A 275,590-nucleotide genomic window follows, 5' to 3' on the forward strand; every position below is an offset into this window, starting at 1 on the left:
AAAAGAGTGAGTTGACATTGTCTCCGTCTCACGAAGGACAAAATGTCTCATGTTCTGCTCGATAAGGGAACTGTAATCTCTCATTTTAGTCTTGCACCTCAAATATCAAATTAGAAATAATTCTGTTCTGAATGTCGTGTGACACAAAGATCAACAGACGGCATGTGAAGCTGTTTTGTTTCACTTGTGTCTCCTGCAGAAAGTAACTGTCTTCATGAGAACCCTTAAATAGACCAAAAAAGACTCTACCCAGTTGTGTGATCACTGGAATGGGAGCCTACGGACTTTATTTATACATCCTGCTATTTTTATAAAGCTCTTAAATATCACTCGGGAATTACATTGATACCAGAAATGCTGGCAATCTTCCTCCTTATATTAACAGTTATCATCATAGTTTATGATTCTGCAGAATACAGCGGCAGCTCGACTCCGTGTTTAAAAATAAAAGAATAATCCCTGGATACCAGCTTTGTTCATCCTTTTTTTATTTGATCAATTTAAGTATATTACATAAAACAAATACAATACATAAAAACAAAGAATAAATGTAAGTAAGACTTTTCTTTTAAGGTCCACCTATAAAGGCAAAGGTCTCCACCAAAACAAAAGTGTTTTGCTGAGGCTCAAAACAATGAAGATCTCCTGAAGCTGACGGCCACATGTGTAATACATTCCCTAGTCCAGAGACCTAGGTTCTAAACTTCAGTCTGCCTCACTGCCCATGCGCCCGCTCTGGATAAAGCACACATAATGAATCCTAAACTTGTCCCCAACATGCACCAGCCACATCTGTCCAGGTCTGTGTGGAGAAAAACAAGCGTTTGTCATCGGCCGGGCCGGTCGGGGCTTAAATTGGAGTTTGCTGTAAGGGGGCCCCCCTGAACGGGTGAAAGCAACTTAAGCGTCACTAAATCCCTTTTTCTAACAGATGTACGGCAGATGAGTCTGTCGCAGTGGCGGAGGGGATGGAGGGAGGGGCAGTCGCTTCTTGGCTGGCGAATGAGGAGGGAGGGTTGGTTAAACGGATGGATGGAAGGATGGAAGGATGGAAGGATAGGGGCATTCATTTCTCCATGAAGATCTGACCTGCAGTGAACGGGAATATTTCAGTTTTGAAAACGTCTCTTTGCTCCTTTTCCCCGTTTTAGCACATGAGCATCCTTAGTGGGGGGGAAAGTGTTTGGCCCCTTTGAGACAATTTAAACATTTAACTGATCAGGGACCAAAATCGCTTCTAGAAGTTTCATTTCCTTTGGTATCCTGACTCTGAATAAGGCTGAGTGAAGCAGCAGTGGAGCAGCTCGCCCCCCCCCCCCGACACGACAAATGATCCAAAGATTAACCAGGGATCCACGGAGCATTTGAAAACACGGCGACATTTTCAGATTCATAGGAATGTGGGATTCAACATCGAAACCAAACCAGCACAGAAACACAACAGGATATCATGGCACAGGAGTTAGACATAAAAAACGCTTTGGAAAGAGTTTTTTGAAACTGATACGTTTTAAATATAGTTATTCAAAGCAAAGCAGGTACAATAGCAGCTGATCATCTTTATTTACATGGTTCTTCACCCAGTGTCAGATGTGTGTGTGTGGGGGGGGGGGGGGCAATGCTCCTGTAGCAGCAGGTGTCGGGTCACTTCTCAAAATCCATGTGATTAAAGACGCAGGGACTCTGAGGCAACTCTTCTTCTGAAAGTCCTTTAGTTCCTGAGTGTGTGTCACCACAGTCCTGTGTGTGTGTGTGTGTGTGTGTGTGCGTGTGCGTGTGCGTGTGTGTGTGTGTGTGTGTGTGTGTGTGTGTGCCCTCGTCGCTTCCAGGTTAATCCAGTCAACGTAGAAATAAACACGTGAAAATCAGATTCAATTGAAAACGTTAAAAGCCAAGTTCGGTCGGATGCTCCAGAAGCAATGAGAATAAAAGAGTCTCACACGTGTTCACGGAAAAACATTAAGAAAAGAAACAAAACACGGAATAAATTCAAAGTCAGCATTTGACTCAGGCTTTTTTTCTTCTTCTTCTTCTTCTTCTTCTTCTTAAAGGACTTAAAACGCAAAAGGTAAAAAATAAAAAGTCTATTTACATGATTCCCCATGTGAGACTCGGCCTAGTTTCCCAAAACCTTTTCACACTTGCTTTTAAAATGGCAGAATGTTGATATCGGCTCGCATGTGAAGGACCATCCAAAATAGTTATTGAGAATTGCACTCTGAAACTTTCTCACTTTAAATGTTCACCTGGTGTTTGACTATGCCTGTGATCTGAAGATGTCCTTACAGCCTTATTCTCCTCATTTTCAGACTTCACTTTACAAATCTCCAATTTTCTTTTCCCTTCACAAGGCCCTGATACTTAAATAGGTCAAAGTCTATCTAAGTGAAGCTGGCCCACGTCAGCAGCCTGGATGAAACAGCAGCTTGAACCCTGGCTCCCTCTCTGAGCTCTGGACTCCCTGTGCTGATTTGTATGTGACGAACGCGGAGCAGTGGCTTCTCAGCTGTGAATATTAGTTTCCTCGCTGAGTGACCCAGACTCGAACGTATCCGGTGCTAAATGTGTCTGATCCCACCATCCACAGCCGCCCAGTCACCCAGTGCAACTGGGCCAAGAAGTCTCTCTGCCCTAAATTACGGTTTCTTAATTCTTTACGAATGAAGAGGAGCTTCTTCATGAGGAATGATAATCTTCCATATACATATTTTTTTCTCCACCTTCTCTTCCTTTTCATACAGACTTCAGTGCTTGTGGGAAACCAGGCGAGCAGCAGTTTTCTTTTGAATCTTCAAGTAACGATGTAGAAAGAGACACACGAGCACTCGCTGCCATAGAAGGAAGAAAAGAAAGAAAAGAAAAGTTTCTTCTTCAGAAAGACGACATAAAATTAAATTATTAATGCACCTGCAGCGTTAATCTCAAGAGATGTTTCTTCCACACAGGAGTGGAGCTGAGTCCAGTTTTCAAATTCAGATGCATAATGCTCTCGCAGCTTTTTCACAGCAGGAGCTCGATGCATCTCGAGCCTCCGTGGTGAGAACATGACGCGTTTCAATGTAGGCAAAGTTTCTCCAAATGCTCAAAGCAATGATTTGACATGTACATCAGCATTCAAGAAATAGAGGAGTCCTTGGTTTCTCCTTGTTTTCCAGGAGAGCGTCATGCAAACTGCAGCAGGAAAGATGAGAGAAAAAGCAAAGCGCCCGCTCGCTGGTCTGAGAGCAGTTTCTTTGTGACCGAGCAGGTTTGTTTTTTTTGGCCGCGAACAACAGGACAAGGATTCTGTTGCAGCCTTGCATCCAATTCAAAGAGCCTGACATGGATAGTTGAGTATAGTTTGTTCTTCAAGAGCAGATTTTTTTTTTTTGTCTAGGGCAAAGACCTTAGAGCAACTCCTTTCTTTTTAGTCCCCCCCACTCTCACTTCCTCCCCTGCACAAACTTCTCTGTCTCCGAGAAGGAAAAAGATTACGTGGAGCTGACCACTCCTTTCACCACTGGTTCCCTGTTGAGGTACGTGGCCCAGTAGACCAGGTTGAAGGTTCCGAACAGGACGGGGAACACTATCCGCGACATCTTGTCGATCTTGCTGACGCTGTTGTAGGTCTTCTTGGGGTCCACCATCTTGGTCTCGGAGGTCCGGAGCTGCACCGACGTGGTGTTGGAGATGGTGGAGATGGACACGTCCTTGGTGAGGTTGGGGGTGTAGTTGACGCCGGCCGAGCAGACGTTGTTGGGCTTTTTGGAAAGCACCATGGGATCTCGTTTCTGCAGCGGGACAGATCACAGGGAGAAGAGAGTTAGTTCTGAATCAGCCCTGAACCCACGTTGTGTGTCCCCTGCTCATCACCTGTGTTTCTGACCTGAGACAGTCAATGTGTTTCCTTCTGTCTGGAATCATTAGAGATTTTACAGAGCTGAGACATTTGGTCATGATTGAATTTGACTGAGGGAGCAGCAGGAGTCCCTCTGGTGGAATGATTCTTATTCATGATGATTTCAATATGCAGGTATAAGTTTAGTGCCGCTGCTAGAGGAGGCATGTACATGTGTCTGAGGATCTCTGGTTATAGTCAAGCAAGGGGCTTGTAATAGAATCTCTGTTGTGATGTGGTGCAAATATCTGGAAATCATTCTGGTCGTAGTTTTCACTGTGATTAACGTACTTGTTATTTGTTTACATTCTGGGGATGAGTTTTGTGATAGTATTGAAAACAAGGCTTTTACATCAACATCACAAAATGGCACATATAATTATATTAGCGTGAAAAGTAAAGAAGATAAAGTCATACACGGTCAAAACAAACTTCCACCAGGTAGTTTGAAAGGTAGAGAATCAGTGTGAACACTACAGGGTCCTTAGGAAAGTGGTTGACGGTGATGAAACCTCTAAAGTAGACTCAAGCTTACATGGTTTGAATTCTAATATAATCCGGGGCCTTTGAAACAGTGAACTTCTCTCCCACCAGCTGTACCTTGGGGTGCTGAGCCTCCAGAGCCTTCTTGCCGTCCCAGGCCCAGCTCCTCTTGGTGAAGTAGTTCACCGTGGCGAACTCGATGAGGGCGGAGAAGACGAAGGCGTAGCACACGGCGATGAACCAGTCCATGGCCGTGGCGTAGGCCACCTTGGGGAGCGAGTTCCTGGCGCTGATGCTGAGGGTGGTCATGGTCAGGACAGTGGTCACTCCTGGGTGCAACAGAAGGAGTTGGCCAGATGAAATTGAGTTTATACAAGCCGACACTTTAATAACTCTTAACTGCCGGCTGTTGCGGTGATGCTCGGTTATTATTCTCCCTGGTGTGATTGTGGACGGCAGCAATATTACACAAATAAATAAAACGTTTTCTTTTTAACAGAATAAGTAAATACGCGTCCTCGCTCACCAAACACGGTCCTCGCAGGGACGGATTCACGGTTCAGCCAAAATGAGACCTGGGACAGGATCACGGTCATGAAACAGGGCATGTACGTCTGGATGACAAAATATCCAATCTTCCTCTTCAGGTAGAAGTGGGCCATCATCACGGTGTACTGGCCTGAGGGGGGGGGCGAGCACAAAGAAGAGACATGAAGTCAGACGGGGACGAGGGACAATGCAAGAGGGAAGATGTCTGCTAATAGATTATAGATAATAGCTAATAGATAATAGCTACTAGATATGTGCTTTGAGCTAAACCACAATCAAGAACAAAGTGTTCATCTTGTACAAGCATCACCCCCCCCCCCCCCCCCCTTCTGCAATTTCAGTAATGAAATAATCAGAGGTGGAACATTCGAAAACCGGAGCTGGGATGAAGAGAACATTTCATATTCAAATCCATTACTAAACTGGAAAACAAGCCCGAAGTGGTTTCACTTATTGCGAGAACTTGACAATAGATTATTGTTATGATGCTGTTAATGTCTGTGATTCAACAATGGAGCGACAGCATTAGGAGCTAAACCCAGAGAGAGAGAGAGAGAGAGAGAGAGAGCGGGCCGAGAGATGGAGAGAAAGACAGGGGACACAATATTCAGTTAAACAAGTGAAGATTGCATTTGAGGCTTTAAAAAATCCTCTCGCCAGCAGCAGTTTGCGACTGTGAGCGCTGGTAAACTATGAAAAATCCAATGACCGTGCTCCACACACCAGAGCACATGTACACAAGCTCTCTCTCCCTCCCTCCCTTTCTCACACACACACACACATACACACACGCACAGTAATACACAAGGCTTTCTCCCTGGGCAAAATCCGATTTTTGAACCTCCCTAATCCCCGGTTACAATCTGCATCCTGCCATCAGTGAGGGAGAGAGAGGGAGTAAAGGGGATGGGATGAGGGAGGGAGGGTGAGGGGGGGTGAGCCTTCCTGTCCTGGGATCCTAAGCCCCGCCTACTCGGCCCTGCCAATCCAGGCATGGAGACACGCACAACACACACACACACAAACACACACACACACACATGAAGACTGATTCCTAACTGCTGACAGCCACGACACCTCAACACGCACTGGGAGCCGCGGAGGAGAGGGACACTGCTGCTGATCACCGGTGGGATGGAGGGGGGGGTCGACCGTGTGGACATTTCCCTTTTCATGTTGGTTTCCTGTGATCTGGCAGCTGCTGGTGGAGTTATGATCAAAGATTCTTGTTGGGATTGGCTGGCGTGCGAAGGGAAGAAGAAAGTGCTCAGTGGCCATCGACTGACGGCCGCCTGAGAGTGAGGGAACCGGTTTGTTTTGCAGGCGTCTCTCTCTCCCAGCTGAGGACGGACAATACACACAAGCAGCAGCTGCCACTGCCATGCCCGGGTCAGGAGATCCCACGCACCAGTAGCTCTTACTGGGACCCCATCACCTGGGCCCTCTGACGCCCTCATGACTCCAGGCCGCCTGGCTCACAGCCACATCCCGGACACGTCCAGGCGCTGCCAACCTGGGACACCCCAGGGTCACCTTTGCCTTTGATGAATGGATCCCGACAGGACTGGGGGCCAAGGAATGAGGAGGACCATGTTCCCCTGGTGGATCTTACTGCTTTTCTCCCAAGGATTTGTATTACACGACGTCCGAGGGGAACTTCCGTTTATAGCGGGGAACAATGCCGCCATGCTGGTGAACTGGTGAGTAGGGAAAACGCCGACTAACACGTCTAAATGAATGATTGTCCCCTGGAAAGGTGTCTCTCATGAGTTGCTGAATAATAATCCACCTTTCTTTCCATGTCCCACAAGCCCCTTGCTGTACTACGCCCTCGTCCACCTTAAGAGTCAAGGGTTATTTTAGGAAACAGTGTCTGAGCCAGAGCAAGTCATGTCTTTAGAAACCTGTGGACTAATCTCCTGCTTCGTGACCTCGGCTGGGAGCGAGGTCAAAGATTACATGTGCTAACGCCACAACCATCTGATATCTGGTGCTCTCTACCTCCCGACACCAGGGTTCAAGATTTACATCCATTATCATCCGGCATCAAAACAAGATTAATCCACGGAAGAGGCGAAGCTGGCCCGTGATTTTGTTGAGGCCCTGTTTTCCTGAGCCAGTTGCTGACGGGTCCAGGCGAGCCCACCCCCCCCCCCCCGATCATTAATTGGCAGCGGTTTTGAATTTCAGATTTGCCGCAGCTTCATTACTTTGTCTAGACCCGATGAAGCAGCAGGCGACCGTCTGACTTCTTTTAATCAAGCAGGGGAACGACAGATAACTGCAGGTGACAGCTCTCTTGTGTCTCTGTCTTTTATCAGAGCGAAGACAAACCTCCCGGCCTTCACACCCCCGCCACCCACCTCTGCTTGCGTCTGTTGTCCCCTAATAGAAAACATGTGTTATCTCTGGTAGGCCCTGCAGTGATTGACACCCTGGGTTCCATATCTATTACCTCCTATGTCATCTTGAAACTTAATATTACTTCAATTAGAAAAACCTAAATATGTAGTTGTGTTGCAGGGACATGCAAAAAAGAAACAACTGTTAGAAATTGTTGATAAAAGCTAACAATCGATTTCCAGCCTGTAAATATAACATCAAACCTCATTGTGTTGTTCTGGCTTAAAAACTGTTGTGTGCGACCGTGATGAGCAAAGACGTACAGGAAGTACATTAACCTACTGGACCCAATGTGACCCCCTGCCCCCCCCCCCCTTAGCTGAAACTCATCAGAAATCTCCACCACTGATTTGGACGTTTTCCAGACAGAAGCTTTGAGCTGCATGAGCGATGATTCGCTGCCTTTAGTGAATCAGTTTAATGGAGTTCTGAGAGAACGTTCAGCAGTTTTGGGATCAGTCCGAGCAGCAGATGGAAGTTTGAGGAGTCGGTGCAAACGAGGTCGACGTCAAGTCAATGAAATGAAGACAGACAACATCACCTCGGGCTGGGATTAGACCTGGAAACAGTAAACGATGGGTTTCTGTAAAGTAAAACATTAAAACAAGGACAAAGAAGAACTGAGATGGTAAAAGGATTCGGTTCATTTTGAAGCATCATCCATAGAACCATTGGTTCTCTAAAGGCCGGAGAACCCAGAGACACAAGGAGGACACGTAAACTCAACACAGACAACGGGATTCGAACCAACAACCTCCTCGCGTTGAGGCGGCGCTGCAGCTCTAGATATTTCCATGTCTATGTTTAAAATAAAAAAACTCCCAAAGGGAAGTTTTCATCCAAGTATAGTTTAAACGAATTTCACTTAAAAGAACTAAAATATAAATTACCTATAATAAAAGTTTATTGCAAGGGAAGCTGCACGAAATCCTGATTGTGTTAAACATTAAAAGATAATTCATGTGTTTTATCACCTGACTGCAAACCAGTGAACAAACCAGCTCAGCAGCCCAACGTCAACCCAACGAACCCAGTCACCCTCGTCCCCCAGCACCCTGTCAGCCAGCACAGATTTTAATTTTCTGTTGTGGTGCATGAATAAAAAAAAAATAAACGTTGGGGAGGGGTGGGGGGGGGGGGGGGGGGAAATCCACACTTTTAATAATGATTCTGCTCGAAACTGGAGCGAAGTGTAATACAGTTCCGTTTTACATAAGAGTATTAAGCAGATGCCTTTCAACGCCCCCACCCCCACCCCCACTGCCCCCCCCACCCACTGCCCCTCCCCACGTGTCAAAGCAGCGCTGTCCAATTCCAACACACACACACACACACACACACACACACACACACACACACACACACTTCTTCTTCCATCTTTGTAAAGCCCCTCCATTTCATTTTAAGTTTGAATTTTTATACTCTTATTCATTTTATTTCACTACTAGAACTCGCCCTTAGACCTAACTCCCCCCCCCCCCCCCCCCCCCCGACGCTCTGTGGGGGTTTTCAACCGCCATCGTGACGACACTTGTCCTCGTGAAGATAAATGGACACGAGCACACATCCACAAACACAGAGACACACAAGGGGGACGGCCGACCAACCAAATCCCTCGCTGATCTGTGATGTCATCTTCTTATGCAAAGGCTGATGGGTGGTTGGATGGAGGATTAACCCGAGGTCTCAGGTCTCTCGCTGGCTCAGTGTGTGCGCGTGTGTGTGTGTGTGTGTGTGTGTGTGTGTGTGGGAGCGCGTGCACGTGGGCTCATGCAGGGATAAGTGTTGTTTGACAGGGCTGTCCGGGCCTGTAGACAGCTGGTTGTGTGAGGGATAGGCTACTCTCCTCCACTCGCCTCCACTCATTGACTCTGATCTCCTGATAATGTTTCCCACATTTACTCCCGGCCTCGCACGCCCATCTCTCTCCGCAGAGAGTTGATCTTTTCTAATCTAGAATTAGTTACATCACGTTATTTGGTACTACACTTATCGAGCCCCGGAGCAGAGTATGAAATGTGTCGTCTGTAAGAAACGTGAAGAATAAGAGGAGGTTTGGGGAAAGACCTGGTGGGTCTGGATCCTTCTGCTCGAGGTTTCTTTGGTTAGCTAAAAAGTGATAAAGTGGTAAAACCCACGTTGTGCTGCAGCTGAGTTCTGTTGTGACTCTTTAACCTGCAAAGCCGTTACTTCCTGGAGGGAGTCGATCTGATACCTCGTCAGGGAGATGACTCTGGGACCAGAACACTGAATCTGTGTTCTGTAAGAAAACATCATCCTCGTACTGTCGTGACTGTAGCTGGATATTTGTGTGAATCCTTTTCAAAAAAACTTTCAAAGGACAACAAAACCCATAAAAGATTCAAAACTAACAATACTGCTTAGTCGTCTGTCTGGACTTTCTACTTCTATGTGCATGTGTTTCCTGTAAAGATGAATCAGCAGCTTCAGAAGTTACTTAGACATGAGAACATACAGTAAAGTATCATTCCTTAGAAACTCATTTTCTCTGCTACAGTTTATGTTATTAATTTATGTTATTCAGAAACTTTCTGTTCCTGTTCACCAGCATCACATTTTTTGAGACGATCAAATAGCTCCTTCCTTTGGGATTAACAGGAACTATTGTGCTATTATTTTTACTTTAATTCCTGCTCTTATTGCAGCAGAACTATAACTATGACTTCATTACTGTTAGTACTCTAACAGTACTCTTTAAATACTACCACACAGTACTAGAGCCACTTGCTATAGGAAGTTCTGTGTCACTTCTTAGGGATGATATCAAATTCCTCTTTTCAGCTCCACATTATCCAGAAGAATCATGAAAGCGTTTTACAGGATTTTGTAGTACGCATGCTTTTTGTAGTATTATGACATTTTCTTCTTCAGTACTGCAATACTACTTGTATCTCACACTACCCGTACTACTGTAGGATCATCAGTTATAGAGCAGTCATTGCACACACCTCTGCTCGTGTGTATGTCCTCTGTGCCGGCGGTCTGCCCGATCAGATGGTACTGGTTGAGTCTGGAGCCGTCCTCTGCCACCACCACAGGATTCGCCGCTCCCTCAGTCCACGTGTAGACCACCTCTGACACCGGGTAGGCATCTGAGAGGCACGGGGGGGGGGGGGGGGGGATTAGTTCAAATTAAATTGTGCATTAAGACTTTAACATGTTTTTCATTCAAAATGCACATGAAGCATTGCAACAACTATTTTCTTTCCCCCCAGAGAAGATTAGAAACCCATCAGAGGCCGTTTCAACCCGTCGTCCATCATCTCATGTGCAGCTGTCGATGTGCGGCTGTGTGTTGTGTTGTGTGTTCATGAGGTTGTTGTGATGCACTCGTTTATCTCGTGGTTTTTGATTACACCTCAGGCTTCAAGCCAACAACAGATTTTTGCTCGCATGTCTGTGTATGAGCGGTGGATGTTTGAGTGTATTTTTGTCGAGACCACACTTGTGGGTCAGAGGTGATGTCCACTGTCAGGAACCAGACCCAGTCAGATTAACTGGAATGTGTTGCATCACACTTGTGATGAAAATCTGTGCACACACTCTGGGGCCTGTGCTGCTCGCTCATATATTTATGTAGAATGTAGATTCCTGCACAAATAAATCGATCTGTCATCTTAGGGATGAAATATGAGGACATGGAAAACTGTGGCTGGAGAGATGATTCATAGAGTTACTGGTTTCAAGCCTGGACCGGCATGTTTTTGTCTTTCCAGTCTCTTCATCAGCCTTTTATTGGTTCAGGTGACATATCAGTTTAATGACTGAACTCTGTTTCCGTTTTTCAATAGTTTTCTTTCTGTTGAGCACTTTTTAACTCAAGAAAAGTGCTATATAAATACATTTAACTTTATTTATACATATATTATTATGAAAAGTGTGTTTGCATGTGGGTTCCAGGACCGATCTCACTTTACTGACAGGCCTATTTAAAAAAATATATGGATGATCAATTTTCTATGGCCATAAATGTACTTAAACATGAATGTATAAAACACAGGAGAAACCAAACTTGCTTTAAAGATATTTAAATGTTTGCTCCTTCTTCTGCTGACTGATCCCAGAGCAGCTCTTGCAGTGTTTCCGGTCAGCAGATCACATCCTGACTCGAGTGTTTCCACTCTGGCTGCTCACTTGGCCGCTGATACTGCTGTGCAATATACTCAGTGTTTAAATTGGGCCACTGTCAGGCCAAAGGCCGGGGCCTTAATTGGAGGGTAGTTTGGGATAAGGGATTATTGGTGAATTTCATTATGCACAGGAGCTTTGACTTTGGCAGGCGAGAGGCTGCACCTGTGCCAACTTTTCCACAGTTCCCACTAATGCTCTGCAGCTCCCGCCTCCAGTATGAGGCTGCAAGTCGGCCAAAGTCGTCACTTACTCTCCGGTTGTGCTTTCTGAATGGAGCTGCTTGTTAATCTGCAGTGCATCAGATCACTTTCATAGGTCGGCTCCTGGTCAGATCAATAAAGTGAAAACTATCCTATTAAATAAACTAATGTATGTTCCATTTCCAGTGTCTTCCCAAGAGCTGAATGACATTTGTCTGCTTTCTCTGGTCTCCCACCAGTGCTGGGCAACTGCGTCCATTTAATTAAACACGATTTGATTGGCTAGTGCCTCCGTTGCTGCGTGACCTCGGCCAATCAAATGCCAAAGAGGAGGCGGAGGCAGCTGGCTAACCCGGCGTCTGTTGAGCTGGTTGTGGATATTAAAAAGTGGAATTTGGGGAAATCCAGCAGATGTTAGGCTGTCGTTAAAATATAAATGAAGGTTGACTGATAATCATCTGGTGACTCAGACATTAATATCTTTGAATATGAACGTAGTGAACATGAGGTGATTCCCTGCACATGTTCAGTGGGATCTTTGTGGGGTTGAAGGACAGCTACTGGTCAGGGGACTGGTTCTATTCATCGTGCACCATCGTCTGCATCTCTACACATTCCTGACGCCGCCCCGCCGGGATCCAAAAGCTTGTGCACGTCACAGATCTGTCAATAACTGTAATCATGCAGTGTTTTTCGGGGAGACAGACATTTTCTTTTGCAGCTGTTCTTCCCTCTGTGTGAGTCGTCTCTCTGACCTGTGGCCTTCTGCTGAGGCACATTGTGTTTCGCTCTCATGTTATTTTTCTCTGACGCACCGGCAATTATTTGGTGCATCAACGCTTAGTCACCTGACCTTGTGGTTCAAGTGCTTTTTGTCTGTTTCAAGTACAAGAATATAAACTGAATTGTAAAGCTACTGCTGAAGCTGAATGATATTAGCTTCAATGTGCCCACATGTTTTAAATCCATTCAAATATGAGTTCATTTTATATCCTTTCAGTTATAGAAAATTAGTGGAAAGACAGAAACCTTGACAAACAAGAGATTTATAGAATCCTACACTATGGGCTGAAAATCCAAATTGTAATAATCGTTCAATTAAATAAGGAAACTGGATTTATTTGCTTTAGCTTGAAAACTTTCAGCCTATTTATCTTAATGTCAACATTTCTGCTTCATCTGGAACTCAACGATCAGATCTGGACTCTGGAAAAGAGACAGATTTGATGGCTTTTCTTGACTGGGAGACACGTTTCATATCCTTTCCAGTACAGTGAAGGTCTGGCCCTGCGACCTAGAGGCTCTGTATGTAAAGCTGCAGCCTAGCGTGAGGCTCCCTGAGGATAACGGTCCAATCAGGAGCCGGTCAGGTCAAAGCGAAAGGTCAGCGAGTGTCAGCGCTTCAGGACAAAACTGAAGCAAATGAAAACACAGATTCCCCCCCCCCACACACTGGGAATCAGGACCTTGTTCAGATTCAGTGTTGCCATCAACACATTATTCCCATTATACACTTACACCTCTCACCTGCGGGGCGTTGCAGCGAGGTGATTAGATCAGTGTTGCCATGGGAAGGCCCAGCAGCTCCTTACCACATAATTGGATTGTAGTCAAATGTGCTTCTGCTGCATAGTAAGTGTGGTCGGAGTGCGTCTCGCTGAAATCTGGGGATAAGAGCCTCATCCTTTTAGCCCCAGAGGCTCCAAGGTGTGGCATTCAGCCAGATCTGTCTTTAAATACCCCCAGGGACACTCGGGTTTCTATCCAGGTCCTCGCTGGTAGGACACACAGTCAAGCCCTCCTGTTAAGAAGGCAGTGGGGAAAGCCCTTCCGATCACTGGCCTAATTAACTGTTGAGGGACACGCAGTAACCTTCTCCTCTCTCTCTCCTGCTTGCTAAGTTTTTAATGGTTGTTCCAAGGGAAGACCATGAAGTTAACCATTATATAACATCTTCATTTTGTCCAGGAACTGTCATCGTACTCATGTGTCTTCTTGAACTCATACTTTAGGTTTGTGGACTTTATTTAATAATGAATGTGTTTGAATTTGGTTATAGAATGAGACTTTGTAACTTTAAATTAAATAAATAACACATATTCCCTTCTTCTGAAACACAAGAAGGGAATTGTTTTAGTAGAACTCGCACAGTCTTAAAAGTTGCAATCGTGAATGAGATGCAAACACAGCGATCTACACAATAATCCACAGTCTGCTAAAGAAGCAATCCATTAATTACACAATCTCTGCTGTTTTTTGTTCTCTAAATCTGGATTTTACTGCGTTGCACGGTGCAGGATAATAGCTGGGATTAGTATATTTTAAAGGACAAAGTACATTTAAAAATAGATTTTACTTACAGCTGCCAAACTTGAGAGGGCAGGCATGTGCGTCCATGGGGAAATCCTCCAGCTGCATGGGGCATTCTGCTGATATGGTCAGTCTAAGACAAAACAACACAAAACACCCATTAGTTATCTGTCTGTTCAGCATTTAAACATGTATTTATCAGTTAGACCTCTGGTTCATTACTCGGTACAATCACAGGAACGGCTGTAATTGCAGACTCGCTGAAATTACAGAGGAGCGAACGCAATTAGAAGGGAGGTTGTGACTTGACTGTATTTACAATAACAACTATTAAACAACCCTGTAGGAAAAAAGAAACAACGCAGAAGAGAGAGGTGGAATCGGAGGTAGATATAAAGTCCAGATTATTATTTTCTAAACTGAGTTAATACTTTTCACTCAATGGCAGCAAGTAGAACTATAAATAACAACTTTCTGTAATTGATGACTTTATTAATGGAAAATGAATCTTTTACAAAATGAAAGATGTTTGAGTTTCCAGGATTTGAAAATCCTTCTCCAGCATCGCTTGATAATCCAGGAGACTTCTCCAACAGATTATTTAAATCGACTTATTTCATAACATTCTTAACTTATTCCATCAGTAATAATTAAGTTGCAAATATTGGCGTTTACAGTTGTCCGTGTTCTAATCGCAGTAATAAACATTAGTATGACATTGGTACAGTTTTGTACAAATGTTAACCTGTGATTATAAATGCTGACAAATCCCAGTTTGTTGAGTTCAGATCTAAATATTTATACGTGACATTCATTCATATTTTCCCCCCAAAATATTAAAATGGTTCAGTTTCATGAATAGAAGTCTGTCAGTGCCTCTTTATTCCATTCCAGTGACAACACTACCACCTGGTGGCCCCATTTGTTACTGCGTCTCTCCATAAAAGAGCCGGAAACCTCAGTGTTTTTCTCAATGAACCTCACGAGTCCTTTTTAAATCTGTTCTGCCCACTCAGCATCTTTTCGTGTCATTGAATCATTTCTTGCCTTCATCACGTCTCCTCTCAGGTCAGATGTGGATTCACTGAGCTTAACTGGGAATTACATGGTGTGGAAACCAGTGCATCAAAACATATATTTCTTTAACAGATTTCTTGTGCATTGGCTTTTTTTTCTGCTTCAGCCCCCCACATTAGTTCCAGGAGTAAAAAGTGAATTATAATCTTCACGACTGTGTAGCAGAAATCCTCTGGGGACAAGTTTTCCTTGTTCTGCTCCCAGACCTCCTGCACGTACAGTAACAGTACGAGATTTCTCTCAATTACATCAGGCCGGTGAACCCAGCAGAGCGAGGAGGGAGCCTATAGACTCGACTGTTTCGGGGGCTCGGCTTGCTTTCCACATCGGTGCAGGATTATTCATTTGTGTTATTGTGTGGACAACAGCGGAAGGATTGTGCACGGAGGAAATAAAAGAAAGGTCTGGAAGTAGAACGTGGCCGCGGGAGCATCTTGTAATTATTCACGTGGCCTTTCTCCAACAGGACAAATAGTTTCTGTATTTGTGTCCCATTGTTGGTGAAGTAAATATTGGGGCGAAGCAGCAGATTAGAATAACTCCCATGATTCTGTGGGACCACAGCCATGTATGGACTGAGTGGGAATCCTTCACACCACCAGGGTGAGTCCGCTCCAATGGGAAATCTAACAGTTTCTGATTTACATGACCTTGCAGGGAAGTCGAGTAATCGGACGACAGGATGGAACCGAAGTCATAGTCTAGGAGCTTTGTGCTGTTGTGTTAACTTCCCCCACTTGCATGAGAGGCGTCAGGATCCTATAGTTTATACAAATTGCACACAATCATAAATACCAGTCCCCAAAATGTGCCAGATTTTTGAGATGTTAAGTAATTGGATAACAATCCTGGAGCCGCCTCCTGATCCGGATCTGCACCACATTTTAAATGGGCTCTTCCTTGGATCACCCCTCACCCCTCCACAAAATATTATGAAAATCAGATCAGTAGTTTTTGCATAGTCCTGCTCACTAACACACAAACACAGACGACAACATCACCTCCTCTATATGTTGTGATACAAGTTGTACAGTATTTTATGGTTTTGTTAAGCTGTGCAGCTCCGACCTTAATAACTCATAGTTCCATGTTCCACGTCTGAAGCTCACCAGTGTGGAGGCTCGACTGGGAACAACAACCCAACTGGGCCTAATGATAATGGTGTTGTAATGCGCTCGCTCTGCGGTAACACAGACGTTCACAACAGCTGATAAAGCCATGTCTGTGAGGTACGTGGCTGTAATGGCCCCGGCATCAACCCTGTGTGCATTAAGAATGCATGGTGTCCTGATGAATTATCCATGGAGACAAATGCCTGGAAAGTTGCTCCGTGAAACCGAGCGCTCCTCAAACGGGCACAATCACAATCAGTCAGGAGAGAGAGGCGAGGGAGGGACCTTCACTGACAGCCGTGTGAGGGAGTGTGTGTCTCTGTGTGTGTGTTTGTGATATTTGTAATCAACACTGACATGGTTTGTACATGCATTTTCAGAATGTGTTGAGTGTGTGTGTGAGACTGTAAACCTCTGTAATGTCAGGGTTGATCCCATAGGCCTGTGAACATATGCTACTTTAACTGCATGTGTGTGTGTGCGTGTGTGTGAGTGTGTGTTCGTGTGTTAACCTATTGTTTGATTAGAGCACTACTTGTATTGTAGTGTGTTTGGGTTTTGTAATTCAATGAGAATAAAAGCTATGAGAATAAAGACAAACATTTATTTTGAATATAGTATCTTTCACGCAGCGTTAAATCACGAGTTCATTCTCATACTGTGACGTCTCTACTCTGATGATATTGTGATTTAAGTGGAATTTATTTTAGTCGTAGAGTTGATGGATGAATCCAAAACAAAGAATGACTGACATGCGGAGCAAATGGGCCTAAAGAGAAACCAGTGCTGTAACCTGCAAGTACCCAGATGGCCTGTGTGTGCGTGTGTGTGCACTTGTGTGTGTCTGTTTGTGTGTGTGTTTATGCTGCCTGTGGTTAAGCTCTGCTGGTAATGACAGACACGGGACTGTAACAATCAGACGATTAAAGGCAACCTACTGCTGCTTCCTTTCTAATGTGGCAGCCATTTTTAACTTCCCTCTCCCTCTCTGTCGCGCTCTCACACGCAAACACACAGAAACACACACTCACTAACACACACACACACACACACACATTCACACATGCGCGTCTTCCCTTTCAGGTACCAACGCACGAATGCAAAGATTTCCATAAAACTCCACATATGTAAATGAACGCACACACGTCCACGCAATCCCCTCCCTCGTTAAGCCTCGAGGTCAGAGGTCGGCGTCACTACAACTGATTAACATGCTTGACACCCGCAGTGTGTGTGTGTGTGTGTTGGTGCGTGCGACAAAGAGGTGACTATAAATACACGCGTCTTTGGATATGTATATATGTCAGGCTGGATAATCTGCCCTGCACCGTGCATTATTCTCCCTGTGGGTGGGCCTGCTATCAGATGGAGTGCTCTCGTCCGTGATACAGTCTCTCCTAAGTCCTGCCGGCTACAGTAACTCCTGAGGATAAGCACAGAATTATTCTAATTCTCTGCTCCAAAGGTCAAACCGAGTCCCGGCGCTTGCACTCGCAATAATAAACCAAAATAAAATACGTTAATTGCAATACAAATTTGTATTTTTTTCTGTAAAATGCTCCTTTCTTGTTTTTCTTTCATATAAAGAAAAATGTTTCTTTAAATAACCAGTTATGTGCATCTGTAGTTGTTTCTTCATCTATTTCCTTTTTAATTTACTGCCCAAAAAACTACGGTTCACAATGAGGCTGCGTCTTTTCAGCAGTATTTCTTAAAAAATGGATTGACAAGTGTCTCCGCATGTGTTAGAAGACAGTCATTAAATATTAGAAGAAGACATAGAAGAGAAGAAGAAATAATTGCTGTATTTCCTCTCTTTTACTGTAAAGATGGGATGATATCAAATCGCCACCAGATGTCAGCATTTCTCTGGGATTTGACTCAGAGGCTGTTGCTGTATCTTTCCAAACTGTGTTGTTTTATCGGCCTTTCCGCCTGTTTTATAAATTTTTACACAATCCGACCCCCACTGTCCCGTCTCTAACTTCTATTAAAGTTGTAGGACACACTTATAGAAGCCGTCCTCACTTTACTTTGAGGTTTCTCCCTACGAGCAGCCTTGGATAAACCGAGGCTTGTGTAATGAGAAGCAAACCACTGGATGATCTGACCTCATGGTGTAGAGCAAGGTGCCGTCGTCCCTCAGCCTCAGCAGCTTGTTGGGGGTGGTCATGTTGTGGGCGATGGACTTCTTGCCATTCAGGAAGAAGGTGTCCGGGGTCCAGATGTTGCTGGCGAGCAGGTTGTTGAGCGGCAGCCGCTCCATCGGCCCCTTGAAGCAGAGGCGCTCGTCCTTCCAGCTCTGACGGAAGAACACGTCGATGGTGTATTCCTGTCGCGAGCACAGATCGAGTCGTTAGAGAAGCTTCTGCACGTTGAACCCCAGGAACAGGAACTTATGTGACGCCTGTAAACTTTACACCTCTGTCATCTTTGCCAGTCCCACTGGCCTGTGATCATTCTACTGGCGGGGAAGCGTTTATCAAGAGATAGCTGTCAATTTAAAGTGCAGAGCTACAGATCATCGCTCCTTCGGGTGTTTATTTACCCCAAATAAGCATGTAAAGTCGTACAGGGTCGCGGTTTGTGATTCTCGACTTGTTTTTCTGTCTCAGATTCATAACATTTTCCGATTGCAGCTTTAAAGGCTTATTTAGGGTTACTGTGCATCAAGGAGCTAATTTAACTTCCTTCCAGTCTGCACTGCCCTCCCTGTTACAGTCGATTCTCCTGTGTGCCCCCGTTAGTCCACTGAGAAAGAGAAGTAAACACAACGCTCCGTCCTGCAGAGTAATGACGGGTGACATACACACTTTTATAGACCTCAGAGCCGTTTCAGTCTCTTGCCACATTTCATTAATCGACCACGCTCTTCTTGTCGATACCTTCTCTCCAGTCAATTATTGGAAAGTAGCAGGTTTGATCAGCGCGAGGGAAACGGCCGCGGTGTGATAGAAGAATTAATGAAAGAGGAGCGTTAATGCTCTTTTCCATCCAAGTGAAACATTATAGTTCATAAGAGAATGAGTCATTCGGAACAAGAGGGAATTGTCCAGCCACTTTGGATTAGATCCTGGATGTGGAGCTGAAGTCACTGTGTTAGGTTCCATTTAAAAGTTTAAGGAAAAGGGGAATTTTCAAAGAAAGATCAAAGGACGTTGTGGAGTGGAGTGAACGTCCTGGTAACAGTTGGGGCAGTTTCAAGAAATGTGAATATACAGTACTGACAGCAGTGTGTGTCTGTGTGTGAGTGTGTGTCTGTGTGTGTGTTTGTTAAGCTCAGGCGGTCTCAGTCTGTGTTCTTCGCGGTGGATGAACTCACCATCTCCGTGTCGGACACCGGACCGAAGCTGGTGACGAAGATATCGGTCTTGATCTCGGTCACGTTCTCTGTCGAAGACAAACACACGAGAGGTGGACGAGGACAAAGAGAGACGATGAAAAGACATTTTAATCCCAGTAGATCTTAACAAGACTAATATACACACTTGTCTTTGACACATAGGGACATAGGACGTAGAAGAAAGTCTATAAAAATATCAGAAGGTAGCTAAATGTTGTAATTTATCAATATACATAGCACAAAGATGACAATGACTAACTGTTACTTGATCAAATTTGCAAATATTGAGAATATTTTGATCGATTAAAGCAGTGATCAGTATCAATCCGGATATTTAAACCCCCACATCGTGTATCTGGCTACAGAACAAACCAGTGCTCTCAGTCCTTCTGAAGATGATATACGGGAAATAAATATTTTTTAGTGCGACTGCAGCCATCCAAAATGCCCCCCCCCATGCATATAACTGTGTCCCTGGCGAGCTGGGATTGGTGGAGCTGTGGAGAGCAGCTTGTTGAAGCTGAGTGAAGGCCTGAGTGTTTTTTATTTATAAGCCCTCTTGTCAAGGCTGGCAACCGTTACCAGGATGTGAAAGCAGGCTATGACACATCGACAGAGGTTCGCCATGAAAATCCTCGTTTCTACCTCTCACACATGGGGACCAGTGCGGTTATTTGAAGGGGGAAATCAGGACCAGTGACAGGATGAGGGTGGGAGAGAAGGAAATCGCTGGGATAAACGCAGCGAGCGCCCATCAGAGAAAGAGCTGGGGACAATGAAAAGCTTTCATTTCAATAACTCCCTTATTAAAAGAAAGATCTCCATCCTCCAGCGGCAGTTAGTCGCCTCTCAAGGTTATCTCTTGTTGCCAGGGTGAGGAGCATGAATGGAACCCTACAGCTCGCTGAATGCCGGCTGAGGTGGAAATAGCTTGATTGATTCACTCCCCCCCCCCCCCACACGTCCCCCGTCCCCGTCCAGGAGGGAAGCTGGACCCCTGTTCGTACAATTCCTAACCTGGTGCCTCCATTTTTATTCCCGTGAATAAGGGCGGGAAGTTGCAGCAGGAGATTGAAGATGGCAGGAGTCGGGGTTAGTGGGTTAGGTTAGCTCTCGCTGGGAGGCTCGACTGGTGCTTTAATATGTTAGAATGTAAAATTGTGCTTCTGGCCCCGAAATGAGAAATGATGTCCCCCGGCAAACCTCCGAGCCCGGGCCGGAGCCGGTTGTCGTAACCGTCCAGGAGCCCGTCCAGGATCCTGGTGAAGACCGTGCTGTTGTCGTTTGCACTCGCCTCCTTCTGAGCCTCCAAGGAGGTCGAGCAGAGGCTACGGGAGAAGAAGAAGAAGAAGAAGAAGAGGAGGAGAAATTAGGAGAAATGAGGAGGAACAACATCCGAGCATTAGTTTAACTGCAGGACAGGACACGGTTATTGTGATTAATTATCCCGGCCGCGTTAAGGACAAGCATATTGTGATTAATTGTTGAACATAAGAGCTGCTTCCAACTACCAGTGGATATAATTAAGGCTTTGACAAGTGATCCAAATATAAACAAACGAGTTGCCCCTCTGAACGTGTCGGGAGGACGAGGAGAAGCATTGTGGTGAGAAAATTTGGAAAATCACACTTTTTGTCTTTTCTCACAAAGACGCACAAAGGTCACAATGTTGGAGGATGTGATCTCAAAGCCGATTGACGTTTCCAGGGATTTACAGACAGCAAAGATTCATTTATATTTCTGCTTTTCTCTCGAGTGCAGGACAAGCATCTGAAGTCGAGCTGTAGCAGAGCAGCGATCAGTCACAGCACGAGGGCAGGAGTCCTCAGACAAAAACAAAACACACGAACACGCAATAGTACAGATGTGAGGGGCCATGATGAGCTGGGTCAGTTTACCTGTTCTGGCAGCCACACAGCAGCAGGAGGAGGAGCAGGAGTCTGGCCATGACTGGAATCCTGCTCACTTTCTTGTTTGGAGCTGCAACAAACACACACACGCAGACAGAAGAGGAAATATCAAAGGCATCTTACGACAAGTCACACACAGAAACTCTTTACCCTGCTGCGCATGCACACTCTCACACACAAACACACACCAAAAAACACACACGCACACACGCACACGCAGGCAGACTATTAGTGGAATCACTAAATCAAGCAGTGGGACAGTCTCGTGCTCGATGAGGCTGAAGACGAGACGTACAAACATGGAGACTCTTCTCTGCAGTGTGATTCCCATTGTGTGAAGCTTCAGCTGCGTTTTGTAATTCACATGGGCCACCTTCCTCATCCTCCTCCTCCTCCTCCTCCTCCATCCTCCTCTATCCTCCACCATCACCTTTTTCCCCACACTCTCTCCATCCCCTCATCCAACATCAGCCATGCTGGGTGTGATTAAACAAAAAGAAGAAGAAGGGGGGAGGGGGGGGGGGGTACCTGAATGCAGATCCATCAGAAGGATGTGGTTGCTCGTTTGGAGGCTGGTGGGGGGGGGTCTCTCCGTCGCCGGCGTTCAGTCACCTAATCCCCGCGGCTCGTCGGTTGCCTGCCCTCCTTCTTCTCTTCCTCCACCTCTCCCTCTCTCTCTCTCTCTCTCTGTGTGTTGTGGTGGACTCCGTCTGCTCCTCTCCTCCTCTCCACTGTCTGGCGCCTTCAGCTGCACCGCGTCTCCTGCATCCCCCCCCTCCTCCTCCTCCTCCGCAGCAGCAGTAGCAACATCACACAGGCTTTTCCACCTCGGTCAATCCACTATGTGCATGTTTTATTTTACCCCCCCCCCCCCCCCTTTTCTCTCCTGCATGCTGCAATGGAAGACTAATAATTTGACAATAGGTGCTCCCCATTGGTGGGCTGGTAGGAGAAGGATACGCACTGGCGGGGGTGCGTGTGGAGGGGGTCAGATGGCGACAAAAGAAATCAAGTGCGGGTTTTTTGATTCATTAATAGAAGAAGAAAGTAAACGCACACATACCAGTGGTTGCAACCTTTTTTTCTAATCAGCCTCAAGTGTCTTCACAGCCGTCATCTTCTAACTGCGCAGGAGGAATCAGTTCATCGGTTAATGAGTCTCTGCAAAGCCAGTTTATTAATTTAGCTCCAAATTGAGACTTATTTCATCTCAAGGCTCTTTTTCCAGATTAAAAAACCCGAAGCAGAGCCGGTGTGGGCGGCCATCGTCTGCCTCGACCGGTGGGCCAGGCAGGGAGAAGGAAGAGAGTTTAGGTTTACATCTTTTTATTATCTGCGATTATTAGTTTTATTTTAAGTGTTTATCTTTGGCATTTAGCTGTTTTTAACCTTTTAGTAATGACTTTTACACATTTCACTCTCTCTTTGTTAATTTGACAGAATTGTGAAGAACACAAATATAGAGGCGAGGCGATAAAACAATATCAACGGTTATCGCAATCTGAAATATTCATAGCAATACAGCAAACTTCAATATATATTGATCCTCCTTACGCTCGGTGAGGAGATGGAACATAATAGATCTACCTTGGAGTTATATAATGTTTAGTTGTTTATTAAATGTTTGTTAAAAACCTGAACCTTCACTCAACAGCACTCGGATACGAGACATGAGATACCAGCACTGCTGCGGCTTTTTGTTTTGAGCTGCACATTCCACAGTGGAGGGGGGTCGGGGGTCCGCCACCCGTGTAATGGCAGAAATCGACAGGCTATTTATTATGGGAGACCGAGGGGGGAGTGAGTGAGTGAGGAGACATCAGGCCACTCAGGTTCTGAATCTTGGTCTGAATTCTGTGGGTTTCAAGTCGGTTCCTTCCTGGCTGTTGCCATAAGAGGGAAACCAAGCTCCACGTTTCACACACAGTGATTAGAGGCTGATAGTTCACCTCCCTCCACTGTGTGTGTGTGTGAGTGAATGCGTATGTGTGTGTGTGTGTGTGTGTGCCTGCCTGCGTGCGTGCGTGCATGTGAGTGTGGGGGGGACAGCTCCTGCAGACTGACGGCCGGGGCATATTCATTCAGGGGGGTGAGGAAGGTGAGGAGGAGGAAGATGTGGGTGAGGAGAAGGAGAAGGATGAAGGAGAATGAGGATGAGATTGAGGAGAAGGAAGAGGAGTGTAAGGAGGAGGATGGAGGAGAATGAGGATGAGATTGAACAGAAGGAAGAGGAGTGTGAGGAGAAGGAAAAGGAGGAAGGAGGAGAAGGAGGATCAGATTGAAGAGAAGGAAGAGGAGTGTGAGGAGAAGGGAAAAGGAGGAGGATGGAGGATGAAGGATGAAGAGGATGATGAAGGAGAAGGGGGAGGCTGGGGTGAGGAGGAGGGGGTCGTCCCTCAGAGGAAATGGAGCTTTCCAATATTTGCCCTCAGGCACATCCCACTGTTTTGATTCCTGCTTTGCTGCAGGCGTTGAAAAGGAAACAGCAGCTTCTCTCACAGATCAATTAACTTGCATAAGAGAATCCAGGATGTTTGAACAGTGTGAAAGTGTTTATGACTGAAAAGTACTAAATGTACATTCACACTTATACAAACCAGTGGAGAAAAAGAATGTTAGAAATGGTTGCGTGTCTTGTATACACATGTCAGATTTGATTTTGTGTTATTGGTTGTGTTTGGTGATTGGTCATTGGCTGAATGCTGCCTTGTTATTAATTATGTCATCCCCCCCTTCTCTTCCAGGAACGCTGTTGACGGAAACAAGAAGTTGTTCGCCATCTATGACACGAGGTAGGAAATGTCACAACACACACAGACACACATAGAGAGACACACACACACACACAGACAGACCACACACACAGGGAATCTGTAACATGCATACTGCAGAGCCCTCAGCTGCAGACGAGGAGAAGAGTTCATCAAACACTATTTACTGCTAATCAATCACCAGCATTGATTAATGTCTGATTAATGAAGCCGACTCCTTTTCTCGACATTATTCATGTCCTCACATTTTTATAGGAAACACAGGGGAAGGGGTTTGGCGTGAGGGACACTGTAAAAAAATGTCCACAATGACAAGTTGGTCAAATCTTATCCAGGAAAAGACTTGTTTCAAATCAGTTGAAGAAAACTGTCTGAAAACACTGTGTCCCTGAGTGAAGGGTACGGTGGCCCTGAGCGGTCAAAGCACCGCGATGTGAGAAAACACGTGCAAACCAACCAAACACACTCAGAGAAATCTGCTTTATCGATTTCGCAAACACATGTGTGGCAAATACTTACAGCACTTTGCCTTTGGTTGTGTATTTGGTTGAGTTGTGAGTATTTGGTTGTTATTTGTGAATATCGGCTATATAAATAAAATGTGATCGATTGAATTAACAATTGAAACTTGAGATGCGAGGTTTGTGTGATCAAGTGTTATTTCGTAGCTTGACCCGTAAAGTCCGACTCTCCGGGTCTGCTAAAATCTCTCCGACTGTTTTTCCGTCTGGATCCGTTGTGTCTTCTGTCCCCAGAGTCTAAACTAAACCTGGAGAAGCAGATTTCACTTTCTGAGCTCGACATTTGTGCAACAAGCTCCCGGGTCGGCCGCAAATCTGAGTTCTTTCAAATCACTTCCCTGTTTTCCACCTCTTTTATTAAATCCAATAATTACTTATTTCTTAAAATGCGTGTGCTGTGTTGTTTTGACTCTTTTATTTCTCATTCAATCTACTTATTCTTTTTTCTTTTTAACTCTCTTATGTTTCTTTTCAAATCTGTCATGATGCCTTTTGTATTTCCTGTGTTTGAAATGTGTTGTACAAAACAAACTTTCCCAATTTTTTTGACCTATGTGCAAAACTTATAAGCAGCTCAATTAAAACAGTTCAAGATTTTTCTGGAACGTTTCAACCAATCGCTACGCACAAAGACCGGGGCCCATTAGAATCGGCCAATCACGTTGATTTCATTCCGTAAGCATTTCCTGATTTCTTAATTGCTTGTAGGAGACAGAGTTTAAAACTGACTGATCCTTAATCAATAAAAAGGATGGATCCATCACACTCAGGTTCCCAGGGGGGAGATGGATGGATACTTTTCTGATGCTGTCTTGAACTTGACATATTTCAGATGAATTGCAGCTGTATCATCAAAGTCTCTCTCGTGTTGTGTTTGATTACAGCGTCGTCTGTTCACAGCTTCCTCTCGGGAACCAATCAGCTGCACGTGAGCTTCTGAGCAGCAACAAAATAATTAAATAATAATTAATCATTATTATAACGGCTTGGTTGAGTTTTCTTATAGTGACGCGTTCTTTAAAACTTGGAGAAACTGTCCACACTAAGCCCACTGTGTGAAAAGGTGCCCACCCCAAATTCCTAATTGCCCGCCCCCCAATCTGTGCAGTCTATATCCGGCCCTGACTTCGACTTGCACTGCAGCTACCGGTGGGCATGTTTTTTACAGTGTGCATGTGTGCTCCTCGCATTTGAACGAGCTGAATGCCTCCACCACCAGCACCACCAGCACCACCTCCTCCTCCTCCTCCTCCTCCACCAGCAGCCACGTCCCTGCACGCCCCGCTCATCAATATGCGCTTCAGCTGCTCAACGTGAGATCCTCGTGCACAGAGACCGAGCGGAGCCAGTGTTCGCAGCGTGGAGGCGATGTCACCTCCTTCACACCTGACTCCATCAGCCGCTGACTTCTCCCGCTGCGCTCCACTTTACCCCCGTTTTCTGGGGGGGGATGCGATCCATGGATTTCCTCTGATCTGATCCGGAGCGCGTCCTGGACCGTGCGTCGATCTCAGGGGAGGGGGCTCTCTGCTGCTGCTGCACACACACACGCATACACACACACACACACACACACAGACACACACTCGGGGGTGACGAGGGAACAGGGGAGAAGAGAGATTTGATCGTAACTAAATAAAGGAGACAGGGGGATGTTTGCTTTGCACCGGCTGCGCCAATTCCGCGTGTTTTCCGCACTGGTTGTCGGTTCGATTGTGTGCTGCGCGAGAAGGTGAGCGCCCGCTGTGTGTGTGTGTGTGTGTGTGTGTGTGTCTTTCTGACGGGTCAAGGTTATTGCCCTGATTGGCTGATTGATGCAGATGTTGTCCTCTGGTCCGCAGCGTCAACGAGCCGGGCAACATGTCCTTCGTGAAGGAGACGGTGGACAAACTCCTGAAGGGCTACGACATCCGACTCAGGCCAGACTTTGGAGGTATGTGTGTGTGTTGTTGTTGATCTGAACCCACTTCCCCCTTCCCTCAAATTCAATCAGCTTTCTGTTTGGCGCCTTCCACAGTGTTGTGGTCAGGTGTGGGGCCTGTGCACACACACACACACACAGACACACATATAATCTGCTGTTTAACCTCTTCCAGGGGCCCCTGTTGCAGTTGGGATGAGCATAGACGTGGCCAGCATAGACATGGTGTCAGAAGTCAACATGGTGAGTGGATTTACACGCCACTAAATGCTTGTGTCTCTGTGTTTACTCGACCGCATAATGCACCGCAGCCCCGGCCTCTGAGCGCCGGTGCTCTGGCACTCATGCAACATGATTTTTGCAAGTGGGGAAGTGCTGATGTAAATCCAGTTTCTCCCTGTGAAGCCATTACGTGACGCCCGGGATGGATGGGCCGGCTTTCCTGTAAGCAATAAAACATCTTTATCTCGCACAGCACAGTTGTTAGCGTGCACATGCTGCTCAGCCCGGGTGGAGGGAATAAGCATAATGCAGCCTCCTGATCCCTTCTCCAACAATGCTGCTCGTCAGACAGCAGCACTGACTCACAGGGAGGAGGGAAGGTTTCAGCTTCACTACAGTAGAATGCAAACATGCACTACACACACACCGTCTGGGAAAATGGGAATTTACCAATGTGCTCTGTAGTGAAAGCAACATGGACAATGTTTTAATTTCTGTTCCTTCTCCCGGTTTGGATTTGACCCGAGTGTTCAGCAGGTTCTTGGAGTTGCGTCACACTGAGGAAAGGCAAAAGGAAAAGAAAGGGAAGGAGGAGAAAGTTCACTTTTGAGGTTCTTCAATCAATTAGAAGACAGATTGATGACAAAAGCTGTTTTCAGACATGAACTGGAAAATGTGTGAAAGTCATTTTCCAGAGTTTGTCTTTCACTCGTATGAAGAAGTAGGAGATAGTTCGAGTCAGACACGTTCACGACAACAGGGAAATGTCCGGAACATCCGTCCGAGGGGCTGGCGTCTGGGTGGTGACATGATGTATAAAGTCTGCTATAGGAAGCGTGTGTTACTGTTTACAGCACATCAACTTCAGGGTCAGTCCTTATTGTCAAAGTCTTGTTGTCTTTCCAAGTTGATATTTGGCATCATCTTCGTGTTTGGCTCTTCGGTTTCATTCCTGAGATATTTGCGTTCTTTGTGTTACTTTTCCAGTTTTGTGTTTTCCCGCTGTATTCTCACATGGGCTCAGTCGGACATTTTACGTTTATTTCACAAAGGGAAATGGCATGAAAAGCTCTGAAAAGTCTCAGGAGCAACTTGCCCATTAATTCTGTGGAGACTCTATATCCGGAAAATGTGCACTGGTCACGTTGGACTCCTCAAACCAACAACCAGAGGGAACCTTGGTTCTCGCTTTGCTCGTTAACCTCTGGAGCCACAATTAACAGTGTTCCAGGAGTGTCCACCCAGGAGGCCCTGCGAGCAGACAGCTACCAGGGAGCTCTGATTGGATTTGCTAATGTGAGCAGGATGCAGTTTGCCCCGTGTTGACGCATGTACCCACACGCAGGAGAGCAACTTCAGGCTATTGGTCTTAAAATATCAGCCCACGATGATCGGAAACAAGCGACACTGTCTCGCCTCGTCGGCCGCGGTTTCAATCCCTTTGCAGAAAAGCAGGATATCGAGGCATCAAAGGTGTTGAGTGGTGGCCATTGCTTGTAATTGGTTTTGAATCCAAGCCCCTGAATGTCCCAGGCTGCATTTGCCGTCCCCTGAACAGCACCTTCTACTCGGTCATGTCTCACGGGCCATTGCTTGTGTGGGCAAACCCATTCTGACTTTTATTAGAGACGCCGCTGAGCCCATGTGCTTTTACGACATTACAGCGGCGAGGAGTCAAACTCAGGTCAGTCTGGGAGGCAGCTGTTGACAGGTTGACCTCTGGATGTGCACAGGACATCATTTCACACACAGAGCGCCTGGGCCTTAGTGAGCAGAGAGGAAAACCACCAGAGAAGTTTTACTGCATCGCATCAGAATGTGATTGTTTTGTATGTGGGTGGTGTGTGGGCGGGTGGTGATCCATAGTAATGACTCAATCATTACTTCACCAGGTGACTCCTGCCTTTGAAAACAGGACCCTCATGTTTTGAGGTTATGTTTGGTAGCAACGTTGAATAATGTTGTTTTTTTTCTACTGAAATACCAAATATTTCTTGGTTGCAGCTTCTCAGATGTGAGAATTTGCTCTTTGTGGACTTATGTGATATTAAAATAAATAGTTTTGATGAACCGGGCAGTTGATGGAACAACATATTTACACTTTGAGGACATGATGCTGGACTTTGGACTCAGATTGAGCAAAAAGGAAAAGCCTGAACTATTAAAGTGTTTAAAATAAGCAAATAGATAAAATGCTGAAGCGCTAAAATAAACAGATTTAGTTTATGATGAATAAACTGTCAAAACCTGGTTTTTGCAAACTCCACATTGAGTCGTGAACATTAGCTAACAGCTATCAACACCGAGCAGATGAATCTGATCGACCAGGGAGTCACACAGCGGAGATCACGCTCAGACTCGTAATTAATTAGATCTATTTCTCGTGGCCACCGACGCACAGAGGAAGCACACGTGTGCGTCTCCTGGACGGCGTCCAGCCTGGGTTCTGCCCCAGCGTTTGACATTTGGATTCTTTTCACCCGGCGCTGGGACCATCTGCGGCTGTTAGCCTGGGTGTCGCTCTGGAGGGGAAATGGATAACGAGAGCTATTGTCCCGACAATGACAGGGCCGTGCCTCGTCCATTCAGCACCACTAACCAGCACAGCCCAGATAAGCACTGCCCTCTTTGTCTGTTGTGCGGAGAAGGCAATTTCTCACTTGCGAGGCACCGTTCTGCATTAATTTCAATAACATTTGCAGCAACTAAATCCACCAGCCTGGTGGAGCAACCTGCAGGCACGATGGGGGGAGTCGCCTTTAAAGTAGAGTTGGTTTTATTGAGACAATAAATGCTGGTTCAGCTGAAAAGAAGCCTGGGTCCTTTAGCTGGAGAGGAAGAAATGAAACAATTCTGCCAAATCAGATTTTTTAAGTTCGCATGAACGCAAAGTGCAATCGGCGAGTAAAGGTCGTCCTCCTGCCGCTTCACTGTCAGATCCCAGATCAGCACCTAATGGCCTCATTAAGGGTAAAAGGTTAGACTGAGGTTTAATTGCTTGAGCAAGTTGCAGGTAAATGAGCGCAGGTGGAAAAGGTCGGACATCGACTGTCGGGGGTTAAGGTCGAAGTGAACGAGCAACACACGAGTCGATCGGACGTCCTCACAGGTATTAAAAGCTAACATTTGAGTGACTGCAGGATATGAATGTGCAAATAGAGAGAATGTAAGAGACCGAGTGAGATGAAGTTATCAGGGGAGGAAAACCTAGAGGCGTATGTATTTTTCTGATGTTGTATTGTGGGTAGAGAGAAGAGAAGTTTTACTATATGACAACTCACAAATTAGTATTTCTGGGATTGTGGAGTGAAACCAAGAGTTGCCAGTCGTGGCTCTTTTCCATCTGCAGAACCCAGATTAAACTTATGATCATTTGTCTTGAAACACTAACTCACCTTCCCTCACTTTATTCTGCATCAAAGCAACCAGTTCAATGTGTCCTTTGTTAAAATTCAACCTTTCTTTTGTATTATTATGTTAAAAGACGTAGAGTGGATGGAACGTTCATTATTAAGTCATGTTGGCTGATTTGGAAAATGACTAATTTAACTTCTTCTGTGCTCAGCGGTGGATGTTGGGAAAATGAGAGTTTCCATTGAAAGAGCGAGCTCATTTCACACCCACATCACTGATGGACTCACAGAGAGAGGACGGGTCAGATTCAGAGCAGCAGAACCAGAGAAACTGTCCTGTTTATTCCTTTTTATTCTGTTTTCCTTTCTTCCCTCGAGCAGAGAGCAGGTCGGGGTCACTCACTGCTTTACAAATACAGACTTTCCAAACTTGAAACTGTAATTCATCACATTTCACTCACATGCAAAAGGCTTTTATGCAACGTTTTCTCTTCTCATATGTTTGAGCTACTGAAGCGAGGGTCAAAGGAAGGTAGTAATTTATAAAAAGAGAATAATAAGATTCTGCAGACTGCCTCCCCCAGTCATTTATTTATGGTCCCTTAAAAAACAACTGATGAAAACTCCTTTATATACCTCCACTCTGGTTTTATGTGCAGAGGGACTTCATTTCATCAGCCCCCGCCAGAGCATTGTGGCGCGCGGGGGGGGGGGGATGCTCTGTAAATTTTACTGGACACACCGCTCGGGTAGATCCAGAGGATAAAGGCTAGAGGAGAACTGTCAGATGGTGAGATTTATTGAATACGTGAATCAAACAGAGACGAGAGCAGAAAGTGAGGGATTGAAGAGGGAGAGAGGCAGAGGGGGGAGGGGGGGAGCCGAGCGAGCGCAGCATCTGGCCCCCCCGACAACCCACCTGGCAGGGCAGGTTGACTCAGTCACTTTCTGACACTCCGAGGCTGTCGCAGAGCCGAGACCTCCTGCACCGGCAGCTGCCTAACGTCAGAGAACGCCGCTAATTACCTGTGAGGCTGGTGTGTGGCGTGCCGGGGGGGGGGGGGGGGCCTGCGGTGACGAGAGACGCACCAGGACGAGATCAGAACAACACGAAATAGATGAGTCGCTCGCTCAGAAACCAGACTTCTGAACGCATCACCTCAGAGTGTGACACTTTTGAAATGCTAATCACACATTTTTATTTTTGGAAAAAATGGGTCAATGTTGGTGGAAATCAGCGCAGTGCATTTAAAATGTTTCAAACTACACTCATCAAGAAGGTTTGAATGCAAACACACGTGTGTGTAGGTGTGTTTTCAGTATCACAACCTTCTCCTGTACAAAGTGACGTCTGTGCTGCAGCTACAGACCTCTACAGACCCATCAAGGCCTTTAGTCCATTATCTGCCCCTCGTGAAAGTCATCATCGCCCTGCTAATCACTGCACCGTGGAGGCAGAGCCACTCACACGGGGAAGCGGTCAGAGCCGGGGCCTCAGTGGAGCTGCAGTCACCGGCTGAACGAGCTCCAACGCCCACGACTTCACGTGGGCGTCAGTGAAGAGGTGAACAGATTCAAATGTTTCTGCTGCCGGTAAACTGGCTGTTCTGTGATGTCTCCCTCTCCTGTTCTTCACGTCTCAGGTAATGCATGCGTGTCGGTGGCAGCTGACTGACACCGCGGCTGATTGCGGGAGGCGTCTGGGTTAATAACGTCTCCCGGTCTGAACCCAATCGATTCACAATCACCAGGAAAATCCATCGACAGCGAGCCCCCCCCCCCCCCGCATTAGATAAACCTTGGAATCAGGAATTGCCAATGCGCTAACTATGTCACACTAATTAACTTATATAGGTCTTGCAGCAATGCAGAAAGAGCATATCTTTTTATTTTTTTGCCTCATGTGCTCTGAGTGTGGCTTAATATACCCCAACGTCTTTTATCCGGCATCCGGCTTCCTGCCTGATGGAATGTAATTGGCCTCAGGAGAGAATGCGCTGCAGGAGGATCACTGCGATTTACAGTAAAATAAGCAAAGCCGACACTTCCTGGTTCCGAGTGCCAGCCCTCTAAGAGGACGCATCATTTTTGGGGGGGGGGGAGCACGTCTCTGAGTGGCGTGCACCTTTAAGACGCCACTCCCAGCTGGGACACTGGGGAGTTTCAAATTGACAGGCATCGCCCTCGTTCTTCTGTCTCTGTCCCTTTCACGCTTTAGCAAATCAAAAAACTATGAGCTTGATTTATGACGGGAGTCATCGCAAAGGTCCTCAGTCAGCAGCCGCCGCCAATCGGCTTATTGTGATGGACACAGCAGATATGAGGTTTTGAGAAGGAGAGGAAGGAAACCCACAGAAATCGAACATGTCAACATAACGCTGTTTTTGAAAATGATAGGAAAAGAAAAGGTCAGGGTAAATCAAGCCTCTGGGTTGATAACTGTGACATTGACATGGTATATACATGTTATCACAGTTATCAGTACAGAGATGACCTGAATTGAAGTAGAGACCGGGAACGGCTTGATCTGCATCCCTGCACAAATAATGATAAATGTAATAATCACTCATAATCAGGATTCTGGAGCTTGCTCTGCATATAAAGTGGATTCTGAACTGGATCAGCTGCAGTGAAGCACAACACGGGGACCTGAAGATAAATTACAGCCATTTCAAGCTTATTAACTGAGCAGGATAAGATTACCCACAGCAGAATGAGGCTTTAGTCTCATCTCTGCTTTCTGTGTGTATTTCTGGGTAATGTCACCTTTTCAAAAGTCTGAATATTCATCAGATATTCAATATTAATTTGCCGATTCTGATCCTGAATCTTACTGACACAGAGTATGCTTCCGAGACAACTTTCCTAAAACTGTCGTAAACTTCATTTATAAATTAGCAACCACCAGAAATTAAGATTTTATTGTTATTTTGTATTAAGGATTTATTTCAGTTGATTGAACATATTAAGCCTCCTAAAATAACTATAGAACGTAATAGTATACTGGACCAAGTGGAGAATAGTAAATAAGTTGATATAAGTTATTACAATAAAGCCCCTTTTCAGTTTTTTGTTCCCATTGATGGAACCTGCAGATTTTCTCCTCCTGTTTGGTTCGGGTGCTGCCTGACACTCTGCTGCTGAGTATTCTGCCTCCTCTGATCTGTTATCTAACTGTATGACACACTCTGGGGCCTAATTTAATAAGTAACAACCTACATTCACACTGTAGCCGACAGAACCCGAAGCCGACAGCCAATTTAGGAACTGTTAAACCGAGCAGATCCGCGCCATGAGAGACAGAATCAGTTTACCTCGCTGAAGGAAGGAAATGCAAACACACCAGGACGGGGAGGAAAATGAAATCTGAGGAAATGAGTGTGTGGACGGTGCACTGCAGAGTCGGAGCGGCTCTGCTCATATAAGAGAAAAACGATGTGTTTGTACATTGAGCGAAGGTTGTTCCCCGTCCGCCGCTCCCTCTGTTCCCGTTATGAGCCCATACATCATCAAATATTACACACTGAGGAGATTATCCAATATCGAGGGCCAACACTGTCATTTAGAGGAGAAGTCCACATCAATCACCTCTCTGTGTTGGCGCTCTGTAAGGGACAGGGCTATTTTTAACATTCTATAGCCGCAGCAAGGAGGGGGGGACTCGTTGAGGGATTCCCCCCCCCCACGCTGCGGTGATATACGCCTCTGGGCCGTCCCCGGGGGACCAGCGGGAATTACATTGAAGGGATTCAAATTGCTTTCCAGAACAGGAAGGGGTTCATACGGAGTACACACCGATTACACATCACGTCGCCAAAAGTTATCACCATTTTCTGTTTTCACGTGGCTTCGCTTTGATGCAGACTCCTTACGTTTCCCTCCATTGACACTTTGTGTATTGTGATGGTGGCTAGCGAGCAACCGCAGCATATGCCGGGCAAAGGGGAACATATGCCATGTGACAAACAATGTTAGCAGGATATTTCCTCGATTCTGGCGGTAGCACGACACAGTAGCCAGTGTGTTTGTGTGTGTGTGTGTGTGTGTGAGAGAGGGAGATTAACTTGAATATGGGTCAGTTCACATCCCAAACTCTGCTTATATGAGTTCTCACACACCCTGAATTAAAGTGGGCACATTAATCTAATAATTGAGTGTCGCCTAAATTCACTTTCGCCGCTCACCACTGAAAACAAAAGCTAATAACCAACACAGCCGTGTGTGTGTGTGTGTTGGGAATTCATCTGTTCACGTGGGAAATGGGAGACGTGTCAATAATTCATAATCCATAGTCCTAGATAAATCTGAGCCCACCTCTCTCACTCTAAAAAGAAACAAAGCAGTTCCAGGGCAGGTGCCGCTTACACTCGTCTTCATCTGAGATTCATTGTGATTGTCTCCATGCAACATTGATGAGGATTCCTCGGCCGCGTGTTTGTACAGGCTGCCGAGTTGAATCATTAATGTTGTGCGAGGCGTGCGCTGCCCACCTGCTGGTTCGCTGGCGGGAGATGGAAATGCATACCTAGAGCAACCGCTGGAGGGGTTGGGGGGGGAAGTGATCAGGGTCAAAACAAGGCAGAGTGGGAGAAACATCAGTCATTGGAATAGGGAGTGATGGAGGGTCGAGTTACGGCGGTAATGGAGGACAGGGGAAGTCTCCTATCAACGCTCTCGTGCTGCAAATTCTATTTCCACCGCGCGATCAATCCACACCGAGCGCTCTAATGGGACTGGGACTGATCACACTTATTTCCCTTCGAGTCACAAAATCCTGAAAAGTGACGAGGATTCATTTTGCCGTCGCTAACCGGAGCGGAGGAATGATGAACTCCTCGCGACGGGCGAGTTGATGATCGGCCTCGGCGCCTCGGTGCAAGTGGCTCTAAGTGGATTAGAAGGAGAAAGAGAAGAAATCAATACAGATGCATTTAGTTTCAGTGAAGCAACAAAATATTCATCCGCCAGAGCTGTTTGTCAAAGTCTGTTTCCAGGTGTCGGGGAAAGGGGGAAGAATCTGTGACTCTGTGAGAGGTGTGATGCTGGAAAGACGTGATTCCACTGCTCCAATCAATCAAGGGAATTAAGCAGAGGTGCATTGTGGGTAATGGCAGCACCAGGAAGAAAAAACTGCACCAATTTTGACCTTTTACAGTCTATAACTGCTGCAGTTTGTCAATTAACAAATATGTCAATTAACAGAACATTCATCCTATAGTATTTTGACATAGAAAGATATTTACTTGTATTAGTTTCAACAATTTTCTGTCATTGATTGAATTAAATAATTGAGACGATGATCTGCAGCTTCATCCATCAAGCTTCAACCAGAGCAGCGGTGTTAAGTAACTTCACCAAAACACCAAGAAGATCATCGTAGAACCAAAATAAGTGACGCTTATCTTACTACCTGATATTTTAAATCTATTTCTTTTCCTATCCAAATCATCGGTGGCCATTCGGAGCCACAGATCCGCCAAATGATTCGGGGGCCACAGGAACCAACCGACCAACCCACGGCTTCAACACTCCCCTTTCATGGCCCCGAGCCAATCAGCTCTCCCTCTCGTGCTGTGAGACCAATCTGTATCCTGTGCTGACTCAGATCGTCCCTGTTCACGTCTCTGAGTGCAAAACCAAACCTGGTGGACAAATAACAAAAAGATGAACTTTGATTTAACACAGTGTCATTCTGTTCTTCAGTGATCTCATGAAAATGCATAAAACTCCAGTGTTTTGGACGAATCAGAGTCGAGACGGAGCACGAACGGGCTGAGAGACAAAAACTATTTCAGTTACATAACGCACACACATCTTTTGTTTTTTGGAAAGCCGTGCTTATATTGCAGTGGCTGTTTTAATCTTCTCTTTCCTCTTTTGGTTATTTATTTGTCTCTTGCCGGTCGGCCTGCACCTGGAGATCGCGGCGCCAACGGACATGTGGGCGTCTGCCAGTGCCAGCTCGGTGCGGGCAGGTTTCATTTCAGGGCCACAGCGGGCGAGAGGGGGGGATCATGGCAATGCCCAGAGAGAGAGAGAGAGAGGGGGGGGAGGGGGGGGGGTGGTTGCAGATACACTGAGAGAAACAGAACTAGAGGAAGGGGGACAGTTAGCTTGGGTGAGTGGATTATGGGATGTGGGGGAAGGAGAGAGAGGCTCGGTCCTCTGTCCTCTGTCCTCTGCTGTTGCTCTGGTCCAAAACCAAAACACTGGTGTCTACACACACAACCTAACGGCAGCAGTGAAAGAACAGCGTCCTCCTGGTGGAGACTTCTTGCCAATTTGGCTTTAGTGCCAGATGGCCATGGGCTGGTGACTCAGAAAAACACGAGCGACATCAGATTCCTACAGCAACACCTTCGTACTCACAAGCAATTCACTGGTTTAACAGCAAATTAAACCATTTGAGGCTCAAAGTGTGTTCACCTCACTGTTCTGAGATCAGATTACATGTAGGTTCTTGATTTTTCAGCTTCTGCTCCTTTGACGAAATAGACGGAGACAAAATAAAAACACAGAAATGCACCGACTGCTTTTCTCTTGATGGGAAAGACGTCTTCTCTCTTGTCCCCCGATAATTCAACCAATCATCTGTCAGATGATTATTTTAAAAGACGCCTCAGATCAATGTGGTGTGGGGGGGCAATAATCACGGGCTGATTACTCATCCTTCCATCTATTATGTATACAGCTTATGCTTCGAGGGTCATGGGGGGACTGGAACCAATCTCAGCTGACATTGGGCGAGAGGCGGGGAACACACGACAGGTCTCCGGCGTATCGATCAATCAATACTGGGAAATGATCTAGGACCAGTGAGGCTGCAGCAGTCAAATTAAAACAGTCCCCCCTTTGAGATTTAGGCCTTTTGATTTTGTGTGTTTGGGAAAAACAGGACATATTCCTATTTGACTCACAGATTTTAGAGAATAACAGCACAGCTCCAACACCAGTAGCTTGACTTGCATCCAAACTGCTTACAAAAGTACAAACAGCTTATTAGAATAAAACGAGAAGAGAACACGTGTTTGAGAAGCATTCGGGAGCCATTACACTTTAACTCTGGGCTCTTTCTGAATAACTTTGTCTTTGCCGGGGAACACGTTACGACTTTGTTCGTGTGTTGGTTGTGATTTTGTGTGAAATGTTCCACTAGAGCTGCAGCTGTGTGAGTCAGCCTGCCCACACGTTGTGTTGTGCACTGGGTTGTGTACGGGTTACTGTGTTTCCAAGGCCCTTGTGAGAGTGGGATGCTGTGTCATGTCATAGGAGCCTTATCAGTGGGGGGGGGGGGGGGTTAGAATCCAGTTCAACCTATTCACACTGTCGCCCTTTGCTGTCTCTGTACCCACAGGACTACACGTTGACCATGTACTTCCAGCAGTACTGGAGGGACAAGCGTCTCGCCTACGTAGGAATCCCTCTGAACTTGACCCTGGACAACCGAGTGGCCGACCAGCTCTGGGTCCCCGACACCTACTTCCTCAACGACAAGAAGTCCTTTGTCCACGGAGTCACGGTGAAGAACCGAATGATCCGGCTGCATCCTGATGGAACCGTTCTCTATGGCCTCAGGTAACCACTTCTCCGAGCTGCTACTTCATTATTTACAGTGTCGGCCTAGGATGAGCGTAATTCTTTTGTAGTTATAGAGTGATCTATATTTATCTTACAGGGCTCCATTGTTGTCCTTTAAACACATTCCTCAGCCACACAGGGACAATTTTCTGGAGCGCTTCAGTTTATTTTGAAATCCACAAACAACGTCCTGCTCGCTTCAAAACCAAATGTATGTTAATCAGCTACTGAAAATAGTCCCTGACAAATTCCCACTGTTTCAATGATATTTGCTCAAAACGACAGAGCCCAGGTGTTTTATAGACATTTATCATCTTTTACACATGAATCTATATTTTTGTGATGCATTTAAAACAAAATTGCCCAAGGTTGAAAGACAAAGAAACTCCTGAGGGAAGGTTTGAAACTTTATGAGCAGTGAAACTTGATAAAACAGCAAAACATTTAAAAAATCTGAGTCATACTCGTACTTGTACAGTGCAGAATATTGATATATTGGACTTCTGTGATATCGCTATCGAGGAAAAAACGTCTGCGTTGATGATATAAATAGTTTTATGGCCCAGCCCTAAATAACTTCAGCCTCCTCCTTTGATTCACGTCTGAAAACTCACTCCAGAAGTAATTATTGGACACGACGCTCGATGCCGCGGCACAATCGAGTTGTTTGTTCGAGGAGCTAATCCTCAATTTCTGGGCCGTGCACATGAGCCACAGTCGCCACAACAGGCAACAAAGTGAATCTCAGGGTCAAATGGTTCTCAGATGTTTCCCAGTGTGGAGATAATTCTGTGTGTTTAAAGCTCCATTACACACGGCAGCACTGCGGCTGCCCGGGCGGAGAATTTGGCAATTTCTCTGCCGCTGCAGCCAGAGGATTATGTGCGATGCTCAAGGGCACCTCGGCAGTGGGTTGTCTTAAAACAGGGAAGGTTCCATTCTGAACAGTTTGGAAGGTGTGTTAATATGGAGCTGCTGTTTGTGTGTTTGTGTGGTAAAGCTGTTGTTTTTCAGTTCCCATTGATCTTTGCTGGTTCAGAAGAGTCAGTGTGATCATGAATATGGAAGCTTGCTTTGAATTATTAGACTGCTGAGCGAGAGAGAGAGAGAGAAGTGTGCGCGGCCCGTGTGTGTCCCTGCATGTGTGCTCACATGCATGTGTTGTGTTGATACTTAACAGTCATGCAGCCGTGCTCGCTTATGCAACTGGAGTTCACAGCACTTAGCCTCGCGGGCTACTTATAGACCTCTCGATGCTTTCAGCAGATCAGAGAGAGAGAGAGATGTGTGACGTGGTGTTTGTGATATGAAGCCTTATGTAAATGTGTCAGGTGAGGCCGGATACACATTCCCAACATGTGTAATACAAACTTATGTGTGTTTAACTAATGATTAGACGGAAGAAAGTCTAAACATTTACTTTATATAGAGACTGAAAGGCTAGAGATCTTTCTCCTGATTCCTCAAACGTCTGTGTCTGTCTGTGGATGCAGATCTCTGATACGAACACAAATTGAATAGAAAAGATCACTTCCTGTTTGAAACTTTGTCGCTGCAATGCTTTATAATGCTTTTATTTTGAAATAGCCGATATGCAATGTTTGAAAGAACAGGAAAGAAAGTTAAGAAAATAGCTTTTTATGATTTAAAGTCTGAAATATGGTACTTACACCTCGACGTGTATTTCAATGCAGCTCAGATTGAATAAGTGAAGTCGGCCTCCATCTTAAATACCTAATAATATAACACATTGTATCATATAATGTAATATGTCAACTGTGTTGTGTCACTGTACGGTTTGGTAGAGTTTGTGTAACCTCAGCTGTATAAGAACATAATCTCCCGGCTCCGCAGCCTCATCAGAGTCTGAGGCTGAACATCCTGTGGCCTCCTGCCAAGCAGCCGGCTCCTAATCAGGCCAGACTTCGACTAAATCATTTAGAATTTGCATTTCACTTTGCTGCTTATTTTAAACTGTCTGCAGCCGGTTGAGCTCAGACGTCCGATAGACGGAGGGATTCCTCCTGACGACCTCAACGCTTTAATCCAACTTCATTTAAACGGTCCAGAGAAAGAGATTCCCCCCCCCCGTCCATCTTCTCTCCGATACACTTAGTAAATCAAGTCCTGAGTCTGAAATAGATTCTCTCCGGCTTCCCCTCTCTTACCCCGTTCCTGTCATCTCTCTGCAGGATAACGACCACGGCGGCGTGTATGATGGATCTCAGGAGGTATCCCCTGGACGAGCAGAACTGCACCCTGGAGATAGAGAGCTGTGAGTAGAGAGGCCTCAGGAAACTGACAGGGTTCCAGTTAGACTGAACCTGGATTCATTATTTTGTTTCAAGTGTCATGGCATTTGTTTTAAACATGTGGTGGGGGGGGGGTGTGTTTCCTGTATATGACAGGTTGCAGAAGTGCTTGTTATCTGCTCGCCCTTATTATCAGGGCCCCGGCTGCCGCTGGCGTTCTAAGATCTTTTAAGATTTGTTTTAATTAAAAGTATTGGAATCTATCGGAATAATAAAAGTGAAGCGAGAGCTGCCAAAGACAGAGGAGAGATTTCTGCTATTTTTTTTTTCCAAACTATTTTGTGAACTGTGATGAACCCGTTAACGAGTTGACTTTCAAAGCAACGTCTGGTTCTTGGAAACGACTTCAAACAATTTTTATGTCTTCCCAAATGTCAGTGCATGGATGCTCAGCAACACTGAATATCTCGGTCTCCAGTGTTGCTCAGACAGATGGTTACACCTTGGTGTGCGTGTGTGTCTGTGTGTGTGTGTGTGTGTGTGTGTGTGTGTGTGTGTCTGTGTGTGTGTGTTTGTGTGTGCAGATGGCTACACCACGGACGACATTGAGTTCTACTGGAAAGGAGGCGAGACGGCTGTGACGGGGGTGACGCGAATCGAGCTGCCTCAGTTCTCCATCGTCGACTACAAGCTGGTGTCCAGAAACGTTGTCTTTTCCACAGGTAAACACTGCACCACCACATGTTGTGTTGAGTTGTGTGTCTTTCTCCAGCCCTCACACTCGACACTCCCTTTATGGAAAATGCTAGACAGGCCGACAAGTGTGTGTTGCATTTTAGATGATATTGCTCACATCACATCAAGCACTGGCCTGTCTTCAAGCTTATTATTTAATCCATTTCTGCTGCAAACCTTTCTGGTGCCAAAGCTGTTGATCTCTACTCCTCAGAGTCAGAGTTGTGTTTGTCGGAGCTTCTAATTGGGTTGATTTGAGGGAAACACACGGTCTTTGAAGTTTCTCCCCAAGTGTCTTCGCTACACGCCGTAAACGCCGTGAGGTACACGGTAAATCTCGTCCATGTCACGGTGGCTCTTGACCTTTCCAGAGGGGACCTGGGAGCTACTGGTTGTTCTTTCTGGTTATTTCATGCTGATGTCTAAAGTGGCTCCGATCGATTCAGTCAGTCAATACAACCAGTGTCAGAGGAGCAGGTGGATCTTTAAACTGGACACGATGGTTTCGAACATCAAGTTTAGTTTCTAACATGAAATAGTTTTTAATATATATGAGTTAACAATGAGAGTTTTTGGGGGGAAATCAGCCGTATTAGAGATTATGTTTTCATCTGCTTGTGTTTGTCCGTTATTTAACAGCTGGTTTCTAACAGGTGTGTGAGTGTGGTTGGATCAGATTTGACAAAAATGATGATGTCTACGTCCTTGATGGAGTTAAAAGGGCAACAACTAAAAAAATGATCTTCTGTGAGATCAGGTTTACTGTTTTAACTTTGGAATAAACGGTCATCTTCACACATATTCACAATAGATTGCTTTTTAAGTTAAATGGAAAATTAATTTGTCGTCTCAATAAATCGGTTATTAATGCAATTCAAATAGGTTTACACCTTCAAAATAAAAGCATTCGATGTATCTGGGCGTTCTTGTATCAGTTACATGGTAAAAAACATAAATCAAACTCCTTGAAACGACTTGAAAACAAAGCCCACAGTGGTTTCGATGCCCTTCAGCAGATGATCCTCCGAACCCCCTCGTGAATATTCATCGATGAAACAATGAAGCAAACACACCAGCACCATAAAGAGGTGCCGGCTGCGAGGAAATGTTTAGACGTCGGCGCCGTCATGAACCGTCGTGGAGAAACACATCAATCAGTTTTATTTATAACCTCACGATGAAGCTTCTTCTTCCCAGTGATTCCATCTCTCATGGCAGTTAACTTGAAGAAAGGTCAACACCTTCCGGCGATTTGTTGTGTTACTGTACAAGAAAATAAAAAAGACATTTGCTCTGTCGTATTTCCCGTTGCAATTAAAGCGCGTGGCTGTTTTGACGAAGTGTCGACACGGGGGTGTTTAATATATTCCGTGAACTTTGGTGGTTATGTGCAGGCTCTTTAATTAATGGGGTTTTTTATGTGCACATCCCAGATAGAGAACTTTAGTGACGCTCCCTAACCAAGTGCCATTTAATCTGGTCAGTGGAGACGCATTCAGAGAGGAAGCTTCTCCGGAGCCGGGGCAGGGAAATAAAAAGCTCTGTGACATTTAGCGATGGCGTAATTCCTCACAGAAGTCCAGCCACTCCCAGTCCAATCAGGACACATCTCCCTCCCACTAGTGTCTGAGTCACAGCTCCAGACATCTCATTGTCTTCAGCCTCATTCTGTGTCTTCATCTCAGAACGTTGCTGCACTGCTTCCTCCGTCTTTCCCTGTAAACACTGCACATGTCTCCACGTTCATCTGCGAATCTCCCAGTTCACTCGCTTGCTGGAAGCGTAGCACGTCCCCAGTGGGTGGTGACAGTTAAACTTCAGTGTCCAGCTCCGGTGCTCTTGGCAGCGTGTGTGAGGAGCGTCAAAGGCTCCCCCCCCCCCCCCCCCCCCCCCCCCTATGCCGGCTAATGACCAGGTTTCCTTCGCCACCCGTCGGCTTTACTTTCGCTTCGTTCCCCTCCACCGCCTCTCCGCCCCCCAGTACACATGCCCCAGCACCAGTCGTCTTGTAAGAGGTGTGGTTGGATGCCAATTATCCTGCTCTCTGACAGAAAAACAGCCCAGGATCTGTGGCATTAGATATTCATGCGCTATGAGACCCACAACATTAATTATTCTTCTCCAAGCACACATCCAAACACTGCCTGAGCATGTACATACAGTGAGAATGTATGACCAGACCTCATGGCTACATTAAGTATATCGATGTTAAAGTGTGTGTTAGTGGTCGATCCCCTTTCTATGCGATGATTAAGGCCGTAAATATTCAATAGAATCCATATTTCATGTATTTTTGACAGACCGGGCCTTGAGATTGTTCCCCCCATTTGTTCGGATTCTGAAAACATGAAATGCTTCATTAACAGCTTTTGAAAATAGCCCTGAAAGTAAAAAAAAGTCTTTAACTAGTGCAGCTCTGAAACTCGTTATTATACCTCAAAGCTCTTCTTCTTCTTCTTCTTCTTCTTCTTCTTCTCTATATATATTTTGCTCCAATGTTTTTGGTGCTGCTGTCAAGTGGAACTGGTTTTTGATGGGGAGGCGATCCCTTAGTACCTGCAAAGAACAAACCAGTGACAGACGTATGTCAACTGTGGGATTGTAAGGAAAAAAACTCGCCATTTTTATCCCGTAGAAGGGAGAGGCTTCTTCCGGCTCACGCCCCCGGTCTACATCAGGTGAGGCCATCTCGACTGTGACCCTCCTGCCATGAGGGCGACAGAGGAGACAGCCGACATCCTCTCATTTTCCTCAAACTCCCATCGTGCCACCGTTGCCATCGAATCAACTTTCCAGTCCCCCCCCCCCCCTGTCTCCTCTCCTCCTCGGCCTCGCACATGGTGTTCCTCCCACTCGCAGATGTTGTTTGGTGTAGCAGTTACAGCCGGTACAGTTCGACGCCCACGCTCGAGCGAAACCTCGGCCTCCTCGTTTTTCTCAAACCGCGCCAAAGATACGGAGAGGGCCTCGGTGTTGAGGCTGATCAGGAGTCGCCGATAAGGAGCCATCACGTAGAGGTTAATGAGATATTTTAAGACCGGCGACAATCTGTTCCCATATTCGCTGCAATGAAGCGTATGTTCAGCGTGTGGCAAGTTTGTTCACTGCTGCCAGAACTATGAGCCAAATATAGGCGGATCATCAAATGTGCTAAATAAAACATGAGCGTGTAAGCCTTCCTAGCTTCACCATAGATTGGTTTATCACAAATCTGATGTAATTTACACTGAATATTCACTCAGGAAGTAGAATGTCACTCAACATCGATAAGTTTAAACATTTCTTTCAACAAAATCCATGAATTATTCTCTGAGAAATCAATAAAAGTGTCAAAAATCCATCTATCCTAACTTGAGTTGACTAAATACAACTTTTAACTAACTACACAAAGTTAACAAGACACAAGAAGGGGCAGGTGATACAACAGGAAGTGATGAAGTCAAGGTGCAAATACACAAAATATTCAAAATTCTATTAAATTCAAAAATGAGGCCATAAAAAAGTAAGTCACTTTGTGTGTGACATTTCAACAATAATTAAAAGTGCTTAACCTAAAAATTAAAAAGGCATCATGACAAATTAAACATAAAACGATTGAAAAAAGAGAAATTACTCATGAGTGTGGAATTATTAAGACATTAGTAATTATTTGATGTCATAAAAGGCAGAGAAGCGAGTCGCTGCAGTGGAGCAGAAGAAGTGAACGCTGCTTCTCCGTGTTCAGTTGTGACTCTTGGGACCAAACTGAAGGGATGTGAACAGTATTCCCACAACAGCTCAAAACAGAATCTTCAAAAGTAAGAGACGGAGGCAGAATCCTGACATCTCGTGTGATGGTGTTATATTTATATCTTTCACAGCAGGTCACAGTGATGCTCGACACAAACTGTAAAACAGGTGGAGAGACGGTTCACTTATAAATATCTTTTTTTCAGGTCAGAACAATACAGTAATACAGCGTGGAGCTTTTGTTCTTACCCCTTGTTTCACCTGATAGAGACACGTTAGAGATTTATTGTAATTTCTGTAATGTTTCCCTAGGTCATAGGCTCGTTTCCCACTGATCCCACACGAGACGTCACAGTGAATGTACACGATGCTCACATGGAGTCGACCCCCTTTAAATGTAAATCCGTGTCTCAGTCAGTCAATAGCAGTTACACCAGATAGCGTTTGAGGAACAGCCGTGTTTCACCAGAATTTTATGAGCTCTGAATATTAATGGCACCGTGTTATTTCAGAGTGACTCTCGATCCAGCTCCACACGCCGGCACAGTCAATCAGACCCACGCTCGCCACAAGTAGCTTTGGCTGAAACCCACGGCTCGTAAATTGCAGCCTAATGCCCCCCCCCCCCCCCCCCCCCGCTTCTCCTCCGATCTACACCGAAAATGGAAAAAACAGCTACCAATATTGGGAGTAACGAACCGTAGATTCAATCCACGAGGAGACGTCGGCCATTACAGCGGCGTGTCACGCACACGCACGTAAGCAGTCATCACATTCCGAGTCATGGGAAAGCGATGGGAGAAATGCTTCCTCATAGCAAATCACGTTCAGGAATATTGTTCTGTGTTCCTGAGTGATGAAGCATGGGAAGCGCATCTATTAAGCTTTCGTTCCCGCTGTGGGTTCGAATCCCAGCGAATCATGCCGTGAATTATGAGACGTGGAAAAGTGATGAATCAAAATGTGCTGATATCTTCAGCACCAGCGTGAATATTGTGTCCCATCGATGTGAAACGGGGCTACAGGCCTGTGTGTGTGAGAGAGAGAGAGAGAGAGAGAGAGAGATGGATGGAGGGAGGGAGGGAGGGATAGAGTCCGTATGTTTTTAAGCTAGTGATGGGGATGCTTGTTGCCATGGCAATAAAATCCAGCCCATGCTGTCCGAGTTGTCATGGAAACTGAAACAAAAACACGAGGTGTCCCTGTGTGCTCCTCGGAGAACCGCACGTTCGATGCTGGTCCTGCTGTCCACCTTAAACCCTGACATCCTGCCGCCCCTCTCTCCCCCCAGGTGCCTACCCTCGACTGTCTCTGAGCTTCAAGCTGAAGAGGAACATTGGCTACTTCATCCTGCAGACCTACATGCCGTCCATCCTGATCACCATCCTCTCCTGGGTCTCCTTCTGGATAAACTATGACGCGTCGGCGGCCCGAGTGGCTCTAGGTAAGAGGCGGCCGTTCAGATGCAGGTATTTGGTTTTATCTGATGAGGTCGGGGACCAGAGGGAGCCGCCAGCTCCCCCCCCCCCCTTCCCCCTCTCTGATGGATCCCCAGAAGCGACGCAGAGAGACTGGGCTCCTCCTTCTGATTGTGGGATTAGCTGGAAATTGGTGGGACTGAATGTAAATGGGTTTGAAGCACATTTCCATTATGTCTGCGCGACCTTGACTGGGCCCTAACTGGGTCATACCTCACGCCTGTAGCTGCTGTGGTCACGGAGAAGCCTGCAGGAGCTATAAATACACCACATCCCTAATGAGCGTCATTTCCAGTCCTTATTGCGGCGGGGCTGTGTGGGAGCCAGGGCCCACTCACTGCAGGGCTCCTGTGATCAGTAAACAAGGCAGAGACGGACGCTGCTCGGTGTTCAGATCCCACTGCAGCTCCGCTTCTTTCTCTCCTGTGAAGAGTTGACTGGTTCCAGACGACTTATCAGGCAGGAGCAATAATCATAATGTGAGGCTGACTTGATAACGACCCCCTAAAACCAGAGGGTTGTTTAAAAAGCTTTAATTCCTCGGCCCCCGAGTCATTGGATTGTTCTTCTGTTGATTGATTGTCCTGCTTATATTGTAACAGGGTTTTAGAAAGTGCTAAAAGCCTCCAAACAAAGTTTTCTATCATACGTGCCAAGGAGGGAACAGAAGGTTTGATGGGTAACCGTTAGTTTTTGTTGGATAATAAATTATACTAATTACATAGCCAACTAACATTTAGAGACCTCTGCCTCTGGAGTGCCTGTTTGCTTCAATCCTAGAGGTTAGATCGAGCTCACATTATCAGATTCCCTTCGGGGACTAAAACAGAAGATTGTCTCCAAACTGACTCAGATACAATCATTCATTCACCAGAGCCCCCGCTACGTGCAAACTTTACCAACTAACGGTACTTACACCAGACTTCTGATGCCGAGAGAATGAAATCACAGATTCTGAATGTGAATCTTGTTATCAGCCTAATTTAGTATACTACATAAACACACATGGTCCAGTGCGTGTCAGGTGGTTTGTGGTGGAGTCTCAGGGGCCCCGGCAGTGAATCATGTCCCCGGGGAACGTCTGAGGCTTTGATCCGTCCGTGCCAATTGCCTGCTCCTTTGATCATCTTCACGTGGACAGGTAATGGAACAGTAACGACCTCAACACGTCTTAATGCTTTTAGTAAAACATCCCGTGATCCATCACCTGTCTGCCACCCTGTTATCCACAGGAGCACAAAGCTTATTAGAGCCTGGAATGGATCGGCGTGCGTAGAGTTTAATTTGTTTAACATCCCCCTTAATTTGCCATGAACTGGTTTGCTTTATTTTGTTCAGGCATGCATGCAATATGTGGCAATTACAGTACTGGGTGTTTGTGTGTGTGTATTTACGAGTGGATGCACATGTGTGCAATATCTGGCGTGTGCCTCCTCAGCTTAGAGGCAACCGAGGGTTCATTCACTCCTCCCGATGGATCGTTAGGAACATTTCACCTTTATCATGCATGGGAATGTGTGTGTGTGTGTGTGTTTGTGTGTATGTGTGTTTGTGTGTATGGGGGGGGGTGGCAGTAAGAGCAGTGTAATGATCATGGAGAAATCAATTGGAGGAGGCGGCAGGAAAACAATTGAGTTGTTTGAAGGAGAATCTCATTTTCCTGAGCAGTTGAGAAGCATTGTTAAGTTCCGCAGTCACGCCCTTTGTTCATAACCATCTTATATGAAGAGCGGGGGTGTGGGCATTAGCTGTAATTGGTGTGGGAGCCCAGTCTGCCTAATGGTGGACTCAGGAGTTGGGAGTGGGGCTCGCTGGGCGTTATTCCAGACCTATGGAAACTCGTTTTTCTCAATCAGCGACTCCCAAAATGATAAATGTGAGAAGCGCTGCGCATGCTAACAAGGTAGCTGACAATATGTGGCGCCTGCAGGTGATGAATGGAGGCGTCCAATCACCACGGCTTTGATTTACCTCCCGGGCCGAGGCCCGTGCAGCTACCCCATTGCTGGCTGTCCTTACTGCATCCTGCATGATACCTCGTCCTCTTTGTGATGTTGGGCCGTGTTGCTAATGGCCTATTGGCTTGTGATTAGAGGAGATTTGATTGCTGTGCGCCTTCGTTGCTGCTGTTGAGGTGGAAAAGACTCAAGGGGGAGGGGATGGAAAGAAGAGGGGTAGAGGTAGAGGAATGTGGGGAGAGGATGATAACAGTAGGATGAGACAGACAGAGAGAGAGGGCGAGAGAGATGGAAAAAGACAGAGAGTGAGAGAAACCCTGTAAACTATATTTCTCCCCGGAGAGTGAAATGGCGTGATGAAAAAGGAGGGAGGCCCGTGACGAGCGCGCGGCGCCTTGATTAAATTGTCCGAAAAGGGAGCGAGGGAGGGAGAGGATGAGGAATGGATGGAGGGAGGGAGGGAGGGAGGGAGCAAAGGACAGAGAGTAATGGCACAGCGGAGAGAGAACACCTATAAAGAACAAGGCTGTCGTTAAGCAGAGGGAGAGGACGGGGCAGCGACGCACAACCTGTGCGGTCGAGCTAATTCACATTCACACCCTCTGACAACACACATACATTCACACACATGAGCGCGGTTAGCCTTGTAATGTGCCAGTAAATCACAGCAAGGGCTGCGGCGACCTTAGCCCCCCCCCAGCCCCTATCTCTTCACTGTACACACACACACACACACACACACACACACACACACACACACACACACACACACACACACACACACACACACACACACACACACACACACACACACGCGTAACCCAGCTACTGATAGGCTCCATTTTTCCAATGCAGACAGATAAGTTTGAGTGGAGACATATCTGCCACATACGTGTAATGAGACCAGTGGAGTTGATGTGTTGCAGGTCATGGGTTTGCATGGGCGTGGTGACACGTATGAGCGTTGGCTGCCACATGTGATTTGCACAGTGGCCCTGGAAAATACACGGCACCTAACACACTAGATACAGGACATATGACATATAGGGTACATGCATGTTTGTTTCTTTTGCGGTTTTTCCTGTCTTTGTGTATTTGTTGTCTTACTGTTTTCGTCGTGTAGTTTGTTGTGTTGTCTCTACTTTGCAGTGTGTCTCTGCGTTTGCTCGTCCTGACACATTTCCCTCACATCCTGTCAGTCTGGTGCGGAGGTTGTGTTGTCAGTCACTCCCGTGTTGTGTGTTCTCTTCAGTCGCAGTGCGCCGCTCGCTCAAGGCCACCGGCAGAAACCTGCAGCAAATTCAATTTCCCTCTCATCTGTGTGTAATTTCTTTGCGAGTCTCACTTAGCATCTCTTACTGTCACGCTGGAGATGTGAAGGTGCCTTCTTGTTGCTGATGGCCGACACCCAGGCTCCTCGGTACCTCAGTGGTTGAGGTTACTAAGAGCCGGGGGGGGGGGGGGGGGGAGACACACATGCATGCAGCAGTGTTGTAATGAGTTACTCCTGCTCGATGACCATGGGGCAGTCGCTGGTTCCAACGCAGACCTTTGAATTTCAATGAAGCTGAGGTTACGTGCTCACCTGGTGGAATAAGAGCAAACATGAAAGAGAGATCAGAATATTGTTTTATAACGTCGTCGTTTCCCCCCCCCCACACACACTCTCTTTCTCTCTCTGACTCCCACAGCAACATCAGTTCTTCTCCCCCCCCCTCACTGGGTCAATCTTCCTGTTAACCGGCAGAGGAGCGACAGAACAAACACGTTTTCTATAGAAAGAATAAAAATGCCTGTTTCCTTAATAACACCTCAGACATCTGTTGGAGTTTCTCCTCCGACGTGACCTTCAGGTTCCAGAGCAGATGAAGCATCTGCTCAGACGCTGGAGAAACCAGTTTAGAGTGCTTCCTGCTCCGACAGGTTTCTCACTAATTAGTCCCCAGGTTTACCTTCCAGGATGAACATGTAGGAAAAATCTCAAATTTGAGTTTAGCCTATAAATGAAGCTGAATGAATTAAACCAGGTAGAAGTGTTCTTCTGGTTGAGAAACGAGGACTTGGATTCCAACCCGTAGTTTGCTCCTCCTCACAGGCATCACCACGGTGCTCACCATGACCACCATCAACACCCACTTGAGGGAGACGCTGCCCAAGATCCCCTACGTCAAGGCCATCGACATGTACCTGATGGGCTGCTTCGTCATGGTCTTCCTCGCCCTGCTGGAGTACGCCTTCGTCAACTACATCTTCTTCGGGCGGGGCCCTCAGATGCAGAAGAAGCTGGCGGAGAAGGCGGAGAAGGCCAACAACGAGCGGGCGGCCAAGTACGACGCTGCGAGGGTGAGTCGGGACAATCTGTTTGAACGTGAAGCTGATGAGAAGTGTCCGTGGGTGGATGGAGAGAAGAGAATCAATAGATAAACAACACTGAGTGTGTAGGGTCAAGTTCAGCATGTTGAGCTTGTTGTTATTGATTTGTGTAGAAATGTTCTTTGCCTGTAGGTGACATGTAGAATGAAGCATGATTGTGGTTTGAATGTTTCTTTCCTTCTGCAGAACATTTCTTCTTCTTCTTCTTCTTCTTCTTTTTCTTCGTCTTCTTCTTCTTCTTCTTCTTCTTCTTCTTAACGCTTTTCCATCAGCAGAAGTCACGACAGGAAAATGTTCGACTTAATGAAACTTGATTGCAGGTTATTTCTAGGCAGTTGTTTCCGCCCCGGAGCCAAACATCTGTCGGTTCTCAGGTTTGTTCGCCCCCCCACTTGTGGCTGAATATCTCTATCTCCTCAGGAGGCAGGTTGTAGGACTGCGTCCCTTAAACGCTCCAATCAGGTTAAAGGTCTTCGCCACTCACGCTCGGTGAGTTGTCTGTTCAGTGGGACTCTCCGACCTCCTCGAGTCAACTCTGCCATTGCCATTCGCCGACATGGATGTTTTCCTTTTTATTTGATTTTCGATTTTCTTTTTGCCTTAATGCAAAACTCTTCTCCATCCATGCAATGAGTCAAGCGACGACAGACATCTCCATGACGCCAAGTTTCCATCTGGACTTTTCTTCCACCGCATTGAAACGACCTCATGCTCGATTCCTCCGTCGTGAACGTTGCAGATCCGAGCCTGTTCATCCTCTCAGGGCTGAATGCATGCTGTCTGTGGATCCTCATTGAAATCATCACCACCAGCCACATCTCTCATGTCAGGACGCTGTGAACCAGTCGGAGCGGGTGTAGACGTCCCCTGGGATTAAGTCTGAAATAGATTTAGTGTCTCATCTAGAGAACGTTCTCTAGATGCAAAGTTCTCCATTTGCATGAACGACCGCCATCGACCATCGCTGTTGATTTGCTTTGTGGTGCACACATCACTGGCATGGAGTGTGACACTGTGTGGGTCCATTGAAGTGTTGGGGGGGGGGGCTTAATGCTTATATTGCTGCAGTCAAGGGACAAACTGGAACTTTACTTTACCTCCGGTGACCTGTACTAATTGTACCACTATATTCTTAAATGGCCTCCTTGGTTAGTACTAGGACTGCTTGTCGGTGACTCAGTGGACCACTGTGTCATATCAAACACAAGTTGGGCCTGAAGCTGCTCCACTTTAACTTTTCATCAAGAAGAAAACAGGTTTCATAGTGATGATGTAAAGAATGGACAGGTAGTCGTAACTGCAATTTGCATGATCTGTAATCGAATCAGGAGCAAAAGCCAAGCATTCCATCTTTGGAGCGTTAGTTGAAAGAATGACATTTAAAACACTGGATGGATAAAGAGGCACCAGGCCTCTGGTCACAGACCTGTAAAGGCCGACTGTGTGTCCGGCATATTAATGACTAGTAGACAGCCAGATGAAGAGGCCTCAGACCCCTCAGAGCCCTGAGCCTGTCCCCAGCAGGCCCCCTCCAGTTATTCTACCAGGATGACGTCCACATGTCATTACCTCGAGTGCCTTAAACCTTACCCTAGATTCCTCTTTAGCTCTCTCCTTTTCTTTGCACTAAATGATTTTAATTTCCACCGTCCATTCAGGCGGAGCCACACGGCCACGGGAACGTCCTGCTCACCACCCTGGAGATCCACAACGAGGTGGGGTCCGGCGAGATCACCACCAGCCTGGCGGACATTAGGAACTCTCAGTCCATGGTGCAGCTGGACAGCACGGCCTCCACGCACATCCAGTACCGGAAGCCGAGCGGCGGCGGCAACGGGCCGCGCTCCGGTAGCCGCCCCTCTCTGGACCGGGCTGCGGCGATGAAGCGCAGCCGCCTGCGCAGACGGTCCTCGCAGCTGAAAATCAAAATCCCCGACCTGACGGATGTAAACGCCATCGACCGCTGGTCACGGATCATCTTCCCCTCCGTCTTCTCACTGTTCAACCTCGTGTACTGGCTCTACTATGTGTGATTGGACCGTTTTGTTGAGGTGTTTGGTGTCGTTTGATTTTTATTTTCATTTTGTTTGAGTTTCTTCCTTTTTCTGTTGCTTTTATACACGATGGAATATGTGTGGAGTTTGTAGAGTTAAAAGACTGAAGCAGCACAAGACAAAACAAAACAGAGACTGAGAGAGACGCCCGAGTTTTGGACCAAGTTCTCGTCGAAGTTGTTTTTATATTTGAAGTCATTGAATCCTTAGTATGGAGGTGTTTTTATTTTCTGAAGTATGTACTGTAACTGGGACTTGTGACCATTTCCCAATACTCTCCCGCTCAGTAACGTGTAAATAGACAGATACAAAGCCAGCAAGTGAGTGAACGACACAGTGTTTGCAAAAAGAAAAGCCAAACGAACGAGGAACACAGTCGATGCAAGGAGTTTTCTAATCACAAAAAAAACTTTATACAACACAGCAGGTCGGATGAGTGGGAACAATTTGTAAAACTTCATTAGCCAAACTAACGTACGGACGTTTGACCGGTACCCTATGCACTCTTAATGCATGCAACGATCAGCCGTAGTGAAACAGTAATGGCACAACTTTGACTCTGTCGATGTGTATATGTTTATAGCGTCGATAATATATAATATACTTGCTATTGACTTTATGGTTGATCTGGGGAACCTTTACACAAACGCTCATTTAAAGGGGAGGACGTCGCCGCCCTCTGTTCAGGACGACCTAGACTCAGGTTGGACGATTTTTGCTATTTGGCCTCTTGTCACTGAAATATCGTATTTTTATTTGCTTTTCGTAATTTGATACGTAGATTTAAAGAAAGAGAAGAAGCACAAATACGAGTTAAAACTGCCATTTTTCACTTCTAACTTCTCGCAGCGACAGAATTGCACTCAAATTTCTCAAACTTCCTCAAACTTAGTTTTCAAACAACTGCCAAGGGCCTTTTGGGCGACACGGTTACTCAACCCATGAAATATGATAGTATTTTTGTACTCTGCGTCTTCAGGTATTCATTTGACTTCTTGTTTTCTGTTGCTCGATACTAACTCTGCTGCGACGACGGAGCGGAGGAATGAAAACCCTTTGTTTTTGTACATAAGTACATAGGTGTGTATATACATATAATGTGTGTGTATTACCCTAATTGAAAAGGATCAAATATGAAGAGTTTATGCTGACGATGAACTGTCTGACTATGTAGTGCAGATACAGAAAAGAGGTGAGGACTAAACCAGGGGTCGGTTTTGTTTTTCGAGGATCAGCGGGGCACTGAGTTTCTCCTCAAACGTTGAAGTTCCACTCTGGAAACTGTACGTATGTTCAATTCCGCATCTGTATCGTCCGCTCTGCCACTCGGCAGCAAGTCACGCGAAGGTATTTCACTGATTCAGCAGCCGGACCAGACGCTGACTTCCAACACACACACACACACACTAGCATTGAATGTATCAGTTCCATTCTTCAGGGAGAGGATAATGAGCCATGGTCGTCATTTCTCCATCAGAATGTAACACGCCCATTCTTGCGTTGAGAGCGATGTAGGAATCGAGGGGGAAGGCCGGTGCTCTATATACACACGAGTGTGTGCATGTGCATGTATGTGTGAGAGCTAAGGGGAATGGACAGGGCGTGGGCAGACTGTTTGTTTCTAGGCCGCTTGCTGGACTATGGACCAACGTTGGTGTATAACAGCTTTGTGGATTGAAGTGTCTCTGCTGTTACGACAACCTGTGCCATTGCACCCGAGGCTGCAGAGCAAGCAACCAGTTCATGGACGATGATTTAAATCAGTCACAGATCCAAGACACACTGTAATTTGTGCACGTGCAAGAACACAGGAAGAGAAAAAAGTGGTTGTTGGTTCGTACAGGAGTCACTGACTGTCAGAGTTTGGACCAATTTAACTTTGAAAAGAAAAGTTGTGAAGTGTTATGTGTAAAGTCTGATATATGACTATGAGCTGAATGTAATGTACTTGGATTGTTGCTGCATCGCAAATGCAATTTACTTTGTGGAAACAGGATTGACCTCAACCCTGATTAATATAGGGCTCCAGTTGATTCCACGGTCAAGTGACCCCGAGTGCGTCGCCGGCTCCTTGTCCCGTTTTCTACCGTGTAGATTCGGGCAAAGTGCAAAATCCACCTGGGTTCAACAAAAAAAGAAAGTTCTAAATAAATAAATAAGAAACACCTTATATAACAAACAAAAACGAGGAAGCCCATCGTTGAAGCACATGTAAATCTGTACTCTGTTTACAAATCACAAAATCACAATCCCTTCTCCTGTTTTGTAAGAAAAGAAAACCCATCGGCACTGATTGCAAAACAGTGGCCCCGTTATATTTGTCCTCTGCTGACCTTTAAGGGGCTTTTAGCATCTCTCTGAAAAGATGTTCACCCGAGACAAGAATGACTCCACTTTAGTTTTATGTGCAAAGAAATTGTTGACCCTACGAATTTAAGTCTCGGACCCAGTTTGTCCAAGAGGACGGAAGCTGCTCTGAGTAGTTGGGAGGTGAACATTTGGACCCACAAAATGTCCAAACAGCAGAAAAAGCTTCAGTGTCGTGTACATAAAATATAAAAAGACAGATTGATGGAACACTGGAGCTAGCAAATGGCCGCGTCCTAGTGCAAGTCAGCCACTCTACTTGGCTTACTGGTTTGCTTTGACTCCTGTATGGAGACTTAAAGCAAGTTTCTGCAGTTGATCCGTGTTGGAGCTGTTTTTATTTATGACCAAACTACATGGTGCAGGTGAAAGGTCAGAGGAGGAAGCAACCGATCCAAACTCTGGATACTTGTTTAACATGCATGCGACTATGATTTGTCCAAAAAAAGAAGAAGACATTTTGCAAACGTACTTGTACGAGAGCTGCCGACTGCTCGTTGTAGAGATGACATGATGCCATGCGAGCCTACGTTAAAAAGAAAAACACAAAAAAATGACTTCAGGTGTTGTATGGCCTTGGTCCCATAATGGAATGTGAAATGTTCTGTGCTGCCACAAAATGTACTTAGGCTTAGATTTATACTGTATATCTCTGTATGTTTCTCTTCCTTTTTCAATAGATTATCATGTTAAACCATCAATAAAGGATATACATTGTACACGGTGTATTTGATGTTGTGTGCATGACACGCCATAAACATCTGCATTAACACACAGCAAGATGGAGTGCAGTGAACTATAAATCAGTTGATTAAAGTCTGAGAAATTTGTGTGAGTGCAGTAGTTCCCTGGATCCAGAGAGAAGGACGAGGTGATCATAGTCAGCTGTGAAGTTCAGTCTACAAAGTTTCCCTCTGTGGCTCGTGAGGAACAAAGTAACAACAAAGTGGGTAGGTTTTTTTCCAGTGAAGAAGGCCTTGCACCTCCCTTACACTGTTTTGACATGTAGTTTATTGGAGACGCTCCCTGAGGTTTAGATTCCATTCTCAGCAGCGGAGCTCCAGATGAAGAGGCTGAGCTCCTGGTGCCATTGGGCTGTCGAATGGAAGCCGAGAAGGAAGATGTCCAATGTCCTTCATGGAAGATGTTTGCACCAATCACTAGAGAAACATGTGGATCTGAGGTGAGAGGAAGCTGATGCAGATCGTAATGTGAATTTACAAAGAACGTTACAGCCAGTGATCAGAACCAGGTCATTTGAATGAGGTCAGAACTGAGGGGGACACACACAGTAACACAGAGAAAGAAACAAGGAAGGTGTATTATTGTAACTGTGGATGTTTGGTGTCAGAAGTTACAGCTCCAAAATTCTCTGTTGTAATAATTCCAGAAACTGGTCTTCTAATGTGACTTCATGACAGTTCAGACACTTCCATTTAGCTGATAACACTGTTGATAATCCTGCTAATACAATGACACATAGTGACTCCTGATGCTATAGTCATTTTTAACGCAAGTTAATGAAAATACAAGATTAAAGTGTCATGTCCTACTATTTCATATTTAGTCCCATTCCACACTATGTCACTTTTATGACACACACTAATCTGTGACATTTTTATCTTGATGTTTGGGGGGGGGGGAACCATAACACACTATGAATGTGGAATGATATTTTGGATGCCTTAGATTGGATTTATTATGACACTAGTGATAAAATCACATTTGGCTTTAGTACTACTCTTATGCTTTATTATTAATATCTATTGTATTGACAGTGTATTCTATATAATAGAATTGTTCCAGAAATATGAACACGGTGCATGTTTGTATTGAAAGCATAAAAAGGACATATGTATATTTCACCTTTGCCAGTGACGGACGTGCTGACGTGCAGCGTGCTGCGTCACTTCCGGGTCTGAAATGTTTGTATACGATCTCCCGCGGCTCCTCGTGTCTCCTTCCCAGACGGAACTGAACAATGGTTCGAAACCCGCCTCAGACGATGAGCAGGACCATCGTCTGAGGCGGGTTTCGAACCATTGTCACTGTTGTTCACTCTGTGTTTCTCCAATTGTCACTGATTCACTTTGTTCACACGCGTAGTCTGGTGCTGATTTAGCAGCTGGAGCTTCTGTCACGCCTCCTTTACTCTGGTGGTTAATTCAATTCGATTCTGTGACTGAAGAACCAGGCTGAAGGTTTGACGTCATTTGTTGTGAATCTGTCAAGTTTCTTTACAATAACTATTGTTTCAGAAGATCCTTGAGAGGAAACAGTTTGTGAAGTGAAACTTGTCTGTCAGTGTTTTTATTGAAATATTTAATAGGAGCAAGTTGTAGATGCTTTAGAGAAAAGAACCTGGAGTTTGTCTTTAATTTGAAAGTACTTTAAAGTTGAGGTAGAGACAGTGGAGGACATCCTGAACAAGAGTGAAAGTTCTTCATCAACTTTAAAGGATTTGTTAGAAATTTTCCTAATATATAAGTCAGAAGTCAGTGTTATGAAAAAAGTAGCTGACTTTCCCCTTAATATTGTAAAGAGAACAAACCTAAAATACTTTATTTCATTGTACTTGTTAATGTCTTGAGTGTAAAACAAATAAAATATAAGAATAAGTGACATCAAACTGTCAGCGTTTGCCTTTTTGATGCAAACTTCACTCCCACAGTAGTTGATAAGTTTGTTCATAGAACAGCAGCCTCATTGTGAACAACTGACTGAAGAGATTAGCTCGGTGGAGTTATCAACAGATAAATGATAAAGCAGTTGAAATGCCAGAAGCTCCAGTTGTTCACCATTAATATGAGAAAATGAGAAGGATCCCAGGTTCCTGTTGAGCCCTGTAGCCAGGCTGACAGAGAGTCACAGCTCGACTGATCCATCTGTTCCTTTAACTCTGAGGAGCAATGATTGACAGAGATGTTGCCCACATGGAGTCTGGTTCTGGATGTTTGTTCCACCTAATGAAGCTTGTTCTCTCTCCACAGTCCCCGAAGTGTGGCTCAGTGGGTAAAATGGAGGAGTCAATGTGTTGAACGTGGAGTTATGATATGAAATCCTAGCCGGTGATGTCCTCCCAACTGTTGTGAGTGTTAAGAAAGAATTTATTCATCATCCCTTGATGCATATGTAATGACGGGGGTTACCAGTATATTCCCATGAAAAACACTATGTGAATATATATATATAAAATAGCTTTTCATTCACGATATCCAAATTAATGTGTTGTGTGCTGCAGATTCAGAGTTGATGTCACTATAGGAGGATGATGAAGACACCACTATTGTTGTCAATGCGGTTGAGAGCATTTCTTGAAAATGACAACAACAATGATCTACACTTCAAAGTTAATACACATTAATAATGTACTAGTGCTGGGCCTATTACAAAAGCTGTTTGAAACCCAGTCCTTGATAAATGTGTGTTTATCCAATCTGTTGTTTAGTCAAAGTTGTTCATGAAATGAAACATAAGTTATCTTTGTGTTTATAGACAAGTTTGACTGACTTACAGAAGTAAAGTTATTTTGTCATACATGACAATGTTGATTAATTCAGACCCAAGCTGTGTAAGTCTGCTTAGCACGATAACATTAAAGTCCCTGTGGTGTTACTTTGAAAAGAACTTTCCAAAAAGTGATTGTGAGTGTTGTCACATTGAAGTTAATTGGAGCACGTGTCCAAAGTCAACAATGAACCTTCTGTGAGCTGTATTAAAGCACATGAAAGGTGTGAAGCTGAAGATATGAACAGTTGTCAGAATGAAAGTTGTTAATATCAAGGGGGTAATAGGGGAAGTAAGTTCTGCAGTACTTGTCATTGAAATGGATGTTTATTGAATATCTTTTTAATGATTTATAGCGAGAGACATGAGGGCCAGAGCCGGACTGGATGTGAGAGAAACCAGACGTTGTGCTTCAGTACGACTTAGAGGTACATGCAACTCACAACACTACATTCCTACTGCACTGCACTCGTCTTGCAGCTGGCGCTAGTACCTGAAGATAATATATAGACAAGATGAAGTAAAAGAAAGGCATATTGTAGATGACATACTCGATAGTGGTGTGTGTGTGTGAGATGAAGTATGAAGGATTTAATATATGGGCTGTTGTATTCATTTACAAACACACGTATTTGAATGCAGCCGTCAGTGAGACTTCATTGAGTGATGTCTTGCTGTTTGAGGGTCCAGTAGCTGAGCTGCAGGTCAGGGTCCTTAGTTTATCTATGTCATTTGAAATGGACGGACGTAGTTGAAGATGAGTCAACAATGCATTTAGTGAAAGTAGAATCATCTTGAAGAAAGGCCATTAGCAAGTAGTTGTTGTTGACAGGCACTTAAAAATGAAGGTGGGCAATTTTTTGGTGTGGGTGTCAACATTGAATAAATACTGAAATGTTTTAGATGATGTATGAGAGTTTCTGTTGGATAACGTTAAAATCAACGTGAACAAGTGAAGTATTGTTGAATTGTGTGCGTTGTGTGAAAAGTGGTTTCATTGAGACTGATGTTTCCCAGGTAACCCTGCCACCACCAGCAGCACTGTGTGATCATGATGTTGATTCATGAGGTGAGTCCTTTTACATTAGTAACATTTTGTGTTGATGTACTTTCATCAGTTGTTCATTAGGGCCTCTGTTGTCTTTGTCTTGTCAGCCCCACTGATGTTTATAGTTGATGTTTTTAGGTTGTGTTGATGCTTTTATTTGCAAGCGTGTGATTGGCTGAGAGAAGTGATGGTGGAGGAAAGAAGAGCATGTGTGCCTGTCAATGTGTCACTGGATGTTCCTGTTAGAGAGCAGCAGAGTTTGCACCAGTAGGTGGTGGAGTGGAGTCTCTTGTGAAGGAACGTGTGACTGAGTTTGTCATGCTGATGATCAGCTGGTGTAATGAGTGTCAGTTAATAAAGAGTTTAGATTATATACTGTCCTGGAACGGTGACTGCAGTATTCCAGACAAATGTCAATGTAGTTTAGTGTAAAAAATAAGAAGTGGTAACCTTAGTCTTGTGCTTATCATATTTTTAAAAATAAAGTATCATGTGCCTAAATTATTTGAATCAGTTTTCAGATGCCACTGTTGTGCTTAAAATAAATGCTTCATATGTCAATTAAAAGTAATAATGTTAAAAAACTATTTGAATTCATTGAAGCTACTTTGGGGAAGCACCCTTCAAAAGAAGGGAACATATAGGTTTTGTATTGACAAGTGTCGTTAAAGTACTTACTACAAATTTGGAACTGTGATTAGTAATTAAATACATTTGTCAGATGTTAGCTAAGTTGAAGGATATGGAGTTGGTGACAGTGTAGAAGTGAGAGAAATGGACACTTCTGCAACATGAATGAAGACAACATTTGTGTTTGAGAAAAGTCTTTATTATGAATATAGTAAAAGCACAAACAATCCAAGGGTACTTACCAAGTATGTGTGTGTGTTTTGAAAATGGTGGCTGGCCAGTATGAAGACAAAAGAGCACTTGGAATGGTCCCAACATGTGGTTGAGGGCGAAGCCCGAGTGTGAAGAGTGTAACATAGCTAACATAATTAGCTTTCAAATTGTTGTTAGCGAATGTCCCAGTAAATCAATGAAAGGTCAAAATCTCACATGAATAAGAATTGAACAGTCATTTGCGTAGCTATGTAGAACTATCAAGCCCAGTTGTGTTGCCAGTTAATGAAGAGGGATCCTTTTTCTTGTGCTGTGTGAATCAGCTCTGGTGTTACCTCTGTCTTCCTGGAGAGGTGAGTTGAAATGAAACCAGGCTTTTATGAGCTTGGTGGCATCCTTGGTCATGTGAGTTAATCAGTGTGTAATTGTGTGACTATAGTCTGCAGGTGGCGAAGAGAGGATTGAACCAATCGCAAGCGTAGCTGCCTCGTCACCTGCAGTTGTGGGATTTGCCGGAGCAGCCTCAGTTGCCATAAAGGCCAGGCAGGATTTCAAGCGTCAGCTTCAGCGTCTGCCTCAGTGTAAGCTTCAGCGTTAGATTCCAGCCGTCGTAGCTTCAGCCCGTCCGATGAAGACCCGGAGAATGAAGACTCGGCAGTCGGCCGTGGCAGTCCGCTGGGGAGGCCTGCGGGAGACTGCTCTTTGGAGGCCCTAACCATTCTTCTGCTCTGCCGGGTAAGTAGAGAAAATAGTCATTTCTTGGCCCGACAAACAAGCTGTCCCAGCTTCATAAAGAAAGGGGCCCTACATCACTAAACCCTGGGGACCTACTCTTCCCCTTTTTCCAAAGCCAAAACCTCTCCTTCTTTTGCACACTTCCAACAACCACTCCTCATTGTCAAATTGGCTTCCCAATTACCTTCTGACCCTGTTCACCTGGTCCCAACCTCCTCATTAACACTTCCCTGTCAACTAACTCACTTAAAGAGCCAAAAGTCAACCCTTTCCTCAAGTCCTGTCTCTGTTCTTCCACAGCTACACAAAGGACACCCAACTAATCCTCTCTTTTCCCTCAAACACAGGTTCCAGCAACTGTCTCTGCCTGTCAGACCGACTCTCCAGCTCGATGTTGAACCTTGACAAGACCAAACTCCTTGATAGGATCTTTGGAATCCACTTGGACTTACTTGACTCTTGTTGTTCTACCAAATGTCATGTACCATGCACATTAAAATTCAGCATTTCTTGTGATGTCCAATCTCACTTTGCCACTCCATCTGTTGCTTGATATATATATACGCACAATTAAACTTTGACATTCCAGTTGATACGCTGGTAAAATGTTAGACTTGTATATGTCCAACCCCTATAGCACCATACTCTAAATGAGACTCAAACGTCAAATACAAAGTTGATGGTATCAACCATGTGTGACTTGAGAGAGGAGTAAATTCCTACATATCAAACTCTGATGTCATTGAAGATTCACTTAACACATTACATCAGTGCTTCTTTTCTTCAAAAGATCAACTGCTTACCTACATTCACAGTTGTGCATGACACCTCTTTCTTTCTACACCTGCTGGCAACACTAACACTGTGTTCAGGTCAAATCTGAATGAAGCATTCAAAATTACTCGGAAGCAACACACAAAACAGCAGCTGTGCTAAAAAATACATTAGTGAATTTACTCTGAACTGCTCATCAATGACTCGCAGACCACCACTTCAATTCACAAAGTTGACTTTATTGTGACATAAACATCTTCTACAGCACTCTCACAACAATAAACCCTTTCTGGCAGCCTGTCATGGAACTGTCATACATAAAGCACTAACTACACACATTAGTACTTCTAACCTAACTCAGTGTTCTGGGTAGTTTGACTGTCACCACTACTTTTATTAGTGTCAAAGTCTAAACATGTAAGATGGAAGGTGGTTGGGCCCCGAGCTGATCCGCGTTGGCGTGAAGCAGATTGTGGTTCAAACTGTGAAGGGAGCCGGTCTCACCCTCCATCTCCTGTCAAACTGCTGTTTCATTTGACGCCAACCTGCCCACTGCAGATGGCTGCTAAGAAGCTGCAGTTTGCACTACATCCTCAGAGGAGCTGGGGAGCTGCTGGTAGTGCAGTAGGGTGTGGAGCAAGGCATATATTGCAATCTCGCCTGAGACAAACTGCAGACGTTTATCTGTAACAATGGTGTACAACCAAGCAAAACCACAGGCAAGGAAGTATGTGACCACCCAAGCTGGAACCGATCCTGTGGTGGCCACTTGGAATGTAGGTCACAGACTACATTGACAAAACGCCATGGAGCTCACCACAAGGTGTGGAAGTCGGCCAGTCTAGCCACTGACAAGGCAGGCAGGCTGTACAGTCTTTTACCATAGACTATACATCTTTGTCGATACCTAACTACACACAAAGTCCCTGCAGAGTTGCTGCACCTTCACGATGCCTAGGTGACCTTTGTCTGCCATAAACAGGATACACTCCATCAAGATGCTGGGGACAACCATGCTGACTCCCCGGGCCACACAGACATCATTCCTTCATGAGTCCTTGGAACAGCACAGGCTCGAGGGCCACCCCTCTCAGATGAACGTCCTGAGCTGATGCAAACTGGACATCTTCAAGGGGGAGTGGGGGTTTTGTCTAGGGCCACATCTGGTGTAGGGTTGAGGGTGACTCAACACAGTAGTTCTGCCAGGAGCAAACAGCGTGGTGAAGTTCTATCGAGCCTCTCTCACCAGCGGTATATGCCCCGACACAGTTGGGGCATGCAAGGCTATGAGGGCCTGTTGGTCGGTCCGCATTGGAAAGTTTTTCCCATTCAGTGTAAAGTTGTTGCTGGCAAGGCCATTGAGCACCCTAGTGAAGCAGTTGTCATGGATGACCAGTGTCACACCATGTGCTGCTATGTCATCCATCTACATGACTGCTCCTGGAATGCCAGCAAAGATGGTGGTGAGGCTGTGGCAAAAAAATCCAACATGGGACACAAACGTTGTAAAGTTGCAGCTGCTAGGATGCAGTGGCACCTGCAGGTATCCCTGGCAAGGTTCAGTTTGGACCACGTGGAGGACCCATGCAACTTGGCAGTCAGTTCCTCCATTTTCAGTAGTGGATACTTGTCCAGGATCACAGCCTTGTTCTTTGACCTGCAGTCAAGGCATAGGCACAAGCCTCCTGACTTTTATCACACAGCCACCACCTGCTCGATTATACCTGCCTGCAGCAGCTTTTGTAGTTCAGCAGTCTCGTCAGCACAAGGGGCTGAATGACTGGACGCACCTCAGGGTTGAGAAGGAGCTGGTGGTAAAGAAAGCAGCGAGGCAGCCCCGACCATTGCAGTGAAGGCCAGCGCTTCACCCAATGTTGTCCAGGAGGCAGAAACCCACGTCAAAAAACAAGTCAATGCCCATGAGGTTGGCCCTTGGCAAGACACTTGGAAGATGAGTGACAGAAGAGCCTTGGTCTCGTAGCACACAGACAAGGTGATTGGGTCTACCATGCCATACAAATCCTCAGCTCCAGCAGTGAGCATCTGGAACAGAAAGAGCCACTGGACAGTACAAACCTTTAGGAGTGACCACAGAGCCATGGTATCCAGCAGTAGACCACTTCAATGACCGGAAGGTGGGGCTCACTGAATTAACGAGCTGGGGCATCGCGACAGAGCCTGGCAAAATGTTTCTATTGGCCCCTTGGCCAGACGGGTTGGGGCCCGGGAGGGTACAAATTGAATCCACAGACTTTATTTACCAAGCAAGACTCGGCTGCCCCTCACCAGTTTCACAGAAGACTTCAATTGGCGAAACTAGACACCAAATGCATCTCAACACATGGTAGTGACTTTGGTAACGGACCGCAAATGGAGACCAGCCAATGCAGTGGAGGAAGCAAGAACGGCTCTCACACATACGGACATCGTGGAACATGTTCAGCTAGGAAGAGGAGGCCTCCGTCTAACAACTAAGCTGCAGCCACAGGACCAGGAAGGGGGAAGATGGTGGTGGAGGAGATACACCAACAGGAGGAGGCAGCAAGGTGGGTCAGAGGGGTGGACAATCAGCTGGAAGGACTTGTGGAGCATTGAGCTAGATATGACATCCTTCAAACACCAAGCAATCTTCTTCAGTGGTTGGGTGAAGACCCAGGATGTGCTCTCTGTTCAAGGCCCTCCTCCCTCAAACACGTTCTGACAGGGTGCAATGTCAACCTCACCCAAGGACGTTTCACCTGGCCTCACAACCAAGTCCTCAAGAGCCTTGCCTCTACCATGGAAAACAAAACAACTACCACCAATTTGCAATCCACCCGCTGAAAGCCACCTTCATCCGTGATGGGGTAAAAGCAACCACGGGCAGCCCCGCACTCCTGGTGCACGACCACCTTCTGTAGCCGGCCACTGAAAGATGCTGGTCAATGATGCTTGTTTTCCTCCAGAGTTCACTACTGCCACCCTCAGGCCTGACATCGAAAACTTGGTCTCCCAGGGTGCTTCTACTTCACCCCAAGGTTTTAAATCTGCCCCTAGACACAACTTTCTAACACTATAGATCACTGTGGATGACCCATGAGGTCACCAGGCCTATAAAAGCCCAGTTCCCCCTCTTTTCTTTCCACTCACCTCTCCCGGAACACTTATAATAACAATGACAACATACATCACACAAGAAGTTCTCAAAAGGTGAATTTTGATTTGTGATTGGAACATTTGGTGGAGTCTCAGATGTGTTTGGGGAGGGGGGTTCCAGCGGGAGGGTGGGCGGCTACGGAGAAGACTGTGTGAAGGAAATCTGGAGATACAAGACGCTGGAAACAACAAAGTTATCTACGTTTATTTAATAAGGGGCTTTCTGCAGAAAGGATCAACACAGGGAAACCACAAGGGTCTCAGAGTGAGGATGAAGAACAGTCAAAATCACACATCTTATATAGCAGGATTTAGGGCTGTCCCTCTGAGCCAATCCAGACAGGTTCCATAGGTGGGGAAGGAGAGGAATCTAAACATTAGCAGCTGATTCACGTGTTTCCTTAGGTGATAAGAAGACATACCACTACTTCCTTTGATGGGTAATTAAGTAACAAATGGTCTCACCGTATTTCAACACTAACAATGCTGACCATAAAACAGCTCAAGTCATAAAAGTCTTTTGTCAAGGCTTCAAATGCTTACTATCTGATTTTTCTACTACAACTGTCAGTGTTGGTGCTGAGTGGATGGGATAGCTTGGAGCAGGTCAGTGAGGTAGGAGGGGGCCTGGTTATGGAGGGCTTTATGAGTCAGGAAAAGGACTTTGTATTGGATGCGTTGTGGGACGGGGCAACACTGGAGATTCTGGACAAAAGAGGTGATGTGATCATGGGGGAGAACAGCAGAGTTCTACATGTGATGTCGCTGATTTAGTACTTTGGATGATCTGCCATAGAGAGTACTGTTTCAATAGTCTATTCTGGAGGTGATGAGAGCGTGGATCTAAGTTTCAAAGCAGCAGAGGAGCAGGGCCGGGTCTAGGCAGGGGCAAGAGGGGGCCTGGCCCCCACAGAATAAATGTTGTGCCCCCTCAAACTAAATAGGGTTAGGGTTAGGGTTAGGTACAATGCCCCCTCAAGATTTGTGGCTGCCCCCTCATACATGCCTGTCTAGACCCGGCCCTGCAGAGGAGGAGAGTGATGGGCAGAGACAGGCTTTGTTTTTTAGGTGAAAATATGCAGTTCTAGGTGATTTGGTTCACATGGTGTTCAAACATGACTCCACAGGTTGGGGATGTGGGGGGAGGGAGAAAGACTGGAGTTGTCTATGGTGAAGCACAAGTTGAGACTGGTTTTAGTGAGGAATTTGGGACCAATGATGACAATCGTGTCCAATTTGCCACTATTTAGATTGAGGGAGTTGATTTACATCCATGATTTAATGTTGCTGTACAATGGAATGAGCAGCAGAGTTGATGGATTTAGTGGAGATGTAGAGCTGGCCTGGAAACCCCAGGGGTTACTGAAGGGGCGCCCAGCTAATTTCATTTAGTTCATTAAGCTGATATTAGTCCAACAGTTTTCTCTTTAGCTACTTTGGAGAGTACATCTCAACAGACTGACATTTACTGAGTTAACTATCTATCTAAAACGCATGAGGGGTATGTCATTTGAAATATGATTGTGATTTCAGTCACATGATGTCCACACTAACTATAGTACGAGTTTTGTTGGAACAGGAAATAAACAGACTGAAGTTTCACTGTCCCACATGACCTGAAGTCATCTCAATCTTTTGAAATCGTCTGTTTTTTCATTGTTTTGTACATTCAGGTTCAATATAGTCAGAGATAGATTAGAGAGAAGAACCTCCACTCTGTAACAAATTTATACAAATAAACGTGATAATCAACAAATGAAACAGTGGAATGTCTTGGTGCTTCCATTGTTACACTCGTATCCTTTTTTTTTAACTTTATCGGTTGTCTTTATTTCAACGGTATATTATCTTGATGTACTTATACACTTGGTGCAGTAGAAATGTAGTGTTGTGAGTCGTAAGTACCTTGAAGTCGTACTGTAGAGTGACGTCTTCTTTCTCTCGCCCGGCACTGAGCCTCGTGTCTCTCACTGTAAGATAATTAAACACAAAATACGTTAAACAATTTCAATAACTACTGCAGTAGTTGAGTAAATGTGCTTTGTTACTTCCCTGACTGTTTGTGGTAAATAACATTTACAAGCTTTATACTAATAGCTTTTATTCAGATACCTGCCAATTCTCACATATCTCTACTTTTCATATCTTCAGCTTCACACCTGCCGTGTGCCTCATCACAGCTCACAGAAGGTTCATAGTTTACTTTGGTGCCATTTGGACACATGGTAAGTTCAATATGAAAAAACTCACAATCACTTCCTGTTTGGCAAGTTCTCTTCAAAGTAACAGCACCTTCATGCTGTTGCTGTCGTGCTGAGCAGAATTCAACAGCTTTTATTTTTAAACTTGGGTCTGAATTACTCTACATTGGAATGTATACAAAAATTTACAGCACTTCAGTAAATCTGTCTAACTATACTTTTAAACTATAATCACTAACAAAGACTAATTCTGTCTCATTTCATGAACACAAACTTCTCTATCTTCACAGGCTGGTTTATAAAAATCTCTGCACTTGAATCAAGACTCACTGATGACAAGGACTCGTTTTCAAACAGCTCCTAACAAACAGGCACAGCACAATGACTATTTATGTGTATTAACTTCCAGTTGTACATTATTCTTGTTCAATCAGCAGCTCCGTCCGTCTTCTCTGCAGCGTGGACGATGGTGTCTTCATCGTCGTCCTTCACCTCCGCTGACGCTCACTTCTGCATCTGCAGAACACAACACATTTATTTGATATGGTGAATAAAAAGCCCTAACATATTAAGTGTTTTTTTACATATGCATCAAGGATATTGATAAATTATTTTGAAACACTGATGTTCAGTTACACACATTGAATTGATTCACACAAAATACTAATCACAAACAGTCGTTGCAGCATTTCACTTTATCTACGTCAGAGGATTAATTCACAATTCTATTAAATTGTATTTATACAGCTCCAAATGATAAGACACCTTATTTAATTTAGCTGACGCTTTAATCCAAAGCAACTTAGAGTAACTTCTCTCGAGGTTTGTTACACAGAAGGTCCACACCCTCAAAATAACAGAGAAAGCCAACAGTTGGGACGACATCACAACCTACGATTTTAGATCAGAACTCCACTTTAAAACATTGATTCCTCTTTTTTACCCAATGAGCAACAGTCCGGGGACTGTGGAGAAAAAAAAGCTTCATTAAGTGGGAGAAACCTCAAGAACCAGACTCCATGTGGGCAACACCTGTGTCAATCACTGCTCCTCAGAGTTAAAGGAACAGGTGGATCAGTCGAGCTCCACAGGAACCTGGGCTCCTTTTCATTTTCTTCTAATTACTGATAATTCACTGCAGCCTCTGGCTTTTCAACTGCTTTGTTATTATTTATCACACCTATTGACAATTACAACAGCTGTTTACTTTCTTCAGTCAATTGTTCACAATGACGCTGCTGTTCAATTAACAAAGTTATCAACGTGTGGGAGTGAAGTTTGGATCAAAAAGGCAAACGCTGAAAGTTTGATGTCACTTATTATGAACTTTGATTTGTTTAACACTCGAGACATTAACCACAATGAAATGAACAAATGAAGACAGCTTCTTCTTCATTACAGCACTGATGACTCATATTGACTAGTATTTAAACAAATACTTTACAGGTGACAAAGAACTTTCACTTAACTCTTGTTCAGGATGACCTCCACATCCCTGGCCGTCAGGTTAGTAGTTTTACTGTAGAAAGTTAGAGAAAATTAAAGTTAGTAAGGTACTTTCACTTTAAAGCATCAACAACTTGCTCATATTAAATATTAAAATAAAAGCGGTGACAAACACATTTCTCTTCACAAGTTGTCAATACTACATTTGTACTTTCCCCCTTTGTCTCCTCAACTCAGTTACATCTTCAGAAACTTGACAGATTCACAACAGTTGACATCAAACCTCCAGCCTCGTTCTTCAGTCAGAGAATCTAATTCACCACCAGCACCGTGTTCAGTGAAGTAGGCGTGACAGAAGCTAAACCAGTTAAACCAGCACCAGACACCGCGTGTGAACAAAGTGAATCAGTGACAAGGGGACAAACACAGAGTGAACAACAGGGACAATGGGTCGAAACCCGCCTCAGAGGAGCAGCAGGACGGTTCAGTTCCATCTGTAGAGACACGAGGAGCCGCGGGAGACCGCATACAAACATTTCGGACCGGAAGTGACGCAGCACGCTCCCCCTCCGCACGTCAGTCAGTGGCCAAGGCCAAATATCCATTTGTCCCTTTTCTGCTTTTCAAACAAACATTCACTTTTTTGGGGGGGGGGGGGGGGGGCAATGTATAAAGTTGATTTAACAATTCTCCAATTATTTTATGTTCTATTAAATTCATATTTAGTAACAAACATCTAAAACACTTGTGAATATAGGGAATAGAGATATGATCAGAATAATAAAGCATCATACCCTTATAGTAGTTATATAATTAAAGTAAGCAATGATGTAGTAATAAATCCAGATATGTATTAATGACTAGTATCATAAAAAGGTCGTTGTCCAAAACGACATGAAACATCACATTAAAGTTTTATGACCAAAATAACAACCTTCACAGTATGTTATGGTTTCCCTCATCAATATGAAAATGTCACCGTTTTTTAAATCATCAAACTGACAGTGTGGAATTACACAGAATATATTATAGCAACACATGACACTTTTTTAATCTGGTATTTTAATGAACACTTTTATTAACTGCTGTAAAAGCTGCAGACACTCGACTTCAGGTCCTCAGCGCACAGGCACTTTGTGTGTGCTGACATCTGGTGATGGGTACACACATTGCAAAATTCATAGTATATCATACAAGTCATAGAAACATTCTACAGAGGGACATGAATGAGAAAATGTGATGTTCAGACACTTCTCTCTTCTTCTCGTCCTCGTTCGTCACCAAACACAACGTTAGACTGAAGGAGACATTTCTACAATCATCACATCCATCAAACAATATTCAGTCGAGGAAGAAAGTGTCTGTATAAAATATATATATATACAGAAAATACTCCTCCAGCATTTGAACGAGTACGTCTCAGGTGGAGAAAATATTTATTGGCTCTGTCACACGCTGTTGATGCATAATGAATTCAGAAAGTGCTGAGCTGTGCGTTTCTATTCCCCCTGCCTCTCCACAGTATACGAGCCCCTTGGGGTGTGTGGTAATCTCTTTCCTCTGTCGCCTTTATAGTGTATATGAGCGTTCTAACCCCAAGGTGCATTTCAGGGTTTATCATTAAACTAATCATTAAAGAATATCACTGTTCAGCAGCTGGAGGAATACGACTGAACAGAGCTGTTGTTCATAATGAGGTGGACGGACTCCGACTCTTTTGGAAGTTTGAATGTAGTAAAGAAGAAAGAGGGACTGGCCAGTAATGAGTGTTGAAAGGCCAATGACTGGATCATCAGGCTGGTTGGAGAGTTACTCCACCAAGGTTCTAGATGTTACAGCCGGGGGTTAAAAGCTTTGGATAAGATTTAATGCACCATATCCAGCCAAAATAATAATATATCACCATCTCTCTGATTTATACCTACACGAATACACCACAGCAAATTCCTTGGATGTGTAGACCATGTTTGTTGCATGTTCGGTCCCCACATCATCTCAGTTGTTTTGCGAGGCCGGAACTCGGCAGATGAGGGATTTCAGCTGCCGTCAGCGATTCAGTCTCTGCCGAGTGTCTGTCAGGTACGAGGTGGTTGTCGAGAGGCTGGAAGACGGATTGTGATAGATGACCTCAGGAAAACAAGATGTCAGGTCCCTAATAAACAGCTCTCAAAGGGGCCATAAACCAAAAGTCAAGCAAAGGTTATCGTTGCCAAAAAAATCAAGTCAGCATCCGCTATCACTCATTTTGATGTTTTCAATATTACAGAACATTTCTCTCTGTAGAACAGTTACTAAATCTGTCAAGGGATGTCGGAGCAGATCAGGATGAACCCTTTGGGCTTCACGTCACTAACTGGCGATGCCAAGGATCTGGATCTGTGATTGCTCAAAGAATTATGATGGAGCTCAAAGACTCAGGGCAGCTCACTTTCAAACCACCGGGTCGCAGGCTGCCCTTCAGGAAGTGGGGCCTGGATTGTGGCGCCCCCTAAATGTCAGCCCAGCTCGTGCACCTGTTGAACAAAAATAATATAGAGGAGAGAAATACATTTTATGATACGAGGCATTTCAGTCTGAATCAAAAATGTCAACCTGGTGGTGGCGCTAGATTTAATGGCTCAAATAGTCAACATGATTATTCAAAGTTAAAGGTAATTTAAAACACTTTCGTCCGACTTGGTCTGGAACTGAACAACAAATAACTAATCATAAAGCACAGTATTTCAACAAACATCAGTGGGATAATTAGAAAAGTCTTTTTAGTTTGGTCCATGTCCCATCTGCTAATATGAAGAAGGCATTTATAGCCTATGCTGCAGCCGGCCACCAGGTGGCAAACGAGACGCTTTGGCTTCATTTACAGGGAGCAGTCATGTCTTCCATCTTAATTTGCAAATAAATTCAACAGTCACATAAATAGGTTCTGCTACTTTTTAGCCATGATCTGATAAACTCCAGAACAGCCAACATGGGTAGATATTACAATCTGTTTACTAGTGTAACTTTAAACTTAATATACTGATAAAGTGGAGCAACAGCTTCATAAAGACTCACTGACCAGATTCAAGGAGAAAGGCTGCGTGCACGTCTGGAAACATCTACATACTGACGTCATCCATCTCTTTCCCCCAATGCTCGCTGACATCATGCGGCGCTGCCAGACTTGATTGAAAGATAACAACATTTTAAGTTTGAGCAAAGCATCAAAGTGAATTACTCCCAACAAGCCTTCAGCGGTCGCATAGCAACAGCAGCTTCCACAGCCGGTCTCTCTACGTACACTTCACTGTTTAGTGCAGGAGCCTCGTGGCTGTGACGGAAAATGCCGCAGCTTATCAATACATTTGTCCCCTCTTGTATTTTTGTCTTTGTTCAGCAGAACCTGAAAGTCCTGAGTGGACACATCGAGGTGGATCCTTTCGGGTTTTACCCACGGAACCACCTCCGAGGCCCCCCCCCCCCCCCGGCAGCCTCACAGGGGGGTGAGGATTCAGCGAGCGGCGTCTCTCTTCTCCACAAACTCACTGAATGAATTCTTTCTGATGTCTCCCTTCTTTCTCTTCTCCCCTCGCTGCCTGCCAACTGACATACTTTCTTTTAATTCATAAGCAGCACGCCGAGCGATGGTGGGAGCGTGGGAGAGAGTAGGAGGGAGAAGGGATGGATGGAGAGAGAAAGAAAGTCAGCTCCAGCATCAAAAGGCAGTCTCGGAGACTAGAGGGAATATACTGACTCTTCCATGCGCTTTTTGATGATGCCTTTCTGTTTTATGAACTGAATCACATGCAACAGCAGCAGTGTATTAGCCTACTTCTCCCTTTTACTGTTCTTGCCCTCGGTCTCGCTTGCTCTCTTTCCCTTATTACACGCTGTCGCTCTTTCCTTCCCTCGCGTGCCGTCTCTCGTTAAAACCTGTCTCTTATTTTGAAAAGCATCCCTCCTGGACTCACCTAGCAGGCCTTTTCTGAAACGGATTACACAAGACTATCATTCTGACGGCTCACAGAGGAGGGACGAGCCCAGATAATAAACTTTTCTTGAAGACGCAACAAAGATCCTAAATCATTAAACATTTAGAGGGCTATTCCCCAAGTGTTCAATACTACAGAGAATAACATGTCCTATTATGTGTGTGACCCAGAAACAACGCTCATGTCTTGACTCACATCTGCTGGCTGCATCATAATTAAGAAAAATCTGTCTTTTGAAGAGACTTCAAAGAGAATACTGACCACTCTTTTGTTTTGTCAAACTACAGAGGCAGGTTTTATACAGTCCAACTTCACATTAGTGGCTGAAACATGTTTAATCGAGCACTACTTCCTCTCATCAGTCGTAATGTTCAGCTGTCCCGGCTCGTCGGAGAACACAGCAGAGTAACGTTACCACTACGTGAACAGTCTTTTCAGTAATGATACACGTAAAGATTAGATATAACACATTTTATGTCACTGGGTTCATGTCAGACAGACCTGACAGCTCCCCTAAAGTGCCTTGATCCATGTTAGTGGATTGGACACGGTATAGTTTGCCTTCATCGCTGGATATTCGGAAGACGTGGAGACATGTCGTCCATCTTTAAATAGTCTGTGGTTAGTGCTGGGGGGAGGGGGGGGTTGGCATTTGCATGTGATTGTTCAGGTGATGGTAGAACAGTGAGGACAACTAGTGAGGAGGTGAGGAATAGCAGGGTCTGAAACAAACTCTTCTGAATCCTAATTTATTTTATGATGGGAATTTCATTTTCTGTCTTGGATAAAAACATATTTTCCTTTAAATATTCCAGTCTAACTGAAGTTCTTCAGCACTGAACATAATTAGCGCAGCACAGTCTCTTAAGTTTCATCCACTTACACTCAGTCATAATATGAACTTCTCACACCACCACAAATGTCAGATTTTTTGCTCTGGAGGAATAATATCCATCTTCCTGACTGCACTTTCTCTAGATTCATCAATATTTTATGCAAGACCGGTCTTCAAAATAAAGTAACACATTTCATTATGGATGACGTTATTCCACTACATTCAGAATACAATCACTTGTTACATGGACGTTTAATTTGAAGGGTTCTTGTGTTCAGACATGATCAGGCTGGTGGTCCTCCTCCTATTAGTCAGGCTCAGTATGGACAGAACAAAGTGAGCGCTGGCTGCGAGGCAGAGGGAGCGTGCTGCAGACACAAAGGTATCTTTGTTTTAAGTGCCGCCATATATCTCCAAAAAGGTTAACACGTCATTCTGGATTTGTTGCAGTCGCGCAGCCCAGGACAGAGGCTCCAAATCAAATGTGTCCAAGGTCGTTGCACAACGTGAGCGTCAGCATGTGCTCTCTCACAAAATGGAAAACAAATAGACGCGGCAAACGAATCGCGAATTTACAATCTGGTCACATCAGACGCAACTTAAAATTAGCATTATTTAAAGGAAATGTGGCAACTGCTGTGAGATTTTACGTATAACCTTGCTTTTTCTGCCCTCTGCTGGATACTGTCTGCACATACAGTACAAAAGCATGCTCACAGTATTCCCCCCCCCCCCACACACACACACATACAATCACACCCCCACACACTCATCTGCAGACAGGGAGGCATGTTCCAGTGATTAATGCTCTCCGTTCTCACACTTCTCGCTAATTAGCAGCAGCTTGTAACTCATACCGACGTTTCTACAACAGACATTTTATTCAGCCCGCGTCGATCGAGCCGCGGACGCCATAATTACACCTTTGATTACACCGTGTTTGTGGTGCTCGCTGCACAGGGGCCGCAGAGGCTCTGCTTATGTAATTTTTCAATTACGGCTGTATTCCTTATTTACAGAGTGAAACTGAAATCCAACGTTGCATAGTGCTTTTTAAATTTGTTATAGGTTTTTAGAATGAAAAACAGGTGCATGCATCCATCATCAATGTATTCAAGGTCCTCGTTGTATCTCTAGTGGTTATCAAAGCTCTGTTGCCGGCTTATAAATTATTAGATTTGTGTTTATTTCTTTACATTCTTTGGCACAGTATGTGTTATGGTCTTAGCTGCACGACTGAGACAATATCAACCAATACATTTATTTTATTAGATGATTTTAAAAAGAAAAGTAGTTGAGGTGATAAAATCTTGTTCATTTATTTAACTACCAGATAGGATGGCCTTAACCACTTATCAGATCTCTTTTCAAACCCACCCAAATCACTTAAATACAGTCACTCACATAAAATATTTCACACTTTATCTGTATTTATTCTATACAAATTGAATTCGGATCTATATTTTTATGGGTCAGAATGTATGGGTAGCCTTTTGGAAATACAAAATCTTCTCTGTATCCTTCCTCTGATACGTTTCCCCTCATAAAATGCTAATTTGCTCAAAATGTGCCGCAGCCAGGCAATTAAATTGCGTCTTGTTCCCATTCAGAACTAACAGATGTCTCCCGCTGTAATGCACCGATTCCATCAGCGGCTAACAAAACCCTCACCTCCAGTCAAACAGCAAAGCTTTCACGGCATGAGAAGGATTCTGCCTCGCTGCAAAGCTGCAGCATCTGACACAGACACCCGCTGTTTCTTTATACAACACCTTTTTATAGCAGCTATTTACCTTGAAACCACGTTGCCAAGGAACAACATCCATCCATCTTAACCTCTCTGATTGTGTGGCGTGCGTGAGTCTTTGAGATTGTGTGCGTGTGTGTTGGTGATTGATGCTCTAAAGTGCTATTAGAAGCGGGGCTGTAACAGCAGCTGGCCAAATGACTTCAAGTCGTCGTTACTCTGCTGCAGAGAGGTGCGGACTGGAACTCTTACATGGCTGCTTGACATTATTCCTTAATGAAAACACTCACTGATGCAGTCTATCGCAACTACTTCTCCACACTTTCTCACTCTCTCCTTCCCTTTCCCTCCGAGTACGAGCTGCTTAGCTGATACGTGTACTACAGTAATCCTCTTCTTGGTGAATGGGATTAATATTCAATTCAAGAAAAGTCCTTTTTATCAGTTTATCCTCATGCAGTCACTGTTCCCTGTGTTTAGGGGCGGCCTCAGTCAGCAAAACATACACAAGCAACTCTCTCTGCGCATTCCCCTGAAATAGGTCAGTGATGTCCCCCGCCCCAGTCTGCTCACACCCAGGAGCAAAGGCCATGAAATCCATCGCAGCTTAGGTTAATTGACTTAATCACGCATCCTCCGTGTTAGTGAATGGGGACATGGACCAAACAAAAGAGTCTAAGCTCGCGTCAAATAATAGCGTCTGTCATTTTAAGGCGTTCTTATCACACTGCAATACGAGATTATTTTATTAAAACAATCTCACGATTGGTTTGTATCTGGATCAGGAGCTCCAGAGTGCGGCTCCATCCCCCGATCGGCACAGATTCTGGCTGCAAATGACGACGTCGGCACAAGATGGCCGCCTTCGTACCTGGGATGATTTGGCTTCGGTTCGGTAAACTTTGATGAAGAGTGCGGATCCACAAGTAAGAAATAACAGTCTATAATATATAATTGGTTGTTGATTCTTGTTTGTTTGTTGGTTAAGTTAATAAGTTTGAGGTCAAGGATCAGAGAGATGATGTGTGTCTGGCAACTGACAAGCCTCATAACTGCTGCTGCCTTTAATAGTAAGCAGACAGACAAAGAGTGAACTATTCTGTGAGATGTACATCAAGTTCACAGGTTATTGTGTTTCACATTGATTACAACACTTAACATTTACACCTATAGATAAAATACACAGTTCAAAGTCACAATATAGAAAGACAACTTCTTATAATAATATAATATATCAAATATAGAAATGTAAAGATGTAAATGAGATAGGCACATATATAAACAAAGTAAAGCATTAGTGGACAGACAGTGAGCTCGATGAACAATAAATCATCAGCAGCAGCACATGAGTACTAGCAGCAATAGCAGAGCAAATTCATTCATGTATATTTTTGAGGGAAATATTTTATATGTTTTAAATAAATAATACAAATTTATAAAACAATGAATAAAGTAATTAGAAGAAGAAATCTGGTTAAATAAATAGGCTTCTCTCCCTTAAAGGGATAGTTTGCAGATGACAAACAAGTCAAACATGATGAAATCTCCATCACGCTCACAAACACCTGAAATACCTCTGAGATCAAATTAGAACTTCTCACCTGACAGAAACAACTGAGCTACAGTCGGTGTCAGGTCGCTGCGTCTCATTAGCTCAACGTGCACGTTCACTTGTTTTGATAAACTCTCACCTCGACACCACTGAGGCACCGGGCCACTCTGAGGTGTTAAAAAATACACTAATGATGCAACAGTGAGCCAACAAACAGGTAAACATGTCAAATGACAAAGGAAAAGTTTCAGGAACAAACTATTTGTTTTACATTACTTCAATAGTTTGGGAAAGCTGCTTCTTTTCATTCTTGCTGGGATTTGAGGTACAGATCATTAATTATGTACAAATTATTTCCAGTGGTTTACGTGAGTTTCGATACCATTTGATAGAATAAAGACAATTCCCCCTGTTCTGTGTTAAGCAAATTTATAATTGCAGTTATTTACCTTATTTCTACTTACTGATGTGTCTGAGCATTGTTTAGTTATTATATAAATTTAATTCATTATTATTAAGCTAGCCAGTTGTTGGAGAGTTTGCAGTAATATACAGCCAAATCCACCTTTTACAATTTAACAATCCAAATAAAAATTCAGATAGACGGATATTCAGCCCTCACTCTTATCTCACTCTCGTTTCTGGACATTTATCTTTTAACTGTCCTGTCTTTTATTCCTCAACTACTTTTGCTGCTACGAAAGAAAAGTTACACAAAATAAAGACCCCTGGCAGAAGTTGAAGTTCGAACAAGTCAACCACTATGAGGGAGGGAGAAAAAAAATTGGACAGCGGCTGATGAAGAATACGATGATGATGGACAGGTGACATCATCTTTTAATGTTCAGGGAGGAGTGAGAGGACAATAAATAAACTGCTTGGTAGAGACTTAAAATCATCTCTTCCAGCCGACCGCCATCTCATCCCTGCTTCCCCTCCTCCCTGATGGAAGATGCTGGGGCCCCCCCGCTCTGCTTCCCCAGCCTGAACTCCTCCTGCAGGCGGCTGCTGCGGCCCCGCTCAGAGACCGCTCTCCTCTACACGCTGCTGGCCTCCGTCTCTCTGCTCACTGTGACACTCAACCTGCTGGTCATCATCTCCATCTCTCACTTCAGGCAGCTCCACACCCCGACCAACTCCCTGCTCCTGTCTCTGGCCGTGTCCGACCTGGTGGTGGGGCTGCTGGCGATGCCCATCGAGGGCCTGCGTCACATGGAGACATGTTGGCTGCTGGGGAGGCTGATGTGCGCTCTGTCTCCTTATCTGTCCTACTGTCTGCTCTCTGCCTCTTTGGGCAACATGGTGCTCATCTCTATAGACCGCTACCTGGCCATCTGTGACCCACTGCTCTATTCCTCCAAGATCACACTGAACAGGGTTAAAGTGTTAATCTGTCTGTGCTGGGCCTGCTCTCTTCTCTATAATGGTTTGGTTTTGATGGGACACTTGGCGTGGCCCGACAGATACAACTCCTGCCACGGGGAGTGCGTGGTGGTCATTAACCACATCTCGGGCACGTTAGATCTCTTCATCTCGTTCATCGGGCCCTGTACCGTCATGGTGGTCCTGTACATGCGGGTGTTTGTGGTTGCCGTGTCTCAGGTGCGTGTCATTCGGCTGCAGACTGTCACTGTGACTCCAACTGCTAAAAAGTCAGAGAGGAAGGCAGCCACCACTCTGGGCATTGTGATAGCTGTGTTTCTAATGTGCTTCTGCCCGTATTACTATCCCGCCCTGGCAGGCGAGGACACCTCCACCAGCTTGTCCTACTACGCCGTGTTGTCGTGGATCATGCTGATCAACTCCTGTGTGAATCCTTTAATCTACGCCCTGTTCTACCCCTGGTTCAGAAAAGCTATCAAACTCATTTTCACCCTCAGTATACTGCAGGCTCAGTCGCGGGAGCTCAAGGTGCTGTGAAGTTTTCACATGTTCAGTGAGGTACTCGGGCACAAATTGTAATAATAATGGAATCAGGTTTCTCCTCATGGACGCACAACTCACTCTATACAACAAACCCTGTCAGTTGTTTAATGATCTTGGAAGAAAAACTGAATGCATGAAATTTGTGTCCACTGCAAAAGCTATTCTTACAAATGCAGATTTAAAGATCTAGAGTCAAAATCTGTTTGTCACATATTATAAATTGAAAGTTTACTGCGTTGACCTTGACCACTGATTTCTAAACTGTTCATATTTGAAATACCTTCCCCCTCATTGCTATTTATATAATAAGTGATTACTTCTGGTTGTATATTGTATGAATCTAATATATTTATCACTTTATCATTGACAGTTTAATCACATTTGTCCACCACCCTGTCGAGAATGGCAACATATGACTTATCACGTCCTCCCGCACAATTCACATCTCAGACTTAATCATATTATCACACACATCATTATACTTACTTTGTCATTTTGTGTAGGTCTGTTCATGATGATCATTTATCTTCCTCCTGGCTCCATTGTTGTTTCCAGTCGTCACTTCACAGGAGCCTGGTGTCCTTAAGGAAACACAAAATAAAAATGAATGTAAAGGTCCATAAGTGTTACACAACGTAGTCATATCTTTATTCTGAGTCACTGCTTTGTCTCTGTAGACTTTCACACTGGGCGGCAACAGCCAGGTTTCTGTAAATTAAATCCGTAAATAAGAATTAAAAAAAAATTCCAGAAGATTTCAGGATTAAAATTGTAAGTACAGTAAAAAAGGCTTTGTATAGAAAATCTAAATAAGAGCCAGAAAATAAGTTCTTCTTTTAATCCCGAATTATTTCTGTTAAAATCTAAATGTAGACAAATGTTTGTATCATGAGATTCAATAGTTTTTAACTCAGTAAAATGAAAGAACTTCACAATGTACTTGTTTAATACTATAAATACAACTCAAACACAAAACCTCCATACTATAAAAGCAAAGAGAAAAGGCTTGCACCTTCTGGCTTTCACCACTTGGGGGTGTAATTTGACTCAAATGCAGTACAGTATGTCTCTACACACAAAAAAACAATCAAGCACCTTTTAAAACCTCACACATTATATTTTAGTTAAGCCGTACCATTCAATTCTTATCAGATTCTCACTAACTGTGCACCGATGGAAGCACACACTTCCGCTTTCTATCAGAATCCTTTATTGATCCAGTAGGAAATTAGGTTTCATTACATTTGCTTCAACCAAGAATAAAAAATATACTGGTACACAAACCAAGATTTCTATTAAATTTTATTTTATTTGTATCTCGCCAAATCATAACATAAATCACCTCAAGGCACTATGAAGAAAAACTAAATGTTAAATATAATAATGTCCAATTAATGACGATTTAATTTATGATTTAATTAGCTTTTCTCTTATTAACTACTTGCATCTGCTTTTAAAACATGATTTGATCCTTCTGCTGTTTTCAATGAACATTTATCAATTCGAGTGGATAAACTAAACAGGATTCATTATTTGTTGCCACATACAGAGTACAAATGAATGATGAATCAATATGGCAGAAATGATGAAGAGGATGATGAGGGTCTGAGGTTGCATCAGTCATTTGGAAGGGGGGCTGGGTTTGGGGAGGATAAATAAACTGCATAATTGGAAGTTGCAGCTCTTCCCCTCCTCCCTCATGGAAGACTCTGGGGCCCCCCCGCTCTGCTTCCCCAGCCTGAACTCCTCCTGCAGGCGGCTGCTGCGGCCCCGCTCAGAGACCGCTCTCCTCTTCACGCTGCTGGCCTCCGTCTCTCTGCTCACTGTGACACTCAACCTGCTGGTCATCATCTCCATCTCTCACTTCAGGCAGCTCCACACCCCGACCAACTCCCTGCTCCTGTCTCTGGCCGTGTCCGACCTGTTGGTGGGGCTGCTGGCGATGCCCATCGAGGGCCTGCGTCACATTGAGACATGTTGGCTGCTGGGGAGGCTGATGTGCGCTCTGACTCCTTATCTGTCCTACTGTCTGCTCTCTGCCTCTTTGGGCAACATGGTGCTCATCTCTATAGACCGCTACCTGGCCATCTGTGACCCACTGCTCTATTCCTCCAAGATCACACTGAACAGGGTTAAAGTGTTAATCTGTCTGTGCTGGGCCTGCTCTCTTCTCTATAATGGGCTGATTCTGATGGAGCACTTAGCGTGGCCGGACAGATACAACTCCTGCCACGGAGAGTGTGTGGTGGTCATTAGCTTCATCTCAGGAATTGTTGACCTATTGGTCACATTTGTCGGGCCCTGTACCCTCATGGTGGTTCTGTACATACGGGTGTTTGTGGTTGCTATTTCTCAAGTGCGTTTAATTCAGTCACACGCTGCTGCTACTAATGCGAGATCAGGTTTAGCTGCTAGAACATCAGAGAGGAAAGCAGCCAGGACTCTTGGGATTGTGATTGCTGTGTTTCTAATGTGCTTCTGCCCGTATTACTATCCCTCTCTCGCGGGTCAGGACACCTCCAATAGCTTGTCATACTTTGCCGTTCTGTCTTGGGTCATGTTAATGAACTCCTGCATGAACCCTCTGATTTACGCACTGTTCTACCCCTGGTTTAGAAAATCTATCAAACTTATCATAACGCTTAAGATACTGCAGCCTCGCTCAAAGGAAGTCAACATCCTATCGACATAACTGACACTTTGCTTGACTCGTGAACGCGGTGATATATATGGATGTGTGCTGCATTTACAGCCAGACTTACTGTGCATTCAGAATAGAATGAGCAGGAGAGACTCTGCAGCAGTTTGAGCTGCAGCCGGCTTTCTTGTGTTGTCACTGTGTAGAAGGAGGGGGACAGGAAATGTTTTGGTTTAGACACTTTTTTTATGTGCAACTTGAAATCTTATATTACTGCAATGAATCTCTTTACTTTGCAATGTAAAAATATGCTGCTTTTGTCTTTACATTATCGCCCAGAAACCCTGGATATTAACACATATGACGTGATGTTCATGTGATGATTCATATTTCAATATTGTTAGTGGTGTATAAGTGCATTATGCTGATAAGTAAATAATACTTTATATATCTACCAGATTCTGTATAGTGATTAAAGAGATTAGTCAGTTTGCTTCTTTGCTGCAACATGCATCCAATAAAAGTCTAATAATTTCTTTCTTTAAATACGTTTTTGAATAAATAAATGTGTGTTGTTGTTTAGGCCTTGAAAGGTTTTCATGATATATGGTAGAAGGGCAATGTTCAAAGAGATTATTTGTCTAAATTGCCACTGGAAAAAAAAGATTTAATTGGCAATGCTATATAATGCGCACAAGGTGGCAGTGTTGCATAACAACATTTGATGGCCAACCCTGTTGAATAAGCAAAACTTAGAGTACAACCATAAAGTTCAATCTGATGAATACAAATCTGTTCAGTTACATGAATACTATTTATTAAAATGTGTTGCAGACATTGTGTTGAAATGGTGGCACCGTTTTAAAGGTAATGAGTCTGTATCAGGCACTAAGGCTGATAACTTCCTCATCTCAAGTTAAATATAAACATTTGGTATTTCACTTTCTTGCAGCTGGTAAACGTGGAGATTGTATTTTGTATTAAAAAGGTATGAAGTAATATTATGAAAAAGGACTTTCTTTTTAAGTTAGTACACTCAAATGCAGATAAGCACGAGTAAAGGCAAGAGCAACTACCTCAAAATTCTACCTGATAATAGGAAAGTAGTATCTTTCCGGCACAGGCATTTCATTTCCTATATAGATAAAGGGATAAGGAAATTATAAGGTAAAGAAAAAAACCCTCATTAATTTATGTATTCGTTTAACTACAGTTCTCCATTTCACAATTCTTGATCGTTTCAGAGGTTCACTGGTAAGAGAAGTGAAATACTAGCACATCATCTAACCTTCATGTTGGTTTGCTATGAAATCCAAGATGCGAGCAACACATCTTTAACTTTCCCTCAGTTATGACTGGCACTAAAGACTGACTCCTAATGATCCATCCCGCTTCCCAAAATAACAACTATATTTTACACAAAGGTATTGGTTTAAACTGCAAGACTAAAAACACCAAAGGGACCTTAACTGTAGGAAACTTGTGATCAGAGAAATCTGGTAAGGCATTGGATTTCAGTGTTCAAGGCGGAAACACTTGTAGTACATGGCCTGTATTTAACTACGAGAGGGTGAGAACTACCTCAAACCGGACTTGTGACTCTCTCTGAACTTTAAGGGAAGTCTCGAGTCCAATGTCGTCCTCTCCCATCAACCAGGCTTCAGTCGAGTGAGGAGTCCACTGCCTGCATTATGAAATCAAAGAAATGAAGTTTCATCTTCTCCTGATATTTCTGGGTACTTAACGCAACATCCCTAAATATTTAAAAAGCAATTTAGATGAAGATTTGATTAAAAAATGCATAAATCATGACAAACACAATCTATTTGATGTATTTCACTTTGAGCTAAACAAACAACTACAAGTGGAAGTTTCTCATGCATCAAAAGCAGGTGAGCATGTAGAGCAAGGTCGAAAGATCTGAGACAACTTTTCCAAAGTATGTAATTGAAGGTATTGGTATCTGAGGACTTAGGCCCCTCATTACCCTAAATCCACAAAGCAGTTAATTACATGCCTGCAGATTTTGTAACAACATTACACGAGAATCTCCTGACTCGGATTTAAACAAATCAAACACGGTGACTGCTACAACTCTCAAGAATACTGAGGAGAGATTTGAGAGGAAGGTTTCAAAAGAGGTTTCCTATATAAAGCAAAGCCAAAACAAATCTCCTGTTAATTTACATATTATTTCGAGGTGAGGCCCAAGAAGTGTTAGTCAAAGCAGAAGCCAAATCCAAGGCCGATCATCTGTTGTCAGAAACACTGCCTCAACAAGTCGGTTTTATGGCTCATTTATCATTAAAGGATCAAACATGATCTGAAGCTCTTGTGCCATCAGGAAATGTTCTCAGTATCCACAGCAAACGAAATTTGCTTTGCGTTACTGACGGAACGGAGATGTTCTAGTTTCCGAGTGTAACCAAAGAGCACATCACTGCTTTCTCCAGCATCGCAGAAGACTCCACTCCGCCCACGTCCTCAAACACTGCTGACGAAGGCCGAAAGGTCACACGGGTTCACGCTCTGCTTCTTGCTACGAGACTGACTCTGAAGATGCATAAGCTCAAAACTCATATACTCCAGATTTAAGAAGAAAGGACAAACGCACTTTTTCACAGTTATGGAGGACAGCGGCTCCGCTGTGTGAGTTTTAGCAACTGTCTGGCGCAAAGGACGCTTTATCTCCTGCAGGGCACATGATGTCCACTGCGCTTGACAAAGACACGACACCGAGCAAGGACGGCTGGGTTTAGAGGAACGGAGCCATAAACTCTTACTTGTGAGGGTCAGGTGTTTTAATAGCACCATGATAACGACATGTATTCTTACAGAATATTGTGGCATTGGGAAAGGTGCATAAACCAAACAAATAAATCGGCAGCTACTCAACAGCCTCAACACCTATGAATTGGTGTTTACTGGCTCGGATTCACGTGAGCTTTAACAGGACTATTTTCTGTGTCGCATCATTTATCAACGATTTAAATGCTTTGATTTCTATTTGCGTTTTCCATATAATTGGCTTTTGGCAACAAAAAAAATTCAAGGTCAAAGTAAATAGCCTCTGAAAATGTTGGTGTCGTGTCTCTGGGGACAAATTGCCTCCAGGAAATAAAAGCTTCTTGTACATTTGAAAGGTTTCTCGGTTTCAGCCGGTGACTAACTGTTGACATTCTGATGAACATTAATGACTCAGCTCAAACTTTTTATCTGGATTAGACCTCCCACTTTCAGTTAGAGATCTTGAAGTCTGATTTGAGCTGTATCGGCTGTGTCAGTGGCAGAACTAGGGAAAAATGCATTTCATAATTTTTTTAGAAAAATAAATCATTAAGTAGTTATGGTCCAATAAAATCTGTTATAAAAACCAACACTTGTCACGGTTTCATACTGTATTTGAGGTTTTATTTGGTTATTAGGCTGTTGTAAAAGAAAACCACGCTGGAGGCTAAATGAAAACTGCCCAAAATGATGACACATAGCAAGTACAATTGCATTTCTTCAACTTATAACAACTTCTTTGACCAGACCTCATTTATACAAAGGTTTTATAAGTATTTCTGTTTGTTCTTGGCAAAGATTGTGGTCAATAAATATTTTATCAGAGGTTCAAATTGTTCCTTTTACCTCAAACAAGGGAAGTTAATCCTTTCCTGAAAGTAAATGCACCTCATACATATTCAGAGTTTGTTCTCAAGCAGCAGGGGATTCGCTTTGCTTTTTACTCTTGTGAAAAGAGTCGTACCGGGAAGCCTTTTGGTTGGATTTCTACTGCACAGTGTGAAGCCTGGCATTACATGACTGATAAGCCTCTCTATCATCGCCAACTCTATGCTCCGGACTCACATGATGAAATGGAGAAAGCAATGACTGGAATGTGGAATTTGGTTGCATGGATTTCAACACATAAAGCACGGTGCAAGCAGACACTTGCCACCGGGTGCGTGCGTGTTAGTGCGTCTTTAATCCCTCAAAAAGACTGGCAGTGACTGGTCCAAAAATCGGATGTTTTCTCATTCGAGCCAGACACACCTCCTTCTCCCTCCTTTTTGTGGCCTCCCGTCTCCTTTCTCGCCTCTCTGTCCGTCTTCTCCGTAATTTACTTTACAGTTGTCTGTAACAGCTTTGCCCTAGGAGAGGGGGGGAAAGAAGTATATCATAACTAAGACAAAGCCCTTCACCTCTCCTTACCCTCCCCCTGTGAGACACAAAGCCTTGGGGCACTATAGTTAAGGAGGTATGTAAAGTTGGGGGTTTTTTTGGGACCTTGAATCAACAAATGACAGCGAGAGAGACCGAGAGGGGAGAGGGGGAGGGAAAGGTAGAAAATGTGTGGAGCTGCAGGTGTGAGACCAGTTTTCTGGCTCTAGTTCAATCACACACTCACACCCACACACGTACACACACACACACACAAACTCACCCACACCGACGCCTTAACATTGAAATCAGAGCTTTCTGAGGTGAAGCAAAATCCAACAGGATCTGTGGCAGCTGACATAAACCAGAAACCCCAGAGAAAGACGGGAAAGGTATTATCAGCTCATTAAAAGGCACTCGGGGACAAAGTCAGGCAACTCACACATGCATCCCCACTGGCTGCTACTGAACGCGCATTTCAAACGCGTCAATGGCAGCTGCTCCCATTCCATGGAATTACAAAGATCGTGAGGATAAGGAATGTGTGAGAAAAGGAAGAGTAATTAGGATGAGGAACATGGGTGGATCGTATGATGACAGTCTGCTTCTGCAGACACTATAGCCTGCAATTCTGGGAGGGGAGCGCCCCTGTATAATCAGCTACAACACAAGACTCATCTGTCACATCCTTCACTCCACCCACCAGAGACAATCCTTCCATTCTTGTCTTTTTTTCTCATTCACTCCAGTAGGACATCTTTGAGCAGGATGCACATTCTCCCTGTTTGGACAAGAACTTAATACCGAAAGCTTTTTTTAAACCTGGTGCAAATCCTTTTTTCAAAAACCTTCATTGCAAAACCGGATTTTCTTCCTCTTTTTTCCACTCTCTCTTTGATCAGAGAGCCCGACAGAGAAGTTGTGACAGATTTAGAAAGCCGCAAAAAAGGTAGAGGGGAGAGAGTGCTTTGCCCTGAAGGTTTGAGGGAAAAACAGCAGACAGAAAGAGCCAGCAATCATTTGTGAGAGAGGGTGGGAACGAGCGAGAGAGAGCGAGAGAGGGAGGGAAGAGCACAGCTGTTGTGAGAAAGGAAAATATAGATAAAGAAAGGAGGTGCACCAGTGTGAAGGGCGAGGAGAAAAGAGACCGGAGAGGACAACCACGGCTGGAGAGGAACGGGGAGATAAATGAGAACCTGCAAAGAAAAGGCAGCGATTGAGGAATAATTAAGTTCATGACATAAAGAGGACGAGGATTTTCAGATCATCAAGTTCACAGCAAGAATGGACATGCAGCAGAAGAGCAAAGTCTTCTTCTGAGGAGGAAGAGCGGTGTTTGAATCCGAATCAAGACGATTTCCTCATCATGATTTATTCAGAACACAATTCAAGGAACTTGCGCAAGAAGAGCAACTTGGTCCCGGGGTAGAATGAAGAGAGGACCAAAGTGATACCTGCCGAGTCTGTGATACCCTGCTGCTGCTCCTCCTCCTCTTCACCTCAGACTCAACCGCTTTCCTCTCCTCCTTCAATTCAACCAACTTCCTCCTCCTCCTGTCCTGGTATCTCCTCTCCTCACTTCTCCATCTGCTCACTATGTGGATACCAGCTTTGCTCCTATGGGTGCTTAACATTAGCAATTTGTGCTCAGGACAATACTACATGGACTATTACCAAACTGGAGACATGGGCACCGTGGTGAGACATTTCATTTCTCTATCATCTGTAAATGTTTGCTTAGTCTGAACTATGGAACATTTATCATTGGCATGCGAAGAGTTTCATACATTTCTACAACTTGTCAAGTTAACTCTGGATTTGGTTAAATATGATGTCACAATATATCAATCCAACCATCCAATATCTATGAAAAATATTATATAAAATTAGAACTACATCAAATCGCTCCTTTCTTGTCAAGTGCATACATCATGTTTTAGAAAATCTTTTCTTGTGGGAATCTTTATAGAGTATTTGGGGGTAATTTGAAATAATCTGAAACAGCTCAAACCAGAAAGTCAACATTTCAACCAGGTAAAAAATATTATAAACCGTTTCAAAAGTCTAAAGACAGAACTACAAATGTTGCAGCACAATGTTGCTTGGGGTCAAAGGAGTTGATATCATCTTCAACAATTATTGTACTATGAGCAGGTTCAACGCTTAAATGCGGCAGCAGAAAGGAGAAAAGAAGTAGATGAGGACAGCCATCTTTATGTAATGTAAACATTTCAATAAAGTAAATTATTGATTCAACAGCAGTAGTCAGTCACCACTAAGCCATTAGGAGCCACAATCAAGTTTCATTCAAGGCCCTGCTTGGAAAATGTCATTTAATCAATTTCTTTACATAATTCAGAACATCTGACCGACTGTGTGACGTCATTTAATCAGGACTAGACCCAAAACTCACTTTTGATAATCTAACATTTACAAATCAGCCAGGAAACGGAGATTTAACGCTCTGTTGGCTTCTGACAAATGCTGCTTTCATGGTGTTTGTCCAACCACAACTGTCTTAAACACAAGTGAGACGTGGGACTCGCTGTCATGTTTTGTTTACATAGCAGCATTACTGCACTGCCAGGATTTTGTTAACCACCATTTCAAAATACAGCAGAAACCATCTCAAGTTACAAGCCCCTCGGAATTCAATTCATTACAAATCATATCTTGAAGGGAAAGGGAGAAATTTAAAGGAAATAGCGTGCGTGAATTTGACAATTGACCAGACATGAGGTTTTTTACACAGGAAAACATACTTTAGTAACAAATGCATGGGTGTGTCCATGTGCGTGTCTGTGTGCCAGCAATACCGAATGGTAGACACACCCCAGTGCATTAGATGAATAACTGATCCATCATGACCTCATAGTCCCAGATCTATGACCTCATGTCATGTGATCACCGAACACGAAGGAGAGCAGAACTGCAAGAGAAAAGAGGGAGACATGAAGAGAGAATCATCAATATCACAGACCATCCAATAGAGCAGCTTAATATGGATTCATTGAAAAGCTCATTACCAATTATCAAGGTATATGATTCATTAAGAGAGAATACTTATCTAAGAAGTACATACTAAAACTCCATATTGTGATTCAAACAGACGGCGCCTTGAATCATGACTGATTCAATTTTCATTTCCTGCCAAGAGACCACACAGACCTCAGCTACGTGTTCTCGGTTTCGCTGAGACAGATTAACAGTATGTTTTCGAATGCATTTGGTTGTTTGTAACCCACTTTATGTCACCACAAATCCAAATCAATTAATGTGCCAGTATTTTATAACCACGTGAGCAAATGGCTCCAAGGATGGCAATGTGGGTCTGTCAGTTGTTTGAGCATTTCGGTCCAGTTGTAAGATTTGTCATTCAATTTCAAGTTTGCCTGAAGTAACCTCTGACCTTTCCTGTAGCAGGATTAACTGGTACAGACAAAGCAAGCAGCCTTACAATAAGTCTCATCTTCGATTTGATCTCATTTATACACAATTCTTCTTTACATTATTTTTAAAAGTCACCCTGAAAGAGGAATTTCACGTTTAATGTCACAGCTGAGAATTAGATAGAACACAAGTTAAGAACTGTCTGACTGATGGAAACGGGAGGACAGAACACGCACATCGAGACGGAGGAGATGGATGGAACGAAACGGAGGGGAGGCAGAAGAAAGAGATAAATGGTCAAACTGATAAGGACGCAGGGAGATCTGGTTTCTGTTTAGGTAATACAAGCTGTGCCAGTTTCCTCCTTCTCAGTCTGGGAAGTTAAACAACCACCCGCACTCCCTGGAGGCGGAATTAATATGTGACAGTCAAACTCCCGGCTGACATTTAGTCCCTCGCGGACGATACAGCGGCGGCTATTAGCTCGTCTGTCACACAATTAACGTTTTGCCATTCAGCCACTGTATCTCTATGGAGGAGAACAGTCATCTATCATGATGGCAGGAAAATCATTACGGTCGTGATGCAGAGCAATACAGATAATCTGTTTGGTCCATTTCAGCAGAACCAGTGCTTCTCAGAAGCTCTAAGGGATGAGATCAAGGTTTAACTTTTAATTGAGCACGAATTCGAGATGGGTGGCGTGAGATTCTCATTCAAACGAAAGATGTAGGAAATGTTGCTGCAAAAACTGTAAGCCCGTGGGTAAACTGGGTCCGATTACAGCATCTCAAAAGGGACTTCAGAAGCAGGGCAGGTTCTTTCAAATTGTATCACTTTGCCTGAGGTTACGTTTTTTTAAGCGCAGAGTTTGAATGCTATAAATAAACCACAAAAGCATCGACCGAGAGGCGTTGAGGAAACAGACTTCGCGGGCTCCTCGTGTAACGCAACAATGACTGTGAAGCAAAGGTGACACACAACCATAATAACTAACGATAGCCAACAACATGTTACAACACATTGGTAGCTGAGGTATTTACTGTTTATCCAGCTCAAAGCAGCGAAGCCAATGCTGTAAATTCTGTAGTATCTAATAGTTTCTCTCCAAAAAGCAGGGCTATACATTTTACATTGTGTTTCCTTTGAATTTGAGCTTATAGCCCAAATCTGTTTCTCTTTTAGCATCACTTGACTTTAAAGATCTCTTCTGCTCCTCCTGAACTAAAAAGCTTGGTAGCAACATGCAAATAACTACAATTGGGGGGATTTGGTGTTTAAATCAACATGTTTCCTGTGTTCCAGGCTCCTGAGTTGTCAGATGACCAGCCCAACTTAGACACAGTAACAAATATGGATCAGCTATTACAGCTTCTGTACCCGGAATACAGTTTACTTCAGCACTGCCTGAGGAAGAAGTCTTGGCACGCCTCCTCTCCCTCCTCTTTTTCAGCCATCACAACGAGCCCTATGGCTTACTCCAACGATGAAGATCTCTGGGGTCAGCCAAGGGAGGAGGCTCTTTACAAAGTTGATGGGACTTTTGAAGGTAAACATTGAGAACTGTTAAATTTGAAATGAAAAGCAGACCAGTGTATCTGAGCGAGCACATTTGAATCCAACTTTATGGAGCAACACTCATGAGAATCAGGCAAATTGCAAAGTTATAATCTTTTTAAACCTTCACATTTCTTCCCTTTTCATTCTCCTCTCTACAGTTTGTTAAAAGCTTGAGCAAAGTGCGAAAATGTTTCTAATTCAGAGCACTCGTGATAGTCAGAGAAATTATGTCTTTTAATAGAGTGGAAACATTTTAACTACTCACGACAATCATTTCCTGCCGCTGGCTCGAAGCCTTCACCGACCCAAAGCTGTCTTGTGCACAAAGTGTGAACAACTCTAATTCAGTTTCACAATTATACATGTTTTCAGTCATCCTAGAGGAGATGAGACGGACTTCGTGCCAACCCAGAGAAGTGTGTGTTGAGGTCTCAAAAGAATACCCAGAATCCACCAGTCAGATCTACCTCCCTCAATGTGTGGCCCTGCATCGGTGCGGTGGATGCTGCCGCGAGGGCCATTACTGCGCCAATACAAGTCACTCACTTGTAAACAAGACCGTAAGTGCTGGATTATCTCCCGTTTTTTGGGGTTTATGGTTTATGTCACACTTTATTCCATTACATGAGTGTTTTGGTATTTTCTGCTCTTACACCTCAAATTGCCTCAAGCAAGAGGAAAGAAACCAAGTCAGTCAGTTATGTAACAAGCTTGCCTGTATCACATCCCACCCAGCTGCAATGGGACAGCCCAACAATTGACATCAACCCAATGCAACTCATGTCAAGATTAGTTGCACAATCTTGCAACAGTTACGTCAATAGCTAAAAGACTCGAGATGTATTGTAATTACATCATAGAAAACTACAGTGAAGCTCAGTAGAGCACAAACCTCGGCCAAAGGCCCCCTTAAATTCAATCAAGCTGTGTTCAATTTCACACTCAGCAATCCACTAAAAAGACATGAACAATTCAGAGGAATCAGCGAAAAGGTAAAAACAAACTGATTTCTGCATCTGACCCATAAGTTTAGTTTGAATCCGTCCTGTAGTTTGTCATCTTGCCGACAAACAAACCAGTCAAATAAGAAATCGGGCAGGATTGCAAACAACCTCCTTGGCACATAGAAAAAAACTCAGGAAATAATGGAACGATTATTTCATTTTCTTACAGCGTATAATTTATACACAACTCTAATCTTCATCTCGCTCCCTGGCAGTTGATGGAACTGACCCCTCCCAGGATGGAATACTCCGCTGTCATGGTAACCTTTGTCAACCACACTTCGTGCGAAAGCCTACCCAAGCGACCGCTCCACTCGATCATAAGACGAGCCGCAACACATCACCAGTGAGTGAGAGCGACGAGTGACGCGTGTGCATTTAAAAACATTTGTGAGTCAGTGTTGTAGTATTCATGCATTCATAGTGTGTTTCTGTTTGTAGGTGTTCCCCTCCTGACGTTCCCTGTGCCTCAGGGTCATTGTGGGATCCAGTGAATTGTGTGTGCGTCTCTTCACATGTCATAAACTTCTCTGAGAGAGAGACGGGTAAATATTTTGAGTTTCGGTCATGATTAAGGTATTGCGAATGTATTTGTACAGCACATTTCATACCGGTAGCAACCAAAGGTGCTTCTCAGAGTACAAAGAGAGCGGATTCAAAATACACAATCAATTAATCATGACAAATAACACCAACTGCAATTTTGCAATCCTAAAAGTTTGGGCACAAGAGACATTGCAAAAAAAAAAATTGCCAGCGTTTGGATGGCTTGACGTCAATGCAGCAGGTTCAGGATTGGACATCTGGCATAAGACAAGAAAATTAATCACCACCAGTTTCGCTTTGAGTTAAGTTGCACAACCTCAAATCCAAAATAGTGAGAACCTCTGCCAGACACACACACACACACACACGTATATACAAATCTGAACCTGAAAGCAGTGTCATCTTAAATATAGCAACCCCTGAAAACCCCATTTACTAAAGGACATGTTTTTATGTTGTGACCAAGATTTCAGTTGAGCTATCTTTCAAAACACTTCACCGCCATAACCACAATATGACCATGCCTGGGCGGCAAATGAAATGATAACACGTTTCCCTTGAGGGAATGTTTATTCAACTGTAAAATGAGAAACCAGTTTCTTTGTAAAAACAGTGACTTGTACAGTCATGTAGTGAAGCACAAAGGCTACCATCTAAATTTCATTTCCTAATAACCTGAATTAGTCACATCACATTGTTTAAAAGAACAGACTGAATGGCACAGTCTGTAATACGAAAAGGAATTGTGCTTAAAACATGCATTTCAACAAGCAACATTAATATAATATACATTTTGTTTTTAAGTATCTTCGTTAGGGCTACAAAGAAGTGCCATACTTTTGTTATACCTATAAAACTGACCCTAAAATCTGAAAGGTAGAAATTAATCGAATAACTTCTTTCCATGCGACTCAGATATTGTGGACACCGGTCTTCTGGCTCTCTGTGGGCCCAACAGGGTTCTGCAGGAATCCACCTGTGATTGCATCTGTCGAAACGGACTGACCGAGGACAGCTGCGACCCAGGCTGGAAACTGAACCACGACACCTGTAAGAAAAGCTACATTTTTAGGTTAATACATTGTTTAAAGCAGAAATTAAGAGGGTTCAGTTTTCAGGACATAAAATGCTGACACAAGACAAGTTGGGGATAGTAGGTTTATTAAAACAACAAAGACCAGGTACAGAGCAATACATGTAGCAGTGGAAGCAGATGACTGGATTGAAGGATGGGTCTCAGCAGTGGATGAAGACTCTCTGGAGGATGAACTGGAAGGTGATGGCAGGGGCGAGTTTTCTGGAGCCTGAAGGTCTGGAAAGATCTGTCACAAGTGCATATAACTGCAGGATGGTGAAGGCAGAACGGGGGGGTAGGTGGGACCACATCAGGAGACCAAGCAGGAAACAGAGGCTCAATCCCACAGGAGACGGCAGCTGGCAATATCGTGAGGAAGAAATGTAGACTTGCTAGTTCTCTCTGGAGGCTGCTGAGATGGTCTGGAGAGCAGGCTGGCAACAGAAGATGTAACTACAGATCAAAGTAGGAGCTAAACAGAAGCTCAGTCCTTTCAGAGACAGTAGGATGCTGAGGTCAGTCAGGGTACCTCTGGAGGATGAAATGGCGGGCGATGACATGGGTGAGTTGTCTCTGGATCCTGGTGGTCTGTCAAAGGGCAGGAATCAGAGTACTCAACAGCAGGTCAGTCCAGGCTTCAATACAGGCAGAAACACTGGATTGCAGGCTGTGTATCAGCGGAATCGAGGCAGAGTTTGGAACAGCTGACCCTAGTGAGGCTTCTCAGGAGACAGACATAGGGTGACTGGCAGAGGCTCTCTTGTGGGATTGTCAGAGGAAACAGTCGACCAAGTTGAAAAACAGCAAAAGCATTTCAGGCAGAACCCTCTGGGTGAGCTGTGCCACTGGGACCATAACTTAATGAGGTCAAGCAGGAGGACATCAATGGATCAGCAGACTTTAGTCACATGAAGAGACCCTCTGAAGGTATAAATTGTGGGTGATGACATCAGCAAGTTATCTTTGATGGTCTGAAAAATTGAGGCATCAAAGTATTAAACAGCCGGGTTGGCGTGGTCAGAAAAACAGACACACTGGATTTCACGCGTTATCAAAACAATAGCTGGTGGTCAGGCCGGGTGGGAACAGCTGTCACTGGTGAAGGGAGACAAGAGAGGATGTTGGGGATGCCAGTGAGACTTCTCAGGAGACAAAGCTGGAGGGTGGCATCACAGGAAGACAATGTTTATATGAAATGCAGGGCGATAGGTTAGAGAACTCTCTTCGAGGGTGGTCTGGCACCCGAAAATACAGCTGCATGTTGACTTTGATTACCAGCTGTGTCAGCAAAGTTTGGCCGAGAGCAGGAGCCCAACGTTGCAGGCAAAGCATGTCTGGAGGAAATCTAGGGCAACAGCATGGACGAGTCCTCTAGGGAGCTTGGTGCATTCCCTAGGGATCCACAAAGATGGATTAGTAGGGGGCGAAAGTTAAGACTTCTCAGGAGACTGAGCTGGAGGCTGGTGTCACAGGCAGAGAACTTTTTAACAAAGTAACTACATTCAGAGTCCCTCAGATGGGCAGATCCTGACACCTACTAGAAACGAGGAGTTGACAGGACATGGCCAGGATGGCCTACTTATCTGGGTGGGCTATAATGAGGACACTGGAGAGAGGACAACTGGGCTCAAGTCGCAAGGCAGCATTGAAATCTAAGGCAAACACTTCAAGGGGTGGAGGGTGATGTGCTGGTTTGAATAGCTGTTGTCTGGCTGCAGGTCAGGAGTGGCGCACCTATTTCAGGTGCTGCTGTCAAAGACAGAAGATTTCACAAAGAACAGTTTACATTACATGCAGTGCAATCCAATTGCAATGCCAATATCTGCCTGTGCATTTACAAAATCACAACAAGCTCAGATTCAATACAAAATGTGAGTAGAGTCTAGAATTGCTTTGTTTCTCTCTCATTACAATTTTTCTCAGTACCAACCACAGATGCCACAGTTCTCAGCTCTATACACAAGTCTTCAGTTATGAGCAGATTCTGTACAAATTCACATTTGTCATTCTTCAGCCTTTCTAAGCACATCATCTGTGAGAGATTTAGTATTTCCTCGGGTGGATGATTTTCTCTCTAGTTTATTTATGCAGTAAAAACTTGACATCCAAGAACTTGTTTTCACTTGTCATGAGTTTATTTCCCCCCATGGCAACATTCAGAGACTAAAGCAGGTTAAAACTGGACCAAACACTTAAGGCTGATAAACTCAGAAGTTAGACAGGGTGGAAAATAGACTTGCAACATGAATACGCTTTATACCACAGAGAATGCAACACTTTTACCACATCTTGAAGCCCTCGTTTGAAAGCAATGGAGTAAGATCAAAAAGTGAAGGTGTTTAGAAGTTTATGCAAATATGAAACAAGTACAAACACGACCTTCACAAATTGCAGGATAAGATGAGAATCCTATATTGGTACCACAATCGGGAGATTTTGCTCAACAATACTGACAGAGGTGCACAAAATGCATTGAATTACCTTCATGTTTGTTTTGTCTTCATGTTAATCTCTCAGGTGAATGCCAGTGTGAAGGTCAAGGTGACGGGAAGTGGTGCCCTGCTGGCCAGCGGTGGGAGGAAGACCTGTGTGGCTGCGTATGTGCAGCAGATTGTCCTGGGAATCAGCCCCTCAACCCCGACACCTGCCTGTGTCAGTGCAGAGAGAGTCCACATTCATGTCTGCGGCAGGGCAAGAAGTTCAACCCCAACACCTGCAGGTAGGCCAACAGAGAAGGTTTCAAGGATTATTTTCAGCAAATGTGCAACTGGTTTAACATCTTTGAGCAAAGACACCCAATTTCCCAGCTCTGACTTCTAAACTCCTGTGGAGAGGGACAAGTAACGAAAATGATCCACACTCTGGGTCTCTGCCAAACTTTAAGGACCATAACCCCCTCCACACCAAGTAAAAAAGTGGATTAACACACACACACACACGTCATAAACATGATTATCTTTCTTCTGCATTTGATTCAATGACGGATTAATCATAAAAACCATTCTGCATCGTCGTGCATCATTTCAAAAGGCAATCATTCAGCTTATTTTTCAGGTGACACAACTGATAAATGTCAGGTGGAGCAACCAAATTAATTGTTCATATAAACCAATGATAAATTGTTTAGAAATATAATGAATATTGACATTGTAATAAATTTGTCCAATTATTTTTCCATCTTAAAATGTAAATTTAGATACTGATGAAATTTAAATATTTAATACGAGGCCAACAGAATGGAAAAACCATAAATTATTCTTAATACCCAAAAAAATAACAATAAAGGGTCTGATTGGCAGAGTAGTAACTAAAGGATAAGATTTCATTTGAATTAAATTGGTAAAAATACAGTTGAATAAGTTAGTTTGTTTAAACTACAGTACAGGTAAGGTATTATCTGAACAGATCCACCTCTCCAGTGGACCAGAGATTTGTGATGCACATGTGAAAACTGCACATGTGAAAACTCTTCAGTTTAAAAGGACAATTTTTTGTCAACCAGTGGGAAAACTGTCCCTGTGTTCTGTGCTTTTGGGACTAGTTTGGCTGGTCGGTCCTTGCGTATTCACCATGGGAGCGAGTTCAAAAACTGAGCTTCCAGAGAATGTCAGAGGGGGAGAAAACGAGCAAAATCTCAATGGACATGTCAAGCATTCCAAACTAAAGAAAGAAAAACTCTTTCCCCACAAGTTTCCACACAACCTTTTATGGACAAAGGGCGCCCTAAACATTTGACCATGGTCTCAGCTGCGTGTTCATTTCAGCATGCATGTTGCGGTTCCCACAGCAAGCATGCTAGAGATCAACCTTCCTCTGAACCCAGAGGCCTGCAGAGAGACAGAGACTGAGTGAACTTGATGACAGTGCACAGAGCAGCCATCAGACAGGCGGCCAGGCTAAGAGACAGATGGAGTGACAGGCAGAAAGAAAAACATGAGCAGACATGAGACTTTAAAAAGGAGTGATTTATAGTGGTGGCTTTTAAACTTATAGGAAAGTTCACAGAAATACACAATTGACCATTGATGGAACTTTCTAAAGCTTACTCTATTTTTGACCAAGTTAATTCATATCAGGCCTGTTGAGCTGAGAATGAATGAGTACATTTCCATGGTTGTAATATTAGTGCCCAGTTTCTATGGAGCTCTTTCAAGAAAGCATAATTCATTTTAAAAATATATATTTATAGTAATTGATTTCAGTTGTATTAAAAATTCACTGATCAAAAAATAAGTTTAGATCAAAAGCAAAAGTATTAGTAAAAGACTTGATCCAGAACTAAACATATTGTGCATAGGATTACAGGTAAAAGTATGTCTATAGAGGTTGTGCAAATATTTTAAAAGCAAAGAAGACTAAACTTAAGTGAAGTGATAATACATTTAAAAAATGTATGAGTAAGAGATAACACTTAAATGGAGAAAAACACACCCAAAATTCAGAATTAAACATATTGTGCATAGGATTACAGAGGTGTTTGACCGTTGTACCAAAAAAGCAAAGGACTTAATATAAGTGAAGTGATAATTAATAAAAAAGTCTAAGTAGTAAATAGTTGCATTCGAAATTCCCTGATTATAAAAGTAGATGTGCCGTTTATGAATAAAACAAGTCACATTAACAAAGCTAGTTCTTAATAATAAGGAGTCATAACTACAACTAGACAGATATTAGCACCAGCATTAGCCGAACAGAAATAGCATCAGTGAAGTGACACAGCAAAAGTTAGCAAGAGGCAGCTTATAAAATGTCTCATGTTAGCTGATAAAATAAAATTTAATAATGATAAACACATTCTCTCAATGACAAACATTTTAGTTGGATGTGAAGAGATTATTAATGAATAAAATGTTACTTCTAAAAGCAGCTAGAAAGATATTAGAACATGCTAATATCTAGCATTAGCCGGACAGAACTAGCATCAATGAAGTGACACAGCAAAAGTTAACAAGAGGCAGCTTTTAGAATGTCTCATGTTAGCTGATAAAATAAGATTTAATAATGATAAACACATTCTCTCAATGACAAACATTTTAGTTGGATGTGAAGAGATAATTAATGAATAAAAAGTTACTCGTTAACATAGCTAGACAAATACTAGCACATGCTAATCACGAGCATTAGCCAAACAGAACTAGCATCAATGAAGTGACACAGCAAATGTTAGCAAGAGGCAGCTTATAAAGTCTCATGCTAGCTGATCAAATACTATTTAATAATGATAAAAACATTCTCTCAATGACAAACATTTAAGTTGGATGCGAAGAGATTATGAATGAATAAAAAAAGTTACTTGTTACCACAGCTAGACAAATACTAGCACATGCTAATCACGAGCATTAGCCAAACAGATCTAGCATCAGTGAAGTGACACAGCAAAAGTTAGCAAAAGGCAGCTCATAAAGTCTCATGCTAGCTGATCAAATACTACATAATAAAGATGAAGACACATGTTCTCAATGACTGAAACATTTTAGTTCGATGTCAAGACATTATTAATTAAGAAAATGTTACTTGTTACCATAGCTAGCCAAATATTAGAAGCTGCTAATTACCAGCATTAGCCACACAAAGCTAGTATGCAGTGAAAACCACTTGTTACCACAGCTAGACAAGTATTAACACCTGCTATCACCAGCATTAGCCGAACAGAACTAGCATCAGTAAAGTGACAGAGCAAAAGTTAGCCAGAGGCAGCTTTTAGAATGTTTCATGTTAGCTGATAAAATACAATTCAATATAGATGAAGAAACGTTCCCTCAACAATTAAAACATTGTACTAAGATATATTATTATTATAAGACGGGGTGGAGCTGCTGAGAAGAACAAATGTCAACCGAATTAAAGCTAAAGCTGAAAACCCAAAATGTCGGATAAGCTTATTATTGGACGCACACTTTCGATAAGATCTCACCTCAGGCTGGTCACAGCAATTATCCGGCGTTAAGTCCCGTAACTTTCTCAAAACGTCTTCGTTAAATCCTCTTTTTCTTCCCTGTTGGTGTAAAACGCGTTTAGCGTCGGTTCCCGCGGTCAAAAGTTTAAATAGACGACATTAAAAATCCAGAGTGACGACAAATGAATCTACCAGAAGACAGGTGAAGATGGGGCGGGACCTCGTGAGTGGCAGGTGAAGGCTGCGCTGCGATTGGCTGCCCGGGTGCATCGGCGGGAAGCGCGTGCTGTCCGTTGCGCAGACTCTGTTTACTTTACTGACGTCACCGGGGCAAAACATGTCGGCGGCTGTATCCAGGTTGTTTAAACTTTACAACTGCGTGGCAATCCGCGTCGTCCATTATTTGTGCATAGCCATTGGATTGCGTTAAGTAAAAACGGACGTAGCCTTAAAAATAACAACAATAACCCGTCAGATTCAACAATAGGAGCAAATTAAGACGCAAACAATTATAATAACAAGCAAAGCACGTTAATTGTAGGATCCCTATGTGTTTTAAGATTAGCACTTGAGTTGATTATTCATTTTTAAATGCCATAAGAGCGATTGTGTGTCTTTATTTGGGTTAGAAAAAATGTATATAGGCAGTTTATAAAGAATTATCTGAGGATGTACTTTTGTGTACTTGTATATGAACCTACAAGTAGCTGGTACCACCCAGCCCATCTCTAGTGATATATGAGGTCAGTGTGGGATATTTGTATTATTCCTCTCCCTCACTCTATTCATTGTTTTGTCTATATTTCGGTTTGACTCAACATCTGGTCACAGGAGGCGGTGCACAGGAGACCATACACCTACTGTGATTGTGAAGAGAGTTCCCAGATTGTGGCCTTAATTCCTGCTCTCTCTCTCTCTCACACACACACACACACACACACACACACAAACACACACACAATCTTTTGATGCGTGCACAAACAAAACTTGGATTAGTTGGTATTCAGAGGGGGATGTGAAGATCTGATCATCAATAGTATGCACGCCAAGAGAATATGATCTCCCCTGTGTCGTCTCTTTTATTTCTCCCCCCTGCTCCTCTCTCTTCCTCTTTCCTTTCAGGAATAAACCCCAACGCCTCTTCCTTTCTATCAACTCTTTTCTTTTTTTCTACTTCCCCTCCTTCTCATCCCCCTCTTGATGTTGCCTTTCCCGGCCCTCACTCACACTGTCCTCCCTCTTGTCCAGTTGTTACAGGTTGCCGTGCAGAAAGCCCAGACGCATTTGCCAGGCGGGGTTTTACTACAGCCACCCGGTCTGCCAGTGCATCCCCGACCACATAAGGCATGAGTGGAATTAACCAATCACAGGCCCGACAGTGGAGCAGGAGTGATTGCCCTTTGACCCGAGGCTAGAAAACTCTTTGGCCAGAAAACAAAGGAAGCAGACATAACTCTTTGAATGGAGGACAGGAATTACATTAACTTGTATTGGATTACAGCAGACTACAAGGAGCACTCGTGGAGTTTTAATGAGGCGGGCTGGGCTCTGATACTCTTCCAGTAAGCTACAGGATAATGGTTTTTCCAATGAAACAATAAGTCCAACAACATGCAATGAAACCGGTAAATGACGAGGAGATGAGGAGATATGACTCCCTTGGACCCGGTCTGTCCAAAACAATCCGTCACAATTCCTACAAACTATACTGCAGAGAGTGGGCGGGATGGACCAACCAGAACCTTAGTCAGCATTCGTCCCGGCTGCAGCGTGTTTGAGCAAGAATGTCAACCACGACCGTGTGAAATGGAAAGTGGAACAGGATAATAACAGAGCAGGCTGCATTCCCCCCCCCAGATTAAGCTGTTGGTAGCAGGCAGCAGAGTCGTGACATATTTGAGAGGTTGAAGGATTTACTTTTGCAGAACTCTTTTAGCAGAGGTGATAATATATATATTATTGTTCCATTCAAAGCACCAGAGACCATTTCCAACGACAGATTTTAATATGAGTGTGTCTGTATTAAGAGGGATGGAGTGAATCCCTTACTGCAGCTGAGGAGTTTTCTTCTGGTACATGATAAAAAATAGCATTTTTACATCGAGATTCCTTGCTGGTGCGGCGTCCTTCATTTTTTTAAATAAGAGAAAAGCGGTTTCATTAAAAGCTGATTTAAACACAGTTCCCCACAGTTATTTCATTCCAGTTTCTACTTGCTTCTACTGCAGTGCTGCTCTTTGAAGATTCCCTTCATACATGGCTGAATCCATTCACAATGGATGGCAACACTTGGGTAGTTTTAGTTCTTCTTCTAATTTAACTTTAAACATTCTATGTAAAATATTTTGTAAATATTAAAATCTTTTTTTTTCATATTTAAAACAGTGATATTTTAAGGATGGACTTACGTTGTTGTATAATACTGTATTTAAGTCACTATCATAACTAAATATTGTTTCCATTACATGTCTTTGTACTCCGCTAGTTTTAATAATGATGGAGAAATGGTCATTTTTAACTGTCATCTTTTCCTGCACTGCGAAAGATTGATGTCAATAAGTCATATAAAACGCCTCAGCTTCAAAATGATCTTCTGGCTCAAAAATACCCGAAATGTTAAGATGAAGATTTAGAGCAGTGTAGAAACGATTGTAGTGTTTTTGCTTCATGGATGCAGAGAACCATTATATTGTTGCTATGATTAAATATTTAAAGTAGTTCTGAAGTGATGATTAAAAGTATTGTCAGACTCGTGTTTCTGTCCCGGTTTTGTTCACGTTGAATAATTTTATTGCATTTTCCCAGAACAACTTAATCGACAAAGAGCATTGTTGATTCTCCACCAACCAAACTGTGGAATTTTCAAACCATCAAAAAAAAAAATCTAATTTGAAGCAACAGTTACTTTCCCTGCCAATTGACAATAAGCGTGACACTTATGAGATGATGTTGAATGCTAATACACAGTGTAGAGAACTGCTGTATAAGTTTAGCTATTGTTACAATAGTACAAGTGGATAAGAGTTCAAACATTCACTAACTTACTCAGGGTTGATGTATTTCTTATATTTTATTCCGTCTGTAAATCCCTTAATATAACACACTGAATTGTAATGAGACTTTTAATTCAGAGGATGAACAGTGGTTTGTTTTTATTTTTCATTAAGCTATATCCCCCAGGTCAAGTAACCGGTATGTTTTTTATTATACTACTTCATCAATGTAGTATGTAACATCCTAACACATCACAATCCAACACTAAAAACGTGTCACTGCTGCTTTGCGTGATGATAAACACACGTTACCTGGCTCAGGTTTCAAATTCCAATCCAATGGAAGAAGAACCTCCACCTGCCAGTAAACAGACGCACATGCACACAACTGTGAGCGGGAACCTGACTCTCCCTGCTTTCTCCCGTTTCTTCCTCAGACCCAGACACAGATGGAAAATGGAGGGATCGCCTTTCAGTCTCGCCCCTGTGACCGTCTGTCTTATCACACAGCCAAAACATGTGTCTGTCTGCCTCATTAGGCTTTACAGTGACTAAGTCTGACTAATATTGACTCGCATCCAAGCCAGAGAGCTGTGTAGAGATGATACAGCTGAGATTCAGCTCTACTCTGACCTCGACAATGAGGAAGAAATAAGCTTTAATTCTGAGTTAATGCTTCTTGTCATTATCTGCATTCTTATCTCATGGTCCAAAATAATTATCTTTTTCATGGTGGAGAATCTGATCCTGAGGGTGGAAATACAGGTCTTTTGTGTGCAGGTGGAGTTCAGTTCCTTCTCAAATCAGAAAAAAGGTCATTCAAGTATAAACATACGAGTTTGAGAATAATCATAATCAATCTCATCTTATGAAAACAAGTGTTTCATAGAGCTGTAACTGCTTTGATGGATATTGTTTTCATTTCAACTGTTGTATTTCCAAGTCTCAGAACCACTAAGTTAAAAAAGTAAAAAAGCTCATCAGATATATAAACTATGGGGAACTTTAAGTGTGACTGGCTCAAAGGGCTGCAAACACTGACAGCTCAAGTGTTATATTGCTGGGTTATGCACACCGAGGTTCCCCCTCTTGGATTTATCCACTAGCTCCACGTGTTGGCTTACAAACTTTTCTGAAGAGCAGAGACATCATTTAGTTTTTCCTCTTCCTCTGCAGCCCACTGCTGTCGTATCTGTTTCTTTCCCTACTCATGGGACAAACTTCCCATTACTCTGATAAAACTTTACACTTTTGCTGAATTGGAAAACACTTTAAGGCCAAACAGAATTGAAATAAGTTTTATTTTTTCATCAAAGGACAAAATATAAACCCAACTCCAACATCCCCTTTTTATAATAAGCCATTGAAACTCTTCAAATATTTACAAAAGATAGAAAATAACATAAATAAATATAACCTGCTGCTGCTCATTAAAGACTCAGGCTGCCTCCTCCTTAATTACACTTAAAACTGCGGTAGTTTGACTGCCACGTCTCTCTTCCTCTCTGGAGGAATCCTGAAAGACAACATTCAGCCTAAAAGAGAAATCACAATGGTTCTATGGTCTTGTACAGTTCAGTAAAGATGGGGACAGAAAGATTTAACATCTAGATTAAAGTGAGAAAATATCACAGAAGCCAAAACATCAGCCGCTCCACTGACGGTGAACGATAGCAGAGCGGATTAGTGACAGATCCGGCAGAGTGTTAGTGGGATACTGGCACATTTGGAAGTCTTTTCGGCTAAAAAGAAATAAGTCAATGGATGGGACTGGAAGACGAAGCATTTCTTGAAACAAATGCAATGGAGCTAATGTTGATGTATAAATTTGACTGTTTGCAAAAGATTCCATCAATATAAAATTGTTTCGTAAAAGGGAAAAATAAAAGTTAAATAATGTGGAAAGGAAGATTGGTGCACGCTGACCCCTACTGGTTCCTGATGATGACAACAAGCAGAACAGACCTAATCAACCCCGCGGGTGATAACAAATTATTTAAACAATGATTATACATAAAAACCTTTCAAGTTAGATATTGATATAGAAATCTTACATCTTTCAAAGTTCAGACTCTACGTTAAATTAGTAACCTCAGGATGTTAAAATAACATGATAAGAAATTAAGCAGAACAAAGGTGAAGATATTTCGTGGGAAGAGTGCAAAAAGCAAAAGTGTCATGATATGGCTTACTGATGTGAACAATATGAATCCTAGTGGGAGCAGGAGCAGCCTGTCCATCGAGCATCAGGTCTTTTTTTCACAGATTTCAAGAGCCCCGTCTTTTGAAGGCTTCACCTCCAAACCAGTCGAAGCCGCTCGAGGCAGCCGGGGCGCTTCCAGAGCAGGCACTTCAGTACCAGCTGTCTGCTGACAGTCTGACTGGGGTCCAGGTCAGTAGTCCCTTTTCACTGATTGGCTGTGTGATGTGTTCCTGCCGCTCCCTCGCGCTAACAGGCACATGCTGCAGCAAACGTCAGGTCGCACAAGTTTCAGTTCTCGGCTTCCCGCGTCAACGCCTGATGCAGGAGTCTTTGTCCAAATGACAAAAAACAAGTCAATCAGAGAAGAGTCTGTTGAGGTATGACCCGTCCGGGGCTTCGTGCAGGTCCACAGGTCGGTCCGCTCTGCAGTCGAGACGATGATCCGCTGAGACTGGATCACATCTGTTCAACTGTTGCCTGAAACAAAACAAAAAGAAGATTCTTTAACAAATTGAACCTTTATTCTTTATGCTTGTATTGTAATGGGTTCTTCCCTGACTCACACCACATCCTTCAACCAAGTTTCATAGATATTCCTTTGTTGTTTTTGTGTAATCTTACTTATAAATATACAAAAAACATTACTTCCTTGGTGAAGGTAAATATAGACTTCGAACATAAAAATCTACTTTAGGTTTTTGGTTAATATATTGTTTGAAACGTGGAACATAAAAGACAAAAAACTGCTCGCTATACTGTTGGCAGCTAGTAAGAAATGTGTCACGAGGAAATAGTTCAAAGTGGACCCTCCCACCATTGATGAATGGATTGAAATTGTGTATGAGATTTATGTTATGGAAAAGATCTCTTTTTCCCTCAAGGTCGAGAAAGACATTTTTTATAAGACCTGGAACAAATGGACTGAGTATGTAAAACCTGTTAGATCAGATTTTATTTGAATATACTTGTGTTTTGTGTGATCCTCCTTCTTTTGATGTGATGTGCGCTCCCCGGTTGTGTTCTTTTTACCTGTTATTGTTCCTACATGTAGTAATTTAGGTCCATAAAAAAAAAAAAAAAACCCAGAAAGGCAGTATGAACAAAATCACCCAAACTTACTACATACATCCTTTCTTATGTCCTTGACAGACTAAATCTGTATTTAATGTATGTGATTGAAATGTGCCTGTCTAAATAAAAAGAGAATTTAAAAAAAAAAAAAAATCTACTTTAGGTCACTTTTCTTGGAAAATAGTTCAAGTAAAATAGAAGTGGATCTGTGTTGGCACTTTTGATTTGACTGATCCATAACAAAAGTTTCTCACCTTCATCGTCCGAGTCGAACCCAAACAGGTTGGAGCACCTCTGCAGTTGGAGATGAGCCTGCAGCTCCTCAGCACTGGTGAACGTAGCGAAACACTTGGCACATCGTTGTCTCGGCTGCGCTGCCGCCACAGAGGCGAGTCCCGGAGGCGGGCTCCTCTGAGTCGTCTCGAACGGCGACATGTCCTTCCTCCGCTTTGGCATGGTGATGTACTTCTCGTCCAGGTACGCCGTGGGCGGCAGACGCATGTAGGGCTTCTTACCGTACAAGGCGAGCGTTTCCTTGCACACCGATGATTTCACGACTTGATCCGGTGCTTTTCTGTTAATGACAGAGTAGCCAGAGCTACTGATTGGACAAGGTGGTGTTTCCGCTGAAGCCGTTCCCTCCTGGCCTACAGAGCTCTCCTCGCCCGCGGCTTTGACCTCAGTGAATGGTTTGACTTCAGTTTTAGACGTTTTTGCTGATGGGACACGGTCACCTTTAGATCTTTTGATACTCTTTGTGTGACCTTCTTTGGGAACCCTCGTACGCTTCTTACTTTCTTTGTTTGGGTCAGAGTTCTTCTTTAACTTTTTCTGTGATTTTACTTTATGCGAGTTCCCTTCAGTGGCAGACGTCTTCTCATTCGAGCTGCTGGTATCTGCAGGGGCTGAGGAACAAGAGCTGGAAAGAGTTGGATCTTCCTTGTCTTTGCCCTCCTCATTCTGATCGCTCTTCTCCAATGCTGTTGCTGCTGCTTTAGCTCCATCCTCTGGTTGAACTACAGATTTTGATTTCTTTTTCACTGCAGGTGTTTTGCTCGGGTCCTTGCGTGGCCGTTTCTCCTGGACAGTCTTATTGTCTTGCTTTTTATTAACATCTTTCTGATTCTTTTTGACCTTGTCCGAGCCTGAAGAAGCCGTTTTAGTTTTACTCTCTTTCGGTCTCTCGTTTTTCGTGAGGTGCGGTTTTGTTGATTTCTCCTCGGTTGCTTCTCCAGATGTGGCTGAAGGTGTATTTGCCAAATCATTCGCTGCAACAGGAGGCACAGACTCACCGGTGCAGTTATGCGTCAAGTCTTTGTTTTCTGTTGTTGCTTTTCCATCCTCATCTACGACGACTGCTGTGGCTTCAACCTGTTGGGCAGCAGATATCACCTCGGTGGTCTCTTTCAAATCAGACTCTGTCTTTGTGTCCACTTTGCTCTTTGTAACCTTGCGCTTCTTTGACTCGCTGGAATTTGAAGCAGCACTTTGGAAACCACTTTCTAGAGAGGAGCGCTTTTTCGCCTTGTGGACTTTCTTCACTTTGTCAGTGGTCGACTTCCGTGTCTTGTCCGCTGAGGTCCTGCTGATTGATGGATTTGAACTGACGTGACTCTTCTTAATCTGCTTGTTCACTGATTTCTTACACTTTGATTCATTCAGTGATGTTTTTGTAGTTTTGTTAACTTCTTGTTCTTTTGTACCGTCGCTAACATCTGAGGCCATTGCTGCTTTGGGACTCGGACTTGAAAGCTCAGCTGGATTCTTCGGATCGTTTTGCAAAGCCGTTTTTTCTATGAGGGTTTCACTGTTTTGACCAGTAGACGTGTTTTCATCATGCACGGGTTTCTTTAATTTCGGAGGACGACCTCTTCTCTTGGGAACGTCTGCGTTTACTTTCACCTGCTTCTTGTTGAACTTGTGCCTCGCTTTGTTTTTGCGTTTTAACACCGACGATGAGATGACTTTACGAGCTGCCATGGTTGTACTTGATACTTTCCTTAACGTTTGTCTTAATCTCAGATTTGGAACAGTCGGCTGTGCAGAGGTGTCTTTGTTGGACAGATTCTTTAAGACATTTGAATCCTCGGTTTCATTTCTCTCATTCAAGTCCCTGTCACTGGAGAGAGGAGCTCTCGAGTGTTTTCTCGATGACGACTTATGTGCAGCCCGTCTTCTTAATCTACAAACAGCCTTCAAACTCTTATTCAGAGCGGTGGCATCTTTTGGCTCATTATGCTGCGGTTTCTTCCCAACTGCTGTGTTATTATGTTTGTTGCCTTTTTCCTCACTCGTCATCTTGTGTGGTGTTGTCGGTTTGGAAGTGTAGTGCTCTCGTTCATGAAGGTTTAGTGCCCAGAGACAAATAAATAGTTGAGAACAACCAGGGAGGCAGCACACTGCCTGCAGCGGATTGTGCCTCCTGGCATGGCGTCTCATTTCCATTCCTGATTTGAACCGGGCCGGACAGCCCTCATGAAGGCACGGGTGCCGAGGAGAGACTCTGTGCCTTTCGACGTGATGCTGAAAGTGTTTGAAACTAAACAAAACCCTCATGCAAATAGAACATCTACTGTTTCCCACACGGAACGCCAGCTCTAAAGGTTTGAGCTCCCCGTGGTGATCATCCAGAGCGTGGTACAGGAGGGCAACGCGCTTTTTCGACAAGTCTTTAAACCAAACACATCCATCCACGGGACAACTCACTTTCTCTTGTGGCTCCACGTTCCTCTCTTTTGCGGTAGCCTTCAGGAACGGCAGAGATTCAGTTCTTATCTTTTTATCTTCGTTTTCTGACGACTCATGATTCTCAGATTCATCACTGGCTCTTTCCTGGGACTTCTCCTGCTGTGGAAGTGGCTGCTCCGCTTCCAAATCCCTTCTCGCTGTGACAACCTCTTTCTTTTTGGCAACGTGTCCAAGTTCTTTATTTTTTCCAATATGACCATTGACTTTATGAACAGGAGTTTCACTATTAAGGTGGTTTGAAGTGTTTTGTGTCTTTTCTCGTGGAGGTTTTTCATCTGCTGGCTTGTCTTTCGATCTCAACTTTCTGGATTCAGGGGGCCTTGGATCTTGAGGACTTGCTGATTCAGGAACATAATCAGATTTCCTCGGCCTCCCCCTCCCACGGCGAGCAGGCGACATATTCGCGGTGTTATCTTTGGCGGAGCTTTTCGGTGTGGAAATACCTTTGGTCTCAGAGACCCGGTTTTCTTGGTCCTTGCTCTTCTTTAGCTTCTCTATGTGAGCAGACAGGTGCATCATGGCTAAGAGGTCGTCTTTGAACGTCGTCCTGCAAAACATGCACTCATCTCTTCGATAATGGAACATTGCGTGTGACACGACACGACTTCCCTTAAAGAACTTGTCACAGAAAGTACAACTGAACTCCAACTTAGATTCCTCTGTTTCTGGCTCACTGCTATTGGATCCATCTGAATCAATATCCTGAGTTGCCGTTGTCCCTTTGTTCAGTTGCACATCACTGACTGTGGAGGCTTCCTGTGCCGATACAGAGCAGCTGGAGGTAGACCGGATATTATGAGGTACTTTAGTTTTACTTTTAACTGTTGAAGCCTTGGAGGCACTATTCTCTGGAGCTCGCGGTTTGTCGTTCTCCAGATCTCGAGCAAGCGCCTCAGGTGCATGTTCGGTAACCATCTCTGTTACTAACGTCAGAGCAGATATGTCATTCATAGCCTCCTGGTCTGGAGGCGAATAAACAGCCCGAGGCTCTGATCCTTTACTTAGAGTGACCATGTTTCCTCTGGGGATTGTGTCCCTCTCACAAGGTGGATGCAAGTCCGCCTCAGCGATGTTGTTGCAGACTGTGTTTAGCACCTCTGGAGTGTCTGCTTTTGCTTTGGCAACAGGAATCTTTTCAGCCAGCGAGGAGAGTGACATCTGTTCCTTTTCGCCGTCTCTGAGAACACCATCTTGGGTCTGAGAGGGTGAAGGATCTGCATCTGCAGGGTTTGAATTATAGGCCTCGGCGGAGACCGGGGGGGTTTGGTCCCCAGCTGTTCTCTGCTTGTTGTCTGCAGTGGTCATCTTGGATGAAGCAGTGATTCTGGGGAGGTCTTCTTCACTTTGTGCTTTACATTTACTTAAACCTGGGGACTGTGGCACTTTGGCTGCTGCGGAGGTTTGTGAGGCAATGGTGACTTTCATTTCAACAGCAGGTTCTTCGCAGAGCTCTCTTGCAGACACTGTTTGAGCTTGAATGATCTTATCTAACACCGGGGTTTCTGTTCTGTCAGTTTCTTCTGATGTCTGTGACGCAGTGGTAGCTTTCCTTTCAACAGCAGACTTATCTCTTGCTGAAGAAATGTTGCGTAACACTTTCCCTTTGCCTGCAGGTTGAGGGGCCTTGTCTGAGACTGGAGATTTTGTCCCTTTGGCCCCTGCTGGTGTCTGTGGAGCGTCAGCAGTCTCTCTTGCTGCAGACGTCTTTCGTGAAACTGGATGGACTTTTTCTAAAACTTCAGATAGTGTCCGAGGGGCACCTTTCCCCTCAGGCTTTTCACAGCGCCGTCTTTGTGCATCTTTAGGAGGACTTCCCTGCACAGAGGAACGTGTGATAGTTGATACTGAGCCGTGAACAGTCAATCCATGTCCCTTTCCTTTCTGGCGGCGAGCGTAACAGTGCAGCTGTTTTACAAACATGGCGGCATCCCTCGCTCTTAGAACAACCTCCTTGCGATGGACAGTCTTCACGGGTTGTGATGTGGCAGGAAGCTTCACTGTGGACTTGTAAAGAAGAACTTGAGGAAATCCTCTCTGTCTGTTGCCAGATTCATCTGTAAACGAACCCATCAGCTCATTGTCTGGTAAGGAGAGCTCAAGAATGATTTGTGGAGGCTGCGCTGGTTCAACATAATCCAAAGAAAACCCTCTCTGGTGCTTGTTGATTTCCCTTCCGCCTAAATGAGAGTTTACTGGTGCTTTGTGTTTTGCATTGTTCCTGATCTGACCGGTTTCAGAAGATTGATGATGCTGCTGATGTCTCAACTCGTGCTTTTTGATATCGGCAGAAACATTGTTCTTTTTAAGAGCTGCCGAGTCTTCCAGAAGCCACCTGGGTTTTCTAATCCTTCGTTTTGGTGGGTTCTTCTCGGAGAGCCGTGTGATGCGTCTGTGTTCTCCATACCTAATGGTGACGTTGTCTTGTATTCTGTCTAGCCGCCAAAATGAACGTCTCAAAGGTTCTGATGATTTGTCCTTCAGAGGTCGTAACCCCTGGGCGCCTTTCGTCGTTACAGCATGATCATCATTTAGTTGTGTTTTTCCCGGGCCCACCTTTAGTCTTTTGGATACAGTGTCAGAATCATTTCTCTGGTGCCGCTTCTTTGCTGCTGCCTGAAGAGCCCTTTTCTTTCCTCTCCGACATGTACTCGACCGTGAAGCAGGCTTTTTGGTGGAATAGTTAGAGATCCATTTGTCCTCCATGATTTCTTCAAGGGCAGCACTGACCACTTTCTCGCTCATCAATTTCAAACAATTGGTCCGCAAAGCAATGAGGTTCCAAAACTCTGGGTCAAAGTAGAGATCTTTCTTCAAGACCTGAGGAGAGAGAGAACATTTGTTTTGGTACAACAATATGGAAAAATGACAAACAACAGGGTACAGCTAGTCTTAATCGACAGACCAGTTATTTACATCAGTCACTTGTACTTAGAGCTTTCTATCAGATGAACAGATGTAAGCACCAGGCCTGAACGTGGTCTGAGAATCTCAAACTGTATCTACGTCATGATTTGCCACAAAAGAAACTCTACCTGGAGCATTTCAAAGCGAACATGATTCCCGATGGGGCTGTACTCCACGTGGTACTCCTGATCGGGATGCATGTAAAGAAGGTACACCCTCTTGTAGGCCTCGACTGTGCGTTCCTGGAAGAAGACGAGGAGAGCGCACGCCCGGCAAACCTCCAGGTCCTTTGGAAGCAGGCCAGCAATGGTTTTGTAGATTAGGGACTTGGTGACGACATCACAGGGAAGGCAAGACTCCAGGGCATTAGTACAAAGCTCCACACAGAACTGTTTACCATCTTCACCCAGCTAGAAAAATTACAAACACAGGATTTTACATGTTAATAAATCACCTCGATTAAGATCACTACACTATCACTGCGTTTCAAATATCCATTTCACCTCCTGCAGTATGGCTCTCATGAATGGAAAGATCGAGTTCACATTGGTGGCCGACAGCACCAGCTGATGACTCTCCTCGAGTAGAGCTTGCTCGGATGTGTCCAACCGACTGTGAAGTTTACTCCAAATGAAGACAAGATCACTGCAGACAAAAGAGTTTAGATTTTTGTTAATCGCATTTAAAGCAGATTTTAACCACCAGCTTCACTTTAAATAAGCATCCACTTACCACAAATAGTACACGTCTCCCCTGCGGAGCTGCTGGGAGAGGAAGGCTCTGCTGAGGCCCAGTAACAAGTCATCCTGTTCCTCACACTCCAAACTACAGATGATGTGAACAGCATCTTCGCTATTAACATCATCCATCTGAAATCAGAGGGCAATGGAAAGTATCAGTGTAACGACAGTTCAGTGGGGTACCCAAGCAAAACACAGACAGTAAACAACAGTGACTCAGCCCACCTCTTTATGCAGGCGGTCATGCTGTGACGTTTTGTAAAGCCACGTGAGGTAGACCTGGAGGAAGAACAAGTGCCGGCCTGCCATGGGATGCCGAGCACAGCACCTAGCCAGGGCCATGGCCTCGCTGACCCGCTCACAGGACAAAAGGTAGCGCACCCGGAGCTCAAAGAACACCGGCAGCTCAGCGCTGATGCACCCGTCCACTGAGGAGAGGTCAAGCCAGGAGAGAGACAAATTAATGAGGCAAACATTTGCTGTGATTTACAATAAACAACCAGAGAGTAATGTTTAAATAGATTCTGGTAAACGGGCCGTGTCCAATTAGACTATGTTACAACGTCAGTGTTTTTAGAGGAGTATGAGAGGAATCCAGAGATGAGACAAGAGATGTTGCCTACCTTCATTCTGAGGTAAACTGGACTCACTGAGGATCGCCTGTAAGACTGAGTCGGCCCAAGGCCCGTCGCCCTGAACCAACCGCTCCACCTGAAGTAAGTGGACATTCTGATGCCTCGCAAGGACCAAATTACATTCCTGGAGGGATGAGGGACAAAAAAGCAGTGAGCTTTAAAGATAGTAACAGTGTTTTCATGACAGTTGCCTGTTCTTAGAAGTGAAGCTCACTGAGAAACTATAAAATAATCTCCTAATGCTTCTAATCTCTGACTTGTTTGTTCCTTCTCACCTGGAATGTGACAGTGAAGTGTTTCAGTGGTTCCTGGTGGAAGTCCTTCTGGTCAAAGAACAGCAGCAGCTCAAAAACACTCCTGTAGGGGGATGAAAAGCATTAGCCCATACCAACAAAGTCAAATTTTATATGTATGAACTGTTCAGTTGTTTATATGGATCTAAAACACATTTATTGTGATAAAGAGTTATTTGGGAGACTGAGGGGAGACCCTAGGGGAGAGAGGACGGAGTTGGGTCTCCAGCTGGCAGAACTCCAGGGGCTTTCCTGGCTCACAAACGTGCTTGTGTGAGCCAGAGAACCAAAATCAACCTTCTGTTTCATAAACGCTGCAGCCAGCTGCACAGAGAATGAACACTTCAGAGTTGGTGAACAAATACATAGAAACATTGGTTTTATTTAGCATGTGTGAATAATCACATTCTTTCTGCATGTATTTGGTTTGAAAGTTTTTTTCACCACTGGCTTGGTTCTGTCTGGTTGATCTGCGACTACAATTCAGACAGGAAGTGTTGACAATGCCCTCACGCAGTTATTCAGACAAGAGGTTATGACTCATGTATTTGTAAACTTGTATTAGTTTCAGTGATAAGTCTCCACCATAAACTCGTAGTAAAACTTGCAGGAGTGTGTCACATTGGTTTGACTCTGTTCTACGCCAAGGAAGCCTCCTCTTTCAGGAAGTGTGTGTACTCACAATGCCAGGCTGCTGAGTGTGTGGAGCACGTGATCACAGTTTGACGAGAAGAAGGTCGAGGCTCGGGAAAAGTAGCGGACAGCCGTCTCGAGGATCCTGAGCTGAGGCAGTGGCACCTGCCAGCGAGAGGCAAACTCTTCCACCAGCTGCAGGGAGAAAAGGCAAAGTCAGAAACAAACTCACACAGACATTTAACAGTTTGTTGCTGTCGACAGGTGCTTTAGATGTTTGGACTGTAGTTAGAGGTACTTTGGAATGTGAGCAGTGTTGCCAATAAAGAATCAAAGAGATGCTATTGACAACAATTGCGTTGATCATTTATTAGTTTGATTGTCGTATCGTTGTGGTTTGGACTGTTGGTCAGACTAATACGTGGGATTGAACTAAATAACAAACAATCATTAGATTAACTGTTTGTTACAGCCCTACATCCAATACCTTGATTATTAAACATTAAAAACCAAGAGGAAACAGACAGCTGTGTAAATCACTGATTACCATGGCAAGCATCAGGGTTGTCGGGTCATATTATTAATTATATTATCACATTGCTGTTAATGGTTATGTCTGCAGCCTTCATCATGACTTCATGTAATTACAGTGCACGATGTAAACCTATGTAAGCCAGGGGTCTGTCTGCAATACAATTCAATTAGCTTGTAGAGCCCTGTTATGATGGAGACCCCAGACACTGCTCTTGTGCACCACTGGGATTGTGAACCATCTGTGTTTTCCTCAGGAATATTACACACAGCTTCCTATTCAATTAAACAACAGGCAGTTAGCAAGCATCACAACTTATGTTTGGCAGTTCATCTGGTTTAAAATATGGATTAAACCAGATGATTTAATCCATGTTTGAATCATCTGGTAAATTGGCTCCAAAATACGCTACTATGTTGAGTAAAGCATTGACTTTAACGACTGTGGACCCACTAAAGAAATAAGAACTAATATCTTGGTTTGAGCATTTCCCACCATCTGCAACTGGGCTACAACCTTATATGTGACTCTTCTGGGACAGGGAGACATTTACCAGCTGATATTTGAACCAACATTTGAATGAGTCAATAAACGGAGCTGTTGAACCCTCTTAACATTATTGTATCATGAAATTTCAGTGTATGGGGACGTGTGATACCAGTAGTTGTGTTATCCATTTCTGCAAGCTGGCATGTTCACATCCATATCTTGCATTGAGAAGCATTTCTTTGTTGGGCTTTACAGGCACTTCCACTTTAATTGATCAGCTAATCTCTGTTTAAAAACACATTTGTGCTTCATGAAAGGGTCAAACGTGACTGGTTCGAATCCTCCAAAGTTATTGTATCATAAAAACTTAGAAATATGTTGTTATCCATTTCTGCAAGCATGCAAGTACAAGTCCGTGTGTTGTTGCTGTTGGGAGAGTCAGATAAGACTTTAACAAGTTGGGCTTCGTGGACGATGGTCGAGTCAAAACATTCTTTGTGGATTCCCCCTGATTTGTGCCAACATATTTCGGAAACCATTGGATTAAACGCCAGTGGCCCAGTGAATTCATAAAGATGGACATCTCGGCAGTGTCAGTAGTTGAGTTGACCGTGTCCCCCCGTCAGTAGGAGGGTTCTAACCCCGTCTGTGGCTGCACCTACGTCTTGTTGCTGTTTTTTTTGGGGGGGGGGGGGTCGTTACGAAATACGTCGGAGGCGTTGATCTCTGCTCGATAACGGAAGCTAACACTCGCAGGACGACCCATGGTCCAGAGACGAGAAGCTAACATGCTAACATGCTACCTGCCACACAGCCGGGGATCACACCGACTGTGTGGGCTGCAGAAAGTTTGTCCAGCCCGCGGCTCGGGCTAACTAAACCCGGGCTAGCTGGCCAGCTGGCGAGTAGCCGAGTTAGCTTTGCCTCCTGTGCACAGAACAATAATTAGCACAATACAACTGAATCTCACACTCCGCGGCGCCGCTAACATCCCCAGAGGACGGGCCCGCGCCATTAGACGTGTTATTCACATGGCGTTACGGGGATTTGTGGGTGTTTGGGTCGACTGCGGGTCGTTAGCTCCGCGGGTACGAGGCTGGGAGCTAACGCTAGCCGCGGAGCGAGCCCTTCTGGGGGAGGGGAGTCGGCCAGCGCACCCGCTCCGTCTTTTCGACACCGGGGCCCGGACACCCGCTCCGGCCGCGGCTCCTTACCTCGCAGAAGTCGGCGCAGAACGCCCGGCTGTCGGCCCGCAGATCCTCGCTCGCGTAGCGGCCGGACAGAGCGAGTAGCCGCGTCTCCAGCTCCTCCGGCTCATTCACACCGCCCTCCTCCGCCATACTGCCCGTGTGGCCCCGCTCGTCGCCGCGGACACACAACACATACATCCCCACCGGCGGCGCTGATTGGAGGAGAGCAACGCGGGGGACCACGCTCCTTCAGTGCACCGGGTTACACCGACAGGGGGCGGGGCTGTGCAGGGGACGGTTGATGAAACGGCTCCCCGCCCACACGGTGCTCCCCGAGCAGTAAAACATGCGCCACCACCCACATGGCAGACACAAACACAATGACTGTCAATATCTGCGTTCACGTACCTTTGTGCAAATTGGAAAATTGATTAATGAAACTAATTAGTCGTTTTGTCTCCGAAGAAACAACACTATTAGGATTTTATTATCACAAAGATAATGTAGCCTACTCCATTATGCATTATTCAGTATATTACTGTTTTCCACTTTATTGTATGGTGATGTAATTGTTTTTTTTCGATGGTTGTGTTTAGGTACACTCTGTAATTAAGTGTGGACGTCACTAAGATAAATCACAAAGCACAACAAAGAGATGTGTTGCTTTCTTGTTGCTGTTGTTTTTTTATTTGTGTTACGGACAGAAGAGGTCGCACCTTTTACAGATTCTTCAGCCCTATGAGGCTTATTGTCTACACAAATCAAATCTGATTTGCACTTCAAACAAATAATATATAATATTTTACTTCCAGTTACAAAACAATCAGAAATAGATACTGTATGTGTATTACTTACCCTTCTGATCTTTTTAAATGCAACCACAACATTTGTCGCAAAATATAACCCTTAACATTTTCATATACTTGTAGATATATTCAGCTCTCTTCCTGATTTTCTTGCCCTTCAGTACTGAGGAAATCAGGAATGACGTTATTACGGTTATTGCAATATTCTTTATCCAATTACTCTGACGACCGTTTAGAGACTCTTTAAATTTATTGTATCATACACATTCATGATGCAATATCAAATGATTCTCCTAGACACAGCTAAGATTCAACAGTCACTTTATAGTATCATCGCAGGCACTGAGTTGAAATGGGAGTGGGGAACACCACTGCATGATCGTTTAAAGAAAGGTGATTACACCCTGTATGTATTTCTTCCAGTGTACACATACTCAAATGAAAAAGCAGCACATAGTGAGCAACACCAGAGAGCATATGCTTTTATATACACAGCAGCTGTCTACTTGTCTTATCTTGATAAATGAGATGAAGGTCTTCTATTATTTGTAATGTTTGATCGGTACATAAAGCCGTAATGAAACCATCACATACTTCGACAAATAGACAAATAAGGTTCTGAACTTACAAAATATTGCTTAGAACACTACAGCAGCAGTTATAAGAAGTAATAATCACGTGCCCCAAATCGGAAATATCACAAAATGACCGAGTGGCACAGTATAATTTGTTTATTATATTTTAGACTCAGGTTCAAACATTAAAAAAACAACAAATCATTTTCTCCAAAAAGAAAAAGAGGTTAAAAAGAAGCTAAGCTCAATCATAACATAACTTAAAATTACTACACCATCCCTCAGACACTAAAGGCTACTAAACTTGGCGCTTTGTTTGTTTTGTTATTGTATGAAGAACAGGAGCGCGTATTTCAGTCATTCTTTCACATCTCGTCGGTCGACTCCGACATGGATCGCTCCCTCCTTTCCCACCCTGTGACAAAGTTGAGCAGGTCCACAGCCGTCACCACCCCGAACACCATCTGCTTCAGGCTGGGAGAGCCGTCCGTCAAGTCTGGTGGAAGGAACAGAAGAACAGTGTTGATGATTTATTACTAAAAAAAACATCTGTCTGTGTGTGCACTACGATAATGCACGTGAAAAGTGTTTGACTGGATGTGAGCCTACTGCATGTAAAAAATAAAAAGCAGTGTAGTTCTACTATTTGGCCACTTGGAGGCAGCAGAACACACTGTAAACAACACTTGGCATTTGTTCACCTCTTGTTGATAAGAGGAACTTTTGCCTGTTTTCATATCGATTAACTATGAAGCAAAATTAGAATCTATAAGGACTCAAGTTTCTGATTTTGTGATATTTACTCACTTTTAGTTCTATGTTGGTTTTTATTATCCCCTGAGGGAAATACAGTTTAGCTTTTGGTGATAGAGGCCGACGTGACCCGTTAACACGCGATTTCCACAAAAAAAAATCAATCTGTCCCTTACCAGAAGCCAGCCCTGGCTTAAAAACATATCAAATATACTAGGAATTTTCCTCTGCGTTAACACAACCACACACTGGCACACAAAAAGCTGAGGTGTGTCAACCGTGAGTTGACCGAAATCAGTTTATCTCTGGGATTCTGGCCATCGGGCCGGACTTCAGTCCTCATGTATCAGAGAAACGATCAGTGTCACACTGAGTCAAACAGTGTTGCTTCTGAACGTGGTGGTGATGGCGTGCTGCGTTCAAGAGCGGTCAATAATGAGTCCTTGAGACCGACATTGACCCCTCACTCAGTCTAAACTGCTGAAGATAACAACACGCATCAGCTGATTTGAGATAAAAAGGAATAAATGTATATGAATAAATAAGAACTTATTTCTAGGTTTAATTAGATCAAACAAAATTATTTTAACATTAATTTAAGCTTCTTCTTACGTGTGTGTCTGAAAATGTACTCTACTCACATTGGATCTGTTCGTGTACAACCAGGGCGAAGTGATCGGTCTCCAGGATCCGGGACAGCTTTCCCAAGTTATCGGTCAGACGGATCTGTGGAGGCAAAAAGCTTTTTAGCAGAAATCAAACTGTGGGGTTTTCTCAGACCTTTAAGAGCTGAGAAATACTTTCCATTTAGCATCAGGTGGACCCACTAATGAGGGATTCTTAAAAAAGTCTTCTAAAGCAGAGTTCACACGATTTGTGGGAATCCAACCGGGATTAAGAATGAACAAATGAAACCTGTTAAACCAGAGATGTTTGAAGTGTGGTCTGACCTGTTTGAACTGCTTGTAGAGCACTTTGCTGACCGGGTCTGACACTTTGATTTTCCCTGCCAGGATCAACGCCAACAGGTTCCCCAAAGTCACCATGCCCAGAATTAACCTGCACAAAGACACACACAGAGGTTGGAGTTAAACCTCAGCAGTGCACAAAAGGAGCCGAGGGACTGAGGGATACACAGGCTCCAGATCAGCAGTATGTTAGCCCTCACCCAGCCTCATCCACTACGGGAGCCTGGTCGAATCCCTTCTCCTTGAGGATTTTGATCGTCTTCTGGCAGCTGACGGTGGGCAGCACGGTGAGGGGGGCCGACAGGTTCAAACCCTGCAGCTTCAAGTTCCACCACCTGACGCACAGGAGAGACACCAGGGCTCAGGTTTCAGAAAACCACACAACAAGAGGAGGAAAACACACCCTTTAATAACACTCACCATGGCTTCTTCACCATGAGGTCCTCCTCCCGCAGGAAGCCCTTGTCTACCATCCACTTGTCACTCAGGAATTTGGACCTGGAGGGTGGGAAATAAAGAGTCGTGTTAGAATTAACACTAGGAACCAAACCAGAATATTTGCCAGTACTGAAGGTCCACTGAACATAAGATTCTTCAGTCACTATCGTGTGTTTTCTAGAGAAAAACATTGCCGCTGCTTTAACCATGAAAGTTATGGTTAGGACTTTTCCAGTAAAACCCTATTTCAACAATAACACTGAGTGGTTGGTTTCAGGTCAAGGCACACGTGGGACTCTCACATGTAGTTGCGGATGGAGTCTGGCAGGATGACCACGCAGCGCTGGCCCTCCTTCAGCTCCTTGGCGGCGTTCACCGCAGCTGCCATGGCCGTTCCAGAGCTGCCTCCTGTCAGAGGGAAGAGCGAACACACGTGAGAGGGATTCAAACTCGTGCACTGAGAGATTCGGACTTTGCAACTTCACGCAGGACTCACCGCACAGCAGACCCTCATCTCGGATCAGCATCCGGGACATGTTGAAAGACTCCTCGTCATTGCTCTTGTACCACGAATCAACCACCTGGGGGGGGGGGGGGGGGACAGTAAAAGATTAAAATATGCAGTTGTGAGTCAGATAAACGTAAGAAAAGAAAAGAGAGGAAGAAAAGGAACAGAAGTTAAGTGGAACTCACTGATCTGTCGAGCACGGTGGGGATGAAGTCGTACCCGATGCCCTCCACCTCGTACTGGGTCTTATCCGTCTTGTTAATCTCCTCAGGCTCAGCCAGGATGGAGCCTTCTGGGTCGACACCAACAATCTGCACACACCATTTATAAATAATGAGAGGCTCAGCAGAGAGGAATTCCACTTCCTTTCAGCCGCGGCTGGAAAGGGAATGAAGATAGTTATTACAGAGACGACTCACCTTGATGTTGGGGCATCTCTCCTTCAGTTTGCGGGCGATACCTGTGATCGTCCCCCCTGTGCCTGCTCCGGCCACCAGCATGTCCAGTTTGCCTGTTGGGAGTGGACGAGTCGAGATTTGAATATACGACAAGAAGGGAAATCTAGTTGGATTTTAAAATAGTTTCAGTTTAGGTGCTGTGGGTAAAAGGGCCTTCGTACCGCCACACTGCTCCAGGATCTCTTCGGCGGTGGTGTCGTAGTGAGCCAGCGGGTTGCTCGGGTTGCGGTACTGGTCCAGGATGTGGGAGTCGGGGATCTCGTTCTTGAGGCGCCAGGCGACGCCCACGTGAGACTCCGGCGAGTCGAAGCGAGCGCTGGTGGGCGTGCGGACGATCTCGGCTCCGAGAGCTCTAAGCACGTCCACCTGGCCAGAGACCACGGAGATAAAATCAGGACAAAAAGGGCAGAATGAAGTGAACCATTAAAACTGGATGAGTATATGTGTCTCATATATTACACATGTCTTCTGTGCCAGTATGTTTGTATGTAAGATGCATATAAAAGCCAATGTGCAACATGTGTAACTTATGGATTATAAACCATGACATAACGATTACCACAGGCTAAAAATCCCATTAGCTTTAAAAAGTATTTGGACCTGAATGACTCTGCAAAGTGATTCTATTAATAGTTTAGAGTTTTCATAATATCTGTGGAGAGTAGGTTATAATTAAGACAGTCTCGTATTTTAATGGAGCTCAGTGCTGCAATGACAAACAGGCTGGGTTAAAAAAAAACCAAGAGGTCAAGTGTTAAAAGGAAACGCGTGAACTTGAAAGCTGCTTTTCCCTGTCGTTTCCTTAGAGGACATGAACACACCATTAGATCTCATGATAGTAATAGTTGATAATTGACAGTAATCAATCAAAAGGGACATTGTTTACAATGAAACACACACTGACCTTCTCCATGCTCATTTTCTCCGGCATGACAATAATGCAGTGGTAACCTTTCACTGCTGCAGTCAGGGCCAATCCAATACCTACACACACACACACACACAAACACACAAGTTTGACTAAACCGTTGGTCGACACAAGCCTTTAAATGACCTTCCTTCTACTCATTCAGGAGCAGAATAACACACATGTGCTTCATTACCGTTTCCAGCTCAGTTTGTTTGTTTACAACAGATTTCCTCGAAACTCTGTGGAAGGATGAGTCACGGCCCGAGAAAGAAGCCATTACATTTTTGTTTTGAGGATCCAGACACAGGAGCTGATCCAGGATCAACTTATCATTCTTCCACTATTGAAATCATGACCTGCGTTGTCTCCTTTATTTGGCGACAAGGTGTGATTGATGGGGGACTGGTGGAGGTGCACGCTCCACTGGGCATCTTTCTACGTACCAGTGTTTCCAGAGGTGGGCTCTATAAGGGTGTCTCCAGGCTTGAGGAGCCCGGCTCTCTCAGCGTCCTCCACCATCCGCAGGCTGATCCGGTCCTTGACGCTGCCGCCGGCATTGAAGTACTCACACTTGGCCACTGGAGAAAAACACACAACAGAGCAGAGAGATTTGTTGCAGCTTTAGGATGCACTGATGCAGGATGGAACAAATCCTGAGTCGAACCTGTTTGCATGGCGTCAATGAGTTCAACGCATCAACCACATGTTTGTTTGATCTGAGAATGTGTCTCGACTCGAGGGCTGGCTGACTCACGTAGTTCACATTTGAGTCCAAACGCCTTTGGGATCTTGTTGATGCGTACCAAGGGAGTGTCACCGATCCTGTGCAGGATGTTTGGGAGAATGGTCGGGGCCACGTTCCTGGGATGAGGAAGCAGGAAGAAGAATTAATGTTTCGGTGGAAAGAGAAAAACAGGTCAGACAGAGGTTGTGTTTGTGTGCAGATCCACCACGAGGGTGCGGACGTGACACTTGCTGCAACTTGTGGAAAACTAGTGTTTACGTTTCAGTTATTGCTTTGAATTTGTTTTCACTGGTTTTAACAACCAAAGTTAAGTCCCACAGATGCGTGGGTTTGATTGGAATGTTCTTGTGAAAGTCGACACAACACTGACCTTGGAACCTGCATGTGAGGAGAGTCGGCTCCTGAGGCTCCCAGGGTCCATGTGCAGCGGCTGGGAAGGTCGGGCCGGATCCATTTCCTCTCTGGAGACGCGTTCTTTGTGCCGATCTGAATGGTTTGGTGCGACTCCTCGGCGTCCACCGCCGTGGGTTTCTTGTCGACCCCGTTCAGCGGTATCGAGCCCTCCCGCAGTTTGCCGTCTCCGTTGCTGTGGTTGTGCAGCTTGGCAGCGTGAGGGCACACGGGGCCGTTGGCGGGCGCCTCTTTGGTGGAGGGAACTGACGGCATGGCTTACCCTGGGGAGACGGGGAAATATGGGATTATTATAAGAGTGATGGCGTTTTTGCATAGTTCCATGGATTTTGAGGAAAAGCAACTTCCTTATTTCAGGGAAGAGCATCTAAACATTTGTGTAATTTGCTGCAGCTTGATTAAATTTAAAAGGGACTGCTGGACCTTGGAGGAGGTGGGATTTCTATAGTTTTCAATATAGAAGTTTGTAGAAAGTTAATGAAAATTTACAAATTATAATGAACTCAATCCTCCAGCCCTTCTGTGCACGGAGAGAAAATGTCCATTATATGTTTGTTTTTTTTCTTTGTATTATGAGGCTTGTATACCTAAATTGACTGTGTCATATTCAACTGTCTTAAATCTACGTACTTCTTTAAGACGAGCGTACCGTAGATTTCTTACCACATTAATATATTATTACACAACAGCAGAAGCCAGTGAAAAACAAACACTGCACCACCCTTCTTTCTTGTAAAGCTGAGTCATGTCAGCACAAAGGAGCAATCTTCACCAGGTGATTTGACACAAAACTGTGGTAACACTGTGTCGGTCGGAAACTTTGTTGCCAGACCAAGTTTCAGACCTTCACAGTGTTGGGGAGATTATCAGTCATGTGAGAAACAGAAGGACAGTGCAGCCGTGCACCTCCATCTCACAGTAACTCTGTTTGTGAATGTAAAGCTGAAATCGACTCAATCATTGTTTTTTTTCCAGCAGTAAAAGGTTGTAAAACTCGCCCGTATGGAGCTAAACATGATCTTAACGTGGAGGTCAGTGGCGCTGCCGGGTGATAACCAGCAGTCAGGCGTCCAGTGAGGGGCCTGGGAAAATGGATAAGTAATTAAAAGTTTGTCAACTGATAGGAAATGAATTGGCAAATGCAGTTGATTTTATAGTTTTATGATTGATTATTATCATTAATGGGGAAGCAATTGGCAGAGGGCCTCCAGATCTGATCTATTTCACAGATAAGAACAAAACCGTTCATGCGTCTACATCTCTGTTTAACTTGTTAACACGCGCGTTAGGTTTTTCCATCGGCCCACGGAGCGTCACTAACACAGAGCGCACACAGGGGCCAGCTGTTGAACCAGGGGCCCCCTTTAATGGCAGGTTCTCAAAGATCAGTCAACAACAGTCATCTGCTGCTGACTCCTGTGGACCAGCACCACATGTTCAGACACGTCCAGTAAAACAAACAGAACACCAGTGCTTCGCTGCTACTTCAGAAACCAGGACTCGTCCTCGGAAAGCGTCACAACAAACAAGACGTTTGACACCAGTATCAGAAATGACTGGTTTCAGAAAGTTTGTAAATGTATGCACTGATGCAATACCACATCCTGAAAGTATACATGCATCACCCCTGCTAAGTTTCTTTTCCCAGAAATCACTCCTTCTCGATTGATGACAAATAATTCCAGCAAGTATGAAACCACATCGTGTTCACCATGACTAAGAAATCGAGGTCAAACGACACAACAAACTCGACAACGCAAGAACCTAACCAACAACCTTATCAGGTTCTTTGTTGTGTTTGTCTATAGATTTATTCATCCGTGTTCTTTTTCAGTTCTGACAAACTAGATAATAAAAGAAGTCCAATGGCGTTCATTCTCTACATGTAAACTTCCTTTAATGCCCAAGTCAGATTCCCGGGGGCCAGGCCAGTCGGGGTGCATATTCAGGTTATACTGGTTCGTAGTGGGAGAGGGTGCTGGTGACATGCGATGACCACACAGGTTCAACAGAGCAACTTGATCCTTTGTGAATGCAAATGCAGCACCGAGCCCAGGCAGTAAAAAAGACCCTGGGGTGAGGGGGGGGGAGGAGAAACTTAAATTTCACTAATTCTCCTCACTTGAGCCAAGGATCCTCAAATACCTCCCAGGCCAAAGAGCTAAAAAAGAAATCACATCACCTGATCCGAGCCTGGCTAGATTAAACCCAAACTAATGAAACCCCCCTTGTAATAGTCTTACCATATCAGACCTGGTTATCTGCTTAAACTCTGGCGTTTCTAATCTCCTGTGGTATGTTCCACCGCTCCCCTCTTTTCTCAGACCTTTCTGGACTTGAGGTTTCTCCACTAAGTGGCACAGGGGTGGTTCAAACCGCTCGACCAGCTGCTCGCCACAACACGGGCGGCACAGCTTGGCTATAGAGATCCACTCAGCCATAACAAATGGTGGGGCCAAATGTGAGCAGCAGGAATGCACGGCCCTGGAGACCCCCGGCATCGAACCCCTAACTTCACGATGACCTCTGAACTCCCCAATGCAAAAGAGTGACCGTCACTGGAAGGATATTAGAGATAACGGTTACTACAGAGAGATTTATTAGATGATCAAAAGCATAAGTGATCGTGATCGTTGCATGTTTGTGTTTTACGGATATTTAAAAAGACAACCTCTCTTATGATCAGCTCCGAAATTGTGAGTTCTAACCGAAAAGGTAAATATTGTTGGGATTTGAACCTTTGCCAGAAAAGCCAGTCCCCTCGGGGCTCCTGGGAAATGGAGCCGGGTATGGAATGAGGGGTGAATAGATAGATATTAGTATCCCTGCAGCAAATGATCGATTATCTGCCGCATCGAACAAAGACACACAACACGTGAGAGAACGAAAAGGATGACAACGAAGGACACACAAGAGCCGGCTCTGGTTTGATGGAGGAGAACCAGAGACACACACACACGCGCGCGACTGGGAGAATTCACCGAACACAACCACGCGGGATTCGAACGTATTGATTCTCGTGATTGGCGGAGAGCGAGAAAACGCAACACCGCATCGGCTGCAGTGTTGCATCAGAAAAAACGCATCCGCGGAGCCGCGTTCACGCACCGAACGTGACATACCCCCCCCCCCCCCCCCCCCCCACGTGGATGCGTGAAATTCTCCAGTCGATCTTAAACCCTACTCACCAGATGACGTGTCCAAAAAGCCTTTGATTCAAAGAGTAAATATATAGTGGGGGGGTAAAACGCGTCAGTCCCGGTGAAGCGGTGCCGGCGGAGTGAGCAGCATCCGCGTGAGGGCTCCGGAATCTTTCGTGACGACACACGTGGGAGGACGTGGGTTAAGTTTCACGGCGTCCTCTGATTGGTTGCCGTAAGGGCGTCTGTTTGGTGAACCCCGCCAATCAGAGCGCAGGGTTTCCCATAGCAAAAGGGCATGTGGGAAAAAGTGGGCGCGCGACACATGTTTACTTTTTTGTTTATTGACCGAACGAACACACGCCGCATGAGAACCCACGTTACCACTTGTTTACTTGTCTGTGGTTCACACAATTAAAAAGCATCATAATGATCAGAAATTAGCTGGAGTTCATTTTAAACATTAGTTTCTTTAGTTGCCTTTTTCCTACAAACTTAAGAGAGAAGTCATTTCCTGTGTTCAGACAGCTGCCACGCTCCCTGAAGAGGATCTATGAATTTTGGAACACCTATAAGAATAATTGAGACATTATTGGACCCTGAATAGAAATGTACCCTTTTACATTTAGTTGTTTGTTTGTTTGTTAGCTGGATAACGAAGAACTACTTTATCCACAACCAGGAAACTTTAACAAGGCTGTTGGTGGAGATGGTTTCATTCAAAATTGTTTCAGTCCTAACTTAAAATGGTGTTTTATCAAATTACCTGTTACTTATATAAATTAATCTGTCACCATTGGTTTCAACGTGTGTATTAATGGCAAATGAAATGATGAAATAAAGCGTGATTTGCTGTCCTGCCCAGAAATTTCCTACAAGAGAAATAATGTCATGTTCTGCTGAGTTACAAATATGTTTTATTGAGAAAGCGACACAAGCTCGTCTTTAAAAAAGGGAATAAAAGAAACAAGAAAAACCTTCATACAATTCACAAAAAGAAAATAACTTTGTCATCACGGCTGGGGTGAAGAGGGAGGGATGTGCTGTGGGAACATTGGGACAGTCTCGGTTTCCTTTAGAACCTTCCGGAACGCTCCCGATCCCTCGACCTTCGCCTTTCACGATCCCGCCGGCGATCCCTGGAGCGGGAGCGTCGTTCCCGGGAGGGCGAGCCGGAGCGGTTCCTGCAGGGAGAAAAGAAGGATTAACTTCCAAATTAAAACCTTTCCTCAAATAGAAAACCTTCCACCTTCTGGATTCCCATACCCTTTCTTCCGGCGGCCGTACAAGTCCCTCCGAAGTTCCCGGGATATTGGTTTAAGGTGCATGAAGTTGCAGAAACCGCCTCTGGTGCACTCTCTGTGGGAAGGCAGGCCATCAAGAGTTAAAAACCTGTTAGCCTTGAATCCACCGTGACACAAGAACACAACCAAGCGGAATGCTTCCTGCCCCTTTCATGTCGGTGGATACTGTGCTTCAGGCCGTGTTTATCCATATGACATGAGCCCTATGCAATTAAGCAGAATAAACCTGGAGCTTTCAGAATTCATGATATTCTGGAGCCTCAGGCCAACTCCCTGATTCAACTGGTTTGTAATCCAGCTTTAGTTACAGGATAAACAGTGGAGCTTTATCTTGGTTTTTCTGACTTTACCCTGCGGCAACACACAAGCTCTTTAATATAAATTTGCTTCTCGAATAAACCTCATATAGAAATATGCGTCCCTCACCCCATTTCATACTGGCGGCAGCAGGCTTCCCTGAAGTCTGTGACTGGGGAGAGCTCTGCGTGGATGGGTTGAGCGTTGAACCAGCGGTTGTTCAGGTCCATGACGGCTTTCTCTGCATCCTCCTCACGACGAAACTACACACAGAGGATACTGGACTTAGGCAATAACTGGGACAGTTAATTGACTTTATGATATTGCATCTGGAGCACAAATTAAACAGTTCTAGGTTGGAAGTGTTGTAAAAACATCGACATATCAGTTCCTCCTCTCGTTAGTAGATTTAGATCCATCACCAACCTTAACGTAGACGTTGCCGACGAGGTGGTCGCCCAAGTTATCGCACACGTTCATCTCCTCCACCTCTCCGTACTTCTCCTCCATCTCCGCGAACACCTCCTGTTTTGAAAAAAAAAAAGAGATAAATAATCACCAACAACAAGAAAATCAGTGAATCCAGTCGACCACTAAAACCAATCTACTGATGGGTAAACCCTGTGGATTCAAATTAAAAACATTTATTTTAAAATAATACCACAATCACAATCTATTTATCCATTAATGGTGTCAGTAATTTTCCATGAGGTAAAGTACTTCCAGCCCGGCTGTGTAAATATTTGCTTCGGACCAAATAAAGGAATCCTGCATCAGCGAAAAACTGGCCACATTTTGGCAAGTCATGTTGCACCTATCAGCGGCAAGTGTCACAAGAGGCAGATAACACCGCGGCCAGGTTGTGTCCTGCAACGTGTGGCATGGAGACAAGCAACAAGCACAAAAGGTCACTCACCTCAAAGAACTCGTCATAGTGCTCCTGCATTTCCACGTCACTGACGGCACCTGCGGACGTCAACAAGTCACGGTCAAGGCAAAGCTACAAGTGTTTGGAGAAAATGTTTAAATGTACTTCAGGATATGTTAACGGGCTAAACTGACTGTAACAACATAGCATGATGCTTCGTGCTACTGTCGTTACACTCCGAGCCATGTTTCCAGGTCACATCTATCAAAGAGGTAATTCTGCATATATCTGGATGCATGTCTCTCTCTCTCTCCCTCTCTTATGGTAACTTGACCAACTTCACCGTAGCAAACCTACAATTGACCCCTCTCGGCCCCTGTCCACACTCAAGTGGATATTTGGTTAGAATGAGCCTCTTGTCCAGACAGAAACTTTATTTTAAGTGGATAAAACTAAGATTTTCCTACACACTGATCATTGTTTACATGTAAAACACAGTATTTGGGAAACAACGTTATCACACCTTACTTTGCATGTAGCATATTTCTCTGTTGAGGGACTGATACAGGATTACCTAATCTTATGCCCACTGTGTTATGACAAAGCGCCAGAAACATCAATAGCAGCTAAATACTGTCCAACAGGATAATAAGTCCACTGAGCATCCTCGCAAGGTTCTCCTCTATTTGAGAGATCGTTCATATAGACTTCATCGCCACCTACTGGCCAAACATACTTGTTAGAGCGTTTTTGTGATATTGTATGGAGAGAGAGATTTTGTAAAGCCAAGGGGGAAATATTTGTTCAAAAACAATTAAGGCAGCAGTGCAGACAAGGCCTTAGTTTCCTCCTGGTTTGGGAGTTTTACTTTTAAATCACATCTGCCAATGTATTAAATGTGTAACCATGTACCAAGGGGCCATGATGTAATACCACACAACTGTTCCATCACACAGAAAGTATGTAGTCAATATGAAACTGCTGAGTGCAAAGGAAGCATCACAGGAACAGTGAGTTAATAATAGCTGACAGTCTATCACATCTGTACCATCGGCTCTGAAACAGAAGCTGTCCTGTGCACCGCAGAGCCTCGGGTGCATTTGACAGGAAAACATGCAAAACAGCATGAGGCCCGCTATTCTAACTGCGGGAAGTCATGTGACGCACTAGACGTCTCCAGAGGACATATTCCTACACTGAACCAGGTTTCTGTGGGGAGGTGTGACACAGTGCATCAAGTGGTCAGTGCTGGAGGGACCTGCAAATGAAGGGAGAACTTACAGTGCAAACCAGCAGCAGACTTGAGTTTTGAAGGTTATGAAGGTAAATGTTCAAGAGGGAAATGGTCTGAAATACAAAACGTAAACTTCTGTGATATGGAATCCAACCAAATATAGAGCTGGGGAGGAAAGAATATGTGATTAGATATTTTGCTGTCAGGAAATGGCGCCGCGCTCCAGCTACTTATGTGACGGATAAAGCTGCATTCACAGGATACCTGAGAATTTCCACAGCAACAGTTGACCAAAGGTTTTATTATGTAGATGAAAAACAAGAAATATCTAACACGTGAAGATTTAGATCAGTTGTCTGGGCTGATTTTAGTTTTTAATGTAACGCAAACTCAGCTGCTTCTGGAGAAGGACGGACAAAAACGATGCCGGTCAAGTTCGGGTCTGACTCAGATAGATACAGAAAACTATACGTGAAATATAAAATGAAAAAAACTAAAGAACATAAGTAAAACAAGTAGTTCTACTTCAGCTCTACTACACTATAATTCCATAATCTGTGGGTTCTGCTTCTGAGGTTTGATAAGCGCTTGTGACTCTGACACACGTCATCTACACAGCGGAGGAAGGAGGAGGAGTTGGTGCTTATTATAATACATCTTTTTCATGGCAGCCATTTTGACCTGGAATAGTAGGTAAACAGAGGTGTAACTAATCACATTATGAAAGGTTCTGTTGTATTTGTGTACAAACCCTTAATGGATGTGATAAGTAACACCCGTGTTTACCTACTATTACATGTCAAACTGGCTGCTGTGAAAAGGGTCTATAAGCAGAACGTGATACCAGATGAATGATTTGAACTGTGGAGAGATTGTGACGTCCCAACTGGGTGACGTGAACTCTACTTTAAAGAAACTGACAATTTTTTTTCAACTTACAGCGTGAGGAATCTGCCGTCTGGGCGCTGTTCTGGGGATTTCGGTAGATGTTCTGAATCAAGATGGTCTGCAGAGGGAAAAAAAGGAAACAGTGGTCAAACCAGATTGAGTGATGGTTTTGTGCCATTTCTGTTTACACCAACTTCTAGTTTAGCTTGTTTACATTCTGACAGGCATGCAGGCACAAGATCCTTCATTGCCAAGAATCTGAAGAAAAGAAAACAATGGTGATTACATGTCAGGTAAGGTGTGTAGGTCAAGCTCGTCATACCATGAAATCCTCCTGAAGCCAAGCTTTACTCCCCTGTGAACAGGCCTGGACTTGCAGCAAGTATAATCAACTTTTCCTTTTACCGTAATATCATACCACATCTGCTTTGCACTTCTCAATCCACTTCAGCCCTATTCAGGTTTGCACAACTCACATCCTTGATACCGTGCATCCAATATTTGCACAGTATATTGTGAACTAATATGTTCTGGCTACTTAGTAGTTTTCACCAGGGATCAGAGGGAACCGGCCTTTCAATCTAGTCTATGTCCTGTGCATATGGCAGAATTCACAATAAATATGACTTTGACTGATTTGCAAGTAGCATTTTCCCACAAATAAGATTCTTAATTTTCCAGAATATATTGAGCAAAGCCCCTGAACCCACGTACAAAGACTGTTTATTAAGTATAATTTCACTGAAGATGAACAAAAGTTGTTCACAAATGAAAAAACATGGGGTTGAAAGAAACTAATATTAAACAAATCAGACTCGTATGCATCTTAAAGTGACTTTTACCTCAAAAGCTAGAGGGAGGATGAGGTGTGGGTCAGGGAAGCACCAGTGACATGTCGATGGGGGTCCAGCAGTAATTTTTTTCACTTTGTTGAGGATTGTGAGATAAGGTGCTTTTCCCACCGATTTCTCAGGGACAAACTCATGGATGTAGATCAAATGAATCAGGCACATGAAGGAGACTGATATCTATGGGTGTGTGAAATGTGGGCCTTGGCGGATGTATACGCTCGGGGTGCTGTTGTGAGTGAAGCCTATTGTTCTAGGGGGGAAACCTCGGTGGGATCCTCACCTGGCTGAAGGTCGGCTTGTTGTGCAGCCTCGAGCAGCGGTCTCCATGTCTGCAAGCCCCGATCTTAAAATAGAAGGAACAGTTGACCCTGGAAAAAGAGAGAGAATGGTTATTAACTTTTAAAGGCTCAATGTGAAGAACTTAGTGAAGTTTCATGTTCTCCAAATATGGAGAATCTGTAGCCTTCACCTGTCATAAAAACTCAAAGGGGGCTCAGTTTGTACAGTCTGGGCTACTGTACAAAACAAAACATGGCGGTCTCCCTAGAGAGGACACTCTCCTGATGTCAATATAAAGTATTTAAACATAAAGGGCTCATTCCAGGGTAAATAAAACAACGACTCTTAAAATGCAGATGAAACCCACCAGTGAAAACATCACTATTGTTATTAGATAACACATCTCTGCCTACAGATCCCTTCCATGTGACACACTTAGCCTTTAAACCTCAGGGTGCAGGGGCAGCATGTGAGCCCACCACAGACACACACTTCAAACTATCCACCGCACTGTTGTTATCGAAGCCCAAGGACCACACACCCCAGGCTGGGTTCGTAACTTGGGGAAAGTTTCACCCTCTGAAACGAGCAGGAAGCGTCCAGCTGCCAGAGAGAAGCAGAACCAGCTATGCTATGCTAACAACATCATTTATTAACAAGCCTCTCGCTCCCTGTGTTTCTAAAAACCTCGACTTCACGTGTGCGCCTCAACACGGTGAGGAGTTTGTGTTGTTACACATCTGTCTGGAAACCAGCAGCACCCAGTGGCCGCACGTGAGCTGAGGTTTGTTCATGAGTTTCATTCAATGCGTTAGCTCGGCGTTAGCTTCCTGCTGCTAATGTTAGCTCGTGTGAGGCGCAACGGTAACAACCGGAGCCCGTGAGTGAACCGGAAGGAGCAGCTGCTAACTAACTTCACGGTAAACTCACCGCGAAGGAGACGGGTGCGTTAAACGCGCAGTAAAACTTACTTGTCTTTCTCTGTGCCGAAAATGGACGCCAGGTACTCCGCCATTTTCGGCTCGTAGCGGACGTAGTGATGTACGTCATGACGTAAACAGGGTGTCCCATTCGTTTTCTGCTTGCACTTCCCCTGAGCGCCACATGTGTGTGCTGTTGTTCAGGAAAAATATGTAAAAATGTTTCCAACATAGACCGTAAAGTCTACTTCAAATGATAAAATCAGATTTATACTTTTATTTATTTATATATCCACCTCAAAATGTAAAATGATAGAAGATAAAGGATAAAGGATAAAGGATAATGATTAGCATAATAGAAATACAGGAATATAAAATGTAAGGGTTAGTTTGACTTATTTTCATCCCCCCTGTAATGTACAAGATAATCAAGATTCAAGATATTTGCCTGCAGATGCCATTTAATTTACAGAATGAAACCATATTGCCTATGAAGGGAGTATTATTGCAACGCTAATAGAATAAATACTTTTTGCACAGGTTGTACAAATAATACATTTTGCACATAAGGAGCTGGGATGAATGTGGATGATTTATTTGGTTGGACACTGATGTGCTTTTATTTGTCAACAATTTTGAATAAAGTGCTGTTATTCAAGTGTTTACACAGATGTCAGTGCTTGAACTTGTTTTCATCTCTTCAACCCTTACATCATTAGAATTCAATTTTAGATTCACAAACCTTTTTTCAGAAAATAAACACACAATAGTAACAAATCCTATGAGTTAATGGGACATATTGGTGGAGTGGTCTTTTTGAAACCTGAAAGATTCATTGGTTGATAAGTAGTCCATAGGCTGATGGTGGTGCCTGATAGTAACCACAAACACAACTACACTCACACAGCCGTGCACAGGGCCGGGCATATTTGCAGATGCACACGACGGAGGTAAGTGGAAGGGAGGGGGGGCAGTCAGCTTGAAAACGCTTCCAACAATGACGAAGACGTAAAGGTGTGAGGACTGAAACAATAGTCAGAAATGAGAAAGAGAGTGAACGGGAGAGTGCGCTTGAATTCGTGGGAACCATGTTGGACCTGCGGCAAATGCAAAGCCAAGACCACCCACTGACCTTGACTCACTTCCAGTACTTTCACCGCCCCTTATTGCAAGGGGCAAGCAAAAGAGAGAAAGAGGAAGCAGCCTTTGCAGTTATAGCATGTAGTTCTATATAATGATGCACTTGGAGGAGCTTATTTGGAAGCTGACAGCAGGCCTCGACAGAGTTCCCAGCATGAGGCCTCACCCCTGGTGCACCGTCCTGCATGTGTCCCTCTGGGCAGCGCTGGTTCTCACCTTAACCACTGACAGTAAGTGATTTTTTGTGTTTCTCATGCTGTCTCAGGATTTCTGTGCATTGCTTTTCTGTCCTTCTCGAATACTAACAGTCCGCTTGTTTTATTCTGTCTGGGTTTGGAGCTTTGTAAACCGAAGCCTTTCCAAAAGGCTCGGAGGCCAGATTTCTCTTTAGGTCGTGAACTTAGAAGAACCGCGAAGTCCATACTGTATTCAGATATTGGAAAAACAAAGTAAGGCACATAATGTTATATTCAGATGGAACTCATCATTTTCAAAGTGTTGATTACAAGGGAGGTAATACTTTTTCGAGTTTTAACTCATCCTCTTGCAATGAGAACTACCTGCATGATTTTCATCTTTTAAAAACAGTGATGACTATGTGAATTAATTGAGTTTTATTCATGTATTTATACACAGTCCTTGGGCATAAATGTTCTTATCGTGAGCATTGAGCAGGATGTGTATTATTTGATGATGACTCACTGAGGGCAAGTGATTATTTCTTTATCTCATAAGTTAATTCATATCGGAAATTGACAAAATATACCAGTATAAAATAAAATAAAATTTGCTCAGTCTATGGGTGAAACTGATCTATGTGGGTATAAAGTTCCTCATGAAACATGGAGTTCACTTTCAGTTCCTTCAACCACGGCAAATTGTCTTCATAAATTCAAATGTCATTGTCACGGGACATAACAAACATAGCAACTGTCATTAACCCTTCGTTATAAAATGTGTCTATATCTATAATTTATATATTTGTAATCTGCTCGTATTGTCATTTTTCTTCTGCAGGTGAAGACTCAGAGTGTAGCCCTTATATCAAAGTACGCCGCCACACAACCTACAAGACCTCACCTGGACGAGAACTTGTCATTAACTGCCCAGTAGAGTTCTGCAATAAATCCGTACTAACAGTGACCTGGTTCAAGCTGCTGAATGACACCTCTAAACGTCACAGTGTTAGCAGCAGCAGTCACATTAGAACAGAGTGGAAAGAGGTGAACCATGAGTGGATATCGTTTTTGATTTTCTCCAAAATACTCAGCAACGACTCAGGTCTGTATTGGTGTGAAATAACAAACGTTATGGGTCACTTCATCAACGTCTCTGTCCACGGTGAGTGTGAATTAAGAAACTTGTGCTCGCATTAAGATAAGATAAGATAAAAACAAGGAAAGATAAGTTAGGACACAACTCGACACAAAAAGATATGAATACAATAAGATGAACTTTATTGATCCCACGCCGGGAAATTCACTTGATGCAGCCACGTAAAATGAAATCAAGGTACATAATAAAGATCTTTCACTGCAGATTGACATGTTATTTGAGTATTGTGTTTTTGTGCATTTTGTAAATGGAGATATTGAAATAAATAAATATTTACACGTGCAGGGACAATTATACATATTTTTGTGCAATAATGCTTTAAAAGCGATTACATAGAATGGTGTGCCTTTAGGCATTCAATAAATTTGGTTATCAAAATAAAATATAAAACATTAATATTAAAAATATTAATATTAAATTATAACTTTAGTTTGTTAAAGTTACCTCGGGGCACCACCCTTCAAAGGAAGGGGAAAGATAGCCAATTTATTGATTAAGATCAGTCTCATTTAGATCTAGTTCACTTAGAAATCTCAATATTAACTATTAAAGATTATATAATGAACAGTGAAGGTTAAGGAGTTCTTGACAGTGTAGCGGTTGGCAAAATTCACTTATGCAACATTAATGTAAGAAAATTTGTGAAAGAAACACATTTATTATGAATATAATAAAGTATAAAAACACAAATTACTTACTGTGTCTATGTAAGTCAGTGTGATTCCCATGATGGTTGCTTAATTAAAGTTGACACCTTCCTTAGCATGCTTTCAAAATGGTCGCTGACCCCCCCTAAAGTTACCCCCCACCCCCTTCTGAAGTTGTTTACAGCTGGCAGCGGGGGAAGGTTTAACCTTGTGAAGTGATATGCGTGTGTCTGTGTTGGTGCTAAATTAGACAAAGAGGGTAGACTGAAATGCAAAGAAAGACCATGAAGAGCATTACAAACTAACCTTACTTTCGAATAACTTATAACCCAAAATGTCACACACATATCAGACTCATAAACATCACACAGAATCAAATAAACAGTCTTGCTAAGCCTAGTATCATTATTAAGCCCAGATTATGTTACCGATCCGAGGAAAAGGGAAACGGAGGTTGTAGTTCAGTTTGCAGTTCTGTGAAGCCTTCTGGTTGGTTGTAAGGTTCTGCATTCGCGGTTCTGTCGAGCTGTGGGGCTCAGTTCCTCATTGAATCTTACCTGCAGGACATCGAGTCGCTGCTAGGAGTTCGGTAGTTTGGTTTGAGAGGCGGTTAACTTGAGAAGATGAGCTGGGAGCTGCACCTTTGCGCCCCAATCGTAGCTGGGAAGAGAAGATGTGCTGGAAGCCAGGCTCCCCCACGGCGATGCAGTTGAAGAGAGCTGGCCGCCTGCCTCCTTGGAAGGTTGTTGGAAAGAGAAAGAATTGGGGCAGACCTTGGCTAATATTGGCCCGGTGACCACACAGGTCATGGGGCCAGAGTGACCAATAGGAGTTGACCCTTGTGGTTTTTCACAAGGGTCACTCTCTACACCTCTGTGTAGAGTGTGAGTTCCCTGTACTTTGGCCTTTTCCAGAAAAATGGAACCTGTTGCACCCTGGGAGACTGAGTTCCTTGGCTTTCTCAAGAACAAAGAAACCTGCTGTTTTCAGGATTTGACTAACATGTAGACCGAAAAGGAGGCTTGTGGTTTCACAGAAACAGTGTCCCAACAATATTTTGAAGCTTATTTTTCCAAAAGCCGCTATTGTATAATGAAAGTACAAGAGCAGCACGGTGTTTGGATCCAGAATGTAAAATATATATGATATTAAATTCATATAATAATAAACACAATAGCGCTGTGTTGTTTTGTAGGTGGTGATCAACATACAACGAAGAATAACACAAGTAAGGCTGAACTTTCTCTGAATCATGAAACAGTTCAAACACTGAAACACTGTAGTATAATATTAATTCCTTCCTGTTCCTTAAAGTTCCCAAAACTTCTGACCCAGAGGCCTTAAAGCCTTTGTGGATGTACGTGTCCTCTGCTGCTAGGACTTTGGGATTCGTCACCGTATCGATAGTTATAACTGTCGTATCAATCCGATGGTGCAAAGGTAAGCTATTTAAAAAAAATGAATAATAACAGCACCATGCAATACGATTCAATGAGTCGGAAAAATAACCAATTCGTCAAAACCTTGCAGGGAAATCCAAGAAAGTGACACAAGGTGAATGTCAGGTAAGACGAGTACATTTTAAACTTAAATCCACCTCATCCTATTTTAAGTTCTTCCAACTATGGAATTTGATATTCTCTCTTGGGTTTGTGCAGGATGCGACAATCGAAATGGTCGAGGGACCCTTCACACATTGCGTCCCCCCGTCCCGGGTCGAAAGCGACCCCCTCTGCCCCCCCATCGCGTTTAAATGCGCCTAAAGACCTGCGACCCGACGAGTTGACGTCACCAAAGTGGAGCAATAGAAAGAGGAACGCGGCGGAGGAGGGGAGCGGCGTTGTGTACGCGGCACTGAACCATCACACCTGATAACAGTTATGCTTCCATGAGTTTTCCTCCTCTGTCAAGTCGACTGTATGAATGTAAACGTGAGCTTTTGTAATCCTTCAGGAAAAACTAATTTGTCTGTAACTTCAAAATAAGAGAATGTAATAATAATGTGATGTTTTTGTGCAATCATATAACATAATGAGTGTCCACCACTATTTTTATGTGAAGTTTTCTTTGAAACTGTTCAAAGGAAGCAGAACTCAAAATTCACCGGAAAGTTTCACATCTATCAAGGTTGAAAAAGGTGTGAGTGAGTGTGTCTGTGCATAAACAGTAAAACAGCTTTTTCTTCCTCCTAACAGTTTGATGACCACAGTGGTTTCTGTGAACTTGGCAGATGCAACCTCAGAGTACATTTCCTGTCTGCCTTCTGTCTTCTTTCCTGTTCATCACATTGTATTAAAACCCTTCCTTTATAACTACTCGTGGTTGCACTCTGAGCCATGTTGCTGGCTGTGTAATCCTCTGCAGAGCTAATAATTAAAATGCAAAGAAAACTCCGGTCTAAGAAACTAATTATTTCAAATCTCATGATAAATTTCCAAAACAATGAGCTGAAGCTCTTCTTCTCTGGACACGGTGTTTGGAGCGTTCGGGAGCAGACAGCCGGTCGACTGATGAACAGAGTTTTCTTAACAGTTAGAGATATAAAACTAGACAATATAATCAGACTCGAGCTCAGACATCACTCGGCTGTTTAGGAAATTGTGTTTTTACAAAAAATAGTCTCAACTCTACGTAATTTAATAAGCAAATGGAAACAACACAATCTATTAATTAAGCAATTTTTGATTTAAAATATAACCTTTAATGTTTACAGTGCAAATTGAGGGGTATCAACAAACAAGCACCAATAATAAAATAAGCTCTGGTACAAAGAAGCTAGTTTAGACATTTTTTCTTGATGGAATATGACGCTTGATTTAGCATTTTAGTATTGAAAAACATGCTCATCTTGGATTTACACATCACAAACATGCTTAATATCACAAAAACATTGATGAGGTGGTAAAAATGATGTCAGCTTTTACCTGCAGGAGTTTGGAGCAGAGACACAGGTGGAAAGGAAGTCGACACAAGCTCATCCCCCTTCCACCTTGAATCCAGGAAATGACAAAACTGTAACAACATAGCATGAACCTTCGTGCTACTGTAGTTACACTCTGAGCCATGTTTCCAGGTCACATTTATCAAAGAGGTAATTCTGCATATATTACTGGATGCATGTCTCTCTCTCTTTCTTATGGTAACTTGAGCTACTTCATTGAAGCAAACCTACACTTGACCCCCTCTTGGCCCCTGTCCACACTCAAGCAGATATTTTGTTAAATTGAGCCTCTTGTCCACACGAAAACTATATTTTAAGTGGATAAAACTAAGATTTTCCTGCACACTGGTCATTGTTTACATGTTAAACACAGCGTTTGGGAAACAATGGCGCCACAGGTTACTTTGCATGTAGCATATTTCCCCATTGAGGGATTGATATAGGATTATCTAATCTTATGCCTACTGTTGCTTTGGGTTATGAGAAAGCGCCAGAAACATCAATAGCGGCTACATACTGTCCGAAAGGATAATAAGTCCACTGAGCATCCTTGCAAGGCCTTTCTCTGGTATTTGAGAGATTGTTGATTTTATCAGCACCTACTGGCCAAACATGCTTGTTTGAGTGTTCTCCACAGCAACAGTTGACCAAAGGTTTTATTAAGGAGATGAAAAACAAGAAATATCTAACAGATGATGATTCAGATCAGTTGTTAGGGCAGATTTCTTTTTTTTTTACACTACTCATGTCTGTAATCGGGGGAAACAAGCAGTTACCATGTGTGTCAGGAACATGTAACATAAACTCAGTGCAGCTTACATGAACTGCTTCTGGATAAGGATGGACAAAAAACGATGCCTGTCAAGTTCGGGTCAGACTCAGATAGTTACAGAAGTTTTTTAAATCATGTACGATATAAAATGTTCGTTCAAACTTAGTGGTGAATGATCAACGCTGGTTGAAGAGTACATTTAAAGCTGAATAGAAGTGAACGCTCTATTTCAAGACTTATATTAACAATGATAATCGTGAAATTATAATAACAAAAGAATTTAAGATGGAACTTTCCTTTCAGTTGAAAACAGATGGCTGTTAATTCATTATTACATCACTGAGTCAAATAAAACACTTTTATCAGGAGCAGAATCCAGGCGATCCCTACATTAAACAGGAAGTCCTCTCCCTCCATTTCACACCTACAGTACGTCTACAACAAGTTCTGCTTCAGCTCTACTACACTGGACTCGATGTTAACACCAGACACTGGAGAAGCATAATTCCATAATCTGTGGTTGCTGCTCCTGAGGTTTGAGTAGCGAGTGACTCTGACACACGTCATCTACACAGCGGAGGACGAAGAAGGAGTTGGTGCTTATTGTAATACACATTTTTCATGGGAGTCATTTTGAACTGGACAAGTAGGTAAAAAGAGGTGTTGTTAAACATCTGTCTGGAAAACCAGCACCACCTAGTGGCCGCACGTGAGCTGAGGTGTGTTCATGAGCTTCAGTCAAAGCGTTAGCTCGGCATTAGCTTCCTGCTGCTAATGTTAGCTCGTGTGAGGCGCTGCGGTAACAACCGGAGCCCGTGAGGGAACCGGAAGGAGCCGCTGCTGACACACGTCCCGGTAAACTCACCGAAAAGGAGACTGTTGCTTTAAACGCTCAATAGAACTTACTTGTCTTTCTCTGTGTCTTTCTCGTCGCTGACGTAGTGATGTACGTCATGACGTAAACAGGGCGTCGCATGCACACTCGGATTGCAGTTCCCCTGAGCGCCACATGAGTGCGCTGTTGTTCAGGAAAAATATGTAAAAATCTTTCCTATATAGACCGTATAAAACAAAGTGGTATCAAATGATATACGTTTAATATTTAGCTTTCCACATCAAAATGTATAATGATTAATGATAAATGATTAATATTATAGGAATAATAGAATATAAAATTTTAGGGTTAGTTTAAATTATTGTCACCCCCCTGTCAAGGTTCAAGATAATTTTGTTGAAGCAAGCCTGCAGATGCCAATTAATTCACAGAATAAAATAATATTGCATATGAAGGGAGTATTATTCTAACGCTAATAGAATAAATAGATATTGCACACGTAGTACAGTTAATAAATATTGCACATAAGGAGTAGGGATGAATGTGGATGAATGTTTTAGGTTGGACACTGAAATGGACGGATGCTGATGTGCTTTTATTTTTCAACAATTTTTAATGCAATGCTGTTATTCAAGTGTTTACCCAGAGTTCAGTGCTTCACCTTGTCTGTATTTATTTATTTAGTTCAACAGAGTAGTGAAAGCAGCAGAGGTTCAGATGTCCTGACTTTTTGTCACAGATGTTTTCATCACTTCAACCCTGACATCATTAGAATTCAATTTTAGATTCACAAACCTTTTTCAGAAGCGGTCTTTTGAAACCTGAAAGATTCATTGGTTGATAAGTAGTCCACAGGCTGATGGTGTTGCCTGATATTAACCACACACACAAATACACACACAAATACACCCACTCACACAAACATCAACAGAGTAGCTATCAAAGCTATCAAGCCACAGCATCCCCCCTCTCCTCCTCCGTGCACTGTACATCCTCTGCTGCAACCACACAGCCGTGCACAGGGCCGGGCACATTTGCAGATGCACACGACGGAGGTAAGAGGAAGGGAGAGGGGGGGGGGGGGGGGGGGGGGGGGGGGGGGAGTCAGCTTGAAAACGCTTCCCACATTGACGAAGACGTAAAGTTGCGAGGACTGAAACAATAGTCAGAAATGAGAAAGGAGGTGAAGGGGAGAGTGAGCCTGAATCCGTGGGGACCGTGTTGGACCTGCGTCATTTGCAGAACCAAGACCACCCACTGACCTTGACTCACCTCCAGCACTTTCACCGCCCCTCATTTCAAGGGGCAAGACACAAGAGAGAAAGAGGAAGCAGCATTTGGAGCTATAGCATGTAGTTCTCTATAATGATGTTTATTTGGAAGCTGACAGCCGGCTTCACCAGAGTTCCCAGCATGAGGCCTCACCCCTGGTGCACCGTCCTGCACGTGTCCCTCTGGGCAGCGCTGGTTCTCACCTTAACCACTGACAGTAAGTGACTTTTGGTGTTTCTCTTGCTGTCTCAGGATTTCTGTGGCGCTACTTTTCCTTCCTTCTCGAATATAAACAGTCAGCTTGTTTTATTCTGTCTGGAGAGCTTTGTAATCCAAAGCCTTTCCAAACGAGTCGGAGACCAGATTTCTCTTAAGGTCATGATCTGTGATGGAATCATAATGACCTTAAATAATGTATATCTGAGACAGAAATGAATGGCACTGATTTTTGCCATCAGTCGTTAAGATGTGGTGCTGTGATCGCTCTCGTGTGTTTTGCTGCATTTACACGTGAATATTTGTGTGGATTTAACATTAAATGTTTGAAGATCTGAGGTGTCCAAGAAATCCGTTGCTCTGATTGTATGTGGTGAAAACATTAGTGTGTTGAGAAGCATCTTAGCCTCATCTTGTAAATAATCAAATTTGTTAAGAGTAGATTTGTTCATGATAACATTTGGAGCCCATCATTCTGCCTCAAGCGTCAAAGGCACAACTTTTGTTTTTAAATAGGGGAATTCTATAACGATCGTATGTTGAACTGAGAAATGTAAAAATCCCCAAAAATCTGTTTCAGGGACAAAAAAAACTCCATTTCGGTCTCAACAGGAGGTTGTTTTTACCTGTGTGGGCGCTTGATGGAAACAATTAAAGGTTTTCTATCAAACTTTAAGAAAATAAATTTCCAAAAGCAAGGCCCATAAGGTTATTTTTCAAATGGAACTCATCATGTTCAAAGTTTTCATTACAAGGGAGGTAATACTTTTTGAGTTTTAACTCATCCTCTTGCAATGAGAACTACCTGCATGATTTTCCTCTTTTAAAACCAGTGATGACTATATGAATTAATTGAGTTTTATTCATGAATTTATAAACAGTCTATGGGCATAAAGATTCTTATCGTGGTCTGTGGGCAGGATGTGTATTATTTGATGGTGACCCACTGAGGGCAAGTGATTATTTCTTCTTCTCATAAGTTTATTCATATCGGAAATTGACACAATATACCAGCATAAAATAAAATAAAAATTGCTCAGTCTATGGTTGAAACTGATCTATGTGGGTATAAAGTTCCTCATGAAACATAATGTTCACTTTCAGTTCCTTCAACCAAGGCAAATTTTCTTCAGAAATTCAAATGTCATTGTCAAGGGACATAACAAACATAGCAGCTGTCATTGACCCTTCGTTATAAAATGTGTTCTGTAAGAATCTATAATTTATTTATTTGTAATCTGCTCGTATTGTCATTTTTCTTCTGCAGGTGAAGACTCAGAGTGTAGCCCTTATATCAAAGTACGCCGCCACACAACCTACGAGACCTCACCTGGACGAGAACTTGTCATTAACTGCCCAGTAGAGTTCTGCAATAAATCAGCACCAACAGTGACCTGGTTCAAAAAGCTGAATGGAACTTCTAAACCAATCAGTGTCGGAAGTAGCAGTCACATTAGAACAGAGTGGAAAGAGGTGAACCATGAGTGGGCATCGCTTTTGATTTTCCCAAAAATACTCAGCAACGACTCAGGTCTGTATCAGTGTCAAATGGGACATGATGTGAGTCACAACATCAGAGTCTCTGTCCACGGTGAGTGTGACTTAAGAAACCTGTGTTCACATTAAGATAAGATAAGATAAAAACAAGGAAAGATAAGTTAGGACACGACAGATAGAGATAAGAATACAATATGATGAACTTTATTGATCCCACGCCGGGGAAGTTCACTTGATGCAGCCACATAAAATGAAATCAAGGTTCATAATATAGACTTTTTACTGTTATATATTTGGAGAGGAAGGTATTTGAGTATCGTGTTTTTGTGCATTTTGTAAATGGAGATTAAATAAATACATTTATAAACATGTTCAGTTATACATATCGTGAAGCTTATTTTTCTAATAACTGCTATTTTATAATAAAAGAACAAGAGCAGCACTGTGTTTGGACCCAGAATGTAAAATATGTATGAGATTAAATTCATCAAAACAATAGCGCTGTGTTGTTTTGTAGGTGGTGATCAAAATACAACGAAGAATAACACAAGTAAGGCTGAACTTTCTCTGAATCATGAAACAGTTCAAACACTGAAACACTGTAGTTAATATGAATTCCTTCCTGTTCCTTAAAGTTCCCAAAACTTCTGACCCAGAGGCCTTAAAGCCTTTGTGGATGTACATGTTCTCTGCTGCTGGGATCGTGGGATTCGTCACCCTAACGATAGTTTTAACTGTCGTATCAATGCGATGTTGCAAAGGTAAGCTGTTTAAAACAACACAAACAATAATGGCACCATGCAATACAAATCAATGAGTCGGAAAAAATGACCAATTCGTCAAAACCTTGCAGGGAAATCAAAGAAAAAGACACAAGGTGAATGTCAGGTAAGACGAGTACATTTCAAACTTCAATCCACCTCATCCCATTTTAAGTTCTTCCTACTATGCAATGTGATATTCTCTCTTGGGTGTGTGCAGTACGCGACGATCCACATGGCCGAGAGGCCCCTCACATGTGGCGGCCCCCCGCCCAGGTCGAGAGCGAGCCCCTCTGCCCCCCCATCGCGTTTATCTGCGCCCAACAAGTTGACGTCACCAGGAGATCTCGTTTACAGCCAGGTGAAGGGAGACAACAAGAGAACGAGGGGAGCGGCGGAGGACGGGAGTGGCGTCGTGTACGCAGCACTCAACCATCAGCTGCCACCAGGGGCCGCCACTCGGCCCCGGAGGTCGGAGGAGTGTTCGGAATACGCAGCTATTCGAGTGGCGTAAACACGAATCAACCACCGGTGATGTCAGTCCTGATATGTGCTAGAGTCAATTTGGCAGAAGTTAGCAGAACGTTTCAAACTGGAGCTTCAACGGCAGCAAGGACACGAGGATGTTGTTCCATGTCCAGGATGTTGTGTATCCTCCTCCACACGTGCGCAGGTCTTCTCTCTGCTCCAGATGAAGTTTGTCAGAGTTACTCTGAGAACCTTGTCTGTTCATCTTGTAGTAACGAGAACGACACAAGAGCAGAACTGAGGGAAATGTCAGCGAGTGCATGAGGTTGTTTCTCTTCCTGCCGACCATATCTCACATCTCAGTATCACTCAAAGTTAGACGAACTTGAAAATAGAGGTTGTGGAATTTCCCAGAGAGCATTTTACTGATGTAAGTTTGATGATTAGTGATGTTCCACATCAGTGAGGGGGGGGGGGGACAGAAGAGAATAGAGAAGAGAAACAGCAACTGGTCGAGTAAGAACTGAACCTGTGACTCAAACCTCCAGATGAAATATTAATCTGCTACTGAAAACAGCCCCAAACAAATTCACTCTTACTTTTGCCCAGAACCTACAAAGGCCACTTTCTGAGATATTTACATTCCATAAAAAGAAACTACATTTCCTAAAAATCTTCAATCGGAGCCGGAGGCCGAGAGCTGAATGTCACAGACACTATGAGAAGTCCTAAATGGATTGTTACACACTGTTTGCAAACTTTCTCTAACTGGTGTGGTTTTGTGTGCGATCCCAATTTGCGATGTTTGTTTAAAAAGTGTGACTTCACTTTCACAACTTGAGATGACTCTTCGGAGTGACATCACACCTGATAACAGTTATGCTTCCATGAGTTTTCATCCTGGGTCAAGTCGACTGTGTGAATGTAAACATGAGCTTTTGTAATCCTTCAGGAAAAACTTGTTGTTTGTCTGTAACTTCAAAATAAGAGAATGTAATAATAATTTAAAGTTTTTGTGCAATCATATAATATAATGTGTGTCCACGACTGTTTTTATTTGAAGTTTTCTTTGAAACTGTTCAAAGGAAGCAGAACTCAAAATTTACCGGAAAGTTTCACATCTATCAAGGTTGAAAAAGATGTGTGCGTGAGTTTGTGTGTGTGTCTGTGTGTCTGTGTGTGTGTCTGTGCAGTGTCTGTGCATAAACAGTAAAACAGCATTTCCTTCCTCCCTTTTTAAAAGTCCAGCTAAAATACAACTGCACCTCTTTTTTATTTTTACAGCAAAGAGCATCTTCAGTGTGATTACCACAGCGTTAATCCCTATGCAACTTCTTCTGAGATCTGTTATCATATTTTATCATTTTCCGTTTGCAGGTGAGGATCCTGACAAAGTGAACCACAACACACACTATGAATTTATCAAAGACTGGAACATAACACTGATATGTCACATTCTATCTGATATGTCAAATAAGTCAATAGGCTTTGAAATGATTGTACTTTGTCCTGTGTTCCTTTAAGCTTCTTCACAAAGGCCTGGTCACTGTCATGAATGATGGTGAATCTGACACTTGGCTTCCTGTAAATCAATGTGCAAAGTGTGCAATTGATCACACGAGAAAGTGCTATTGTTTGATGTGTGTGTGTGTTTGTGTGGTGTGTGTGTGTGTTTGTGTGTTTGCATGCAACACATTTACTGGTTCATAGTTTTCTTTCCTCTTCAGGAATGTAATTTGCGTTCACACATCAGGTACCAATTCCTCTTATAAAGGTGATACTTGTGTGTGTGTGTGTGTGTGTGTGTGTGTGTGTGTGTGTGTGTGTGTGTGTGTGTGTGTGTGTGTGTGTGTGTGTTTGCACCTCTCTTCTTCTCTGGACACGGTGTTTGGTGCGTTCGGGAGCAGACAGCCGGTCGTCTGACGAACAGGAAGCAGAAATCAAACCACACGTCACGTAACCTCATGTACAAACCTGTGAAGGGAAGGGATGGAGGTTACGTTACAGTTGAAGATGTATAATTAGACAATAGAATCAGACTCGAGCTCTGACATCTGCCGGCTGTTAAAGATATTGTGTGTCTCAAATTTTTTTCTCAACTCTACATAATTTTATAAGCAAATGGCAACAATAAAATGTATCATTGTAGCAATTATTGATTTAAAAATATCAACTTTAATCTTGGCAGGGCAAATTGAGGGCTATCAAAAAAATATACAACACACACACATGCTGAATATGACAAAAACATTGATGAGGTGTTCACCTTTTACCTGCAGGAGTTGGAGCAGACACACAGGTGGAAGGGAAGTCGTCACGAGATCATCCCCCTTCCACCTTGAATCCAGGAAACGACACTTTTCAGTTGAGACCGAAAACCTCAGCACCTTGAAAACCAGGAACCTCGTCAATGAAGAGGATGATGATAGTTGACCCCTTTACTTTCAGAGTTTGATTCTGCTGCAGAATAACCACACTGACCTCTGTTATGTATCTATATATCTTTGATTGCGGACTGTGTAAACGACTACAAGCGAGCTGCAGCATGTGTAAGTGGCTGAGTGAAGCCTGTGAAGTAGTGTGGCCTGTGGGATGTGATACCTCTGTGGTTGTAACAGTGCTAAAAGCTGCAATGCTTGCACAATCTGGCATACACAGCCACACACAGCCACACACACACACACACACGTTTAAAACACAAACCAGACATGCACGCATCGCCCACCAACCACAACGTGACACATGCAGGTAGAGACACATCGCCCCTTCAGAGCTGTTATCAAGGAAGCTCAACAACTTTTATTTTCCAGCAAGGGAGCGACAGTTATTAACACATTTGTATTTTGCTGTATTTGTGGCAATGGAGGTAAACAAATATTGAACAAATATTGGAACTGAGGCTGAATTGGACAAGTGGAAAAACTCACACAAGGCTGCCATCTAGTGTTGAAAAAACAGGTGAGCATGCTGAACTTTAGACAGGTCAGGTGATTCCGTATCTTGGTGATTCAACCGTTTGAAGACCAAAACTTTTAACAATGTTAAAAGGGTGAATAAATAAATTCCTTGAGGGGTGACTCGATAAACATGACTGATTTTATTGTTCGTTAATTCAATGTTGGCACCGAGTTGCCTCCAGATAAGCCTCTGTTTTATTATTAATGGTGAAATTATTTGCTTTCAAAAGATGACAATCGATATAAGTCAGTCAGACGCCAAAGCAAAGCAACGACGAGCCCTTTTCCTGCCTTTGTGAGGTCTGTGCAAACAAAGTGAACAAAGTGAACACGAGAGGCGTTTGGAGGAACTTCAGAACCGTCCACGTCAGACTGAGGAGTTCTTTTCCAAAACATGATTAAACACATTTGAGGGGAAAGAAGAAGAAAAAAGTAAAAGAATGAAGTCACAGTTCGGATCCTTACACTTGGAAAGAGATGTCGAAAATACTGTGATTACTTTGGACAACTTATTGAGTCTTTAGACCTCCGAGTCGAGTTGAAATAGTGGTGTCAAATTGTGATTTTAAACAATTGTCTAGATCATTAAAAACACAAAAACAATCATCTTTGTGAAGCAACAGCTGAAATGGGTTAATTCAAGGTTATTTAAAGGGAGATCATCACAAAAACGACACCAGGAAACTGTGAAGCCCCTCGAGGGTCTGACAGTAAAGTCACATGCGTGGGCTGCAGAGGAAACAAGTTTCCTGTTGTGTTATTTTGTGTTGAGGTTATTCTTCACCACCCACAGCCGCAATACACACCTTCACCTAGAGCTTAGTCGTGAGGTCTACTACAAACATCTGATATTATTATGGAAGCTCGGTTCTGCCACTTGGTTTTAAGAAGTTCTCTAAGTCATAATGATGAGAAACTTACTAACTCATAATTTTGATCTAATCTCACAAGCACAGATGATGAAAAACAATAAGCAACAAAAACAGCGGATGAAGTCTCAGCTTTTAGTTTTTATTTGTTCCAAATCGTTCTAATCTGATCTTTAATCGATTCTTACAGATCCAGAAAAAGTGAATACTGCCAAAAAACTATAACAACAACGAAGACAGAAATATAAAACAAAGGAAACGTGGGGAAAAAATCATATATACAGCAGCTTTATTATTTTTGTAACAACACTATAGGTACTTATCAGATTTAACCCTTATAATAAACTATACAGATCATTGATTTCAGTGTGAAAGTAGATTATATGTCAACTTCCCAGAGCTGTGTTTGATCATTAGAAAAATACAAGTTTCCACAAAGTCCCGGTACATTAACATTTTCTGCAAAACCAAAACTAGTTCTTGTTACACAGGAAAAATTGGTGTTGACCAACTTAAAAAGACGACATCAATTGGTAACTAACCAATTCATCAAGTTTGTTCGACAAAGTTACATCAACACAATTTCTTACTTTAATTTGGAAAAACGTATCTGGAGTAATATTTTTCAGTGTATGGTTTGACTCAGTCAGGAAGTATTGTGCAATGATGCAAAGAAACACACACACACACACCTGCCATGTGTTACTTTCTCACACACGTGCAAACAGTGATTCACAGCTCGTCCGCACAGCTCGTCACACACACACACACACACACACACACACACACACACACACACACACACACACACACACACACACACACACACACACACACACACACACACACACACACACACACACACACACACACACACACACACACACACACACACACACGTTTGTTTTGTACTTCCTGTCTCTCGCGAGATGTATAACGTTTTAATGCAGTTTCTATCTATTCTCTGTTTTTACATTATTGTTTTATTTTGTATTGTTGCTTTTAAACTTGCTATATAAATAAACTTGACTATTTAAACAGCTTAACCTGTACTGAAAAATATTCAAATCAGTTACTTTCTTATATCTTTTAAGTCTTTTACAGTTTAATAAACTTTTATATTGAAGGAGATATGAGGCAGCTGTGGTAGGATAGTATTTAGAATATATCCCTATTTCAGTCAGAAAACTTCAAACAGCAGACCAGAAGCAAATCAAAAAGCTATATATACACAATCTATATGTAAAAAAATATATAACATATCACTCTATTCAACACAGGAGAATTGATCTGACTTCTAACTGAAACAATCGTCTTTTCAAGGTTAGAAAGCTTCATCTGATCCCAACGTGATGGCACAAGACACATCCACTAACTCTTCTCTGATCACAGTGATTACATCGACAGTTAATTAAGGCTGTAAGTGTAAAATATATTATGTTAAATAAGATTGTTTTAGTTCTGTTTACTTTGTGTCTATAGCAGTGAGTCAGCAGCGTCGGGCCCGGCTCCGTGGAAAGCTCTGCTCCCGTCCTGTGGCACGGTGCTGAGCAGATAGGTCAGACTCAGAGCTCGGCTGGACCCTCATCAAAGCAGCGGTCCAAATCAGTCTGGACAGAAAGAGGGAGGGGGGGGGCAGTTAGTTGGTCAGCCAGGCCCGTTTGGTCCCAGGAGCCACCGGGAACTGGTCAGTCTGGAATGCTTTCACAGCTGAGATTTCATCGGTAGAAGAACGAGCACTTTGTGTAAATCGCTCATTAAGTGATGAAAGCATCTGATCCTGTTTTGGTACGTGTCGGAAATCAATTGTTCTCTTGAGCAGATACATGTGTGTCTTTTACGATACGATCATCAATCAAACTTTTATCCAAAGTAACTAAGGTTTTTAGAATAGTTTAAAGAAACCCACGACGCCCTGCTCAGATCTGAATAGACCACATGTACACGATCGTAAAGCAGGAATTCAGCGGCTGGGACTAAGAGCCTGTCACACCTCCATGCACATGTGGCAGCAGTGTGAGTTATTCAGAGGTGGTCTGACAGGTTATTGCTGAGTGGACACATGCAGCCTACAAGCCAATTAGAGCAGGAGAGACCTGTGAGCAGAGCCTGGAGATCAGTGACCAGCAGGTGTCACCTTCTGCTCGGTTCTCCTCTAATCTCCAAGTGTTATCCACTGTGTGTGTGTGTGTGTGTGTGTGTGTGTGTGTTTGTGTGTGTGTGTGTGCCGACCGGATGGTTGGCCTCCCTCAGCACTTCCTGTTGTGCGACGGGTTGAAAGGTGCCATGCAAAACATTTGCTTTCATGATTAAAAGGTTCTTATCGTGGTCAGCTCCCCCCCCCCCCCCACCCCACCCTCAGCACCTATAGCTGTGCCAACGCAGCACCTTGCAGTCTGGACATTTCCATCCGGCCACGCCAAAGATCACAGACACAAATACTCCAGTGGTTTTACTGGAAGAACCTCAGGCCTTTGGGCGCTGCTTCCCAAACTGGGAGTGAGGCAGGCAGAGGCTGAATTACGCCCCCACCGGCTCGGAGGAAAACCACCAAGCTATTTTGTGGGCGGCTACTGGTTTTACTTCTGGCCGCAGACATCACAACTGGTCGGGCCACTGGCTGTGGGTTTCTCTGGAGCTGAACGTCTCAGACATGCTTTGGTTTTACTTTCTTACGCCCAGCTTGAAGATTTCAGATTTTCACCATCTTAGTCTGAGCAAGAGTGTTTAACAGGAACACACCTGTTACATCTTATAGTATCTGATCACACACACCCCCCACACACACACATATTGTTTTTAATATTAAATAGATTTCAGGATATGTGTGTAAAAAGCCACGGGTGAAGCCAATAAAAGGAAAAAATTAAACGTCCCGTCACCTTGAATAAAATTAGGGATTTCTCTGTGTTGGAACATTGTTGGAAGAGTTTAGAATAATGCCAGTACGGACATTTTAATAAAGAGTTATTTCACATTATTCCTTTAAAAGAAATGACAGAATGAATGAGGTCAAATAACCAAAAGGATGCATTACAGCTGCGTCTCTCTTTCCCTCAGTGTGAATCACATCACAGTAGAAGCCTTTGTGGAACTATGGGAAGAACGTGTGTGTCTTTACAGTCAAGTGTTTGTGTGTGTGTGTGTGTGTGTGTGAACCCTGGCTCCTCCTCGTCACTGCTCCCACCTCACAGATCCCGTAATGCGTCCACCTCCCTCCACAGCGCGGAGGATTAGGCCGAGAGAGAGAAGGTCTTTTCTTCCGGCTGCTAACTCCAGACAATCGGCACAACCACTTGTTATTCAGCTCAGGACTCGGCGAGATGGAAACTGAAAGAACTTGAGCAAAGACTTTCAGACGACGAGGAAAGTCTCAAGAAAACAGGAGCCTTACTTCCTGAGAGAAAAATCTATTTTCGCAGCGATGCGTCTGTCTCCTCTGACCACAGATACTTGAGCAAACTCTGGTCCGACACAACACCATCAATCACGTGCAAAACTGGTCAAGACTGCCCGCGACAGTCTCATGAGTAAGAGATGTGCGCGGGGGGGGGGGGGGACAAGCATGATTGAGGCCTTTGTTGTGTGCAGCCCATGTGGGAGAAGCTGTTTTTGGAGCTTTGACTCGATCAGGAAAACAGGGACGAGGGATGGAATCGGAAAAATGTGAGTAAGTGACCGTTGGCTTTTCTTATCGCTCAAGAAAACAAGGGCGCGGAGGAGCCGAAGGGAAAAAGGAAACTCGTTAATCAGGATTTGAGGCGTTTGAGTCTTTATAGGAAAAGGTCCTATGGGGTGAAATATAAAATATAGACGTTACTCGATGGGACAACAGTTCCTACAAATGAAGGCTTGACTCTACGTTGTTGAATCCAGAGCAGCCGTGGGACCGTCCTAACCTTGACACATCAGCGCCCACCTTTGTTTTTCTTCCTTTACGGCCGCAGCGTTGGCAGAGCGCTCGGCCAAACTTTCCGTCACCGCCCCGATAACTCTGGCTTTTCCCTGCTTCTCGTCGGTGGACTGGAAAATTTATGATAAGGGGGAAGTGGGCAGAGGTCCACGCGCCATGTTACGCCGCTGGCCGCCATCACTGTTTCCGTGACACCATGAGAAGATTGCGAGGGAAAGGCGTCGGGGGGGAGGTTTGATGTCACATGAGTGAGCAGCCACCTCTGTGTGGAGAGCGGCTGCGACTTGACCTTATCAGTGTGTGACGACTGTGAGGCATTTCACATCCTGGGATTTGTTCACTCTCACTTTGAGCATCTTCACATTATTTGTTTTCTCATACGGTTGCGATTCTTTCAGGGAATCTTATCTTATCGATTTTTTCCTTAAAGCCACAGTATTTAGCAACATTCTAATACCTCCTAGTGGAAAGTATCTGGCTCCTTAATGCTCAACTTTGTTCACCACCTAGTTGCTAACTTTTAACTCTTCCACACCAAACTTTGCAGCTGTCCGAAGGTTTTTTAAACAAGATTTTTCTTTCCCATTGAGACCGAGACCGACGAGAAAACAGTCAAGTTGAAGGCTGTAAAACAATGAGCTGAAAATCTCTGTAGAGACGAAGGGAACTGCAGCGTCGACGGATAATTCTGTGTGAGCTATTTCCTCTGTCACGTGAACCATTGTTGATCTAAAAATATGAATATAAGCGGCAACTTTGAGCAGGAAACATGTTTAAAAGTCCCAGGATGCCTTCTGTTCATGAAGCCATGAGAAAACACTTCATCATAATCACTGTGATGACAAGAGCCACTTAAAACTTGGCCTCCACAACAGGCCGCAAGAAAGAAACCACTGAATAACAGGGGAATGCTTTGTGTCCCTGTAGCGAAGAAAAGAGTGTGATCTCAAAACATACTCAATGTTTTTGCTCCATTCCAATAGTGGGAAATCCGCCTTCACTTAAATCATAACTGGAGTTGCTCCAATTCTCTCTTTATTAATCATCTCCCTGATCAAATACCTCTGGAAAACCACCAGGGGGGCATGACCTGGTTTTTCTATTGTTGTAACATGTTAACAAATGTGGCCAGGGACAGAAGATCCATGTTGTGAATGTGTCGTGGTGGAGTCGATGTGTTCGTACTCACCGTCTGTGCAGATCAAGCACTTGCAGAGACACACACACAGGCAGAGGAGGAGGACGGCCGCCACGCCGCACACCGAGAGGAGGATCACCACGACCGGACTCACTACAGCGCACAGACACACACCATCAGGCTCCAGAGAACATGTTTCACATCTGGGACAAACATGGTCAAAGAATAACACTTCTCTAAAAGAATAATCCTTCCCGTATGCTGCGACATTACAGGAGTGAGGAGCCCATCAAAGCAGCCATAATTACCCCACAACGAAAATAGCTGCAATTATGCACTTGGAGAAAACAAAGGCTGTGTTTACGCCGAGCCGTAGTAAAAGTATTTTGGTAACGTTGTATTTTTTGCAGCTGGTCTTTTTCTAGTGTAATAACTAAACGTTACAAAATGTTTAGACTACACATGTCTGTGATACATATTTAGATTTTAAACCAAAACACTGGGATTTGTGTTTTTTACCTCGTTTTTCTGTCTGCAAAAATAAGCAAAACCCACAGAACAGATTTTTATGAAACCTAGTGGAAGGAAGAACCCATTAACGTTCGGGTCGGATTGGATTAAGCTGCATTTGGTATATATCACATATGATTCATGATGACATCCTCACCCTTTGTGGTGAGAGGCACCATCAGGGGCGTCTTCAGACCCGGGTGGTGCACGGTGCACTGGACGGAGCGCTCACTGATCAGCCCTGACTGGAAGAGAAGCGTGCTCGTCACTATCGTGGTGCCGTCGCCCTGGTCGAAGACGGACAAAACGGGCGGTCCAATTGTCCGGTTGTCCCCTCCGATGTCCCACTTAATATCCGCTGGTGGGCGGGACTGGGCGGTGCAGTTGGCCTCGGTGACCCCTGATGGTGAGGTCACCTTGGTCACCTCTGGTTTGGGTAAAACTGGAGAGAAAGAGAATTGATACTTGACTATGTTTATATGATAAGTGAGACGAGGGGCTTTGATTGACAGACTCAGGAACAGACGACAGAGACAGATTTGTCCCTCTGCTGTTGTGATGGTGATGGAGAGACACAGTCTGTCAATCTCTCCGTCCCCGAGGACACAATGGCACAAGTCGTCCTGGAAACAAAACCCAGACAGAAGAGCGGCGGAGCAGCTTTTACCGACTGTGTGTCTGTGTGCCGGGATCTTTGGCTGCCTCAGTTTAGACAAATGCAAGGCTGGTCCAGCAGAGAAAGGACACAGACACAAGGACACACACACACAGACAAACACACACTGAGGCATTGTGTCTAGGGAAACAGTGAACCACTCATCCCCTGGGCTTACACCCAAATTAATCACCCCATTCCCCTCCGTGACTCTCCTCCCTCTGTTGACACTATCACACATATAGAGAAAGTTCAACAACTACACACACTTCTGGAATGTTAGCTCCTGAAGTCACACCTCTCGTCTCTCTGGCACGGTGACAGGCAAGAGAGGACGCGGGGGAGGTGTTCAGCGAGTGGGGGGGGGGGGGGGGGAGCGCCGTCATCATAGCAGGTCAGCACAGTAGTTTAAAGGCCGGCTGCAGCAACTCTCACCTCAGGGCGGCTTGTGGTTTGTTTATACACACACTTCCCTTTCCTGAGCTATATCTTGGATGCATGTGAGCGCGTGCGCACACACACACACACACACACACACACACACACACACACACACACACACACACACACACACACACACACACACACACACACACACACACACACACACACACACACACACACACACACACACACACACTTCCTCTCCGCCAACAGGATACTGATGTGTATAAAACACAACTGAGAACCCAGTGCCTTAAACATCAGGAATTCAGCAATAGCTTAATCAAAATCAATGGCCCATTGATCTGTCAATCATCTCTGGGTGAAAGCTCGGAGCCATACACGGAGATGTCAACTCTTTAATGAGCCTTTAATGAGGAGGGCCGATCCCGGTGCTGGAAACTAAAACGTGTGATTTCAGTCATGGTCTAATGTTCCAGAACGTGCAAATGGAAATGACTCCCAATGATACCGAGACTTAATTATAGCTCTGGTTTTCTTGAGCTATTGTTTGTGGTTTTTAAAGGACATAATCAAAACATCATGTTTTCTGATTCCACCATTGTACCCAGAATAAACCAAGCTGTGACCCCACAACTACACCAGACCTTTACATTTGTGCACAATAACATGTTTTCTCATAATCTCTATGTTTAAGCCTTTCATGCCAAAAGAATTATTGCAACTCACAACAGTCACACTCCCCCGTCACCACACTCACCATAAACAGAGAGGCAGGCCGTGGCGCTTCTGCTGCCGTCGGGGAACGTGTGGAACTCGCAGGTGTAGCAGGCCTCATCCTCCGTCCTGACCGGCTGGATGGTCAGCCGGGTGGTGTTCAGAGTTCGGCTCAGGGTGACCCGACCCTTGAACTGCTCCTCCACGCTGTGGTGGCCCTGCTTGCTGTAGGCGGCCACGGAGGTGGTGTCTCCCTGCTCGGCCGTCTTCCTCCACAGCACCTGATGCACCCTCTCGGAGAGGCTGTACCGGCAGGAGAGGGTGACGGTGGTTCCGCTCGTGGCCGTCTTGTTGCCCTCCAGCTGCACTTTACCTGAGACAGAGGGAATCCAGGAGTATGAAATCCTGACAGGGTTTTAACAAGAAGGAGCCAGAGAGCAATTAAATGTGATTAATGGTAACAACAGGGAGGTCAGAAGGGTGGGGGGTCTTTCTCCCCTGCTGATCCAAGAACTCAGACCCTATGTGACTCAAAGCATTGAGGGAGCTTCTGAGCAAATCAAATCTTCCATGTGAACGTCTGTGAGCTGCACAAAGGTCATGTGACTTCTACAAATAAACAGATTTCCAAAAGGATGTGTCTTCATGGCTGAGAAGAACAAAAGTTCAAGGGTCATTTGAGAGCTGCGGCCTCGAAGATAAGATAATTTACTAAAAATCCCAGAGTAGAAAACGATTTATCATCTTCAAATACACATCTGAGCCAAAGCCTGAATCCCGTTCTGTGGCCAGTTGCAGATAATAAACAGTCCAAGGCCTCTCACACTCACCAGTGACGGTGACGCACGTCCGGGCCTCTTCCGAAGGTTTGGGGTAAACGTCAAAGATGCAGCGGTAGCATCCGTCGTCATCGGACCTCACCCTCGTGATGGTGATGGAGCTGCCGTGGTCGGGGTGCCCGGTGAGCTGCACCCTGGGATCCTGGTAGCTGATGAGTACTGGCACAAGTGGCTGGTAGGCCAGGATGATCTTGCCTTGCTCGTTGAGCCATCGGACCTGCTTGACGGTGTTGCCGGCCGCCGTGGTGATGTTGCAGCTGAGCAGGAGGGGGAGGCCGGCCTCTGCGGTCAGGCTGGAGGGGGCTGTGACATCACCTGAGGAACATGAGCAACCGAAGTATGTGATCAATAATGAATAACAATCCGTTCATCCATCCAACCATCTTATCCTATCCTTCTATCCAACCAGCTTATCCATCCAACCATCTCCTCTATCTATCTATCCATCTTATCCTTTCATTCCTTTCTTTTCCATCCATCCATCTTCAACTTTTTGGAGACAAATCGTCAAAGGGACGCACCACGAGTCCCGAGAACAGCTGCTCCTACGAGGCAGAGCAGCAGAGGGAGTGCCGGTCCTCTCATCGCACAACGAGGCCGGATCTCACATCCAGGCTGCAGCCGCGAACTGGAACCCCGTCCGGGAGCTTCCACAGCTTCAAACCTCGGTGTGAAACCTCAACATGAAACAGCCCGAGGCCCCGTGCGGACAGTGAACCGGCGGAGCTGTGACACAGGAGGCCGAGATGCGTCAGCTGTCGAGTGCTGGGACTTGTTGAGCGGTTGCTGGTCACCACGGTTGTCGCTGCATCTCGTTGGGTCTGCTGCAAGGGGAAACATGAAGCCAGAGAATCACACCTGCACCACAACATCACACTCTTTAAAACACAAATATATGAATAAATAAAAGGTTTATTTCTGATACCGATATCTGTCTGTTATTCTAAAGTATCTGAACAGCCAGAAAAAGACTGCTACCTGATAATCTACATAAACTTTTGACATCAATATCTGATGACACTGAGGAATCCTCTGGAAAAGGATTTGAAAAGTCGCTCAAATATGATTCAATGCAAGAAAACTTCATATTTGTTATCTTCCTTTTTAAATGTTGTGTGTCCTTAGAAATACAACGTGTAAGCGCATGAACAACGGCAGCTGCTGATTCAGGAAACATTACCTGGGGCGTCACGGGAGATTTTAAGAGTTTGATCCACAGCCTGTGTAATAAACCCATAATCATCCGGCAGCAAAACAAGCTGCTGCTGGGAAGTCTAGATTGCATCACAACCAGTGATTTCCACACAGGTACCTGAGACCCAGTACAACGGCCAGGAGACTGGGATGATGGGATGTTAGTCATTAAGGTGGATCACAGCATGCGTGAGTGTGTGTGGGTGTAATGAGAACTAACACAAGCTGAAGCCTGTGGCTACAAACATCAAGAAAGATGCTACTGCCAAACAACACTGGGATCCGATCAGCTCTGACCAGGACAACATGGTAACTGCAGGTATTGAGCTAAAACCAGATGGTGAAGGGGACTGGACCCACAGAGACCACAACAGGACCAGGTCAAGACCAGGTCCAGACCAGGTCCAGGGTTTCTGGGTGTTACTCTGCTCTTTTTACAGCACCAAGCATCTGGCTTCAATCGCGGAAGCCTGCTCCTGTTGGGCAGCACTTAAAAAGGCTTTTCCACTATAATACCACAGATGTCAGGCAGAGGGCTGCTACACTGGCTGCAAGAAATCTGATCCATTCATCAATCACCTGACAGCTTCACTGCTAAACATCTGCTCCAAATCCACATGTGCACAACCAGTGTACACCACAGCAAAAAGCCAAGATGGAGATGGAGATGAAAAGCAAACAAATCTTTCCCTTATTTAATAGAAGGGCCAAAACTTATTTTTACATATTTTCAAGAACAATTTCATGCATTGTAAATCGTCTTGTCAGATCTAACTTAGGAAATAATCATAATTAGGCACAAAATAAATTCAAAATCAACATGAAACATTCATTTACCAAACAGCTGCCACAAGAAAACAGGCTGTGGCAATTTAATTTAGGTTAAATAAGTTCAGTTGAGTGAAATATTTGGTAATTTAAAGGAAGATTAATTCATTTTAGAGGAAACAAAACATATTATGAAACAGTTAAATGTTATTTCCAGCACAACAGCCATATATATATATATTTAAACAACCTCCTCTCATAGATTGTAGTCACCATAAAAGCGTTGACGCGCATGGATCAAGTTTAAATTCATACATTAGAGGCTGAAAACTCAAAACTTTGAGAGAAAGTAAACTTTCCTGTTGTGAAATGAAACTCACCCGCTGACAGAGGACTGGCTGAGAGACTGGAGAAGCTGCCTGTGCTGCAGCTTCTGTCAAAGTGGAGCAGAACAATCCATGTTTCCTACTTTTAAACGACTGAGCGACTTTCGTGGTCCTGCTGAAGGATTTTACTGAAGAGTCTCTGACACCGCCTCAACTCCCCTCACACATGAAGCCTGAGGAAACAGTGACCCCTACTGGCCTTGTTTGGAACACACTTATTAATAAATAAGGAAGAAACCATTATTCCATTATCTGGGTCTTATACAGGGGTGGACTGGCCATCTGGCATACCGGGCATCGTCCCGGTGGGCCGTTGACCCAATGCGGGCCGGTCTGGTCCGCTATGTTTTTTTTTCTCTTCTTCCTCTCTAAATTCCCTCCAATTGGGCCGGCCAATTGGCTACAGAGGGCTAGCAGTGTGTTGCCAGTATCGACACATATTATTGGTCTATTGTTTGTCATTGTCAATCAGTCATGGGCTGACAGGCTCAGAGAGCCCGGACAGTGCTGTCAATCACAACACAAACCAGGGTGGGGCGGGACCTCATTCCATTTTGGGGGGGGGGAGTCGCGGGACGGGCTGCTGCTGAGACAGAAACTTAAAATGGATAATAAGAGTAAAAAACGCCCGGGTGGCGCTGAGGAGCATCGGGAAAAAAAGCCTAAGTCTCTGGAGGAGGAGGCTGCTACATGTGCCAAACTGACGGACCTGTTTGGAGCCGGGTTCACCAGCCCAGCAGCAGCAGGTGCGCCGGGAGACGAGCGAGGAGGACTCGACCATGATGAGCGAGTGGAGGCAGACATGGTAAGTAACGCTGGCCTGGCGCTGGCTAGGCTACATTTTTGAGACATGTCCAAAACAGAGTAGAAAACGTTTTTGATTTGGTTTTAATATGCCGAATTGTGATATTATGGGTTATTATTGTTCAGATGATTTAGCTAAGCTAGCTAAGAGCTGCTAACATCGTTTAATGTTGCCATAGCAACAGTAAACTTTCTGAGCTGTAAATAGAGATGAGAGTGCTTATGTGTTGATCCTTAATGGTGTGATCATGTACACTAAATTATCAATTATTACAGGTTGTTGTGATATATTTGAGGAGTCGTTCTCCCTTTGTTTTATATGTGGACATTTGGGACCACTGTTAGAATTGTAAGTTTATCATGTATTTTTGAATGTATAAATTCATACTTCATAATTATAATAATTTTCAAAAGGTTTTAAAAGAAACACACATCCAAAAAGTTCTCAACTCTAGGTTCAGGACAGAGGAAAACATTTTCTTTATTTTTCAGACATTATAATGTATCCATGTCCTTCTCCGGTTGATCACTTGACATGTGAGAGCCTGAGGAGTTGTTCCCCCTCTGTCCATGTTCGAGGACTTGCTCTCTGTCTGCCTCCACTCTCTGCCTTCACTGTTCCATGTCTGTTGAGTCTCCTCTAGTCTGGTGAGTTTATCATTTTTTATGTTTTATGAAATCATACTTAATTTGTGATGATTAGAGACATTATAATGTATCCATGTCCTTCTCAGGTTGACCACTTGACATGTGAGAGCCTGAGGAGTTGTTTTCCAGACACAGGTAGAGCTGGCAGGGGCGTCACCCTGGGCCTGCCCTTTTGGGCTGGGCTTCAGCTGCAGATCTAAAGGCTGCTTCCAGGGGCATGGGGCCCTCAGCCTTTGTTTTTCTTTGCTTCTGCACCTTACAACATACATCACACCTTATTTTCACACATCCAAACACTGTTAACACCACTGACGCGTAACATATTTGACATATCCCACTACGTAGTTAGAGCTATCTTGATTTGGAGTTAAATACATTTACTTTTGGCATGAGAGGTTTGTGTGTGGCCTCCCTTCTTGTTGCCATCTTTGAGCTAGGTGGTAACAGTAGTATGCATGAGAGAAGACGCCGCGAGATTTGTGGACTTCTATGTGGTGTCCGCTGATAATGTAGTGGGCCGGTCTGGACAGACAATGCCAGGGCTGAATTTTTGTCCCAGTCCACCCCTGGTCTTATATCAATTGAAACAACACAAGTTCTTATAATGTTGATGTTTATTCTTTATCAAATGTAGAAAAAATACAGACACTCTTTCAGGAAGCAACACAATAGTGCAAACAAGAGCGGGGAAACATCAACTTAAACAAATAACCAGAAAAACATCAGCCACAATTTATAAATATCCCTCTCCCCTCAGTATTTAAAGCTATTGTAAGTGAACAAGGCACTGTTCAACATTATGTAATTTAAAAAAAAAGAATGACTCGTTTTAACAATTTAAAATTAGCTGCTACAAACTTCGAAGAACAATATGAAATTGACACGTATCAAGTATCAAGTAAGACCTCGGCTGACTCCACTCTCTCTTCTTGTATCGCACTCTAGCCGTACTAAGAACCTTGAATATTAAAAAATAAATGCACAATGACAAATGTCAAAAAGGAACAGAAACTATCTAGATATCAGTCAATAAAAAACACACGTAAACCCTTACACCACCAAAACAACACAATAAAAATGCTGAGAACCTAATCACTACACTACTGCTCTTCACAATAGAAACACAAAAAGTCCCAAACGTCTAGTTGACCTTATCATGTGACCCATTGTAGTTGTTGAAGCTGTCTGGAGGATCTTTGAAGCTCAGTGCACGTCTGAATGCAGACACATTTTTTTGCCCCCTAACTTCTGCAGAAAGTCTTGGGTCAAAACGAACGGGTAGAGGGTCGAAGATGCTTCTAACACGCATCAATAGATGGAACATGAAAATATAAAAGGAAATTGAAATATTTCTGGATGAAAAAACTCTGCCTAAAGTAAACAACATTGAACTTTCAGTGGAGACCTGAGCTTCACCTACTGGTCAGATTGAAGAATTCTGACTTTTGAAGGCGACTCAGGTTCTTGCTATGTTCTGTCTATCTTCTGAAGGAGGTGTCCGTTTTCTGACCAAACTCTTCTTTGGTGTGGGCTGCGCTTCTTGGGCCCTACAAATAAAATAAAAAATATTTCATAACTCAGCTTCTATTGCACAAACAGATCATCCACACTGGTGAAGGTTAGGCAGTTTTAAATAAAGTGTGAAGACCAGTATATGAAGAGTGACTCATGTATCAGCGTCTGCAGTTTGAGGAACCTCAATCATCTCCTGGTCTCTGTGTGACGGACTGAAGGATCTAAGAACAGTTAAAGCTGAATATTAACGCTCATAGACTCTAACAGAGAGGATATAGATGAATATAAAGATGGACGACAAGAGGACATGACGACAATCCAAAAGTGAAGCCAAAGCCAAAGCGTCTCTATCGTCTCTTCAGTTATAACAGATTCTGGTTGAAAGACGTACCTGCTGCTTAGTTTTCGTATTGACAGGACAGCTAAGACTGAAGCAGTGCAAAGGAAGGTCACTACCACAATCCACGTCCCGACTGTGAGACAAAATGGAGGAATTGTTCATATCTTACACTCAACGACCGGTCAACAGGTCAAATGAGAGACTTGTGAACGTTAACTTACTGAAGCTTCTGTTTCGAGGTCACGGTTCGACATGTTTTCCGTACGGAAGAAAGAAGGCGCAGAAAACCGTTAAAGGGGACATATTATGAAAATCCCACCTTTGTAGTGCTTCTACACGTTCATTTGGGTATCTGGCATGTCTACCATCCCAAAAACTCTTGAAAAAACCAACTCCCACGATTTGTTGTGGTTCCTCTATGTCAGAAGCAATACGCTAGAGTGCGTCGAAAGGGATTACGAGCGAAAAATACGTAATAGTCACACCAGGCCCATGTAGGGAGTCTCGCTACATGGCCTTGGACCACCCCCCACCATCATCTCACCGGCTCCGGGGAGAGACGACCCGGCTCCCATTAGCTTGCGAGGTAACGCGAGCTAACGCGTCCTCCGGCTCCCCAGCTAGCGTTAGCTCGTGAGCTAAGGTCAATCTTAGGAGAGCTGTTTTAGACAGGGTAAAAAGGTGCTGTTTTAAATGATCCTTGTGGTATTTTGACCAGAAAACAGAAACAGAAATTTCATTAAGACCCCAAGGAACCATATCAACTGTGGTAAAATGGGCATTTAACTGATCTTTTATTTATTTTTATTTCAACCCTGGTTAACTATGGCTGTGTCTTCCTACATAAGTAATTTTTACAAAAGGAAAATAACAAAAATAAACACTATAAAAATAGTAAAATAAATATCGATTAAATTGCAGCATGTAGAAAATTAACTGTACAAACTGTAAAACTTGTAGAGGGTTTAATGCTGTGCTTGCACTAAACTCGTTTCTGTGAAACTGAAGTGTTTCCACACAACAGACTGAAATGAGTGAGCGTCTTCACACTTGTACCGGTCCCCTACAGTCTATGAATGTGTGGCTGTAGAAGTGTTTCTCACCACTAGTAGGCGTCACTTTCACGTCAGGAATCTCCACAAACGCCTCTTTACGAAAGGAGAGCACCTGCACGGCACATCCAACCAGTGTGCCAGCATCATGGAAACCTGCCAACACGGCTGTGGCAGTGACAGTGAATGTACCGTTTGTGTTGATCAACACAGTTTGGTTCTGTGAGAGGTAGAAGTCTTGCTGTGTGACGTGGAGAGTTACGGTTGGAGCAGGTCGTCCTGTGGCGGAGCAGGAAACCAGGAACTCATCAGTTGAACTTGATTCTCTCACGTGTAGAACGGGTTCATGCAGCTCTGGGGAGAAAAGAAATGTGTCACACTGTAAAATGACTTTAGTGTTCTTTACTGGATTCAACCTATGTAATGTAAAGTCACAGTCTTATTACCATTTCATACTAGAAAGTACAAAGTCAAGGTTGAGTTCAACAGGTTTATTCAGTCATGTTCTCACCATAGACCTTGAGGCAGGTTCTGCCAGGGAGTGCTCCAGCAGGTTTGGTGATGAAGTGGCAGAGGTAGCAGCCTTCATCCTCCTCCGTCACATTCTTGATCACTATGGAGCGGCTGTGCAGTCCACCATCTTTCACCTCCACTTTGCCTCTGAAGTCTGACATCACCCTGGAGCCAGAGACAGTGTTGGAGGTGGCGAGATTGGTCACGTCATCCATCGTCTGTTTCTGCCATGTGACCTGCACCACATGTTCAGACTTTAGGACCTGACAGCTGAGGAGAGCATCTTCTCCCACTGCCTCCTCCACAGTCTCCACAGACTGGATTACAGATGTTAGACCTACAGGAGAGGACAGTTGCACATCCAGATGTTTGGTTTCAACAGAGCATGTGGGTAGAAACACGTTACATGTACTCTTGTATAGTTTTCTGGAGTAGTTATTTTGCGTAATACTTTTAACTTCTACTCAGTTGTTACATATTTTAAATTGTAAAGATTTACTCTATTTAGTAGAATACGTTATTTTTGAATGACTCTGCAGAATGACTATGAATCCCTACAGCAAGCAACTGCTGCAGGGATTGATAGTTTTTATTCTATGTAAATGGTCTTTCGTCTTGTTCCGTATGAGGCACTGAAACAACACCATGTGCATGTATGTGTGCTCTTCACCTGCTTATCCTACCACCTAGTTCTAAAGATGTAGATCATATGGCAAAGAATTATTTTGTTTAATTCATTTATTATTATTTGTATTTTTGAATGTCTGCATCTTCCTATCTTATGTTAATCAGGTGAACATTTTGAGGTTAGATTTCAGTTTGATTTGGAAACTGAGTGCACTCAGGCTGCCTCTGTAACACATATTAATATCTATAAATTATAATATATTATAAAAGTAATGATATAGATAAACTTGAAATATATATTAATATGCATTAAAATGTATACTAAATAAATAAATAGTCCACATTAATGTTGCCCTCATTAAATATGAATAATATAGATAAATATGAAATAAATAAATATAACTATGTTGGTAATTTAAAAATAGATAGTCAATTAAATTATTAAATAAGTGAAACTGGTTAAAATCTATACATGTAATTAACTTAAATTCAGTTAAAACCCATGAAAAGGATTTACTGGAGAAAAAGTTAAAAGTCTGGTGACTAAAAAGTGACCCTTTCCCTTTAAGGGCACTTTCCCCTTTAAGAGAATTGGCCCTGCACAGGTGAAAGCAGGTGACAGGAACGAGAAAGATTCGAAAAGGGAAAATTGGAGGGAAGACACGAGACCTAAACAAGACCACTAAACGAGACCACTAAACAAGACCACTAGAAGAGACCACGAGGGGAAAAAGAAATAGGAAAAGATAGGAAGAAGTTGTACAGCTGAAATCAAGAGTAAAAAGATATGTGAAGACCTGAAGGATATACCAAAAGTTTGTTTAAAAGTGCATCACGTATTTGAAGAGGTTCTGTGATCAGGCGAACCTGGGAGGAGACACCTGTGTGTGTGCGTGTTGGAGCAACAGACACGCAGCACGGACAAGATGGCGAGCTAGGAGGACCGGCGGAGTCCGTTTTTAAAGGGCTGAAGAGAGCATCCCTTCTACCTGGACCTTACTAGATACTCACTGCCAGAGTGATAGGAGTATCGGTATTTTCTTTATATTTTTGAACTGAACTGAATGGATTTGGATCTTTATTATTTATTTTGAAAAGACAATGCCCATGAACTAAAAAGAGAATAAGGGAAGAAGAGTGAGCTCCACTCATACAAACCCTCCTTTATTTATTGTTTGAATTATTTGTATATATGTTCATTAAGTTCATTATGTTTATAATATTATTTATTTATTGTCTAAATGTGTTTAGTAAACTGCCGGCTTAAATATAAAGTACCTGGTCTCTGGCTTCTTTGTTTATGCTTTCACCCCACTCCTTAGAACCTAGGACTAGTCCAGTATTTTGTACTTTGTGTATTCGAGGTAAATGCTACACTCCATGTCTTCAGGATTCATTGAAGGTTGTTTCTCGGAGTTTGGAAGCAAACTGTGCTTAGCAGCGTGTATTTCAGCCTAGTTTTGAATATCTCACGTTATTAATTAAATCAATGTGTACTTTACAATGTTACCTCTTAATATCCTGTTTGAACACAATTCATTCTAATAAAGTAACTCAATACATGAGTCGTTTTTTTTAAACCTTTACCTTTATTCTTATACAAGTACTTTCTTCGATGAATACTTTTACTTCAAATTGAGTCATTATAATCATAAAGTAACAATACTTTTATCTGAGTACTGTTCGTGTTTAATCTCCCTCCACGTGTGTGTTTAGAACAAAAGCTGTTAGTCTGAGGCAGGAAGTCTGAGCTTGATATTTATCTGAACTCGATGTAATATGAACTTTGGGTTGAAACAGTTTTATTTACAGTCTATGGTTGAAACACGCATCGGTTCCAGATTATCTTCGCATAACTAGAATAAACAATAAAATAAAAGACACACAGCGAGCGCACATGAGTCTTTTCAGATTAAGACAAATAAATTACATTCAGTTAAATTAAAGTAATAATCAGTGTTCTCACCTTTCTGGAAGAGTCCAAACACAAAGAGTAAACGTGTTAGTGCAGGTTGAATCATCTCTGTCTCACACGATGTCCGGGTTCTGTGCAGTGAGACGATGATATGAATTATACGAGTGACAAAAAACAAACATATATTCATCCCATTAAGCCACAGAGCCGCCAAAACGAGTGAAGCGGGTTTCCCCCTGGAGTAACCATTTGTGATTTTATGGATTTACCATCTTCTCCTCTGTCAGAGGACCACGTGAGTGTCGCGGCAATAAATTAAGTACTCTGTGTAACTTTGACATCTCTGGCGAATTATAATAATAATACAAGTATTAGTATTTTCACGAACAATGTGTTGAAACAGGGATCTGAGGACGCTTCAGGAAACACCATTAAAGTATCTCTTAAATAAATCACCAGATTTTAACTCGGTTCCATCTGAATCCTTCGGATGTTGAAAGAGAAATCTTATATCTAATACACTTGTTTTAGTTTGTTCATAGAGAGCAGCTGTGTAACTAAACTGTTTTGTTTCTACTGTGATCTATAGTGAGATTTCTGCTGTTTAGTTGTCATGTGAGGATCCTTGTTTCTTTTAGAGAGCAATAGAAACACTACACACAGACACAAAATGTGCACTGTGGCTATGTGAGCAATAATTAACACAAATGCTGATGAAAAAAAAAAGACTATAAATGATATTTTATTCAGTTTTGCTGTATTTCTGGACCGTAGAACCTCTAGCTGGTGTGCACATTCACACAAAAGGATCAAAGAGCCAATTAACCATTTATTAGTGCTGAGGTTGATGAAGGATGGAGGAAGGGTAGGAAGGATCTTTCCACGGCAAAACAATAACTACAACAACAAAAGTGCCAACTGCTGCCTACAACTTAATGCAAGGTCTTGGTTAAGCAGTAATGCTTCAGGCCTTCCTTTGGTCCCGTTCATGAAAAATATAATTAAATACAGATCAATAAACTACTTTACAGGTTCTCCTTTGTGGTGCTGTCTGCTTGGTAACCATACAGCTTGGTCTGTTGAGTCAGAAATATGCTAAATTAGGCTGCACTGTGTTTAAACATCTTCTAATCATAGAAGACAAACAGACAAACTTACTGGTGTGTCAGCATGGTCTCAAACAAAGAGATTGACGAGGACACACCCACAGCCTCCCCTTCTCTAGTCTCCTCCCCTGTGACAGGTAATTCTCTCCACCCACTCCCAGTCTCATAGAAAGATATTTGGGCTTGTGATTCTTGAGCAGCTGATATGTGAAGTATCACAAGAAAAATACAATTGATCGAAAAAATATATGAAGAAAAAATTGTTTTTTAAAGATAATGTCAGATTTAAACTTGACAGATTCATACAGATAAACATTGATTCAGGACATTTAACTTCTCACTTTACTGCGTGAGGAGCTTCAGAAAAGGCATCTTGAAATAAAGTGCTTAATTTTAGAATAAAATAAAAAGATGTAGTTTGAGTTTCTCCTTTTCTTCACCAGATTTCCCAGATGAACAATCTCAACAAACATTTACAACTAAACAGCTGTAACTTTTCACTTTGTTCCAACTTTCTCTTGTTCAGTGAGAGAAGTAAACTTTACCGTGTGCTGCCAGGATTTACTACCGTAAAGACGGAAAAAGCTGCGCAGGTTAAATCAGAAACGCTCAATGAAAAATGAATAATAGGTCTGGGTCCATGTAGAACGGTGTCTGGGTTCGAATCGGGAGGATTTGTTGTTGTGAACACGTCTGTATAGAAAACCCTCCACTGCATCGTGCATGTGTGAAAGGAAAACTGTGGAGAAAGTCTGGATCTAATTCTCTGGAGATTCACCACAGGACATGTCTGAAGACTGATGTAGAAGTTATTGACATACACCAAACACCAAACACATAACACATACACATATTGACCAAACACATAACACATACACATATTGACATACACTAAACACATAATACATACTCATATTGATACACCACATATATTCCTTAAACCATACTCATAGTCAACACTTTATATCACACATCCCAGCTCCCTGATTCAGTTCACACAGAGACAGTGAGTAGACCTTGGCCCACAATCTCTCTCCCAGACAACACACTAACGCAGCTGCACTGATACAGCAACATTATCACCTCTGGTAACCACGACAACGGAGTGCACGTACGACATCTTCATCACGCGATATTCCAAGAGGATATAATCTATGTGCGCACTCTGTTTAAGCGTCTTTCTTCCTGTGCAGCCTCCTGCGTAGAACTAGAGACCCATGCATGTTCAATTGCTGGACACCGCGTTTTCCTGACCTGTGACCTCTGAATAAACTTGCTTAACTTCAACTTGAGAACGACGACTCCTCTCCTTTGATTTCCACCCGCAACAAATGGTAGCAGAGGATGGTTTCAGACGATTGAAAAGAGCGGAGTGGAAAAACAACCAGTCGGGGAGGAGGTCGTCTCTCGGACGGGAAAGAACCGCCCTGCGTGGCTTGTCTCTCCTCGGGAACCTGATCAAAACAGCGCTGTACTATTAAAAGGTAAGCAGAGCCTATTTAATTGAAATCTGCATATTGTCGTGATAGGAAATAAAACTAAATTTTTGATCAGTAGTACTGAGGGTGAGTACAAGTTGCCTATGCTAAATTTAGAATAGTAATTGCAAAGGTCTGAAAACGCTGTGTATTTAGCAATTGTGGTTTTATATTTAATAAAGAGATACCGGCAGCTTACACTGTAAAATATGACTAAATGAGTTGGTGTAAGAGTAGCCGAGAGAAAGAGATACCGGCAGCTTACACTGTAAAATATGACTAAATGAGTTGGTGTAAGAGTAGCCGAAGAGAACGAGAAGCCGGCAGCTTACACTGTAAAATATGACTAAATGAGTTGGTGTAAGAGTAGCCGAGAGAAAGAGATACCGGCAGCTTACACTGTAAAATATGTCTAAATGAGTTGGTGTAAGAGTAGCTGAGAGAAAAAAAGGAGTTAAAATTCAGCCAGACCCATGTTGTAAAATAGCTCCACGACGGTGGTTGATGTGGGGGTTGGCGTGACGACACACACTGTAAAACAAAGCACCTTAACGGGTTTGTGTGTGGGACTATCGCTACGGATTTAACTCACAGGCCCTCCAAATCTCGCAAAAAAGGGAATGGAAGGGCCTAACAATTGGACTATCAAATATTATAATTAGAAAAAGTGACTGTGGGGGAGACTTCTGAGGAGCAGCCCTTTTACGGTCTCTGCCCGTGTGTTAGCATTCCTACACACTGATAGCAAAGCGCACACACATCCCCTCTCACTGACGGAGCAACACACACACAATTTCATAGACTGACTGAGAAAAAAAAAAAAAAAAAAAAATAGAGGATTTTGGGGAATATGTGACCGCACAAGTGAGAAATATGACCGCTCCTAAGGAGTGGAAGAGTAGGGAGGAAGTGTGGAGCAAGATTTTGATCGGGTGGCGGAATAAAGGGTGGATATTGCCAGGGAACATAGCCCCAACCCGGAAGGTGATTGGAAGTATGAGAGCCGCACTGCTCTTAGCAGTGGACGAGGCGGAATCAGCAGAGAAAGCAGCTAAATGCACTCTGTTCACCAACCACCATGTTAAAACTAAAATGGCTAAATTGGAATTGGAGATAGGCTCACAGGCTCTGGATGTTTGCTTGCGGGTTGTGTTCGGTATGCCGAAATTCGGAGAAGGGACTGATGGCTTGGGAGTGAATGTCAAAACTCCCAGTGGGGACAAGGAGCAACTGCAGGAAACAGCCAACGCCCTTGCAGTGCCAACCCCGGCCGCTGTGCCATCCCTATATCCCCAAATGCCCCCTCCTTACGGTGTCAACGCAGGTGTAATACCTCTGTCTCCCCAGAAGAGGGAGACAAAGAGGGCTCCAACTGAACTTCCACCAAGTGCCTACACGATGGCGCCAGTGCGCGTAGTAGAGGGAGGAGTGCTTCATGGAGTCATGCAATTGACAGGAGGACAACTTACGGTGAAAGATGATTCACTTTCGGAGGCAACACAGATCCTTACAGGAACAGTAGAAACAGTTCAAGGTGAAATCAGACTGCTGAGAGAGGAAATGGCTGCACTGACTGCGGGGACAACTGAAGGAGACCAAGATGGAGGGCACGAGGGTCACAGAAGCAGAAGAGAGACACCATCATGCTCCGCCAGTGGATCGGTGAAAATGCATCGCTCACCGTCACCAGATGGGGCTAAAGGAGGGCCGGCCTCTGCCCACGCATTTGAAGGGAGGATCAGAGAGAGGAGGTCCAGCCTTGGAGACCACACTCCATGGGGAAAGGGGTACACCTGGACAAGGTCAAAACAACATCCCACCATGACACGCACTCTGTTGCCCCCAGAGCGATGGGACCTCTCTCGTCCACCTAAAAAGGGGGCGCCGGCTTTCCATCAGTCGGATGACGACTGGGAGAAAGAACCACATGATTGTGACAAGCACCAGTATAGGTCGAGCCAATCAGAAGAGGATGACGACAAAGGGGAGGAAAAGGAGGGAGTCCACGTAATTAGCGGCATCTTACATGGCAGTACCACACCTATGAGGACGAGAGGGCATCATGAAAGGATGAAGGAGGCCCAGAAGAGGGAAGAAGCAAGACAGGAGGAGAGGCCTGCATACTCGCTCCCCTTGAGACAGGCACCTGGACAGTCACCCGGCATGTGTGATTTCCACCCATGGGGATTTGCTGATATGACTGGCCTAATTGAAGGATTGCCCCCTCTCACGTCAGGAGCCACTCCCTGGATAGAGCCGTTTGAAACCCTCACCATGGGGAACAACCTGGCCGCTGGGGACCTCCGCCCGGTGTTAGCTCGCTGCACAGATCCACATCGTGCGGCCAAGCTGCTACAGGAAGGAGGAATCACTGCATCGGTCCCCAACCATGCATCCTTCAACCCCTACCAGAACCCCCTGTGGACCGCCCTGAGGCACAAGTACCCAACCCCACTAAACAAAGGTGCTCTGAAGGCCTGTAAGTGGGATGGGAAGGTGTCTCCTGCAGAGTTCGCCAAAGACACAGCAGGCCTGGAGGAAGGCCTACCTTGGACCCCACGACTCCTCAGACCTTACCCTATCCATGTGGAGAACAGCTACCGTTCAAGGACTTCCACAATCAGTACAGGCCAAGTTGGAAGATTGCGTGGGATTGGAAGACATGGTGGGAGCCGAATGGCAGGCTCAAGTCACTCACCACATGAACAAGCACACTGAAGCCCAAGACAAATATGATGATGAGATGAAGGTGCTGCAGAGAAGGCTCATGGTGGCTCAAGTCTCCGAACATGAAGGCACCAAGGCTGAGAGGAAAGCAGCAGCGGCTGCCAAGGCAGTGAAACCGCCCACGGCTGCAGAAGTAGCGGACCTGGTGGTTAAGCAGATGACAGCGATACAGCCTCTCCCTACGCCTCAGCCACAGTTGCAGACTCCTCCCCTACATTATGGCTCACCACAACAGCCTCTCCCTACGCCTCAGCCCCTGATGCAGGTTCCTCCCCTCTATTATGGCTCACCACAACAGCCTCTCCCTACGCCTCAGCCCCTGATGCAGGTTCCTCCCCTCTACTATGGCCCACAACAACAGCAGCAGTATGGCCAGTATCAGCAACAACAAGGCCCGTATCAGCACCAACCCCAAGGAGGAAGAGGAGGTTGGGCACCAGGAGGCAGACGAGGTTGGGCACCAAGAGGCAGAGGACGTGGCACAGGAAACACCTCGTGTCTCTGCTATAACTGTGGAGGACCAGGGCATATAGCCAGAAACTGCAGGCTTGAAACCCCAGCAAATGGGGCCCCCACGTGGTCAAGGCTGTGACCAACCCAGAGAACCACCTTACCAACCACCTTACCAACCACCCCCTCAGAGACAAGCCAACATGCCTTACCCAGTCCCATATGATGTGGACCCAGCCACCCAGACCCCCCTGAGGGAGTGGAGGAACGAATGAGGATGCCCGCCACCAGAAGGGGGACTGATGCGACACTTTGGACTCAACACCGAACCACTTGTGTCGTGTGACATCGATGGTGTCCCTCATCTCATGCTGGCAGACACTGGAGCAACATACTCCTGTCTGCGGACCACACAGCAACTTTCAGAAAACTCCACTATGGTGGTGGGAGTTACGGGGTCCCCAATTAGACAGTCCTTCACCCAACCCCTCCGTGTGACGCTGGGAAGCCACACAGTTTCTCATGCATTCCTCTCTGCCCCAACATGCCCGGCCAACTTATTAGGACGTGACTTGATGTGCAAACTCAAGTTGAAGATTTATCTCGATGAAAAGGGGGTCCAAATCTCCTCTGAAGTCCCAGAAACCACAAGACAGCATCCAATTCGTATCCTATTCACTGGAGAAACACCCCAACCGCAGGATCAAGAAGTGTTTTGGCTCAGATTGATGCCCACTGGCCCCTCAACACCACACATCCAGTTCCTGTTCAATACATACAAACCTAAAATCTATGCCTTACACCCATACAAAACTCCCCTCTCACACATACACTGCACTCTTAATGTCACCTCGAACCCTGATGAACAATATGAGGAAGACTGGGACGAGAACATGGCTCATCTACAACCCAAGATCACATGTTCAAGTATAGTGTGTGGCAAAGAAGGAGTGGCTGCAGAGGTTAAACTGGATGACTTTGCTGAAGAATGGTACCAGCTCACAGAGTCTGCTCCACATGTAACACTAACTGTGGGATTTGGCCATGAAGCTCGCAGTCTAGGCCCCATGATGAAGAGAGCACAAGGTTTGACCTGGATTGCTACTACAGACCCAGAAGTTCTCAAGGCCGCCACTGAAGACATGTGGAAGTTCAACATCCCTGCCACCATGGAAACCACACTCCCAGAACACTTGCCCATACCAAGACATCACGGTTTGTCCTGCACCGATCACCCAGACACAACTCGGATGCTCAGCGCTGTCCCCACCAGGATTTGGACCACTTCTGCTTATGATGTGGGAAGACTCCACACCGAGCCCATCATGGTCAGACTCTGTAACCCCCATGACCCACCGCTGTACAGACCCCAATACAGACTCAAACCTGACCAATTGGAAGGAATCGCCTCCACAATCCAAGGGCTCCTGGAAGCTGGAGTGATCTACCCCACCTCTTCTCCCTACAACACCCCCATCTTGCCAGTACCTAAAGCTGGAGGGAAAGGCTGGAGGATGGTGCAAGACTTCAGACCAATCAATCAGATAACGATACCAGATGTGCACCCAGTTCCCGACCCACATGTCTCGCTCAACAACCTGGACCCAAGTCTCACCTACTTCACAGTAATAGATCTGGCAAATGCCTTCTTCAGCATTCCAGTACACCCAACCTGCCAACAGTTCTTTGCATTCACGTACAACACCCAACAGTACACTTACAGCTGCCTGCCACAAGGCTACAGATGTTCCCCTGGCCTTTTCAACAAGGCTCTGAAAAATCACCTGCAACAGCTTGAGCTCCCAGAAGGAGTGGTGCTGATCCAGTATGTAGATGACTTGCTGTTGGCCGCCACATCGGCCACAATCTGTCTAGATGCCACCCATGCTCTTCTCACCCTGCTGGCCGAGAAAGGCTACAAGGTAAAGAAGGAGAAAGTGCAGTGCACAAGACGAGAAGTGACGTTTCTGGGAAGACAGATCTCAAAAGAAGGACTTGGAGTGTCCACTGCCCACAGACAGACTATACTGCACCATCCTAAGCCAATGATTGTTTCTCAAATGTTGTCCTTCCTTGGACTCACAGGATACAGCAGGACTCACATACCAGACTACACGGGACTCACTGCCCCTCTCAGGGATCTGCTGAGGGAAGCAGGAAACAGAAACCTCACAGCCCCACTAGTATGGAACATAGAGGCAGACACAGCATTCTCAAACCTCAAACAGGCCATGGCCCAGGCTGCTGCTCTGGCCACACCAGACTACACCAAGCCATTTCATCTTGATGTTTCAGAGATGGGTGGTGTTGTGAATGCAGTATTATTCCAAAGGCGTTCAACAGACCGATGTGTCCTCATTTACCATTCCTCCAAACTCGACACGGTCGAGACAGGACAAAGTTCGTGTGCCCGATACGTTGCAGCTGTAGCGAAAGCCATTGACAAAACCAGCCATGTCGTCATGGGACATCCAACTCAGATTCACACCCCGCATGGAGTTGCAGCTTTCCTCCAGAGCAAAGAGTTCACCTTCAGTGCAGCCCGGAAGACTAAACTTCAGGTCCAGTGCACTCAGTCACACATAACCTTTGTTCCAAGCATCAACAACATGGCCTCCAACATTGCCAGTGGGACACCCCATGTGTGTGGAGAACTTGCGATCAAGGAAAACAAGCTCAGACCAGACCTGAGTGCAGATCCCATTCTGAATGCTGATGCCTGGCTGTACACGGACGGTTGCTGCTACAAAGGAGAAGATGGCAATGTGGCTGCCTATGCTGTAGTGCAGCAACACCCAGATGGAAGTCACACCACCTTGGAAGCTGGAATCATTCCCCAGCCAGCTTCAGCTCAGTTAGCTGAAGTCACAGCCCTCACAAGAGCCCTAGAGTTGGGGCAAGGGCAAATTGTAAATGTCTACACTGACTCTGCATACGCACATGGTGCCGTTCAGCTTGATGGCCCGTCCTGGATGAGACGAGGCTTCCTGACTACCGGTGATCAACCGATCAGACATCAAGTTCCAATGAGACGCCTCCTGAGTGCAGTTCTGTTGCCCAGACGCCTGGCTGTCATGAAGTGCAAAGGACACGACACCAACCAAACCAGAATCAGTGCTGGAAATAATGCAGCTGACCAAGCTGCCAAGGAGGCAGGAGGTTACACGCCGCCTCAGATGGTCATGGCATCCCCCAGCCCAGCTCAGTTCACGGAACTCACTGAAGACACGCTCATCCAAATTCAGGAAAAAGCTGGACCGTATGAATGGTCCACATGGAGACAAAAGGGGGCCTTGAAGTCTAAAGAAGGCCTCTGGAGGTCCCATGATGGACGCATCGTTGCCTCGGCAGAACTTTGTGCCATGTTGCTCAAGGAAGCACATGGCCTCACCCATGAAGGAAAACTCAGAACCTTCCAGAGAATTTCAGCCCTATAGTGGCATCCAAATCTCGAGAGCATCTCCAATTTATTTTGTGACGAATGTTCCATTTGTGGGAACCCCAATCCTAGAAGACCTTTCCAAACGCCCATAGGTTAATATCCCGTTCCTGCCGTTTGTTTCCAAGACATCAGTATAGACTATACAGATATGGGTGCAGACATGAGAGTGCAGGGAATGAGATACATGTTGGTAATGGTATGTAGGTTTTCTAGATGGGTTGAAGCCATCCCCCCCAGACGGGAGGATGCAAAGTCAGTGATCAAGTGGCAGCAGAAGGACTTGATCCCCCGTTACGGGGTTCCACGGTTCATCCGCTCAGACAATGGCACACACTTTAACAACACACACCTAAGAGAGGTAGAGGCTGCCTTGGGCATTCACCACAAGTTTGGCTCAGTGTATCATCCACAGTCACAAGGCCTTGTAGAAAGAGCCAATCAAACGTTGAAAGCCAAAATTGCGAAGGTTTGTGCAGACACTTAAATGACATGGGTTGAAGCCCTGCCATTGGTGTTGATGACAATGAGGTCGTCCCCAGGCGGTAAGACACACCTGTCGCCACATGAACTGTTGACAGGCAGAGTTATGCCTGGTCCACCCAGGGATGGAGGTCACGTGCCACCCCTGGATGTACATTGAAATGTCAAGTTATATGAAGGTTTTAACTGCTGTTACTGTAGCTCTCTCCAATCAGGTCTCCAGGGCCCTGGCGACTGATCCGGAGGAAGCTGCAGGACCAAAGGTAAAAGTCGGTGACTGGGTAAGAGTTAAGGTTCACAAAAGAAAGTGGCCAGAACCCAGGTGGACTGGACCGTACGAGGTGAAGGAAATTACTTCACACTCGGCCCAGGTCAAAGGTAAATCAGGCGCTCCTTGGCACCACCTGACACATTGTACCCCAGCACCTTCAACTTCCCGCCCATTGGCTGAAATAAGAACTAATTTGAAAAATGGAGAGGGTATAAGTTATGCCTGTGTTACTCCTGGACTGCCATGAAGTCCTGTGCTTCTTCTGGTCGTAAAATTACTCCCAAGATTAAGACGTGCACAGCACAGGATGAAAAGGGGGAGGGCCAGAAGCCTTACAGCTTACCACTGGCGTTAAACATCACAAAGAGACGTGGTTGTATGATTGTATGTCTGTTTGTTTTTATTTGCTTCATTCAGAAGTAAAGAATTCCCAAAGAAATTGTTAAAATTACACTGTTTGGTAGCAATTTGTTGTTTCAGATTTTTCAAATATATCCAATCCATTAGAGGAAAGGAGAAACGGTTTAGGCCTCCAAATTTCTACATAAAATCAGATCATTTAATATCTTATTTATTTTAACCTGACACAGCAGGGCTAATAGTAAAGACCATTTTAATACTCCACAAGTTACTAATTGGATTCGTAATATAAATTCAAGGATGAGTGATTCACTACATCACATTAAGGTGTCCTCTTAAAGCCCATCTCTAAGTACAGTTTATGTGCAAAGTTTTTCCTTCTCTTTCTCTGTTTGTATTATATTTAAGCCACTTACACCCATACAAAAGTTTCATCCGCGACTGTGGCCTTGTGAGAATGAGATAACAATGTTTTTTGTTTTTAGTCTGGTGAAGTTGCTGCTCCGATGAAATGAGCCCAGTGAAAGTTCAATAACAGCTGATCTGTTCTGCAATGCTCAGGTTTGATGAGAAGGGAAATCAAGCTCTTCTCTTTGGTTGTTGAAAAGCTGTTTTATTGACTTTTATTAATTTTGTTTTGTTGGCTGTGATTCTTTTAATCACAGCTATGTTTTGGCATTAAGCGCTCCAGTTCCCCAAGCAAGCACACAGAACTTGGGGCACACTATAACTGATATAGCCTGAAGTGCTAGCAACCTCTCAGAGCTACACCACACCCCCTCTCAAACACTGATAAAGATCCTCTCGGCGGGACCTGTGAACCGACGCCGGAGTTTTAACTTTTTCCTAATGTTATATATTTTCCTATTCATTTTGAACATTTAACAGAGTCCACAGTGTCAGAGGTTGATTTAGCTTCTTGTGTTACATTTTCTCTCTAAATCCACAGTATCATGCATGTGTTTTAATAAATAAGATATGATTGCTGTGATTCCTTTAAATCACAGCTATGTTTAGACAATTATTTATCTATAATTGTCAGTTTTGAATTTTTGATTGATTGCTGTGATTCTTTTAATCACAGCTAGGTTTTGACAATTTTATAAATGCAATTGTTAGTTTAATCATTTTTGGTTTTAGTAGCTGTGATTCTTATATCACAGCTATAAGTTGACGTTTCATTTTTTTTTGTATAATTCCCCTTTTTCCTGCCCTTTGCCTTCCCTGTGATGTCCACACCTATCAGGTGTGGAAAGGGGGATTTATTGACATACACCAAACACCAAACACATAACACATACACATATTGACCAAACACATAACACATACACATATTGACATACACTAAACACATAATACATACTCATATTGATACACCACATATATTCCTTAAACCATACTCATAGTCAACACTTTATATCACACATCCCAGCTCCCTGATTCAGTTCACACAGAGACAGTGAGTAGACCTTGGCCCACAATCTCTCTCCCAGACAACACACTAACGCAGCTGCACTGATACAGCAACATTATCACCTCTGGTAACCACGACAACGGAGTGCACGTACGACATCTTCATCACGCGATATTCCAAGAGGATATAATCTATGTACGCACTCTGTTTAAGCGTCTTTCTTCCTGTGCAGCCTCCTGCGTAGAACTAGAGACCCATGCATGTTCAATTGCTGGACACCGCGTTTTCCTGATGTTGGGCCAGAGCCCAGCGGGGTGCCACCAGACACTGGAGCCGAGGGGAACAAAGGGTTGTTAAACTTTGGGCGGGAAAACATCCTCCTGCAGGCTCAAGAATCTCCCCCTGGTGGTGGAAAAATGTTCTGGGAATGCCTTGGAACCCCCGCTGATTTCCAAGCCCAGCCCACTCAGGTCCAGCTCTGACACTCAATTGGCTTAAAGCCAGCATCATCCTATGACCAACTCCTCAAGGAGGAGGACCTCTCAGGTAGAACAAAACCACTGAGACCCCAAACATCGCTGCCATTTTACCCTGCTCTGAAGACAACACCAGGCCCCCCTTCGGGGCCTCCCAGCTGATTTAGGTGCTAAAGGGGGCAACCAGAGTTATTTTATTTCATTTCTTTTATTTCTTTATTCAGTCGACGTTTTTATTTTCAAAAGGACTTTTGTTATTTTAACTTGAAGAGGCCGCGCACAGGAACTCGCTCGCCGGTCGAGCATCACAGACTTTCTTTCCAAATCCACAGCGGCGTTACCGCTGTTCATCCCTGCAGAAGAGACGAAGCTGAATTCCATTCCAAGAGCAAGAGAAGTTCGCTCGATTCGGCCCAGCGCTGATCTCCGTTGCAACCACGAGACCCACCGGAGCACCGCTTAAGAGGCCAGGACACTGATTTTGTTTTCCAGGAATCCGCCCGTTCGCACGCATCCTGGGGTTTAACGAGACATTCACTGGACTCCGGAAATCCGCGCCCCACGCGCAAGCAACACCGCGGAGGTCACAGTAAGAGGCTTTATTGTCTGGGCAGATGTTAATCTAATACGTAGCGTATTGTTTTAATACTTGAATGTATTTGTTTTGTATGAGACCGCCGAGTCTCTAATGTTTAGCGGCGATTCGCCACTTCCGGTTTCCGGTTACGGCCTTGTGCCACAGTTTTTAAGCGCCGTGAGCAGCGTCTCCAGCTCATTGTGACCGTTTGAACAACTTTAAAGAGACTTTACCGGTCAAACCTCAGCACACAACGCCACTTGGGTGCTGAGTGGTAAAGTAAATGTAACTTGTCTCTGACGGTGCTTTTAAGAGCTTTGCTCTCTGAGTGCTCTCTCTCTCTCTCTCTCCTTCTAAACCGACCTATACACACATCCGATCTGTATTTATAATACAGTTCATGTAACATAGTTAAATCTATATTCAGAGAGGCTGGACACATCTGGAAGCCATGCGGCCGAACGCCAAAGCAGAGACAAAGAATTCTCTTTGTCTGAAAATCCCTTGGTGTAATTCATGTGACGACCACCAGTGTGAGCTCCGGCCACATGGTGTCATTAACATAGACTCCATTTTGAATAACGCAAGTTAAACCACCATTTTGAATCTATTATTGCCACGCCTCCTCTCTCCCTCTCCTCCCATTCTGGCTCTAAATTCATAATGGCTCCGCCATCTTGTTTTGTAGTCAATCCGCCATTTTGAGAGTTTTTAGGCCTTGATTCCACGAATCATGATCGGCCGCCATCTTAGATGTGACGTCACCAAGTGACTGCGTCATCGCCACGCCCCCTTTTCTTTTCTCTCTCTCTCTCGCTCTCTCTCACACACACACACACACCCACACACAGACACAGAGACACATTGATAGACACAGACAGATACACACACACAGATACACATAGATGAATACATGTGTTGTTCTAAATTGTGATAAGCGGCTGCTGTTGTTATCTTTGAAATATGGGAGTTTGTTAAAATGATGAATCATTAAATAACACTAACTTTATTTCACATGCATACACATAGACACACACACACAGAGAGACACTTTGACACAGACACACACACACCGAGACAGACATACATAGGTAGACCGCCGGTTTTACATGTATTTTCTGAATTGTGATAAGTGCTGCTGCTGTGTTTATCTTTGAAATATCGGAGCTTGTTAAAATGATGAATCATTGAATAACATTATAACTTTATTTCTCCTTTTTAATAAAATGCTTTTGTAATTAAAGTATCTGTAGTCTGTGATTATTTGTGCATATGTATGTGATTGCAGCTGGATTATGATTGCCTGTGCTCGAACTTAGTAGCCTTCACTGTTAATTAAATAATTATTAATACTAAATATTGAGATTATTGATTTGACATTTATCATTATGAGACTGATATTTATAGATTGTATCGTTGGTCCCTGTAACCAGGGTGGTGCCCCGCGACAATAAGCAATGATTACAGATTTGTATTATTCTTGATTGATAATTTTATTGTTTTCATTGATTATTTTAACTATTATTAATGGATAACCGTATCATTTCGAATTAAATGTGTTACATTTCTTAATTAATAGCTTTATCATTTTTGATTATTTTTAAGAAATAATTGTTATTTTAATAATCATATTTCATGATTATTAATAATTAGCCAACGTCAATTCTACTCCTACTATTGCACAACACTGACCTGTGACCTCTGAATAAACTTGCTTAACTTCAACTTGAGAACGACGACTCCTCTCCTTTGATTTCCACCCGGACCCTAAAAATAAAAATAAAAAATTTCATTAATCAGCTTCCAATACACAAACAAATCATCTACAATGGTGAAGGTTAGGCAGGTTTAAATAAGACAATGATTGATATTGTGTCAGAACATATTTGCGCACTTAAACAGACACACACCCATACAGTCAATGTGCCTTCTCGATGCGAGTAATAAATACCACTGATATGTTCAACTTAACAAGAAAAACCCAGTAAACAATCAAAATAAATATGCACAACAAAATATAGTTTATAATATATAATGTCTGAGGTCCACTTACTGGTCAGATTGAAGTCTTCTGTCCGTTGAAGACGACTCAGGGTCTGTCTCTTTTCTCTGTTGCGATTTCGAATGAGGTGTCCGTTCTCTGACCGAACTCATCTCTGGTGTGAACAAAAGTACTTGGACCCTACAAATAAAAACAAAATATTTAATTACTCAGCTTCTATTGCACAAACAAATCATCCACACTGGTGAAGGTTAGGCAGGTTTAAATAAAGTTTGAAGACCAGTATATGAGGAGTGACTCACGTATCAGCGTCTGCAGTTTGAGGAACCTCAGTCTTCTCCTGGTCTCTGTGTGACGGTCCGAAGGATTTAAGAACAGTTAAAGCTGAATATTAATACTCATAGACTCTAACATAGAGGATATAGACGAATATAAAGATGGACAACATGAGGGCAATCAAAAAGTAAAGCCAGTGTCTCAATCGCCCTCTGGTGGCTGGCTGCAGTATAAGTTATAAATCCCTCCTCCTCCATGTTAGTGGATGGGACATGAACCAAACTTAGTGAAAGCAGATATCAGACTTCACTCGCAGCATGACAGCGTTCGTATCCCAGATATTTTTGCTTAATATCTGGATAGTGGGAGACCATCATTCATCTTTATTTACAGTCTACGGTTATAAAAGATTCTGGTTGAAAGACGTACCTGCTCCGTAGTTTTCTTATTAACAGGACAGCTAAGACTGAAGCAGCGCAAAGGCAGGTCACTACCACAATCCACATCACGACTGTGAGACAAAATGGAGGAATTGTTCATATCTTACACTCAACGACCGGTCAACAGGTCAAATGAGAGACTTGTGAACGTTAACTTACTGAATGCAGCAGATCGAGATCCTTCATCCAAACCTGGGACAAAGAAAAACATCAGAATCACTCAATAATGATCATTCTATGAATGTGTGGCTGTAGAAGTGTTTCTCACCACTGGGAGGCATCAGTTTCACGTCAGGAATCTCCACAAACGCCTCTTTACGACAGGAGAGCACCTGCACGGCACATCCAACAAGTGTGCCAGCATCATGGAAACCTGCCAACATGGCTGTGGCAGTGACAGTGAATGTACCGTTTGTGTTGATCAACACAGTTTGGTTCTGTGAGAGGTAGAAGTCTTGCTGTGTGACGTTGAGAGTTACAGTTGGAGCAGGTCGTCCTGTGGCGGAGCAGGAAACCAGGAACTCATCAGTTGAATTTGATTCTCTCACGTGTAGAACGGGTTCATGCAGCTCTGGGGAGAAAAGAAATGTGTCACACTGTAAAATTACTTTAGTGTTCTTTACTTGATTCAACCCATGTAATGTAAAGTCACAGTATTATTACCATTTCATACTAGAAAGTACAAAGTCAAGGTTGAGTTCAACAGGTTTATTCAGTCATGTTCTCACCATAGACCTTGAGGCAGGTTCTGCCAGGGAGTGCTCCAGCAGGTTTGGGGATGAAGTGGCAGAGGTAGCAGCCTTCATCCTCCTCCGTCACATTCTTGATCACTATTGAGCGGCTGTGCAGTCCACCATCTTTCACCACCACTCTGTCTTTGAAGTCTGACATCACCCTGGAACCAAAGATAGTGTTGGAGGTGGCGAGATTGGTCACGTCATCCATCGTCTGTTTCTGCCATGTGACCTGCACCACCTTTTCAGACTTTAGGACCTGACAGCTGAGGAGAGCATCTTCTCCCACTGCCTCCTCCACAGTCTCCACAGACTGGATTACAGATGTTAGACCTACAGGAGAGGACAGTTGCACATCCAGATGTTTGGTTTCAACAGAGCAGGAACAAAAGGGTTTGCCAGGATGTGAGTCTGAGAAGTCTGAAGTCTGAGCTCTACATTTATTTCAGCTTGATGTATTTCTCTCATTTGTTTCCTTTTTATATTTTCTATATTTAAACTTGCAAAAAAACAACAGCAAATTCCTAGTATGTGTAAATCTGCTTGGAAGTAAAACCTGATTCTTGCTATCTCTCTCTCTCACACACAATTATGACCATTTTCAAAATAAACCCTGAATATTACCCAGTGTGAATGTAAGCTATTATATTTAGTTGCCTTATTCTGAAAGGTTGAGCAGTGAATCAGTTTCCTGTCATCATAAACAGTGTGTCTACGTGGGACCTTTATTGTGAAAGGTCACAAAACGAATGTGAATTTTTTTTTGTGCGGGAAAAGAAACAACGTGTCTCCTGGTTCCAGGTCTTATGTCCCTGTGACTTCTCAGTGAAGGTGAATTAAACCCTCGGCTACATGAACACCACACAACTGAGAACCTGTGACACACAAACAGCAGCAGTGTGACCCGGTGTAATAAACTGTGGTTCATTAAATTATTAATAATAAACTTTTCTTACCTGTCTGGAAGAGTCCTAACGCAAAGAGGACGAGTGTGAGTGCACGAATCATTTCTGTCGCTTAGTGTCCATGAAAGATCAAAGTCCAAAATTAATATTGTGCGCTCAGAGCAATCAAACGTTTGACTCCGCCCACCTTCTTCTTCTTCTGGTGTTAAACGGTGGTAGGCAAAACATCTTATCGGTGCATTACAGACACTTCACGGACCGGAGAGTGGAGCAGTAGATTGGCAGCAAACACATCTAAACTAAAATGTAATAATTTCCTTAAGTCCAGTTTCTTTTAAATAGTTCATGAGAAGATGATGTTTATTCTTTGATGTCTTTCCTTTCAGGTTTTTTTAATGTGATATTTTGCTTTTTCATCTTTTAATCCCGATAGTAATTCTGTTCTTTGCTCATTATATTTGTTCCATTCTATCAATATGTGAGAGACAGTTTCTGGTTGTTTGACGTGTTCCCAGAGTCCAGTTTATGAAGTGATTCATTTAATCCCGAATTCTATACAAATGTCTTCCTGTGTCATTTAAATCTCAGTGTTCTTGTCATGTTTTGTAACTGTATTCGTGAATGACTAGCTTACTGTGTTTTTCTTTCTTTTTTGGAAAATATATATTTGTCCAAACGCCAGTTTTGATCGTAAGTGTGATTTTGTTGTAGTGAGATTTCTGCTGGTCAGTTGCATCATGTGAGGATCCTTATTTCTTATATAGAGCAATGAAGTCACATTCAGACATTACACCAGAATAATTAAAAACTAGAATTAGCACAAAGAACAACGTAGGTTGATGATACAAAGATTGAGTCAGCACGCACACACACTAAATGTGCATTCTACCTAGATGAGCAATAAACAAATGCTAATATGTGCAATATGAAATACAGTTAATCAAAACAAATAAGTAGGAAAAAATGTTTTTATATATAATGTAATACTGATTAAAATTGTACAGATTCACACAGATGTATATTTTAGAATATAAAAAAAGATGTAGTTTGAGTTTCTCCTTTTCTTCACTACATTTCCCATTTGAACAATCTCAACAAATATTAACAACTAAGACCTTTCACTTTTCTCTGTGTTCCAACTTTCTCTTGTTCATTGAGAGAAGTAAACTTTATCGTGTGCTGCCAGGAATTACTACCGGAAAGACGGAAAAAGCAGCCTGGTTAAATCAGAAACGCTCCATGAAAACTTAAAAACAGGTCTGGGTCCATATAGAACAGTGTGTAGGTTAGAATCGGGAGGATTTGTTGTTGTGAACACGTCTATATAGAAAACCCTCCACTGCATCGTGCATGTGTGAAAGGAAAACTGTGGAGAAAGTCTGGAGCCGATTCTCTGGAGATTCACCACAGGACATGTCTGAAGACTGATGTAGACGTGCTGGATACCCCCGTACATTGGACTTTCAGTGGAGACCCAAGGTCCACCTAATGGTCAAAGTCAAGTCTTCTGGCTGTTGAAGACGACTGGCGGTCTGTCTGTTTATTTTTCATCAATTTCGAATGAGGTGTCCGTTTTGTGACCGGACTCTTCTCTGGTGTGAACAAAGGTACTTGGACCCTACAAATGAAAAAAAAAAAATTTGATTAATCAGCTTCCAATACACAAACAAATCATCCACACTGTTGAAGGTTAGGCAGGTTTAAATAAGACAATGATTGATATTGTGTCAGAACATATTTGCGCACTTAAACAGACACACACCCATACAGTCAATGTGCCTTCTCGATGCGAGTAATAAATACCACTGATATGTTCAACTTAACAGGAAAAACCCAGTTAACAATTAAAATAAATATGCACAACCAAAATATAGTTTATAATATATAATGTCTGAGGTCCACTTACTGGTCGGATTGAATTCTTCTAGCTGTTGAAGACGACTCAGGGTCTGTCTCTTTTCTCTGCTGCGATTTCGAATGAGGTGTCCGTTCTCTGACCGAACTCTTCTCTGGTGTGAACAAAGGTACTTGGACCCTACAAATGAAAAAAAAAAAATTTGATTACTCAGCTTCTATTGCACAAACAAATCATCCACAATGGTGAAGGTTAGGCAGGTTTAAATAAAGTTTTAAGACCAGTATATGAAGAGTGACTCACGTATCAGCGTCTGCAGTTTGAGGAACCTCAGTCTTCTCCTGGTCTCTGTGTGACGGTCCGAAGGATCTAAGAACAGTTAAAGCTGAATATTAATACTCATAGACTCTAACAGAGAGGATATAGACGAATATAAAGATGGAAAACATGAGGGCAATCAAAAAGTAAAGCCAGTGTCTCAAGCGCCCTCTGGTGGCTGGCTGCAGTATAAGTTATAAATCCCTCCTCCTCCATGTTAGTGGATGGGACACGGACCAAACTTAGTAAAAACAGATATCAGACTTCACTCGCAGCATGACAGCGTTCGTATCCCAGATATTTTTGCTTAATATCTGGATAGTGGGAGACCACCATTCATCTTTATTTACAGTCTACGGTTGTAAAATATTCTGGTTGAAAGACGTACCTGCTCCGTAGTTTTTGTATTAACAGGACAGCTAAGACTGAAGCAGCACAAAGGCAGGTCACTACCACAATCCACATCACGACTGTGAGACAAAATGGAGGAATTGTTCATATCTTACACTCAACGACTGGTCAACAGGTCAAATGAGAGACTGAACGTTAACTTACTGAATGCAGCAGATCCAGATCCTTCATCCAAACCTGGGACAAAGAAAAAAAACACAATCATTCAGTAGTTATCAGTCTATGAATGTGTTACTTTAGAAGAGTTTCTCACCACTAGGAGGCGTCACTTTCACATCAGGAATCTCCACAAACTCCTCTTTACGACAGGAGTGCACCTGCACGGCACATCCAACCCGTCTGCCAGCATCATGGAAACCTGCCAACACGGCTGTGGCAGTGACAGTGAATGTACCGTTTGTGTTGATCAACACAGTTTGGTTCTGTGAGAGGTAGAAGTCTTGCTCTGTGACGTTGAGAGTTACGGTTGGAGCAGGTCGTCCTGTGACGGAGCAGGAAACCAGGAACTCATCAGTTGAACTTGATTCTCTCACATGTAGAACGGGTTCATGCAGCTCTGGGGAGAAAAGAAATGTGTCACACTGTAAAATGACTTTAGTGTTCTTTACTTGATTCAACCCATGTAATGTTAAGTCACAGTCTTATTACCATTTCATAATATAATACTAGAAAGTACAAAGTCAATGTTGAGTTCAACAGGTTTATTCAGTCAGGTTCTCACCATAGACCTTGAGGCAGGTTCTGCCAGTGAACGCTCCAGCAGGGTTGGTGATGAAGAGGCAGAGGTAGCAGCCTTCATCCTCCTCCGTCACATTCTTGATCACTATGGAGCTGTTGTGCAGTCCACCATCTTTCACCACCACTCTGCCTTTGAAGTCTGACATCACCCTGGAGCCAAAGATAGTGTTGGAGGTGGCAAGATTGGTCACCCCATCCAGCGTCTGTTTCTGCCATGTGACATGCACCACCTTTTCAGACTGTAGGATCTGACAGCTGAGGAGAGCATCTTCTCCCACTGCCTCCTCCACAGTCTCCACAGACTGGATTACAGATGTTAGACCTACAGGAGAGGACAGTTGCACATCCAGATGTTTGGTTTCAACAGAGCAGGATCAAAAGGGTTTGCCAGGATGTGAGTCTGAGAAGTCTAAAGTCTGAGCTCTACATTTATTTCAGCTTGATGTTTTTCTTTCTCAATTGTTTCCTTTTTATATTTTCTATATTTAAACTTGCAAAAAAACAACACAGCAAATTCCTAGTATGTGTAAACCTGCTTGGCAATAAAACCTGATTCTTGCTATCTGTCTCTCTTACACACAATTATGGCCATTTTAAAAATAAACCCTGAATATCACCCAGTTTGAACGTAAGCTATTATATTTAGTTGCCTTATTCTGAAAGGTTGAGCAGTGAATCAGTTTCCTGTCATCATAAACAGTGTGTCTATGTGGGACCTTTATTGTGAAAGATCACTAAACGAAAGTGATTGTGTTTGTGCGGGAAAAGAAACGTGTCTCCTGGTTCCAGATCTTATTTCCCTGTGACTTCTCAGTGAAGGTGAATTAAACCCTCGGCTACATGAACACCACACAACTGAGAACCTGTGACACACAAGCAGCAGCAGTGTGACCCGGTGTAATAAACTGTGATTCATGGATTCACCTTTCTGTGGAAACTAACTGTCAACAGGAGTTTGCTTTCTCTCTCTTTCTCTTTTCTGACCCACAGACTTTACATTTGGTAATTCCTGACATAGTGAACATCACTTCTAGCCCCAGCAAGGAACAAACCATTAGTTTGAAGAGGTGAGACAGGTGACAGGTGAGTTCACCCTTCAGTCAATCAATCGATCTATTCAGCCAGTTTCATTAAGTATTTATACATAAAATTCATAATATCAAACTTTTCTTACCTGTCTGGAAGAGTCCTAACGCAAAGAGGACAAGTGTAAGTGCAGGAATCATTTCTGTCGCTTAGTGTCCATGAAAGATCAAAGTCCAAAATTGCGCGCTCAAAGCAATCAAACGTTTGACTCCGCCCACCTTCTTCTTCTTCTGGTGTTAAATGGTGGTAGGCAAAACATCTTATCGGTGCATTACGGCCACTTCACGGACCGGAGAGTGGAGCAGTAGATTGGCAGCAAACACAACTAAACTAAAATGTAATAATTTCCTTAAGTCCTGTTTCTCTTATAGAGTTCATGAGAAGATGATGTTTATTCTTTGATGACTTTCCTTTCAGGTTTTTTTAATGTGATATTTTGCTTTTCATCTTTTAATCCCGATTGTAATTCTGTTCTTTGCTCATTATATTTGTTCCATTCTATCAATACGTGAGTGACAGTTTCTGGTTGTTTGACTTGTTCCCAGAGTCCAGTTTATGAAGTGATTCATTTAATCCCGAATTCTATACAAATGTCTTCCTGTGTCATTTAAATCTCAGTGTTCTTGTCATGTTTTGTAACTGTATTCGTGAATGACTAACTGACTGTGTTTTCTTTCTTCTTTGGAAAATATATATTTGTCCAAACGCCAGTTTTGATCGTAAGTGTGATTTAGTTGTAGTGAGATTACTGCTGGTCAGTTGCATCATGTGAGGATCCTTATTTCTTATAAAGAGCAATGAAGTCACGTTCAGACATTACACCAGAATATTTAAATTTACTTTTTACATAATGGGGATAAATTGAAAATAAATGAAATAATTAAAAGATAAAATTAGCGCAAAGAACAACGTAGGTTGATGATACAAGGATTGAGTCAGCACGCACACACACTAAATGTGCATTTTACCTAGATGAGCAATAAACAAATGCTAATATGTGCAAAATGAAATACAGCTAATCCAAACAAATATGTAGGGAAAAAAAGGTTATAATATATAATCTGATTTAAACTTAAGAGATTCATACAGATAAACATTTAATCAGGATATTTAAGTTCTCACTTGACTGTGAGGAGCTTTAGAAAAAGGCAGCTTTAAAGAAAGTGCTTAATTTTAGAAGATAAAAAAAAGATGTAGTTTGAGTTTCTCCTTTTCTTAACTACATTTCCCATTTGAACAATCTCAACAAATATTAACAACTAAGACCTTTCACTTTTCTCTTTGTTCCAACTTTCTCTTGTTCATTGAGAGAAGTAAACTTTATCGTGTGCTGCTAGGAATTACTACCGGAAAGAAGGAAAAAGCAGCTCAGGTTAAATCAGAAACGCTCCATGAAAACTTAAAAACAGGTCTGGGTCCATGTAGAACAGTGTCTAAGTTCGAATCGGGAGGATTTGTTGTTGTGAACATGTCTATATAGAAAAACCTCCATTGCATTGTCCATGTGTGAAAGGAAAACTGTGGAGAAAGTCTGGAGCCGATTCTCTGGAGATTCACCACAGGACATGTCTGAAGACTGATGTAGAAGTGCTGGATACCCCCGTACATTGGACTTTCAGTGGAGACCCGAGGTCCACCTACTGGCCAAAGTTAAGTCTTTTGGCTGTTGAAGACGACTGGCGGTCTGTCTCTTTATTTTTCATCAATTTCGAATGAGGTGTCCGTTTTGTGACCGAACTCTTCTCTGGTGTGAACAAAGGTACTTTGACCCTACAAATAAAAACAAAATATTTCATTAATCAGCTTCCAATACACAAACAAATCATCCACACTGTTGAAGGTTAGGCAGGTTTAACTAATACAATGATTGATATTATGTCAGAACATATTTGAGCACTTAAACACACACACACACACACACACACACCCATACAGTCAATGTGCCTTCCCGATGCGAGTAATAAATACCACTGATATGTTCAATTTAATAAGAAAAACCCAGTTAACAATCAAAATAAATATGCACAACAAAAATATAGTTTATAATATATAATGTCTGAGGTCCACTTACTGGTCAGATTGAATTCTTCTGGCTGTTGAAGACGACTCAGGGTCTGTCTCTTTTCTCTGCTGCGATTTCGAATGAGGTGTCCGTTCTCTGACCGAACTCTTCTCTGGTGTGAACAAAGCTACTTGGACCCTACAAATAAAAATAAAAAAATTTAATTGCTCAGGTTCTATTGCACAAACAAATCATCCACACTGGTGAAGGTTAGGCAGGTTTAAATAAAGTTTGAAGACCAGTATATGAAGAGTGACTCACGTATCAGCATCTGCAGTTTGAGGAACCTCAGTCTTCTCCTTGTCTCTGTGTGACGGTCCGAAGGATTTAAGAACAGTTAAAGCTGAATATTAATACTCATAGACTCTAACATCGAAGATATAGACGTATATAAAGATGGAGGACATGAGGGCAATCCAAAAGTGAAGCCAAGCATCTCAATCGCCCTCTGGTGACTGGCTATAGTATAAGTTATAATCCCTCCTCCTCCATGTTAGTGGATGGGACATGGACCAAACTTAGTGAAAGCACATATCAGACTCCACGTGCACGGCATGGCAGCGTTCGTATCCCAGATATTTTGGCTTTATATCTGGCTAGTGGGAGACCGTCATCTATCTTTATTTACAGTCTATGGTTATAACAGATTCATGTTGAAAGACGTACCTGCTCCTTCGTTTTTGTATTAACAGGACAGCTAAGACTGAAGCAGCACAAAGGCAGGTCACTACCACAATCCACATCACGACTGTGAGACAAAATGGAGGAATTGTTCATATCTTACACTCAACGACTGGTCAACAGGTCAAATGAGAGACTGAATGTTAACTTACTGAATGCAGCAGATCCAGATCCCTCATCCAAACCTGGGACAAAGAAAAACATCAGGATCATTCAATAATGATCAGTCTATGAATGTGTGGCTGTAGAAGTGTTTCTCACCACTAGGAGGCGTCAGTTTCACGTCAGGAATCTCCACAAACGCCTCTTTACTACGGGAGAGCACCTGCACGGCACATCCAACCAGTGTGCCAGCATCATGGAAACCTGCCAACACGGCTGTGACAGTGACAGTGAATGTACCGTTTGTGTTGATCAACACAGTTTGGTTCTGTGAGAGGTAGAAGTCTTGCTGTGTGACGTTGAGAGTTACGGTTGGAGCAGGTCGTCCTGTGGCGGAGCAGGAAACCAGGAACTCATCACTTGAACTTGATTCTCTCACGTGTAGAACGGGTTCATGCAGCTCTGGGGAGAAAAGAAACGTTTCACACTGTAAAATGACTTTAGTGTTCTTTACTGGATTCAACCCATGTAATGTAAAGTCACAGTCTTATTACCATTTCATACTAGAAAGTACAAAGTCAAGGTTGAGTTCAACAGGTTTATTCAGTCATATTCTCACCATAGACCCTGAGGCAGGTTCTGCCAGGGAGTGCTCCAGCAGGTTTGGTGATGAAGTGGCAGAGGTAGCAGCCTTCATCCTCCTTCGTCACATTCTTGATCACTATGGAGCGGCTGTGCAGTCCACCATCTTTCACCTCCACTTTGCCTCTGAAGTCTGACATCACCCTGGAGCCAGAGACAGTGTTGGAGGTGGCGAGATTGGTCACGTCATCCATCGTCTGTTTCTGCCATGTGACCTGCACCACCTTTTCAGACTTTAGGATCTGACAGCTGAGGAGAGCATCTTCTCCCACTGCCTCCTCCACAGTCTCCACAGACTGGATTACAGATGTTAGACCTACAGGAGAGGACAGTTGCACATCCAGATGTTTGGTTTCAACAGAGCAGGAACAGAAGGGTTTGCCAGGATGTGAGTCTGAGAAATCTGAAGTCTGAGCTCTACATTTATTTCAGCTTGATGTTTTTCTTTCTCAATTGTTTCCTTTTTATATTTTCTATATTTAAACTTGCAAACAAAAACAACAGCAAATTCCTAGTATGTGTAAACCTGCTTGGCAATAAAACCTGATTCTTGCTATCTCTCTCTCTTACACACAATAATGACCTTTTTCAAAATAAACCCTGAATACCACCCAGTGTGAACGTAAGCTATTATATTTAGTTGCCTTATTCTGAAAGGTTGAGCAGTGAATCAGTTTCCTGTCATTATAAACAGTATGTCTGAATGGGACCTTTATTGTGAAAGGTCACTACACGAAAGTGTTTTTTTTGTGCGAGAAAAGAAACAACATGTCTCCTGGTTCAAGTTCTTATTTCCCTGTGACTTCTCAGTGAAGGTGAATTAAACCCTCGGCTACATGAACACCACACAACTGAGAACCTGTGACACACAAACAGCAGCAGTGTGACCCGGTGTAATAAACTGTGGTTCATGGATTCACCTTTCTTTGGAAACTAACTGTCAACAGGTGTTTGATCTATTCAGCCAGTGCCATTAAGTATTTATACATTAAATTATTAATAATAAACTTTTCTTACCTGTCTGGAAGAGTCCTAACGCAAAGAGGACGAGTGTAAGTGCAGGAATCATTTCTGTCGCTTAGTGTCCATGAAAGATCAAAGTCCAAAATTAATATTGTGCGCTCAGAGCCATCAAACGTTTGACTCCGCCCACCTTCTTCTTCTTCTGGTGTTAAATGGTGGTAGGCAAAACATCTTATCGGTGCATTACAGCCACTTCACGGACCGGAGAGTGGAGCAGTAGATTGGCAGCAAACACAACTAAACTAAAATGTAATAATTTCCTTAAGTCCTGTTTCTCTTAGAGTTCATGAGAAGATGATGTTTATCCTTTGATGTCTTTCCTTTCAGGTTTTTTTTATTTTGCTTTTCATCTTTTAATCCCAATAGTAATTCTGTTCTTTGCTCATTATATTTGTTCCATTCTATCAATACGTGAGTGACAGTTTCTGGTTATTTGACTTGTTCCCAGAGTCCAGTTTATGAAGTGATTCATTTAATCCCGAACACTATACAAATGTCTTCCTGTGTCATTTGAATCCCAGTGTTCTTGTGATGATTTGTGACTGTATTCGTGAATGACTAACTGACTGTGTTTTCTTTCTTCTTTGGAAAATATATATTTGTCCAAACGCCAGTTTTGATCGTAAGTGTGATTTAGTTGTAGTGAGATTTCTGCTGGTCAGTTGCATCATGTGAGGATCCTTATTTCTTATATAGAGCAATGAAGTCACATTCAGACATTACACCAGAATATTTAAATTTACTTTTTACATAATGGGGATAAATTGAAAATAAATGAAACAATTAAAAGATAAAATTAGCACAAAGAACAATGTAGGTTGATGATACAATGATTGAGTCAACACACAAGCACACACACTAAATGTGCATTCTACCTAGGTGAGCAATAAACAAATGCTAATATGTGCAATATGAAATACAGTTAATCAAAACAAATAAGTAGGAAAAAAGGTTTTTATATATAATGTCTGATTAAAGTTGTACAGATTCATACAGATATATATTTTAGAAGATAAAAAAAGATGCAGTTTGAGTTTCTCCTTTTCTTCACTACATTTCCCATTTGAACAATCTCAACAAATATTAACAACTAAGACCTTTCACTTTTCTCTTTGTTCCAACTTTCTCTTGTTCATTGAGAGAAGTAAACTTTATCGTGTGCTGCCAGGAATTACTACCGGAAAGACGGAAAAAGCAGCTCAGGTTAAATCAGAAACGCTCCATGAAAACTTAAAAACAGGTCTGGGTCCATATAGAACAGTGTCTAGGTTAGAATCGGGAGGATTTGTTGTTGTGAACACATCTGTATAGAAAACCCTCCACTGCATCGTGCATGTGTGAAAGGAAAACTGTGGAGAAAGTCTGGAGCCGATTCTCTGGAGATTCACCACAGGACATGTCTGAAGACTGATGTAGAAGTGCTGGATACCCCCGTGCATTGGACTTTCAGTGGAGACCTGAGGTCCACCTACTGGTCAAAGTGAAGTCTTCTGGCTGTTGGAGATGACTGGCGGTCTGTCTGTTTATTTTTCATCAATTTCGAATGAGGTGTCCGTTTTGTGACCGAACTCTTCTATGGTGTGAACAACGCTGCTCTGACCCTAAAAATAAAAACAAAATATTTCATTAATCAGCTTCCAATACACAAACAAATCATCTACAATGGTGAAGGTTAGGCAGGTTTAAATAATACAATGATTGATATTGTGTAAGAACATATTTCCGCACTTAAACAGACACACACACACACACACCAATACAGTCAATGTGCCTTCTCGATGCGAGTAATAAATACCACTGACATGTTCAACTTAACAAGAAAAACCCAGTTAACAATCAAAATAAATATGCACATAAAAATATAGTTTATAATATATAAAGTCTGAGGTCCACTTACTTGTCAGATTGAGTTCTTCTGTCTGTTGAAGACGACTCAGGGTCTGTCTCTTTTCCACGCTGCGATTTCGAATGAGGTGTCCGTTCTCTGACCGAACTCTTCTCTGGTGTGAACGAAGGTACTTTGAACCTACAAATGAAAAAAATAAAATTTGATTACTCAGCTTCTATTGCACAAACAAATCATCCACACTGGTGAAGGTCAGGCAGGTTTAAATAAAGTTTGAAGACCAGTATATGAAGAGTGACTCACGTATCAGCGTCTGCAGTTTGAGAAACCTCAGTCTTCTCCTGGTCTCTGTGTGACAGTCTGAAGGATCTAAGAACAGTTAAAGCTGAATATTAACGCTCATAGATTCTAACATAGAGGAAATAGACGTGTATAAAATGGACGACATTACGACAATCCAAAAGTGAAGCCGTCTCTATCGCCCTCTGGTGGCTGGCTACGATGAGAAGTGATGTTTCGACCCGTGACTCACTATCACCTCTTCCTCTGTTTCTCTGGAGCTTCTTCTCATTTCACCTACTTTCTTTTGCTCTGTCCCTTTCTTCCCGCCATCTCTCTTTTTCAGCCCTGATGAGTATACTTTGGATCTCAGCCTTGCTATAATTTACGGCCATATCTCCAGTTCTTTTCCTTGTTGCTCCTTATGCGTATTCTTTTTTTGGAAAATATCAATTTGTCCAAACGCCAGCTTTGATCGTAAGTTTGATTTAGTTGTAGTGAGATTTCTGCTGGTCAGTTGCATCATGTGAGGATCCTTATTTCTTATGAAGAGCAATGAAGTCACGTTCAGACATTACAGCAGAATATTTAAATTGACAATGATGGGCATAATTGGAAAATAAATGAAATAATTAAGAATTAGAATTAGCACACAAAGTACAACGAAAAATTACAATACAATGATTGAGATTATTTCAGAACATAGATGCGCACGCGCACACACACACACACACACATAGTAAATGTGCCTTCTAGATGTGAATAATAAATGCTGTTGATATGCTCAACATAACAGGAAAACCCCAGTTAATAATCAAAATAAATATGCTCAACAAAAATATAGTTTATAATATATAATGTCTGAGCTCCACCTACTGGTCAGATTGAGTTCTTCTGGCTGTTGAAGACGACTCAGGGTCTGTCTCTTTTCTCTGCTTGGATTCTGAAGGAGGTGACTGTTCTCTGACGGGAGTCTTCTCTGGTGTGAACAAAGACACTTTGACCCTAAAAATAAAAACAAAATAATTCATTACTCCGCTTCCATTGCACAAACAAATCATCCACACTGGTGAAGGTTAGGCAGGTTTAAATAATACAATGATTTAGATTATTTCAGAACATAGATGCGCACTTAAACAGACACACACACAAACACACCCACACAACCATACAGTAAATCTGCCTTCTCGATGTGAGTAATAAATACCACGTATCAGCGTCTGCAGTTTGAGAAACCTCAGTCTTCTCCTGGTCTCTGTGTGACAGACTGAAGGATCTAAGAACAGTTAAAGCTGAATATTAACGCTCATAGATTCTAACATAGAGGAAATAGACGTGTATAAAGATGGACGACATGAGGGCAATCCAAAAGTGAAGCCAAAGTGTCTCTATCGCCCTCTGGTGGCTGGCTACGATGAGAAGTGATGTTTCAACCTGTGACTCATTCTCGATACTATCACCTCTTCCTCTGTTTCTCTGGAGCTTCTTCTCATTTCACCTACATTCTTTTCCTCTGTTCCTTTCTTCTGCCATCTCTCTTTTTCAGTCCTGATGATTATACTTTGGATCTCTGCCTTGCTATAATTTACGGCCATATCTCCAGTTGTTTCCTTATTGATTCTTATGTTTATTAGTATTTCCCGAAAATATATATTTGTCCGATCTCCAGTTTTGATCGTAAGTGTGATTTTGTTGTAGTGAGATTTCTGCTGGTCAGTTGCATCATGTGAGGATCCTTATTTCTTATGAAGAGCAAGAAAACACGTTCAGACATTACAGCAGAATATTTAAATTGACAATGATGGGCATAATTGGAAAATAAATGAAATAATTAAAAACTAGACTTAGTACACAAAGCACAACGTAAGTTTATGATACAATGATTCAGATTATGTCAGAACATACATGCGCACACACACACACACAAACAACCATACAGTAAATGTGCCTTCTAAATATTTGAGTAAAAAATAACGCTGATATCTGCAATATGACAAGAAAAATACAGTTAACAATCAAAATAAGTATTCAGAACAAAAATATAGTTTATAATATATAATGTCTGAGGTCCACTTACTGGTCAGATTGAGTTCTTCTGTCTGTTGAAGACGACTCAGGGTCTGTCTCTTTTCTCTGCTTGGATTCTGAAGGAGGTGACTGTTCTCTGACCGGAGTCTTCTCTGGTGTGAACAAAGGAACTTTGACACTAAAAAAACAATATATTTCATTACTCAGCTTCTATTGCACAAACAAATCATCCACAATGGTGAAGGTTAGGCAGGTTTAAATAAAGTTTTAAGACCAGTATATGAAGAGGGACTAACGTATCAGCGTCTGCAGTTTGAGGAACCTCAGTCTTCTCCTGGTCTCTGTGTGACGGTCCGAAAGATTAAAGAACAGTTAAAGCTGAATATAAACGTTCATAGACTCTAACATAGAGGATATAGACGTAAATAAAGATTGACGACATGACGGCAATCCAAAAGTGAAGCCAAGTGTCTCAATTGTCCTCTGGTGGCTGGCTATAGTATAAATTATAATCCCTCCTCCTCCATGTTAGTGGATGGGACATGGACCAAACATATTTTGGCTTTATATCTGGATAGTGGGAGACCGTCATCTATCTTTATTTACAGTCTATGTTTATAATAGATTCATGTTGAAAGACGTACCTGCTCCATCGTTTTTGTAAAAACTGGACACCAAAGACAATGCAAATGAAGGTCACTACCACAATCAACATCTTGACTGTGAGACAAAATGGAAGAATTGTTCATAACTTACACTCAACGACTGGTCAACAGGTCAAATGAGAGACTTGTGAACGTTAACTTACTGAATACAGCAGATCGAGATCCTTCCTCCAAACCTGGGACAAAGAAAAACATCAGAATCACTCAATAATTATCAGTCTATGAATGTGTTACTTTAGAAGTGTTTCTCACCACTAGTAGGCGTCAGTTTCACTTCAGGAATCTCCACAAACACCTCTTTACTACGGGAGAGCACCTGCACGGCACATCCAACCAGTGTGCCAGCATCATGGAAACCTGCCAACACGTCTGTGGCAGTGACACTGAATGTACCGTTTGTGTTGATCAACACAGTTTGGTTCTGTGAGAGGTAGAAGTCTTGCTGTGTGACGTTGAGAGTTACGGTTGGAGCAGGTCGTCCTGTGATGGAGCAGGAAACCAGGAACTCATCAGTTGAACTTGATTCTCTCACGTGTAGAACGGGTTCATGCAGCTCTGGGGAGAAAAGAAATGTGTCACACTGTAAAATGACTTTAGTGTTCTTCACTTGATTCAACCCATGTAATGTAAAGTCACAGTCTTATTACCATTTCATACTAGAAAGTACAAAGTCAAGGTTGAGTTCAACAGGTTTATTCAGTCATGTTCTCACCATAGACCTTGAGGCAGGTTCTGCCAGGGAGCGCTCCAGCAGGGTTGGTGATGAAGAGGCAGAGGTAGCAGCCTTCATCCTCCTCCGTCACATTCTTGATCACTATGGAGCTGTTGTGCAGTCCACCATCTTTCACCACCACTCTGTCTTTGAAGTCTGACATCACCCTGGAGCCATGTATATTGTTGGAGATGGCGAGATTGGTCACCCCACCCAGCGTCTGTTTCTGCCATGTGACCTGCACCACATTTTCAGACTGTAGGATCTGACAGCTGAGGAGAGCATCTTCTCCCACTGCCTCCTCCACAGTCTCCACAGACTGGATTACAGATGTCAGACCTACAGGAGAGGACAGTTGCACATCCAGATGTTTGGTTTCAACAGAGCATGTGTGTGCAGGAACAAAGGATGTGGTTCTGAACGCAGAAGTCTGAGCTTTTCATTTGTTTTAGCTTGCAGTATTTCTTTCGCAATTGTTGTTTCCTATTTTTATATTTTCTATATTTAAACTTGCACAAACACAACACAGCAAATTACTTGTATGTGTAAACCTGCTCGGCAACAAAACCTGATTCTTGTTATCTCTCTCTCTCTCTCACACACAATTATGACCATTTTCAAGATAAACCCTGAACATCACCAAGTGTGAATGTGAGCTTTTGTATTTAGTTGCCTTATTGTGAAAGGTTGGTCAATATATATGTGTTTTCTGTCATCATAAAAAGTGTGTCTATGTTGGACTTTTATTTTGAAGGGTCAATGAACGGAAGTGGTTGCTTTTGTATTCGTTTTACTTTGTACTGTCAGTCGTCCTGGTTCAAGATCTTATTCCACTGTTACTTCTCAGTGAAGGTGATTTTTATTTATTTTAGCTTAATGTTTTTCTTTCTCAATTTTTTTATTGCCTATTTGTATAATTTCCATATTAAAATTTGCACAGATATAACAGCAAATTCCTTGTATGTGTAAACCTGCTCGGCAATAAAACCTGATCTCTCTCTCTCTCTCTCTCTCACACACAATTATGACCATTTTCAAGATAAACCCGAACATCACCCAGTGTGAATGTGAGTCTTTTTATATAGCCACCTTATTGTGAAAGCTTGGTCATTAAATCAGTTTCCTGTCATTATAAACAGTGTGTCTGAATGGGACCTTTATTGTGAAAGGTCACTAAACGAAAGTGGGTTTTTTTGTGCGGGAAAAGAAACAACGTGTCTCCTGTTCCAGATCTTATTTCCCTGTGACTTCTCAGTGAAGGTGAATTAAACCCTCGGCTACATGAACACCACACAACTGAGAACCTGTGACACACAAGCAGCAGCAGTGTGACCCGGTGTAATAAACTGTGATTCATGGATTCACCTTTCTGTGGAAACTAACTGTCAACAGGTGTTTGCTTTCTCTCTCTCTTTCTCTTTTCTAACCCACAGACTTTACATTTTGGTATTTCCTCACATATTGAACATCACTTCTCACCGCGGCAAGGAACAAACCATTAGTTTGAAGGGGTGAGACAGGTGACAGGTGGACTCGCGTTTCAGTCAATAAATCGATCTGTTCAGCCAGTTTCATTAAGTATTTATTTAAACATTAAATTAATAATATTATACTTTTCTTACCTGTCTGGAAGAGTCCTAACACAAAGAGGACGAGTGTATGTGCAGGAATCATCTCTGTCGCACAGTGTCCATGAAAGAACTAAATCAAATATTGCGCGCTCAGAGGAATCAAGCGTTTTCCTCTTTGCCCCCGCCCACCTAAAATTATCGGTGTTACCGCCACCTGCTGGTCTGGAGTGTAAGTCAGTGAGTTTTTAAGATTCTGTCTCGTTTATTTTGGACAGACTATAAATAAATGCTCCACCTTTTCCTGGCAATGTCACATCTGCCTGTTCATCATCTTCAGGCTGATGTTTCGACCTGTGACTCATTCTTGATACTATCACCTCTTCCTCTGTTTCTCTGGAGCTTCTTCTCATTTCACCTAATTTCTTTTGCTCTGTCCCTTTCTTACTGCCATCACTCTTTTTCAGTCCTGATGATTAAACTTTGGATTTCAGCCTTGCTGTAATGTACTACCATATCTCCAGTTCTTTTCCTTATTGCTCCTTATGCGTATCTGTTTTTTGGAAAATATATATTTGTCCAAATGCCATCATGTGAGGATCCTAATTTTTTTTGAAGAGCAATGAAGTCACGTTCAGACATTAAAGCAGAATATTTTAATTGACAATGATGGGCATAATTGGAAAAGAAATGAAACAATTATAAACTAGAATTAGCACACAAAGCACAACATATGTTTACGATACAATGATTGAGATCATGTCAGAACATAGATGCGCGCGCACACACACACACACACACACACACAACCATACAGTAAATGTGCCTTCTAGATATTTAAGTAAAAAATAACGCTGATATCTGCAATATCACAAGTTAAATACATTTTCCAATCAAAATAAATATGCAGAACAAAAATATGGTTTATTAAATATTATGTCTGATTCAAATCCTAAATATTCATACAGATGTAGATTGATTCAGGACATTTGTTAGTTCTCACTTGACTTCTATCAGTAGGTTGACGAGGTTAGATTAGCATGAGGTAAAATTGATATTGCACTGAAGTTAAATACATGTGTTTTTAATTGAGGCTTAAACTCTGCTCAGGGGCGTTACAATGGACTTTGCGGGGCAACAGGCAAAAGGCAGTAAAGATGAGATGAAGAGCAATCTAGCTTTCGTCTCAGGATTCACATTCTCAGGCTCCTTCTCCTAACATCAGTCCTTTCTCTTTTATTTTTACATCCTACACATCCTCAACAAACTTTCTACCTCATGCGCCCTGAATAAAGTGAATAAAGTGCTGAAATCTGAAGTGAAAAAAAGAATTGAAAATTCAACAGGTAGTCAACTATTGGTTTGCTGAGTTGACGTCTCTATGAGTTAAATGCAAGAAATCCCAAAGTCCACATCTGTGTCAGGCTCCTTTCTCTTTGAATGATGGTTTATTATTTGCATCAAGCTGCGAAGCAGAGAGACAATAAGACTTTATCATAATGTGTGCAGAACATTACTCACACATAAGATACAGGATATTATGGCAATAGGTTGATGCTCGACAAAATTACACGATCACATTTTTGCCATAAAGGAATCAACACACAGTTTTCAAATCTCACCGTTTTCTCTTTGTGACGACAACAATAACAGCAGCAGCGATGGAGGTAATAATACAAAGAGTAGGGATTATAACTGAGAGCAACAGGTGAGGCCGTCTCTTCTCTAGAGAGAGAAGAACAAACAGGAGGTTACTCAGGTTCTCTTCAGGGAGAAGATACGTTTCTTCAAATGAGGCCGGAGGGAAATTCTCCCTGTCAGCTTTCTTTTTAAAGCTCAAAATCCCTGAGGGCTCATATGTGTCAATGGAGGTTATTGTACCATGGGTTTTCATTTCTCAATAATGAAAGCTAAAGTCAGAGGTAAATTTTTTTTAACTTCCCTCATTTAATGAGCCGCTGCACAGCGGACTCTGTAAAACAACAAATCCGACCAGGGCCGGCTCTCTACACTTGGGGGCCCTAAGCTGCATATGTTTGGGGGACCTGCCCGTCAGTGGATGGATCAGTTTCTGTTTTCTCTTTTAATTTGAATTCTATTAGATTAAAGCATCCACAGGGGGTTTGCTACACGTCACAGGGAGGGAATGTTCCCAAATAAGAGCTATAATGATATAAGATAGAAATTCCCATGACTCTAAGTCAGACTGTTGGTTGCAACCACAAGCTTCATTGTTCTTTAGGTCACAGCACATGAAGATTGGTTTCGGGGATTTCCTTTACTTCCCTGTTCACTGGTATGGATAAAGAATAGATTTATTATTATTATTATTATTATTACCATCCTCCTTCTTCGGATGCTGAGGACCTACAGAGAAGGGGATCGTCTCCCGCCTCTGTCCTCTCGCTCCCCTGTTCAGCAGACAGTCCACGTGTCCACTCCAGCCTGCAGGTACTTGCAGCGTGATGTTGTCGCTGCTGGTGAACGTGTGGTCACCGTTAGGTTCTGTCGTAGTCTTGGATTGGTACAGACGGGTAGCACCGGGTGAAACATCCCAGTCAATGGTCGGTACTGGTTTCCCTGTGGCAGAGCAGCTGAACTCCACCTCCATGCCGTCTCCTCCGCGTGCAGCTCTGGGAACATACGCCGTGTCCACCGAGGATATTCCTGTGTGAAGAAGTTAAACTTTTCCTTGTGAGTATTGTGAGGTTTTACGAAAAAGATTATACAATCACTGAATGTTAAACTTTACACTTTGACCACTTTAATTAATTGGCTACACCCAGAGTATGACAGATATAGATGGACGACATGACATTCCCCCAAAAGTGAAGCCAAAGCATCTCAATTGCCACCTGGTGGCTGACTGCAGTATCACATACCCCGCCTCCTCCATGTTAGTGGATGACCAAACTAAAGACCCCGGCTCCAAATCCGCAAGATGGCGGCGTTTGTATCCGGGATATTTTGGCTTCATTTCTGGATAGTGGGAGGAAGACGGGTCGTGCATATTTATTTATGATGACACCTCACAGATTCAAGGTTTAAAAGTAATATATATTTTTGGCTTCAACTAATTGAGGGCAGCAGAAACAAGATTAACGCTGGGTTCACACCGGACGCTGCACAGCGCAGCGCCAAGTAAAGCCAGGGACCTCCTATCCACCTCCCTATGACTTTGGCTATGAAGACCATCATCATTTACCCCTAAATCAATACATTTAACGGGTGACATACAACAACAAGCGGAGAAAGTAGAATCGCGGGCTAACCTGCGCTGAGAAATGTGTTTTCCGGTTTGAACAGCCAGGCGCTTGCGCGCTTGAGAATGGCGCTGCGAGGCGCCGCCCGGCACTTCAGCATCCGGTATGAACCCAGCGTTACAGCTGCTAGGATAGTTCTCCTTTAAGTTTCCACCCCAAAAAATCTATTCCGTCCATTGTATGTCCATCTGTCTCTAGGTACGTTACCTTGCACGCTGAGACAAGTCTGCTGTTGTTTGGAGCCATCGGGATACGCGTTAAAAGAGCAGATGTAGCAGCTCTCGTCCTGCCACGAGACGTTGCTCAGACTGATGGAGGTTGAGTTCAGGGACGCTTCTGTTAATGTGACTTTTCCAAGGTAAGGCGCGTTGACTTGTTGACCAAACCGCTTGCTGAAGGTTGCCAGGTTCTCTATTGGCCCATCTTTGAAAAGCCTCTGCCATGTGACCTGCAGCACACCCGCTGGGAAACGAAACACAAATCTCTACATCAATATTTACAGTGAACACACGGCAGGTCTGACAGCAGCTGTCCAGAGAGATCACAGAAACCAGCCTGAGATGTTACCAGGGCAAATGGGACAGTTGAATTTATGCTTTCACAATAAAACTACAGCATTTAAAGACGATCCTCACCTGTTGGGTTGCCCACTGAGCAGCTGTAATGTGCCTCCCCACCATACTCAGCTATTGTATTACCATATCCATGAATTAGGGAGGCTGAGGCTGGAAAATAAATTAGTCAATAAGCACAGACTTGGTATATATATATATATATATATATATATGTATATATACATCATTTATATATACACACACACACACATATGTAAATAGGCTATTAGTTCATCATACAGTTCAGTAATACATAAGCTTTCATTTCCAGTGAGTGGTCACATTAGGTAAAGAAATGTAGACACAAAACAAAGAGCACATCTGTCCTGTAATACTACACAGGATGTAAATAGTGTCACTTACCTGAAAACTGCAAACATCCAAGGATGAGAATGTACAACATCTTCTCTCAGTGCTGTAGAATGGACTGTGTGCTTTCACTTCTGCCTGGAAGCTTTATCAAACATAAAGAAAGAGAAAGTAAACTGTGAGGGGGGATTACCAAAGAGATTGATGGCGGTGGTCTAGTGGCAGAAACTTGGACTATGGGCAGAGAAGGTCTCTGGTTCGTCTCTGGTTCGACTCCACGGAGAGACAACAAAAGACGAACCTGGATTGATCTGTCCAAAAATCCAAGAGTCTCCCTACCCTGTCTAGTGCCCCTGAGCAAGGCACCTTACTCCCCCAACATCTGCTCCCCGAGTGCCGTACATGGTCGCTCACTGCTCTGTGTGTCCTGCACCAGATGGGTCAAAAGCAGAGATTAAATTTCCCTACCTGCATGAGTGTGCATGTGTTTGGGACTAATAAATGCATCTTAATCTTAATCTTAAAAGCTGTTTCATTTTCATTATTACATGAACTCATGAGATCATAACCAGATACTCAAGTGAATAAATAAGGTGTGGTACAGATTAGCTGCATTATGCAATACATGAGCAATAATTATTAGTTTTAGGTGGATGTAGTTTACAGGTTCAATTATAAGTAGATTTATTTTTCATTTACTTTTCAGTTATACTACACTACAGATATCAAATCTGCTCTGATCCAATCAGAGCAGGCCCCGCCTCTGCAGCAGCAGCACCCAGATGAAGAAACATCAGACAATAAGAATTTGTTTTTAGTATCATCATCTGCAGCTTTACTATAAAACTAAGTTTCTTTGACTTTTAACAAGTACTTACAAGATACTTTAAGTATATTTAAAAGCAACTTACCCTTCCCCAAGTAGAAAATGTCTACTTGAATGTGGTACTATATTTATTTGTGGTATTTATTTCTTACTCAAGTATACCTTTCTTACTACTTTTTGATCATACAAATACATAATTATTGCAATGAAAAACTATGAGAAGTGAACACTTTCACAGCTCTAAGTACACCTGGATTTCCCAGCTGGTTTTTCCTGTTCTGCTGCCTCACTTCTGATTAACTTGGTTTCATCCGTCACAACTTGTGACCTCAGACTTCCTCTGGAAAAAAAGGGGAAGGTTTAAAGGGGAAGATGAGATTGAAAGAACATTATTCTCACACTTAAACAACAACGAATTTAACATGAATGTTATGCTTCAAGACTTTGTTATAAATTACAGATGTCAAAGGGTGTCACAGGTATATTAATAAAAAGTATTATTTATTTTATTTACATATCAAGTATAGTTAGTGATTTAAATTAAAAGGCTGGTCATGATCACCATTAAGTTTCTGTCAGATATTATAATGTTCCTAATGTGCCCAGAAAATACTGACAATATTTAGGACTTTTGCCCTGTTCAAAAAACCGTTAAGATAGCAGAACCAGCGCCACCCTGTGGACAAAAGCTTTCACTTTTCTCTGGCGGATCTTAATTATTGCCAAGTGATTCGTAAAAAGAAAGTGAAGAGAGGGAGACGGAGAGAAAGAGAGAGAGAAAGTAGAGAGGGTGAAATAAAAAGAGAAAGATGATAGAAGATAAAAACAGAATAGATAAGATATTCCTTTATTAGTCCAAGCTGAGACACTAGAATATCAACAGAGCGACAAACTGCAGGTGCAAACAAGAGTTTATTAGATCACTCAAGTTTGAGTAAAACGGTTCAAACTCAGAGTTAAGTTTGATTCATCAACATGAAAACAAGCATCACATGGAGGCAGATGCTACAAAAGTGTCCCTGAATTCATTTCATCTCCTTCAAACACACGTGAATTCAATCTGGATATATTAACAACAGAATAAAGTCCACTCTCTCTCTGCATGAAGGTGCTGTATGGCTCAATGTCTCCTTGTTCCTGTGGAGCAACACACAGTTAGAAAGAAGTTTTCATTTTGTTATTCGGATTAATTGATAAGAAACAAAGGTACTGGTGCTCAGTACCACGTCTGGATGACCGGTGGTGGCTTCCTGTTGTCGTCTGTGGAGTGAACGACAAACATCTCATTAGGTTCTGATCATATTATAATAAAATCATGTGATTATTATAAAACAATTACACTTTATTCTACATCAGCAACATATTAGTCTCTTACCTGTTGCAAGTGTTTCTGCAGATAAGTCCCAGGATCGCTCCAGATGTTACCATGAAGAGAATCACACCGATTACAACATAAGGAATAAGCTCTTCAGACGAGCTGCTGGCGATTGCCTCCTCTGCAGAGAACAAACATTGTCAGATAAGCATCATATATATATATATATATATATATTATTAATAATAGTAATAATAATATATATATTATTATTACTATTAGTTAAAATCCCATTGAGACAGATCTTTTAAACCTTGTTATGTTCTTAAGGTGCAAATAATCTGTAATTAAAACATGACAACACCAAGATTTCTGGATTGTGTTTTGTGGTTTTTAACTTCACAGATGTAAACAGGTCATTACACATTAAGCCTTCACTCACCTTCCACAGTGACATTGAGACGCAGGTGAAATGTTCCATCCAGACTTGAACACTCACAGGTGACGTTCACCTCGTCCTCTGGGGTCAAGCTGCTCAGATGAAGGAACAAAGTCTGATTCTCCGTCATTAATCTGAACCTGGAGTCACAACTGTTCTCAAAATCCTTTCCATGTTGATACACCAGTTTACACTGTGATCCCCTGTTTCTCTCTGTTATGATGGTGCACTTTACAAATACGATACTACTCTCGGTTTTATTTGTACACAGGGGAGCGAAGTACGGTTCTTTCCCGGTGGTTTTTACATGTTGCCAAGCCAGTGTGATAGAACCTGAAAGATTAAAACATGCATAAATGAATTAAATAAACACATTCCACATATTCCACTTATCAAAGAAAGAAGGATAAACAGAGAACAGTCTGTTGTAAGTTATACGCTGTGAGAAGTAGTTTCTGTACGATACCTTTGCTCTCAACACAGAAGACCAGCGACAGAAGCAGAGCAAACCACAGTTTCAGTCCATGCATCTTTCTGGTCAAGACACTTATACAGCAGAGCGCCGCCTCGTGCACGGCTCTACAGCACCAGACCTCAACCTCCCACACAGAGGAGTGAGTTAGGGCATCCAAACAGGAAGTGGGCTTGTGTTACCATCATAGACTGTATATAAAGAATTAACAAAGGCTGTTTGAGAAAGTGATGAAAACAATATATATATATATATATATATATATATATATATATATATATATATATATATATATATACACATACCGTCTTCATTTATACCTTCATGTGACGGACAACATTAGAAGTAGAATAACTGCCTTGTGGTTGATTGACGAAACACCGGAGTGAGATCTCGTGCTCAGGAGGTAAAACACATGTTGTATGAAGCCGTCATGACCTTTTTACCTTTGACCACCTACATCTAATCAGTTCATCGTAATGTCCAAGAGAACGTTTGTACCAAATTGGCAGGACCCCCCTGAAGGTGTTCCTGAGATGTTGCGTTCACAAGGTCGTATGAGAACAAGGCTTTAGAAAGTGTCTCAGGTGTTTGATGATCAGAGCAGAGCAGGATCCTGGAGCTACGAGCTGCATGAAACCATTTCTTCTGTTCTACTGACACTAAAGGGGATGTAAGCACTTTAACACCTCAGTGCTGTGGTGGGCTAGTGTTTTATTTATATCTCTTCTGATTCAACGGAAGTGAAACATGCACAGAGAAACTCACCTTCCACAATAACTGCAAAACACGTTCAAGTTAATAAAGGATGTTGGGACATCACAGTCATGAGATACAAGCATGATAAGGATTTGTTGCAAAATCCATCAGCAGCACCGCTTCTCTTTCTGAGGTCAGGTTCCACGATTGAACCCAAACAGTCACATGATTAAAGTCAATTAATGAATTATTAATAGAAACGGTGGCATTCATCAAGATTCTTCCAGTCGAGGAAAATCTAAATTAGCTAAAGATTCTAATTGTGTAATTGACTCAACTGTCCTGTGTGTCAGTCTCTTGAATCTATGCAGGCTCCTAATATATATATATATAAATGGAGAGAGAGAGAGAGAACAAGACAACCAGAGAACAAGAGTTTATTGGATCACTCATTTATTCACAGTTTTTCTATTTTAAAAACAAAAGCATGAAACTCAAGGTGAATAAAACATAAGGAAAACAATAAAGTTTGATTAAAATGATTAAAACTCAAAGTTAAGTTTGTTTCATCAACATGAAAACAAGCATCACATGGAGGCAGACGCTACAGAACTGTCCCTGAATCTGTTTCATCTCCTGCAAACACACGGGAATTCTTTCTTGAAGAAAATTTTGATAAAAGCATCAACTAAATGAAATGTTATATAATGTTAATTCAATCTGGATATATTAACAACAGAATAAAGTCCACTCTCTCTCTGAGTGAAGGTGCTGTATGGCTCAATGTCTCCTGGTGCTTGTGGAGCAACACACAGTTAGAAAGAAGTTTTCATTTTGTTATTGGATTAATTGATAAGAAACAAAAGTCTTGGTGCTCAGTACCACGTCTGGATGACCGGTGGTGGCTTCCTGTTGTACTCTGTGGAGTGAACGACAAACATCTCATTACGTTCTGATCATATTATAATAAAATCATGTGATTATTATAAAACAATTACACTTTATTCTCCATCAACTCCATATTAGTCTCTTACCCGTTGCAAGTGTTTCTGCAGATAAGTCCCAGGATCACTCCAGATGTAACCATGAAGAGAATTACACTGATACCAACATAAGGAATAAGCTCTTCAGACGAGCTGCTGGCGATTGCCTCCTCTGCAGAGAACAAAAATTGTCAGATAAGCATCATATATATATATATATTATTATTATCACTATTAGTTCAAATCCCATTGAGACAGATCTTTTAAACCTTGTTGTGTTCTTAAGGTGCAAATAATCTGTAATTAAAACATGACAACATCAAGATTTCTGGATTGTGTTTGGTGGTTTTTAACTTCACAGATGTAAACAGGTCATTACACATTAAGCCTTCACTCACCTTCCACAGTGACATTGAGACGCAGGAAAAATGTTCCATCCAGATTTGTAAAGTCACAGGTGACGATCACCTCGTCCTCGGGGGTCAAGCTGCTCAGATGAAGGAACAAAGTCTGATTCTCCGTCATTAATCTGAACCTGGAGTCACAACTGTTCTCAGAGTCATTTTCATGTTGATACACCAGTTCACACTGTGATCCCCTGCTTCTCTCTGTTATGATGCACTGTACAAATATGATGATAGCCTCGGTTTTATTTGTACACAGGGGAGCGACGTACGGTTCTTTCCCTGTGGTTTTCACATGTTGCCAAGCCAGTGAGCTAGAAACTGAAAGATTAAAAGATGCATAAATAAATTAAGTAAACACATTCCACATATTCCACATATCAAAGAAAGAGGGATAAACAGAGAACAGTCTCCTGTAAGTTATATGTTGTAAGAAGTAGTTTCTGTACGATACCTTTGCTCTCAACACAGAAGATCAGTGACAGAAGCAGAGCAAACCACAGTTTCAGTCCATGCATCTTACTGGTCAAGACATCTATGCAGCAGAGCGCCGCCTTGTGCACGGCTCTGCAGCACCAGACCTCAACCTCCCACACAGAGGAGTGAGTTAGGGCATCCAAACAGGAAGTGGGCTTGTGTTACCATCATAGACTGTATATAAAGAATTAACAAAGGCTGTTTGAGAAAGTGATGAAAACAATATATATATATATATATATATATATATATATATATATATATATATATATATATATACACATACCGTCTTCATTTATACCTTCATGTGACGGACAACATTAGAAGTAGAATAACTGCCTTGTGGTTGATTGACGAAACACCGGAGTGAGATCTCGTGCTCAGGAGGTAAAACACATGTTGTATGAAGCCGTCATGACCTTTTTACCTTTGACCACCTACATCTAATCAGTTCATCGTAATGTCCAAGAGAACGTTTGTACCAAATTGGCAGGACCCCCCTGAAGGTGTTCCTGAGATGTTGCGTTCACAAGGTCGTATGAGAACAAGGCTTTAGAAAGTGTCTCAGGTGTTTGATGATCAGAGCAGAGCAGGATCCTGGAGCTACGAGCTGCATGAAACCATTTCTTCTGTTCTACTGACACTAAAGGGGATGTAAGCACTTTAACACCTCAGTGCTGTGGTGGGCTAGTGTTTTATTTATATCTCTTCTGATTCAACGGAAGTGAAACATGCACAGAGAAACTCACCTTCCACAATAACTGCAAAACACGTTCAAGTTAATAAAGGATGTTGGGACATCACAGTCATGAGATACAAGCATGATAAGGATTTGTTGCAAAATCCATCAGCAGCACCGCTTCTCTTTCTGAGGTCAGGTTCCACGATTGAACCCAAACAGTCACATGATTAAAGTCAATTAATGAATTATTAATAGAAACGGTGGCATTCATCAAGATTCTTCCAGTCGAGGAAAATCTAAATTAGCTAAAGATTCTAATTGTGTAATTGACTCAACTGTCCTGTGTGTCAGTCTCTTGAATCTATGCAGGCTCCTAATATATATATATATAAATGGAGAGAGAGAGAGAGAACAAGACAACCAGAGAACAAGAGTTTATTGGATCACTCATTTATTCACAGTTTTTCTATTTTAAAAACAAAAGCATGAAACTCAAGGTGAATAAAACATAAGGAAAACAATAAAGTTTGATTAAAATGATTAAAACTCAAAGTTAAGTTTGTTTCATCAACATGAAAACAAGCATCACATGGAGGCAGACGCTACAGAACTGTCCCTGAATCTGTTTCATCTCCTGCAAACACACGGGAATTCTTTCTTGAAGAAAATTTTGATAAAAGCATCAACTAAATGAAATGTTATATAATGTTAATTCAATCTGGATATATTAACAACAGAATAAAGTCCACTCTCTCTCTGAGTGAAGGTGCTGTATGGCTCAATGTCTCCTGGTGCTTGTGGAGCAACACACAGTTAGAAAGAAGTTTTCATTTTGTTATTGGATTAATTGATAAGAAACAAAAGTCTTGGTGCTCAGTACCACGTCTGGATGACCGGTGGTGGCTTCCTGTTGTACTCTGTGGAGTGAACGACAAACATCTCATTACGTTCTGATCATATTATAATAAAATCATGTGATTATTATAAAACAATTACACTTTATTCTCCATCAACTCCATATTAGTCTCTTACCCGTTGCAAGTGTTTCTGCAGATAAGTCCCAGGATCACTCCAGATGTAACCATGAAGAGAATTACACTGATACCAACATAAGGAATAAGCTCTTCAGACGAGCTGCTGGCGATTGCCTCCTCTGCAGAGAACAAACATTGTCAGATAAGCATCATATATATATATATATTATTATTATCACTATTAGTTCAAATCCCATTGAGACAGATCTTTTAAACCTTGTTGTGTTCTTAAGGTGCAAATAATCTGTAATTAAAACATGACAACATCAAGATTTCTGGATTGTGTTTGGTGGTTTTTAACTTCACAGATGTAAACAGGTCATTACACATTAAGCCTTCACTCACCTTCCACAGTGACATTGAGACGCAGGAAAAATGTTCCATCCAGATTTGTAAAGTCACAGGTGACGATCACCTCGTCCTCGGGGGTCAAGCTGCTCAGATGAAGGAACAAAGTCTGATTCTCCGTCATTAATCTGAACCTGGAGTCACAACTGTTCTCAGAGTCATTTTCATGTTGATACACCAGTTCACACTGTGATCCCCTGCTTCTCTCTGTTATGATGCACTGTACAAATATGATGATAGCCTCGGTTTTATTTGTACACAGGGGAGCGACGTACGGTTCTTTCCCTGTGGTTTTCACATGTTGCCAAGCCAGTGAGCTAGAAACTGAAAGATTAAAAGATGCATAAATAAATTAAGTAAACACATTCCACATATTCCACATATCAAAGAAAGAGGGATAAACAGAGAACAGTCTCCTGTAAGTTATATGTTGTAAGAAGTAGTTTCTGTACGATACCTTTGCTCTCAACACAGAAGATCAGTGACAGAAGCAGAGCAAACCACAGTTTCAGTCCATGCATCTTACTGGTCAAGACATCTATGCAGCAGAGCGCCGCCTTGTGCACGGCTCTGCAGCACCAGACCTCAACCTCCCACACAGAGGAGTGAGTTAGGGCATCCAAACAGGAAGTCGGCGAAGGGCTGCATGAGACTATTTCTTTTGTTCGACTGACATTGAAGTGGAAGTAAAAACAAAAAATTGACTTTACAATTGATTCTATTAATTAACTTAATCATTAGTGACCAAATAGGAATATATGGTGGTGGAGGTTTGAATATAATATATAAATTGAAGCAGAACAAATTAAAAAAGAATATATCTATTAAAATCTACATCCAAACAACACACACTTTGAAAAGGCACATCTGTCATTTCCTCTGAAAGCTCTGAAGCCTGGAGCTGAAGCGTGACCCAGATATGGAGTCAAACATGTGTCAGCTCACTCGACGCTCTCTGGCCCATTGTTCCGCTTCACACCTGCTTCCCTAAATATCACAGTCAGATATCTGCTCGCCTGCTCACATTAGGTTTCAGTGTGTGTGTCGACTGGTACAAACATCTACATATAGGTTCGGCCCTAACATATAAATACATCATTTCTGTCTCAGAAAATGAGAGAAGACGTCGATAAACATCAATTGTATCATAACGAGAGTTTTGATAATTTCTGCTGCTTTATTTTACTTTAATTCACCTTATTTTTCACAATAATTATAAAAATAAGCCTTATTTGTAGAGCACTTTCCCTTTATGTTGTTGTTTGTCTTGTGTCATTAATATCAGTTTATTGCTAATGCCAATGCTTTTTATTCTAACAAATACAAATACATTGTTTGCAGCAGTGAACTTATTATATTTGAAAAAATAATATACAAGTATATATTGTAAATGTAAAATCTTGTGAGAAGATGATCACACATTCTGTCGCTTGATAATTGTGTGTAGAATCTAGCGACATCTAGTGGTGAAGTTTCAGAGAGGAGCTGCTCCGGATATAACCAAAAGTATATAAATTTAAACGGCCCATTGTAGGGTAAAACAAACATCATTCGGATTATTTTATATTTAATTTCCACATTTTAATCCTTTCATCTAAATCCCGAAGCTTGAAATGTGACATTGAATATTAAAAAACTGCATGTTCGCTCTGTGCTCACCAGGGGGCGCCACACAGCCAGTATTGCTGCCGCTGGGGCTCAAAGGATGCTGGGAGGCAGTGTGTGCGGAAGCAGCGCGAGCAGAGGAGACGTCACTGAGGTAAACGTGTGTAAATAACACGCGTTAACTATTTATACTCACTGTTATTCACGCAGCGTTGTGTCACCTTCACGTTGTTGAAGCGCGGAGTTAGCCTTATGCTAGCTAGCTCGTGCTAGTTTGTGCTAGTTCGTGCTAGCTCTTCTGTCCTTTCATTGCAGGCTACCGGTGGCTAATCGTTAGCAGCGTTAGCAGGAAAGGCGCCAGACATGGTGAGTTGAATTCTGGGAAATGAAGTCTTCAGCTTGGTGATAACGAATCATACAATAAAGCTGCACAGGTCGTGTTTATATAGTTTTATAGTTATTTAGTCATATAGCCTCCCTCTAAGGAATAGCATTTATTTAAAGGCAGCTCAATGTGCTTTAAAAGATTAAATAAATCTAATAAGTAAATAAGAAATAGCATAAGAGCCATAGAAGCGTATAGAGGTACCCAGATCAATAAGGAACTACGTGAGAAACTGAATCATATCCTCTGATCTTTGTCTTCTCCAGGAGGACATAAGCACCGTGAGGTCCTGGTTCTCCAGCCCCGTCTACAGCCGCTACTGGCAGCACTACCAGCAGGCCATGGCCTGGCACCAGAGGCACAGGCAAGCATACAGCAGGGCCTTGGAGGCCGGCTACGGGCCCGGCTACGTCCAGGAGCCGCCGCCCAGCAGCCGCCGGCGCCGCCACCAGCGCCACCAGCGCTACGTGGACTGGCACGGCAAGGAGAGCACCAGGGAGGAGGAGAGCAGCTCGGACAGCGAGATCGAGTGTGACGTCAGCAACATGGAGATCAGCGAGGAGCTGCGGGAGTACTTCGCCCAGACGGAGAGACACAGGGAGGAGCTGAGTAAGAGGACATGGAGGGGGGGGGGGCACATTTGTAATCGTAAATACAAGTTTTAGACATGTGACCTAAAACCTCTCGTGCTCCTCCAGAGAAGCAGCAGCAGATGGAGGCCGAGGAGCAGGACAGCTACGTGCCGGCCGACCGGGACCTGCGCGCCCCCTCCTGGAGGAGCACGGCAGCCCCCCCCTGTGAGCGGCCCGGCGAGAGACGCGGCGCCGAGATGAAGAAGCTGTACGGCGAGGACGCGGCCAAGATCCTGGCCATGGAGGCAGCGATGCAGCTCTCGTTCGACCGGAGCTGTGACCTCAAGCAGCCCAAGTACTGGCCCGTCATCCCGCTGAAGCTGTGACGGCCCGCGGGGCAGCAGAGGAGCCGCAGGAGGTCCGGCGGGTTGTTGTCTCACTGACGCTGCAGCTTTGTGGTGAAACGGATTGTTGGCTGACGAAGCTGCTGATGAAGAAGCAGCGGTTTGGGGCGGCTGAGGGATGGAAGTTATTTTAAGCACTTGGAAAGTTGCATGAATTAGTGAAGCTTCTGCTTCACGGGACACGAGCGTCACTGACCTGTCAGCTGCTGCCCCCGATGGAAGCACACGGCTGTGATCGCACGCGTGACGCGGGATCTCGGGTTGGTTTGTTTTTGTAAGGGCAGAAGCCACCTTGTCATTGGCTGAGTGTCAGAGCTACAGTGTAGCTGCCCCCCCCCCCCCCCCCCCTCAGGTAACGTGAATACATTCAAACACCACGTGCCTCCGTGTTTCTTTCTAATCTGAGTTTGTTCCCCCTCCAGCTCGGTGATGCTTCACGCTGCAGTAGCTCCTCTTATGCCTGTCAACTCAGTTAAAGCACAGAAGCCTACCCCCCCTCACATCCAGCAGCGCTCCTGCATCGCTGCCTCTGATTTTGTTGTTTCCTCTAAACTGGGCGGCTCAGACTCTGACATTTCATCGGGTTAAAAGCGGTGTTGTGTGGTTTATCACCAGCCTCCGCCCTGCACACATTTTTTGTAGAATGAATTCTGTTTATAATAAAGTGGTATTTGTCCGGATAAAACCAGCTTTGTCTGTCCTGATTTCTCCGTTACCTCTGTGGACTCCTGATTACATCACCGCTATAAACACCTCATCCAGCTTTATCCTTTGCAGAAGTATTATTTCTCGCAGGCGTCTGACATGTTTAAGCTTTTCTTTGCCACCGTGTCTTGGTAGTGTGCGTCTCTCCGAGCGCACACAGAGGACACACTGTAGCGAACAGGACGAGGCGCCCGTGACGCACGTTTTTCCTCCGAGGTCACCGCCCTTCTGACCTCGTCACTGCGTGTGCATGTGAAAATGGGCCAAACTCAAAGATGTGCTCACAGATCCACAGGCTTTATCTTTTATGCAAAGACAAAACAGAAGCTTTCACAATCTGCATCCTTGATAGAAAACCGCCCGACGGAGCCGCAGGGTGTTTCAGAGGATTTGTTATCCTCTCTCTTTTATCTCTGTTCACATTCACATCATACCAGGGCAGTTTCAGTTTGACTGATCCGTTGTGTCATAATCTCACCAAGTTTTCCTACTGGGACAAAGTATAGTTGGTATTAAGGCTCAGTTAATTAATAGAATGAATGAAGAAATAAGTGAATAAAACGTTAGTACAGTGTAATAGATACTCTGTGTATTTGAGGGCTGTTGGGACTAATGCTCCACTCATGCTCCCACCCCCCTTTGGAGAACAGGGCCCAGCCCCTCCAACAACCTGTGAACATCATCTGGTACTTCTTACCACTTCTTCTCCCGGGTTCAGTTTCCACCACAGCAGCTGAACAATGGGTAGGTGAACGTTTCCTCTGAACTTTTCCTCCCTCTCCGTCTCACTTCTTGTTTCAGCAGCAGTACAGGGACTCTCCTGTAATCTGTATCTGCTCTGGTTTGGGTTGCTGTCTCGGGGGTTCGAGTCCCAACTTGCAAGTCTGCTGCTGATCAGTCTGAAGGCTCAGATGTCCTGAGTGTCACCCTGGAGTTCTCGCATCATTTTGCCAATGAACATCATCACGGGAAGGAAAACTGAGAGGGAGCAGAAACATTTGTTTAAATCATTAGTAAATTCCATGTCTGTGTGCACGGAAAAGAAAATGCATGTAGGTCTGTGCAGTGCAGCTGCTTTGTGTGTGTGTGTGTGGTCCAAGTATTACTCATGTTGTGAGGACTTGTCTTCCTTATGGGGACAAAGAGCAAGACCCCATGATGTAAATCATTGAAATCTGAGGTGAAGATTAAAGACAAGAGATAAGCGATGAGGAGCTGACAATTCCAACATACCACTTAAGTGTTATACATTTTTATATATATATATCTATTTATTCGACTGTTGTGAACATTTTGGGATTTGAACATGTGAGTCCGCACTGTCACTCAACATAAGCACTCGCCATGACAGCTCCTCATGTGAGAGTTGAAGTTGATTGGCTTAAGGGGGAGTGATCCGCTCTAAACCGACTGGACGAGCTTGAAACGTGGGAGACAATCACTGTTGTTGTTGTGGAGGAGGAGGAGGAGGAGGAAGAGGAGGCATGTGGCAGATAGTGAAGGGAAAAATAAATTCTAAGCTCTACTCTAACAGGTAGTGTCACCTAGATTTAGAGGGAGGAGGAATAAGATGAACACTGTTCAGGACTGGATAACATTTAGAAACATGACCGAGGCCACAGAGTCAGGCTGGGACGTGAAGTCCCAAGGTCATGCTCAGGCAGTTTGTGTGTAGTTCACATATTCAATCACGGGGGTGCACACAGAAAGATGTTGATATAAATCACACCAGTTGATCGTGCATGAAAAGTCAAAATCTCGTAGTAAAACTCTTGAAAGTGACTTGACTTTAATTTATTGTAAACACCGTATCACACCTGTCAGAAGTAATGGCTGCTGCCCCCAGAGGCTGATCTGGGGTCAGGCTTGAGTCGAGATTGACTTGAAACCAGGTGGATGTGATAAAACGTAATAATCATTACGATAAATATCACATTATTTCAAGTTTAAGCGGATGTTTGCTCCTGATTGACGGTTGTGTACAAACACATATCATCACGTGTTATTCCTCCTCACTGTGTTTACACAACATATAACTAATACATCGATATATTGGACTTTTTAATGTAGCTATTGATGGAGATTACAGCTCTAGCTCCATTCACTAAGATCTCATTAGGCCTCTGAACACCTCTCTTTCTTTCCTGGGCTGCCGTCTCTTTTCCCATCACAACATCTGTTTCCAATGAGGCAGCCGGCCTGTTTATCGCCTTCAGGCCCGGTGAGAAGTGGAGAACAGACAGGATGTAGCCAAGTGACATGATTTAGAGCGATGGGGGAACCGGAGCCATTTTTTTCCTGCAGGGAGCCGTCGTAAAAAAAAAAAAACTCTCTTACTTCAGCGCCGCTCTTCACCTCCTTTCCCTGAAAGAAACTGCTACTTTGGTCTCATCCTCGTCAGCATCATCATCCTGTCTTTCATCTGCATCTGCTTCTCTCATCACCCCCCCCCCCCCCCCCCCTCACTCATTGTCTGCATCATTATTCTTTCCATTTTCCTCCTTCTTCTGCTCCCCCCCCCCCCCCCCCCCCCCCCCCACGCGTCCTCCTTCATGAATTCGCTCTTTGTGCTATTTTTTCTCTTTTTTTGCTGCAGTTCATCTCTGGGCTCGGCTGAATGTGGAAATTTCACATCCTCTCGCGTCCTCTCCGTGGGTTAGCCTCGCTCCGATCAGCCGAGTGGAAGTCGAATGTGTGGAGGCCGTTGAGCGCGCAGACTTCAAGAGCCTTTTCTTTTTTTAAGGATTGTTTCGTTCTGACAGAATAAATGATCTCTCTCTCTCTCTCTCACTCTCAGCTGGGAGAAGATGTAGAAAGTGGAGCGATCCACTGACCTGATTAAATTAACAGTCGACCAACTGTTGAGCTGGGGCCATCCGGTCATATTAATAGTCTGAGGATTGCTGGTTACAAAACATAATAACCTTTTTAATTACTTTGTATGTTTCCTACATTTGTATGTTTTTTGAAAGCTGGTATTTCATCAGCCTTCATTGCCTAAAATAGTGTTTGTTCAGTGTGTTACATTCACACAAGATGAGACTCGAGCAAATTATACACTTTAAAATCTCAAAAAGCTCACACAGAAGTGCTTCCCACAGGTTTCCAGCATTAACAAGTGCAGAATTGTCAGTGTTAATTACCAGGACTGTGTTGGTACGAGAGTTGTTTGCTCGCTCACTCACACTAAACGTGTTAAATGTGTTAAATTGACTCTGGAGGTTGCGGGCCCTTCGGAAACACTGGCAGAACTATTGGTTTCTTCCTTTAGCTGCAGTGAGAGACGCGAGCAAATGGCAAGAAAACCCCCAAAGTACAGACGTTTGAAATCTGGTCCAACCAGGAAGTGGCTCAGAGAAGCTCCTCTTGGGAACATGGGCTGTGAAGCTTGGTGTAAACTGCAGTAGCTTTGGAGATGAAAGGTGATGTGATGGTATTTTTTCGTGTTGGTTGCACATACATGAGTTGAACTGTCGGGCTGTTGACTTGGCTCCGACTAGAGCTCGTGAAAGAGACAGAAAAATTCATCTCCTGCATTATATCCAGCCTGCATTCATGCTTTCTATACACCCACCTCATATCTTTGCTTTCATATTTCGTTTAAAGCTTCGGCCCGACGGCGACTCTGATGTGTCGGAGCCAGTCATCGTTGAGAGGACCTGTTGCCATGGTGAGGCGGAGATGCACAGAGCTCCGAGGGGGGGGGGGGGGGGGGGGCGTCATATCGAATCTGGGCACATGAGAACAGTCTGATCACACGAGCCTACACAGGCAAGGAATAGACTTTAGATAAATATACACACATGACCCACAGGGAGCCGGAGGTTTGTCTTCCTGCCGCTCGACCACCTCTGCAGTGAGGATGATGATGATGATGATGATGAGCCCACCCTGCTTTGCATTCCCCCCCCACACAATGACTCACGGTTTGCTTATCCCACTTCGCTGCCGGCGTGTGCTGTGTTCTAGTACAGTAGGTCACAGGTGCTCCAGCTCCTGAGTCACATGACTCTCGCAGAAGTCACGTGATGCAGCTTTGGAGGGGGGCGATGCAGTGTATGCATGTGTGTGTGTGTGTGTGTGTGGGGGGGGGGGGGGTTCGGCGTTGGGTGTGTGTGCAGTTGTTGGGATGACGAGGACAACGTAACATCATGTGGAGCAGACTGTGGGCCAAATCTGGGCCAACGGGATTAGCAGCTCGTCGGATAAATTGTTGGACGGAAGGGGGCGGGGGGGGGGGGGGGGGGGGGTGTAGGAGTGTGTGTTTGAAGGTTAAGCCATCCGTACTGAGCGCAGTCAGATATTGAAAAAGACACGAGATATATACCACTGATTCTCTCGCTGTGATTTGAGCTTGGTCGTAGAGGGTGGGCATTCAGTCAGGTGTGTGTGTGTGTGTGTGTGTGTGTCTGTGCAAATGATGTGCACGCAGAAGTGCAAGAGGAATTCGTTTGCATGAATTTCCATCAAAGCTGTGCCCATGTGCCTGCTCCCTGTTCCAATCGTCACTCAGAGAAATAGGGAGAGATAGAAACTCCTGTTCTGCAAGACCTATTCAGTGGAAGTGTTTGTTTGTGTGTGTGTGTGTGTGTGTGTGTGTGTGTGTGTGTGTGTTGGAGATGGATTAACCTTTGTCAGAATCTGATGGTTCTGCACGGGGATGAGAGGGAAGCGTCTCCTTTGGCGGGGTGGCGGGGGGGGAGGGGGGTGGCGGCAAAACTGGGTCATCATCACCACCACAGATTAAGGGCCCGGATCTGGACACACACAAACGCACAAACGCAGACAAGCAAACACACAAATGCACACTTGTCACAAACATGCTGCCTCTGCAGAGGAATCAGAGGAACCTCTCAGGTGAAGACAATGCAGAGGCCAGTGCTTCCATGTTGCTCTCTGCCAAAGGTTTCCCTTTTAGAGGAAGCCAGAAGCCCATTAAAAAGGCAGGGATTAGACTAAGCGACAGCGGGAGGCTCGTAAAGCCGCCGCAGAGACACGCCGCTTGTTTCCGTGTGTGCGTGAGTGTGTACGCTGACGTCTTTGTGTGTTTATGTGAAACAAAGTGATGGCTTCTTTCCAGTGTTGCTGATAAAACGCTCCCATTGGGCTAATGGAGGCCGATACATCAACAACCAAACAGGCAGAAACACACAGGGTGAGACACAGGAGAGCATCTGATCAGACAACTGCTCAAACTGGAGAGAAGGTTTGAGTCGCTTCTTGTCACATTGTGAAAGGAACATGAAAGAGCCTTAGTGGAGGTTTTTCCTCTTCAACCTGAACACACACTGCGGATGATTGATCAGACGCGACTGAATTCTGTGTCGGAGGTGCACGGTGTATAGTGCAGCTAGACTTAAGTATGTAGTTTAAAAACATTTGATTTCTCCTCATATTGAAACAGTACGCAAGACGAGTGTCCATCGGAGGCTGCATTTGAAAACCGATTGCGTCACAGCGGCGCGACTAGGCTGTCCCATTTATCGCCTCCTATAAATGGGACTAAAACAACTAAATGAATCACGTTTCAACCAAACAGCAAACAGAACACGTGCTAAAACTTTCTCGCCGTGTCCAACTGCAGCTCTGTTACTAGGCGACACTAGTAAGTGCGGGAGAAGATAGTGACACAAAAAAAAATTCTCAAATTCTCACTGGACTGATCTGACTGGACCGCCCATGAATCTGAGGCGGTCATTTCATTCTCCGCGACCCAGAGTCCTGTGCAAGACGGAGACGCCACAGATAGCTCAGAGCTCTGAGGGATCTCCTCAGGCGTGGGACCCACTGGAGGTCACGCTGAGGTCAACCTCTGGGATCAGAGCTCAGCGCCTCAGCGACGGTGTCAGCGTCTGACAAAAGAGTTTCATCATGGGACTCGAGCAGCGAGTCAGGGCGGCTGTCATAAGGTCACTACGATCCCTGCGGTGCTGCTGAGCATCACATGAGACATCAGGGACAGGGCAAGGAAACAATAATCACAATTAATAATAAATAATAATAATAAATATCATAAAAACGAATAAAAACAGATTAAAGAATGTATTTTAACTTTAAGCTTTGATTCAAAGGAAACTACTGAGGTTTATTACACTCAGAATGCTAATGGTTTACTAAGTGGGTTTCTCATGTTCAATATTTGCTAATAGGCAATAAATACAGCAATCAGCTGAGGCTAATGGGCATGTCATCCTCTTGGGACCATGAACACTTTCCTGAGCCATGCAGGGTTAAAAACTGCTGTTTAGACTAATTGGACATTCAACTTTAACTTTAAAAGCTGCCAAATGGAGGATGTAGTGACATTGAGAGGAGAGACTGCAACTGATCACACATCATAATGTCAAATGGCATCATGATTCAGTGGGATATTTAAATATAAGTATCAATGTGAGTTATCAACAACTGACAATATTCTTTATTGTATTTTTTGTCAGGAGAAGAGAGAGACACTGATTGTGGCTGCAGGCCCACAGAGTTCACAGTCTAACAATTTTCTTATTTATATTTCTACTACAACAATAAAACTCAAATTTCCCCAATAAAAGAACATAACAAATCTTAAACAGCCTCAATGGAACATCGTTACTGATGAATGAAAAACCTGCGTGCCGTTGTCCTCTGATCCATTCACCTGCTGATCTCTGAACTCCAGGTCCACAAGACGAATAATGACAAGTGACCTCTGACCTCTGAACTCTAATCAATCAGTTAATCTTGGAGTAGGCATAAAAACAGAACAAGTAACAGGAAGTCATCTACTACTCCTCTTCATCATTTTCGTCGTCAACAGTGTCGGCTCCGACCTCTTCGTAATCCTTCTCCAGGGCGGCCATGTCCTCCCTGGCCTCAGAGAACTCTCCCTCCTCCATTCCCTCTCCGATGTACCAGTGGACGAAGGCCCTCTTGGCGTACATGAGGTCGAACTTCTTGTCCAGGCGAGCCCAGGCCTCGGCGATGGCGGTGGTGTTGCTCAGCATGCACACGGCCCTCTGCACGTTGGCCAGGTCTCCACCAGGAACCACAGTGGGGGGCTGGTAGTTGATGCCCACCTTGAAGCCTGTGGGACACCAGTCCACAAACCTGACGTTGCGCTTTGTCTTGATGGCGTTGATGGCGGGCGTTGACATCTTTAGGCATCACGTCTCCACGGTAGAGGAGGCAGCAGGACATGTACTTGCCGTGACGGGGGTCGCATTTAACCATCTGATTGCCTGGCTCGAAGCAGGCGTTTGTGATGTCAGCCACAGAGAGCTGCTCGTGAAAGGCCTTCTCTGCAGAGATAACTGGGGCATAGGTGGCCAGAGGGAAGTGGATCCGAGGGTAGGGCACCAGGTTGGTCTGGAACTCGATCAGGTCGACGTTCAGGGCCCCGTCGAAGCGCAGGGAGGCGGTGATGGAGGAGGCCACCTGTCCTATCAGCCGGTTGAGGGTTGAGTAGTAGGGGCGCTCGACGTCCAGGTTCTTGCAGCAGATGTCATAGATGGCCTCGTTGTCCACCAGAAAGGTGCAACTGGAGTGCTCCAGGGTGGAGTGGGGTGGTCAGGATGGCGTTGTAGGGCTCCACAACAGCTGTGGACAAGTGGGGGAGATGGATAGACGGCAAACTCCAGCTTGGACTTTCTGCCGTACTCTTCAGAGAGACGCTCATCAGCAGAGAGGTGAAGCCTGAGCCAGTTCCTCCTCCAAGGAACGGAAGACGAAGAAACCCTGGAGCCCCGTGCACTGGTCAGCCTGCAGGGAAACAGGGATGTTAACACGTTGTGATGTCGCCTGGATCACAGTGGAAAATCTGCACATCTAACACATGAGAAGATGAGCTTACCAGTTTACGAGTCCTATCGATAACCAGTTCTATGATATCCTGTCCAGTAGTGTAGCGACCACGAGCATAGTTGTTGGCTGCATCCTCCTTACCTGTGATCAGCTGGGTCAGGGTGGTAGAGCTGCCGGTAGATTCCAGTTCGCACTTCATCTGAGGAGCAACGAGGAAAAGCTACTTCAGTCATCTCTTAGAGAAAGTCAGATTAATCATTTTAATAAGTTGATTAACAGCATTTTTTCATAATTTCAACAACATTTGAAAAAGTTTTATGCCGCTGGTCTGATGCTCGTCTTTGTCACGCTTAATGAAACTTAAAAAAATGTAAGTTGTTTACCGATGACTGTTGGCTCTAGGTCGACAAAAATAGTTCTTGGGAACATGTTTTCCAGACCCAGTCTCACTGAAGAAGGTGTTGAAGGAGTTGTCTATCCCTCCACCGTCTCTGCTTTCGGGCATCTGCCCGTCCGGCTGGATGCCGTGCTCCAAGCAGTAGAGCTCCCAACATGAATTTCCAATTTGGCATCCGGCCTGGCCGACATGAATAGAGATACATTCTCGCTTTAGAGATAGAAAAGGGATCATAGGTCAGTCAACAGTTTAATCCATGTTAGACAACTTAGTTTTAAATTGGGGGGGGGGGGGGGGGGGGGCTAGGTAAACTCACTGACACAGATCACCATCAGCTTGTGTTCAACAGAAAACACTCACCATAATATGAAGATATTCACTTCTACTTGTGTTTGCCAATTGACAGCTGTGGCTCATCAATGTGTTAAAGCCTACTCAACAACTTCATAGTGAAGTTTATAGGCGTATAAGTGTACATCTAAGGAGGATGGTTTTGGACCTGTTTATGGGGACCTTGGTTTTATTTTCCTTAGATCAAAGGAGCTCCTTTACATTCCAATTGTATTTCAACCATTTGAAGTCACTGTTATTACCAGAGACTGAATATAAAGTATTTTGTGATAAGTCTACAGTAAGTCTGTATATGATCTATAGACTTACCATTGTTATTACTTTGATCACATCGACCCCATGAATCCACCCCTGCTTTTTGAATGTTATATTTTGTATCCCCCACCTGGGGACCATATATTAAATGGATTTTGGAACAGCGAGATAAACACCCCTTGTGATGTGAAGTTATTATAAGTTAAGTCATTAATCATAACAGGAACAATATTGGACTAATGACACTGCCCTGAGGTGCACCATTTTCCACCGTAAAGCTTCCTGATAGAGCTGTCCCAACTGTAACTTGAATAAACCTATCAAACAAAAGTCTCTGATCCAAGTATATGTCTTACGTGCTCTCGCTATCATGTTTAGTATTTCATTGGACTTGATGGATCCTTCCCTGGATTCCTGATCGGAAAACAATCACCGCTTATTTCCAACCGAGAACTTCCCCACTTCCCCAAAGATTATTATACAAACCTATCAGCTTCAGTGATGCTGCCATACCTAACTGCTTTAGCATTGCATAACTGATTTCTTCCCAGGAGATGTTAGCCCAGATCTTTCTGTTGCCCTCCTCACTTCTACCAAAGTCAATGGAGCTTCCATTGTACTGTTTGTATCGTCCTTTATCTCAAGATTCCAGGATGAGCTGATCGCCGTTCCTCTGTCAATTTATCAGAACTATGGATTTGAATAAGTGTTGACCTGCTCTGACCTCTCACCTGCTGCACTCTCCCCTTTCTTCACCTCACAGCCCCCATTAGCCAAACTGTATGGTTTGACTTTTCTCCTGAACTCCATCCAAACCTGTGATGCCTTTGCACTGCTGGAATTATGAGCATATTCAAACACACGCTCATAATTGTACAAACACACACACACACACACACACACACACACACACACACACACACACACACACACACACACACAGGGCCAGTTGGGATGAGTCTGAGATGTGAGGTACAAAAATCATAATTTGAAGCTGTAAATACAACACACATTTTGTTGCGTTGATCTCTGAAGGGACTTTCTGACGCCCCCTGAGATGCAGCATTAGTTTGGGCCAGAGACCCAGCAGTGTGTGATGGTGTGTGTGTGTGAGTCTGTGTGCCAGGGGTGAGGGTGAGGAGTGCCAGGAGCAGTGTATCTCATCTTCTGGAAGAGTCCTTAATCTGTGTGACCCAGCAGAGGATTATGGGCCTTCTGGGAGAAAAATGGTTGAAACTCACCCCCAAAGCCTGATAACTGACAATCTAAAGAGGTTGTGTGTGAGTGCACTTCGTTGTTACTACACAAGGATTTTGAATTCAGAATTAGGTAAATGTATTTTCTTTAAACACAAGAGCAAAACATAGTTTATATTATAGTAACACAAACACTACATAGAAGATGCAATATGTTCTTGTTTCTTGTTGTATATTTTGTGTGTCCATTGGCTTTATCAATTCCAGAATGGGTGTGTGCATTAATAAATGACAGATTCAACCAAAGCTTTGGTTTTGTTTCTGTTGGACACCCTTGCCCCCCCGCGACCCTCCAAGTAGAAGCCCTACAGCTAATGGAAGCATCCAACAACCATGTGACAAATATAAACACTTACTCCACAGCCCCGTTACCTTCCCATGCTGTTTTTAACTCTACACTATAAAGCTTTGAGATCATGTTTCTACGCAGGAATTTTTTTTGCGCTGCGTTCAGAACTTGGGTCATTAATTAATGCTCAGGTTTCTTCACGGGTCTCTGTACAAGTGAGGCATTCAAGTCAGAGTGATGGACGACCTCTCGTTGCTTCAGCAGCATATGGTGTGGAGCGGGTGTTAATTCAGCCCTCGGGGGGGGGGGGGGGGGGGGAGGGGGGAATGGATCCACTAAATGTCATATATGTCAGGTTGGCTGCTCTGGCGTCTGATGTTTTGTTGTTGTCGGATGAAACATCAGGGGTTGTGTGTGTGGGGGGGGGTCACCTTTGTCTTCAGTGTGTGTATCTGTGTGCTTTGGGGCGGGGGGGGGGGTCCCTACCCTTCTGCGGCTGAGCTTTGTCTGAATCAAGGCCACGTGGGCCTGATTTAAAACCTTATTTAAGAGGATTCGGGGCAGATGGCGTCCCATTGTTTGAGGATGTGTTTATTATTAGAAAACGGGGTGAATTATGGAACCCCCCCACCACCACACACAGGCCGCCGCCACCACACACATACACACACACACCACCCGTCAATGGATAAACACACCACACCCGCTACTTTGAACCTTCTTTCAGGGCCTCAGGGTGTCACCTCAGTTGACTTGTCATTGATTACTGGATCCTGGGCTCGGGCCAATCAGCATCCTCGGAAGCAAACAAAGGGTGGCCTCTGAGATAAAGCCTGGCACGTGGCTGTTTGGGTTTTGAGACGCTCTGATTGGTCCAACGCCTCTCACTCAATGGTCAAAAGAACCACAACCAAGGAAACCACACAACCAACAAATAGGGACGTGACCATTTCCCCAGTGGGACCACCTCATCGTGAAACATCACCACTCCCACACTTTAAGTGTTAAATCAACTAGACCAGACCTTTGACTTATTTGTCCTCATCAGATTGAAATGAAACCACTGTAGGTTCCTGGCGTCACTTTCCCACTACACACTTCCACTATCTGATACCACACCACCACATCTTCTTCTTCTTTCCCCTCTCTTGCTCTCCCTCCTCTTTCTGTTTCTCTCTCAGCTCACCAGATGGAGAGGGGTGGCGGTTGTATGTGTGTGTTCATGCATACATGGTTACCCATGAGTTTGCATATTTACATCCCTTGCACATTCAGCCCTTATATCCTCCTCTGCTTCACCGAGGCACAGCACAGAAAAAAAGCAGCGCACACACAGGAAAGAGTGGGATTTGAAGCGAGTAATGGAAGGATGGTCTGTGGAGACCATCACATGCGATCAGGAGAAGTGTGTCACACCATGAGCCTCCTTGTTACCCCTGCCCAGTTCAGAGTGGTTTCAGGGACTGGGAAGTGTTATCAGGCATAATTTGGGGGGTGGCTAATCCGCATGTGGGCAATAAATCCAATCTGACAGGACCATTGCATCTTGAAACTGGATTGTTAATATACAGAGAGAGGCAGTGCTAAGCCTCAGCAGGGAGAGAGAGAGAAGGAGGGGGGAGGGAGAGGGAGGGTGTGCATGAGAGAGAGAGAGGGAGAGAGGGAGGGAGAGAGAGAGAGAGAGAGAGGGAGGGAGAGCATCAGAGTCACCAGGAGAAGCTCCACCATCATCACACTGAACGTACGAGAGGCACAAGGAGACTATATTCCTCTAAAATCATGGATGGGACAAAGCCGGCCATGGAGTCCAACGCGGAGGAGACTCCCGAGGAGGGACAGGAGAGCAAAGGTACGCGCAGCTTTGTGTTGCCCCCCCCATTTGGAGACATTTACGTGTGCGCCAGCCTGAGCGGTTTAACCTACTTGCAATGGCTCCCCGCTCGTGCGCGACACAATAGCGGTAGCCTGTCACCTCGTCGTGTACCGACGTGTGGAACGCACCGACGCGCGTGTATTCTCTGGCGCAAATCCGAGCGCAATTTGTCGTTTTGTGAAGGAGAGGGTGGGCGGAGTGGGGGGTGCATGGTGCTGGGTTTATGAAGCGTAATAACGCACAATTTGCTTCCTCGCATCGCTGCACGATCGGGATTGTATTACCACGGCTGGTAAATAAAGCGTGTGCGCGCTGCGCCTCGCTCCGTGCGCGGTGCCATTGTTGTCCGTCAGGTGTGGAGCCGCCGCCGCGCTTCGATCGCTATCGGCCGCAGACGTCTTGGGCGTCGGATCTTTCAGAAGCGCGAAAGATCGACGGCTGCGACGCACGAAGCCGAGTGTGTGTGTGTATGTGTGTGTGTGTGTGTGTGTGTGTGTGTGTGTGTGACCGCGGGCACGAGGTTCATTAGACACGAAGGAGGCTGCAAACGAGACGATGAGGCGCGCTCCTGACGCAGAGGGATGGATGTGTCCATCACTCACGGACTCGCTCCGAGCCTGTGTGCACACACTCCAGCGTTATCTTCTCTGTATGCTCACCGAGGTGATCGAATGAAAACACGCCACAGATGCTCGTGTCTTTTGAAATGTGCACGCGAAATAAGCAAGGGTGTTTTAGGGTGCGCGCCACGGATCAGCCTCAAATTTGCGGATTTAGTCCAAATCTGCATCAAACTGTTGCTGTTGCTCATCCTCAGTGTGTGTTGTGTGTGTGTGTGTGTGTGTGTGTGTGTGTGTGTGTGGGTGCGCGTGTGGGCGTGTCTTTGTGCGTTGGAGGACCCTGCCTCCATACAGAGTGGAAGGGACTGTGGGTTGTGGTCAGTGCATCCCTCAGGAGGAGCTCCTGGATGGCACATCCATGTTGTTGATTGAACAAATTAGATATAGATGCACAGTTTAAACACATTAAATCGTGAAGATGTTGCATGGGTGTGATGGAGAAAATGAAAAATGGTGGGAAAAACTAAGCATAACGATAAATCAAGGCGTCTTATCTCTTATTTAGAAGTATGTCTGTGAGGAGGAGGGATGTAGCTGGTCTGGCATGATGCCTCTTTGGCCTCTTGGCTGTTGGAGCGCATGACACCGAGTAAGAGTGCATGGACCCGGGGGGGATTTACACAAACACACACACACACATACACACACACCTAACCACCACCCTTCAGTTTCATGTGTGCCAGTGTGTTAAAATGAAGTGGGTTGGGTCGGACATCTTCAAATGTAAAACATCTGGAGATAAACAATCGGATTTCCACCTTCAGTGCCACCATGGAGGCAGATTTCAGTTCCACTCATATCTATGCAGCTGGTGGTTTGAAACTTCTGCACGTTTTATTCTCTAGTCAGATCTTTGTGACTTTCTCAACATGTGTGCGTCACGTCGCCACTTGTCGTCCCTACAGCTGGAGTTGTGGGTCACCGAGGTGCGGAATCACAATCGTCCCTCAACGCTGAAAAGAGAAAAGACATTACATCATCCTCTGTTGAGGCGTGCTGCTACACGCACAGGCCAGTGCCCAATGAGAGCCCTCATGCAACTTCTGCTGCCTGTGAGTGGACCTGGAGGACAGTGGAGCAGCAGGGCGGCCATATTTATACTTAACAATCAACCCTCTGATTTCCTTCATCGCCATTTTGACATGGCAGCGGACAAATGTATCCCACTCACCCAGTTCAACCTCTCCAGTGCTCCAGGTGTGATGTTGCACAACCGATTTCCGCCCACACCAGCGTATACTGGACCGATTTAGACTGGATTTGAAGACGGCCTGTTTGTCAGTGTAATCACTTGTGTGTATGTGGGTGTGGGTGTGTGTGTGTGTGTGTGTGTGTGTGTCTATTTGACATCTGGATTGTGACCATAAGCTTATAGCATCCATCAAGACGCTGGAGATTTACAGCGATGGGGGCAAGGAGGCGAGGGCTGTCGTGTAAGGAGCTTGTGCCGGAGTGTTCAAGCCAGCGCTGCCTCGGAGTGTTCAAGCCAGCGCTGCCTCTTCAGCCACATGTTCCAGATTCAGGAAGTTGTGAACTCACTTAAGAACCGTCTGTATATCTTAATTTAAGAGAGGTGGAGTTTCCATTTTCCTACACCATTAGTTATTGATGGGATTCAGTTCAAGTCAGTGCCAGTGCACAGTGGGTAACATCACTAACAGACACATTACAGTCTAATAGATAGTATTAAACACAGGATGTAACAGTAATCCAATGTTTAATCGTATTACACTGACACATTACTTTGAATACTCAGGTGTAACAAGTACTCAGGAGTACTTGTTCCACCACTGGTAGACTTTTTGTCAAATATTTCAGGATACATGATTTGTTCTTTGTGTAAAATCATCAGGAAACTAAAGTTACTAGTATTACTTTTCAGATCATATCTTCTATAACCAAATATCATAATTCCATCCATCCATCATCTATACTGCTCGTTCTTTGGAGCCACTATCATATAATGAGCTAATTCTAATTCATACAAACAATGAAAACAGTTTCTTTATCGTTTTAAACATTAAATATTATCCGGTATAAAGTTAAGTTCTACGTAAAGCCTTGAACCGGGATAGTGAACATGTTGCATCTTGCTTCTTTAAAAAACAATAATCAGAAGATGCTTCTGTTTTAAAATGCATTACATGTTTTAAACAAATAAGAATTAGCTCCACCTTTCTGACTTTAGACCATATGTGTCTTTTATTTGACCATTTGTCTCGTCCACAGTCTTTGCGGTGAACAGCTCCCTGAATGGCTGCGACTGCATTAGCCGCCTTAATTATGGTAAACAGTCCGTGTTCTTGATGCTCCGCCGTCGTGTCTTTCTGCGACGTCTCTGCATGACACTGAGCCCAGAGTAATTACACACTGGAAAAAATCAACACGGAACACGGGCATGTTTATAATCCGGGGGAGCGGCTGCTGACGCTGATGCTGCTGCTGTTGGTGGGTATATGGAATGGATTGATCTTTTTCGCTTGATTGCTTCCTATAATCTTTCATCTGCATCTCTGTCGAGGTGGAACGCCGCGCTCAGGACGCGGATAACGAGACATCAACGAGTCTCTCTGAGGGACAATTAAATCTGATTCCATTAGGACGAGACGGTTTGATTAGAGAGAGAGAGGCTCCCAGGAGACGCTTTTATATGAACTCCCTGAATCGGCTTTGGAGTGGACCGTCGGCGTCTGCCTGTCATCCCCTTTGTTTAAAATGCTCACACACACCTTTCTCCTCTTCTCTGCGTGTGACTGTGTGTGTGTGTGTGTGTGTGTGTGTGAAGCTCTTACATAACGCTCCTCCGTCCTCAGCTGCGATGATGCTCAGTTCAGAACCGGAGGAGATTACATCACCGTCTGGAGGGGTGCAGGTTTTGTTGAGTTCTCTGCATGGCAGGGCAGAGCTGCTGCAGCGTCTGAAGCACAAAGAGAGTCTCCTCTTAATCAGTGTTTCAACTGTGCCCCCCCCCCCCCCTCCCCACCACCTCCACCACCACCATCACCACCAGCCTCCAGTTACAATCTGTGACGTTTGACCCGAACCAAGGATTTTGCAGGAGAGAGGTTTTCAGGAGCAGATTAAAAGGAGGCAGAGCCGGAAACGAACATTTAAAGAAACACTCTCATCACATCTTACTGGAGTGAATTTAGAATTTCTCTGGGAAAACAACGTAATTGTTGAATGAAGTTATCTGCACCAAACCAACCAACCGAAGAGGAAATGAGATTTTACTTTCAAACTGCACCGAACAAACGTCCTCACGAAGGGACGTCCTCTCGCCAAAAGGTTGCAAGTAGATTTATTGTGTGTTATCCAAGAGTGGGAGCTACTGCATTAGGTAATTAGTTGATAATTAATTAGATCAATCGCTGTCTGAAGTAAAAATGATGTCAATATGTCAATATATCCTGACATTTTATACAGAAACCGGAACTAAAAGTGGAGCAAATAATCAGCTGATATTGAAATTAAGAAGTAAAGATTTGTTGCATCCCTAAAGTTACATAAGGATGAAAGGCACACAGGTGGGGGGGGGGTCATTTGAGTAAATCCGAAACCAGCGGTGGGAATCTAAAGGTCAACCCGCGGCGACCGAGGAGGAGCTGGTGTCTCTGCTCGTGATGACATTTGCTTTTTGTTTCGTATAAATACCTCTGCTCCCTTTACAGTAAATCAAGCATCACATGTTTCATATTGTGTATAACATTATTATTCTTTATGGATCATAGCTGCTGCAGAGAAGGTGAGAGAGACACTGAATCCCTCATTTGTCCTCAAGTATAATAACCTGCAAAGCACACACACACAAATCCTCAGAAGCGTCTACTCCAAACTCTGAAAGTAAAGTAAAGTGATTTTTAGGTGCGTGTGGGTCCAGAATAAAAATGTAGGGCGGAAAGTGGGTAATTCATCACTTAGAGGACACACACTTTACACAATGTCAGTATAAAGTGCTTGTTTTCTCATGTGATGTGTTGTCTCATTACAAAAAGTGGTTTTGAGGAATCTGAAGCCGCCCAAAGTTAGTCAAAGTTTTAAAACGCATGTTTAACGAGCTGAACAAGCTTAAAATATGATTCATTGGTGTATGGTAAACAAAAAACAATCTTCCCCTGATGGTTAAAATATTATGACTGATCAAAATCAAACTCTCTATTCAGAAAGTTAATCTTTTACGCTGTTGAGCTCTGTTGAGGGGATAAGAGATGTTTTCATAGAAACTCTTTCCTGCAGAGGAGCTCTGAACCTGACACGTCCTGACGGCATCAACCCAGGAAAGAGGGTGTGAAGCAGGTGGGATGCGTCACTGAGGACTCTGTTGTGTCAACTGCTTCGGGTGATTTTTCTGAGAACTGCTTGTGTGCACTGCAGCCTGTGATGTTTTCCTCCCCTGGTTGAGTGTGGCTTTAATCTTCACAGGCAGGTGACCAAACCACAACACAACGCGGAGGAATACGACACTTTAATCAGAGCTTGACTGACAATATTGGGAAATAAAGGCGCCCACACAAAGCTGCTGGTTGTTTTCTGCCTGTTACAGTCACATGATTAATCTGAACTGAAACTTAACAGCGATTTTCTTTGCTTTCATTCTCATGCAAGAGATAGAAATAAAAAATCCCCTAAGACGAGAGCCTCCTCATTAAAATCAATTACGCTCGTGATTCTGTCGTGCGTGCTCCGACATCTTCTCATGTCCAAATGCCCTGAATTATTTTTATTAAACTCCCACAATCCTCTTGGATGTGTCCCTCTCCCTTTTTTTTAGGTTCCCCTGCTTATAAATTTTCCCAAACACACACACACACCCAGACACACACACACTCTCCCTCACACACCCTTCGGCCCGGAGGTGTGTGAGGTTGTGGGAGCATGTGAGAGCCGTCACACAGGGAGAGGCTCATGTGTTCCTCATTTGAAGCCGTTTGCCCAAAGCATGCTGTCAGCCTCCATCTGGATGTGTGTGTGTGTGTGTGTGTGTGTTTGTGTGTGTGTTGTTTACGTGTCAGTGACCAGGGGTGGTTGAGGGGAATGTGTGTGTCACTGCTTTATCTTATGTGTGTGTGGTCTGCCGCTGCGTTCGTCTTCAGCCCACTCAGTCGCCACAATGTGGTCACTTTTAAATACACTTTCTTTCTGCTTCTATGATCTCAAGACACACGATACTTGAGCATGAGTATTACTCAATCCTCTGCTACTCTGATAATTGATTGAATCTATTGATTTACTCCATAGAGTGGTCGTAACCTGAGAATCCAGATCCAAAGACTACAATACCCATGAGCCTCGGTCTCTGTTACACTGACGAAAAAGCACACGCAACTTAAAGCAATGTTGTCGATAAGAAAACTGGTTTTGTGCGACTTTCACTTAGAACGATGATACAAAATGGTGGCGATAAGGACAAACTAAATGAGTAGAAGTTTAATAGACTATTTATTGAGATGATTTGATAAATAAAATGAGTATTTCAGCTCTAAACAGTTTAGAAAACAATCAGAAATCCTGATCTCATCGCCCTCCTCCTGTGTTTGAACCCCGCTCTGCGGCGGGTATATGAATAGCAGCGGCAGGTTGGCGCAGCGTGTCTTGTTCCTGACTGATGCCAACCTCCTCTGGCCTCGTTCCATCGCCCACTGATGCCCAATCTGCTCCTCTCATCCACGGCCACAAAGAGCCTGATGCCGATTAGCGCTCATCACGGACACGGCTGACATTGACAAACGACCGCGGCGCACCCGAACAACCCCCCCCCCCCCGTCCGGTGTCTCTCCGTTTAGGGTGGGGTCTGTTTCAAGCCCCACTTTAAAACACTTGTGGTGATTGCGCTGATCTCAGATCTGAGTTTCTCCACAGTTTTTGTGTCTTCTTGCGAACTAACAAACACACGTAGATGAAGATGTTCCCTCCTCGGCAGAGGGAACTGAAATCAGCCTCGAGAGAAAGAGACTCTCTGCAGGATCTCATCTTTGAGAGCTCATGCCAGGTTGGGAACCTTGTGCCAACCACACACACACACACGCACACACACACAAAGACACACAATGTTAATCGACCCCCTGAGGCTGCTGGAAAGTGAATCTTAATAATCACATCAGGGGATGGGGGGGGGGTTGGAGCGGAGGCGAAGGGGCCAGGGGAGGGCGGCTGACTTCTTTGACATCTCAGGGAAAGTGACATTAGCCAAGTGAGTTGCGTAACAGCTGAGCCATACAGCGGCACGGCACGCCTGGCCACCGGGGCCATTTTACATTTTGGTTGAACGAGACTCAAACTAATAGTGTTGACTCCGCTCGGCTGAGCAGCTCAGGACAGGTGGTCCCGCTTCTTCGCCTGAGACGACCTGAGACGAGAGGACGTCTCTTAGACAGTTTTCACTCTCACTGGAACCTGCAGCAGATATAATAATCTAGATATTAAAAGTATAGACGTGTTTAGGTAACCCTAACCCTTGTGCTATTTGGTGCAAAACCAAACCCTGGATCTGGTGAATTTAAATGGGGTTTCGTAAGGGAAGTGTTGTTTCCTGGCGTGCAGAGGTTTCAGCCTGTGCTCCTCGGCCCATCTGTGTATCTGTTTGTGTTTGTTTACTTGTTTTTTGTGCATCCAACATGGCTGGGTGCGCTCGCTGTCCCTCGCCCAGCTGCCAGAGTTTGGCCCAGTTTGACCACAGACACACACAAACAAATACAGAGTGAACAAACATCCGTCAGATCAGTGGGATAAAAGTATTGATCACCCGGCGGAGCGCTGATAACGGGATTTAACAGCCGCGCGGTCCATCACGCTCAATTACACCGAGCCAGATGCTGACCTTGTGGCAGTCGTACGGCTGCACACCCAGCCGAGGGCTTCTCACTAACAGAAGATTAGGGTCAGTTATGCACCGTGGGAAAAACAGGGGGGGAAAACAATGGTTCTGGTCGGGGACGGTGACGGCCGCTGGCATCATCCTCTTACCTGGAGCCGAGCACATTACCTCCTCTTGTTCTAGCAGATGACTCATGTTTGCCTCGTGTTGGATGAATGTGCGTCAGGGTGAAGCACGGGACCACGGGGGTTAAGGTGATTTTCTCTAACGGGACATTGAACTAAATGGATGTTCTAAAGCGCTCTCGGAACGGGTAGAAGAACTTTGGATTAGAGAGCCGCCATCTTGTGCTTCTTTACATGGGTCCCTCCTTTGCATGAGCAGCTGTCAATCATGAAACATAAACCCCGAAAAATCTGACCACTGTGATGTTTTGGTTTCGTCCATGTCCCATCCACTAACATGGAGGAGGCCTGGTTTATGACCTATACTGCTGCAGACCACCAGGGGGGCGATGAAGACGATTTGTCAAAGCTGGTGGAGGATGCTCAGTCTCTCGCCTCCTTCTTTTTCCCCTTTTATCTGACATCTAACAAATCAACTGATTGATTAGCTCAGAACTTAGTTGGCAAATTACCTCATCATAGAAATTTGTTCTGACAACTTTGCAGCAGGTGATCAAATTCTGAGTCAAGATTCATTAAGATAATAGGACTAGACTTCTTTCTGGATTTTTCTGATCACTAAAATGCTCGAGTTTCTTTCTGTACGTTTTATTCAGATACAGAAAGAGATCCGGTGGTCGACAAAATTACACAATAAGGTTGTGACAAACCAGAATGATTCTTCAATGTTGCTCCGTCTTGCTTTTCTCTTTATGACGGTGCAGCTTCAGTGTTTCATCAAAAGCTTTCATCAAAGCTCCGAGGAGTTTTTTCATCCTTCGGCTCGAGTGAAAAGATGGAAATCACCCGAGCTGAAGTTATGAGGCTACGAGTCGTTTTGTGTGTCTGTGTGTGTGTGTGTGAGTGTGCGTGTGTGTGTGTGTGTGACGTCTGCTGCCATCAAACAGATGGGACTCTCTTTTTCATCTCTACCAGAGGAGAGATGCATCCTCCCATCTCTTCCTTCTTTCCTCTACCTCACCTTATCTCCCCCCCCCCTCTCTTTCTCTCTTTGAAGCACTCCTCGACTCTTGAGCAATCTACCCATAATGCACTGTGAGTGGGGGAAAATGCCCCATAATGAATACAGCACTTCCAAATTGGAGTACAGCCGCAGGCAGGCACCAGACCGGCCGCTGAAATATTCACAAAGCTTTAATGCTGTTATTCCTGGCAGCTGCAGCGCGCGTCCTCACAGTTGGTGATAATCACGCCGGGCCACTGAGTTGTACAGTTTATAGCAAATCATCAACTACCAGGACAGTCGCCGTGTAATCTCTCTCTGCGCTCGGCTCGTGATTTATATTCAAATCTCTGCTTTATGGGCAGAGAGAGAGAAATTCATTCTGCTGGAGAAACGCATGGATTCAGGTTAATGTGGAGATGACAGGTGAACGCTGCGGATGAGATTAACCTCAGTGGTGTGTGATTGTTTTAAATGCTACGAGTTCAATGTGACGAGTGTGAGGCATCGGGGGGGATTATTATTCCGCGGCCGACGCCCCTCACTTCGAGCCGTGGGTGTCGGGTGATTGACAGGAAGCAGAGCGGCGATGGACAAAAGACGTCAGCCACCGGTGACAGGTCCTGTGTCTGCGCTGCGCCACGCCCTCCTTCGTCCAATCAAAGAGCCCCAACCACTGTCTCGGCCAATCAAACGACTTGAACCATGACTGCGATGAAAGACAAAAAAAAAAATGACAGATGACGGTTTTGTATTGTTGGGATTATCTCCTTCCGGGCAGTTGTGTAATCTTGTGTAAAGGCTGCACAATGACAACTTGATTTAAACCTAAAACATCTAGAATTAGCTTGTATATGAGCAAACTGGAGCAATTGGCAGCCATGTTTATTTCCCCTCAGGGTGGAGACCAAACCTGAAGCTTAAAGGAAAGTGAATTCAGGATCTGAATGTGTGATAACGATGCTTCATATCTGCCATGAGAGAAAACCTCCTCTTCTCCTGCATCTGTCTCCTTTGACTTCAAAATAATACGATCCCAGTTTGACCCACATCCTGGAATCCAGAGCATCAACGTGGAGGGAGGAGCTCTACATCTCCATCCCTCCATTTTCTCCTTCTACGCTTTATTTGGTTTTACATCCATGTTGGTTTTCTGTTTGTTTTATCTGCTTGGGTTCTGATTGAGGCTGCTTCATCGGTGTGTGTCTGTGTGTGTCTGTGTGTGTCTGTGTGTGTGTGTGTGTGTTTGTGAGGACGACGCTGAACTGGGTCGTGGGTAACATGTTGCTATGGCAACTGCTATTTGCCGGCCCCGGGGCCAGGAGCTGATTTTCTCTCTCACTTTCTCTCATCGCTCGCTCTCGTTCTTTTTCTCTCCTCTTTCTTCCTCGCTCGCTCATTCGCTCGCTCGCCGTGCCTCTTTCTTCACCTCCATCTCGTCTTTTTCCCTCTTCCCTTTGTTCCCATGCTCGCCTCCGCCCGGCCTTCCTCTCCGTTCAGCCCTGCTCTTCGTTCTCCGTCTCTCACACCCTCTCACTCTTTGCCTTTTTTCTCCCACTCTCACTCCGTCCTTTTGTCTTTGCAGTTGGAGAAATAACCTATTATCCCTCTTTTTTTGCTCAACTGTCGCCCACGGCCTCAAATTGAAATCCTAATTGCGAGTTCCATCCCCGCAGGCAGCAGCAGCCTTTTCTCTTTGAGAGACAGTTTCTAGAAACGTCCCCAGAAAAAAAACTGATACATCCTCCTCGCTCAGTAGATTGTCGAGATGAAACACGATGGAGAATTCCAGCAGGGTCTTAACGTATTGTCTCTGCGATTAACTCCAGCCGGCTCGCTGTGACTGCGGCGGGGCACGCTGCCATATTTCAAACTAAGAGCAGAGAAGAAGAGGAGGCAGGGGCGAGACGCAGCGAGGTGTAAAACCAGAGCAACGGGTCGGCCTCGGTGTGTCACCTAAATTCTACTCCAATGAATAGCCCATTGATTTCCATTAGGGCCGGCAGTGGCTGACCACTCCGGCCCGTCTGGTTCCCATTAGCAAGCTTTAAAAACGGAGGCTGACGAACAGGCATCACAGCTACAGGCGAACCGGATGAGGGCCCCGCTCTGTGTTTTAAAAGGAATCTATGAATTCATCCCTGAAGCTGCACAGGGCCGGGGGGGGGGGGGGGGGGGGGGGGGGAGAAGCCGGAGTTAGAGTACCACCTGCCTCACGGCCTCAAGGCTCCTTGTCAAACGCTGTGATTCTCAGCGGCAGGTTTTGTTCAAACTCTTTAGATAAAAGTGGACAGGAAGACAAACCTCCCGGATCACCTGTTGGATTGACCTTTAACAGCAGAGTGGAGTGTCAGTGTCCAGCGGCTTTTAAACAGCTTCCCTTGTCATCATCTTATCGACCTGTGAGTCCACTCCTTCTTTTCCCTTTCCTCCCGAGGCCTGGTCCTCGGCTCAGGATTTTTATCCCAGAGCCGTCCAGCCTCATCAGCTCCACCTCTCTCCATCAGCCCGCTTCCTTCATTAACATTAATAGGATTTGGATCTATTATGCAACGAGGCTCCGCTGCGTTACGCAACCGGAGAGAACTCATCACGGGCCAAACACTTTGGAGGGGGAGCGGTCGCTTCGCAGATTTGTGGCGTTGTGTTCGCTCGGACGTGGAGCGTAGGGGGGGGGGGGGGGGTTCAATAACAAGTGCCCACAGGGGTTGTTACACTACCTGAGCAGTAGATTCAATCACGACTGGGTGGACGTGGAGGAGAAGAGGGTTTCAATTTCAAAATAAAATGAGTTTTGCAGTATTTTGGTGAGGATGTTCTCCTGCAACACAATTGTATGTGTGTCTGTGTGTGTCTGTGTGTGGTTTAATGGATTTTCATGGAAGGCCATCAGCTCCCGTCCCCAGCCGTCAGACTCCATCAATCGAGTTTGACGTTGACAACCTCTGATTTCACTCCAGCTTGTGTGAGCGTTACTAAATCTCATGTTCTCACCGGAGCACCTGTCATATTCGGTGCACATCACGCACGACAATCACCGGCACCGAGTTGTGTGTTCAACGTTACCTCATCGGTGCAGAGCGGCTGCTGCTGCGCGTGCGCTCGACGTCCGGGCGCGATCCAAAGTGGTCAATCGTGTTTTCGGGGCTTTTACAAACAGAAGCTTCTCGATTCAACAAACTTCTGAACATGAAATAATGATGATGCCACTTGGAGCGGGTTGTCATGGAAACAGCAAAGTGGCACACACAAGACAGTTCATTCTTTCATTTTTTTTTTTCCCGGACGAACTTCCTGCTTTGCCAGAGGAGCTATTTTTAACAGGCATTATATAAGACACGAATCTTGTGCTGGATCAAATGTGTTAGTTCTCCTCGCTCCTCTGTGATGAGTGCGTTTCTCTACCTGCATATCTGAAGCCCATTACTCACATGGGGGGGGGGGGGGGGGGGGGGGGGGGGGGGGGCTTCACATGCTGCCTCGGTTAATGGAAAACAAATTTACTAATTCATCATCATGGCCGTGCACAGAGCGCTCCAGCACGAGGAATCACTTATCCTTCATCCTCATTGTGGAGATGGGAATGATGAGACTTTTTTAAATTCAAAAGTAAATGAATCTGAATCCAACAGAAAACAAGCGTCAGTGTTTTAGGGGAACAACTCCGAACAAGGTCCACTTTCACATCATCCCTCCTGCGCCCCTAGAAAATAGCTACAGCCATTTATTTTCGAAATGATTTATTTAGGACGAGATCATGACTTATTTATGCAGCCTGGTCGTAAGGAAGAGAAAACTTTTAGAAGTTTTTTCTTAAAGGACAAACAGTTTTTAAGCGCGCACGCTGCACAAGCTCACATGTAATATTCAGAGCTCCCAGCTGAGCTCGGAGCCGACGAGCACTAACTGTGGAAGAAGCTGCGATGAGCCGCCCGACAGGGAGGACTGTTGTTCCTCCTCTTTGGACTCGGGGAGACGAGCGGGACACGCAGCCTCCACAGGCTCATCATGAATCTTGCAGACTGCTGCACACGAGTGATAATCAAACAGTGGACCACATTCTGCCGTGTTGCGCCCGGTGTCGTCAGCAGAGCGAGGCTGTGAGGAGTCACGTTGCCCTGCACTCACATTCTCTTTGACTCAGGCCTTCAGCCATTTGTTCTCTTTCAAATCCGACCTGGATTGTTTCTTCTTGGATGCTCCTTAAAGCTTTTTTCGCTGTAGGGTCCAACATCTTTTTGAAATGCAACAGGAACGTCTCCTCCTTGTGAAGTAATCCTCCCCTCTCTGTCTCCCCCTGCAGGATGCTTCGAGTGCTGCATCAAGTGTCTCGGCGGGGTGCCCTACGCCTCCCTCGTGGCCACCATCCTGTGCTTCTCAGGCGTGGCCCTGTTCTGCGGCTGCGGCCACGTGGCGCTGACCGGCACCCTGACCATGCTGGAGAACCACTTCTCCACCGTGACCACCGACCACGCCACCCTCGCCCTGGTGTAAGTCCCCAGCCAGCATCGAACATCTAAAAGTGTTTGATCACTGCTCTTTGGTGTTAAAGTTCTCGTCTCTTTCCTCTGGATCCAGGATCCAAATCTTTCAGTACATCATCTACGGCGTCGCCTCCTTCTTCTTCGTCTACGCCATCCTGCTGCTGGCCGAGGGCTTCTACACCACCAGCGCCATCAAGAAGGAGCTGCAGAGCGACTTCAAGACCTCCGCCTGCGGACGCTGCATCACCGCCTTCGTAGGTCCCACACACACACACGAGCAGCTGCTGCACATCAACACACACACTGACCCCGCTCTCTACAAATTAAAGCCTCCAAATGACATTTAATTACTTCAACGTTTATTTATTTATTTCTTAAATTAGTGTTTACAGGCTCAGAAGAATGGAAACAGTGAGTCATTGTGCGTAACAAGCTGGGACAAGGGTCATGTGGGAGGCACAACCGCACACCTCCACATGTTTATGCCCACACACACACACAAACACACACACACACAAACACACAAGCAAGACGCAAACACTCAAGCCTTGAGGGGACCCCTGACACAGTTTGTCCTTTCCACCCTGATTACTCTGATTGCTGCAGATGTCCAGTAACATTCGCTTAAACATGGACTGTGAAAGTGGAGAGAATAAATATTAACTCACGGCTGAAACGTTCTCCTTCCTCCAGTTCCTGTTCCTGACCTACATCCTGTTCCTGGCCTTCCTCGCCATCTTCGGCTTCACGGCGATCCCCGTCTTCCTCTTCTTCAACATGTGGAGCACCTGCGCTGCCATGAGGTCACCTGACGCCAACATCACCGTGCCCGACTCCATCTGTGTGGACGTCAGGCAGTATGGTCAGTAGCCCACACACAACCATCTCACCCCTTAGCAATGGAACAGGATTTGACCACAACTGAAACCACTGCTAAGATCTGACACTGGTGGATATATACTTTTCTAAGATGTCATTATCAAACCATAGAAAACAGGACCCTCCAGATAGAATCTAGAAAGATATGGTGAACATACCGAGTCTATTGCACACTGACCAGACTGCTGTGGTGCTGACTAAGCTGTTTTTAAACATGATTATTGGACTAATGGGTTAAATGTGTTCCAGAAACACAATCTGGAACATTCTGTGAAAAGTAATAAACTCCTTAGACACGTTGCATCTCCCTGCTGCATTCTGATTGGCCGCCTGGGTAGACGGGCTCGGACCCCCCGCTGTGCAACTCGCCTGTAAAGTTTAGGAGACATTCCTCTGATCAAGCAAAGTGAGCTCAGAAACATTTGCACATGAGGAAACATGTAGCCGTGACTCACCTGCAGGATCGCAGACTGTTAAACCAAGTGTTTTACAAATGATCCAAAGAGACGTGCTCTGCTTTGTCTCCAGGTAAACGTCACACGTTCAATTCCAGCAGCTAAAGAGCCAGTAATATGGCACAGTAACACTCTCCTGTGATTGCATATCTGCTCATGTGTTCGATGGCCTAATGTACAGCATGTGACCCACATTTGAAAGACAGCTGGCCCGGGCAGAGCAGGACGAGGGTCACATATGCTTCACTGGCAGTCGAGCTGCTGCTCTGCATGAAATATTAACCCCAATTACCCGGCAGACGTCAAATCCTTCTCTGAAGAAAGCTGATTCATCGTTAGAGACATTTTAATCACTAATTTTGGGGAAACAATTCTGCAAAAAAGTAGATTTTAATGAGAAGAATTGATAAAAAAAAATGCCTTCCTGTGTAAAGAAGTGATTGAAACTCACGACCCACATTCTCCCCCCCCCCCCCGTGGGATGGGCTCAGAGGCTCGGACAGCAGCAGCCCTGTTTCCTTTAATCTTTATCCAAGCCTGATTCATAAAGCCTGATTCATAATGCCTTCAATCATACCGTCGGACTCGGGGGAGAAAAAAATAAAAGCCTCTTGTCTCCGTGTGTGTTTTCACGTTTCATCTTTCTGATCCCGCAGGTATTATTCCCTGGAACGCCTCTCCGGGAAAAGCCTGTGGAGCGACGCTCGGAGACATCTGTAACACGAGTGAGGTGAGAGGACACTGACCGTCTTCCTCTCCTCTTTTTAATCCATCTCTCCGTTCCGTCCCTCACTGGTTTCTCTCTCCATCCACAGTTCTACCTGTCTTACCACCTCTACATCGTCGCTCTGGCCGGCGCTGGAGCCACCGTCATCGCACTGGTAAGCCCCCCCCGATCCACATATGCAAGTTGCCATGGCGCGTTCATCTGTTGCCATAGCAACTCCGCCTCCCACGTTTGCCAGTGTGTCGCCCGGCGGGTTGAGATCCATCCCTGCAGCCGTGAGCGCTCACACAGGGTCAGTGGTTCACTCGGCTGTGGAGGAGGACTTTTTGTTTTACGCGCTCGGATAAATGGGAGTTACTAAAAACAAGCGAGAAGCACCTCTACAGATGTTGTGTTGGGTCAAAGTCCCGAAAAAAGTGTTTTTACAGCCAACGGACTGTGGGCGGTGGATGGAGAGCAGTAGAGAGAGAGAGAGAGAGACAGAGAGAGAGAGAGACAGAGAGACAGAGAGACAGAGAGAGAGATCTGAGCCACAGAGCATCAGTATCCATGAGAGGAGGAGAATGAACTGCTCTGGTTTGTCCTGTATTCGTGAAGGCATCATCAATCTATCACAGAAAAGGATTTGGCCCCATGATTCTGACAATTAGTCCATATATGGAGTTAGGAAGCAGCATCAAAGTTCCTCTTGTCTCTCCTCAGGTCCACTACCTGATGATCTTGGCGGCCAACTGGGCCTACCTGAAGAGCGCCGTGTCCACGCACGAGTACCAGGACATCAAGACCAAGGACGACGCGGACCTGGAGGCCGAGGCGCGCTCCAAGGAGGGCCAGAACTCCTCCTCCTACTCATAAGGATGAGAGGCCGCTCTCTCCCGCCGCCACCCACCTCCCCTCCACACCTCCAACCCCTCACCCCACCACACCCACCACCCCTCCGTCTGTTAAAACAAACCACCTCGGTCGTGTTTGATAGTCCCCCAGCCCGATGATGCTCCACCCTCCTCCCCTCCAGCATGTTTATTTAGCGCTGTGGGAGCGTACATGCACCGGAGGGGAAGAGGATGGAGGATCGGGAGAAGCTGCCGGCCCCGATGGAGGCAGATGTTCCCACCGGGGGCGCTCGCCCACCGGGGTCGGGGCTCAGCTACAGTACATCGGTTCAGAAGCGTCTCCCCCCCCCCCGTGCTGTTGGGTGGCGGCGGCTCGTGAACATGGCCCGGCTGTGACGGCCTCGCGCCCTGAGCCAGCACAGCCTCTCGACTCAGCCTAAAAAAAAAACATTGTTCACTGTCTGCTTCGGCCACAGAGAAGCCGGGCAGCGACCAACTTCCTCCATTTTATTTTGGTGTTTTATATGCATATATATATGAATATGAATATATTGTGCGAATGTGTATGAATGTTGTTGTTTTTTTAATACTCTGAAAAGTATGCCAGGTACTATAACGACCTTTCTTTTCTTCTTTTTACGTTTTCGCGCTCATAGGTTTTTCTCTCCTTTACTTTTTCTTCTCCATCTTTAACTTTCTATTTCTAATGCTTGATACGTGTTGCACTATTTAAGAGACAAAAAAAAACGAGGAGAGTGAAAAATCCCATAAACACACAAAGCACCCCAGGCCCCCCCCCCCCCCTTCCCCGGCTCATAGAAATACCTAAAAAAACTCAAATCATGAACATTTACATCAATCAACCGGAGACCAGAGGTGTAGCTCACTTTTAGTTTAGAAGGAAAAGTTTTTAGATGAGAGCATTGATACCTCTCTCTCATATGTGTGTGTGATGTTAAGCTTCAAACACGAGACAACTAGCTGAGGGTGCGAGGGTCCAACCATTTCTAAAACTCACAAATGAACACATAAAATATGATTTGTTTATTTTACAAAGAAGTGTAAAAACAACAAGTTATGGTTAACAGAGGCCAGAGTAGATCTTGGCACGTGCAACAAGCTAGCTAAAGGCTATGCTATAAACTTAAATGCAACCATTTGAATTAAAAAGAGCAAAATATACTTTATTACTAATATTATTAAATTAGTAAGTGATGTTCTTTGATGTTCTTTGATGTTTTCATCAGGATGTGTGATGTAATATCAATCTTCTCATCTAAATCTTTCCAAGAAAACAACATTATTTCCACATTCTTTTTTAAACTTCTTTAAACTTTTTTGCTACACTTATCACCAGCGGCAGCAAAAAAATTAAACAACTCTTTTCCGACTTGTTTTTCCGTACAAACACACACACAAACACACACACAAACACACACACACAAACACACCTCAGGTATCAAACCAAATCAGATCTTAGCCCGTTGCGTTTTTTTCCAAACACTTATCCTTAATGGATTGATTCGCTGTCCTGTGTGAATTATACATTCGATATGATTCCCTAATTTTATAAAACTTCTCCTTTTGTGATTGAAGTTCACCTGTAAATATCTTAATCTCACAAAAAAATAAATCCGGATTTACACGTCTCCCAGAAGGAGGAGAACACAATCAGTGATTTTGCCATGCTCTTCTATTATTATTATTATTATTATTTTTCCACAAATATATGTAAATGTACCCTTTGAGATATGTGTTTAGCACTCAAATACTAGTTCTGCATTTGATATAATAATTGTAATGTAACATCTTCAATGATATGTCGTGAGAGGGAAACAGTGCAGTCATGATATGATGGATTGAGGTGCTTGTGACGTGTACATTTTAAAATGATTTTAGAAAAAAAGAAATGGGAGTTGATTTTTTTATGGTTTGATCAGTTTTAGGCAGCTTGTGATTCTGTAACATTGATTTTCATTTCAAGTTGGAAAAACACGTCACTTTTTTTTTATTGTTTCCTTTTATGCTTTTCAACGTCATGCTTCTCACGTTAGCCACAGAGGCGGGTTCGGATGTTTACACTCTGCATAAAACAAGTCAGGAATTTTCATACATTGATTTTATAATCAAATATGGTTTGATAATCATAAACGATATTCCAAACGGAACGTCACCGGTTAGTTCACCCGTAAAAAAAACACTGAAGACACATTTTTGAACTTTGATGGGATGAAGCATGTCGGTATCGTCCATGTGTGCAGCTGTCTACTCTGTATAAAAAAGGACTATATTGCCATGTGTGTTATGTTTGATAAATATACGTGCTTTGCCGCCAGGTTGATGTAAAGGCAAACTTCAATTTCCTATAAGACGATGCGTGTCAGGGTGTTGTTGTTTCCTTGTTGTTTGCATGAAGGAGACATGACTGTGTCTTTGCAGTTTTTCAGGTGATGTGTAGTCAATTGTTCTGACAACTATGGTAGGCGGTGTTTGACCCCCTCCTCCTCCTCCTCCTCCTCCTCCTCCTCCTCCTCACCCGTCCCCCTCTCCACCCACTCTTTTCTAAAGAAAAACTCCATTGTACTTTGATGGCATCGTAGTCCCCTGTAGGTGTTTTCATTATTGGTTTTATTTTTTAAGTTGGAAATAGTTATATGACTCCTATATAGTGATGATTTTTGTAACCTTCTCTAGTAAAACCGATATTTTTTATTATCGTGACACCGTTGTCTCCTGCCTCTTTCTTGAGTTCGGGTCTATGAAGTGATCTAAGAATCTAAAATCAACTTCTAATGTGGTTAAAAGGAATATTTATATATATATATATATATACCATACAGTAAATGGGTAAAGACCCCCCCCCCCAATAACAAATACTTTATATGATTCAAAACTTCTCCACTCTACATATGCCTTGTTTCTTAATAAAGACTTCTGCCCCGATTCTTCAGAAAATTCCCAGAAGAATGTGAAAAAAACAGACTCACAATGTTAAAGTGAAAAAAGAATTCCTGGATCCACACCAGAAACACAGCCATTCTCTCCTGACCCATATTTCCTCCTCCCACCAAGTTTCATGCTAATCCGTTAAGTAGTTTTTTGGGTAATCCTGCTTCAACTAAGAGGAAAACAAACGCAGATGAAAACTCCTTTGGGGAGTAAAAATACCCATAAAACCCAGGATGACCTCTGAACATGGATTTTTATATTCAAGCAACATTCCACAAGTCAAGGTATTAAATTATTGTAATATCAGAAACAGACAAAACAGCTGCTTCTTACATTTTTTATGCTGGAACCATAAAATCTGAGCAAGGTGCTTAAATGAATCCATGCAGCCCATAAAAATAGGTTAACCACAACAATAAAGAAATGATAGATGTGTAATTACACCTGTAGTAACCTGAACCCCTCGGCCGGATGAATAACTGAGCTGCCTGATTCTGTGTGATTCCTCAGACCTCAGTGGAAACCGTCCAGAGACCAGAGTCAGTTGGTTTCTTCAGAGCTCTGATGTGGAATCAGGATGTGGTTCGAACACATTACGTTTGTGAAACTACTGAACGACCACAGCAGCTCTCGCAACCGCAGGCCCACAGGTGTCTTCCCTCACACCAAATCATGTTCATTTAGTTCACACATTCAAATTGGAACTGGAGAAATCGTCTGAACCAGTGTGTTAACTATGAAACCACAAACAGGGGAATATCTCTGACTTTTGATAAATGGGACAAAGAGGGTTTTCAAAGAAAGATATCACTTATTTTCCCTCTATTTCATTTTTGGCCACTGACTGGGAGTCATGTGCCTCGAAGGAATGAGATCAGAGAGGCCACAGTGTTCCAGTGACTTCAGGGTCAACACACACACACACACACATTATAGCAACAACTGTATTAAAAGAAACAATCTCTGCTGTGGCACCGTTCACCCAACAAGCAAATACAAGTTGATCATGTGATTAAAAACATGAAATCTAATCTATAAAGGTAATTACAACAAATTTAGATGCAAGCAGTCGTGATGTAATATTTCAAAACTGTTTGTCACTATTTAATTGTGTTGTGCTGATAGTAATTGTAATTATTTGGCAGCATTAGCTGGTTATAATCTAGTGTGATTAACATACTGTTCTACTGGAGGAAACAAATTAACTGTTATAAAACATGAATTACTTTATTCAACTTAATTTGCAGCATGGACAAAAAAACAAATCACTTTTTCAGCCCAACTTTCCTGAAGCTTCTTTGGCAACTGGCTGGTTGGTTGTCACATGTCACAAGTTCAACACATGAATAGTGATTATTACTGAGGTATATCAAGCAATTATTCATCAGTAACTGAGGTTTGTTACTAACCACAAATAAATCTATGAAATCTGCAAAGATATATTAGAGCTTTTATTTCATTTGACGTTCTTTTATTGCTTTTCATCGAGTAATAACCGCGTCTCCGAACTTCCAGCTGGTCCACGGAGGTTTCCGGTCCCTTGGTGGTAAAAAAGGAAATGCTGAAAGTTGGCACAGAACGTCGTCCGTTCTTTGAAATGTATTCATCCGTCTTAAAAAGGCTGAAGTGAGAAGAACACCGCAGAATGTTCAGACGCAAGCAAACACCGGTTCCTCTTTTGGCCGAACCACAAACTGCATCAAGCGTCACGTGAGCCGGGGCGTTCCTCTCGGCTCAGCAGCAGCTGGGGTTCGGGCGACTCTTTCTCTGTAAGTCCACCGTGTTGGTGTGGATGAGGTCGTCCGCTCTGTCATCCATCGCCAGGATACCGCGAATCGCCTCCTCGAAGGCCGGCGCCACGTTCGTAGCATCCTTGGCGCATGTCTCAAAGTACGGGTGTCCGCCATTCTCACCGCACCACCGCCTCGCGTCCTCCCCGGACACCTGGCGCTCCAGCACGTCCACTTTGTTGCCCAGAACCACGAAGGGGAAGTTGTCCGGGTCCTTGACGTCAGCGTAATAGGTGAACTCCTTCTTCCAGTTGGCCAGGTTGCGGAAGCTCTGCCGGTCGTCGATGCTGAAGGTGAGCAGGCAGCAGTCGGAGCCGCGGTAGAACGGCGTGCGGAGGCTGCGGAAGCGCTCCTGACCCGCCGTGTCCCAGATCTGCAGCGTGATGCTGTGCCCGTCCACCTCAAGCTCCTTGTTGAGGAACTCCACGCCGATGGTGTGGAAGAGGTGCGAGTCGAACTTGTTGGTGACGTAGCGGTTCATGAGGGACGACTTCCCCACGCCGCCGTCACCCAGAAGGATCACCTTCAGGAAAGTGGACTTGGACGTCATGGTCGCAGTCAGAGCAGCTTTAGGATCCACGAAGGTTTGAGGACGCCAACAATGAAGGAAGGGGTTTCACCTGAGGAACAGGAAAACGTTTTAATACCAAAGAGCAAAACAACAACGTCAATTTAGAACATTCAAGATGGTCCTATCCACTAACATGGAGGAGGAGGTATCGATGAACTACACTGCAGCCAGCCACTAGGGGGCGATTCAGATGCTTTGGCTTCACTTTTGGAGAGCTGTCATGTCGTCCATCTTTATTCACAATCTATAGTATGTAGGCTTCACTAAGGAGGGTATGAAAAGACTTCTCTTTAGTGCCATCTGGTGGACATAACCAGAATAAAACCATTGCAACAGCAACAGATGAACCACAGAATTGTCATTTTCTAAAAACCTGCCTGGTTCCAAATCCTCATAAATGACATTTTAAGCTTCTTTGTCATAAGATATTTAACTAAACTACAATTAATTCAATGATAATTAACTGACTATATTTGGGTTTTGGACATTTGATAGATTAAACAAGCTCCGTGAGTTTTCTGACATTTAGCAGAATAAAGGGAATAATCAGAAGAAACCCAGACAGATTAGTTTATAATGAAAATACACGTAAGAGCTATTTAATACGCAGACTCTATCCACATTCCACTTCCTGTGAGAGCTTACATGTTTCCTCACATGAGAACTGCAGATCAGACCAAAGTCAGTCGACTGAGCTAATCCTATTAAACAGCCACTGCCCCCTAATTACACTACGCAACAAACGAGCTTCCTACACTGTGTAACGTGTCGTGCGTGAAACGATCTGTGGAGAGCAGCACATCACATGGAGCCTGATCACAGGACCCAGTGAGTCATCAGCACCAGAAGGAAGATTCCTCACCGTTATGTCCGCACGTGGCTCATCCTGTCAGACAATCTGTGGAGAGACGACCAGAGAGAGTATTAAAGTTCGCTCCCACTCACAGGCTCAGCTCCCAGTAAGTGACTGATGAGGATTTAAAGTGTGAATTTAATCCTGTGACACACACAGAGACTCGCTGCGATCATTCCACCTCCGCCCCACAATGAAGCTCAGGGAAGAGTAGGTGGGGAATCTTAAGGAGCAGGTTTAAATGGGGTGGGGGGGAGGAGCTTTAGGGGGGGGGGGGGGGGGGGACACACAGGATCAGTGCCCCCGCCACAGTTGAGATAATATGATGGAGCACCCGTCCATCACTTGCTGTCCTGGTATCAGTCTGCGATACACTGGGACCAGTCAGAGACACAAAGTGAAGCAACTGAGTCTCATGCCAGCTCCATGTTAGTGGGTGGGACGAGGACCAAGTCAATTGTTTCGTTAACTTTTCCGATAAGTTTGGTTGTGTTTAGTTATTTTATGCTATATAAATTAAACGTCATGATTGACAGCTGACACTCACTTGTGATTGACTGAGTGCGTCGATCGGTTATTGATTAATTAACGGTTCCTGACATTTTTAAAGCACAAATACTATAACATAGATTAATATATGCTGGTTCTAGCTTTTAAACTAATGGTTCAACCGAACCACCAGTTGAACTAAACAAGAATTATCTTTTGTTTTTTGAGGGGTACTAGGTAAAAAAAGTTTGCGTTACTATTTTGAATTCCAGCACCCAACCAATTCTATAAGTTACCTCAAGTCCTGCAGAAGCACTGTGACGTTTCATGAATTCTGCAAACTCCATCTAAGCTTTACTTTGTTAATTTATTATTTCACCTCAAGCTGGTAACTATACAGCTATTATGAAAAAGACGTTGGACAGAACGTTACACACACAGTTCCATCACTTCCTGTCTTCAACCATCTGTACATTACACAACAGGAGGTCTGGTGCCGTCCGCAGCCAATTAGGCCTAAACTGAGCAAATCTGCAGCTTGTTAGATGAAGTTAGGTTTAAGTGAGGAGTTGAACTCTGCTGTGGACTCAAGGGAATATATTTAAATCTAGGATCTAGATAAATGTCCACTTTGTCTAAGGAAACACAGATTGTGGTGCTGTCACTTTAACATTTAAAAGAGCAAAATATAAGAAGCAGAGTTGAAGCATGAGTCATATGCTTCATTCAACAGAGGAGGAGGAGACTGTAAAAAGTTTACAACTCAACACACGATTACACTAAACTGAAAAATACTATAACTTTATATTTTCTAAACGATAAGGATGATTTCAGGAGACTCAGATTGAGTGAGGCTCATTTATCATCAATGGATTCGATTTAAAACTCCAACAACACAAAGGAACTACAACTCAAACTGATGTTGACTTCCACATAAAGACACGGATCCGAATGGCTGTGATATTTGTGGCAGAAATGCTTCGTTATTTCCGAGATCCTTGCGCATATCATATTTTGATCACATGTTAAGTCGGAGGAAAGAGCAGCAGGAAATACATGATGGCGGAAATACATCATCTAATTGTTTATCAGCACAAAAGTAGCACGCGTTGTCACTTACATGCTCCAGCAGTGGCTCCTGTGCGTATCAAAGTTTGTGCGTAATGGAATGCGTAAAGACACGACACGGCGAGTTGCTTGTCCGATAAAGGGCGCGCTTAACAGTTACACACTCAATACACATCCCCACCCCCCCCCACCCCCCCCCCCCCCAACGACTGAAGATGAAAGTTTCAGCTTCTTAAGGAACCAACCTGTGAGCTCGGCGGAGCCTCCTCTTCCATGCCGGCCGGGTGCAGCTGTCAGCCGGGGACGCGGAGCTGCGGTGGTGCCCCCCGCTGCTCTGTGGCCCCGCGCAGCCGCCGGTGACGCTCATATGACCCGGGTGTGTCCCGCCTCCTCTCATCATGCGCTCTCCTGCATGTGTGCGCGAAGCATCGTGCGTCTCTCATCCGTTTAGAAAAATAGAGAGTTGACTCTTTGTCCTTTATTCTGCTGCTCATCCAGGAAACAAACCTTTATATCGAGTTTAAATCTGGACGAGGATCAGTAGGTTGAACCAAAAGCCCCTAAATGAATATCAGGGGTCAACAGACGACTGCACAGTGAAGAAATGAAATTACTCAGCATACTATGATTTCCAAATAAAGTGAACAATAAATATTCACTTGGTTGATAAGAGTATCAAAGTACTACATCCACCATGTCCCTGGTTCCCACAGCGAAGTGTCCTTGAGCAAGACGCTACAAACCTAAATGTCCCAGCAGCCGTATAAGTGAATAATGAAAGTGCTGTGAATGTGTGTGAACTTTGAAGCACTTTGAGTGGTCGATAAGACAAGAAATATATAAATGCAGTAATTTTACATTTAGAAATTCATTTGTAAAACGATTGTTGAGGGCGGGTGACATTTCACGTCTATGGAATCTAGTGGTGATTGATAGTTCTTAGGATTTAGAACTGAAAATGGTTTATATTTAAAACCTCTTGTGTCAAACTGCATGAGAATCTACTTGAGTCATTAACAGCTCCATCATCTTACCTCCACCTACGTTATCTGTCTCTCTCTGTCAGTGTGAGGTGGAGGAGGGTGGAGGCAGCAGCACTGACACACCGCTGTGACTGAAGGGATGAAATCCTTCACACAACACAACAACCAGAAGAAAGATAGGGAGGATCTGAGAGGAGACACAACACAGAGAAACGCCACAGCGCTGCAGATACCACACACACACAGACACACACATTCCTACTGTATCTCAGTGACGAGGGGGCTGCAGCATCCATATCTGAACACATGCAACTAATCACAAGAGCGGGGGGGATTTTCACTATGACACGTATGGTTTGTCATTTAAAAACCAAGTGAAGTTGAGGGAAAAAGTGAAAAACATCCTCTTTGATTGAGGAAAGTTTTATTTCTATTAACAAAAATACACATTTCCTGAAACTCCAGGGCCTCGGCCTCACAAACCCGTCGCCGTGATGTCACGCTGACGTGTCAGTGAGTCGGAGCGCCACGTCGACTGCCTCCACACACTGCAGGACCACGGGTATCAAACCCCCGAGGCCGAGGCTCAGAGGGGCAGATTACTGACTCACATGCTCCTTCTCTGAGGTCACATGGCTCATCCGCACAATCCAGTTTGCTCCAAGTGAATGGGATATTGTCGGCAGAAGAATTTACCCAGCATGCACAGCCAGAGTGGCTTACACATCAGTGCAACAGGATCCTGTTCTTTCTCCCACAGGTCAATGAACGCTTGCATTAGCGAGGGAGAAAGGTGACATGTGGAAGCCAGGAGAATTAAATGAGAGACGGACAATTAGAGCGAGTGGAGGAAACAGGAAAGGATTCAGCGAGAAGAAGAAGAAGAAGAAGAAGAAGAAGAAGAAGAAGAAGAAGATGATGACGAGATCTGCCTCGTGAAAAGTTGTGGTTTCAATCTGCGGCTGCAATAAACACCAACTTGGGTCTTACGCCTCCTGTTAAAAGTTTTCACAGTTTCTTCCGCTGAGAAAATACTTTTAAACAAGATTACAATTTATCAGTTCAGTAGTATTTGTGTAATCGTCCTAACAAACATCAGGAGATGAGAACTCAGCCTCCTTCAGCGATCCAAACATCGTGACTTGGATTCAGAGACAGACCCAGCCGCTGTGGTACCACTGCTGCCCACACGCACTGCAGGTCACAAAGGTCATGGCATCCTCGTCAGCGCCACCACGCCTCACCCACGCAGGCAGGAACAGGGCGCCCCTGGACACCTGCGTCACACTACAGTCCGACCCCCCGCACCTTTTGCAGCGGATCTTCTGGGTCTGGGTCCCCTCTAACACCTGAGGCAGCTGCCTCTCGCTCACACCCCGAGACGAGTACTCCTCCCTGAGCTGCCGCAGCTCCTCGCTCGCCATCTCCTTCGCCGACATGTGGGCGAAGGCCTCGGGCGTCAGGGAGCCGCTCAGGAGGCCCCGGCGTAGGTGGCCGTTTTTAGGATTCCTCAGGTTGGCTACCTTGCTCCTCACGCAGGTTTTGTATTTGACCTCGCTGTGTCTGTGGAGCTCGTGGACGTGACACTCGATGTCTCCGGCCAGCCGTGAGGCCTGGTCCTGACCCGGAGGCTCGGGGTGGAGGGCGGCGAGGAGCAGCTGAGCACATTTGTCTCTCACTGATGATGACGCAGATGAAGTGGGAGTCTGGAGGTTGTGTTGTTCCACTGTGGATGACTCTTCTTGCTCTTCCTCAACCTTCACACTCCCTCCACCATCACCTGCCTGTGCTGATCCACAGGGGGGTTCCTCCTCCTGCCTGGACCCCCCTCCATCCTCCTCCTGCCTGGACCCCCCTCCATCCTCCTCGCTCCCCCCTCCACATTTCACTTTGCTGTATTGCCTCTTCCACTTGGACAACAGGCTCTTGACCTTCTTCCTCACGCCCTCGTCCGAGCAGGTCCTCAGCAGCCTGTAGAGAACCCTGACGATGTCCGTCCCCTCCAGCTGCTCGGCCGTGACCTGCGACTCATCGAGGTCACCGAGGAGGATCCAGATGTTCCCGTAGCTTCTGTCTGAGGTCAGTTTCTCGATCTGCAGCGCACAGTGAACCAATCCTTTGGCTTCCATGGCGACTGGAGAGATGAAACAGTTTAAGTCCTGAATGCAGAAGATAAATATGCTTAAATTTAATGTGGAGGCCTTTACCACACAGATGCAAAAGAAATTTGCTCCATTATGCAGTTTGCGTCTATTGAAATGGATTCATTTCTCTGTGTTTGTTTACCTGAAGTCCTTCATGGTTTTTCTGCTCCTTCACACAAACAGGAACCAACAACAACACGTCCGCATGGAAGCGGCCATGTTGAATAGTGTCATGCCGTCAAAGCAGTGACGTTGCCCGCCTTGGCCTCTAGATGGTGCTGCAGCCTCAGAGAACCAGAGGCCCAGTGTGACCACGAAGGGGTCTGGATGAGTTTCTAGCTCTGGAACTGAATGTACCTGAAGCTGACACTCAGAACACTCCTCCTTTTAAAGGACATTTCTGTTTTGATCAGAGTTCCCAACAGGCTGAGACAAGCCCCTCAGTCTGTCCTGCAGATGTTGTACAGATGTGTCACTTAGAGAAAAGTTATCGAGCATAAGGACCAACACAGTGGACAGACGAGTTGGCATAGACAATAAAGTCACACAACTTATTCAAAACACATATTTGCAGCATCACCTCCTGTCACATGTCTTCTAGTCTAGTCTCTAACAGAAGTTGAATAACAATAAGAGTGTTGTGACACAGTGAATAATCTAACACAGCTTTCTGGATTCTAGACGTTCCAGCTTCGTCGAAGGTCAAAACCGTCAAACTATTCAAACAGATTCAATTCACTTCCGCAGCTCAATAAACAAATTCAATAGAAATTATTGATTTCGGGTTTTAAAACCTTCACCTGTCAGATTTTGGGAAAGACATCTGCAAAGTTAAGGCGAAAACAAAAACCTGCCACCTCTATAATTTCAGTACAGCGCCTTGAGGGAAATCACATCTGTCAGGATGTTATTGATGGTTGTGCCAAGACTCGTGAAAACACACAATGAGACATCCGGTTTGTAATCTGTACAAACGTCCATTTGGAAACACTCCAATGAAAAACCCTGGCCCAGTTAGTTTCCTGAAACCAGACACAAACCGAACCAGGGAGCCAGTTAAGTCCAGGAAAGTACACCCCTGTCAAATGATATGTCATCATCCAGACAGACAGCTCCTTGAGATACAGAGAGCAGGGTGTCATTATGTAACCCACGCTATGACATCACCCTCTCAGACATATATTAAACATTTGCTTTCAGGATTCATGCAGCCGGGGCCGATAGCGGTGGAGGGAGGAGGCCCTGTGGGAAAACTGATGCACTGTCTCCTCGTGTAATGGCTTCTGGCTCTCGAGTCTTCAAGCAGCAGCTCTTAAAACCCCAAATGGACATTAGAGCTTCTATAGGAGACGTCTGAGCAGCGTCCAACTTTTCTTCTCAGAGTTCTCCTGCCGCCTACGTTCAAAGGAAGATGTTGTTTTTTCTGCCAATCAGGTTGAAGTTAAGTGGATTGAACCTGTGACCTCTCAGTCACAAGAGGGTCTCACACCTCAAGCTGTGTGTTGCCTCTGCAGTGTGTGTGTGTGTGTGTGTGTGTGTGTGTGTGTGTGTGTGTGTGTGTGTGTGTGTGTGTGTTGAGACGGGTGGGGTCCAGCTTAGCCTTCAGGGAACATATGCAACAGACACAACAGAAAAGAAAAGACCCTCTTCCAGCAGCCGACACACGGCCGGCCCCCTGTCTTTTGTTTCCCCAGCCTCACATGACTGGAATTCCCGACAACACTCACAAGGCTCCTCGGATCTTATCAAATAATGGAATGGAATTTTACCAGCACGCCGCAGCTGTGGTGGGTTCTCGCCAATAGGTGGCGCTCCCTGCACTGCTGCTGCTGGCCTGAATGGAGCCCTGTGAGGAAGTGGAGTCCTGCTGTATCACATCCTGCTTTTGTTTGTCTCCGCCTCTTGTGCAGACCACGCCACACTTGATGGCATGTACACATAACCGTTTACACACACACACACATGCACGCACTTACACGCACACACACACGCACACATGTAGGCACCCACACACACAGAGCCCCGCCCTGAGCTTGAGGAGGTGGGAGGCCTTCTTGTTAAACTGATCAGTTTCTTCATGGGCAGACATTCATGACAACATGGTAAGTCCCTGCAAGTCCCCCCCCCCCCCTCCACACACACACATCTAGCACAAGTGTGTGTCGCACTGCATGAACGTGTGTGGCCGAGACACAACACACAACAGAACAAAAGGTATTAATAATGAGTTCTATCATAGATTAAGAAGGACCATACCCACATTAGCGAGTTCTGTGAATATTCCACCTATTAAGAGAGTGCAGATGTATTCTGAGGGTTTTTTCTATAGAATGCTTGACAGGTCTAAACGGCCTTTGTTCTACTCTGGTCACAGAAAACCTGTCTCTAGTTTCAGGGGTTAGATTTTCTCATCTCTTTGAATCTTACACATTTCATCCTTGAAGATATAACGTGTAACGATTCCTCTTTAAATGTCTTAATACGACTAGAACGATGTTTTACATTTTGATGACTTGTGGATTCACATCATGCAAAATGTTAATAATGTTCAAAACCTCATATTCACATTTCCTTAAATGAAGGAAACACACATTGTGTTAGCTCGTGAGTCAGTCGAACATGATTTTCACTTGAGTTGCATCAGGTAGGTTTTCATCAGCGTTGATGGTGAAGACTACAACTCCCATGATGCCCTGTGCTGCAGGACCTACTCAAACAAAGGGGCTTTGTGTACTGATTTGATCGAGTGGCCAGGATATACTTTTAACTTTGTTCTGCATCGGAGCAAAGTTTAACAAAAAACGCTTTATTATATAATCAGGTTATAATTTTGCCTTTTTTTTAACTAACGGTGACAGTTTCAAGTTGTTTTTACAATTAGAAGAATATATTAAGAACAACATGATTTTTACTAGTGACGACTAGTGCGATTTTCTTGCACATTACAACCCAGTAATTTTCATACAGTCCCTGAACTGATTTCTATTCCATTGTTTTTCAGCCACGATGACGACAGATTTATTGTCTGTTTGCTTCGTCCCCTTGAAACACGCCAGAGTTCACAGAGCTGAGGTTTTCATGCTGCAAGAGAAAAATCAACCTCTATTTCGTGTCTGTGCCTAATGCTCTTGACAGTGTGTGTGGGGGGGGGGTTCTTGGCTGCCCCCCCCCACCCACCCACTAACCCACTCATGACCTTGAGGGTGATCCCAGATGACTGGAATGGACTGAATGTCTTCTCTGTGTTTTTCAAGTTTCTATTTTGGACTGAGGACTTTGCACTGGAGTGTCGTGGCTTCGTCCTCGTGCAGGAAATGAGGCAACGACAGAAACTACCATGACTGTTTTTGTGTGCCCCCCCCGGCTGATCATAATATTGTCCTTTCCTGACAAAGCTTTGTAAAGAATTAAAACGTGTATCAGGTTGAGACAGAATCACAAGATACGGTTTTGTTGGGAAACCACGGTTCATGTTTCTATAAGAATCTCCGTTAATCCATTAAACCAAAGGCAGTGACCTGAAGTATTAAAGTAAAAGTATTGATTTGAATAATCTTCCTCACACACATGACTTCTCTCCTCTGTGCTTGTGACCATGTGTTCCCTCCGAGTGCACTGACATTTATCCACATTGATTCGCTGATTTGTTTTCCCATGAACCCCTCCTCTCTCTCTCTCTCTCTCCCACACACACGCTCGGCCTCATGGGAAACCCTCCAGCAGCGGGACTGTGGGTCACAAATAAACCACATCCTGCATGTTGGTCCCAGTTGTGCAGCATCTACTGGGGCTGAACGTTTCCAGTGGGATCACAATGGAGGCGGCGAGGCTCAAAGTGCAAACTGGTGCACAGGTGTGTGTGTCTGTGTGTGTGTGTGTGTGGTTGGGGGGGTGTTCAGTTTGGTTCAGCTGTGTGTGGGATCAACTCAACGTGGCACCAGATGAGCGTTTCCTTCCTAACGAGTAACATCATGGACCTCTTGGCAAATAAAGACAGTGTCTTATGACAAGTTTATTAAACTTTTTTACATTTAAATGATTCAATTAACAAAAACGTAAATACAGCAACTTTAAAAACATGAATCAAATGTGTAAAATGTCAACCTCTACAGAAATCTTTAACTTATCTCTATCAACCACAGATCAATCACAGCCCTGATGGCCTCCACAGTTATTGATACAGGACGTGTACAGTCACAAAGAACTTCCTTTGTTCCTGTTCCTCCTGTGTGTGTGTGTGTGTGTGTGTGTCTGTGTGTGCGTGTGTGTGTGCTGTTAAATATCTGCTTGCATGACGCAGTTTAAACAGGTGTGATTCAGCTCATGAAAGATAAGAGCTGAATGTGCAGCAGGTGATAACTGAGTGTAGTTTACAGCTGTGACATAACATCGTGGTTTTGCAAGAAAGTTTCTTCACATGAGAGAATTAATCCCTTAATTTGGTTTTTTTCTGTTTTGTTGAGAGAGTTAACACAAAGAACGAGTCTCCTCCTTGTGCAACGGGTCTTTCAAAGCTTTGTACAAAGTTTTTCTTTTTTCCCAAAATGGAAAGAGACAGCATGTACTGTCCTTTTCACATTTTTAGCCAGCGACCTCCTCCTCCTCCTCCTCTTCTCTTCTCATCCACTTCCCTGGAAGTTCCCACTAAGTGATTGAATTCCACAGATCCCACAGTTTGGAGTCATGGACCTGCAGGGCTTGCGGACAGGACCCTCATAGTCTTTACTCATCTCACCTTTCATTCCTCTTTTCTACCCTTTGCCTCCTTCTCCTTAATTTCCTGCTCTTCACCTCCCTGGACTCTCTTTCTCCTCCTCCACGTCACTGCTCCCCCGGCTCACACATTCCTCCCCACCCACATCCTTCATTTCTCCCATCGGCGCCTGTCCTCCAATTCAGCCGCCTGATGGACGCACAATCGGGAGGTTGGAGAATCCGACTGTGTGTGAAACGTGGATCTGAAGACAGAAGACAGTGTGAAAGAAACCGTCGGATGAGGTGTGTTTAGAGAACTGTGATTGGACACAAGCCAAATGGAAATCTATACACACACACACACACACACACACACATTCCTGTGTGGTCATGCACCAAAGACATCAACAGCCAACTGAGAACAAGAGTCTCTGCCTCACTGTTTATGGCTTTGAGTAACCAATACAGGAACACACACACACACACACACACACAGTTTCATTTGAACCTTCAGTTATCTGCACTGAACAAGAATAAAACCACTTTCACTTCCATTTGCTTTATAGTAGCTTTGGAAAGAGGAAATAACAAAGTTGCGTTCACAAGTACATAAACACAAACACACAGCTACAGCCTAAATTGTCCAACACAGATTGAATGTCTCCACTTGTCCCACCGCTCCACTGCATTTCAACACGGCGCAGACAATGAGGACATCTTTACAGCTGCTGACTCGATGGACTCTCGAGGGGAAACTGCGGCGAATTCAATAAACCACGATCTTGTAAATACCACTCGAGGCCACAATTGCTGCCAGGCAGCAGAAGTCACGTAGCCTCGGCTTCCAGGATCTGAGAAGCAGCTTTTCTCAGGTTCAGTGACTTTCATTTTCATGTGGTTGTCATACCAGTAGTGTTTACTTTGAGGGGAACAATTGATTTGAAGATAATTTAGTGGAATTAAACTGAAATAGAGGAGTTTAGGGTTGAATTGCACAGGAAAAGCAAACTCTCCAAACATGCTCGGTGTGAACAAACAACCCAAAACCATCTCTGGTCCAACCCTGTGCCGTCTCAACTCGTCACATATTTGACCTCTGACCTGCTGATCGTGTGGAATCTGTGGAGAGATACAGAGCAGGGAGAAGCTGCTGGATCTTGTCTGCAGATACAAACTACTAAAGGGACGAATGCTAGTTTGAATGGGGTTTGCATAGATGAGTCCAACACGTACACACAACTCTAAGTGGGGACATCTGAAGGTCACGCTCTCTACAGTCCCCTCGGCTTTGAACCTTTCCTGCTCTGCTGGTTTTGAGGTTAACCAACGTGTCGCACTTCCTTTACAGACTCTAGTTTTTTCAACTGAAGAGGAAGCACCACTAAACAGGAAGATGACGAGCAGAGCCAGAGTCTCACCTCGAGTCTCCACAGCTTGTTTTACTGAAAATGAATCAACCTGCACAAAATATGACCCAAGAAGTGAGAAAACATCGTGAACTGAACAGGAAAGATGTGTGTGACTTTCTGCAGGTGTGACTTTGCACGATAGTTCATTGTGGGTAGTCACAGTTGTTGAAACACAGCAGCTGTGGTCGGGAGTGGAAAAGGGCAAAGGTTCACAGGGTAGGAGATGTGAAAGACACCAGATGATGTCATATGTTTCACCGTAAGAGACACACATGAGGTCGGAGCAACACACAAGCATCACACCTCCTTTTCTATTTTCTCTCAGGGCGCTGAGCAGAAGTTACCCAGAGGCCTCGGGTTTCAGCAGATGTGTCAAACTGGCCTTATTTGGCTTCACGTGGATGAAAACAAAAAGGAAGGAAGTGAGTTTTTCCGAGGCCAAAATTCCTCATCAGGTTTTCATCAAACCAAGACTGATGTGGAGCAGCAGCCGTTCAATCTCAGAGCGTCGGCTATGAAAGGTGAATGAGAATAGCTGGAGATTTATCAAGTCAGCTTCTTGACTCCTGAAGGTTCTGTCCTCTGATTGGTTCTGATGCTGAACTGCGTTTATCGTTTGATTCCATGAATCGTGAGTGTAACAGTTTCTTTGTCCGTCACCGAGTCCTCAGAGCTAAACTGTTCATTTTGACGCTTTCAGACCCGTTCGGACCAAACAACTGACAGGAAACAGAACAGACACCTCATTGTCTGCTGCTGCCTTTTCAGAAATAGACGCCCCGCTGTTATCAGGCCTGGGTCACACTTCCTGTGCTTTTTCCTGTACTTGATAAGCCCGGAACTACAATAAATATATATATATATATATATAAGGGTGACGTATCAAAAGCAAAGTTGAAGAGGCTTCATATGAGTTGAATGGGTTGAACTGGGATCTTGAAGACCATTGGCTGGAAGTTAAACTAAATGACTCGACATCAATATCCAAACAGAGATAATGCACAGATATACATTCATTAAGGATGATGCATCCATCCGTCCATTATCGGTGAAAGATTTCTCAGCGAGTGTTATCGAGCGCAGAGAGAAGTCGCTCGGCTGAAAACATCCACCAGCTCCCACTTCCTTCTCGGAAGAGCGAATGCAGAAGTGGAGGTGGTTCAGGCCGGAGTGAGACCGCTCTCAGTTCTCTCTCTGAGCCTCTTCATCCTCCTCCTCCTCATCACTTTCATCAGCGTTCACCAATTTGAGGGCTATTCCTGCATAAGCCTTTTTTTATTAAAAAGTAAAAACAACACACTCTCATTCGATCCACTGTTTCAATAGATTTAAATCACAAACTATAATAGAAAACATGTGCTGGAGCATTTGGAGCTTCAGAAATCTGTCATCAGAGGAGGTTCAGTGCAATAACAGCAAAGTGGAAGAAAAGATAGAAAACTGAATATAATGATGATGTGTTTTTCTTTATCACATCCCAGGACTCTCTCTAATCTAACGTCTGCCCTTGTATGTGGTCGGACCACATCAGTTCTTTCTTTAGCATGATCAGACCTTCAGCTCTCATCCCTGACATGAGGACACTTGAGACATGATGCGACTTGATGTCTTTGTTTGTTGTTGTTTTTGCGAGCGTATCACAACACATAAAATACACTAGAGTGGCACTCAGCTTAGTCACCTTGAGAAATCACATTTTAATCTGCTAGATCAGGATTTTCTTTTGGATCCGCATCAAATTTCCCACACTCAGATAACAGTCCCTTGAATATATCAGATTATCAAGATCCATGAATCATTCCCTGGGAAACTGGTGAAAAAAAACAACAACAAAAACTTTGTCTTTGTTTTGATTGAACCAATTAAAACAAGACAACTGCAGCGTGTTAATGTGCAGTGACACGTAGGCTAACGTGTTTCTGTGTGGAACAGCTCTCAGGACAGTTTTTCCACAAAATTGAATGACTTTTCAGGCCAGAGTTAATGTCCTCGCCATAATAAACACGGCCCCTCCCACATTCCTGACACAATGGCTGCTCTCTCCACCAAAAACAGAGGTTCTGCAGCTCAGGGCCGAACGGCGGAGGGGAGAGAGAGCAGCTCCACTGGATGTGGTAACGTATTGTCCTTGTGATGTGCAGGTTATCAGGCTGCTTTCAGTGTAACAGAGGAAGGGACGGCCCACATTCCATCGAGCTGACCTCATGCTTGAGAACAGTTTTCCCTGCTCTAAATAACCCAAAAGTGGGAACGTGAGTCCCAACACGGGCTGACGCATTAAAAATGAATAAAACCAAGATTTTTCCAGCTTGAAATCGTCATGAGGCTTTCAACTTCTTAATTCTAGGGTTGAAATGTGGCGTAACTTATTCCTCACATTCTTTCTCTTCCCTGGAAGATGCTCTCCTCAGCCAAACCAGTCATTAGCTGCGACGCCAGAGATAAGAGGCCAAACGGAGAAAATTCCTGCACAGAAAACAAGACTTTGTTCACTCTTGTCCAAATATGGGCGCATGCTGGCACACGGCGAGGAAGGAGAAATGAGGTAAGAGAGCGACAGAGAGGAGCTCGTAGGTGTGTGCGTCCCAACGGGGGAAAGAAAGGCTCATTCTCTGACGCCCACGTGATGACAAGCAGCAGACGACCTCTGACCCCAGGTGGAGCCTCATGGCAGCCACAGCTCAGACAGTGAGAGGCCCCTCAGTGCTCGCTGCACCTGCTGTGATCAAACCGACGACTTGTCCCCAGCCACAGAGACGTCCTCACACTCATCCATATTTATTTTCTCCCTCACATTTTACCTGCCACTGTCAATTCATCACGCAGCTCACACACACACACACACACACACACACACACACACACACGCACACACACGCAACGTGAACAACAAAGCCTCCTGTTGGAGCTATTTATTTAGTTGTAGTACTTAGTGCTGTTTAGTTTATTATTTTGTTTAGTGAGTATTTAGTTTTTTGGTTATTCTCAGTCAATTTGCTTGATTTCATTATGATTAGATTTCTATTAGTATTCTAGTTTATTATTTGTTTACTTTAGGTGTTTCTTGTTTATTATTTGTGTTTTGTTTCATTTGGGCACGGTAGGGGGGCACCTGAAGTTATATAGGTAGGCTGTCGGTAAGGGACCAGCATGCACCTGGGTGGGCAAATGGTTTTTTACCGGAGCGGGAGAGGCACAGGAATTTTCTTTGTTCTTTGTTTGCTCGCTGTTTGGTTAAATAAACCACGCTTTTCGCAGAAACTGGACATCTGTTTGGACACTATGTTTTTCCCATCCGCGTACACCACAACCCATGGTGCAACAGTGGCCCTTTGATTAGTATAATTCGAAGTTTGATTTGATACGTTTATCTGTTTGACAATCGGCTGCTACACCTCCTAATGAGCAGGAACGCCCCACAGACCACCGGGTCTCAGCAGGGGGGGTCCTCTCATTGGTCGTCTGTTGTCCAAGCCCCAACGGCACCCCCCAATCAGACAATAGCACGCCTGGCTTTCTCTGCCACGGGCGAGTTAATACTGTACAGAGAGAGACGGAGAAGAAAACACAAGCAGAGAGGAGGCAGGAGGCAGGAGGGGAGATGGGTGAGGGTTTGGAGGGGGAGTCACTACAACTGCAAGATGGACTCTCTCTCTCTCTCTCTCTCTCTCTCTCTCTCTCTCTCTCTCTCTCTCTCTCTCTCTCTCTCTCTACTTTAGCACAAACTTTACAGTTAGAGAGAGCGTTATCATATCAGGGGCATGAGGGTGAAACTGCCGCTCCACTTCCTGTCTAAAGATAAAAAGTTGCACAATACAGTTGTTAATTCCAAAACTTGGCACTGTCACAAGAAAACAACCATCAAGTTATTTTAATCTAAGTTGAGACAGTGAGAGAGAATCTACCAGAGAAGTAAGAACATTCCATCTTCTTTTAATTCTGTCTCCTCCACCAAGGCCCAGCAGTTGCTTCAGGGTCAAGCTGCACAGGATTACACACATTCACAGATATCAGTCCCCTGAATATACCAGTTCATCCAGTTCCATTAATTATGCTCTTGAGAAAGTCATGAAAATGTCTCTGTCCCGTCCTTCCACTAAGTCTCAAGAGAATCAATTCAGTAGTTTTGGCCTCAAACTGGTGACAGACACACAAACGGCAATGAAAACACAACTTCCTCTGCAATCGGCTTTTAACTTGAATGTTATAGAATTAACTGTGATACTACTTCAGTCATTACGAAGGCACGTGAGACGTAGAGGTGGAAAACAATCAATGTGAAAACTGAGCTTCTGTTAATAGCAGATTCAAACAGAACAGGGAGTGAGAGGCTGGAAAACGGGCCTCACATCCACTGGGGCCAGAAAAATCTATTAAACTGTTTTACTGCCTTAATCTCCCCTCAGTGCAATAAACACAAGTGTAAGTTTCCACATGCCCGCTGCCTCACAGCATCGAGCAAACATTCCGAGCACACGGCAGATTCATACGTCACCATTAATTCACATACAGCGTGTGTGATGACATAAGTGGAACAGAAGTGGACACGGTCGTTCCCATCTGCTGCGGCGGTGGACCGGTCTAATTTCAGAGGAATGCACAACAGGAGACGTTGTTGGCTCGGGGAGGAGGAATGTTTAATATATTACAGTCGACCAGGTGTGTGTGTCTGTCTGTGTGTGTGTGTGTGTGTGTGTGTGTGTGTGTGAAAGATTGAAGGACAAATGAAGACAAAATTTGTCTAGAGGGACAATGGCAAGGCTATGGTCTAATTGTGTGTGTGTGTGCGCGTGTGTGTGTCAGGGATTACATAAGAAGTCGCCGATTGGCTGCTTCTAAGCATGACAACTGGACCGGTCTGCACAGATGCATCCTGGTGGATTATGGGTAATATTGGAAAGCAGCATCCAGGGCAGACGGTCTGTCTGACTGACTGTTTTCTCAGGGGCCGGAGGCTTTATTGATATTAATACCAACATAGATGCAGTGGCTGCGAAAGGACAACAGAGAGATCCATTCTTTATTTGTGCAGCGGTTTTCAAAATAAAAGCCCCATGGCGTTGTTCAGGGTAGAACTATAAACAGAGCCGGGAAGAGAAACAAGCTGACGCAGTGACAGGCACTTGAGACAGAAAGCTGCGTGAGGGGGTTTCTTGTTTGTTTGTCAAATCTGTCTTGAGGTACTTTTGCACAAAAACTGTGTCCAAGCCAAGTGGGGATCCTAATTGGTTTGTTGAGCTGTCAATCAAATGCTAATATCCACGTTGCCATGCATATTTAAATTTATCGTCTAATTTACGTGAAGCTGGGTAATAATTTACAAAAATGAAGATCATACTGGATTCAAAGCGACTTGAAACGAGGGATTGAGTCAATTAAGTTTGGAAAATGGTTACTGACGCTACGCATTTCTCTTTGCAACCGATGGAATTGCCCTCTGCTGGTCATTTGGGAGAATTTTTTTCATCCACTCCTATTTGAAGTTACTCTTGCTGCAGTGTTTCCTCTAAATATCGAATCGAAAGCACTCCGCCTTCCGCACAACGAAACCAGAAGTGCGAAACTTATTTCTGGGTTTTTGACACATTCCTAAAATGAACATTAAGAAGCACTGACCTCAGCTCTCTGCACATGACCCTGTCAAAGAGTGGTAACAAACAAATCATAGTTTCAGAAATAAACTGTGTCTTCTAAAATGCCTGGAAACAAGTGGGTCACTGTGAAGCTGAATTCTGCAAACAGCCACATTCTTTACATTAGTGGGACGACTGTGGAGAGAGAGGCAGGCCTGTGCACGTTTTCTCCCTGATCTTATGCTGCAAACACACACACACACACACACACACACACACTGACACACACAGCTTTTTTAGCACAAATGGAGTGAAAAGTCCAAAACACTCTCCCGCTGGGCCTGAAGCAAATCAGCAGAGCAGCGGGTTTGAGTCCCAGCCATCGATTCCTCCAGCCATCTGCTCCCTTTTGGCCCCGGCCGAGCTTTCCCATGACAACGCAGTGTTGATAAATGGAGGACGGTCTCATCTAAGTCGACAATCTGCTCAGTGGAGAAGTTAATTCTCTCCTGCCTCGTTTGTACGTGTATTAAAATGTCTGCCGCTGATATGGCCCCAGATGAGCTGTAATCCTGGATCAACGTTCTCCAAACAGACGGGATCGGGCTTTTATTATTATTTTCCAGCAATGAAAAACAAGTTGTCATCGCTGCACGGTCGATGTTTGGAAAGTACATTTAAAAACACCCGAACATGGAACCTCCTTTTCTGTTTCAACACAAACCAGATCACTTACAATTAGGATTAAGAGGAAGTTGTGGTTCTACAATGTATTTCAGGCCCAATGAGAAAACAAGCAGTGCTCCAGTTCCCATGAAAACAGGTTACTCCTTGTGTCTGTGAGGAGATCTCCTTTCATGACCTTTTCCTCCAGCGATGGATCCATGAGCTTCTAACTCCTCAGGGCTTCTTCTACCCCCCCTCACAAACCTCCTGTCTGAGTGAAGGTATCTCTGAGATGTTTAGATTCCCTGGGCTGATACTCTATAAAACACAAGCTCTTGATTAAAAGGGTTAAAATACATCTTAAGGAGATGGATTATAGGGTGAAGTGAGTCTCAGTTTCAACACAGACGTAATAACGGGGTTTCAGGGCTTTAATAAACTGATAATTACAGATTGTATATTTAAAGCAGAGGTTATTTAAAGACAGCATCTCTGAAAATAAACCAACCAGGCTATAACCTTTCTAACCAATCAGGGATTTCACTACTTTAGTTATATTTCAATTTGGAAAAAGCTAGATTGCACATGTGCATTATTTGTATTTTTCATTTCCTGGGCATTAGTTTATTATTAGCAGGATGAGAGATGAGCGTATTCCCTGAAATGACTTCTCCTTTACCGTCGAGTCAATTTAAAAGAGCAGTTATTCATTCGGCTTCGGTGAAACAGCAAAGTCACAGGCAGTTCATTCCGAGCACGTCTGGGACCCCCCTGCTGACTCAGCATAATCTTCATTGGGCGACAGTGTCAGATAATAATTGCTATACAATGGTAGTTGTCAGTTTCAGCTCTGACAACAGCAGGAAGCAGAAAAGTTGGATTGTGTGGCTCCGAGAAACCTCAAACCTTATCTGTGTGCGACTGTCTGGCTGTGGTTACGTAAGATGTAGACTGTGGACACATACGCACACACACACACTTACACACACATCAGATCTGCTTGACATGACTCGCACAGCTACTGTATCTGAAGTATCTGGCATCCCCCCCCCCCGTCTGATCAGCATCTTGTCAGCCTGGATTAGTGTTTGTGTGTTTTCTCCGACTGTCTGGGGGAGTCGGAGCCAAATAAAGACGTGCCCCATTAACATGCTCCTGGAATATCTTTACAATTCACTCAGCAAGCCAACACATTGTGGAAAACAGCATTGGGGCTCATTTGTGATCGTAGACAAACGTACACAAAGCCGGGGTCTGCGTTCGTTTTATCGATATTTACACACGAGGGGACGAAACGGACAAAACGATAGAAGCTACGTAAAATCGTGGGTTGGGCAGTGTAGCTAATATCCCAGGCGAGACGACCATTAAGACGACAGAACTTTTTTAATCGTCAACCACCATTTTTTTCAACTTGGTCTCTTTCTTAACATCTCATAGTCTCGACTGTACGCTGCCCTCTAGTGGACGAATCCCTGAACGTGAGACTTTAGCCTCGCTACGTTGACTAATAAGGTCGGGTTTAGCAACTGGTACGAAAGCTGCAAAACATTATTCTCTTAAGCTAACACGACAAATCGTCTTAACCATGAAAGCGTCCCAAGCTGCTGTTGCTGTCTGGAACATCCTGTTGAAAGCAATGAGAGAGAAAAGGCAAGAAGTCATTGTGCAGAGAGCTTCCCTGCCTCACTGTCCTATTTATCTGCACCGCGCCCCCCCGGCCAAACCACTTCACCCCCCCACACACAGACACACACTCCCCACTGCCGAGCCCCGATATGACATAGATGTGCAGGGGTCAGAATCCATTTAGCAGCTCGGTTCCCGTCCCTGTGTAAATTGAGTGGCGTCCAGTGGCCGTGGGGCGATCCGTCTGCTGGACGCAGGAATGCGAGCGGCTGCCAGAGAACCAACATCGGCCTTTTGTTTCCGAGTCATTAATTGACAATCGGACTGAGACGGCAGAAACCTGGAGTCCAGCACTTAACACCGAATGTAAACAAGCTGAGAATAAGGAGTTTTCTGTTTAAAGACGTTGTTTGACTTCAGCTCGAGGTCGTTTCAGGCCGATCTGGTGTTTGTCCCCACTTTACTGTCACAGTGCCAACACACTTTATCGGTGTTCCCTTTAAAACACACACGACTTCAAAAGATAGTGTAAACACTCCGGAGCCATTTTGTCCAGCCTACACCACCCTGATAAACCCACTGTGTTTGGAATTAGGACTTTAGGATCACTGTAGCCGGTTGTATGCTGAGCGTGGAGGCTGCAGAGCTTCACTCTCAGGTTTTGTGCAAAGCTGCAGGAAAAGCAAGTTGAACGTCGATGTAACGATGCCAATATACATTTGTACTATTTAACTACACAACATCGGGCAGGTCAAGGCCTCCATTGTCAATATACATGGAACGTCCAAGACAAGATTCAGTCCCATTTCACCTCACCCTTGGTTTACGTGATGTTTTGGTTCGCACAAAGATACTCCTGATCTGGTCCATTTCATCATACGAGCTACACAGATAGAATAATAATAATAAACTTGATTTGTGTATATAATCTACATTCTACATATTTGAGAGACACTATTTTCTGGACATTTTCTGGAGTTTGTGTCAGTAAACAGCTCTAATCTACACTTTGCCGACCACGAAACTAAATGTGTGTCTTTACAAAGACACAATGCACAAACCCCCTCGTCCTAACATCGTATTCTTAACACAGAGGCTAAAGACACACGAGTGACAGCAGACGACACACTCCTCACAGGCACTGTCAACATTCTGGAGCTGAGTGAAACCCGTCCGTCTCGATCACACACAGTTTGTCACACTTGTTGTTGAGAGACCGACTTTGAGGGTGGGCCTGTTTTCTGGGAAGTAACCCAGCTCTGACCTCTGGGAAGGAGAAGCATGGGGAAGGGTGGATGGGGGAGGAGGAGGAGGAGGAAGAATTGTTTAACTTTCTCTGCGCCTCCTTCCCAGCCCTCACTCCTCTCTGCTTCTACTGCTAATCCTCTGCTCCCGTCTCATCGGAGGTGAGGGTTAAATAATGTTCATTCCATTTGAATCCAGTGAAAACACGAGGGAGGCTCGAGCCCAGATTCAATATTTTGGCTGCAGGAGCGAGGAGCGAGTTTCATTTCACACATCGTCACAGGGCTGATCTCAGACAAGCTGTTAAACGCACTTGAAATCTTCTTCTGAGATTTGTTATTACAGCACGTCGGCTCAGATCCCCCCCCCCACCTCGATTTTGTCCCGCCTGCTAATCTGTTGAGCAACAGATGGGACGAATCCTCAACTCCCCCCCCCGTGCCAATCCAAACATCTACATTCTGATGAGAGCAGTTTCAGAACAAGAGGCCTGAATCTGACTTCTTCTTCTTCTTCTTCTTCTTCTTCTCAACCACGTCGCAAGAAGAATTCAGTTTTTATCAGAGAGAGAGAGAGAGACGTCAGCTGATTGAGGGGTGGGCGAGCTGACGTCAACTTTCATTTAAGCGTCAATCTTCATTAGATCTCAACATCTGTGGTAAAAATAACTCATCTTTTGGGTTACTGCTGAAATATGGGGTTTTGTTTTTGGTCACAGTGGCAAGACTCAAGTGCCAGGGACGTGGCTGGGGACAACATCTCCTTCAAACATGTCTTTACTCAGAACATCGGCCGTGTTTCAGTGCAGACGGGGATCATTAAGTTGTGGTCGATGTGTCTTGCTGCCAAGTCGTCGTTAAAAAAGAAATTTGTCTCAATCCCGTCACACGGAGCCGATCCAAAGCGTGGCGGGGCCCCGCGATGAGGCCGTTACGCCACACGGATTACACATGAGCACCGACACTATTGTTGTTGTTGTTGTTGTGCCCGTCTTGGCGTTGCGCGTCTGTGCTTCGGGGGGGTTTAGGGGGCACAAGGAACAATAAAGGCGTGGGTGGCGTTTGGAGCTGGGCCCACGGTGCCAGTTGCCAGAATCTGCAGACAAAGAGGGCGAGCTGGCTCTCCTCTGGGCAGGAGACCAGTCGGACTTGGGGAGTGGGCCTGCAGAACTGGGAGGGGGGGGTGGGGGGGTATGGGAATGTAGGCACACGTCTGACCATGGCCTTTATGCGAGGAGGGGGCCTCAACGGACAAAAAGACACAGGGACCGGCTGTCTCTCGCTGCAAAGACGGAGGGGCACTCAGGCATCTGGGATTCTTTTCACCAGGCAACGGCTCTGATTCTGTGAAGCGAGGGTTTCAGGGCAGGAAGTGCCCTCCACTGATTTACAGCACCGGCACGTTGGCGTGAGCGTGTGTGTGCGCCAGTGTCACCTCCTCGTGGTTTCTCTCGTTGGATCGCCCGCTGCTCGCAAACCTCGGTAACTCATTAACCTCAGAACGACACGGCTTCACCTTTGAGCCTCAACCCGCAGGGAACTCGGCAGAAAGGAACTCAGCCGACTTGCACCCAGAAAACAGGAAGAGCAAATCACCTCCTCCACTTCCGTGTGCAGCGGAGGAATCAGACCTGCTGCACCGTGGTCTCTCTGTGGAGGACAGAGCGTCTTTCAACTCTCACGTCCACAGAAAGACGACTTGTACCTTTGATTTGCAGCTTTATTGCGAATATGAGGACATAACTCAGCTAATCTGTCGGCTCAGTTACACATAAACACTTTTAATCTCCCGAGATAATTGACCTCAATAAACTCCCCCCCCCCCGACTGTACTTTCACAATACAGATTATAACGCACGCTGCCAGTAAAGCGGGACTCGTTATCTTTATTGATTGGGTGTTGACCCAGATTGCTTTCACACTATCAGTGAGTCACAGTCTGGGAATATTTCTCTACTCCCGCTCGACAAGGACAAACAAACACTGGGGCCTGTGAGAGTTAAGTGACTTATTCTGTGACACAACAGGTCAATAAATAACCGACCCGGACGTGCACTGTATGAAGCACTGACAGCAAAGTGGGGAGAGGGCTGCAGAGTTTCCACATCACACCGCCTCACTTCCTCCCCAGTGCAGGCGGTGTTAATGGTCTCTGGATGAACCCATTAGGTGAGATGCGCTTGTTGTTTACAGGCGAGACAGACTCCAGCGGTGGGAGTGTGGTTCACCATGTTTCCCTTAATGTGAATCAAACCTCAGTGCGACTTCTTCCTTCTCAGTTCTCGATATGATCATAACAGTAATCCTCTGCCGGCCTGTCGTCGCCTGACGTTTCCAACCGGAGGCAGAAACTGTTCAAAACAATCTGGTTCTGAAACTCGGCCACCAGCAGCAGCTCACTGACTCCTGACACAAAGTGAGAGGAAGTAAAAGTGCAGCCAGACTTCCCTGTTTTTTTGGACGGAGCAAGAGGTGCACAAAAGGCCGTCTTTATTAAAACAAACACACACACACACACACACACACACACACACACACACAGCACTGGAAAGGCATGCTGGGAGATTCAGGGGGCAGGAAGGGCCGAGCAGATCTTGGCAGTGATCGGGGGATTATTTCTCCACGTGGGGTAAAAAGAAAACCCCTGAGGATCTTGAAGATGAGAAAAGAAGAATTTGATCCCAGTCTCAAACTCTGGCAGCGTCAAACTGGTGGAATTCAAAATCCCACAAATCCAGATTTAGTTCAAGTTTGGCCGCTGAGACGTGAGAAATCGACTCCAAAACAATTGTGCAAACTACTGAACTGAGAATGTATAAAGAAAGTCAATCGAGCCGTGTTGGGAAAGTAGATTTTCCTCAGGTCAAAGGTCAGGCTGAGGTTTCTTCACACCAGCACTCTCACTGGTCTTGATGCCAACACTCTGATTTCTTCACAAAAAACCTGCAACTTCCCGATAGAACCCGTGAGTCGAGGTTTTGATGTGTCAACATTCATTCAGTGACTTCCTGCTCGGCGCCCTCCCTCAAACCGTTCACTTCCTGTAGACCAAACAACAGGTGGGGAGGAATTCCTGGGATTCCTGGTGAGATGAGGTTTCGTGGTGAGCGCGGCCTTGACTGAGCTGGAAGGTCCACAGCAGAGGCTGCAGCACAGACACAAGTGAAGCTTCAAACTAAGTGAGTGATCATAAAGTTCTTAACCTTCAAACCTTCAAAGATTGATTTACCAACTTAATTTGGATCTGCCAAACAGTTCAGCTTCAGTCTGTTTATATACTGTGACCTTTGACCTGCTGGATCTGATCAGTTCATCTAAATGCACATATGTACCAAAATGTTAGAAATTCCCTCAAGACATTCTTCAGATGATGTACATAAAGTCTCTGCCCACTTGCGAATAAAAACAAGCAAAAGCCTTCAGCAACAATCAAACTGTAGATGTAGCCGAGGGAAAGTGACATCACTATCTGCAGCCCCCCCCCCCCCCCCCCCCGAGTCCTGCTCTCAGATCCAAGAGCCTCAGAGACAAAACGTCCAGATAACGACGGTGAACTTCGACAGAGTCTGTGTAGGTTTGTATCTGTGAGAACATTCACAGCAGGTGAACGTTCCTCCTTCCATTCTATCCCTGAATCCAAATGTCTGGAACATGACGAAACCCTCTGTAGATACAGGGCTTTGTATCAAAGCAGTTTTTCTGGCTGAAGTAAAAAACACCATTTGTGTCACTAAGAGCCAGGTTCTGTTCCCTGGACGCTACGGGAGCTCCTTTGTTCCCGCTGCCGCGGCAGGGAGCCGACCTCGGCTCTGGTGACTCACTGCCGTGCCCGTGAGCGTCAAGCAAACATGAGACATGAGGTTAAGTGGATTACGGGGGGGGGGGGGGGGGGGGAGTGTTGTTGGCTCGAACCCCATTGAAACACACGTGATGCTGCAGATTCCCATTAAACACACAGGAATCAGTACTGACCCCTGAGTGCAGCACAGACGCTGCTGAGATGTTGCACTTAGAGTGTTTGATTCCCTGCATGTTCCAGGTCATATAGTGCATGTGATGGAGGCCGTGCAGAAGAGAACTGAGACTTTTTATTACCTGCTTCACTCTCGTCTGTGTTTGCAGTTATAAAAAACGATTGAGTGCAGATATCAGTTATCAGCTCAACCTCCACCCTGATACACACTGATTAACGATTGCACCACCACCAAGATGCACCAGATTTTCTTTGTAAACAGCCACGTGATGCAAATGACTTCATCAGGCGCCCACTCCCCCCCCCCCCATCTCAGCTTTCACTGTGTGAAAAAGCACGGGCGCCGTTCCAAAACTGAATCAGCGCCTGTGGTGCAACACAAACAGCGGCGGGTCGGGGGAGGCGTCCTTGGGCCTGAGCTGGAGGAGAGGCAGCACGATGATAAATGACTACACACACACGGGCTGGTTGTGTATCTGTCCATGAATCCCTGGATTGCAGACACACAACTCTAATGCGTCTTTTTGTCACTTAAACCAGAACCAGGGCTCTGCACAGACACCCCTATCTATGCATGGAAGTGTTTTATAGACTTTTACACGGGTCAAACAAACACATACTTATCTGAGGCTGAGTTTGAAAGGTAATAAAGAGGGAAACTATATCTAACTCCACCCAGTTCCAATCAAGCTGCAGACATCCCTCCTCCCATCATCAAGATCCATGACTGATCACACTTCCTCTCTATTGCACAACAAGAGCTGGTGGGGGAGTGCCATGTCAATGTGACCCTTCGCTCTGCACTGTTGCATGCTGGTCCCTCGCCGATCAACAGACACCAGAATAAGAACACAAGTTTGTTGTCAACAAGGGGGCAGCGCTGAAGCAGCTTTCTCCTGGGGCAGTCTGGGTAATTAACGGGAATAATTAACATAAAAGCAGCAGCCTGGTAAACAATAAGGACAGAAATGTGCAAAATAATAAAATAAAAGAGCTGAGAGTCTTTAATTTGACAAGACATGAAAATAAGTAGAACATCTCTTTGTCTGAGTGAATTGGAGACGTGTGTGAGTTCCACTGATTCCTATCGACAGAACTGGTCTCTGTGGCGTCTTGTAGAAGAGAAACCAGAAGTGCCACGGACATCCTCTTCTGCAGCGAGAGGCCCAGATGTGTGCCCAGCAGCGAGGGCGTGAGGGGGGGGGCGGGGGGGGGGGGGGGGGGGGGCAGGGCCGCACAGGGTCCTGCAGGGTCCTGCAGGGCCGCACCCACATTCTCAACAAGCAGCTGAGCTTTTATGCCTCAGTCTCTTGCAGCCGTTAAACACACTTTCACCAATCCACAGGATCCAACGCAATTATCGTTAATGCATCAAGAGCCGGCGCTCACATTAAAGTGGAGAACAGAGCGTTGGCTCTTTCTTTCAGCCAAAGTGTTATATCATGTGCGTCTTTGTTCAGAAAGGAGCTATTGAAAAAACAGCAGTTCCTGTTTTCCTGCTAACTCCGGACGCAGAGCAGCACTTATCTGTAAACACTCTGCTCACAGAGGGAGGACGTGACTGCTGAGACGCTTCAGATAAACATTTCACTGCAGGAGAGCAGCTCCAGGATCAATTCAAACTGTTTCATTTAGTTCTTTGCTTTAAACATGTTTAAAAACTCATTTCCATCAGTGACATTTCTTGGATAAAGCCATTTTCATAATATATTTCCTTTATGTGGCACAATACCGCTGTAGAACCAAAGTAATCCTTTTAAAAACATACAGGATTATCGGAAAATATATATTATATATGAATCATTATGTAACAGCAGCGACTTGAGCATTTCTATTAAAAGCATCAGGTTCAAATCTCCCTGAAATCCTCCTTTAATAAGTTTGGGGATCGCAGGCAGCTTCATGTTCGTCCATGTGACCATATGGCGTTAGCTGCTGGATTAAATTACACTCTGAGGTCACATCCTATCACACACACACACACTCACACACAATATGGGCCTTGACCTTCAAAACATGGCTGCTCATACCTCAGATGCTTGCCACGGCCATATGTTGATTTAATAAAACTTTGAGACAGAGAGGGAACAAGTGCTGCATGTCTACAGGCTGCAGTGAACTTGTGTTCTCACAGCTGAGGAACGATATTAATGCTGAGACATCGTTTGGTTTGGACAGGAAGTCATAGCCATGACATATACGTGCGTTTCCTGTTTAGCCCCCCCCCCCCCCCCTTTCTGTTTGCACCTCTGCAGCTGTGGTCGCCAGGACACATTAGTTTTCACACACTCAGATATCAGGGCCTGAAATATGCCTGATTAGTTTTATGCTTCATTTGCTGAGAAATCGAGGAAAATTTCACAATTGTTATATGAAATCTTGACCAATCCAATTAAAATCAAACAAAATCATCAAATTCACGAAACAGTTTGATCCCCCAGCGTCTCTAAAACCAGTCTCCTCTCGTCCTTTGATTCAGAGGCACACAGATCCGCGAGCCTCCAGTGAAACCACAAACTAATGAGCCCTCAGCGACGGCTCGTGGGCGTCCGGCAGCCATGACATCAATCAGGCTACTGAAGACGAGCCTGTAGTGGAGACACGAGGAGGAGGAGGAGGAGGAGGAGGACAGATGGACGCTTACATCTAAACACATCATAATCTCCAGAGCATTCAAACCACGCCGGCAGGAAGGCGAGCCGCTCAGCAGCCGTCTCCACGACGAGCATCCAGCAGCCCCCCCCCCCCCCCCCCCCCCTGCATACAGGAAGTGACTCAGCAGCAGCTGTTGCCATGGGTTACCGGGCAGGATGGTGCTGACACATCTCGTGTTCCCCCCCCCCAACACACCCCCATCTGCTGCACCACCTCAAATCCTCCCCATCGCTTTCTCTGGGAGGCTCTGCAGCAGGAGAACGAGGCGCTGGGAGGTGTTAATCCCATCTGAGCGAGAGAGAGAGAGAGAGAGAGAGAGAGAGAGAGAGAAGCTGCAAGGTTCTGCGTCCACCCCCCCCCCCTACTCCTCAATGCAGATTAATGCCTTATTAAGAGCAACTGACTTAAGACCAATCCACTTACACCAACGTCTCAGATTGTCAGATCGGCAGGCCTGAGATCAGTGAGGAGACAAAGCGGCGTCTTGTGGCGTATTGCAGTGAATGCAGAAATGGAAGGAAACATCTTTAATGGCTCAGAAATGTCGACTCATGCCCCCCCCACGCGGCCTCGCCCCCTTAGCCTGCGGCTTAAGCATCCAAAATGGATCATGGCTGCTGAGTCAGGCTGTGAGGGATTCCCTCTGAAGCCCGGTCCAGCTGCAGGAGAGCGAGCACGGTCACATGTCCACGCTCCGAGTGCCTTTAAGGAAATGTCAGCGATGTCATGCTAATGACATTAAGTCGTTCAAGGTGGTGGCTAATTCAGGACGCAGGGCCGGGTAAATCTCCCCCGCTGAGGCTACGCCCTGTGCCGGGTCACGACACGCCGTCCCATAAGCCACTGCTCCCCCATGGTATCAAACCAGCGAGCAGATACACACATTCTCAGATTCAAGAAATACAAAAAGCAAACAGTGTCTTATATATGTAGTGG

The 275,590-nt window shown here is 44.2% G+C and overlaps 21 protein-coding genes, 1 long non-coding RNA gene and 1 pseudogene across 33 annotated transcripts; 9 read left to right on the top strand and 14 right to left on the bottom strand.

Moving 5' to 3' along the window:
- Nucleotides 1-3,470: 3,470 nt before the first annotated feature.
- On the bottom strand, nucleotides 3,471-21,960 carry gabra5 (gamma-aminobutyric acid type A receptor subunit alpha5). Its single transcript, XM_053417500.1, has 10 exons — nucleotides 21,945-21,960; nucleotides 21,405-21,486; nucleotides 20,710-20,834; nucleotides 19,486-19,553; nucleotides 18,275-18,495; nucleotides 14,025-14,107; nucleotides 10,282-10,425; nucleotides 4,887-5,039; nucleotides 4,478-4,689; nucleotides 3,471-3,770 (listed from the first exon to the last, which is right to left on the bottom strand). The coding sequence occupies exons 1-10, from the start codon at nucleotides 21,958-21,960 to the stop codon at nucleotides 3,471-3,473; spliced, it is 1,404 nt and encodes a 467-aa protein (XP_053273475.1).
- On the top strand, nucleotides 6,458-54,602 carry LOC128431237 (gamma-aminobutyric acid receptor subunit beta-3). Of its 4 annotated transcripts, none has more exons than XM_053417496.1 (11): nucleotides 6,458-6,609; nucleotides 24,161-24,208; nucleotides 26,550-26,641; nucleotides 26,805-26,872; nucleotides 37,559-37,779; nucleotides 39,975-40,057; nucleotides 40,619-40,756; nucleotides 45,790-45,942; nucleotides 50,030-50,277; nucleotides 50,728-50,796; nucleotides 51,966-54,602. In XM_053417496.1, exons 1-11 carry the CDS (start codon nucleotides 6,458-6,460, stop codon nucleotides 52,338-52,340), a joined length of 1,647 nt encoding a protein of 548 aa, XP_053273471.1. In that variant the 3' UTR covers nucleotides 52,341-54,602. The 4 variants fall into 4 exon arrangements, with proteins under 4 accessions (XP_053273471.1, XP_053273474.1, XP_053273472.1 ...); XM_053417497.1 differs by lacking the exons at nucleotides 6,458-6,609; nucleotides 24,161-24,208 and adding exons at nucleotides 26,361-26,440; nucleotides 50,580-50,600 and having other exon boundaries at nucleotides 50,030-50,271; nucleotides 50,731-50,796; nucleotides 51,972-54,602; XM_053417499.1 differs by lacking the exons at nucleotides 6,458-6,609; nucleotides 50,728-50,796 and having other exon boundaries at nucleotides 24,164-24,208; nucleotides 51,972-54,602.
- A 2,092-nt stretch (nucleotides 54,603-56,694) lies between these two features.
- LOC128431226 (uncharacterized) lies at nucleotides 56,695-61,386 on the top strand. Its single transcript, XR_008334122.1, has 6 exons — nucleotides 56,695-56,929; nucleotides 57,719-57,816; nucleotides 58,592-58,663; nucleotides 59,253-59,304; nucleotides 60,566-60,861; nucleotides 61,209-61,386. It is a non-coding gene; the product is annotated as an uncharacterized LOC128431226 (long non-coding RNA).
- A 16,081-nt stretch (nucleotides 61,387-77,467) lies between these two features.
- Nucleotides 77,468-78,442, top strand: LOC128431138 (trace amine-associated receptor 13c-like). The gene has a single exon (XM_053417365.1). The coding sequence runs from the start codon at nucleotides 77,468-77,470 to the stop codon at nucleotides 78,440-78,442; it is 975 nt and encodes a 324-aa protein (XP_053273340.1).
- A 1,705-nt stretch (nucleotides 78,443-80,147) lies between these two features.
- Nucleotides 80,148-81,140, top strand: LOC128431338 (trace amine-associated receptor 13c-like). The gene has a single exon (XM_053417620.1). It carries the CDS (start codon nucleotides 80,148-80,150, stop codon nucleotides 81,138-81,140), a length of 993 nt encoding a protein of 330 aa, XP_053273595.1.
- A 4,766-nt stretch (nucleotides 81,141-85,906) lies between these two features.
- Nucleotides 85,907-101,452, top strand: LOC128430859 (vascular endothelial growth factor C). The gene is made up of 8 exons (XM_053416954.1): nucleotides 85,907-86,930; nucleotides 89,928-90,171; nucleotides 90,555-90,742; nucleotides 91,402-91,532; nucleotides 91,628-91,731; nucleotides 92,648-92,782; nucleotides 95,325-95,526; nucleotides 99,952-101,452. Exons 1-8 carry the CDS (start codon nucleotides 86,829-86,831, stop codon nucleotides 100,061-100,063), a joined length of 1,218 nt encoding a protein of 405 aa, XP_053272929.1. The 5' UTR covers nucleotides 85,907-86,828; the 3' UTR covers nucleotides 100,064-101,452.
- A 1,526-nt stretch (nucleotides 101,453-102,978) lies between these two features.
- LOC128430856 (uncharacterized) lies at nucleotides 102,979-115,286 on the bottom strand. Its single transcript, XM_053416952.1, has 10 exons — nucleotides 115,159-115,286; nucleotides 112,973-113,118; nucleotides 112,273-112,354; nucleotides 111,986-112,121; nucleotides 111,588-111,790; nucleotides 111,355-111,491; nucleotides 111,126-111,267; nucleotides 110,751-111,032; nucleotides 105,225-110,535; nucleotides 102,979-104,376 (listed from the first exon to the last, which is right to left on the bottom strand). The coding sequence occupies exons 1-10, from the start codon at nucleotides 115,282-115,284 to the stop codon at nucleotides 104,366-104,368; spliced, it is 6,576 nt and encodes a 2,191-aa protein (XP_053272927.1). The 5' UTR covers nucleotides 115,285-115,286; the 3' UTR covers nucleotides 102,979-104,365.
- An 885-nt stretch (nucleotides 115,287-116,171) lies between these two features.
- Nucleotides 116,172-125,034, bottom strand: LOC128430857 (cystathionine beta-synthase). Its single transcript, XM_053416953.1, has 15 exons — nucleotides 124,895-125,034; nucleotides 121,666-121,969; nucleotides 121,305-121,411; nucleotides 120,994-121,128; nucleotides 120,545-120,624; nucleotides 119,802-120,006; nucleotides 119,602-119,693; nucleotides 119,368-119,493; nucleotides 119,171-119,255; nucleotides 118,977-119,082; nucleotides 118,657-118,734; nucleotides 118,437-118,571; nucleotides 118,219-118,327; nucleotides 117,910-117,994; nucleotides 116,172-117,011 (listed from the first exon to the last, which is right to left on the bottom strand). The coding sequence occupies exons 2-15, from the start codon at nucleotides 121,959-121,961 to the stop codon at nucleotides 116,881-116,883; spliced, it is 1,770 nt and encodes a 589-aa protein (XP_053272928.1). The 5' UTR covers nucleotides 121,962-121,969; nucleotides 124,895-125,034; the 3' UTR covers nucleotides 116,172-116,880.
- Nucleotides 125,035-125,746: 712 nt separating this feature from the next.
- Nucleotides 125,747-131,607, bottom strand: LOC128430860 (splicing factor U2AF 35 kDa subunit). 4 transcript variants are annotated; one of them, XM_053416957.1, is made up of 10 exons: nucleotides 131,539-131,592; nucleotides 130,569-130,656; nucleotides 129,652-129,695; nucleotides 129,489-129,555; nucleotides 128,597-128,662; nucleotides 127,364-127,413; nucleotides 126,874-126,972; nucleotides 126,577-126,710; nucleotides 126,113-126,205; nucleotides 125,747-126,030 (listed from the first exon to the last, which is right to left on the bottom strand). In XM_053416957.1, the coding sequence occupies exons 6-10, from the start codon at nucleotides 127,391-127,393 to the stop codon at nucleotides 125,922-125,924; spliced, it is 465 nt and encodes a 154-aa protein (XP_053272932.1). In that variant the 5' UTR covers nucleotides 127,394-127,413; nucleotides 128,597-128,662; nucleotides 129,489-129,555; nucleotides 129,652-129,695; nucleotides 130,569-130,656; nucleotides 131,539-131,592; the 3' UTR covers nucleotides 125,747-125,921. The 4 variants fall into 4 exon arrangements, with proteins under 4 accessions (XP_053272932.1, XP_053272931.1, XP_053272930.1 ...); XM_053416956.1 differs by lacking the exon at nucleotides 128,597-128,662; XM_053416955.1 differs by lacking the exons at nucleotides 128,597-128,662; nucleotides 129,652-129,695 and having other exon boundaries at nucleotides 131,539-131,607.
- Nucleotides 131,608-132,405: 798 nt separating this feature from the next.
- Nucleotides 132,406-136,999, top strand: LOC128430861 (uncharacterized). Its single transcript, XM_053416960.1, has 6 exons — nucleotides 132,406-132,857; nucleotides 133,645-133,968; nucleotides 135,805-135,837; nucleotides 135,924-136,049; nucleotides 136,140-136,174; nucleotides 136,268-136,999. The coding sequence occupies exons 1-6, from the start codon at nucleotides 132,722-132,724 to the stop codon at nucleotides 136,370-136,372; spliced, it is 759 nt and encodes a 252-aa protein (XP_053272935.1). The 5' UTR covers nucleotides 132,406-132,721; the 3' UTR covers nucleotides 136,373-136,999.
- Nucleotides 137,000-140,247: 3,248 nt separating this feature from the next.
- LOC128430863 (B- and T-lymphocyte attenuator) lies at nucleotides 140,248-144,405 on the top strand. Its single transcript, XM_053416963.1, has 6 exons — nucleotides 140,248-140,646; nucleotides 141,913-142,236; nucleotides 142,660-142,692; nucleotides 142,778-142,903; nucleotides 142,996-143,030; nucleotides 143,124-144,405. Exons 1-6 carry the CDS (start codon nucleotides 140,523-140,525, stop codon nucleotides 143,415-143,417), a joined length of 936 nt encoding a protein of 311 aa, XP_053272938.1. The 5' UTR covers nucleotides 140,248-140,522; the 3' UTR covers nucleotides 143,418-144,405.
- A 3,064-nt stretch (nucleotides 144,406-147,469) lies between these two features.
- LOC128430862 (nectin-2) lies at nucleotides 147,470-157,860 on the bottom strand. Of its 2 annotated transcripts, none has more exons than XM_053416962.1 (7): nucleotides 157,717-157,860; nucleotides 155,896-156,195; nucleotides 155,366-155,689; nucleotides 154,579-154,908; nucleotides 152,916-153,200; nucleotides 152,300-152,401; nucleotides 147,470-148,807 (listed from the first exon to the last, which is right to left on the bottom strand). In XM_053416962.1, the coding sequence occupies exons 2-7, from the start codon at nucleotides 155,957-155,959 to the stop codon at nucleotides 148,803-148,805; spliced, it is 1,110 nt and encodes a 369-aa protein (XP_053272937.1). In that variant the 5' UTR covers nucleotides 155,960-156,195; nucleotides 157,717-157,860; the 3' UTR covers nucleotides 147,470-148,802. The 2 variants fall into 2 exon arrangements, with proteins under 2 accessions (XP_053272937.1, XP_053272936.1); XM_053416961.1 differs by having other exon boundaries at nucleotides 155,896-156,198.
- A 3,403-nt stretch (nucleotides 157,861-161,263) lies between these two features.
- LOC128430919 (OX-2 membrane glycoprotein) lies at nucleotides 161,264-165,263 on the bottom strand. The gene is made up of 3 exons (XM_053417050.1): nucleotides 165,188-165,263; nucleotides 162,593-162,931; nucleotides 161,264-162,435 (listed from the first exon to the last, which is right to left on the bottom strand). Exons 1-3 carry the CDS (start codon nucleotides 165,240-165,242, stop codon nucleotides 162,074-162,076), a joined length of 756 nt encoding a protein of 251 aa, XP_053273025.1. The 5' UTR covers nucleotides 165,243-165,263; the 3' UTR covers nucleotides 161,264-162,073.
- A 15,602-nt stretch (nucleotides 165,264-180,865) lies between these two features.
- On the bottom strand, nucleotides 180,866-182,462 carry LOC128431339 (OX-2 membrane glycoprotein). Its single transcript, XM_053417621.1, has 3 exons — nucleotides 182,326-182,462; nucleotides 181,364-181,702; nucleotides 180,866-181,206 (listed from the first exon to the last, which is right to left on the bottom strand). The coding sequence occupies exons 1-3, from the start codon at nucleotides 182,375-182,377 to the stop codon at nucleotides 180,866-180,868; spliced, it is 732 nt and encodes a 243-aa protein (XP_053273596.1). The 5' UTR covers nucleotides 182,378-182,462.
- Nucleotides 182,463-183,076: 614 nt separating this feature from the next.
- LOC128430917 (butyrophilin-like protein 2) lies at nucleotides 183,077-191,322 on the bottom strand. The gene is made up of 10 exons (XM_053417048.1): nucleotides 191,187-191,322; nucleotides 190,147-190,485; nucleotides 189,687-189,989; nucleotides 185,580-185,918; nucleotides 185,112-185,414; nucleotides 185,003-185,035; nucleotides 184,836-184,917; nucleotides 184,433-184,498; nucleotides 184,181-184,309; nucleotides 183,077-183,892 (listed from the first exon to the last, which is right to left on the bottom strand). The coding sequence occupies exons 1-10, from the start codon at nucleotides 191,236-191,238 to the stop codon at nucleotides 183,760-183,762; spliced, it is 1,779 nt and encodes a 592-aa protein (XP_053273023.1). The 5' UTR covers nucleotides 191,239-191,322; the 3' UTR covers nucleotides 183,077-183,759.
- A 589-nt stretch (nucleotides 191,323-191,911) lies between these two features.
- Nucleotides 191,912-198,465, bottom strand: LOC128430918 (OX-2 membrane glycoprotein). The gene is made up of 12 exons (XM_053417049.1): nucleotides 198,345-198,465; nucleotides 196,723-197,061; nucleotides 196,263-196,565; nucleotides 196,154-196,186; nucleotides 195,990-196,065; nucleotides 195,642-195,686; nucleotides 195,395-195,523; nucleotides 194,525-194,593; nucleotides 194,194-194,322; nucleotides 193,342-193,407; nucleotides 193,090-193,218; nucleotides 191,912-192,793 (listed from the first exon to the last, which is right to left on the bottom strand). Exons 1-12 carry the CDS (start codon nucleotides 198,394-198,396, stop codon nucleotides 192,766-192,768), a joined length of 1,398 nt encoding a protein of 465 aa, XP_053273024.1. The 5' UTR covers nucleotides 198,397-198,465; the 3' UTR covers nucleotides 191,912-192,765.
- A 466-nt stretch (nucleotides 198,466-198,931) lies between these two features.
- LOC128431170 (OX-2 membrane glycoprotein) lies at nucleotides 198,932-202,627 on the bottom strand. Its single transcript, XM_053417403.1, has 6 exons — nucleotides 202,531-202,627; nucleotides 202,189-202,278; nucleotides 201,761-202,015; nucleotides 200,631-200,957; nucleotides 199,913-200,015; nucleotides 198,932-199,755 (listed from the first exon to the last, which is right to left on the bottom strand). The coding sequence occupies exons 1-6, from the start codon at nucleotides 202,568-202,570 to the stop codon at nucleotides 199,677-199,679; spliced, it is 894 nt and encodes a 297-aa protein (XP_053273378.1). The 5' UTR covers nucleotides 202,571-202,627; the 3' UTR covers nucleotides 198,932-199,676.
- A 1,568-nt stretch (nucleotides 202,628-204,195) lies between these two features.
- Nucleotides 204,196-205,687, bottom strand: LOC128431171 (uncharacterized). The gene is made up of 5 exons (XM_053417404.1): nucleotides 205,523-205,687; nucleotides 205,060-205,389; nucleotides 204,678-204,798; nucleotides 204,526-204,562; nucleotides 204,196-204,439 (listed from the first exon to the last, which is right to left on the bottom strand). The coding sequence occupies exons 1-5, from the start codon at nucleotides 205,584-205,586 to the stop codon at nucleotides 204,308-204,310; spliced, it is 684 nt and encodes a 227-aa protein (XP_053273379.1). The 5' UTR covers nucleotides 205,587-205,687; the 3' UTR covers nucleotides 204,196-204,307.
- Nucleotides 205,688-211,852: 6,165 nt separating this feature from the next.
- gemin8 (gem (nuclear organelle) associated protein 8) lies at nucleotides 211,853-213,806 on the top strand. 3 transcript variants are annotated; one of them, XM_053417039.1, is made up of 4 exons: nucleotides 211,853-211,914; nucleotides 212,076-212,126; nucleotides 212,412-212,754; nucleotides 212,844-213,806. In XM_053417039.1, the coding sequence occupies exons 2-4, from the start codon at nucleotides 212,124-212,126 to the stop codon at nucleotides 213,101-213,103; spliced, it is 606 nt and encodes a 201-aa protein (XP_053273014.1). In that variant the 5' UTR covers nucleotides 211,853-211,914; nucleotides 212,076-212,123; the 3' UTR covers nucleotides 213,104-213,806. The 3 variants fall into 3 exon arrangements, with proteins under 3 accessions (XP_053273014.1, XP_053273015.1, XP_053273013.1); XM_053417040.1 differs by having other exon boundaries at nucleotides 211,866-211,914; nucleotides 212,034-212,126; XM_053417038.1 differs by having other exon boundaries at nucleotides 211,872-212,126.
- A 6,469-nt stretch (nucleotides 213,807-220,275) lies between these two features.
- Nucleotides 220,276-222,194, bottom strand: LOC128430852 (tubulin alpha chain-like; annotated as a pseudogene).
- A 3,258-nt stretch (nucleotides 222,195-225,452) lies between these two features.
- On the top strand, nucleotides 225,453-242,301 carry LOC128430853 (neuronal membrane glycoprotein M6-b). The gene is made up of 7 exons (XM_053416947.1): nucleotides 225,453-225,999; nucleotides 238,889-239,075; nucleotides 239,164-239,323; nucleotides 239,763-239,931; nucleotides 241,060-241,133; nucleotides 241,219-241,284; nucleotides 241,833-242,301. Exons 1-7 carry the CDS (start codon nucleotides 225,930-225,932, stop codon nucleotides 241,983-241,985), a joined length of 879 nt encoding a protein of 292 aa, XP_053272922.1. The 5' UTR covers nucleotides 225,453-225,929; the 3' UTR covers nucleotides 241,986-242,301.
- A 3,112-nt stretch (nucleotides 242,302-245,413) lies between these two features.
- On the bottom strand, nucleotides 245,414-250,023 carry LOC128430854 (ras-related protein Rab-9A). Of its 2 annotated transcripts, none has more exons than XM_053416948.1 (3): nucleotides 249,929-250,023; nucleotides 248,136-248,171; nucleotides 245,414-247,322 (listed from the first exon to the last, which is right to left on the bottom strand). In XM_053416948.1, exon 3 carries the CDS (start codon nucleotides 247,250-247,252, stop codon nucleotides 246,647-246,649), a length of 606 nt encoding a protein of 201 aa, XP_053272923.1. In that variant the 5' UTR covers nucleotides 247,253-247,322; nucleotides 248,136-248,171; nucleotides 249,929-250,023; the 3' UTR covers nucleotides 245,414-246,646. The 2 variants fall into 2 exon arrangements, with proteins under 2 accessions (XP_053272923.1, XP_053272924.1); XM_053416949.1 differs by lacking the exon at nucleotides 249,929-250,023 and adding an exon at nucleotides 249,736-249,868.
- Nucleotides 250,024-250,060: 37 nt separating this feature from the next.
- On the bottom strand, nucleotides 250,061-253,478 carry LOC128430855 (transcription elongation factor A N-terminal and central domain-containing protein). Of its 2 annotated transcripts, none has more exons than XM_053416950.1 (2): nucleotides 252,953-253,478; nucleotides 250,061-252,825 (listed from the first exon to the last, which is right to left on the bottom strand). In XM_053416950.1, the coding sequence occupies exon 2, from the start codon at nucleotides 252,793-252,795 to the stop codon at nucleotides 251,815-251,817; it is 981 nt and encodes a 326-aa protein (XP_053272925.1). In that variant the 5' UTR covers nucleotides 252,796-252,825; nucleotides 252,953-253,478; the 3' UTR covers nucleotides 250,061-251,814. The 2 variants fall into 2 exon arrangements, with proteins under 2 accessions (XP_053272925.1, XP_053272926.1); XM_053416951.1 differs by having other exon boundaries at nucleotides 250,061-252,800; nucleotides 252,953-253,475.
- Between the last annotated feature and the right edge of the window lie 22,112 nt (nucleotides 253,479-275,590).

This window comes from Pleuronectes platessa, chromosome 24 (assembly GCF_947347685.1).
Source record: "Pleuronectes platessa chromosome 24, fPlePla1.1, whole genome shotgun sequence".
Lineage (NCBI taxonomy): Eukaryota > Metazoa > Chordata > Actinopteri > Pleuronectiformes > Pleuronectidae > Pleuronectes > Pleuronectes platessa.

Excerpts from the sequence above, each read along its gene's own strand:
- LOC128430861 (XM_053416960.1), top strand. The coding sequence starts at position 132,722 with ATGATGCACTTGGAGGAGCTTATTTGGAAGCTGACAGCAGGCCTCGAC. Across the intron at positions 133,969-135,804 it reads CATCAACGTCTCTGTCCACG|GTGGTGATCAACATACAACG; the intron begins GTGAGTGTGAAT and ends GTTGTTTTGTAG. Across the intron at positions 136,175-136,267 it reads TGACACAAGGTGAATGTCAG|GATGCGACAATCGAAATGGT; the intron begins GTAAGACGAGTA and ends GGGTTTGTGCAG.
- LOC128430855 (XM_053416950.1), bottom strand. The coding sequence starts at position 252,795 with ATGGAAGCCAAAGGATTGGTTCACTGTGCGCTGCAGATCGAGAAACTG.
- gabra5 (XM_053417500.1), bottom strand. Across the intron at positions 4,690-4,886 it reads CCCTGCGAGGACCGTGTTTG|GAGTGACCACTGTCCTGACC; the intron begins GTGAGCGAGGAC and ends TGTTGCACCCAG. Across the intron at positions 3,771-4,477 it reads TGGAGGCTCAGCACCCCAAG|AAACGAGATCCCATGGTGCT; the intron begins GTACAGCTGGTG and ends GTCCCGCTGCAG.
- LOC128430859 (XM_053416954.1), top strand. The coding sequence starts at position 86,829 with ATGTGGATACCAGCTTTGCTCCTATGGGTGCTTAACATTAGCAATTTG. Across the intron at positions 90,172-90,554 it reads AGTTGATGGGACTTTTGAAG|TCATCCTAGAGGAGATGAGA; the intron begins GTAAACATTGAG and ends ACATGTTTTCAG. Across the intron at positions 92,783-95,324 it reads GAAACTGAACCACGACACCT|GTGAATGCCAGTGTGAAGGT; the intron begins GTAAGAAAAGCT and ends TTAATCTCTCAG.
- LOC128431170 (XM_053417403.1), bottom strand. The coding sequence starts at position 202,570 with ATGTTGTACATTCTCATCCTTGGATGTTTGCAGTTTTCAG. Across the intron at positions 200,016-200,630 it reads GCATCCGAAGAAGGAGGATG|AGAAGAGACGGCCTCACCTG; the intron begins GTAATAATAATA and ends TTCTCTCTCTAG. Across the intron at positions 199,756-199,912 it reads GTCGTCACAAAGAGAAAACG|CTTGATGCAAATAATAAACC; the intron begins GTGAGATTTGAA and ends TCTGCTTCGCAG.
- LOC128430860 (XM_053416955.1), bottom strand. The coding sequence starts at position 131,582 with ATGGCGGAGTACCTGGCGTCCATTTTCGGCACAGAGAAAGACAA. Across the intron at positions 130,657-131,538 it reads TTCGGCACAGAGAAAGACAA|GGTCAACTGTTCCTTCTATT; the intron begins GTAAGTTTTACT and ends CTCTTTTTCCAG. Across the intron at positions 126,031-126,112 it reads TACGGCCGCCGGAAGAAAGG|GAACCGCTCCGGCTCGCCCT; the intron begins GTATGGGAATCC and ends TTCTCCCTGCAG.
- LOC128430863 (XM_053416963.1), top strand. The coding sequence starts at position 140,523 with ATGATGTTTATTTGGAAGCTGACAGCCGGCTTCACCAGAGTTCCCAGC. Across the intron at positions 140,647-141,912 it reads TCTCACCTTAACCACTGACA|GTGAAGACTCAGAGTGTAGC; the intron begins GTAAGTGACTTT and ends TTTCTTCTGCAG. Across the intron at positions 142,904-142,995 it reads ATCAATGCGATGTTGCAAAG|GGAAATCAAAGAAAAAGACA; the intron begins GTAAGCTGTTTA and ends AAAACCTTGCAG.
- LOC128431171 (XM_053417404.1), bottom strand. The coding sequence starts at position 205,586 with ATGCATGGACTGAAACTGTGGTTTGCTCTGCTTCTGTCGCTGGTCTTC. Across the intron at positions 205,390-205,522 it reads CTTCTGTGTTGAGAGCAAAG|GTTCTATCACACTGGCTTGG; the intron begins GTATCGTACAGA and ends TTAATCTTTCAG. Across the intron at positions 204,563-204,677 it reads TGCAGAAACACTTGCAACAG|ACGACAACAGGAAGCCACCA; the intron begins GTAAGAGACTAA and ends TTCACTCCACAG.
- LOC128430917 (XM_053417048.1), bottom strand. The coding sequence starts at position 191,238 with ATGATTCCTGCACTTACACTCGTCCTCTTTGCGTTAGGACTCTTCCAG. Across the intron at positions 189,990-190,146 it reads AACCTGCCTCAGGGTCTATG|AGCTGCATGAACCCGTTCTA; the intron begins GTGAGAATATGA and ends TTTTCTCCCCAG. Across the intron at positions 184,918-185,002 it reads ATCTGGATCTGCTGCATTCA|TCGTGATGTGGATTGTGGTA; the intron begins GTAAGTTAACGT and ends TTTGTCTCACAG.
- LOC128430856 (XM_053416952.1), bottom strand. The coding sequence starts at position 115,284 with ATGGCGGAGGAGGGCGGTGTGAATGAGCCGGAGGAGCTGGAGACGCGG. Across the intron at positions 113,119-115,158 it reads TCTGCGCCGACTTCTGCGAG|CTGGTGGAAGAGTTTGCCTC; the intron begins GTAAGGAGCCGC and ends TTCTCCCTGCAG. Across the intron at positions 110,536-110,750 it reads TTCGCTTTGAAATGCTCCAG|GTCTTGAAGAAAGATCTCTA; the intron begins GTAGAGTTTCTT and ends CTCTCTCCTCAG.
- LOC128431237 (XM_053417496.1), top strand. The coding sequence starts at position 6,458 with ATGGATCCCGACAGGACTGGGGGCCAAGGAATGAGGAGGACCATGTTC. Across the intron at positions 37,780-39,974 it reads ACCGTTCTCTATGGCCTCAG|GATAACGACCACGGCGGCGT; the intron begins GTAACCACTTCT and ends ATCTCTCTGCAG. Across the intron at positions 40,757-45,789 it reads AAACGTTGTCTTTTCCACAG|GTGCCTACCCTCGACTGTCT; the intron begins GTAAACACTGCA and ends CTCTCCCCCCAG.
- LOC128430918 (XM_053417049.1), bottom strand. The coding sequence starts at position 198,396 with ATGATTCCTGCACATACACTCGTCCTCTTTGTGTTAGGACTCTTCCAG. Across the intron at positions 196,566-196,722 it reads AACCTGCCTCAAGGTCTATG|AGCTGCATGAACCCGTTCTA; the intron begins GTGAGAACATGA and ends TTTTCTCCCCAG. Across the intron at positions 192,794-193,089 it reads AGAAGAACTCAATCTGACAA|GGTCAGAGCAGCGTTGTTCA; the intron begins GTAAGTGGACCT and ends TTTTATTTTTAG.
- LOC128430862 (XM_053416962.1), bottom strand. The coding sequence starts at position 155,959 with ATGAGAGGACCGGCACTCCCTCTGCTGCTCTGCCTCGTAGGAGCAGCT. Across the intron at positions 155,690-155,895 it reads AGCTGTTCTCGGGACTCGTG|GTGATGTCACAGCCCCCTCC; the intron begins GTGCGTCCCTTT and ends CATGTTCCTCAG. Across the intron at positions 152,402-152,915 it reads GGTGCCTCTCACCACAAAGG|TGAGTCCGGTCGTGGTGATC; the intron begins GTGAGGATGTCA and ends TGTGCGCTGTAG.
- LOC128430854 (XM_053416948.1), bottom strand. The coding sequence starts at position 247,252 with ATGACGTCCAAGTCCACTTTCCTGAAGGTGATCCTTCTGGGTGACGGC.
- LOC128430919 (XM_053417050.1), bottom strand. The coding sequence starts at position 165,242 with ATGATTCAACCTGCACTAACACGTTTACTCTTTGTGTTTGGACTCTTC. Across the intron at positions 162,932-165,187 it reads GTTTGGACTCTTCCAGAAAG|GTCTAACATCTGTAATCCAG; the intron begins GTGAGAACACTG and ends CCTCTCCTGTAG. Across the intron at positions 162,436-162,592 it reads AACCTGCCTCAAGGTCTATG|AGCTGCATGAACCCGTTCTA; the intron begins GTGAGAACATGA and ends TTTTCTCCCCAG.
- gemin8 (XM_053417039.1), top strand. Across the intron at positions 212,755-212,843 it reads GAGACACAGGGAGGAGCTGA|AGAAGCAGCAGCAGATGGAG; the intron begins GTAAGAGGACAT and ends GTGCTCCTCCAG.
- LOC128431338 (XM_053417620.1), top strand. The coding sequence starts at position 80,148 with ATGGAAGACTCTGGGGCCCCCCCGCTCTGCTTCCCCAGCCTGAACTCC.
- LOC128430857 (XM_053416953.1), bottom strand. The coding sequence starts at position 121,961 with ATGCCGTCAGTTCCCTCCACCAAAGAGGCGCCCGCCAACGGCCCCGTG. Across the intron at positions 121,129-121,304 it reads TGGACTCAAATGTGAACTAC|TGGCCAAGTGTGAGTACTTC; the intron begins GTGAGTCAGCCA and ends GTTTTTCTCCAG. Across the intron at positions 120,007-120,544 it reads AGAAAATGAGCATGGAGAAG|GTGGACGTGCTTAGAGCTCT; the intron begins GTCAGTGTGTGT and ends GTCTCTGGCCAG.
- LOC128431138 (XM_053417365.1), top strand. The coding sequence starts at position 77,468 with ATGGAAGATGCTGGGGCCCCCCCGCTCTGCTTCCCCAGCCTGAACTCC.
- LOC128430853 (XM_053416947.1), top strand. The coding sequence starts at position 225,930 with ATGGATGGGACAAAGCCGGCCATGGAGTCCAACGCGGAGGAGACTCCC. Across the intron at positions 239,076-239,163 it reads CACGCCACCCTCGCCCTGGT|GATCCAAATCTTTCAGTACA; the intron begins GTAAGTCCCCAG and ends CTCTGGATCCAG. Across the intron at positions 239,932-241,059 it reads TGTGGACGTCAGGCAGTATG|GTATTATTCCCTGGAACGCC; the intron begins GTCAGTAGCCCA and ends CTGATCCCGCAG.
- LOC128431339 (XM_053417621.1), bottom strand. The coding sequence starts at position 182,377 with ATGATTCGTGCACTCACACTCGTCCTCTTTGCGTTAGGACTCTTCCAG. Across the intron at positions 181,703-182,325 it reads GTTAGGACTCTTCCAGACAG|GTCTAACATCTGTAATCCAG; the intron begins GTAAGAAAAGTT and ends CCTCTCCTGTAG. Across the intron at positions 181,207-181,363 it reads AACCTGCCTCAAGGTCTATG|AGCTGCATGAACCCGTTCTA; the intron begins GTGAGAACATGA and ends TTTTCTCCCCAG.